General features: G+C 41.4%; 5 protein-coding genes across 8 annotated transcripts in view; 1 reads left to right on the top strand and 4 right to left on the bottom strand.

The window, feature by feature from the left end:
* LOC119734829 (anaphase-promoting complex subunit 4-like) overlaps positions 1-45575 on the bottom strand; it is a 60022-nt gene extending 14447 nt beyond the window's left edge. Inside the window, exons 1-14 of one of the 2 annotated variants that reach the window (XM_038208409.1) lie at positions 45417-45575; positions 39804-40007; positions 31710-31824; positions 17847-18060; positions 15321-15386; positions 14702-14822; positions 13961-14077; positions 13394-13477; positions 11944-12030; positions 9007-9191; positions 8294-8394; positions 6213-6264; positions 2006-2108; positions 59-124 (exon numbers count right to left, since the gene is read on the bottom strand). In XM_038208409.1, coding sequence (XP_038064337.1) covers positions 59-124; positions 2006-2108; positions 6213-6264; positions 8294-8394; positions 9007-9191; positions 11944-12030; positions 13394-13477; positions 13961-14077; positions 14702-14822; positions 15321-15386; positions 17847-18060; positions 31710-31824; positions 39804-39914 — 1422 coding nt within the window. In that variant the 5' untranslated portion in view covers positions 39915-40007; positions 45417-45575. Of the gene's footprint in view, positions 1-58; positions 125-2005; positions 2109-6212; positions 6265-8293; positions 8395-9006; positions 9192-11943; positions 12031-13393; positions 13478-13960; positions 14078-14701; positions 14823-15320; positions 15387-17846; positions 18061-31709; positions 31825-39803; positions 40008-44559; positions 44576-45416 lie in introns of those variants that run through there. The other variant, XM_038208417.1, reaches the window with a different exon arrangement.
* An 8372-nt stretch (positions 45576-53947) lies between these two features.
* Positions 53948-116133, top strand: LOC119734814 (rho GTPase-activating protein 19-like). 2 transcript variants are annotated; one of them, XM_038208389.1, is made up of 12 exons: positions 53948-54112; positions 65014-65249; positions 65835-65921; positions 68810-69019; positions 73250-73500; positions 74603-74695; positions 78564-78662; positions 81689-81856; positions 86492-86620; positions 91510-91584; positions 101540-101920; positions 114324-116133. In XM_038208389.1, the coding sequence occupies exons 2-12, from the start codon at positions 65039-65041 to the stop codon at positions 114411-114413; spliced, it is 1794 nt and encodes a 597-aa protein (XP_038064317.1). In that variant the 5' UTR covers positions 53948-54112; positions 65014-65038; the 3' UTR covers positions 114414-116133. The 2 variants fall into 2 exon arrangements, with proteins under 2 accessions (XP_038064317.1, XP_038064325.1); XM_038208397.1 differs by lacking the exon at positions 86492-86620.
* Positions 116134-128735: 12602 nt separating this feature from the next.
* On the bottom strand, positions 128736-138875 carry LOC119734801 (PWWP domain-containing protein 2A-like). 2 transcript variants are annotated; one of them, XM_038208376.1, is made up of 2 exons: positions 138520-138875; positions 128736-131020 (listed from the first exon to the last, which is right to left on the bottom strand). In XM_038208376.1, exons 1-2 carry the CDS (start codon positions 138663-138665, stop codon positions 129484-129486), a joined length of 1683 nt encoding a protein of 560 aa, XP_038064304.1. In that variant the 5' UTR covers positions 138666-138875; the 3' UTR covers positions 128736-129483. The 2 variants fall into 2 exon arrangements, with proteins under 2 accessions (XP_038064304.1, XP_038064296.1); XM_038208368.1 differs by having other exon boundaries at positions 128736-131023; positions 138520-138872.
* A 17446-nt stretch (positions 138876-156321) lies between these two features.
* On the bottom strand, positions 156322-285965 carry LOC119734786 (Hermansky-Pudlak syndrome 1 protein homolog). The gene is made up of 14 exons (XM_038208343.1): positions 285815-285965; positions 275030-275182; positions 251697-251818; positions 251082-251190; positions 243700-243851; positions 234274-234481; positions 227394-227648; positions 209357-209581; positions 193287-193457; positions 192077-192189; positions 174209-174557; positions 166707-166820; positions 164581-164660; positions 156322-158078 (listed from the first exon to the last, which is right to left on the bottom strand). The coding sequence occupies exons 1-14, from the start codon at positions 285929-285931 to the stop codon at positions 157901-157903; spliced, it is 2346 nt and encodes a 781-aa protein (XP_038064271.1). The 5' UTR covers positions 285932-285965; the 3' UTR covers positions 156322-157900.
* Positions 269614-273456, bottom strand: LOC119734793. The gene has a single exon (XM_038208355.1). It carries the CDS (start codon positions 270621-270623, stop codon positions 269700-269702), a length of 924 nt encoding a protein of 307 aa, XP_038064283.1. The 5' UTR covers positions 270624-273456; the 3' UTR covers positions 269614-269699.
* Positions 285966-288358: the final 2393 nt, after the last annotated feature.

The raw sequence follows: 288358 nt of genomic DNA, 5'->3' as shown, positions 1-288358 counted from the left end.
ATATGACCATATCTCATCTTATAATAAGACAAGAAAGCTAAAAAAAAAACATACTTACACCAATTTCTTCAGAAAAATTTTCAGCCAAGAAATCTGAGATGAAACTAATGTCTCTCTGCCGCACCTAAATATGAAAGACACACCAAGAGTGCAGACAAGAAATTTATAAAGAAAAAGTTTATGGTTCATGATCTACCTGTACCATTTCAAGAACAAAAACATAAGGAGTTGTCTAACTCATCACTTTGTTGACCAGCATACATATCTTGCAATGAAAGGATCAAATCCAGAAATTGTCAGATCAAGGTTTATCAAGAATGCAATAAGCTACGAATTGGCCACTTCGAGTCATGAAGGTGTGTAATGCATGACACCAGGAGTAAACAAGCGATTCCCAAACATTTCTTCATGGTCAACCTTCTACGGGTGATATTGTCTGTCAGTACATCATCATTGCCACATTGTTTACTAGCAGTAGCACAAACCCAAGTCCATCATTTAAAACTTATTTTCAGTTCACAAAAGGGTCCATCTGGAACTGTATCAGTAAAAAAAGGCTTCTGGCTAGCGCCCCTTGAACAAAAATATTGACTAATTGGGGAACCGCCAACATAGGGCTGGATAGCTCAGTTGGTAAGAGCACCAGAACGGTAATCCGGAGATCACTGGTTCAAACCCCACTCCAGACAATTTCTTTGTTCAACTTTTCAATTGTTATAATTCACCTAGTCAGTTTCCCTGTGTGGTTCATGTTTTTAAAGTACAACTATTGTATTCTACTCCTTGACACCTTTGTGCAAAGCAATCAGTACAGTTTGGCAAGGTCTTTGGAGGGTATTGAAGGTTGTTTTACTAATGCAATGCAGCTACAGCAGAATTTCTGTATTGCAAGTCTGCCACACTACTCCCAATGAGTAAAAACAAATTCAAAAAATCTTGTGAAAACTTGTCCTTGAATGATGAACTTTTATTAAAAAGTTAAGTACTCATTCTTTGCTCTGGACATTCCTTCCACATCTAGCTGATAGATGCATAGAGATTTCCCGATGCTGTGAGAGTTCTTGCCCTGACAAGGGTCGTTTGGATTACGAGTCACTAGTGGCATAGTCAATAGTGACACAACGAACACTTTCAGGAAAAAGCAGAAGACACTATAACTATTCGATTGTGCACGTCGGTTTGATTGCATTAGTCGGAACAGGGTGGACCAGGTGAAGGTAGCAATCTCCCATCCAATGCACACCCCCTTTGAACTGCTAGCTTAGCCCTAGTCTACCCCACAGCAGAGTTCTGCTCAACAGCTTGGGCTAATAGCTGCCACACCAAACGAGTCGACACTGTCCTTAACTCTGCAATGCGGATCATCACAGGGACGTTGAAGTCAACACCTATGCAGTGGCTCCCTGTCGTCTCTCACACTGCCCCTCCCAACATACGCAGAAGGGAGAGGATGTTGAAGGATCTGTGCACCATCGAGGCTAACCCTGACCTTCTCATCCATGCTGATTTGGAAAACCTGCCCAACATGCGCCTGAAGTCCTGCAAGCCCTTCTGGTCTTCAGTCGAAACTCTTACATGACTTTGATCCTAAGACTAACACCAAAAATGAACAGATCATCACAGATCACAAAGTAAAACAACCCGGATTTGACCTCCATCGCATGCAATGGCTAACCCTGAACAGAATCCGCACCCTCCATGCAAGAACAGCCCCGTCATCTGCATAAGTGGGGGATAACAGAGAGCCCTGCTTGTGACTGTGGACGTCCAGACCAGACCATCCAGCACGTCGTGAATGACTGCCCACTGAGGCTTTTCCCCGGTGGCATCAAAGCCATCCACACATCATAACCGATGATGCCCTGGCCTGGATATCTACCCTTGACCTACAACTGTAGGTTGTGCACGCCATACCAAAGAAAACAATTAAAAAGTAATGCACAGAACTGTACACTACAGATGCAAACATATTGATCAGTTGTCAACTTATATATCTGCATTTTACCTTGTTCAAGGCACTTGGGACTGGTTCCTCAGAAAGTCTCATCATGACAACATACAGCCAGCGGAAAAATGCTTTGAAATTCTTCAAGCTGGTGTCTATCACCCTACAAAAATTAGAGAAAAAAGTAATTACCAAAATGTGTCTTCATAAGAGATATTAACCAAAAGACTTATTTCTGAACAAAGATGATATCTAACTGTCATATCAATCAACAGAGAAAATTCATGCCTGTATGGGCTATGCTGGATTTTTTCCCACAAATCAATTTTTTAATATGTCAGTGTTGTAGTCGAGTCAGTCAAAAGTCCTTTCATAAAGCCAGTCACAAGTAATGGGTGAAAATGAAAAAGGAATGTGTTTGTAACAAACAGTTCATTTGAATAGCTAGTGACTTGACTTGAGACCTGAAGGACTTGAGACCTTGCAGGGACATACTGGGATTTGTGTTAGACTTGACTACAACACTGATATCTGACCTTATTTAAGTCACTTTGTCCATGTTTACCTTCACTAAGTGGTTTGTATTTGTGTCATGTTTGGGGTCAATCTGATTTCAGATAAAGTCAAATTTTGTAAGTTAAAAAGGCTTTGTAAACTTTTGTAAACTTTTGAAAAAAATCAACTGAATACGTCTTTGTGACGTCATTTCAAAGTTTGCATACTGTAGGTTTTCCCGCTAAATTTTGGCAAAAGAGCAGCCAATTTAACCACATTGTATTTCGCGCAAAATTGAAAGCTGCTGAAAATGGTCATTCAATTTCATTTTATGACTAGGCAAAAGTACTATTGCGTCATTCGATTTAACAAAATATCCGTCCAATTTAACAATTCAACAAAACACCATTCAAAATTGCATGAGATTATTGAGGCAGGTATTTAGTCATTCAAATTCATTTTGGGGCAGGCATTTCTGTAATTTGTGCTATCTACAAAACACGCTCTGTTAAACCATAGAGAAAGGGTCCTTTCTGTATGGTTAAACTTTTGTTTCCTTTAGAATGTTAAATGAATGTTCACTTTTTGGCACAGGAATCACTTTGCCGATGTACTTCGAAGACAAGCTTTCACTGCAGTTTTATACGCATATTTTTAGAAACGGCAGATCGTGGGTGCTTCGCAAGAGTGTCCCAGGTAGATAGAGAAAGGTTGATTGAGGCCTTCGAGGGAAATGAGCAAAACCGCATTGAGCTTGTGGTCAATTTGAACATCAACAAGTCCACAGCATGATAAATTATTGCAACATATTTGAGGACTGGAAGGCGAGAGACGCAGGCAAGAGGAGGAGCAACCCACAACAAGATAGGTGACGACATGCGAAACCATCTGCAAGACATCCTTGACACCAATCCCATCTTGACACTTCAGCAGATGAAGGCTACTTTGAGTGAGCATCTTCCGGAGAAGCCTGAGGTTTCTACTTCTACCATAGCCAGGGCCTTGGATGGGATGATAACACTGAAACTAGTGGAGGATGTTCCTGATGCGAGAAATTCCCCCGAGGTACTCGATCAACGCATCCAGTATGCCGAGTGGTTCATGCAGCATGGTGTTCTGGCGCATCTAGTCTTCATTGATGTAACAGGTTACAACATTTGGACTCGGCGTTCCCAGGGTAGAGCTCCACGAGGGATTGCTGCAAGACGAGTCGTCGACAGACGAGGGAGGAATTGCAATGCACTCTCGCGGTTTCACGTGAAGTCGGCTTGGTGCACCACCGAATCAGATTCGAAAATGTGACGCGAGAGAGATTCGAGGAGTTTCTTGCGGACACAATTCAAGAGTGTACTGCAGTTTTCCCAGAGGATGAACCCACATTCCTCATATACGACAATGCGAGGCCTCATGTGCAAGCCCAACTCCCTGAAAGTGCCAACCCAATGATCCAGCTGAAGTGCTTCCCTCCCTACTCCCCATTCCTGAACAGCACAGAGATGGCACATTCTGCATTCAAGGCTGCAGTTAAGCGGACCCTTGGGTTACCTGAATGGCAACAACGTGTCACAGACAGACGGGCTGCCCAGCAAGTTGGGATGAACATGCAGCAATGGAGGTGTCAGCTCCTAGAACAAGTAGCCATTCAGAGCGTTGATGTTATCACCCAAATGAAGTGCATGCAGTGGTGCAACCATACCCAAACATATGCCAAGCTGTCTGGCCCGCCAATAGATTGATGGTTGAGGAAGACAATAAGAAACCAGGGGGAACAAACACCCCAACAATAACAAATGTTAATGTTTCACAAACACAAACACAATAGAAAATGAGGTCTTGATTAGTTAACCAATGAAGATCCCCCCCCCCAAAAAAAAGTGAAGACATGAAACAATTGCCCAGTACAGTTTATCTGTTTATTCGCATTTCTTTGTCGTACTTATTTGAATTCTCATTTAACGAAACTGATCTTTACGAAATTGAAAAATATCAATCAGCAAAAATCTCCAGTCGAACCAGCTTTCCTAAATTGAATTAAATGATGATTGAACACATTGCTGAAGGAATTTGAATTTCTCAAAACTAAATTGCATGCCCGAATTCTGAATTTGAAACACACTAAAAACCGAAGAGCCAATATGGCTTTTATTTGAACGCCCGAAAATTAAATTGGCTGCTCATTTGCCGAAATTGACCTGGAAAAACTATACTAACATAATACTTTAATAAGTACCAATAAAGCTTCAAGACAATCGAACATTCCCTTATGTGTTTTCAAAAATAAAATCACATTTTTGATATCATGATGATGTCACACTTTTCAACAATTTTTTGCAAGTACCTATGACCTACGAATCCTATTACAATAAGAATTTTGACTTTATTATGTTTTTTCATCAGATATGCATTTAAAGCTGGACTTGGTCATTACACGCAGATTTCATCTTGCCAGCCAATTTTCCTATAAATTTAAAATCCAATTGCCTTGGGAATACGCATTAGATTCGCTTTGTAATGGAACTTGCGAAAAACATAGATGAACGAGATCATTCTAAATTTAACAGTGGTAACTGTTTTACTTGTCTTGGATGCTGACACAAGATTACTTGGACAGCATAAATACTCAAAGTCAAGTCGATGGAATAATGTTCCTCAGGCAAAAGATGGACCAGGGTTTAGTCTGATATCCAGAAATAGTGATGGTGAATGGGGACCCTGCATTTGATTATGGACTAGAAAGGCTGTCTGCCCATATTTAGTCCACTCTCAGCCTGAAGCTGGAAAAATCAGGAGGCTTAACAGATGCTAACCCTAGGAAATTGCAGCAAAATGTTAGATTTGAAACAATGTAGTTTGGTGTGAGTATATCAGACAGAGTGATGACAATTATGACAAGCAATGACAAACTGCCATGGTCTTGTATGCAGTCCACATACCATTCCACTGATGCAAATTCAATATGTGAACATTCCACTATCACACAGTCACAGGGTCCACCACAGAGTAAAGACAAATAACAAAGTACCAATTGAATGTAAAACGAACAACAGATGGTTAAAGCAAAGTCAGGTGGATTTAAAAACAAACTTTTAATACTAAAAAATAAAATGGCAGCTCAACCATGGCACCCTCTGTGAATAACAACAAAAAACATTTCTCAAATAAAATCATATACATATAAAAACCATTCATAAATACTTAAGACAGTTGACCCATTCCTATTGGTCGAGAGCCCGTCACGTGGCCAGTCTTAGTAAACGAATGACAAAGACATGGCTGGCTGGTCTTAAAACACTTTTCCAGTGTCACATGAAATTCGGACTCCCATGAAATCCGGTGCCTTTTAACGTTTCATTGGTTGAACGTTCACATTCCTCATGTAGGCATTCGCAATACTACCAGTGTATCAGTATTTCATAGTCCAAAATTCAAACTACACCAGCCCAGCTGCATTTTGCGCGGCATCACACAGTACGTGCAACGCGTGCGCCAATCTACTTATCAGGTAAGGAGTTGTAGAGGGGCATTCCATATTATAGTCAGAGGGGTGCTTCATAAAACATGAAGTAAAATTGTTGAACAAAATGGTTGGCAACGTCTAGTTTTTGACTTGTTTTGATTTTTGGACCAAAATGATTTGATTTTTTGACCGAAAAGGTATTTATGAATGGGAATAAATATGTATATTAATTTTGCAATTGAAGAGTCAGACAAATGTGGTTTTATCTGGGTAAATTATTGAGGCTCTGTATTGACATACAGTGAGTTTACTTACTGGAGAAGTTCACTTGCTTTCAGCATAAAAGATCCAACTGCTCCAATGGCATCTAAAACAACAAAATGTGACACATGTACCATTTGCTCAACACAATCCTTCAAGAAAAAAACATTTGTTAATGCTTCTGCTCAAATACCATTTCCATATTAGGCAGATACCAGAATGTGGCAACTTTTAATTTTTTAAGGGGGGGTCATCAACCTTGTCCCCAGGGCTTATTTCATTTTCAACCTCGTTTCCAATAGTATAAGCCCTTGATAGGAAACTTTCTTCCTGCATCCTGATTCAATACTGAATTGGCAAGTTATGGATTGTTATTGGTGTTGTTATTTCCAATGTGCATTACATATTTTCACGTTCATTTTAATTATTACGTCCACACCTTCCCAAAAATAAATCATTCCTTTCCACTTTGCTCATATCGATATGAAATGTGATACTGCATATTGGCTGGAGAATTGATTCTGTTTTTACTAAAACCCAGACACTGTATACAAAAACAAACGCTAACGTAAAGCACAGGCAGGCTTTACGTTTGCATACGTGTCCAAAAATTTTGGACATGCAAATGATCCAGTAGCAGGGTGAGAGAGCGGGTAGTAGTATGCCCGTTGGTTGGGGTGTCATTTCAAGTTGTATTTCACATTTTAATTAAAATTAATTAAACACCACACATTTACATTTGTTTTTCAGATTTAAAACGTGGTCCAATAAAATAATTTGCTCCAATTCAAGGAAAATTTAAGGCTTATGATACCGATTCAGACTGAAGGAAAATTCATTTGGGTACATCATTATGAGCATAATGTTCGTAATGAAGGTTTGAACCATGCTCCATCGGTATGTACTGACAACTTGCGTACTGCATGCATAAAACCTTGCAACAACCAAGGAAATCACTGTGCACTGTATTGCAGGCATGGGCGTCGCCAGGAATTTTTCTAGAGGGGGGGGGGGCAAAGCAAATTTTCCCCACAAAATCCCTACAGTTTCAAGCATTTCCTGGATGTATCATTTTTCAAGGGTGGGCAGGGACATTTGGGCCCCCCCCCCCCCACCCATTAAATTAACAAAAATATGATTTCGTTGTTTTTTTTTTGTTTTTTTCTCAATAATGGGCATCGCGAGGGGGGGGGGACCCTTGCCCCCCCTTGCGAAGCCCATTATTGCAGGAAATCCATACACAGAAAAGAGAGACCAAGTTTTGTGAATTAAAACAAACAAATCTTCTTTTAACAATATTTGTAAGACATTTGTTTTCCAATTAAGTGTGAACATGTATAATCAGTATCTGCCTTGATCCGGTATCTACCTCGCTAAAATTTTCCAAGTGGAGGGTGTTCAGTGTTGTAGAGTAGTCCCCTGTACTACCTCATTCTAGCTATTAGCTTTATACAGTGGGAACCAGTCTAGTCTTACTGCATACCATGCATGCTTTCACCAGAGACGGAAAATGCAGATCACAGTTTGTTTGGTAATACAAATGCACTTCATGTGTTGTCATTCAGCAGTGATTGTTAATAAGCATACACAGAAATGTGGACAACAGAAGTGTTAAAAGTCAATTTTGAAAAGAAACAAAATTGGGGTTTATCAAGTAACCAGAAGCCAGTGTTGTAGTCAAGGTACCGGTACTTGACACGTGAGTTCATGTGACTTCACTTGTGATGTACTTGATCCAATGAAGCAAAGGTTTTTATAGTCTTCTTTTGGCCTCAATTTACAAAGACCCCAAACAACTCATGCACTGGCCAAGTTCAGTATTCAATATTCAATATTCAATATTGTATCTAGTGCAAAGCATTCTCAAATACAAAAGTTCTGCATTTGAACCATCACTTTCAGTATGTTATTAAGTGTAGAAAAAAACTGTGATTTTAGTTATCTCACTGCATTTCTGAGTTATAGGAATTTTAGTTTAAAAAAACACAATGTTTTATTATGCCAGGATTTCAGATGAAATGAATAAACTGAAATGCAAAATATGGCACATATAATTTGTTGACTTTACCAACCCCACACCCCCGATCCATACTGGTACAGCATTGAGCAATTTTGTGTAGTCTAAAATTACTGACCTTGAATGGCAGTAGGTGACAGCCCAATGACGCCATATTTGTCATACCATAGAGACATTCCCTTTAGTTGGTTCAGATGATACACCAATGACCGACAGACACTGCCACAAGAAATATTTACAAGTACACTGTAAATACTATCTAAGATGAGAAATATACCTTTCCTCACAATGTCTCGCAATGCTCTTAGCAATGTTTATTATTAGTGTGCTCACTTGTCACCCTCGTATCTCTGGTGAGGCTTCATCAGTACCCCCTTCCAACAATGATCCTGCCTATCACTAATACATGTTATGAGTTCTCACACTAAGGACCACATTGTTAATTATTTGGATTTGATACAACCATTATAGCAATACATGTACATAAAATCGCTGACAGTCAAGATATGAGTTGAAGTGCATCATTTTCAATCCCCCTTTACCTGAACTTCAAAGTTTGCATGTTTAGAGCATCATCACTCCATTTGGTATTTGTAAACTAACAATATAAATAGAATTGACACAGATTTGGTTAATTTCTGGGGTTTTTTGGTGTGTGTTCATTAGTATACACTAGAATATATTGGTGCTTAATAAACCAGATGGAGGTTCAAACAGCTTTATCATCTCTATGGAGACATTTGCAGATGGGCCGAAAATCTGCATTGTACCTGTCAATGGCAGGCATGATGCATCTCTTCTTGTAGGATGACATTTGGAACTTGAATTTACCTGTGAATGTGTTTCAATACAAGTTTTTGTATATTGGAGTAAGAGTTCTCCACCGATTGACCCAGCTTCTTCATGCCTTTTTCTGTAAGTTCATGTAGCAAGAAAGCTTGTAACTCGGGACTGGCACGACCCCAAAGAAGCAACTGCAGCAACTCATCACGAACACTACCAGCAGTCTTCTTTTGCTGATACACATATCAAAAGACAAGAAAATATGTCACTAGAGTTGTTTGAGTATGTGCTGTAGCTGAACCACCAAAATGAACCCACTATTTGCCGAATACAGCACATCTGAACAGTACCGGTTGCAAACCAAACTCAATTGTTCAGTCTGCATGTTCGGAAAACCAAAGCTGATTTCTTTTTTAATACGCAACCAAAATATACTTTGCACAGTAGAATTATCGAATTTTAGAGAGTACCTGGGAAAGAAGTTTGTTATTTAATAAACTTATTCATGAAAAGTCCTGTTTGAAGTTTATTAATGTTTCATAATGTTTTGTGTGTTATGGTGGTGCAGTATGTTCCAAGGAATGATAAAGGATTCATATTGTAATGGTTTGTTTTTGACAGTAATAAGATAGTAGAAAAGATGAAAATTCAATGCATACACAACACATTTATATTGTGTATGAATGTTCATATCGAGTGCTGGATCAACATGTTCACAAGTATTGCCTTCTCAGAACCTCAGAATAGAGAGTTGTTACATATGGTACTATCGTAAATCTTTATCTAATTGCTATCTTTAGCATGCAAACGTTCAAATGTTACCCGAGTTTCCATGAATTGAATGTTAGTTAACCGTAATGGCACACACATGTAAACAACTTGGTATTGATTTATGATGAGTTTGAGCATCCATCCACTATCAGATAGTAGCCAATAAAGACTATTTGGGGCCTGTTAGCCTCACCATGTTGATGCCAGCTTGCCTGAATCAATTTTGCTACTACACGTACATGTATACGTTCCAGAATAAACCATATTAGCTGTGACCAGACAAAAAAAAAAAAAAAGTGCACCATGTTTCCTTCCCTGAATGGAGTGTCAGGTGCGGATCCGGGGGGGGGGGGGGGTAAGCTGTAAAAAAAAATGGGTTTTTTCCACATAAATTCCTTAAAAATACCCTAAAAAATTATACTGGTAATAATGCACAATATAAAGACAGAGCCAGCTTGGTCAGGGGGTATTTGTAAACTAATCTGTAAATAATTTGTAATCTATAAGTGTTAAGTGTCCGGAGAAGAAAACTGTCTACATTTCAAAATTTGTTGCCGATGAAAGAAAAAACTGCGAATTCCTGGATCCGCCCCTGAGTATAACAGGTGTGATATTCAACCCTCAGAAAAAAAAAGAATCCTATTAACTAGGAAAACCATTATGCCTGTAAAACTGGAATGAGCACCTTCAATTTAATTGAAGATACATTTATATCAGCCAGGGGGCAACCCGATGTTATCAGAATCACATCTGAGTGACTTACTGCTGACAAGAACTGTTTCTCCTCATAATCAAAATTGATCTTGTTAACATACAGAGGAGGGCTCTATCTGAACCAAGGTAAGCAGGGTTCGACCTTGCCTTTTTTTTCACCTTTCACCTTAACCATATCCCAATAATTTCATACTCTCCGGCCGGGCTACTTAAGGAATAGTTTGACTACCCCCCAGTCGCTGTTTTGACTTGTATTTGGCTAGAGGGCTACCGCTAAAGTCGAACCCTGAAGAAAGGCAACAGAGATAATCTACAAGAAATCCTGGAATTCATGTAAATGATTGAAAAAGAACTGCTTTCTTTCTCCAAATTGTTGAAGCCATTGGTGGATAAATTAATGCAGAAACTATCAGCATTATCGAACATGTCATTAAAAATTGGAATCAGATGAAATCTAAGAGCAAAACAGAGAATATAAACAAGTAAAGACAGGAACCTAAACCAAAAAATTAATCAAAAGACAAAGGGGAGAAAATGCAAAACAGTTGAGGAAATGAGAGGCATTATAGATGCCACAAGGCAACATGTTTTATGTACTATTACTATACCTCATAAATATTCATCAGGCAACCGTGGCATTTCATTGCTCCATTCCAGAAACTCAACCGTGTGAAAGTTTTTCTTGGTACGTGCGCGTGATGCGCAACACCAGGGAGGTACTATCCCACACCTAGGTCGCAGCCTTAGATTTGTTCCAGTACTGTGCTATCTCTTTACTAACGACGTGCTTTATGTATGTGCTTTACGTGCGTACCATGGAGAACATCAGTGAGGACAGTTGCATATGCCAGTCTATTACGGCATACATCAAAATGGCGACCGGTGGTGCTTTGTCACTTTGCGATTTTCACCGAGGAGGAACTGGGTGAAATTTTACACAATAATAAAAAATGCAGTGTTTTGTGTGAATGTTAAAGTTATTAAATGGGACATCATTAAATTTTCAATACTGTCTGTCTCCTTAAATTAAAATAATGTTCCATTTTATCCAAATACTTCACGATCAAAAACACGGTGGAATGGATGAATGAAATACCGCAGCTGCCTGATGAATATTTATGAGGTATAGTAAAACAAATACAACATGTTTTTGCGGGGGAATAGTGAAAACAAATGACCCCTCCGTTTTGGATGATTGGGACTATCTCCCGAGGCGAAGCCGAGGGATATAGTCCCAATCATCCAACACCTCGGGGTCATTAGTTTTCACTATTTCCCAACAAACCATGTTGTATTTGTATACTTTAGAACTACAGACATATAACAAAAGAAAAAAGATAGTACACAGTTTTATGGTTTGTCTGTGGTATGATTTCTGGTGTGATTCTGTGTTATGATACTAAAAGATACAACTGTAAGAGCATTCTTCACTGGAGTGTATGCACAGCATCCTACTATTGGTTCATAAAGTACTTACAGTTCTTAATGTACTGTACTTACCTCTGCATATTTAGTCAGTTTGGTCTCTATCTCCATGAGAATATCCTCCCTAGCCTCAGACACAGAGTGTAACGTTGCACTTAGGTACTGAAACCAGGAATTCATTTTGTTCATTAATTCCGACAAAATACATGTACTATCATTCAATAGAAGTGGAAATATTTTTTAATAGCTGCGAAAACCTCTAAATAAACTCCATTATTTGTTTGGGCAGGTTTTTCATGGAACTTTTCTAATAATTGTAGGAGGTCTTCTATTTTGCCAGAACATCCTTTTAGGACTTAAAAGAACTTAAATTTCAAACTTTTGTGGAAATTCAAAACATCCATACAGTATAGCACACAATGTGGACTTTGACCTTTGTCTGACCTTGACCTGTACAAGAAGGCAACCTAAACCCAGCATACCCCTCTAGAATGTTTCTTTGGGACATGTACAGGAAGTGTACACAATTTGGTGCTTTATTTTGGCGTGTCACAATTTTTTCCTTAGTCCACTAGACTTAAACTATAAACTGTGCTGAATACTTTCTTAAGTTGACATGTTGTGCAGGCCAGTTGATGCGGTAAACCTTGAGTGAAATCTGTTCTATGACGTATTGTTTCAAGCACTGGTTTTTGAACAACTTTTCTGAACATTTTTCTATGTCTTTTTGCACCAAGAAAGGTACAGAAAATAGCCTCCAATATGTAAACACAAATGGTGTAGGCTTAAGGCCGATGTACGATACGATAAAATGGGGAAAATCGCCGCGGTGGACAAGTGACTTTTGTCATGTTTACCGTGTGCCACGCTATATGACCGGCCGAGGCTACGATGTCAAACATGGCACAAATCCTGTGGTGAGCGACCATTTTAACTTTTACCGTTTTAGCTAACACAGTGTCTGAACATGGCCAAAGTTATGGTTTGATGATACGCGATAGTCCAGCGCTGCAATAACCCACCACTGCCAGAGGGCTTTTAAAATTGGATTGATTCGCGCAAGGTTTCAAGAAGTTTTGGGGGACAAGATTTTTTTTCTCTCTTAAAATCTCTTTTTTTCATAATAATTTTAAAAACTATGTGATTTGTTTTCGGCTGATCGCTGGGTGCGGATTTTCGTCATCTGTGGTCTTTATCATTTCAAAATCTTTTGTTCCATATGCATGTTGGAAACAAAACTAAGAGGTGCAAAAGTGCATTGGCATGAACATACATGCCGTCGGAACGTCTTGGAAAATTCGCAAATTCTCCCCCGAATAATGGGGGAAACTAGTATAGTGTATATTTCCAATTACATGTAGTACACATAAACAGACTAGGTGAGTTTTACACCAGGGGCATCATAAAGAGAGAGAGACAAAGTAGATACATGTAGACTTTTGTTTTCCACTGCCTTTATAATTAAATTTTTTTTAAAAACCTTGGTTTTACAGATAATGACTGAAGTATCTTTCCTTATACATACCTCCAATAATGTAGTGACCTTGCTACTTTGACCAGCAAATCTAGTGAATTCTTCCAGTCTTGATGAAATCAAAATACAGTCAAGCTAGCCAAAAATGGTAAATATGCAACGTTACTCAAAATTCTTTTTAAACATGTTACATGAAGCATGCCCGTAATTATTTTAATATCTTTAGAGTGTTTTCATTTTTTTAAAACTTAATATCAGAGATAGTTGATTCAAAATCAGCAACGTTTCTATTTACACGGTTTAAGGACAACCTGTCTTGCCTACAGATCATACCGATTTCACAGAATGATCTTCGGAAGGCCGTGATCAACTAAGCTAAAATATATAGTGATAAAATTACTTTGCATCATCTCTGATACTCAGAGGGTGACAAATTCTAAAATCTCCATATCAAAGAAATCTTGGTAAAATGAAACATTTCAAAACAGAATGAAATCACATTGAGAGTAAATGAGATATATGTATGATGCTTCATATAAAACATTAGCAACACATATGATTGCAACAATAATCTCAACAGAAGGTGAAATAAATTCAATGGAAGTTAAAAGTACTTACCGACAACAGGTAAGCAGTGGGTATTGCATTGCAGTCCTCCTTGGTCTGGTCCACAATTACTGACAAATAGCGTAGGTCCTTGGAGAGAGTTGCTGCAATTACTCTGTGACAGTTCAACTGAAAGTTTCCGTAATGTAATGTGTTACCTTCAAAACAATTAATCTGAAACATGTCTGACACAACATAACTGTTCTCTTTTGCTACTGTAAAATTGTGATAAATCTTCATAATTGAAGCTGTTAAAGCCGCTCTGCACTTCCCCCGACAAGTTTGTTTAGAGATTGTAACTTTCCGCTTTTTGACTGACCTTTGTTTTCAACCAGGGTGATACAATGATATCACAGGAAAACCCTTAGTTTCCATTTCATGTTGTAGTTCAGGGTCCTGGTAATCATTTGGGTTGATACATCCCTTCTCTCCTCTATTAAACGCCTTTTACAGATGATATTTAACACAGTATGATCAATGTTCTATTGTACAGCTTTTGATTATTTAGTTTTTATTAATTTTGTAGCATAAATTATTAATTTTGTGGCAATTGTTTGAAAAGCTTTTGTTTAGTCATGTTCAATTATTACAAGACTACAAGACACATGAAGTTGGACACCAATTTTCTTGACAATTTTATGGTTAACAATTATGACTTCCTGATATGGAACATGGACATTTGTGAAATGGTAAATCAGTGGCCATACATATACACACTGTCTGTGAGAGTTGCCGAAAATGTATAAATACAACCTGCTTGCCAGGGTCTTTCTCTTGACTTATTCCAGACAGCTTGATTGCTCCAATAGCCGCTATACCATATGCATATAACTCGAGGGTTCCACCATCTAACCCAACTACTAGAACATTCAGCCTGGGAAATATAAGAGTACAAAACAATTCATTTATGTAGAACACGTTGGTTTAAATCAAAGGCCAGTTTAATCCACTGAAGCAAGGATCGGATTATTTGAGTTCCTTAATATTGTATTTAAAGTGATCTTACATAGTTTTTAGACATGGCACAACAAGAGTGTCTACAAAACAGTGATGTAATGTAGTCTAGACCTTTTGCCAGGCGTCACACAAGTGAAATGCTAGGCTTGTGCAGTATTGTATTTACAGTCCATACTATATAACGTTACCTTTTTCCTGCAGGGATGGGTATGCCAAAAAGATCATTTGTTCTTAGTTTCAAGTTTGTTTAGCTTCATTAGTTTTAAAACAAAAAATCAATGTGTTGTTGAAGAACATTTCAAATGAAAAAAAAAGCTTGATAATTTGAATCTGCTGTAACTATTCATGGTAGCAGGCCCATTCTAATTCTAGGCAGCCAATTCTTGAACTTCTATCAATATTTAAAATAACTTACTTTTTCTGTCCCTTAAGTCTTTTGGCATCTTCAACATTGTCCTCAGAAAAAACTTTCGCCGAATGTCTGCAATAAAGAAAATAACATGAACCCATCAAAATTCTCTTCAAATTAAGCTCCTCAGACATTCAAACTTTCTGAATAAGTCTGTCGGTCTAAGGGTAAGTGTTGAGGAATTTCTCTATAACCCTGGGCTACTGTTGGTCTTGATACAAACAAAGTTAGCACACATTTTAAAATGTTTAGGAAGTCAAGCACTTTGTATTGATTTTAGATCAAGCGAGGAAACCAAAAATAACTCTTAACAACTTATGTGGGCTGAGATGATCAACCATTCCAATGTTTGCTGATTCTCCACTGAACAAAAAACATGCTTTAATTTCAAAATTGTTAACAGCTGTAATGCTTTACACGTGTAGCACATGTACATGTATGTGATTAATTTGTTGGGCCTCAGTTTAGGCTGACTCATTCCCTTTTTGAATCATTGTATCAAAATTATATCATCCCATTGAGCACTCTATTAGTAATTGTGCAAGTTGCAGTCATGTGTATTTGGTAATTGCGCTATTTGTATGTATGGATATTAGGTTTTTTTATGGGTTTTCTTTTGGTAACAAGTATCGCTTGCCATAACAGAAGAGCAAAACTATAATGAATGTACATGTACTATAGGCAGCATGCACCTCCTTCACTACATCGTATACAGTTTGTATGCAACAATCTCCATCAATAACATCCCTAAGCACATTTCATTGAAAGGCCTACATAAAAATGTGCATTAAATACCTGGTACATGTAGTAGGTGGGTTTTTTTTATACTACATGTATAATCTCAATGTACATTACTCGTTTTCAGCCAATGTACTTTACACGTTGTGTGTGTCACATAAATTACACACATACCAATGCACATGTGGTTTCTTACACGTCCGCAGAAGGTGAAACCTCATGGCTGGAATCACAACTAACACCAACAGCCTGATTTTGGGGGGTCGCAAAAGTGGACCCCGAAATTTGTTCTCGCATGAATAACACAAAAATGCACAGTTTTTGAAGGATGGTTATGTGGATTTTTATCCTACTTTTAAATGCTCTCTTTCCCATTAACATCAGTTTATTCAAAATGCATTTTGTAGCCCAATTGGGTGCTTTCCAGGCCGCAGTGTCTCTTTAAAGGTATAGTCCATCTTTTGTAATCTGTGCATTTGTCCGTTTGAAGCAACAAACGTGCTCAAAATCTAAAGATTGGTACTGAACAACTAACCTGATGAAGTTTCAGCTCAGCTTTAGCTGTATATTTCAAGAAAAACAACATTCTAGGCTCTCGATTTCAAATCAAAAGTTGCTGAATCATGTTTTGAACTGGGCCTGAATTCAGCATCTGAGACACGTTCTCACTGAGCCGATTGCAGCTACGCGATGTCGCTCATCGATCCGACAAATAATAGCAACCGCACACGTGTGTGCGTCATGCCAATGCTTTCGTGCACTTCGCCGAATAAAAAACAAACTACTAACAAAAATTTCCGACGGTGCGTCTTTAGAGGCACCAACAAAAATTGATTTCTTCAAAATGACAGCTTGCCAGAAAGAATAATTTCACAGGGAGTTTAGTCCCCTTACTATATTTCAACCAAGATGTTTTTCAACAATAATTACGTCAGTTAGCAACCCATGTACCCAGGTACATGTAGGTGAACTTGTCCACGTCATTAAGTGCGGTCCCCTTGACTGTGTTGTTGGGTTGCTGGTGGGCTTTACCAGGGCTGGGCTAGAACATTACTTCAGTTTTCTTTGTGCTAATGGTGAGTACAAAATTGTCGCACGCAGCTGAAAACCTATCAGTGCTTGTTTGCATTTCGAGCTCACTGGTGGCATTCAGAGCACAATCATCAGCAAAGAGGAAGTCTTTAATGACCGTGTTTTTCACTTTGGTGACAGCCTGCAGGCGGCGTTGGTTAAACATTTGCCATTTTGTCACTAGGAAGGCTTCTGATAGTGTTGCATGTATAGTTAGAAATATGTTAAGCGAATTTGGGTAATGTTTCACAGAAAATTTTAAAAAGGTACAAATGTCATATTTGGACGTAACACTGACACGGTGTCAGTGTTACCGGTACGTCTGAAATGACATTTTTTTTGCTCATATTTTTGGCAAAATACATTGAAATGATTTGAAACTTTCTGCAGTAGTGAAATACCCAACAACAAGTATTATGTAGAGCAACTGCTAGCAAGGCATTCGTGCTTTTCATAATATGGTCATATGTCACACATTGTTCCCCAACCCGGTGGAATGACCAATATGGAAAAGCATGCAGACACAACTGTATGTGGTATTTATATTGCTAAAAGACAACTGTTCCTGTCAATATGAAAGGATAGATTTGGTTTATTTTCCATTGTGAATTTATTAAATGTACACTGTACAATAACACTCACAAATTCTTCAAACTTTGTAATCATAGATGTATGTGAACTGGTAGGTATACACAGGTAAACAATCAAGGCAGTTACACTCACATTTTAGCTAGCGGTGGAAGCTTTGGCAGGAACATATCTGAGCCATCAGCAAACATATCTTGTTCCTGGCTCTTGAGACTGTCTGTAGTCTTGTCTTGCAAATCAACCCACTGTATACATGTGATTGCTGACTTCAAATCTACTCTGTGTAGTATATCAGCATTTTCTACACTACACAAGAGCAAATGACCACCCTTGTATCCTACTGCCAGTACTGTGAACAAAACATAAACACAAACAAATGAAATGCAATGTGGTCCACTAAGCTGATAGTTATAAAGGACACACTCATTTAGTGAAAATGTTATATGAGAAATGAGCACAAAATTTGCAGCCTTGTTGCCTGGCACTGTGAATTATGAAGAAGTATTTTACTTTGATTCAAGTAATGCTTGTATGTTTCGCAATCTAACAAAGATACTGAAAAGTGTGTTTGTCACATGGACTAACACAGCTTTTTTTTTAATGACCTTCTGTTTGAATCTTTATTACCATCCTCCGTGCATTGGCCAAAACTTCAGGCAGTGGATGTACAGTTGGTTTAGTAAGATTGTAGCACGGTTTTACAAGAATTAAAATAATACTGCAATAGATTTCGCTTTTTTGAGTAAATGGTAAAGGTGTTGAAGGAACACAAATTCAACCAACTTGTGGTGGCTCAGATTGATACCATATCATGAATATCGACTTAAAGAGAAGATACAACATGTGCAAACATCACAAAAACGAAATGATCAAATTATAACTAAATATCTTACTGAACTGTTAGTGAATGACAATCTAAAGCATCCTGTGAAATCGTGGTTCCTGGTGTGCTAACAATGTAAACAAAAATTGTATTTTTCCAATGCTGGTCGGCCGACCATCGTTGGAGGAAACTGGCTTTTTTCAAATACTGCTCGTTATTGTTCATATTAAGTCATTCCGCATTTTCTTTGCAATTGATGACACATCTGTGAAGGGGTAACAAGCCTGCTAGACTGATTCTCTTACCTTATAGTCCCCAAAGTCTATAAATTACAACGTCTCATCTTAAGTGGAGTCAGGGAACCAGACTACAAGTACAAGAACATGGTTGGTTTTCTTTGATTTTCCAGCATCTCCCAACCCAAAACATGAAACAAGCTAGTTTAACAATATTTTCTAAAGCACACTAATCCTCAAAATCCATTTATTTCTGAAAATTGCAGCAACAGCAAATGTTGTATATTCCCTTTAAGATTCATCTGGGCTTACTGAGATTAAGAGCTTTTCTTCGCGCATATTGATATCTTCACCTCAACCAAAAAAAAAAGAAAAGAAGAGAGCGAGAGAAAGGAAAAACAAAAAAGTGACACAAAGTGACTTTTGATCAACAATAAATATCTAAACATTCATTACCACCATGCATCGTCTTTCATTCAACCAACAACCTAGTCTAGGGGCTAGATGTTGCATGGTTTGATACGTGATAACCCGCCGCCGCGGTAAGGCCAAAAAAAAAGAATAGTTCTGCTTCCGGTTACCCGACCGACCCTATTTTTTTAGGCTGCGACCCTAAAAAATTTATCGGTAATTCCAAAAAAAACAACAATAATGATTGAATAAATAAAAATAAAAACCTGTTGTCTTTTCTGTCTTCACAAAATACCTCTCTACAACCCTTCAAAAAAAATGCTTGTATTTATTTGTTTTCTTACTTACAGTTGCTATTTTTTCAAAAGAAACTTCTGTTATTTTTACACATTCGCTTTGCGATATGAGGCCAAAAAAAAAATACTCGGTCTCTGGTCAGCGCGCGCGTCGATTTTAATCATGCGCCTCAACCTTTTTTTTTCCTTCAAATTAACGAGGAAGCTACAACAGCTCTATTGCCGGGCCTCCTCAAAGTTTTGTACCAAGGAGCACCAAGGAATGGGGAAATTGCACCAAGGCAAATGATAAAGGGCACCAAGGCAAATGATAAAGGGCACCAAGGCAAATTATGGAGGACACCAATGTATAATGAGGACACAAAAAAGCAAAATAATACCCACCTTGTCTGTACAATACAAGCTTGAAAAAAAAAATTAAAAAATTAAAAAACGCGTCGCCGCATCAATTCTGGAACTTCGGTCTGACCAGAGACCGACTATTTTTTTTGGGGGGGACTAACTATGTACTTCGCAATTCGATGTCACGGTGACTATAATCACGTGCATAAGCTCAATGCGGTGACGACTGTTTCCCGCCGCGCCGTGCAGGGGCCAATTTAGAAGACATGATGAAAATGCGGTAACTAGTCTGTGCACGGCTATGCGATCGATAGCGCTAGCATGGCTATGCACTGCAGGCACGTGCACTGTCAACTGGTCGGATCCAACATCGTAAAAATGCCAAGAAAACACCAATGGAGAAAGAACATTTTTGCAAGTTATTTCACAGAATTGATCTAGCTTGTCTGTGTATGTATTTTCCGTGTTCAAAAGTTCATTTTGAGATCGCACAACTCGTATTGGAGTGATACAATGCAGCGTGTTTCCTGAAATTTTCGACCGTAAAAACGAGGTCTGTTGGCCGCGGGCCACACATGCACAGTGCATCACACACTTCGGAGTTTTGGTCAGCTTCCTGTCTTGACAAGCATTGTGCCTATGGTGCGAACGACCTGAATTTTCCATTATTTTTTTAAGAATTATCAAACGTAAATATATTGACAATAATTAAGGTAGGTTTTATTTACTTTTTGTGGCCATTTTGTGTATAGCTTTCGTAGTGCAATGGAAATAGTTCAGGCTAAAACTTCGCATATAATTGAATACTCCATTCAATCTGCATAAAAAAAATTGGCCAAAAAAAAAAAATCCGACCGACCAACCCTATTTTTGAAAGGCATGTAATCGGAAGCAGAACTATTTTTTTTTTCGGCCTAACCCGCCACCACCAGAGGGCACTTTCACAACCAACCAATATTGCCCATGGACTTGTCAGTAGCAACGTCTAGGGTATTTCCTAAAATCTCCCTCCAAAAATGGAGGAAACTATTTCGCATGCACGGCTTCTGCAGGTAATTACGGTCCATTTTCAGTTCCACACATACTACACACAACAAAAGAGCTGACCAGTGAAGTTGCACAAAGGTCTTGCTGCATCTTTTATTGTACTTTAAGAAATTTGAGAGTTTGCTTCGGAATTTAATTGAAGGCTACCAACTGTCAACAGTTTCAGCGTGGAAAAACAGCTCTGGTGCAGCAACTGGTGGTGTAGGTATACTAATAAGTCCATCTGCAAGCAAAGCCCTGAAATCAGTCACCTTCATTGCACCAAGAATCATCTTAGTTACCATGAACGGTAATCCAACGGCATCAATCATAGTGACGTACTCTCCAACCAATGTATCAGATGAAGGAGATGTCAAAGAATTTTACAGGAAGTTATCTGAAACAACCAAAGGCATCCCAGTTCACAACTTCTTAGCTCTACTCGGAGACTTCAATGCATGAATTGGAAAAGACATTGGAAAATTTGCATACCATGATGAAACCAACAGAGATGTAGACTACATGCTGGTCCGAAGGACGTGGAAAAACTGTACTAAACTCGCAAGCATACAATTCATTTGCAAGTATTGGCTCAGACCACAGGATTGGGACAATATGTGTCAGACTCAGTCTCACAACAAACGGGAAAGCAACATTGAAGACGGTAAAATATGACTGGTACAAACTGTCAACAGACCCAGAACTCCAGGATCGATATTCAGTGGATGTCAAAAACAGGTACACAATTTTGTGTAAGGATGATTCACACATTGATGACGACCCAACTGTCAAGTACAGTTATCTTATTCAGGCAAACAGGGAAACAGCTGAGAAGCTCGTACCCAAAGTTACAAAGAAACGTTGTAAGGCTCAATGCTACGATAAGAGAATCGAAGAGGCAAAAAAACAACTGGAGGAGATACATGACAGGTACATTACAGAGAACTGTAAGGAGGCATCCATAGAATTTGAACAAAGCAAAGAGATGCTTGATCAAGCCTATGAAACTGTTAACAAAGAGTTTTTGGAAACAAAATTTTGAGAATACGAGTCAGCCAACTACAACAAAAAGCAAAAACTTGCATGGAACCTCATCAATGAGATAAGCGGAAGGAAACAGAACCGAGCTGGTCGCATTAAAGGCGATACAACAGAAAAAAGAATAGATAACTGGTATATTCCAGCAGCTATTGGGCAAGCCACCCAAAGTAGCAGATGAATATGAACAGATACCTCCATATTTGAGGAACTGCCTGTCAAAACGGATCCATTTAATGAAGAAGAATACAACAAGGCAAAGGAGGCAATCAAAGAAGGAAAGAGTTTTGGTGAGGACGGCATACCCCCAGAGGTCCTGAAAAGATGCAACCTAGATGACATCATACTGGATATACCTGTATGTAACAATGCTCTCACAAACAGAAAGAAACCAGAACAATGTGTTACAATCGAGAGATTTACATACGTATTTAATAAGCTTAAGATTAGGCACGTCTAGAGCCTGCAATCCACCTGAGGATTAGGCACACCTTGAGTATGCGGTACACAGGTATTAAAATTCTAGCGGCCTTAATCGCTGCACATTGTATTGTATTTTTGGGATTTGACGAGCATATAAGGCTGGGTTCGACTGCCCTCGTGTCACACACGCCAAACTACTACCACGGGGTCAGCCGGAGGCTTCGGTCCACTTCCCTTCGCAGCTGTTCTGTGTGTCGCCCCGCAGCTGTAACGTTTCGGTAGTCAACGCCGAAACGTCCCAAGAACCAAGTCAAGACGATGCTGGTATAGTGAGCCTGCTTTTAGCTCACTTTTTCTGGTGGTCTCCTTCGATGTTCCAAGTCAAGAGCTCTCCGTAGATGGCTTGAGCCAGACTAGCCCATTGCTCTCCATAGATGGCTTGAGCCAGACTAGCCCATTGCTCTCCGTAGATGGCTTGGGCCAGACTAGCCCATTGCTCTCCGTAGATGGCTTGAGCCAGACTAGCCCATTGCTCTCCGTAGATGGCTTGAGCCAGACTAGCCCATTGCTCTCCATAGATGGCTTGAGCCAGACTAGCCCATTGCTCTCCGTAGATGGCTTGGGCCAGACTAGCCCATTGCTCTCCGTAGATGGCTTGGGCCAGACTAGCCCATTGCTCTCCGTAGATGGCTTGGGCCAGACTAGCCCATTGCTCTCCGTAGATGGCTTGGGCCAGACTAGCCCATTGCTCTCCATAGATGGCTTGAGCCAGACTAGCCCATTGCTCTCCGTAGATGGCTTGGGCCAGACTAGCCCATTGCTCTCCGTAGATGGCTTGGGCCAGACTAGCCCATTGCTCTCCGTAGATGGCTTGGGCCAGACTAGCCCATTGCTCTCCGTAGATGGCTTGAGCCAGACTAGCCCATTGCTCTCCGTAGATGGCTTGAGCCAGACTAGCCCATTGCTCTCCATAGATGGCTTGAGCCAGACTAGCCCATTGCTCTCCGTAGATGGCTTGGGCCAGACTAGCCCATTGCTCTCCGTAGATGGCTTGGGCCAGACTAGCCCATTGCTCTCCGTAGATGGCTTGGGCCAGACTAGCCCATTGCTCTCCGTAGATGGCTTGGGCCAGACTAGCCCATTGCTCTCCATAGATGGCTTGAGCCAGACTAGCCCATTGCTCTCCATAGATGGCTTGAGCCAGACTAGCCCATTGCTCTCCGTAGATGGCTTGGGCCAGACTAGCCCATTGCTCTCCGTAGATGGCTTGGGCCAGACTAGCCCATTGCTCTCCGTAGATGGCTTGAGCCAGACTAGCCCATTGCTCTCCGTAGATGGCTTGGGCCAGACTAGCCCATTGCTCTCCGTAGATGGCTTGGGCCAGACTAGCCCATTGCTCTCCGTAGATGGCTTGGGCCAGACTAGCTCATTGCTCTCCATAGATGGCTTGAGCCAGACTAGCCCATTGCTCTCCATAGATGGCTTGAGCCAGACTAGCCCATTGCTCTTCGTAGATGGCTTGGGCCAGACTAGCCCATTGCTCTTCGTAGATGGCTTGGGCCAGACTAGCCCATTGCTCTCCATAGATGGCTTGGGCCAGACTAGCCCATTGCTCTCCGTAGATGGCTTGGGCCAGACCAGCCCATTGCTCTTCGTAGATGGCTTGGGCCAGACTAGCCCATTGCTCTCCATAGATGGCTTGGGCCAGACTAGCCCATTGCTCTCCGTAGATGGCTTGGGCCAGACCAGCCCATTGCTCTTCGTAGATGGCTTGGGCCAGACTAGCCCATTGCTCTCCATAGATGGCTTGGGCCAGACTAGCCCACTGCTCTCCGTTGATGGCTTGGGCCAGACTAGCCCATTGCTCTCCGTAGGAGTCCACTCCCGTGCCTACAGGAGTCCGTAGCCGTCTAGCCACGCCCACGTAGGACCCCAGCTCGTCACGCCTTGGTATATTAAGTTGAACATATTTTATGATTGTATTAATTCATTTAATTGTAATCATCTGGGTATCATTTCTATTGTAAAAATTAAATTAATTGTTCAAATCTAATTGCTGGTTTTCACTTTTGTCTTTCCTTTCGTTGTTTCTGCCGTGCCTTAGTTCGATTTAGTCATTTGAATTTTGCGCACGTAACAAATGGTCGATACTAAATGTAGTACCAGTACCCAAAAGTGGCGACTTAAGTCTCGCCTCAAACTACAAGGGGATATGTCTCAACTCCATGGTGGCCAAAACATACAACCGGATGCTCCTTAACAGAATCAGACCATACATGTATGTAGACCCACTCCTCAGAGACAATCAAAATGGCTTCAGGGAGGGCAGATCTACTGTGGGTCAAATCCTTGCAGTGAGGAGAATCTTTGAGGGGATCCAAGACAAGAATCTGTCAGCAGCGGTGACCTTCGTCGACTTTAAAAAGGCCTCTGATACTATCCACAGAGGAAAAACGATCAGAATACTCAAAGCCTAGGACTACCTGAAATCATAACAAATGCCATAGAGGATACGTACAAAAGCACTCAAGCCAAAGTTATTACCCCAGATGGAAAAACGAACGAATTTGAAATTTCAGCAGAAGTGCTCCAAGGAGATACATTGGCGCCTTACCTGTTTATCATCATACTAGACTACTGTCTCAGAATAGCTATCAGTGGGAGGGAAGAGCAGTTGGGCTTCACAATAGAACCAAGAAGAAGTCGCTGAGTTGGTCCAAGAAACATCACTGACCTAGAATTTGCTGATGATAAAAGTCCAACTCTTCCAGGCAACTGTTGAAAGTGTTCTCCTTTATGGAGCAGAAACCTGGACAATGACAACAAAACTAAGAAGGTCAATAGATAGCTGCTACACCAGACTGCTTAGGTCAGCACTCAACATCAGCTGGAACAGTCACACCACCAATCAAGAGCTCTACGGACAACTACCGAAAGTAACAACTACTGTCGAGAGGAGACTGCTCCAGTTTGCAGGGCATTACAGAAGATCCAGCAATCAACCAGTGGCCAGCTTGATTCTCTGGCAGCCAACCCAGGGGAAGCGAAACGTGGGACGACCAATGACTACATATGTTGATACACTGTGCGAAGACACCCAGCTACAACCAAGGGAAATTCATAGTTGCATGATAGAAAGACAATGCTGGAGAGCCATCACTAATGTCCGACGGAAGTCGCCAGAGGAGAGGAGGAGGTTCGGAACTACCGGTATTATAAATTGTTTGAATTGCACGCTGCAGGCCAAACAGATGCACGTGCATTACACAACCAATAGGAAATGGCCTAAACGTTGCTACTGACAAGTCCGTGGGCGATATCGGTCAGTCATGATAGCACCCTCTCACAACCGCGGGTTATCGCAGCGACGGGTTATCGCGTATCAAACCATGCAATGTCTAGCCCCTAGACTACCGTACTAACAACCAGTGTTGTAGTCGCGTACCAAAACTCGAGTACCAAGTTTTCCGAGTACACACAGTGCCGAGTACGGGCCGAGTCCGAGTACTTTTTAGTCGAGTCCTGGGCCAAAAATCCGAGTTCGAGTTTTTCAGAGTCTGAGTACTGGCCGAGTACGAGTACAAAGATATCGAGTACATCCCGAGTACATTTTTAAACTAAAGCATTATGAAAATTAGCACTGTTACTTACATGTAATATGTAAAGTAATTACCCAGTATTCCAAGAAATTAACACATACACATATTAAAAAGTGTTGTTTTTGCTTGGAATTCTTGATTTATTGACGATCTTCCTCATTCTGAAGGTTAGGACAAGAGTCGGTATTGCAATGCTTGTAAGTACCTTTTCATTTTGTGTTCCCTATTTTACTTGGTTCAGCACAAACACTTATTTATTTGCAAAGTCTTAGAAATAAAATTGCAGACAGAAAAGTACAAACTATAGGCGCACTTCAGTAAAATTCAGTGCTATCTGTTGACCAGACTACCTTTACTTGCATAATCAAAGTGTTAATGCCTCATCATGGTCATAGTCATATGAAGTGTTGTTGCACGAAAAGAAGTTTAATTCTCTAAGAAAAGTCCTGACCATGCCGACTCCCATGGCATGGGATTAGGCTTGCTTGCAATGTTGCACGTTACTTAATTACAATGACGGGTGTTTGCGTCGAAGGTGCTTATTGAAGTTGGAAGTTGTTCCAGGCTTCTCCGAAATCTGCAGCCCACATGACTTGCATACTGCGCTGTGCTGCTTCTGTCCGTTAGCGAAACATTCCTTGTGATCTCTAAACCCCCAAGATATAATTTCTGACGAAGAAGACATGTCTACATCTGGATGGAACTCGCCGCCATGCGCCAGAGAATGTGACGCGTTTCCAACAAAGAGTGATGTGCACAACCTCTTCCCCACAGATACGATCTTTCCGCGCCTTGTTAGTTAGAAAATGCCTCGTGTGATGAACGCACATGCAGCCCATGGAAAGAAGGTTGCGATTTATTTTGCTGGTATTCTCAAAGTATTCAGTAGGAATAGGACAGTAAAAAATGTGCACTAGCGATACTGAGAGCGCTGCCAATACCCATTCACGAATACTCGATTTAGAGTCGATAAAGAATACAGCGCAATACTTTCATCATTTTCATATACACTCTGTGAAATTTTTGGTCAAAGTTTAGTATCGAAAAATTAGTATCGAAAAAATCCGAATTTTATTTCGAGTACTGTGCGACTGGGATCGAGTTCACTGAGTACAATTTGTCGAGTTAAGGTACGAGTCGGAGTACAAAATTACGAGTACGTGCCGAATACTTGGTTTTTTCGAGTACTTTTTGATCGAGTACAGGCCAAGTACTTATTGGTACTCGAGTTGTACTCGAGTTTGAGTTCGAGTACGAGTACTCCAACACTGCTAACAACCCAACAAAAACATCAGATTATAGATACGCCACCAGAGATATAAGTACAGATTGAGGATTAATATCGAGGTACTTAGATTTGCTTGCGATCTGGAAGCACTGATAGTGCGGTTTCGGTTCGGTGCGGTTTCGGTTCGGCAATTTTTATCCAAATATTGGCTTGGTTCAGGTTTGGCAGATAAATAGAACATCAACTGCTGTGAGAGAATACCTATAACTCATCTTCGTGCATAAGAAACCTGTTTTAGATGCCTTTTGTTCACAAATGTAGGACCCAATCCCATGCCAGAATAAACCCGGCCAAGTCACATTGCTGCTACTTCGAAATGGGAGAATGAGAAATCATATTTTTAAAGTGCTCCAAGTGCAAAATTTGGAATGTTGGAGGGTTGAGTTTCAATATGAAACACGTCCAAATTGCCTTTGTCTTGTACCAAAAATGCATCTTAACAACATTTTGACGCCAAAACTATCGTATATTACCCCTTTCGTATACTTCTTTTACATTGATGGTGATCCAGAGCACATTAAGCATATGTCACACCATTTTAAAAAAAAATGTTGGTAACGGTGCCACACCGACAGCAAGCGTTTTGCCGCCTTGAAAAATCTTGCTCGCTATTTGCACATAGACCATGTAGACTGGTTCTCACCAATTAATGAGATGGGAATCAGCCAACTCAGTAACGACATCTACACAAATAAGTCCAGCAAACGCTTTTGAAACGATCTACATGTGTAAACTGAAGATTTTTAGCTAGTAATTTTACAAAACTGGAAGATATATATTCTGTGTATGTATTTTTTTCTGTTTCCGTGTGATTATTCCAGGCATGAAAAATTGAGTAATTTTTGAGTAGCGCCGATGGCTTATGCACATATTTTCAGTCGGCCATGTGGTCTATGATCCATCATCGAGGCTAGTTTGGATCATTACCTTAATTAACCAGTTCACATCAATACCTTCAAAATGATATCTTACTTTGACCAGTTAGATTATTTTGAAAATTTGTCCCACTAGTTTACTTTTTTCCGGAATTGCCATCAAATAGAATCACACGCCGTTGCAGGTTATGCGGTGAGCCGCGGTCGGTACGGTCTTTGCATGTATGCACAAATAGTGCAATGTATCCCCTTCCTGATTCTTTAGTTGTTTTTATACTTTAATTTTTCTCTTTAAAATAAAACAAATTAACAAAGTCAAACTTGGAGCAGGATGGTAATGGAGAACAGAAGCTGTTCTATGTCAATGTTATTTTTTCCTAGTGCCAGCGACTCCAACAACTCCGAAAACCTGGTCGTAAAACTACAGCGATAGTGGCCACTAACGTTGGAAGAAATAAAAAATATCATATGATCATACTAGCATGAGCAACATTTCACATTTTATATCAATCAGTTCGGCTCGGCTGATTTTTCCCTGAAAAAATATCTCCAGTCTCTTGCTCTTTAAGCGCAAATACAACAATAAGTTATTGGAAAATTATTTGAGTACTTAATTGTTTCTTTTTTTTTCACGGTGTTGCAGCTGCATGATATTCCCATTCATGTCTGGTGTTATGTCCTTTTGTGATGTTTGTGTGTGTAACTTGTATATTTATGTATGATTGTAACTGGGGATCTCTACTCGACAAGCATTGCTTTTTAAGGAAACCCATCAACATATTTTATTTAACTCTGATTGTCTTTTTTTATGTGGAAAATAAAGTGAATTGAATTGAATTGAATCAACTAAACATGGGCCTGAAAGTACCAGGAAAAAAAAAAACGATCACACACAACTCTCCCATATTTTCGGCATTATTTGTCACAAGCTGATTTACCCGATCATAGATTAGGTAGGGCGTATTCGTGTTGGGGTTGAAAGTGTGGGGAGTTAAATGTAAATGGGGGATTTAGTTGAGAAGACATGTAGCTATAGAAAAGCAATTTACGGTGACGCGATTTGAGGCAATTTCTGACCACGTACGATATAGTAAAACAAAAGTTCATCTTTTAAACATAATTTTCGAGTTTGGAGTCATTGAATCAGCTGTTCTGAGCAAAAGAATATTATAGTAGGCTACAATTTGTATTCGGGGAAGAAAAAGTGGGGGTAGGGAACCAAACGATATTGCCCGCTTTAAAATGTTGGGGTGGGGGTCCCCCGTCCCCCACCGATTGACGCCGCGCCCATGATAATTATGTACCATGGCATGTATAACTGTCTGTAAATTTTCCCGTTGGTCTGTTAAATTGCATTTTGTGAGGCAGTCGCGTTTGTTAATGTGGGAAAACTGAGTTGAAAGACTTACCGTATAGTACACAGGCGAAGGCTGATTGTACTGTTTTGACAATAAATCATAATGGAATGAAACGTGAAGGTGGCATTTGCAATAAAAATGTTGAGTGTGTTACCATAAAATTACATAGTCTGAATCATGGAGGAAGGTCATTATGAAGGTACAGTATTGGACTCTTCAACAAACGTAAACTTGAACTTCTTACAGTTTGCGAGACCTGCGAGGAAAAAGTCGATTTAACTATTTTATTCAAGTTGGCATGGTTCAACCATAATATAAGCAAGGCCAAACAGCCAACAACCGCCAATAGTATTATTTATGCACTCTTCGTTATTCCAACCCAACATAGTTCAAAGATCACAATATTTGAAGCAATGCATCGATCCCTCGTTGATTTCCCCGATCATAGATCGGGTAGGGCGTAGAGTTGGGGATGAAAATGTGGGGAGATGAATGTAATTGGGGGATGTAGTTGAGAAGACATGCAGTTATAGAAAAGCAATTTCTGTGGTGCGATCTGAGGCAATTTCTGACCACTAACAATTATGTACCATGGCAACAGTCTGTAAATGTTCCCGTTCTGTTAAATTGGCATTTTGTGAGGCAGTTTCATTTGTGGGAAAACGTACTTGAAAGGCTTGCCGTAGTACACAGGCGAAGGCTGATTAAGAAGGTCATAATTAAGTTTCAGTATATTGGACTCTTCAACAAACGTAAACTTGAACGTCTTACAATTTGCGAGACTGTCTGCGAGGAACTTGTCGAGTCAACTGTTATTCAACTTGGGGCAACCATCTATATAAGAGCAAATTTTACTCGGCCTCCGAGAAATGTTTGCTCCTGAAACGATCTGAGACCGCGGTCTTTCGCGACGCCAAAATCGCTCCACGTCCGTGGAAAAATGTGGAGGGTGTCTTCCGCCGGATCGGACACATTTTCGTTGATTTTTTGTGTGACTGCGTTTAAGATCTCGATGTTTGAAGCAATGCATCGATCCTTCGTTGATCCCAGACAGGCCCCCGAAATTATAACGCAACACTGTGGCGGGCAGCGAACTCACAACGCTCAGCCTTGGTGGAAGTATGGAGCTGTATTAACACACGATGGAAGCAACAGAGCACTATACACGTCACTCACATGCTTGTTCTTCAAATCATGCAAATAGCGAGCACCGTAGACCCAACCTCGTTTCCAGGGTGTGGAGCAGGCTGCAGTACGCGTTGCCATCGACAGTTTTGCATCGCCCGGAAATACTACGCAGTGTAGACTTTCGATTGGTCAGACCGCGCAAGGCATACTTAATGTGTAGTCCTTCTGAGTATTCGTTGCACACGGCGCAGGGGCGGCAAGCGAAGCATATGAAAGAATAGGGGCACTTGGTGGCCACGCACCATGGAGAAAAAATATTTTACCAAGGTCACCCCATAACACAATTTGGTGAACGCTTTTGCAGAAGGGCCGAGTAGAACACGTAAACGGAACCCCCACGTTGACCTCGCTGACCTCGCACAGTCTAGACACGCAGAGAAGCCAGCACAGGGGGCGGCCAGGCAGTCAACGTGAAAGCGCACACGACGGCAAATTCCTGCGAAAAACGCAGTCACGAAAAATCGACGAAAAGGATCGCCGGTCCGTACGGGAAAATTAGGACGACCCGAAGCGTCCGACCCGGCGGAAGACACCCTCCGCATTTTTCCACGGACGTGGAGCGATTTTGGCGCCGCGTGAGCCCGCGGTCTCGGATCCTTTCATGAGCAAACATCGTCTCGGGGGCGAGTAAACTTCTCTCTTATATATATAGATGCATTCCATAATTTCATATATGCTATCATTGTTTCGGGCCAAATAAAGAGCATTGCTGGATGCTCAAGCAATTTCTGTACTGATTTGATTTGACCTAGAGGTACTCAGTAGTCTTCGAGTTGCACCAACAAGTATTAGGGGAGGAAAACAATTTGGGGGGGGGGTTGAATGTAATACAATGAGATGTGAACTACATGTATCCAGATTGATGATTGATGTTTCAATGAATTTGAGCTTTCTGTCCATTTATAAGATAGTCAATCTGCTGTAACTTTGCGAGAGTTACTCATCTACCGGTATCACACACACTATTTACGCCATATTTCTTAGTGTTGGGCCTATATGCCTCTTTTTGATTTTCAAAATGGTGTACCCCGAGAATGGTCTATTGTTACCATTGTTACCTTTTGACAATCTTGAAAATGACTGGAAGTATTGTACCTTTGCCATCTGGTCTCCATGACAGGACATTGACCTTTTTGCTTGCCGCTTCACTTGCAGGAGCTGGTAAGATCCACACGGGTTGCTTCTGCCATGTTAGTCTTTGCAATAACACCTACATATGTACAAAACCAAAAATACACATGCCAGCTGGTTTTGGCTCCAGGGCTGAAAATTTTTTGCATTGATTGCAATTCACCATACAGCGTGTCCAAAAAAAAATGTCCCTCTCATAGACCACAGAATAATTACTAAAATCAAGTTTTATACTCAATTAAGTTTACATATTTAGAAAGCCCACTTAATTTTGTAGTTCCTGTGAAAATTTCAAAGGTCTCGCTTCATTGGTTTTGAATACACAGGCTTTTATGTAACAGCCGGGCATTCTGGCCCATTCCAAGTTTGATAAAAAGAAATGCACACTACAGACATAACATACCTTATTCCATGCTTCACTTTTAATTCAACAACTGTGTTGTTGTTTTTGTTATTGAGTAACTAAAGTCAAGTTCATTTATTTTTAAAATGAAAACTAATCAAAGTTCAGTTCCATTGGTCATGTTTGCTTTCACAGTTTATGGTTTGTCCTTCAATATCCAGCTTGTAAACCTTTATTGTCCTTCTGCACGTCCTTCCACCTGCAAACTTGGAGTGAGCTGAATAGCACTGCTGTTACATAATAGACTGTGTATTCAAAACCAATGAAGCAAGACCAATGAAATTTTCACAAAAGTTACAAAATTAAATGGGCTTTCTAAATCTGAACACTAAATTGAGAATAATACTTGATTTTGGAATTAATTAAGCAGTCTATCAGAGGGACATTTTTTTGGGACACGCTGTATATATATTCTCACCTCACAATTGTCAGCAATGAAAGTACAATACATACATGTATGTTCATGTATCCTGCTATCGCTGTGAATAGTGAGTTAAAAAGGGGACAACATGATCATGATGGACAACATGACATCTCCAACAACCTCTTTTAACCCTAGCCACTTAAAGGCTCTTTGGGGGTCGTGGACCAAATAGTGTTCCTTCCCTTTTTATAACGAACGTAGTACGGCGTCAGCGTAGAAACTGCTCATGGCCCAATGAGAAGCTCTACACGATGCGCTCTACCCAACTGTGACCGGTGTCTTTGTTGAACATCATAAATATTCATGTTTCAAAAGAACTTGTCCAAGAGAGGCGTGAGCACAGCTAAAAATCATGTATAATGGAAGCACGTGGCCACAGCGATGTGCATCATAATATAGGTTGGTATAGAATTAAGCGGGTGAAGCAATTCCATTTGTATGTAGGTTGGGTTGCATGGCTGCGACACGGCCCTATTACATGCATGGCCATCGGAAAGAATATATACAAATTAGTTTTCCCAAATAAGTAATGAAATAATGTTTAAACTACTTTTCATACAATGGTGAATGTGTTTTCATTTTGATGTAATAGTATGATCTTGTTCAAGGCCTACATGTTTCCAGATCACTTTCAACATGGATCGCATTTACGCAGTATCAATGGCGTTTATTTCACTGTCGAATCATTTTTCTTATGTTGATAACTGCTCCACCATTTGAAAGTGTACCGGTAGTTGACAAGGAACGCGTTTGGCGGTTTGTTTCAGCTTTTCTGTGTTCAGCCATATACTTGATTTACCTGCACCTAACCCAAGACTGCACACTCTTCTGTTTCCTAATTTGGTCTGCGAGTATCTAGTGCTGCAACTGATCCTCAAAGTTCGGTTCGGTTGCGGTTCAATTTTTTTTCTCTCCGAACTTCAGTTCGGTTCGACTTCAGAAGTGCATACATAATACATGTCCATGGTACAATAATAGGGATACAATGAAAAGCATATACATTGTACATGTTGGCCATTCCCCTTTTTGAACAAACACGTGTGTACTGCGCACGTCTGACAGAAAAAGGCACTGCAATTTCCACATGCTATACCACACAAGTTGAAGAAGGAATCTCATTTTTGTTGTGTTTATGATGTTAAGAAATGAACAACGTAAATTGCTACATGTTTACCCCATACCTATCGCAGCCTTCAGACTATCCCAGCCCAGCCCGGCAAACTATGATAAAAATGTTCCCACACTTGCTGATTTGTTTTCCTGACGAGTTCCATTCGAGCATGCACTGAAAAATTGTTGTGATGTGTTCATTACTTTTCGTTGAAATTGGAAAAATAGGCCTGGCTACGTGCACTTTTTAAAGTTGGAACACTAACGTTTGCGATATCTGTCAATCTTTTCAAGACTCATGAATATTAATATGGTTCTTATTCATTATGGTATGCAGTATAATGTTGGAGAAAAGCCTCCTTCACCAGTTATTAAATGATAAATATCAGCCTTTTTGTCGGCTTCCATACCGAGTCCCACGCCAAAACACATTGAGTGACACTAATGAATATGCTAATCTACCATACTCGGTCAACCGTTGCGCTTTGCTGAACAATGCACGTCGGTTGTGTCGTCACAAAATCCTTGTCAAAATTTTCCACGGAGATGATTCCGAGCATGCCCTGATGAGCACCAAAAACTTGTCTCATGGCAATAATTGCTGATTAGTTTTGTTCTTTTACTGTGCCAAACTTATGAAATCATAATTATTTTTAGCAACAAGCTGACAAGTACTACCGTAAAAAAATAACAACTTTTCAATTTGCAACTGCCATGAATATTCATTCTGTGGACGGATCCATTAATTTTGTAAAGGGGTGTTTCACCCTCTTTTGGGAGATTACATCCTTTTTCGTATACATTCTCTACGAAAAAAATATATTGTGAAAATTATGAACTTACTCTGAACATGAGAAAGGTTTCAGACTCCATAAAAAGGTTTTTTTATTTTGACACGGTGAAAAAAATGAAAATACTGGTAAATTTTGCCGAGGAAAGCACACCCTTCACCGCAATTGGTTTGGTCCAAACTTACTACATTGTGTACGTCACGCTGGAACACGGCGCAGCAGCTGGGCCAGATACTGACCACGCTGGATGAATTACATGCAAAGAGCACGCTTTTCATTCAGAAAATCGCAAGGTACGTACCATTTTTTCAAAGCGTATCGGCCCAATATGCCTTGCTAGAACACTGCAAATAATGAAGATGAATGCGGTGACTTGTCAACACGGTAAATCCAAACATCCATGGGCTTTAATTTTGTACTTACATTGCAAGCATTAGCATTCCTGGCGCTAGCAACAAATACTTGCCGAACTCTTCCGAACCAACATTTGGGTTCGGTTCTGAAGGCCAAGTTCTGCTATTTTTAGTTCGGTTTCGGTAGTTCGGCTGCAGCACTAAAAAAAGCGAAACCCAAATGTTGGGACCATTGTTTTAATGAAGTTCTGCATATAGCACTTTCTAAATCTAGGATACAAAAGCCCAATTCATTTATGCTTTCTTTTAGTACAAGAATCATTCAAATCACTCATGAACTTTTCAAGTTACAGAATTTTAAACAGAACCACCATTTTGAAGTTCTGTCCACGGATCACACGAAGGTAAGTGTTCTTTCAACAAAACAAAAACAAATCACATAGGGATGTGTGTGAATTGTTCTCGCTTTGCTGAAAGAACACACACCTTTTTTTGTGAATGATCTGTGGACAGAACTTTAAAACGGACATGAGCGATTTGAATGATTCTTATACTAAAAGAAAGCTTATGAATTGGGCTTTCATATCCTAGATTTTGAAAGTGCTACATGTAGAACTTTAAACAATAGTCCTGACATTTTGGTTTTGCTTTTTTTTTATTCACCCTGTACACTGCATTAATATCTACAATAATGATAGAACGTAATGCATGTACTGAATACTACAGCATAAATAACTTATTATATTACATTGGAAATAAGAATATTCTTTAGGTACTTTTTAATACCATGCATACTTCTGTACAGTAAGGTACTGGTGTGATTTTATTCCAGAGCAGTGGGCCTTGATGTCGAAAAATTTTAATAAGTAAAGTAGTTCTTGCTTTCCCAATGTGAAGCTTAGCTGCTGATCTGGTATTATGTAAGTGGACCTCCGTATTCCTCTGAGTCAATGATTCAATTTCCCAGGGCAGAAGATTATTTTCAAATTTAAACATTTGTACCCAGGTGATATTTGTATAAATTAAAAATTGTGAGCTTTTGAGTTTCTTGAAGAGAGGCCAGTGTGATCTCTAGGACAGAACTTTGTGATAACACGTAGCGATTTCTTTTGTAATATTAGTAAATTCATAACAGTTACATGTATCTGAGAATTACCCGACTAACAATCCATACGGAGGATGGGGTAGAACTAGGGTGTTATAAATGGAAAATCGCCCATGGGGAATGGGAAATGCTACTCAACAGTTACGATCATCCTTGTTCCATGACGCAGTATTTGTGTGGAAATGCCAGCTGGTGTGCACGTTCAGCGCTGCGCGTAGCGCATATTGTTCCAAAGACCAGCACTACAGATTTGGGTTCAAAGATTTTCGTGAAGGGGTGGTTTGGAAGAGAGAAATACATTTTCCACAAATTTTGTACTGAAATAAAAGTTCAAATATATCAAATGACAAGGATCTACATGTATACTAGGCTTGGGCGAATCCACGCCGGAATCGAATAGAATCGACCCCAACCTCGGAATCGGAATCGTGATTCCACTTTTTTGAGGAATCGATTCTCTGATGTAGCCGATTCCAGTTCCCCGAGCGTCGATTCCAGTCTTCGCGCCTTCAAAGAACATCCGATTCTTTAACAAAACGGCCCCTTTACCGTTTTAAAAGAAGGCAGTGCGTCAAAGACAAACTGATAGTACATCTCTCTGATGAAGCCGTCCTCTTACATAAAGCTTTAACAGCTCCACGGCCTATTAAATATCACAAAGTGAGCTATTTTATTTGTGTAATACAAAGGCAGCCGGTGCCGCGCCGGAACGGAATATTTGTCGGCGTGGCCGCGCCTGACTGCTGCTACACATTTTCTCACGAATCATTTTCTTTCTTTGACGTCAACTTTTCATTTGTCTGAGCAAATCAGGTTTCCTATCATCACAGGAATTTTTCACAGCCACTGGAAACGGTATGCAGCTCCCGAAAATTTGAAAAGATTGTTGTAAAATCCAGGAAGAAAAAATGAGTTTGTCTCGGATTATTTTGTCCTTCCCCATCAAAAACCAATACAGTCCTGCACTTACGTTGTTTGAAGCAACCGGCAAGTGGCTATGAACTGCAAAGTTCCACATGCATACGAGGTTTCCATAAAAGCATTTCATACCTAAAAACTGCTGTGAATAAAACACCAGACGAGCGTAAGCGAGGGGAAGATCTTGGGTGCCCATGTACTGTATAATGTGGAGCGGAGCCGTCATGTGTTTTGACAATCAAGCTGTATTTCTCATCTCGGGGATTCCCTGTGTAGATGAGCACGTGCTGAGGGCCTGTGTATGCTGTCATTTGATTGGCTTGGTCTCGTTTTCCCCTGTCACGACCCAACCACGTGATGTTTTTATGTGCATATCGTTCCACGAGGGCGTGGTTTGATTTTATAAATTTTGCTTGTGCAATCGCAATCGCAGTTCACTTGCTATGACTGACACAATCTTGTAAAATAGTTGGACTGGTGGATCGGCAAAAGATCGGGGAAAATAAATTAAAATATTCAAAATATTCCTGTAAATTTCGTAGGTACATGTATATATGGATTCATTGGCAATGTCCCAACTTCTGAAGCTACATTCAAAAGTCCAAGAGCGGCAAAGTCAAGTCGCATCGACATCAAAAGTTTCCAGGGTTCGTACGCGAATGAGAACTGCGTAGTAGAAAATTGTGTTTTTATGAATGGCATGAAGTGGCTGGTACTTGGCGATCAATCGTGAATGTAGTGTTGAATCATTTACCAGCGATCCATGCCGTGATTACGTGACCATCAAAAATGAAATCGCGCGGAGAAATTCTATGTATTCCGATATGATTATCACGCTGCCAAATAAAATGTTGATTGTACATAAAAAAAAATATGGAACTAAGAGAAAACAACAATATTATGTTTGGCGACCCTTTCGATGGAAAATGTCAATTTTTCAGGGTGATTTCCACAATATAACTGTTTTGATTGATAGTGCCGAACTTAGGTGAGCTCTGATTTTGATCTTGCGTGTTTTCCGCAGGGGAAACAAAAGTTGTCGAACATTTATTTTATTGTGTTCCCTGCCCAAAACGTGACTTTTGTTTAATAATTAAATGACTATAAGAAAGCCATTACACCCACAATGACCTCATTATTTGCGTTTTTATTGTAATGTGTTTGTTTGTTTTGTTGTGTTTTTCTGATTTTTTTTTTTTTTTTTTTTTTTTTTTTCACAAATTATGGAATCGCGATTCCCAGACGGAATCGGAATCGATTCCAAAAATGCTGGATTCGCCCAAGCCTAATGTATACAGCCACGTGGTTGCAAAGGGCGATTTCTAAAGGTTATGTAACCTTTTATTTTGAATGAAACTACATGTTCACCTTGGTGGCGAAATCTTTGAAAATGCAACTTTCAGGGTTTATTTGCCTTATAATGATCCAAGTATGTGCTAAAAATTGTTGTGATATGTTCTTTACTTTTCATTGAAATTGGAAAAATAGACCTGGCTACGTGCATATTTGAAAGCTGTAACACTGGCGTTAGCAATGTCTGTCAATCTTTTCAAGCCTCACAAATATTAATACGGTTCCTATCCATTATGGTGTGCAGTAAAAATTTGTGTAAAAGCCTCCTTCACGAGTCATTAATTGATAAATATCACCCTTTTTGCCGGCTTCCATTGGTCGATACCGAGACCCATGCCAAGTCATGCCCAGTGACACCAATGATGCTAATATGCGATCGTCCATTGTGTTGCCGGACCGAAATTGGTCAACCATAGTGCCTACGGAGCTACAAGAAAACCATACACGTGGGTTTAGTCGGCTAAAATTTCGAGTCAAAATTTTCCTTAGCGATGGTTCAATGTGTAACGCAAGCGTTAGCAACAACAAATTAAGCTGAAATTCGGAATATACTTAGATGATATAAGTGTCTAACTACTCGTAAAATTACAATTTGAGTAGATTCCTAGAAATTGATATAATACATAGATTTGGGGAAGTTTTCAAACGACTTCTTCCAGATTTGAAGGTCAGCTTTACCAGTAACCAGTATTAACGTTTCAGCATCGACATTAGTTTAGAATTTCTTTTTCCGCTATATTTTAACATTTCAATCTATTGAGCATATACAATGTATTCTGAGAAACACAACGTTCAAAATGCCATGTTTTTGGGGGTGCATGAATTTCACTGCTCCGTTGTAGAGTAGGAAACCGGATTAGCTTTGCCTAACAACAGCATGATGCTTTGTGCAACCACATGCAACCACATGACATGCATGATGCGCACATGTGCAACCAGATGGCTGATATATGTCAGTTATTTAAATGTCCCATTTTGTACTTGGTACAAGTCACATTTTGTACATGTACATGTCCCATTTTGTACATGTACATGTACATTTTGTACATGCCCCATTTTGTACATGTCCCTAACACTTCTACATATTCCACACCTCAAACCTTTTGCACTCGAAATTATGAGTAAACCTGGCTGAGCTCCCGGACAATATAATTGCACAATGTTTGCAAACATTTTGCAACAAAATAAAAATCGCTGGTGGAACCTGCATGGATGGAATTGGAAAGGTTCAAAAGTGTAACTCTTTCACTTTCTCTAAAACAACAAATTTGTCCCAAAATATCTTGAAACAGTCAGGATCACCGAACAAGTACAGAGAGCGTAGAAAAAGTTTAAGACTCTTAACACATTTCACAAGGCTATTTACTAACTTTAATCACTCCATTTTGGCCAAACACTTTGCGAAGCCTCACGAATTCTACATATGGTCAGCGAGAGTCAATGCACTGCAAATAAAACTCTGCCATGTATCATTGCCGGGTGCACATTGACTGCTCATACTCATGGAAATGTACTCATACTCTAATCTTCAAAATGTATTCGAACACTGACTTACCGTACACGTTCCATTTTGTTCGAGTGATTTACAAATGTGAACTCACCTCACCATTAATATTGGCTAGAGCAACTAAATCCATACGAGGTGACCAACACAGTAGCAACACCTCTGATGACAAACTACGTTCCTCAAGCTGCCTGAATGCATTCAGCATAGTGTCTAGGTGCAGATAATTATACTGGCAAATTCAAAGCAGGCAACTCTTCTTCAGGATCTTCCTACTGGATTTGACTGATGAAGTACTCTCCTGAAATCAGTGAAAGTACAATAGGGGAAACAGGTTTATACATGTACATGTAATACAACATCTAATTACATAACAGATAACTATCTGATACTAAATAGTGCTTGAGATTGTGACATGTTGGATTAACGCACCCATGTGTTGATATCCTTACTGCATATATACATGTAGGTCCCATAGATACATTCTAGAGGGGGGAGCCCTGTTTGGGTCTAAGTTAAAGGTCAGACCAAGGTTAAGAAAACTGTAGAATGACCAATGTTCTCAATATGTGGGCTTCCAGAAGTACGGCTACGTCTATTGTCAGCGCGTCCCCGCGTATTTTCAATGGGCCCGGACCTAGACCTAGCTCTAGACAGTTGATTCGGATGCAGCCTTAGTACGCAATAGTGGTAGACTAGTCCGAGTAACTTGGACCCAACTTATCGCCTTTTTAACATTTGGACATGGTCTGGCGATTGTAGGGTCCAAGCTAAACCGCATCAGTCGGGTTGACACAATTTTGTCCTTGACCCAAAAACCCAACATTGCCCAACAAAAACTTAAGATGTCACCCTCAAATGACCTACAAATTACTAGATACGCCACCTGAGGTACAAGTAGACATCAATGATTATGGTTGTACTGAAGTTTACTTACGATCCGGATGAAAAGTGAAATTTCCCGTTCAATTCCAAGAGCTCCCCTCGCAATCGTTAACATGTTAAATTTCTGACTCGTGTTAATGTTTGAACGACGCGATGTGGTCTTCATGCCCAGCGTACACTTGATGGTCCCCGTATCCCGAGTGCAATTCTGTTACTGAGCGCGATGCATCGATTACGATAATGAGAAGACTGGATCACGTTTGTAAACTTAAGGGCATTTTGAGCGGTAAAAGGGAGTCGGGAACTACCGGTATAGCTTGAACTGGTTTCTGCCCATAAAAGCTGCCCTAGTTCCCGACTCCCTAATATCGTTCGAAATGTACTTGTGATTACAAACAAGATCCAGTCTACTCATTATCATAATCGATGCATCGGGCTTAGGTAACTGAATCGCACTCGGGATACAGGGACCATCGAATGTACGCTGGGCATAATGACCACATCGCATCGTTCAAACATTAACACGAGTCGGAAATTTAACGTGTTCACAATCGCGAGGGGAGCTCTCAGAATTGAACGGGAAATTTTACTTTTGTCAGGATCGTAAGTAAAGTACAACCATCATCGATGTCTACTTGTACCTCAGGTGGCGTATCTAGTAATTTGTAGGCCATTTTGAGGGTGAAATCTGATGTTTTTGTTGGGCAATGTTGGGTTTTTGGGTCAAGGACAAAATTGTGTTGACCGACTGATGCGGTTTAGCTTGGACCCTATTATTGCCAGACCAAGTCCGAATGTTAAAAAGGCGATAAGTTGGGTCCAAGTTACTCGGACTAGTGGTAGACTTGAGTCACCACAATCGGTTGGACTCCGTTGTGTATGTTGTGCACTTTCTTGTCATTTGCGCAATCATAAGAATGTGCATGCGCATTCTTATGATTGCGCAACTGGATGATCTTGCGCAATCTTCGAGAAAACAAATCTTCCAGATTGAGCGCACATTCTTAAGAATGCGCAACAAGAGAAGCGATCTTTTGAATGCGGAGAACCGGCTGCGCTTGGCAAGTCTAGCTGCATCCTCGTTCACTGATTAATTCTTGGGCTGTTCTTAAATAATTATACTGTGGCAATGCAAGTTCACTAAGAAAAAGATATAACGATGTAAAGTAGAGATGAAAGTATTATGCGTATTAAGGGAAAATAGTAAGAGACAGAACAGTTTGGTGGAAAGAATTGTAACGTGTTCCACATGATCATGTGTTCTGCCCAGCATGCATACATGTACATGTATGGTGCAGGGACTTGCAACTTGTCTAGACTAAACGAAGCACTTCCCAGACTAGTTCCATGTCCAACTGTCTCCCCCCCCCCCCCCATGGGAAGTTTTGTTATAACGTAGGTCCTACATTTTTACAAAACTTCCCATGGGGGGGGGGGACAGAAAAAACAACAATAGTAACACTTTAACAGCTTTAATTGAATTCAAATTATCGTATTGCAATGGGTACAGAAGCATAGGTCATTTTCTTTTCTTGTGATATGATTATTTCCCCTTGGCCTTTAACCTCTAATATGTTTAATTTAACATTATGCCGTGCAGTGTTTGTTAAGATTTGGCAAAATTCATAAATTGCGCAAGTAATTTTCCCACGCAATCTTAAGAATGAGCGCTCATTCTACAGATTGCGTGCTCACTCTTAAGAATGCACACTCGTTTTTAAGAATGCGCACTCATTCTTAAGATAGCGCAAATTGCAAGAAAGCGCACATGTACACGCAGTTGTAATGCAATGAGGAAGTCGTCTTACTATGGAGCTAGGACCTAGCCCAGGTTGGACGACGTCTTCATTGCATTACGACTGACGTCCATGGTATAAAATGTACCACCATAGGGGAAAAAATAAGACATTTTTTGCATATTTTTACCTGACGGAGGATGCTGAAATTTCGCTTACATATTCCTTGTGCCCAGAATTGTGCTTGCGCTGGGTTTAGAAAAGGAAAATATGTCCGCGGGCGGCGTGTTTACCGAAAATAAAGCGCAAGTTCTACGCTTACGTTGAAAACATTTTCAAAACGAACTCCCCGCGTGAAGACGTACAAGTGCGTGCCATTTGCTGCCACTTGCTGCCGTCATGCTAGGTGCATAGATATAGAATAAAACGACTAGATCGGCAGCGCGTGCATACGCGCCATAGAGTGTGCACAAATTTGCCCGTTCCATCATGGACGCTCTACACGCAATAGTGCATGGGGTAAAACGTGCGTTACGCGCACCTACATTCCCGTAGGTTTGTGCACAAACCAGGCGCGGATCTAGAGGGGGGTTTTGGGGGTCAACCCCCCCCCCCCCCCTCCAGCTCTGTCCAAAAAAAAAATTCTCATACAAATTCCTAAAAAATAAGTCGAACCCCCCCCCCCCCCTTGCTGTGACACCCCCAAAAAAATGATACTGGTCTAATGTCCGCCTGTTCAAAATACGTTACACCATTCTGTAATGAGTGTTAATAATCGTCGAATTTGAACAGTGCCCCCTATTAAAATTGGTACCAGCCCCCCCCCCCCCCCCCCCCCCCCCCATCCTGGTACTTCACAGAGCGCCAAAGATTTTTGAATGACAGGCAACAGCAGCCATGCGCTTTGCCAAAGTTGACGCACGCTCAGTAGATGATTAAAGCTCTTGTCTGGTTCCCTGACCCCATTGGCCTTTTGACTATAATTAGGGTGGCTGGGAAACAGTCTGGTAAATATCACAGACGCCATGCTTTTTCAAAACTGTCAAAGGCGGATCCAGGGGGGCGGGCCAAAGGGGGCCATGGCCCCCCCCCCAAAAAAAAACCAACGAATCAATTATTATTATTTTTTTTTTAGTGACTGCGCAATAAAGGCAGGCAATGAGTACACCACCATATTTTCCTCAAAAAAACATTGGTTAAAGTGGTCAGAAATTGCCTCAGATCGCACCACAGAGTATCTAGAATCCAAATTTTTTACCCCACGCCGTATTTTTTTTGTGGACATACTTTTTGGGGACCAACATTTTTTGCCCCCCGCCCCCAAATTGTGTTCTGGATCCGCCCTTGAAAACTGTCTGCATTCTTTGACGAATTAGGCCTACCATGATTGTTGGATAACTAGACCTCTGAAGTGAAGGTACCGATTATTTTAACGATTTTGTGCTATTTAGCAGTCATACTATAGCTGGGTTGATAATTAGCAACGGGACCCTCCGTACTTATACCACATGTGGGATGTGTGACGTTAAAATTAAATATGGAGGTAGTCCAGTATTTCCGTCACATTGTAATTTATGGGACTAAACAGTCATGACAGTCGAGTGCGTCGAAATAGGACCTCTTTTGGGGGGTTTTTTGGGATGGGGGTCTGACGAGAAGAACTAGGCCCCAGTATCATCAGTCCACGTGTACAAAGTAATGCCTGCTGGGCGCATCCATGTTTGTGCACAAACCTATGGAGACATAGAAATAGCCGGACTTGCATGGAGGGGTCACGTGCTGGAGGAAAGATACAAATAATAATAACATGGTGCACAAAGCGCATAAACGGCGTTACGTTCGTCACGGTTTCGCGCACAGTGCACCATGCATCGCTAACGCGTGTGCGCATCGCGTAAATACTTGTTGCGCATTTCTAGCTTCGCATGCGTTGAGCTAGGTCACATGCTGGAGGAAAGATACATTTAGCGCCAATAGGCCTTACTTTACGTTAATTTGTTGCGCGTCCACGAGAGACAACAAAAAAATGGTGGAGTTTTATCGCACAGTGAATGGGCGCGTGTGGACGTGCTGCCGATCTAGTCTTTTTATTCTATAGGATGTTCTACAAACACGCACATGAATTCAAAATGTCTGCGCCCAGGACGGCTTCAAAGCATCTCCGCGCGCAGAATGACGAGTTAGCGCTTTAATAATTAGGCCTATCCACTCCGTTCACAAGCACCCCCTCACCGGCAAAGGAAGTACAGTTGAGGGTGACCGACTGACGCCATCTTGCCTGACTGCAATTCATTTGCCGCGAAGCGCAGCGCGGCCACTGCGTGTAAATAGAACAAATCCCCTGGTGTACGTGCGTCACACACAAGGAACGGTGCGCGTCAACCAGCGAAATGTCCCGCCCAATATGGGACGTCGTTGTTAGGTAAAAGGGCGCCCTCTTTTGGTACTGGTAGCGCACGAAGCTCATCATAGCCTAAGCCCTAGCCCCATATCCATGATAAATGTGGCCTATTTACTGGACTGCCTCCGTAAACATAGGCCACACATCCACATGTACAAAAATCGTGTCGACTTTGCCAAATTTTGATTTTCACATTAAGGCTTAGTTTGTAGGGTTTTTTTGCTTTAGAAGCATACTCACCCTCTTTGGGCTAATCAGAAAGTGCTGCCTTTTTCAGATGTATATTTTTCGTGAAATTTTCAGATTCATTTTTACACGTTTGCGTATCAAAATTTCAACATGAAATTTAACAAAAATTAGACATCTGAAAAAGGCAGCACTTTCTGACTAGCCTATAAAGTGGGTGAGTATGCTTCTAAAGCAAAAAAATCCTACAAACTAAGCCTAAATGTGAAAATCAAACTTTGGCAAAGCTTGCAAAGTCGACACGATTTGTGTACATGTGGACGTGTGGCCTATGTTTACGGAGGCAGTCCAGTAAATAGGCCACATTTATGGGGCTACCTAAGCCCTAGTTTCTAGGCCTGGCATTATGGTTTTGACGCACTCGCATTCAATTTGCGTTGGACAACGCGCGCGCGTTGCAAGCGTTTATCTGCGTCAATCATGGTGACTCAAGGATACTCACATTTATTTTGTGCGCAGCCTCTTCAGTTTGGTGGATTCATTGCACTAGTGACTTCGCCATCTGATTTCTATGATACTTTTGGAGCTAGGCATATCCCCGCGTGGTTAACCTATCTCGTGGATGCAGGAAACAAGATCGGACATTCCGCTGAAAAAAGTGAAACAGGAAGTGGTTGCTCATGGGAAAGGGCGTCCTCAGCGTTGGATAGGTAAAAGCATATTCGCTATGCACTCATCGTAAAACAAGCCATGCACTCAAACGTCTTTCTTAAGGGAATGTGTGCTCGAGAGGTTTTAATCACTCTGTTTAAGACCGCTTAGAGTCTGGGTGCTGATAATTACCCGAGCCGGAGGCGAGGGTAATTATCAGCACCCAGACTCTAAGCGGTCTTAAACAGAGTGATTAATACCGACCGAGCACATATTTATTCCCATTCATAAATGCCTTTTCGGTCAAAAAAATATAGTATTTCGGTCAAAAATCCCGATTTTGTTCAACAAGTTCACTTCATGCTTTTTTAAACATCCCTCTAGCTAAATAATGGAGTGTTCGGCTGGCGATTAAGATGTAAACAACCCTTTTATGGAGATTGACGCGCGCGTGGCATGTTCTGTGCGTTGTCGCGCAGAACGCACCTGGGGCGTTGCCTTTTGAATTTAGAACTATAAAATTCTGACTCACTGGTAGTGTTGCGCATGCCTACGTGAGGACTGTGAACGTTCAACCAATAAAACGGTAAAGAGGCACTGGATTTTTAGGAGTCCACATTTTATGTGACACTGGAAAAGTGTTTAAGACCAGCTAGCCATGTCTTTATCATCCGTTTAAGACCGGCCACGTGACGGGCTCTCGACCAATAGGAATGGCTAAACTGTCTGAGGTATTTATGAATGGTAGATCATGTAGATAATTATGTACCATTTTAAAGTAGTCTATTTGTCTGATTAATAAAATAATAGCAACCACTCATGTGATTCGTGTCTGTTCCTTCATCGTCTGTTCAGTCTGTCCAGGCCCGGATTACCTAATAGGCACAGTATCTGAGGCACTTGTGCCTACGAAAAATTCGGGGGCCTACGACAAATTTGGGGGCCTACGAAAATACTGCAGTGTGCCGTAAAACACACAAATATAGGCCTACCCACGCACACAAGCGTTCATCTGCCTATAATCGGGGACCTATTGTCCCTCTTTCAGTGTTTGTACTTTTTAAGAAGACCTCCCATATTTTTGTACACGATCGCCAAACTGGGACCCTTCGGGAATTGGGGACACTATTGTACGGTGGCTCGTATTCGCCAATTTGTTGCGCATGTCCTTTTTTCTTAAGGCGTTATATCGCCGTACTATGGCGTTATATCGCCGTACTATGGCGATATAACGCCGTATTTTATTGCGTTATAACGCCGTATTTTACTGCGTTATATCGCCGTATTTTATTGCGTTATATCGCCGTACGATGGCGTTATATCGCCGTACTATGGCGTTATATCGCCATACTCTTAATGCCGAAAATCAACAGTGAAGTCGCCATTTTGTAATGCAACACTACGAAAGCCCATTAGCGCCACTATGTATATATGTTACAGATTATTTAATTCGTTATTACGGATTATTTAATTCGTTATTACGGATTCTTAATTCGTTATTACGGATTCTTAATTCGTTATTACGGATTATTTAATTCGTTATTACGGATTATTAATTCGTTATTACGGATTGATTTTTTTAAGGGGGGGGGGGGCAAAGCATATTTCTCAACCGTTTATTCTCTATTTATTTTTTAGAGGGGACAGGGTCATCCCCCCAAACCCATTAAATTTAAAGCAATATTACATTGTGCCACTTTTTCTTTCCTTTTTCTCTTTGTTTCCCTTTGGGTCTGAATTAATAATCATGAGAGTAGAATAATAAAAGTTGCAGTAGCCATCCTTTGCACTTCACGAAAAGCTGGCGTTTTGAAGAATATAAATGATAAATAGTGATAAGTTTGTATACAAAGTTAATTGACCCATCCCAGGGTACCAGATGCCTGATATGCTCCTCCCACATCTGAAATTATTTGAATGGAAACTCAAATATCTGTAGTACATGTGTGAAGTTTCAATTCAACCTGTTAAAATGATTTGTTGTCATGGGCGGGGCCTAACCAGGTGTGAGTGGGGAATGGGAGTACACGATCTACCATTCATCTACTTGTCTAAAAATGATACAGAGTCTGATTCTGTTTGTGAAAATGTGCTAGATTCATGAACAATACCAATTTTACAAGTTATTACTCAAAATTTACCATATTTGGAGCGCTACTGCACAAAGGATATACAACAACCCAAAATGTTCTCACCAGATATGAAAAGACCAATGTCTGAACTAACCATACCCGAAGGGAAATTATTCTGAATGCACTGGCAAGTGCCATTGTGGAGGGATAAAAATGGGGTAAAAATGCAATTTTGCTAGTTTTAAAAACATGCTGTATTATAGGGCCTGAAAATAATGTAAAGGAGATTTTTCAGAAGTGTTTCTATTTTTTTCTTGCAAGGGTAAGGATGATACTTTGTCGTGATATAGTTACTTTTGTTACATTACCTCGCAGTTTGGCTTGATGACCTTTGAAAATAACGCAAAAAATGAATTTTTGCTCCCAAAGTCCTTTCATCCCTCGAAGTTTTAAAAAATTCGATTTTTTGAGCGTGGACATTTATATGAAGTATTTACACGAAACTATTCTTAATAATCCGTAATAACGAATTAAATAATCCTTAATAACGAATTAATAATCCGTAATAACAAATTAAATAATCCGTAATAACGAATTAATAATCCGTAATAACGAATTAATAATCCGTAATAACGAATTAAATAGTCTGTAACATATATACTTCCATTCGCGCTAATGGGCTTTCATAAGCTTTCGTAGTAACCAAATGGTATAACGCAAACAAATACGGCGTTACAACGCAATTAAATACGGCGATATAACGCAAAACTACGGCGATATAACGCCATAGTAAGGCGATATAACGCAGTAGTATAGCGATATATCGCCATAGTACGGCGATATAACGCAATAAAATACGGCGATAAAACGCAATAAAATACGGCGTTATAACGCAATAAAATACGGCGTTATAACGCAATAGTACGGCGTTATAACGCAATAGTACGGCGATATAAACGCAATAGTACGGCGATATAACGCCATAAGGAAAAGGGACTTGCGCAGCAAATTGGCGAATATGAGTCACCGTACTATTGTCCTCTATCGTTCAACTACTGTCCTCTATTGAATGCAGAAACAAACTCTCACACACAGGGGTTTGTTTTTGGTGTAAATCGAGGAGTCTATTGTTCCTCTTCCCTTTTTCTTTGTTCATACTCTATCTCGATTTTGTGCCCGTCCTCAATTATTCATCGATGATGTTGCACGTGTGTGTCCTCGAATTACACCATAAACACGCTGCCTGGGCCATACACACGTGGCAAAAGGTTGGTTTTTTTTTTAAACTTGAAGGTTTACATAATTTTCGATCTCACCAACTTACGCTGTACAGTATGTGGTCATAGGCCCTATAAAATTCACGTGTAAAGTCTGTTGTTCTGAAACACGGTGCCAACCATAGGCGTGGGAACGGGGAGACACGCGTCCCCACCCCAACTATTTTCATCCCCGAGTATAAATCTGTGGCCTACATTTGATTCTATAGCTCCAAATACCTAATTCAATGACTCCAAACTCGAAAATGAGGTTTAAAAGATGTAACTAATTTGGTTAAAAGTGGTCAGAAATTGCCACAGATCGCACCACTGTGAGCGTCTAAAATCCAATTTGTTTTCGGCAAGCCCCGGCGAACCACACGCAGTTTAGGCTTCGCACTCGCATATGCTGATCAAGATACACAAGTATGTACCATCTCAACAAGTTTGAGAAGCGATTGATGCCGTTGCCTTTGGTGCCAATGCAGGCTTTTAGGGCAAAGACCAATACCAGTTTGGCATGGCTTGATTTGTACAGTACTTTCTAGTTTCTACCGACATTCATAAATACCTCAGACAGTTTAGCTATTCCTATTGGTCGAGAGCCCGTCACGTGGCCGGTCTTAAACGGATGATAAAGACATGGCTAGCTGATCTTAAACACTTTTTCAGTGTCACAATAAAATGTGGACTCCTAAAAATCCAGTGCCTCTTACCGTTTCATTGGTTGAACGTAAACAATCCTCACGTAGGCATGCGCAACACTACCAGCGAGTCAGAATTTTATAGTTCTAAATTCAAAAGGCAACGCTTTAGGTGCGTTGTGCGCGACATCGCGCTGAACATGCTACGCGCGCGTCAATCTCCTTAAAAGGGTTGTTTACATCTTACTCGCCAGCTGAACACTCCATTATTTTGCTAAAGGGATGTTTCAAAAAGCATGAAGTGAACTTGTTGAACAAAATCGGGATTTTTTGAACAAATTATTTGATTCTTGTACCGAAACGGTATTTATGAATGGGAATAAATATGTGCTCGGTCGGTATTTATCACTCTGTTTAAGACCACTTAGAGTCTGGGTTCTGATAATTACCCTCGCCTCCGGCTCGGGTAATTATCAGAACCCAGACTCTAAGTGGTCTTAAACAGAGTGATAAAAACCTCCGGAGCACACATTTATTCCCTTATTAATAGCATCAACATTTTGGTGCCGATGTGTTACAACTGATAATGTAGTAACCAACGGATAATGTATCACCAACCGATAATGTATCACAAATTGACTGATACTGTATCACTAACCGATAATGTAGCAAAAATTGACTGATAGTGTAGTAGAATTTGTATCCGATAATGTATCACGTGTCGACGGATAATGTAACTACAAAATAACTGTATCCGATAATGTATACGGAACGGATACTGTATCAACCGATATACCCAAAATCAATGATAATGTATCAAAAATCAACCGATAATGTATCAGTACGGGGAAAAGGTGTACACAAATGTTTGTTTTATGTCCTATATATTCCGCCCCACTTTTTGACAAGGGGGTCTGGGCTATTGGATCACCCCACCCCCATTTTTGGGTATTTAGAGAAAAAAGGGCAGATTTTGAGGTGTTTTTCAAACTTTCCAACCGCCGAAATGTATCAAATAGTACTGAGAAAGGGAGAAAAAGCACAAAAAAGCTTGAAATGCGCTGATACATCTGTATCATGAACAGCGCCCCCAGTGTCATGTGGTCTCCAGCCCCCCCCCCCCCCCCCTCGGTTTTTGATTTTACCATTGAGCTATGGGCTCCGTGCACAAGTGCCCCTTCAACGGCCAGAAACGGAGAGTTGGGGGAGGACCTAGACTGGTCCCGGTCCATCTACTGCGTATTTTGAATGATGCAAAGTTATTAGGGGAGGGAATAGTCTGTGAGACCATCGCAAGTTCGGTTGAACGTATGCGCGCGCCGACGTTGCCTGACAATCATGCGAAGACGCTGCGGCTAATAACCTTGGCACATTCTGGAAGAGGCGTTGAACTTTGCGCGCGTACCAGTACAATACAGTTCGCATATGCTGTGTCCCGTCCATTGATCTCCATACGGAGATCAATGGTCCCGTGCGTCCATGCATGGTGCTCTCAAAAGTGGTAAAACGCGCCCTCTTGGTTAAAGCACGGAGCCAATACGGAGGCCAAGTGTCCTGAGAAAAGAACTTGTCCACATTTCGGCGCGGATGTCACGAATGCAGTTAACCCCCCCCCCCCCCCCCCCCGACATCAAAAGCTGGATACGCCACTAGCTTAGGCCCACTTGGAAGTAGGGCGTCTCCAAACCAGAGCAACTCCCTCCCAAATTCACAAAAAAATATTCTTAATGATAAACTTTCCCGAGTGGGGGACTTATCATAGCAAAGACACTTATTAGACTTTAATTAATTTGCAATATTGGTTACTACATTATCAGTTGTAACATAGTAACCAACGGATAACGTATCACCAACCGATAATGTATCACAAATTGACCGATATTGTATCACTAACCGATAATGTAGCAAAAATAGACAGATAGTGTACTAAATTTTGTATCCGATAATGTATCACGTGTCGACGGATAATGTAACTACAAAATAACTGTATCCGATAATGTATCACCACGGAACGGATACTGTATCAACCGATAAAGTATCAAAAATCAACCGATAACGATCTGTATGGGGAAAAGGTGTAAACGAATGTTTGTTTTATGTCCTAGTTTTTTTTTACTGGGGAGGGGGGTCTGGGCTATTGGACCCCCCCCCCCATTATTTCGTATTTAGAGGGGGAAAAAGGCAGATTTTGAGGTATTTTTCAAACTTTCCAGGGAGAAAAGGCACAAAAAGCTTGAAATGCGCTGATACTGTATCATGAACAGCGCCCCCAGTGTCATGTGGTCTCCAGCCCCCCCCCCCCTCCCCCTCAGTTTTTGATTTGACCATGGAGCTATGGGCTCCGTGCACAAGTGCCCCTTCAACGGCCAGAAAGTTAGGGGAGGACCTAGACTGGTTACCGATCCATCCACTGCGTATTTTGAATGATGCAAAGTTACTGGGGGAGGGAATAGTCAGGGAGACCATCGCAAGTTAAATTGAACGTATATGCGCGCGCCGACGTTGCCTGACGATCATGCGAAGACGCTGCGGCTAGTAGCCTTGGCACATTCTGGAAGTGGTGTGGAATTTTGCGCGCGAACCAGTACAGTGGTACGCACATGCTGAGTCCCGTCCATTGATCTCTATACGGAGATCAATGGTCCCGTGCGTCCATGGTGCTCTCAAAAGTGGTAAAACGCGCCCTCTTGGGTTGGAGCACGGAGCCCATACGGAGGCCAAGTGTCCGTTGATGATCTGATCTGATGAATTCACGCTCTGATTGGTTAGATTTTGCGTGGACAGTGACCTGCGCGTCATTAAGGTCATAACTCTGCAAGGTTTGAAACGGCCGTTAGGACTGATTCATTACTCTTTATTCCAGTTTAGAGATGTTTTTTCCCCGTTGAAAAGCGTAATAATGTAGGAAATTCTGTAAAACTTATGTGTTGTAAATTTACAATTCCTATCACTCGCTCAGGGTCCGTTTCGAATCACGAACGGTCGGATTGCAATATGCGACGCTCAAAATTTTGTCCACATGGGTCCGCAATGAAACAGAAATCACATCCGGTACGGAATATGAGCAGTTCTATGAGAATTTTCGGATAGCATTTGCGCACATTGTCTAACTGCGGTCTTGAACAGCTGCAGCCAGATGCTTTATACATAGGTCATAGGCCACTTCCTTCACAAGATTCTGTGAAGCTCATCAGAGTATCCCAGCGTCCTGTTTGCACTCGGGAACCCAAAGATTTGAAAACATTCGTCAGACAAGATTAATACTCTTATGTACCATATTTTACTGACACAACAACAAATCACCAAAGGAAAGAAAACTTGCGATAGCAAAATATCCAAAATTTTAACGATTTCCGACCCGAGTACAGTAACCTCGATCGGAACAGTGACTTCCAGACATCACAGCAAAATGATCAGCGCTGACATGCAGTTGTTCAGAGAAGCATGGAATTTGTTTTAATGTTTAAAGAAGTACATTTTCCAAATGAAGGGGTGTAAAAGCGCAAAATGTGTTTTATTAGAAAATTTCATTTCGTGAACTAAGACCGGCTGCATTGGGGCCTGGTCGGCGCGTCGGTAATAACCCTCGCCCTCGGCTCGGATATGATCAACGTCCATTCCCCGCCTGCCGGTTGAACGGACTTGTTTACTCAATCTGCCAAGCACACATTTATTCCCTTATTATTATAGCGTCAAAATGAAGGGGATCACATGAGAAGATATAATCTATTCCGTTACGAGCAATATATATACCATAGGTTCCACTTACAAATTAATTGTATTCATATAATTTATTACAAAAAGTGCAAAGTTGTCTTTCAAAGCGACTTTCAAATGTGAATCTGGTTTCCACGTACGACAACCTATCGAAGAAATCACCACTTGAGTCCTTATTGCCCGGCCTCACCCCCCCCCCCCCCCAACTACATGCACCATGGAGGTAGGATATTCCAAAACCTCAACGAGTTACCTTTCTCTGCGGGGTCTTTTATCCCCCACCCTCTTTTATTCATGTATTCGTTCATTCATGTAATACTTTAATCTTGTCTTTGTGTCTTCATTTCTTCATTTTGTCATCTTTTAACAATTTGTTTTTCTCCTTCAGTACAGTAATGAAAATCCCTCTCGCATTTTACACCCGATCTTTGTTGTATAATTTACGTGTAGATACTACGTAGCCTCACATGCGTTTTTTTGTTACCTACTCAATACTAGGGGCGCCCTTCCCTATGACGACATCGTACGCGTGTTTCATCGGCCACTGAACAAAATCATACTGAGTGTCCGATTTTTGGCCTGACTAAACTGGAAACCATCGAAATTGGCCAATCAAATGCAAGATTGTGTAAAGTCTGACCAATTAGCGTAGTGTATACAAAATTCAAGTCCGGCCGCGGCATATCTGCATGCGATATGCATGCAGCATACAGTCTAATGCGGGCGGCCGGAAAGGCGGTACGGTATATAGGGCGTCGGATCCGTTGTGTTTTTAAGACATTGATGTCATTGTATTCGACTGAAAACACAGTCTGAGTACCGGTACGGTAGACAGGTCCAGCTTGTCCAACAATTGGGGTAGGTACATTCAATCATGGAGGTAGGAATGAATGGTTTTTAATTTCCTAGGCTGCAACCTCCGTAAATCACTAAATGAAGTACAAAAACATGTCGAACTTTGTCAAATTTTGATGTTCACATTTAGCATGTAATCAGCTAGCCCCATAAATGTGGCCTATAAATTATAATGCCTCCGTAAACATAGGCCACACATCCACATGTACAAAAATCGTGTCGACTTTGCCAAATTTTGATTTTCACATTTAGGCTTAGTTGGTAGGTTTTTTTTGCTTTAGAAGCATACTCACCCTCTTTATACTATAGGCTAATCAGAAAGTGCTGCCTTTTTCAGATGTCTAATTTTTGTGAAATTTCATGTTGAAATTTTGATACGCAAACGTGTAAAAATGAATCTGGAAATTTCACGAAAAATATACATCTGAAAATGGCAGCACTTTCTGATTAGCCTATAAAGAGGGTGAGTATGCTTCTAAAGCAAAAAAACCCTACAAACTAAGCCTAAATGTGAAATTCAAAATTTGGCAAAGTCGACACGATTTTTGTACATGTGGACATGGTGGATGTGTGGCCTATGTTTACGGAGGCAGTCCAGTAAATAGGCCACATTTATGGGGCTAGTAATCAGCATGTTTAGAGGCTTAGTAATTGTCATGATTGTAGGTTTTATTTGCTTAACTGTTTTAAGCATACTCACGCTAATCAGAAAGTGCTGCCTTTTTCAGATGTCTAATTTTCGTGAAATTTCATGTTGAAATTTTGATAGGGGGCCTACGCAAACTATGACGCAAACATGTGCAAACGAATCTGGAAATTTAACGAAAAATAGACACCTGTCTGAAAAAGGCAGCGCTTTCTGATTAGCCTATAATTATAAAGAGGGTGAGTACAGTCAATTGACCAGTTCCGCAATTTGACCGGTTCCGCAATTTCGGAAAACTAGCTCTCGTTTTCAGGAAGACGAAAACGCCAAGGACTTAAACTTTGGTACCGATGGAAAGGTTATTCAATCTACTTTTCAAAAATGGTTTTAGTTTGGCAGTGGATATTTTGCCGGAGACGGCAAACCTTTAGTAAACGTTAGTTTGCCGGATATGCACTGAACATGCACAGTTAAACATTTTCCAGTGACAAATTTTAGTCTGGCTCCATGCCATTTATATCGTTGTAACCTCGTATTCACAAGATGGGATTCAGACCATTTTATAATTTCGGACTTTATTTCCCTTTTAAAAAAAATCCTCCAGAGCCACAAATCTGAAAAAGAAAATGTAATACTCTGCAATAAAATGTTTGAGACATGTTAAAATAATAAAAGAAGAATATTCTTATTTATTTGGGGCTGGATAAAAAAAAAAATTTAAAATGTGGCGGGAGTTGGGATCGAACCCGAGTCATCCCGCTCACTAGAGCGTTTGCTTAACCGCTACACCAAACGTGCTTCACAACTTTTGGTGGGAATTTAATACATCTTATAATTCAGCCCTATCTTAAAGAGTACAGCGCCCTCTGTTGATATAGATTGCCGCGGGCAATCTAGTTTGCCGTCATTACCTCCGGCAAAATATCCACTATCTTTTAGTTTTAGGATACTCACTTACATTTAAAAATAAATCCCCTACGACCGTCACTTGCCGTTAACGAACTGCCGAAATGGAACGCGCACGGAAGCGTGATTTCATGTTTGTCGGCCTGCTACACGATTGTTCAGGGGAATTAAATCATGGCAATACATGCAACTTGTTCGGAAATTATTCATAATTCCACCATACAAATATAAGATTTGAAGTCTTTGATTTGTTTTTTCTCAGTCAGTCCGCAGCGCACGCGATAATGAGGTCAAATCCCGAACTTTATGTGCACGGGCTACGTCACGTATCGGCCACGAGACTTCCACGTGTTATTGCGAGAGTTTAGCAGCTTTTTTTTCCATGAACTACACGTTGCAAATGAAGTAGCGGGTCTCCAAGATGGCGTGGTAAGTCGAAAGCGAACGTTTTTCTGAATCGAATGATATAAAATATGTCGAGATTCAGTAAGTTTTTAGCGGAATTTTGTTCACTCGAAGTTGGGGTGTGATTTTGAGGATTATTTTTGTTGTGGTTTTAGTTCCTGCGCCCTGACTGGACTAGGTAAAAATGACGAAAATGATCACCACACATCGATTAAGGAAGCAATGAGCTTTCGTTTGATATGTATTTTAGCTAGTTGTGGCGACATGTTTGTAGTTTTTTTCTGCGACACTTTTCGTGCGCGAGATTTGAAGTTTTTCGACCATTTTTTTCGGCTTGTACATGCGGAGCGTGTACAGTATGAATCATCGTGCACACGAGCACATGTAATTTTTAGGCATTTTGGGGCATGTTGGGGGTGGCTGATCTAGTCAATTCGTCATGCATGTTAATTTTTTTTATGTACATTTTGCTCATTTTTTTCACAATTTAGGCCTATACAAATTTGTTTATTTACAATTTTTCATTTCATTACAAGATGGGATCATAAATTTTTGTTCAGCTTCCTAGCTATTTACTCCAAAATCAATTTCTATCAACTTTTATCTTGTGTGTGGATGTCTGTTTTTCATGAAGATAGTTGTTTTGAAATAATTTACAAATAATGTAAGTTTTTTTTTCTTAATGCTACCGAAACGGTTTTTGTTCAGTTACTTTTGGAAAATTCCCTGGGAAAACTATACAACATACGGTGCATTTAGGCTATACACTAATTTGCTTTTGGTCATACAAAGAAAAGTCGTGAAGAAAATCCTTTCGATAAATTTACAATCCTCATATTTTTTCTTTCACTATCAATACAGGAACCTGTTAGAGCCAGTTCAATGCCTCGGTCCTCAGTTGTCGACAGTTTCATCGCCTCCAACACGGGAACCGTCACGTTCACTTCAGTGCCTTGGTTGGCATGGTCCTCATTTTATGTCGTTGACATTGACAATTTATCATCTCTCACACAAGAATGTTTTCTGAGACTCAGATTCATGCAGTATTAAGTTTCTGTGTGCAGATTTTATGATTTTTGTACTTCAGTGTAAAGGCCGGTTCATATACTTGTAGCGAATGGAAAGCGACATTGACATCATGAAACCTTCGCTTCAAATTTGACGGAATTGAAACATGCTCAACTTTTGTGAAATTGCAGTGCCGTGACGTCAACAATTTGAATTTGCATTCGCAGAGTATGATCCGGCCTTTATATGTACTGCGTTGTGCAAACAACATCATCACCATTTGTTGTTGCCATGTTAAACACGGTTATTTAAAGTCATGCCACAGATACCATGCCAAAGACAGCAACCAAAGATTATCTCAAATTTACTACATGTAAACATTGCTTCATGTACATAATCGTGATTAGTGACACTATGCCAGAACTGTGGTTATTGTTATCATCTTCACTTCACTGTAAATTGTTTAAATTGAACCTGTTACTACCAGATTTTAGCAGTTTTTAGATTGTAGGAGAGTTGATGATATTTTTGCTATTGATTTTTGTTGACGTTTATTTCTTATCCAAAGACAGATGTTGTCAGACATGGACGTGTATGCCAAAACTCATTTTTTAAAAAATGTTTTCCCTTCTTTATGCAAGCTGATTTTTATTCTGGCTGGAAACATGGGTATTATTAACACATGTATTTGCAATTTGTGATGTGCGATGTCATGAAAAGAAGTTATCTGAGTTTTCCATGAGTGTTTCAAAGCAAGGATATGATGGTGTAACAATATTATACAAAACTGATCAAGTATGTTAATGCTTGCAAGTACATGTACATGTAAGTTTATTTATTTTTATTTTTTTTATTATAAAAATCTTTGGACAATGATTAAAAATCTATTTAAAAAATAAAAGTAAATTGTCCTGGTCAAGACAAACGTTTGTAGAAACTGTCATCAAAGATGAGTCAGCCCAATTAAAAATTAAAATTTAGAATTAAAAAAATACAACAGGCATTTTATATGAAAATATACAGTTCTCATATGAAACAGTTCATAACATAAATTCAAAGTTTATAGGATTTTTATAAGTTGTGTTTTGAAAATTGTCTTCAATAAATACAGAAAACAAATATCCTTAAATAACTTCAACTTTGTCACATGAACATTTTTTTATATTTTGGATTTTATTATTTGATAAAGGGGATACAATTTTGAAGAAAAAAAGTCTAAAAGTGTTAACTTACATTGGCCCTGGGCACATTTAACTTAACAGATGAATAATTTCCGAAGGGTTCTACAGCGACAACAAAATAGTTAAAAATCTACCATCCCTGCACAAAATTCCACGTGCGTGTTGTAACATGGATACATGAACTACACGTTATTATGAAATCTTTCGTGATGACGTCATTTTTGGCCAATGAGGGCACGGGAAAACGACGCACTGTCATGGCGGGATGTTTCGTTGTTGGGTTTTTGAAGATCGTTAGAATTTTCTGCGCCCTGACTAGACTAGCTAAAGATCAAAGCGAAATCGAAAATTTTTGGATAAAATATAGCATTATCTCTGATGTTGGTGTGAAATTGAGCTGTGGCCGCTGTCAGAAGATGGAGAATACCGTCGTTTTTTGAAGGCCAATTCGTTGAGATTCGAAGTTTTTTTTCCGTTACAAATTTCTCCCTCTAAATTTCACGTAATTTCCAATCTGATTTGATAATATAACAGAATGGTTCTCTGTCTAAAAGAAAATATACATGATATTGATAGTTGACTAATAAAATGGATATTTCGGACCACATTCCATGGGTCGTCGACAGCTCATTAAGTATTCAAAACGAGGTCACGCACCGGAATGCCATGCATACAGCGCACATAAAATGAACGGCTTTTCAGTGCGCTGCGGACTGACTGTTCTATACCCACCAGAGTAACTGCTGGTCGTTTGGCCGGTTCCGCAAACGCATTCATACTGCCTATACAATACACTGGCACTGGCCATGGTATGACTGTATTAACCAGTGCTGCTATGATAGTATTGACAAGTATTGTTGATGACAGCCCAGGCCTAGCGCGGCGCACTTTATTTATTTTGGCATGAATCTTTTTTTTTTAACAACTTACAAAGAAATTGAGAATTTCTATTAATCCTTGTTTAAAAATGTCGAATTTGATGATCATTTCTGGGTGTTCAGTGCAAAATTGAAAACAAAATTGAAACAAAATGATTTTGTTTCTGTCCAGCTTCCGGATAGCAGCACTGTAGGTTTTGGATAAAAAAAAATTTGGACTTCAAAATTTAAAATACAAAAATCTTTCTTAGTGAGCAAAATTCCCACTAAACGTTTTTCCTTTGCTCTAAAACAATACACCCCATACTTGGTGTTGAAGCGGTTGTGCCTCAGGGGTTTGGATTCATTTTAGAGTTACAACTCTCCACATCCAGGGTGCATGAGTCAGCCCAGGCTAGGAGGTGAGGTTTGTGGGACACAATTAAAAATAATGTATAATAATATGGAAAATAAAACGCAGGTGTGTTTCTAACCCAAAGGACATTTCTAGTAATTTAGTAAATTTAAAATTATCCTTTTTCGGTGGGTTCTAACCTTACTCTTTACCCTTTTAAACAAAAAGAAAAATAGGTACACTAATATTTCATGATGAAGACCAGTCTCTCATCAGTACAGAGACACACATTTTGTTTGTTTTCTTGGAGCACAAAATTTGTCAAAAACTATAAACCATTTCTCAATTTTTGTCTCAACTTGGTCATAAACTAAATGATTTATATAAAATTTCTGTTTCATACAGACAATGCCAAAGACAAAGAAAAAGATTACGCCAGCCTCCTGATAGGCCATAAGAGGCCATCAGCACATCTTTTTCAGTTTTACCTGTGAAGGTCAAGAAGAAGTTGAATATTATAGTGAAAGTACATGTAGCTGTGTCTTCATCACCATTCCTTTGAATTAATTTATTTGTTCTTTTTTTTGTATATAGTGCTAGCTTCTGGAGTGCTTAAATTATGTGTATTATGCAGGTGTCATAAAGGCAATACATTTAAAGGCGTTACATACATTTTTATTAACCAGTACTTGTGAAAGAGAAGTGGATTTAAAAGGGGTAGCTTCTTGAGTGCTTTAGTTTTGTATTACATGTACATTTTACAAATGCAGGTATCACATGTCAATATATTGAAATGGTTATCGGGATGTACGTGATCAACTGATGAATGTGTTGACATTTTCTTTTAAGAGCATCACCGAACGGTAGATGAGGTTTGCTAATACAGTTGCCCAAGCATGATACACGTACAGAGTTAATATGTGCAACGTATGAGGAGTAACTGAACCCTCTCTTTAACTTTCCAACGACATTATAATTAGAAATTGCCATTGCTATGAAACAGCCATAGGATTTATGACATTTTTAACAATTTGTTTTGATTTGTTTGTGAAATTTAATTTGAATGTGAAACAATATGTATGTGGCCTGTATGTATCTGGCCTGCTGAGGCCTGTTCCCCCTCCCCTCCCGGCCCCAGGTTCTCCCTATTGGATGTTGGTGCACACAAAATTAAGCATATTGTGTTTATACACTGAGCAAATTGAAACACTCCCCCCCCCCCCCCACAAAAATAGTAAAATGAAAAAAAGGGGGAGGGAATAAACAAAAGTAAATAAATAATAATAATTAAATAAACAAATAATATTAATAAACAGTGCTCCCCTGCAGACAATGATTCAGTTCCAATTCATCCAGCCATGCAGTCACTTCCTTAAGTGTCATAGGAAATAAAATGATCCTGGAGAAAATATTAATTCAAATTCATAAATAGCTGGTCTGTGCTTATGTGAGGAAAAAAAACCAACTGGAGCAATTCAGTACAAGGTTTGTGTCTGGTTCTATCCAAAGTCAGTCAGAGCATGGTCAGAGTGTCTAAATAAGAATAAGACAACAACAAAAAGAAAAATATTATTAGTGGTTGCAAGATGAATGACAGAATGCTCAAAAAGCAAGAAAGTCATTTCATTGGATTTATTATTATTATTATTATTATTATTCTACAAATTAATGTGGCCTGACGTTGCGAACTTAGCAAGTTCTTCTTCAGAGGCTAAAACAGAAATGACAGAGGTACATACATTAACATGGGGGTGCACACAAACATGCAGGGATGAAAGAAGAAACACAAAAGGAGGATTAGGTGCGAAAGGTGTGGAAAGATGCAGGGGAGGGTGGATGAGAGAACAAAGAAACAAAGGGAGATGGCAAACCACAAGGGGTCTGGTATGAACAGGGGAGGGACCAGAAAGGGGAAGGATCAAAGGTCACAGGGAGTGGGAACGGACAAAAGAGTGTGGGAGTGAAGGGGGATTATGCGGGGGGGGGGGGGGGGGGGGGGGGGGAACAGTATGGAGGTGGAAAGGGATGAAAGATGGGGAAAGATGGGGAAACACAAACAATGAAGACCAGGTGGATTATCTGTAACAGAAGACAATGGAGGAAGAAAAATATTAATCATTTCCAAGTTGGATGTTGAGACCATGTGGTTGAATAGTTCGAAGACAATTCATCCACACTTTCTCTCTGCTGAGGCGAACTGAGTCCTTGCGATGGCCAAGGGATTCAATGCCCTGCAAAATCATATCAGAAATGGAGTGGTTAGGCAGGTTGAAGTGATGACCAACAGGGGTGTCTAGTTTCTTGGTGTTGACCGTTGACCGGTGGGCATAGAAACGCTTCTTGAGCGTATTCTTAGTCTCACCTACATACTGCACTCCACAGACCCTGCAAGAAATAAGATATATGACATTAGGGGTGTTACAAGTGATGTTACCAATGGTTCTGTGGGTAGTGACAGAAGAGTGGCCAGAAAAGGAGTCAGACTCCTGGATATGAATCTGGCAGACAACACATCTGGAACTGCACTTGAAAGTACCATGCTGGGTGGGCGGGGATGCATCTAAGGATGGGACTTCAGCTCGAACAATCAAGTCCCGTAGATTTCGAGGACGCCTGTAAGCCAATGTGGGCCGTTGGGGATGGCGCGGGCAAGGCGATCTGAAGTATGGAGGATATGATGATTGTCATTAGTGATTTTGCGAAGGGGAGGGAGATTGGGGTGAAACGTGGTAACCAAGGGAATCATGGGTTTGGCCATGGCATCAGGGGCCTTTCCCGTGAGAGCTAGATTTCTGGGGATAGCTTTAGCTCTGGCAATGGCACGATGAACTTGGCGAGAGCTGTGACCCCTGGCCACCAAGTTGTTCCTCAGTATCTGTGTATGGCGGGAGAAATCGGAATCATTAGAACAAATTCTTCTGAGTCTGAGTGCCTGGCTAAACGCTATGCCAGTTTTGCAGTGCCTGGGGTGACAGCTGGAGGAGTGGAGGTACTGGTGGGTGTCTGTGGGTTTGGAATACAGGTCAGTGGTTAGTGAGTTGCCTTGCTTGCGGACGGTGACATCCAGAAAGTGGGTTTGGTGAGCCGAGAACTCCGATGTGAATTGATGGTTCTGTGGAAGGAATTGATGTGGTTATTATTATTAATCATTTCTGGTAATGAAACCAAGGATTCCTCAAAAGCGCCCTAGGCACTGTAGCTCGCAAGCCTGAAGAAACCTGTGGAGAGAAGACAATGAGAAGAAGTTACAGATTGAAGCAAGTCAAATAATTATCACCTGATATTTATTACGTAAAAAAAGATCCATAACAACTTCATGGAGTTACATTTTGTAAATTTGGACGCATTATAATGTGCAGACCTTGGCTCATGCACAGGGAAAGGTAATCCACATCTTTTCTTGGCTGGTTTTGGGGGCAAAAATGATCTAAATTTGGCCAGTAAACAAGGAATATTTTCAGTCCAGTCTCACAGAGGGCGCCGTTTGCAAAACCGGAAAACGTTTGCGGAACCGGTCAAAACACCGACCTCTACAAAATGTCCTGGCAAATTTCTCTTTCAAACGATCGCAGAAAACTGTTCATATCATGAAGTAGGTGAGTAATTTGCGCATATTTATAGATAGGTAGCTTGCTGTAAAAGCGCGTTTTTTCGCCACAAGACGCTTCAGACGATTTGCGATTGCGGAACCGGTCAAACGAATGTATGCTTGTAGTTGTAAAGCAAAAAAACCCTACAAACTAAACCTAAATGTGAAAATCAAAATTTGACAAAGTTCGACCATGACGACGCGTTTGTACATGGTGGAAGTTGCTTCTGAAATCAGAAGGCTTCCTCCGTCTGCCTTCTGAGATCCTTAAAATTCGGGGGTCAGCACTCTATGGCTTTTGGAAATGCCCTTTGATAGACGAAATACCTTTGTCTGAAATTCTACTTTTTGAAACACAAATCTACCCAAAAAGTTGAGCTTGTTGATCCATAACTCTGAAATATTTTCTGTGCGTGCTCAACTAGCCCGAGTAACCATGGTAACTAGGACTCTACAAACCACCTTTTTTAACATTTGGCATTTGGAGATGGTCGGGCATATGGCATGTATGGGCTCCAGAAAGATTTAAAATTTCTCAGAAAATTGGATATTATTATTAGGACACCTGACCTCAGCATTCCAGAGGAGAATAGCAGAGACATCATAGTATAGGCCTACAACCATATTTTATGTAAGAAAATTTGCGTAATTTTTTGAGAAGCGCCTCAGTAGTAGGGAAAACCAGGCGTGTGGCCAGAGATATAGCGCAGCAATATCGAGGCCACACTAGTGGGGCTAACTTGGACCCATCTAATTGCTTTTTTAACATTCGGACATGTTACATAGGCGATAAGTTGGATCCAAGTCGAGGCCACACTAGTGGGGCTAACTTGGACCCAACTAATTCGTTTTTAACATTCGGACATTCACGGAGTTCCATGTTGCTGAGATACCCTATCGCGGTATTCCACATTTTTGTGATAGGCTATCAAGGTATTTCGCATTTCCACAATAGCATACATGTATCATGGAATTCCACTTATTCATGAAAGCCTTTCACGGAACGGAATGCCGCGTTTTTACGATAACCTACCACTGATTTCCTCGTTCAGTGTTCTCCAACTTTGAAAATTAAAGGTCGGTGCGCTGTCAAAAAGCGGGGGGGGGGGGGGGGGGGGGGGGGGGGGGGGGGGGGGGGGGGGGGGGGGGGCTATAATTAGGTTAGGGGCGCTATTTGCAGTCATACATTTCTTTATGCTAGTGGGTGCTATTTGCAGAAGAACATGTAATTTGTGTATGGATAACAGCTTTTAGGCCATTTCTAACACAATAACACTATACTTAAGTACAATACTGGCTCAGCATCATCTTTTTTAACACATCAGTCACCAGGGACTCTGAGGCAGTTTGGCCTTGAGACTTTTGACCTGATTAAGTGTTGCATGTTACTGCTTTTGGCAGAATTTCTGGCCAAAATATACCCTGAAGGGTAAGGGTAGTCCCACTTGTTTGTCTTTTTTATTATTATTATTATTTTTTTTTTTTAAGCATGGTGGGCAAGTTTTAAGCATGGCGGCAGCTTTTTAAGCTTAGCGGGTACCTCAGAAAGCTTGGGGAGGCTTTAAAACTTTGGGCATTAAGTCCAATTGGTAGGGCGGCAAGGGCACAAACTTCAAGAAGCACAAAATATTGTGCTATGAGTGTAATAAATGTACAAAGAATTGTTTGCTAATCATGCACTGAAGTACTGCACATACCGGTACAGTAATATAAAAGTGTAATGTTGGTGTCATTGGAGAGGGCTTTCAATCATGTCTGCATCATTCTCATCATTCTCACAAAGCCAATATTTTGAGAGAGGGTCTGAGGAGTTTGAGTTCTAGTAATCAGCTATTTAAAGGTAGACTCTTTCCTGATCTTTGGAAACATTTCATCAGTTTCGTGACTCTTCCCACTTAACTCCTTTTTCTTTTTCATAATGAAATATTTTTGTATCCGCATTTTGTGATGTTACCAGGTTTGTGGATTTTACTCAGTCCACCATGTCTGCAGAATACCTTTGCAACCCTCTCTACTATGTGGAAGCTATGAGACATAAACACCCTCAAGTGCTAAATGACTGGTGCTGCACAGAGTTGTCTCATGTTCTAGATTTCAGTGGATCAGATGGACTCGGTCAGGTGCTGGCGGGTGTTGTTGATGTGCGCCAGGGAAAGACATTTGTCAAAAAGTTTAGCAGAAACAAGCAGAGAGGTATTGCACAACTGTTACCACATCAATCTGTACTACCCATTTGTTGTACCTGTATATTTTTCTGGTGTGCAGGCTTAAATAATGTGCGGTGACCCTGTTGTCAATTGTCCTAAATTTGGTATCAAAATGTGGGCAAGACTTGTTGCTAGAATGTCAGGAATGTTCACAGTGAGAAATGCACATTTGGCAGAAATATTGAAAGGTGGGTGGGGTGGGAATGCTGTCCATCCCACCCACACTCTACAGCCCCTCACCCAACCCCCAACCCCTCCTTTTAGGGTTTAAATAATCCAAGAACAGTATGTAATCCGATTTGTTGATTCTTCAGGCAATGTGCATTTCGTAAATATTCAACAAATAGAATGGAATGTACAGGGAGTGGGGGTCTAACAAGTTCATTACATTTTGTAATGTAACAAAGTGCATACGTTTTTTGTGACAATATTTTTGAATTAGTAGGGATATTTGCAAATTTGATTGAAATTCCCAACACATGAAGAGTAACTGGAGAAACTTGTAACTTATGGTCAAGAGAAATACATGCATAATGAATTTATTTCCTGGTGTTTGTGCTTGAATATTTAGCCAATTCTCAAAGTGGAATATTTGGTGCCCCTCTGACAGAAGAAGGTTACCGTCAGGCTCGGCAGCTCATTGACTTCCTGAAGGATTGTGAGTATTACAGCAGCCACAAGTTACTAACGATATTAACAAAACGTCCACTGCAGCATTGGCTTCTAACTGATTCTGCATTAGCTGCTCCTATTTATCCCCCTGGCTTTAGCCAAGAAAGGTGGATCCCTTTGCGATAGTGTATTCCCTCACTCCATGTGTATGTGTGTTCCAGTTTGGTTAGGTTAAATGTTTAGTGCTGTCATATGAAAAGCCAGACATCATTCTCAATTAAACTTGGTGACAATAATCTTTAGGTAGGGGCACTTAAGATGACTTGAGACAATTGAGGTCAAAGGTCATCTAGGGGCCAAATGAGGTCATTGTTGATTTGGGGTTAGGTTAAGTGAAAAGTGTGTTTAAGAACTGACTTTCTAAGCACAGCCGGCATGCCAGGGGATCGCGCAAGTTTAACTTACAGTATTTTCAAAGTTGAATAAGGGTTCTATACTGCTCCTCTGCGGTATATGGGGTATACCCACTCTGAATTTCATGGGGTATGCACCAAGCAGATTACATTCGTTTGCCAGGCGGGAAAGTTTTATTATAAACTTTTGGGGGGGGGGGGGGTAAAAAATTAGAAAAGTCTTGGCAATTCCGCTGAAAATTGCTTCCATATCGTTAACACAAGATGCAGAAGGTTTTTAAGAGAACAGTACAGAGATGCCGTTTTTCCGGTTTTAACTGGAATTCCGGTGTTTTTTTTTAAATCTCACAAAATTCTGTTTTTGTTTTTTTGGGGTCGTAAAAATAAACAGAAAAAGAGAAGAAAAATTGTGGAAATGGGTTGAATTTACCTTGTTAACCCTCTCGATTAAGTAAATTTACTGGTTGGCGCACGCACGGTACAACCTTGTTCGTTGAAGTAGTCTTAAAAACAGTCTTTGTTGTTGCCGAGCCTGCAGGCGGCCAATGTACAAGTTGGCACGCAGTATACAACGGCGCCTCACACACGCTTCACTGCGTGCGGGCATGTTGTGCGCTAGGCACACGTATCATTCAGCCTGGAAATCAAGTCTATCATTTAAGTTATCGGTGGTTTCCGATCGCAGTGATGTATGTGAATACAAAAAACGCGGGGTACCAAACATGTTTTTGTCGAACGCATCGCGTAGTGCAAAGGTCATGTTCACCGACATCAGTGTTGTGGAATCATGCATGTTTCATGTCGAATATTACCTTGGAAATTCGGGTAAGCAGAATAAATATTAGGAATATGGAAAAAGTCAAAGTGAATGAAGGATCGGACAGCTTAAAGGCCATAGAAGTACAATTAAAAGATAAACAAACAGAACTGGGCTTGGCAACAAGATAAAGATGACAACGGGGACTTTGTGTCAGACTCGGACTCTGCTTTTTCACACATAAAAAAGTTCCATTTTTTCAAGCAGCCGTTTTTTTGTACGATCGCACCCCCACGCTATCGCACTCCTAAAAGCTTTCCGAGAAGTGCAAATAATCGCACGCCTGAATCCCTCTGTACTGCACACCTCGGCATACATTTACAGCATGACATCTGTGAGCTCTTGAAATGGCTTTACTGTTAACCAAGATGAATATTATAAAAAGGTACCAGATTGGGTGACTGCTCTATGTTCCAACACCCCTATGTTCCGACAACTTGCACATAAGATTGTGTTACTCAGGGTTAGGGTTAAAGTTAGGAATAGGAATATGTGCAGTCGGAACATGGGGGTGTCAGAACATAGGAGTGTTGGAACATAGGGGTGTCGGAACATAGAGGTGTAACCCCAGATTGTATAGTCCCTGTTGGACCACAGAATTACACCCCTAGAAAAATCACCCGCCTAGAAAAATCACACGCCTAGAAAAATCCAGGCGTGCCTTTTTCCTTACGCCTGTGATATTCATTTGAATCAGAAGGACTGAAGATGTTCCCTCTGAAGAGAAGTTGGGAAATAAAAATTTGGCAGTTGGCAAGTTAGGGAGTGATAATCCCACGGCCACTAATGCTACCAGTAGTGCAATGCTTCTGCATGTCAGGCACACGCAGGCACGCCTGCATGAAACCAGCGAAAAAGAAGTAAGCACTACCGGGAGTCTGCGACATTCATCTCATCAAAGACACTGGAAGAGTAATTATGGAAAACAGCATGCTTTCCAATATATGTATAAACTCAAAAAAATTAACAGCAGAAGGGCAGGAGCTAAAACAGCAAACACACAGACCTTTCCCGTACAGGTCCAGTGGACTGGTACAAGTCTGAATACAACGACCCGAAGCGGATTACTTTCAGGAAATTTACAGTAACTGTAAAGAAGATTGCATAAGGCTCTAAACATTCCCATTCATAAATCTTGAGTTATCATACCCAGTACAAAGTAAAGAGAAATTTATTTTGGCGTGATTTCCCAAGTTTATTGCGAAGTGCACTTGAAATTGTGCCCAAAAATATTAATAAGTTCTTGACAAACTTCTAAGTCGGGTATGTGGCTAAAGATAATCATGGTTTATCAAAATTCTTAAATGTTCACGTCAATAACGTGGGATTTTCCAAGATTTGTTCAAGTGCATGACGTCAGGGAACACTCAGCCGATTTTGTGCCCAATTTCTGGCAACAGGTTTTGAATTTTGGACTAAATTTCATGTCACTGAAATTATTCACAGGTTCAACAGCAAGAATTATTAGGGTAAAAGTACGAGTGTTTAACTTGTAACCAAGCTGGGAAGGTTACGCAGAAAATTCAAAAGTGACACTTGACTGGGATATAATTCCACATTTATAAACATAGATAGTGATGAATTGGGTGTTGTGTTCAGAATAAAACTTCCACCTAGAAATACATAAGATGAATTTTTCAAACAATGTTTGAACCGTTTTTTGATGAAAAAATTATTGATTTTTAAAATATTTTTTTAATGTAGATATTACAAAGGAAGGTATTTTCCGAATACCTGGTAACTCCGAGCGTCAACGCCGTTTAAAAGACAAAATCAACTGTGGCCTTTTGGTCGACCTTGAGAATGATATATTCACTGCACATGATGTAGCTTGTGTCTTGAAGACATTGCTTGGAGATCTACCAGAACCACTGCTCACAGACAGGCACTATCCTGCTCATGTACAAGCTGCAGGTCAGTTCATATTAACAGAGAATATAGTAATTTATTTACCATAATACAGTTAAACATTGCTATGAGGCACGTTTTTTTTTGTGACTTCCAAGTTCCCAGTTGCATGCCTGATTACTAGAGCGCTGACTCTTGTACAAAGTGATGCCTGCTGGGCGCATCCATGTTTGCACAAATCAATGGAGAATTACGACTATTTGTAATTTTGTACGTATTTTGTATGTCTATTTGCATATCTGCGTTTGTATTCCATACCAGTGTGTCATCGAATCAGATACGCCCAAAACGGAAAAGCATAATCAGGAAATAAGCGTTTCGTTTTGCGTGCGCATATCCGCTGCAGATTATTAACACGCGTAAGAAAAAAGAAGTTTGCATACGTTCTACTTGCGCATTGCATTTAGAGTACACTTTCAAAATTCAATCCATCTAATTTCATTATGTTCTACAAACACGCACATGAATTCAAAATGTCTGCGCCCAAAACGGCTTCAAAGTGTCTTCGCGCGCAGGAATGAGGAGTTAGTGCTCTAGTAATTTAATAAAGCTCTATGGTTTTAACAGGTCTGTAAACTGGTCTCATATATTGGTACAATTGACAGGCTGTGGTAGGTACATGTATGTTAACTGAGGGTACCATGCTTCAACTGGCATTGATAGATGTGGTTGGTCACCACTGGTGAGTGCTGTAATATTGTTGCGAAGGCATAGCGTCGGTTACTGTCAAAGTTGACCTTCAAGTCTGGAAGAAATCGTTCAAAAACTTCCCAAAATGTATGTATTCATCCCAATTTCTAGGAATTTATCCAAGTTATTATTTCACAAGTAGTTGAACACTTACATCATCTAAGTATGTTCCGAATTTCAGCTTAATCTGTTGTTGCAGACGCTAGTGTTACACATGGAACCATCTCCAAGGAAAATTCGAAGAGGATCAAAAAAACTATTTGCCAACCCAACCCATGTGCATTGTTTAGCAAAGCGCTGTAGGTGCTATGGCTGACCGATTTCGGCCCGGCACACAATGATGAAGGGCATATTAGCATATTCATTAGGCCAAAAAAGAAATACATCTGCTTCCGGTTACCCGACCTACCCTATTTTTAGGCTGCGACCCTCAACATGTTATCGGCAATTCCCCACCCCCACCCCAAAAAAGAATGATTGAAAAAATAAAAACAAAATCTTATTGTTTTTTTTGTCTTCACAAAATACCTCTTAACAACCCTTTTGCGTAAAAAAATGTTTGTTTTTATTTGTTTTCTTACTTACATGCGCTTTTTTTTCAAAAGAAACCTCCGTTGTTACAAATTCGCTTCGCGATTGACTACTTCGCAATTCGATGTCATGGTGACTATAATCACGTGCGTAAACCGAGCTCAATGCAGCGACAAATGGTTCCCGCCGCGCCGTGCAGGGGCCAATTTAGAAGACATGATGAAAATGCGGTAACCAGTCTATGCGATCGATAGCGCTAGCATGATGCATATAGCAGGCCGGTGCACTGTCAACTGGTCGGATTCGACCGTCGTAAAAATGCCAAGAAAACACCGATGGAGAACGAACATTTTTGCAAGTAAGTTCACAGAATTGATCTACTGTACATGTAGCTTGTCTGTGTATGTATTTTCCGCGTTCAAGAGTTCATTTTGAGATCGCACTTCTAGTATTTGGAGTGATGCAATGCAGCGTGTTTCCCGAAAATGTCCACCGTAAAACGAGGTCTGTTGGCCACGCGTCTTACATGCACAGTGAATCACACACTTCGGAGATTTGGTCAGCTTCTCGTCTTGACTAGTGTTGTGCATATGGTACAAACGACCTGAATTTTCCATTATTTTTTAAGACTTATCGAACGTAAATTTATATATTGACAATAATTAAGGTAGGTGTTATTCACTTTTTGTGGCCATTTTGTGTATAGCTTTCGTAGTGCAGTGGAAATAATTCAGGCTAAAACTTCGCATATAATTGAATACCGCATTCAGTCTGCATAAAAAAATGGCCCCCCCCAAAAAAAATCTGACTGACCGACCTTATTTTTGAAAGGCATGTAATCGGAAGCAGAAGTATTTTTCGGCCTTAGCGTCACTCGGCCTGACATGGTGTGGGTCTCAGTATTGACCAATGGAAGCCGGCAAAAAGGGTGATATTTGTTTTTTTAATAAACAACTCGTGAAGGAGGCTTTTATTTAATTTTTCACTGCACTCCGTAAAGGATAGGAACCTCTTTAATATTCGTGAGGCTTGAATATTAAGGTGTTACCATTTCCAAAATTGCACGTAGCCAGGCCTTTTTTTCCAATTTCAATGAAAAGTAATGAACATATCACAATTATTTTTAGCACATACTTGGATCATTATAAGGAAAATTAATTCTGAAAGTTGCATGAAGATATATTCTTCCAAACTGGAGAAATTTATTTTCAAAGATTTCACCCGCCAACGTGAACATGTCTGTGTACATTCAAAATAAAGTGTTACGTAACCTTTAGAAATCGCCCTTTGCAACCACATAGCTGCAATGAAGGATTTAGCTCCTAAGTTACAATGAAGGCAAAGGTTCACTCATTCTTTCCAACCAAACAAAGGCATCACTCTTTAAAATGGCTGCTACACAAGCTGTAGCAGTATTAATGGTCACCTTATCTATCAAACCACTTCAACAGGCTTTGACAGGTTGGTTGGATGGCTTTATAGAGTTATATAATAAATTGAATTAAAAATGAACCTGAGATAAAAAAAGTAAAGTAATAAATAACACATGATGGCCAACAGTGACAATTAACCGGTAGAGTAGCGCTACTGCAACAACGTACACAGAGCATTAAACAGTTCTTATAATGTAAGTGCATTATCCAGAAATACCTCTGTGCTCTTCTGGTAAGAAACAAGTGGAATTAAAGTGTGATTTAAAATGTTCCAGGGATGGTCTGATTTTTACATAATGAGGTACATGTACCTGTTTTTTTCCTTGGAATCTTCTTTTTTTTCTCTTTTTTTTGTGCTAGGCTTTAGCGTCGGCACAGAATCACGTAATGCCAATATTTTTAGAGTTATACCATTTTAAAGCTTGGCATCATTGGTCCTTCCAGAAATTACATGGAAGGTACTGGGAAAACCCCTTTTTGATTGCACGCGCTGTGACAACCGTAGTGCAGGAAGTCGATGCTGATGCCGATTTACACAAAGGATTTCACCAAACTGAACCAAACCTGGAGGATCAGTTTCAGCACTATATGGATGGTATTCAATTATAAATCCCAGGAGATAAGCAGGGGCCACTCTATGGATGCATTGTTTTCTTCAATTAGGCTAGTCATAACCTTGTAATCTTTAACCACTTACGATGCATAATGTATCATACTTGGTGAAATCCATTCAGTCACACACTTGGCTATATGCTTTAATAGCAAATATGTGGTACGGAAGGAAAAAAGCGCCGGCAAGCGAGTGCCACACACATGGAATCATGGCTTTGCAGCAATGGTAGACTTTCTGCGAGTTAATTCCCAGAACGTGATCTCTACATACATGTATTTTCTGTTTATATATCAGTAGCCCAGCCCCAACATGTCACTTGACTAAACTGGGGTCATTGCTGTCAAACGTCATCATGGGGTCACTGGGGTTAAAAAGCTGATTTTGTTTTACTCAAAACACTTCTTCCAGAAATTACATGGCACAATCACGTGACTCATGCATGAACACTAATTTGTTGTCCTGCAGCTTCAAGATAATTCCGATTGAGCTGGTTGTTTTATTTCTAATAGTGAGGTTCATAAATTCTTGGAATTGCCCATATGTAGACAGAACCTCATAATTGGAATTTGTTTTTAGTTCCATATGATGTCAAGGAGCTATCATGATGAATGTCCTTTTTTTGCGATGAAAGTCATAGAAACGTGGAGGGAAATGAAATTGTTTCCAATGTTGGTTTTGCATAACTGCTTCACAAAATACATGTATTATAAACATAACTAGAATTCAAAGCACATTTTGACAAAAAGGCCCTATTCTGAGTTTGTTGGTAAATGAAGGTCCATACTGACACACATCCTGTTTAACCAAAATACTGCTCATACATGTACCGGTAGCCTGTTATGGAAGCTTGTGTATGTGGAGACTATCTCCAAGTCAAATGGTCATTTATTGGGCACTAACCAGAACAGATGATTCAAGTTTGGTTGGACATGATACATTGATGTCCTTCAACTAATCTCAATTTCCCAGGTCTGACATATGAAATGGATCAAGTTCAAAGTCTGACAGAAGAGATTGGGAAGAGGTATCAAGCCAAGAACACCCAGGACCATATTACAGCATTACGATATCTCTTCCTCATGCTTCCACCAGTCAACTTCAAAACGTTGAGAGAAATTCTGGAGCTTCTGTATTGCATCACTGAACAGGAAAATCTGAATAAGATGTCTGCCTTTAACCTGGGCATTATGTTCGCACCACACATCCTATGGCCAAGATATGTAAGTATAAAACGAGAGAGGATTAGGGACTTTAATTTGTAAAACAGGTTTGCCTTTAAACATGTTAAATGATAAATATTTTGTAGCATAAAGTACTTATAATATTGGATGGCTTTGGGAGGATACAAGCATGTGATGTGATCGATCTACATGAGTTGTTTGTCGGGAATTTTCATTTGGCGATACAGGCCAAAATAGGGCCACTTCATCACATCCCTTGGTGTTCTGACTCCCATAAATTTTTAACTTAAGGTGGTATCAGCATGCGGTTTTCACAGCAGTAATGCTGAGATTGTGTTCTTTTCAAATCTGTAATAATAAAAAAAAAAATGTTGACCAGGGTCGACAAACGACTCATTTATCGCATCACATATATTGCACAAGCTATGACAATATTGCATGTGTACCCCCCCCCCAAAAAAAGCCTTCCAATATCATTATTTACATTAGGGTTACTTTGATCCACAAGAAATACATTTCAGGACACTGTCTTTATATCTCATATTTTGTCAAGTATTCTTCGCAATAGCGAAGCAAATTTTGCGCCACCCAAAGCTGTCATTGTGGTTGTTGACAGCATTTCGCGGATACCCCTTTGTGCACTGCATCAGCATGTAATGGTACCATGTGCTATGCTCTGTTGGCTGTTTGCACAAACAATATATTCTTGATTGTGCGGGAACCAGCAAAATGTGTGAATGAGCACAATATCAAAATAATGGGTACTTTTACTGACATAACATTGCCGTCATCCGGGTACTTTGTACAAAAGGTTACAGTTCGCTGATTTATGTTTACCACTTGGAAGCCTGATATAAATAAACAAGTCATAATATTGCAACATTGACAGTAATAAGAATTAATAACCTTAACAAACTGACTTGTGGTTGTGATGTAAGTTATTTCTAGATAGATAGAAAAAAATAGACGAATGTAACACGGACACATAGTATGAATGTGAAAAAAAATAGGATTACCTTAAACAGAACATTTTGGGGGGCTAGTAGTACTGATTCCGAGATTTTCTATGAATCTCAAATCAAAGAATGCTATAATGAGAAGAATCTCAAAACAGAAATTTTCATTTGTACTTTTGTTTCAGTTGACAACTGAAGATCTTCGAAATCAGGTTCTCGTCAACAAACTCAATTGTGGCGTAGAGTTTATGATCACTCAGTATCACAAAATCTTCAAGGTGAGGAATTTGAAAAATGTTGGCTGCTAAGAATATATGTGTTTTTCTTGGGTTTTTTTCGCTTTGTTTGTTTGTTTTTTGTTTTTTTGTGTGATTTAGGGGCACTACGTGGAAGATATATTTTTCCGAGGTCTGGATTGCTCATACTTCATATTTCTCCAGCCATTCATTATAGTTGATGGTTTCCATTCAACTAATTGGTCTTCTATTTGTTGTCTCTAAATATTTTGTGAAACTTTGGTAGGTTATTTATGAGATTTCTTTGGTCATTATTGGTACTTTCAGGAGTGAACACTTGCACAGATTGCTGGTCGCTCACTCCCATTGCACAGCTTTTTACCAGCTATTTTCCGTAGGCTTGGCACAGACTGCAAGTTACTCACGCCGTACCAAGCTAGCAAGCTTTCCCACAGGTTGCAAGCTACTCTCTTCGTACATTGTACACGACCATTATTTAATGTAAGACTTTGCATTGGCTGCAAGTAGCTCAAGTCGTACTGAGCAAGTGAGGCTTTGCAAGGGCTGCAAGTTACTCACTATACGCTCGTACTATACTACCGTTAGCATGAGCATTTACACAGACTGAAAGTCACTCACACTGTACCGAAGGAGCGAGGCTTTGCATGAAGCATGGCTGCCGCACTATTGTTCCGTTTTACTTTTCATTTGCAGGTTGTTTTCCCTGTTTTGAGGTCGCGTCATCCACGGGGGCCCCCAAAAAAGAGGGCTCCAAAAAAAGGAGTCCTAGGTGATTTCCAAACACAACCATCAAGGTGTGGTTTTCGTTACACCACTCGACACCCTGCAAAGCCATGGGCCACCTCCCGTCTTTCAACCATTGCCGCCACCTTTCAGCCGTGGCTCGGCTCGCGGAAGTGACTGGCAACGTTTCCCCATAGCAGGACCCATGCGATCCCATTTGGCCCATTTCTTTGGATCCTGGGACCAAATCACTTCAGACCGGTGGGTACTCACCCACCGTTCCACTCAGCTACTGCCTGGAGTTCAAGAGTGCATCCCCAACCCCCAGCCAAATTGTGGGTTCCTGGACTTTAGCACAGACCAACCTCCACATCAATTTTCTCAAACTGACAGCGGTCTTCAATGCTCTTCACCGCTTTCAACGCATGGTGCAGGGTTAATCTGATCTCATCCACTACGACAACTTGAGTGTGTCAACTGGCAAGGCAGGACTTACTTCCCAAGCCTATGCCTACTCACATGGCAACTACTGCATTGGTGTCCCAGCATGCAATCTCTCCCAGAGCAGTCCATCTGGCGGGCACGAACAACACCACAGCCGAATTCTCTGTTGCGGGGCTGGGTTCGCCTCACAGAGTTGATGCTCCCAACCTCGTGGATGATCTTCTCACAGTTGGAACGACCGCATATTGACCTGTTACACTACTCAACCGCAAGCTCCCAGTGTACTGTTGCAGACCCCGGAGCCCAAGGCGTGGCGAACTGACACCCTCTCCTTTGTGTGGACCACTCTGTTTGACTACACTTTCTGCCCGATCTTCCTTCTACCCAAAGTACGTGTACTCAGGATGATCATGCAGGATGCATGCAGGATCCTCCTGGTTGCCCCATATGGCTTAGACAGCCGTGGTTTCCACGAATTCTCCCCCTTTTCTACCATGCCCCGCTCATCCTCGAACAATGGTCACACATTCTTTGTGAGCTTCAGTTGGGTCTGCTTCACCCCAATCCGGCGAGCTTCCAACATGCTGGATTTCTGATTGCACCACCCTCATGCACCTCTTCAGGGGTATGAGTGTTTCTCGACAGCTTCCCCCCCCCCCCCCCATGGACACGGACAGTCCTACCATAATGGGATCTTGGGCGGGTCTTTCAAGCTCTCGCCCTGCCCCCTTTTGAATCGCTGGGCCAAACTACTCTTCTGAACGTTTACTTGCAAACAGCCCTCCTGACGGCAGCCACAGCCCAATGCATGAGTGAAGTCAGCGCACTGACCATACGTCAAAGACATTTGCATTGGAAGCCCGGCAGGGTCAGTTGGTTTTCGACGTTTTTCGTTGCTGAAAATATGAAATGATTTCATAAGTTTGGTACAGTTTTGGCACTAAGCAAGTGTTAAGTGCCCGGGCACAACCACGGAAGAGACGGAACGAGTCAGGAAAATACGTGCAGGAAAATTTGATCTAGTTCGCCAGAGAGTCGGCCTGGCGGAAATTTGTTTTTCTCCCAAACGACATCCGCATGGACGCTATAGAGTTTTGGACTTTACTTTTCTGAAAACATGAGAAGAAAATCTATAATATATAAATATATGGAATTTTGACTTTATTCCCTTTTTGAAAAAAATCCTCCGAAGCCTCAGGTTAGAAAATAAAAAAATTGGGTGCAAAACGGAGGATTTGAAAACCACAACCTCGCGGTGCAAAATCACAACGCAGTGTCGACTGAGCTGTCGCAATCGGCCGGATGGTTTCAGGCGCAACAGGGAAACAGAATTATGAGCTCCTGAAGCTGTGGCATCGATGTGATCATGTGATTATCTTGGAAGACACACACTGCAATGTTCACTGGCAGTATTATCCAAGCAGCATTTTCCTGGAAATGTCAGTTGCATAGTTCTTTAACATCGAGCAACTCTATGCATCCTACAAATAGCCAAAGCCGGGTTATTGCCTAGTATACAGCAAATAACTGTACTTTGAAGGATCCCATAGATAAATTGCCTCACTTAAAAAAAAAATGAACAAATTCTCAGAACTCCCACAAGCTATCAATACATACTGTACATCAAATTGAAGCTGAAATGACCCTCTTTTACTTTCTGTTAAATATTTAAGATTTAAAAATACCTTTCACAATGTAGGTGATTTTTCCTAAAAGTCATTCCTGAAGCCCATCGCATTTTGAAAAATAGAGCAACGTTCTTTCTCCCTTTTCATTCCAAAGTCAAAGAAGTTCAAGTTCAAAGACTGCTTCAGATCTGGGTCGCTACATTTCTACAAACCCTAAAAAGTCAATATGAAGAGAAAAATAGATGGTATACACATTGTGAATTGTTGACATCACATGCAAAAACAAAGGAGCTGTGCTACAAACCTTAGTTTGCCCTGTAGTTGAATACTCTTGCATCATATGGGACCCCTTGACAGCAAGCAACATCCAAAAGCTGGAGATGGTGCAACGGCGTTATGCAAGCTTCGTGTTTGGGGACTACAGGACCACCAGCAGTGTCACTGCCATGATCAATCAGCTCCAGTGGCCCACCCTTCAAGAACGGCGTGCACAGGCCATAGCAGCGATGATGTATCAAATCGCCAACAACCTGGTTGATGTCCCACATACCTACCTGATACCAACATTTGCCCTCAGATACTGTACCTAGTACCATTCATTCACCAGGACTGGGGTGTATCAGCAGGCATTCTTTCTGGATAGTATCAGACTTTGCACATCACTTGCAATAAGCTTCAAACAGGGTGTGCAGTCAGTCCAGCTCCACTAAAACAGCCTGAGTTGTTTTTAGTAGCAACTGATGATAGCTGATCACCTGCACTGTATCCTCACACTGCATGCACACAACCATCGCAGTATGCAATACACCAGATGGTGCACTGTGTACTTCACCGGAAGACAGAGACAATGTGGGCCATTGTACTGGTCTGCAACTATGAATGTACACATTTAACAGTCTGGTTGTATGCTGAAGACCAATACTCTCCTCTTTTCCTTTACCAGTCCCATTTTATTAAGGTTCATATTATTATCTCAGAAAAGCCTTTGTTTCAAATCTGCTGTCATCAAGGATAACCTGGACAGAAGCTCAAGTTACATTTGTAGCTGTGTGATATCAATAAAAAACTTCTTTTTTTTTTTTAATTGATTAAAGGTGCCAGCTAAGATGTTGAAAAGATGTGAGCAGTATATTAAACATGGCAGGCTTATAGATGAAGAAGAACCAGCAGTACTTGACCAAATGCAGCCACAGGTTAGTCAAAATACACACACACAAAAAACATGTTTGGGGATGGCCTTTACAGCACGCCCATAATGGTGCACCATTGGACGTGAAAGTGCTCAAACAAAATGTTGTCATTCAGTTCTACTGCATGAAACTGTTTATCTTTCTATGTTCATTATTGCACGAACAGGTCAGACTTTGCCGGATAAAGTTATCAAACTAAATTACAATTATATTGAGCTGGGAAAAAAAGAGAACAATTTTGCACGGACAACACACCTGTATAGAGAGTGTTGTGGCAATCAACCTAGTAGTAGTAGTGCAGCATGCGCAGCATAAAATGCCATGTTGACTGGCATGACTTGTATCAACACAAACTTCAAAACCTACAAAAAATCACAGAAAAAGTACATAAGGAAGGAGGAATCAAGTTTGCAGACTTCTTTTTCAAGTTTGTTATCTTGTTCCAAACAATATTTGCTCCTAATGTTGTTTTCGTTGCTAAATATCAAAAATCATACATGTGTGCATTGATTTGTTGATACATGATGGATGACATCGCGTATGTGGCCCACTGGTGGTAATGCAGCTGGTTTCTGTCCGAGCTGTTCTGCCTTACATGTAGATATTTTTAGTGAAGGGAACCAGTGCAGGAACATAAAACATGCAGGGGCAGTATGAGCATGCAGCCCAAGGATCAAGGCATGTGAAAATGTATGGTGATTCCTTTCTCAGTTTTTGAGCCGGCTAGATGCTGGAATTCTGGATTGAAAGTAAACAAAAGCTTTTGATCACTGAAGTCACAAGGCACCTTCCCCGCCCCCCCCCACTTTTTTTTTGTGTCTTCAAAAACAGAATTTTGGGGCGGCTTTTTTAGCTGTTCCTAATTTCAATTGGGAACAGCTCTTGTTTTCGTTAAAGTTTTTTTTTTCCTTTTTTTTTTTTTCTTCTTTTTCTTTTTCCACTTTTCCCCATAGGTTTTGTACACGTTTTTATAGTACAAGCCACTTTGGCAATTATTTTAAATCCGATCAACTTTAAACTCAGCATAGTTATTAACCATCATCTGAGGATGTGTGCCGAAACTTTTCGTCATGCTGACGTCATCACGTGATTTATTATAGAATTTTGAATATTTAATTTTTCCCATTGACTTTGTACACAATTTTTTTTAAAAAATGTCAATTTTCAGAGGGCATTTTCAACTCTTTGCCAGTAATTCATTTACACCAATCTTTGTCCAAGCAAAGACCCTAAATCAAACAACATTGTGTAATGATGACGTTATGATGACGTCCTCCGGTGTTTATTTATAGGCAATTAAATTGTGACACTTTTAAACTTTAAAAATGCATAAGAAATCAACCATACGCGTCCGCAGCATTCTGTTGCCGGCAAGTGGTAGAGTAGGTTGAGGTCTTTATTTCATTCAGTGTGCGTGATATCACGTGACCCTTGCTTCCGGTCGAAAAAGGCCAAAACCGGAAGTGGCTTATTATTTAAAAGTGGTAATAGATATGAACTTGCTTTCAACGGTGTTAGTCTCTTGGCTGACAGTATTCTTCAAATCATCTACCGATGACGTCATGCAATCTTCGAGCGCCCTCTAGCGACAGGTTGAAAATTTTCAAAAATGCATTTTGAATAGATGTCTGTGGCGAAGTTTGTCGGAATCGCCTAAATATTGGTGTATATGATGACCTTGACCCACTTAAGACGTGTGCGAAGTTTTAGGTGTATGACGTCATCAGACCGGAAGTTATAATGAAAAGACCCTTTTTCCTTAGAAAATTCCTGAAAAATCAACCATGGCAGTTTTTATATTAGTTTTTACTTTAATTGTCTATTTAAGGGTAGGTCTAAAACATTTCAAAGCTTCGAGGCAATAAGCAAACTCGGACATGCCCTGCGCACGCTTAAAACTTCAGGTTGACAATACCTCTGCTTTAAAACATGCACAGGACGTCCACAATGTACATGTACATGCACGTACATCGTACGTTGTACATATCGTATGTCGGTCAGCCCGCGCGCAGCGCACGTGTTGCTGAGGTCAAATCCTGTCCACAGTGACCGTTTTAGCCGATTTCCGGCTAACTTTGACAGATTTTATGTTCATGCATAGTGATAGTCAGGGACGTTGATAAAAACAAATCATAATGCGGAAAGCCCTATCTTCTGTTGCAAACAGACATAGATCTCTACTTATATGTCTATTGGTCCAACAGATAATCAATATTGGGAACAGCTCTGTGGTTGTTCACAACCACAATTTCTAGTTTTGGTTTTGTTTTTATTTTTGTTCCAATTTCCATTTTTTTTTCAGCGGTGATTCCGTAATCCAAGTATTAAAATATAAAAAAGTGGCCTAAGTACTTTTCTTGAAATTGTATCATCTGTTGTTAACTTGTGATGACTTGACTACAAACGACTACATTAAAAAGTGCTTCCCTTTTCAAGCTTCATAACCACTCTCGGATAACTCTATGCCCAGAACACACCAGGATCATAAAAAAAATTGTGTTGTACAATGTGCCTATCAATTGTTTCCCCCACTCCTCCCCTCCCGGGCTGCCCCACCCGAGACGTGGGGATTGTCACTTTTGAAATGACAAAATCCTCACCCCTCGGGCAAAATTTAAGTGACAATCCCCGACCATGCCCCGACATACATACGTGAGGCGCACTAGTAAATGCATTTCTGTGCAGCATGCCAATGGTAACAATGTAATTTGAGTGACCAAAATCCCCACCCTGGGGCATGAAAAACGTGACCAAATCCCGACATCGGACCTGGGGCTGGGCTGGGGGGGGGGGGGGAACACATGACATTTGATAGGCGCATAATACTGTACAAACCTGCAAAGACACATGACATTTGATAGGCGCATGTACAAACCTGCAAAGACATTACGAGGGGGTAAGAGGCATGGCAGCTAAGAATCTAACCCTCTCTGTTTAACCATTGAGAGCTTACCTTCTCACAGCTCCACATAATTTCACTTTGCAATGTCTGCATTTGAAATTACTTTTGTCACTGCCTCTTTGCTTAGGATGAATGTGACAGTAAATCCAAAACTGCTCTTGTTATTGGTGCTCCACAAACACCAAATGTTGAAGTGAAGAAGGAACAAAACCAGACTGAAGCTGCACTTGCTCAGCTCTATGCCAGTGTCCAAGAAATGCCGCCTAGCTCAAAGAAGAGGAAGCTGATGAAACAGGTATGTACATATTTAACAATTGTTGACTGCTGTGATGTGGAATATGACGTCTTGAAGCACCTGAGGCCAACCCCTGTCTTGGATTCTTTGGATTTTGATGTAAAAAACATGAAAACAAACATAGTAATTCTGGAACACCCAGCAAACCAATTCTTGCCTGTAAACATGATAAAAGGGCCAAAAAATCTGAAAGGTTTACTTGCCAAATCAAGGTTTATCGATAACCGGAAACTGGACTCATCACAAGGTTAACATTTTATTTAGATGCACTTGATCTATAGATGCATTTTATTATTTGGCACGACTTGTCGAATATGAAGTACCGGTATTGACTTACATGTACTATTGATGAAGCTCTGCCATTAGAGCATGAGAGCAAAAACTGGTCTAATAGGGTCTTAGAACCATTAGCCTATTAGTCATTTTCACTGATTAAAAGTTAACTGAAATCACTATAGAGGTGTAATTTGTTTCCTCTTGAGAACATGCCATAAGCTCATGATTTTTCGGGCATTCCCTAGAAATTGCCAGATCCCTTTTCACTTCGTTATGTCAGTTAATAGTGTTACTACACCTCATAAATATTTATGACCAAATTGGAGCGCGTCATTGGCCAATTCCGCCGCGTGTCCGGGAAGTAAAAATGATACGCGCCCAGGTGACGTCATACCGGTGAGTATCCAGCTCGCTGCCGTGCGGTAGTTTTTTTCTGGTTGCACCAAAAATTCCCTCTGGAACCCACCTCATGGAACATGAAGTCTGTGGCATGAAATCTTTACGGAACCAGTCTGTTTTTGTAGTCCTTGTAACTACTGTGTGCAGTGAAGTCACTTTAAAGAGCGTTGGCACCAGACTATTTCATTGACTGAAGAAGAACTTTGCGTCGGGAGGAAGTCAAGCTGACCTACACATTGGGACCAGTTATTCCCACTAATTCCCCTCAAACCAAGCTGTATTTGTATAATACCACCTACCCACTACTTCACACAATACACTGCACATTGTTAAATATATGTGGTAGGACTCTAATAGCTACCGGTAATACATTCTCATACAAAAAAAAAAATATATGGCTGTAGAATGTTCTAATATTGAGGTTTTTAAAAATAGAGTCCAATTCTCTTACAATGTGTCCCACAAATTTGATTTTGTAACGATTTTTCCACAAAATGTGATTTATAATTTCGAAAAAAAGGCAAAGAAAAGTTAATGAAAACGGCACGTAAAAATAATCGCGAGCGTAGTTTTAATCTCTTTCACCAGTCGCAAATAGGGTGTTTCTACGGTAGAAACAACTAGGCCAATGCTGATAGGACCCTTTTCCGGCTGGACAACAGATTAAACATTGACTTTTTACACGGAAAAATCACTGCGGCACACAATACACAAACATCGTGCATGGTGCGTGCATGCATACAATATACACGTTCGATGCAATAGCCGCTGCAAAAATGTTACGGATGGTCAAACGCGAGGATAATCTGTCCAAAATAGAAACAGGCATTAAAGATTAATTCCAGTGGTGATGGTTGGAGGAAAAAGATAACAACGGGGACTATTTCTCAACGTACAGTAGAAAACTGCATCTACCAGGGAGATTGTTTTTAGATTTTACATCGTTCTTGTGGACATCGTTGTCAGTGAAATTATACATGAAGGGACTGCGGTCAGGCACACATTTCCGACACTGATTTTGATTGGGCAAAATTTCCGATTTGTTTTGCTAATGCCAGTTTCATCTCTGCATCAGTCGATGGATTAAAAATGCATTGATTACATGACGCAGGCGTTGATGCTTCTGTCTTCAAAGCACACAGAGTACGAGCAGCCTCAACATCAGCAGCCAGTAATTGTGGTGTTCCCATTCAGACCATACTGGCCACGGCTGGCTGGTCTGGGTCTTCCAAGTTCGCTCGGTTCTACAACAAACTGATAGAGAAAGTTGCTGCTTTTTCAACAAAACCTTAGGAAAGTTTAGCTGCAAGGTTTTACCGCCTTTCCATTCCATTATTTGCATACTGTTGAGCAAAACTGTCTGTATGCAATTGCAGTTATGTAAAGATAATGTCTCAACGTACCTTGCATAATGTTCTATGTGATGTACAATAATAAGTATGTCTGTGGGAAAAAAAGCGCCAAGGTCATGATATATTGTCATTGTATACAACCAAGTTTTGTTTTACCTGGTTCTTAATATCTTGTTGGCGGTGACGTAGAATCCTAAAATATAAACGATATAATGACGATGTTTGATTGGGTTTCTACGGAATTGTAATTACGTAAACTCAATTTGCGCCCCCAAAAAACAATCCTGCAGCAAATGCTATCTCATATGATCTCTTTCGCTATAACACTAAGGTTCAGTAGAATTTTAGGATTGAACTCCAAACATAGCTAAGGTGTCGGCCCAACTTGATATGGCTATGGCTATGCCTACTACTATGATTGTTTTAAAGATTTATAAAATTTGTGATGAAAAATGAAATCTTTGGAATGAATAATTATTTATGGACAACATTATGTTTCATTTTAAGCAACATCTCCAACATACCCTTTGTGATGCACTGTCCACATTGATAGCGCATTCTTTCAACATCTCACCACTTAATCAACAAACTTGAAAAAAGAGGTTTATATGGCCCCCAAAAAAAAGTCTCCGGTTTCTGGTATGGAGCTTGCCCCAAAAGTGGTGCAGCGACGCGGCTTTTTTTTTTTTTTACCTGTTTTTTTTTTTGGGGGGGGCTTCAAATGTCGGCTGATGACTGCAAATGGTGCCCGACTAAACTTAGTGTAAATATATGGGAGTCCAGAGAGGCCACATAAAGCTTATTGTCGATCATAACCCCATCTAAAAACACCTTAAAAGCAGGATACCAGTCAAACCAGTGAGTTTGGCGGTTTTGAGACATCATCTTGTATTGAAAAAAAATTTTTTCATTTTGCCGACGCGCATGGCTACGGCGACGCGCGCGCGCATACCAGAAACCGGAGACTTTTTTTTTTTTGGCCTTTGCCTTTGTTTTGCAATCAATGGTGCTCGGTCATCCATGACTGGAGAGATGTAAAGTATGGGAAATAGGGCTGTACTGCCCCTGGATTCAGCTGGGGACCTACATGTAGGCAACTTCTGATTTAGTGAAATTTTTTCCAAGGGTGAAAACCACTTATCTCTATATAAAGACTGGATAAGGAGCCGCACAATGAATGAATTTGATGCCATATTGGTGAGACCGGTGAGACCGCATTTGGTGATCTACAAGGGACAAGTTGCCTTTTTTATAGACAGCGTGATTTCTTTTGTAACATCGCAGTTCACTTAACTTTTATATTGACCACCACCACTGGCAACAGGTTTACAATTTTTCTAACGTCGTGGTTTACTTTTTTTTAATGCCGCAGTTCACTTTTTTTGTGTTTTGGAAATAATAATCACTACGGAAATGTGTCCTCTTTAGAACATCATAATAGGTGTACGTGACCAAAATGCGCGTCATCTGTTAATACAACGCGCGCTGTATGTACGCGTAGAACGTTTGTAATATACGCGGCCATCTTCGTGAGACCAGAGGCGAAGTGGTCAATATACAAAGTCTACTGTGTGACTGGTGTATGGATATCCGCTATCCAGTCTTTATATAGAGATCAGTGGTGAAAACTCATGCCACATGGCTTGTCTTTATGTGGGTATGTTGTTGTTAACGCCCTTGCATCCAAAGCAAATCGAGGGGGGCTATGCGCCCTTGGGTGTTTCTAAAAATGACATCCCACATCACAGCAGTCAACAATTGTTAAGTATAAAATTAAGAAATATGAAAATGAAACTTAACAGCTCAGGAAAAGCTTTTGATATTTTGAAGAATGAGAATGCCCCATGCTCCATGCACAGTACCGGTACACATGGCATGGTGTGCACTAGACGCATACTGGTACTAGCTGCATAAGGTGTATAAAGACGAATATTCATATTCTGTTGATTCTTAACCAATCAGACTGCTCCTTCAAAATCTAGAGGCAAGTCCCATGGGATGTGCGCAAAGCCAAGAACAAGTTATTCAAGTCGGTAATTGGAGTCGAAGGTACATGTTGGGGTCGAGTGAGCACTAACCATCTACACATGTGAGTGCACCCACACACACTACAACACACACTACACTACACCTACATGTACATGTATCGTGGGATGGTGTGTGGCATCCGACTCCAGAGTCTCGCTAATGAAAATGAATGCATAAAAGTGGCAATCTCAGTCGAAAAGCAATTTCTATTTAGAGTGGCCTGAATTGTTCCTTAAACATTTTTGTTTGAGTGTAACTCATAAATGCCAGCGTGGATGGGTGCTTAACCCCATGCGCACGGGAAACGGTCATGGCCGCGGCCGCTAATCCTCATTGGAATGCAGTTGCCAGCTGTGGTATGCCGTGGCACAGGGCTAGTGGGTAGTTCCACAGCTGCTGCTTTTGTGCAGTCCCGCTACCACACAAAGGCTGTGCAGTCATGTGGGCCACTTGCTCTATGTGTGGAGGAATGTCCCCATTATAACCCGTGCTTAAGGGGTTAAACTTAGAACCACTCCGTGTTATTAACATATCCTTGAAATGCAGTCATTTAAAATCATTTTTGTCTTTTTCACGTTAGTTTGCTAAGAATTGCAACATGCCAGGAACACCTACACGAGTTAAAGAAGACATCTTGTTAAGAAGTCAAGAAGGATACAGTAGGCCCCGTAAGCATGTGCGCAGTAAATCTGTAGGAGATGCTATTTGTGTGAGTATTGCAGCCAAACCTAACGTAATTAGTGTCACAGGTGAGGTTTTAAAACAAATGTATTACACCATTTTTCTGGTCAGTACAATTTGCATTGGTCATCAGGCTAATGGTTGGATGGTTGGTTGTTTTTTTGTTGGCAGAAAAGCCGTTCTTCTATCCCGACGCCTTCTTCTTCTATCCCAACGCAACTCGCAATTAGGCAAAAAAAACAACAATAGTTCTGCTTCCGGTTACCCGACCGACCCTATTTTTAGGCTGCGACCCTCAAAATTGTATCGGCAATTCCAAAAAAAAAGACAAAAAAAATAAAAAAATTGAATAAATAAAAATAAAATCTTGTTGTCTTTTCTGTCTTCACAAAATACCTCTCAACAACCCTTTGCATCAAAAAATGCTTGTATTTATTTGTTTTCTTACTTACATTCGCTTTTTTCCAAAAGAAACCTCCGTTATTTTTACAAAGTCGCTTTGCGATATAACTACTTCGCAATTCGATATCACGGTGACTATAATCACGTGGAGATGACTGGTTCCCGCCGCGCCACGCAGGGGCCAATTTAGAAGACATGATGAAAATGCGGTAACCAGTCCATAGCTATGCAACCAATAGCGCGCTAGCAGTGCTGGCCACTGTCAACTGGTCGGATTCAACATCGTAAAAATGCCAAGAAAACACCGATGGAGAAAGAACATTTTTGCAAGTTAATTTACAGAATTGATCTAGCTTGTCTATGTATGTATTTTCTGTGTTCAAGAGTTCATTTTGAAATCGCACTACTTGTATTTGGAGTGATACGTGCCGCGTGTTTCCCGAAATTGTTGACCCTGTCGGCCCATGATGGGCCGCTCGCCACACATGCACGCATCACACACCTCAGAGTTTTGGCCAGCTCCCCGCGTCTTGACTAGCATTGTGCATATGGTGCAAACGACCTGAATTTTCCATTATTTTTTGAAATTATCGAACGTAAATATATTGACAATAATTAAAGGTAGGTTTTATTCACTTTTTGTTGCCATTTCGTGTATAGCTTTCGTAGTGCAATGGAAATAGTTCAGGCTAAAACTTCGCATATAATTGAATACCCCATTCAATCTGCATAAAAAATTGGCCCAAAAAAACCAAACATTTCGACCTACCGACCCTATTTTTGAAAGGCATGTAATCGGAAGCAGAACTATTTTTTGGGGGGGCCTTACAGTCCTGTATTCTGCAACAGATCCCCAAACGTGGCACACTGTGACCCTGTCAATATCACTGATTTCACACAAAAAAAGTGCCCTGTTATAGCCATGACAACCATGGCTTCCCAGATTAATTAACCTATTGATTTACTTTCCACTAACTTTTCAGCCTTTTCTGGACATACTTGTTTTTCACATTTAATTCATCCAGCACATACATGTAATCTTCACCTGACATGTGGACAATGCCCAGCTATCTTTAGGAGCAGTAGACTTTGTAAAGCATGCTCCTATATCGTCACTGAAACTACGAAGTGGAAAATGTGTGTTTCGAGATACAAGCGATTTTTAAGTTGACGATGTTTTGAAACGGTGATGTGAAATATCGTTTTAGCCTCAAAATTCATGTTTTGTTGCATTGTCTGAAAGCTGGGATCTTGAATGACACGTTAATGTATGATTTTTATTGAACAAAGTAACTATTAATGGGTTATCAAACTAATTAACCCTAAGTACACATTGTGAAAACTCAAAAATCAGATAACGCTGTGTTCGAGTTTTCAAGAAGTGATGCTTACCATGTGTATTAGCTATGGGCTTAGCGCTACTTTGTGAAAATGCCAGAAGTGAGTCGCGCATATCACAAGACATTTGTGTTACTTAATGAAAATGCAAAACCCGTTTTGGACACGTAGTGTGCAGGCAGTTTACACGCGAAAGAATGGTATAGTACACTTCGTGAAAACACATTTTCCGGTTTTGACCCATTAAGTTACAAACGTTAATTAATGTCAATTAATATTTTGACAAAACTAATTATCTCTGTGTATAGTAATTTCTTGAGGTGATAGATTTTCCGGTTTTGACCCATTAAGTTACAAACGTTAATTAATGTCAATTAATATTTTGACAAAACTAATTATCTCTGTGTATAGTAATTTCTTGAGGTGATAGATTATGTGTAATTAATCACAAAGTAGGAAAAAAAAATCGAAATAGCAAAATATCGGTTATTTGATGTTAGTGTCACTTCATGGTGACGGTGACGATATATGTGTAGCAAGCAGTCACTATTATTTCACAAGCAAAGTATACAGCAAGCAGGAACTGTTTTTTGCATTTGGAACTGGAACTTTGTGGTTCAGGTCCATACAACTGTAAACCGGCATATTATTGACGTCTTTGTCCACCTTTTCAATCTGGTCTGACAGTCACCCTACTCAAAAACCGTCACTGAGCCATATCCCGGTTCATAAGGTTTATGATTGCTCCTCGGTTTCAAATTGTCATGCATTCAACCATATCCTCTGTGAAAAGTTTATCCAGAAAAATCTTGTTCATTTTATCAGGAGACCACTTTATCATCCCTGTTTATGAACCAATTTGGTAAACAGCTACATGTTCTCATGTACCTCAATCTATTCTACGGGTCGTACCAACAACTCCACCCTGGAAGTGAGCTCCTCCATGCCCTGGCAATTGAACCTGGCCACATCATTTGGAAACCATATGGAGTTTGACTACAGGCCTTTTCACGCTACGAAAAATCTCCATGTTGTACGCGGGTCCAACACGTGTAAAATGGACTAACCTTTTTACACTACAACATTTGAACACGGCACTGACTTGTGTAGAGCGCTCGACCCGTGTCGAAACTAACCCTACTCGGGAGGTAAGTTGAGAACTCTCAATCCGCGTCGAGAAGTCTGGCACGTGTTGAAAGCCGTAGTATGAACACTTCTGAGTTACGTTCGACCCGTGTACAACTGCAAATCGACTCATCGGATCGGAGTATGAGTGCGTGCATGCAGCATCACACACGCTGTAGTTCAGGTAGTTGTTACTTTTTAGCGTGCAACAAACATACAAATAACCTTTGACCTACAGCTGCCCTGTTGCGCCACCACCGGTGTGATATGAAAATCGGACTCGTATGAAAATCTGACCCCTTTTCCCTTTTATTGGTTAAACCCTTTCACGTGACCTGTCCCTCTCCTCATTATCTATCCATGAGCATGCGCAATACCTTAATGAGTCTGTATTTCATAGCACCTCAATTCACGCTACACCTGCTGACCGTGCTTGCTTTTTCCTAAGCACTAGAAGCGGCCAACCACGCTTGGTTTTTTGTGTGTTCTTCGCATATAATTCCGATGGTGCTAAAAACTTCACAGAATATTTTTTTCCTCTGACGTAAAATGGGCCCGAAATCAGAAAACAGACTGACATGAAGTGGGGGTCCGTGGTTGGGCTGACCATCCATGGAGCTATAAAACACGGCTGTGTGTGAAGTGTGAAATGATCGCTCAGTACATGGGTTGAAACGTTACACGTGTAGCAAAAACGCTGGTGTTGCGATGAGTAGTGTGAAAACGTAGCGAAATTGAACCGTGTTGAAATTTTAAGGAGTCGACACGGGTTGGAACTGTGTAGATTTTGACAAGGATCAGATGTACATAGTGTGAAAAGGCCTTATTTGTATGTCAACATAATGAAATACTCAGCGGAGAGTATAAACACCTCACTTCAGTCCCTCCATATTGACCAGCTTCACAAAATCATGATAACTGTCGCATCTAACTGATCAAGTGCATTGGATAAGAATCATGCGCAAGAGATGAGGCCAACAACAGCATCATGGGCCTACTTCAATGGTGTACCACTCAATAATTTTGGAGATTGTTGAACAATGTTAAACAACTTACACAGAACCTCACAAACTCCCAAAAATACAAGAGTTGTTAAACTCAACCCTAGACTTCATCTTATTAATGCACTGCACCCTCTAGGGAAATATGCATATTAGCAGCAGCTCTAGGGGTAAGTATTCACTAGGAGATGAGACTCCCTCGGTACCTCCACATTTGAACCTTAACTTGATACTAAGTTACTAACTTGAACCTGATGTTTGTATTTCAAAGGAATTTCTGTGGTGTAAATTACACATATACAATGCCTTGTTAATTGTTGCATGTCTGTCTGTATATTTCCTACTCAAATTTCTGTCCACTGCATTGACAAAGCATGGATTTTTCTGTTTTGTTTTATTCAAAATATTGATGCATGCAGCGATCACAGGCCTCGCCATACCACTTTTCACTCGACACTTCTTACCAACCGCAGTACAGGAAGTCGATGCCAATGCGTGATATTTTGAATACCGTCTTACACAAAGGATTCTGTAATGCTTTTCATGGAAAGGGGACCAAGAGTAATGCAAAGACTTGAGCGACTTGGTTTAGAAATAAAAAATTCAATGGAAATGCATTACAGACAATCGGGAAGACAGACCGCCGACTTGAGTGATTTGACGAGTTGTAAGATGTCGACTTGGCCAGAGTTTACTGTAGATGAATTTAGACACAGCCAAAAGTTTTAGACATTTTAAGGTCGTGCAGAGAGTACTACACTAAATAACTGCATCCAAGCCCATGCATACATACAGTAAACATTGGTATACCATACACATACTGAAACTCAAGGTGAAACTCCAATTTTGGTTTTTTGTTTTTGTTCATTATTTTCCTGTTTTGTTTTATGTTAGAGATATCAACATTTTAAAGTTGTACATGTATCAAAGTCCCCTGTCGTACACTTTATATTATTTCACAAATTTTGAAAACTTTGGAATGCACCTTTACTTTTAACTATATTGATTCTCAACCAAAAAGTAAAAGATTACCATTTTTGTGATGTTCCAGAAACATACGGAAGCTCCCATGCATGTAAAAAGAAGACGAGCAGCTCCTAATCCTCCAGCAGAACATGATGATAAGGTAGGTATTTCTAATCTCTCATACAAAATGTTCTGCTTTATATGTTTGTCCTCTGTTCAACTTGAAAACAGTTACTGTAAAATGCTTTTTAAAATGCTCAGAGATGCTATTTTACAGATAGATGTACATCTACCATGCTTGAAAACAGAACACAAAAACATAGTTACATGTACTGGGATTGATAACGCCTTAACTACAGATTCTGTATTTTGATTGGCCGAGTGGTATTCACTATTTGTGCTATGTTGCTTTGAATTGCCAAAAAGACTATGCGCATAGCAACCAAAGTATTATGGGCATAGCAACCGATATTGTGTGTAAATGCATATGGGTGTGTGCATCACATGTATTCAAATATTTCATGCAGCGGTGGTTCAAGTAAATTTTCTATTCATTTCATTTGAAATAGAAATACATTTTAATTGTAAATGTTGACTGCTTTAGCTCATGGTATAGTCCAACTAGCCTCCCGATGTGATCCACAGAGCATTCCATTTTCTCAAAGCGATCACCTCGGGAGGCTAGATTGACTATGGGCTCCGTACACCAACAAAAGAGGGCGCGTTTTTACTAGTTTGATAGCCCTGTGGACAGGACACGCAGTGTGTGTGTTAGGCAAAAAAAAAGAATACTTCTGCTTCCGGTTACCCGACCGACCCTATTTTTATGCTGCGACCCTAAAAATTTTACCGGCAATTCCAAAAAACAAACAAAAAACAATGATTGAATAAATAAAAATAAAATCGTATCTTTTCTGCGTCAAAAAATGCTTGTATTTATTTGTTGTCTTACTTTACATTCGCTTTTTTTTTTCAAAAGAAACATCCGTTATTTTTACAAATTCACTTCGCGATATTTATAACTACTTCGCAATTCGATGTCACGGTGAATATAACCATGTGCATAAACCTAGATCAATGCGGCGACGGCTGGTTCCGGCCGCGCCGCGCAGGGGCCTATTTAGAAGACATGCAGTAACCAGTCCATAGCTATGTGACTGATAGCACTAGCAGTGCAGGCTGATGCACTGTCAACTGGTCGGTTTCGACATCGTACAAATGCCAAGAAAACACCGATGGAGCAAAAACATCAATTCACAGAATTGATCTGGCTTTTTTGTGTATGTACTTTCCGTGTTCAAGAGTTCATTTTGAGATCGCACTGCGTGTTTCCCGACATTTTTGACCGTAAAAACGAGGTCTGTCGGCCCATGGTGGGCCGCTCGCCACACACGCACAGTGCATCACACACTTAGAGTTTTGGCCTCCCCGTCTTGACTAGCGTTGTGCATATGGTGCGAACGACCTGAATTTTCCATTATTTTTGAGAATTATCGAACGTAAATATATTGACAATAATTAAAGGAAGGTTTTATTCACTTTTTGTTGCCATTTCGTGTATAGGTTTCGTAGTGCAATGGAAATAGTTCAGGCTAAAACTTCGCATATATAATTGAATGCCCCATTCAATCTGCATAAAAAAATTGGCCCCACCCCCAAAAAAAATCTGACCTACCGACCCTATTTTTGAAAGGCATGTAATCGGAAGCAGAACTATTATTATTTATTTTTTTGGCCTAATGTACTGTACTGGTTCGTGCGTGAAGTATACATGAGTTCCTGAATGTACCAAAGCTATTAGCAACAGCATCTTTGCATAAGCGTCAGACATCGTTGGGCGGATGAACGCTTTTGAATTTAACTTGCGATGGTCCAGTCTAGGTCTCCCCCAACTCTCCTTTTCTGGCCGTTGCCCAACCTTGTCCCCAGGGTGTCGAGCAGTATGCGCCCACCACTACCTGCTCTCTCACCCTGGTATTGGATCATTTGAATGTGCAAGATTTTTGAACACGTATGCAAATGAGGAATAGTCTGGTGCCTGAATGTGCGTTCAATTAGTGTTGTTTTTGTATGCGGTGTCTGGGGTAAAAACAGCATCAATTCGTTGTGCCGGGAGTTATGAAAACACCTTTTTTTTTGTTAAAATGTTACAATTTGGTTAGCCAATATGCAGTATCACATTTCATATTAATATGAGCAAACTGGAAAGGAAAGGAGTATTTTTGAGAAGGCGTGGACGTTATAATTACAGCGATCATGAAAACAAGTAATGCACATTGGAAATAACACCAGCTACATGATATAAATCCATTACAAGCAAGTTGCAGTATCGAATCAGGATACAGGAAGAAAGTTGCCTATCCAGGGCTTAATATTGGAAACGAGGTTGGAAATAAAGTAAGCACTGGGGACGAGGTTGGGCGGTTGCCCTGTTGCCCTTCTACAGGGTGAGTAAAAAAAGGAAACCCAAATTGTGCCCCCTATTTTTCAAGATCTGGATGTAATTAGCTTTCTTTTAGTAAAACTAAATGAGTCCTTGAATTCGCCCACGAGTGAGCTTTTCAGGTTATAAACTTTTAAATTAAACACAGTGATATAATCACAATAAAGGTTAGTGATATTTCAGGAAAACGAAAACAATTCACATATATAAAAAAACAACATCAAAACATTCTAATAACCACGATAACTGGCGCTTATTATTTACCTCCCTCTGCTTCCAATGTTAAAACAAACAACATGCTTCATATCACGTACTAGCCTTGGTCAAGGCGCTAGTTGTTATTCATCCGGCCGTAGCGCAGTAAACGATATCTTCGCTTGCGCTATGCATGCAGGTATGTCTATGCAAGCAGTGCATTAAAAATGCAGTGCGAAACAGCGACCTCAAGCGGCCACTATTTTTATGCAAATCAGTTGGACCCAATCTAGCGCCTTGGTTCAATCGTCCATGTGAGGTTTTGAGGGTGGTGCTCATTATGTTAATAGCCTTAGCTGACCTTAAATTTCGTTTTCTTATTGGTCGATCGTTGCGTGGAAACTTGCATAGTGAACGTGGCACCGTACATAATCCATACACGTACACATTGTGTGTCTCTGCACACGGCACCAATGCACAAAAACTGTGGTTCTTGTCACGTCCGCAAAAGGCGAATAGCTGCAAATAATTTCATGACGTCCGGATTTACCAAGGTGTGATTGGACACTCCACATATTAGCCCCGCCTACACTTATCTGTATTCGGATACGAGGTCGTGTGCTAGAAATCCAGCGCAAAATAAAGAAAAACATAAGCTTTTGCCGACGATTGAACCAAGGCGCTAGATTGGGTCCAACTGATTTGCATAGAAATGGTGGCCGCGTGAGGTCCCTATTTCCCTATTATTGGTTGATCCCTCGCATGTGACAGGTCACTCTCCCGAAACGATCCTAAAAATAGCATAGTATCGTACTCACGCGTGCGCAGTACTACCAATGAGTCCACATTTCATGGAGTCGGATATTCACGCTACACCGGGATGAATAACAACTAGCGCCTTGACCAAGGCTAATCACGTACCTTAATGTGATCCATGCACAAAATTTAAAAACTGCATTTGTGTCCAAACTCAAAAAGTACATGAGCGATTTGAATGATTTATATTGAACTAAAAGAAAGCTTATTAATTGGGATTTCAAATCCTAGATCTGGAAAGAGCTACGTGCAGAACTTCTTTACAAAATAGGGGGGCACCAGTTTGATTTCCTTTTTGTTTTTTACTCATCCTGTACATAATTGCAAGCACAATGAAATTAAAACTGCCAAAACACTCCCAAAAGCCCTCTGCGTGGAGATTTGTCAGTCCACTTCGGGCCCTCTCTTATCTGCTAATTCCTACATATGCATTATTCCTTATAGGCCGCAGGCCATACCTGCTAGATTTTACCTCTACCACAGCGCCCTCTTGGCCAATACCCGATACCCATGATGCCAAGCGGCATATCGTCCTCTTTTCTTCTAGCGCCGATCAGGTGTAGTCGTATTCTATTGAAGCTCTCTCAATATACAATTTTCTCTAGCTCTAGAAAAGCTTATTCTCCTTTAAACTTACTGTTGGTTTCTATCGAGTTCTTGTTAGTTTGTTACAGCATTCCTCAGATTTTCTTGTTATTAAATTCAGTGTTCAGAGTTAACTTTTTGCTAACGTTCCTCGTTTCGTGTATTTTTCAAGATGGCGGACGCAAGTAGCGCGCGGTGTGGTCTCACCCCGCCAAATTTTGTTACTTGCACAAAGTGTAGAATTATTCAACCGCGATCCAGGCAGGATGCGCATGATTTATGCCCCAAGTGTAGGGTTTGTTCACGGGCCCACCCGTGCGAGATATGCGAAGGATGGGCTTCCGATGATTGGAATGGAGTCTCAGCGTGGCTGCGCAGTCATTCCCCCGGTGGTGATTCGGTACGGAGTGGTTCTTCGGAACCCTTGGCCGACAAAAGTCTTCTCTACTAGGCTCTGCTGACATGCCTGATAGGCCACTGTCCAGCACTGCCGCCAAGAGTAGAGGTAGGGCTGTGCCTGGTAGGCCTCCAGCTACTACTAAGACTAAACGAGCAAGTAAATCTGCCAAATCGGCCCCAAAAGACATGCCTGCTAGGCCTCTGTCCTCGGGGCTTAGTGCCGAGAAATATTCGGCCGGCAATTCGGAGTTCGGAGACATGCCGACTTGGCCACTGTCATCCGGTCCCGGGGCCGAGGGAGCCTCGGCCGATAATTCGGTGCTCGGCGACATGCCTGTTCGGCCTCTGTCCACGGGTACCGGTGCTGAAAAAGCCCCGACCAATATTCCGAGTGCACCAAGCTAGCCCATCGGCGGGCCCGGAGCCCGGAAGAAAATGCCGAAAGCTGGCCAGCCCAATATGTCCGGCAGCCGTATTAATAGCCAGACAAATACTGGACAAATATTTAGCGGTGCCGGTAATCCCGGACGCAGCCAAGGATAAAATGGCGGCCGACAGAGGCAACCGGGCGTCTGGGAAATCCCCCTTTCTCGACCGCGTGCGTGGCAAATTGGAAGATACCCTGGCGAAGGTGGATACAGCCTCACGTTTTGGGTTGAAAGTCAGTTGCTTTTCACAGCTGCTTTCCGAATTTTTGGTCTGTGCTTGTGAAGCTGACTCTGATGTTTCCCCAGAGTCCACTGAAATGGCTTTCCGATGTATGGATGAGTGTTTACAGCTGTGCATGGAACAGTTTACACGAATCTCTATTTTCGCTACAATGGTGCGAAGGTCGAAAGTATTGGATACAATTTTTCTCCCTTCGGATGGAGTGCGGGCGCGCCTCGATGCTCTTCCATTTTTGGGTTCTGATATTTAACAATAAGTTTCAAGAACTGATGGAGGAAGAAGCGAAACGGATTGAGGCCACCGAAAAGATAAACCTCCGAAAGTCATCAGAGGTTAAAGGATCTCGGCCTGCTAGGGGCGGAAACAAAGCATCCTTTCAGCGTTTGCCTCACAAACCACTACGGCCCTTTCGTCCCCGAACAAGCCAACCTGCTGCAGCCACAACCACAACTACTACAGCTCAATCCTCGACTGCCCCGACATGTACATCCTCGGCAGCTTATTATCGGCCATGGTCCGTTGGCCGTCGAGGGAGACGTGGAGGGTCCTCCCTTACCCCTCGCTCTGGCAGGGGTTTTGGAGGGGGACCTTGGCATAATGACAGACTCCCCATCTCGGCACCCGATCTCGGGCCCGTCGGGGGCCGTCTAAAGTTTTTCGCAGAGACTTGGGCCTGTTTTTGTTCCGACAGGTGGGTGCTTAATGCCGTATCTCACGGATATGCCCTGGAATTCACAAGCACCCCTCCGTCGGTCACAATCTGTTGCCCCACTCCAGTGCCCTCCGATCCAACCAAGCGTCGGGCAATTTTTTTTTTTTTTTTTTTCAAGCTTGGATTGTACAGACAAGGTGGGGTACTATTTTGCTGTTTTTTGGTGTCCTCATGTACATTGGTGTCCTCCATAATTTGCCTTGGTGCAATTTCCCATTCCTTGGTGCTCTTTGGTAAAAAAATTTAAGGAGGTGCGGCAATAGAGGGTGCTGTTGGAGCTACCGTGGAACATTTTGGGAAAAAAAAGGTTGACGCGCATGATTAAAATCGATGCGCGCGCTGACCAGAGACCAACTATTTTTTTTTTTTGGCCTAACCTACAAATTCATCGTTCTTCCATTCGGGCTTGCAACCGCACCAAGGGTTTTCACGCGGTTAGCGAAGGTTGTGGCAGCCGTCCTCAGACAAAGAAGCATTCTGATCTTTGTTTATCTGGACGACTGGTTGATTGTGGGCATGACGGAACGTCAGGCATGTCAAGCAGTCACCACCACAATGGAAATTGCAGGAAGTGTGGGATTTCTCATCAACAACGAAAAGTCACATCCCATACCATCAACTTGCCCGACCTTTCTGGGGGCGGATCTGGATCTATCCTGCGGCATAGCCTGTCCCACTCGGGAACGACTGGGGAATCTGGTGGAATGTGCCGTTCTGCTGATGTCAGCCGACACAACCCCAGCAGTGGTTTGGCTCCGTCTCTTGGGCCTGATGGCAAGTATGGTAGATCTAATCCCTTACTGCCGGTTGTACATGCGGCCAATACAGCTGCACCTTCTTGCCCACTACAGGCCAAAACACGACTTACTGTCCAAGCTCGTGCCAGTGCTCCCCCTGGTCCGCCATCATATCATGTGGTGGAGCAACCCACGCAATCTGTCATCCGGTCAAAGGTTTCCTCTTCCCCAACCGACATTGACTCTTACCACAGATGCATCAAACGACGGCTGGAGAGGACACATAGGAGAGGATTCAGTCGCCGGTACTTGGTCTCCAGTAGAACGGGTTCTTCATATCAATGTCCTGGAGCTACTGGCTGTGGAGAAAGCTCTGATCTATTTCCAAAGGGAGACTGCGGGACAGATTGTTCGGGACAACTCGACTGTCGGGACAACTCGACTGTCGTCTCCTGCATCAACCGACAAGGGGGCACCCGGCCCAGCCGCTTATGCATGAACACATGGAGGAACTCCTCCAATGGAGTATTTCCTACAACCTTGATGGCAGTACACTTGGCAGGAAGGTGAATGTCATGACCGATACCCTGTCCAGAGGCAAAGTCCTCCCCACAAAGTGGATGCTGCACCCTACAGTGGTACAGGGCATCTTCTTAACACTCGACAGGCCCCACATAGACCTATTCGCCTCAGCCCGGAACAATCAGCTCCCAGTGTATTGCAGCTGGGTTCCCAACCCACAAGCTTGGGCAATGGATGCTCTTTCACTGAGTTGGGGAAACATGTTTGCTTACGCGTTCCCCCAATCTCCCTCTTACCACGGGTGATAGCAAAAGTGGAGACGGAACAGTGAAAGCTTTTACTGATCGCCCCCTTTTGGCCAAGACAACCATGGTTTCAAAGGCTCACCCGCCTACTGATACACCCTCCAATCCTGTTGCCACAGCGGACCGACCTCCTGAGTCAACCCGGGTCGGGGTTTCTTCACCCAGACCCAGAGAAACTCCAACTAACCTGCGGGCCTTTGTCGAATCTTCCCTCCGAACAGCAGGCCTTTCGGCAAACGCTGCAACCCTGGCAGCCAAGGGCCGAAGGGAGTCCACACGTCGAACATACAATGGCAGAGTACAACATTATCTTAGATGGTGCAGAAGGGAAGCTGTTGATCCCTGCTCTGCACCTTTAACCGCCATTGGGGACTTTCTAATGGCGCTCTTCTTGCAAGATCTGTCCGTGGCAACTATTAGGGGTTATCGCTCGGCGATTGCTGCCATCCATAAGGGATTTCCGGATGGTTCAACTGTTTCGACTAGTAATGCATCTCAACTTCTCAAGGGCATGTTCATCGAGCGGCCCCCGCAACGTCGTCTGGTGCCCTCTTGGGATCTTGGTAACGTCCTGCAAGTGTTAGCCAAGCCTCCATTTGAGCCACTTTCCGGGGCTTCCCTGATGAACCTGACTGTGGAGATGGTTTTTCTTCTAGCTGCGGCCACAGCCAGAAGGCGAAGTGAGCTCCATGCTCTTACAATTGCTGATTGACACATCAGATGGGAGCCACAGGTGTCCGACTGATACCTAGCCAAGGTTTCCTGACCAAAAACCAGTCAGCCTCGTTCCCCCCCCCCCCCCCCCCCCCCGGACATCTTTGTTCCGCAGATAAAGACTGTCTCGGCAGTTGTGGAAGACAAGTTTTGGTGCCCTGTTCGGGCGCTTAAATAGTACCTTGCTCGCACTAAACCTCTCCGAGGTTCCATTTGCCAGCTGTTTATTACAACTACATCGCCTCACAGATCAACTACCCGGGATACTATTTCTCGTTGGGTGGTTAGGGCCATTCAAACGTCTATCTCAGACTGGCCAACTAAATCAATGGGGCCGGTACATGCCCATGAAACTCGGGCTACTGCAACGTCTTGGGCCTTTCTCAAAGGGGTTCCCATGCACGAGATATTGCAAGCAGCGGCCTGGAAGACAGCTTCCACTTTTGTCTCATGCTACCTCAAAGATGTCTTGCAGACTGAGGGGCAGATGGGCCATGTGGTCATCACAACTTCGATGCCCTCGACTTACGAGAAAGACCATGATGATAGGGTAGACCCGACCGGCCAAGGGAGACGCCGGAGTGATGGGACGATCCCTATCAGACAGTAACCCCCTTCTTTTTCGGTGAGTTACCATGTCACTTACATTGTATTCGCATATCAGTTTACATGTACAGGTTTCTAATGGTGTGCACGATGGGCCGATACTTTCGGTGTTTTTTCACTGCTATTTTGAGGTCCCTATGAAAATCTTGCCTATACCCTCCTCCTTACAGTGCTAATCTATGCATATGTAGGAATTAGCAGGTAAGAGAGGGCCCGAAGTGGACTACCCCAAATCTGAAGGGATTTGGTAGTCCACGAGGGGCCGATACTTACCTGCTAATTCTCCCTCCCTCCTACCCCACGTTGGGCGTGGGATTTTTTGACTTTACGCTTTCAGAAAAGAGGACGATATGCTGCTTGGCATCATGGGTATCGGGTATTGGCCCAGAGGGCGCTGTGGTAGACGTAAAATCTAGCGGGTATGGCCTGCGGCCTATAAGGAATAATGCATATGTAGGAATTAGCAGGTAAGTATCGGCCCCTCGTGGACTACCAAATCCCTTCAGATTTGGGGTATTTGTTTAAAGGGAAAAATGCGCTGGCTGCATGTTGTTCCAGTTCAGTTATTGTGTCCGTAACGAAATTGTAGGAAAATACCGGTCGGTACTTCTGTATTCAAACTTTTCATACTTCTGGTAACCTGTCACAAAATAGGTCAAATAGTTGCTCAAGGCAATATCTTCCACCTCCAAGAAATGGTACTCAATTCTCTTCAAAATTATACATGTGTAGTTCAAAAGATTTAGTCAAATTTGACCTTAAATTGCTTGTTTTTTGATATAATGAAATCAAATTCATTTTGTTTTAACATTGACGCGTCTTTAGTGTCTCTTTATCAGGTCACAGTGAACACAGTTGATTTTTTTTTTTATGATACAAGAATAATAGAAGATGATAATGTTTTTGAACTAAAATGACTTTTTTTTTTTTTTCATGTCAGGTGTTTTCAGTACGGAAGCGTAGAAGGGCCAAGAGATTTTTTTTAAAATGGAGTTCGTATCTAACTTACCACAGCAAGTTAAATCTCAATGCCAAGAGTTACAATCTCCCCTCAGCGACTTACTTACTCACTGCGGCAAGTTATTATCTTGGCACACCAACTTACTTTATCGCCATGACAAGGAATTAAGATAAGAATTTCCCGCGGCAATATAGTAACTCGCGGTGGCGAGTAGTAATTCGCTTCAGCAATTGGTAACTTGCTGCCGCAAAGATAGGAACTCGCCACGGCGAAGATGGAAACTTGCCACGGCAAGATAGGAACTCTATTTCCTTTTTTTATTTCTCATGGCCCTTCCGTATTTCAGATTAAGAATGAGCCATTATTTGATACTTGAAAGCCTACATATCAATGTAATCTTTGAACAGGCATATGCTTAAAAATACAACTTGTACTTGATTTTACTTGACAGATTGTACAGCAGAGGATGAATATGCGTGACACCAGACATGAACTTGTGGATCAGCTTCAAAGGAATCGTTCCCATACTTGTACTGCCCCTTCCACCTCTAAGACTACTACTGCCATCTTAGCACATCCAGCTACATACAGTGAATGCAGTGTGTCTCCTGCTAAATCTCGCCAGAAGAGGAAGGCTCCTCTCACTCCTAAACAACGAGAAGGGCAACAACTAGCTGCTGCAACTAAGTCATCAGGAGTAATGAAACCTGTCCCATCTGAACGCTCTTCATTACAATCATGGAAACAGCAAAGTGATAGACCTATTCACAACACCTCACAGTCAAATGGATCAGCTGTTAACAGGCCAGTCCCAAAGCCAAGGAAACTCAAGGTAGAATTCAATGTCATATTAACAAGCCATGCCATATAGAGAGAATAACTTGCATAATAAAAATTGTACAGCTCATTAATTGTTTTTAGAATTAACGTTGTATAATAATTACAGTGTAAACATATTTCTCTTTGAATCAGATGACCAGAATTAAAATGTGTAGGAGAATGTCACCATAGGAAACACCTTGCGGTGTTCTCTAACCTGCAATACTAGCTTTTACCCAACCTTAAACAGAGATTCATTAATTTATACCCGGTACCTAAGACAGTTTTTACCAATTCCTGGTAATTACCCGAGCCAAGCACACATTTATTCCCGTATTGTCATGCCTTTGATGCAGTGGAGGGGGATTTAACATTTTACATACATGTGTACAAGGTCGTAAGAAACTTGACTGCAAATATCCATTGATAAATTGTGCGAAATTGCAACAGCGGGCCTTACATACTGCATGTAAAAAGAGACTGCGGTCATATTCATGAAAACTGATTAACTTAGCAGCCAACTAGGCCTTAATAGGATACTAAAATGCCTAGTGGTCTACTAGTGGTCTATTTAGTTGACAACTAAATTGTTGTTCATGAAACCTTAGAAGAACCTTGCTAAATTACTAGTTACATACTAGGACTGTTAAGTTGCATATGGGAGTAACTGGAATTGGGTGCTTTTGGATGGAGTGGGCATGTGTGGAATGTGATGACAACAGATACAATAGTGTGACAGGTGTATTAGGCTTATCCATTTCCAGCACTTGCGTGGATTAGCAAAAAAAATATATACAGTAAACTCTGGCTAAGTCAGCACTCTCGGGACCTGAAAATTTGTGACGACTTACGCGAATGCCGATATCTGCTGTAAGTCATCGTTTTGCCGACTTACATGAATGGCCTTTTGCACACATGATTCATTGCACTAATTGGCTTCGATTTACCCTGGATTGTCTCCTTAATGCTTGAGTTGAATCCAGCAAATTAATCCTCGAATTGTATCACGGTTGGGGTACATATCATATGTACCCCAAACGTGATACAATTTGTGATACTGTGCACGTACATATATGATATGTACGTGCACAGTAACAAATTAAATGCGAGCGTGGTCCGGTATATACCACGCACTGACTGCAGCACTAGTCATTCAATAAGACGACCCCCAAAATGGACAGAGTGCATGAGTACAGCATAGAGGGGGTACTGGTATTGAAATACTCACGATGCATACGTGATGTATGCAGTAGGACACCCTTTTTCAACACCGATGCATGCAGCGATCACGGGCTGTGCAAAACCACTTTTCACTCGACACTTTGCCAACCGCAGTACAGGAAGTCGAAGAAAATGCGTGGTCTACTTCACTCTACTTACCTGTAGAGCAATTACTACTTTTGCATATTCCCTAGACCGGCAGGTATTTTCCGCTAAGAGTTTTATACAATAGTGCCCTCTGGTGTCCTACCCATAATGCCCCGTGGCGTGCGTGCCTCGTGAGCGTCCTCTTTTCTCTTAGCGGCAAGTCGGGTAGGACGTGTGTAAAACAAGCTCCTGTTTTCCTCTTCATTTTGCTACCCTTTTTTCGCCTAAGAGAAGTTTATTTATTAAAAGAGTTTATATAACAACAATTTGTATTTATTCAATTAGTATGAAGCGTTTGGGGAGAACCGATTTGTCACATACCGGGGGGAATTCCTCTCTCACGGGACGGACCGAGTTCTCGAGGGAATCTGCCGGTAATGCTCCGTCGTTACCACGGGCCGAAGTCCCTCGTCCAGCACCCTCAACCACTGGGGGCGTTGGCAGTTCCGTTGACCAGTTACAGGGACCTCGGTCTCCTTCTCCGGTCAATTCAAGCGGAACACCCAAACAAAAGGCACGCTCCGGCAAGGTTCATCCAAAACATATCTCCTGTGCCGGAGCGAAGCCTAAAAAGGGCCGACAGGGCAAGTGTGGCTCGGATACGAGCGCCGCTATAGACCCCGGCCCTCCCCTGAACACGGGGCAGCCCGAGGGGACTAGCCACCACGCTTCAGTGGGCTGCAGTCACCCATGCCCTCCCGACACAGTGCGAGTTCCACTGGGTGCCGGGACGGGCTATTGCACGGGCTATCGGACCGACTAGCGCTCTCTCGGCCCACGAGGCCTGAGACGTAGTCAACCGGGTACGATATGAGCTACGCTATACCCCGGCACTTCCCCGAGCACGGGGCAGCCCGAGGAGAATAGCCGCCACGCTTCAGTGGGCTCTAGTCACCCGTGCCCTCCCAACACAGTGCCAAGTACCACTGGTTGCCGGGACGGGCTATTTCACAGGCTGTTGGAACGGCCAGCGCTCGCTCGGCCAACGGGGCTTGAGGCGTTGGTCGGGTATGCTATATGAGCAACGCGGAGCCGGAGTCTGTTTACTCCGAGGGAGTTGTCCAGCCACCGCCGCGTGGTTCTGTACAACTGGCCCCTCCAGACGGCTCTCGTTCACCGGAGTTAACTCGATCTTCGCAATCGGCTGACTCAGCCGATGATGACGAAGAACCAGACCAATTACAGCGGCTGTCCATCACAGAAACAGAAGACCGTTTTGTGTAGAAGGACATGATACGGGTACATTACCCTCCGCCGATGAGCCCCTCCGCCTGATCATAAATTTAAATCTTTGAAGCGCGGGACGGGCTTCACATCTAACAATGACGAAGTGTTCCCCAAACTTCCTTTGGATCAAGTGTGTGTGGAATACATGGACATCGACATCATTATGTCAATGGACAAACGGCGTCCATTTCTCATGCGGCAATAGGATTGCTATCGCCTTATTTTCTGATCACATTCGGGCGATTTTTGCACCCGATTTGTTCTCCTTATTATTCGATCAAATTCGGGCGATTTTTTGCACCGATCCCACCTCGGCAAACACAGCCGGGATGAGGACACGGTTGTTTGGGTCCACTCATTACAAGCCTTACAATTGTTCTCGGCTAACATTGCCGAGTTCATTGTCGGCTCTATGCGCCTATTGTCTGGCGGGCACCGTTGATGAAACGGCCCGTCTGAGTTGCAAGCCATGCTCTATAGCCCTCTACATTAGTCACGGTTGGGTGACTTGGGGACAAAGGGACACGCCGCACATGTTGTGTGCGTCGGTGTTTCTGCCTGCACTGAAAGTCTGAAATCACTGCAGTTTTTTACATGTACATGTACATGGCACAGTGTGCATGTGCATGTACAGTCGAACCCTGATAAGAAAAGCACTGTTAATACAACATCGTGCTTATACATGTAACAGGGAGAAGGTTAAGTTCCAAGTTTTTGATTTTCTTTTTCTTCTGTGGCCCTGTACAACTTTTTCCTCCAGATGTAATAGGCGGTTCTTGTTTACGGAGTCAATATGGCCCTTGCATTAGGATGGTTCATCCGATGGCAGCTGCCCTTCACAATGATCTCCAGCCTGAACATAACCTCAACGACTGGTTGTTGTGATGCTTCCGTAGATTAGGCATGTGTGGACCACATTTGCAAGATTGTGCCTGCATCCAAAATGCCTGTTGATCTTCAAGCAAGAATGTGACAATTACCGTTTTCTGTTAGCAAATTTCGGTAATTTTGTTATCACACCTTCCCTCTCCAATGCAGCTAAGGACAAGCTGTCAGCAGTAGAGGGACCACATCATTCAAGCGCCCCTTTGTAGATAATACTTGGCAAGCTTGAATACACTTTGCAGTATTAAGTACGCTAGGTATTGTCACTGTCAAGTGCACAGTCTACACTCAGTACTCTATTAGTTTACACGAGTGCAGACCCCAACGACCTCGACCCACCGGGGTAACATGCTTGATGAGCTGTTTCTCCCGTCGAAGGTCGCCCGCCAAAGATTTGAGTCCCACTTGTAACGGACAAAAGTATTTTTGCGGGGGATATTGATTTTTCCATCCGTATTGGTCAATGATGGCTGCTTAGATGGTTGATCTCAGAAAGCCGTCAAACCAGAGGTCAGGCCAGCACAGGTGATGAACAAACTGTTACTTGTTTTCTCAGCTGCTTACCTCTTGAAATTTTGCCATGGTGATGTTGTGTGGCCGCACTATCAACATCTTCTGCGTGCCACGCTACATAGGCTAGGGCCGTCACTGGTAACAACGACTTCGATTCGGCTTCAGTTGTTTTGGTGAATACCATAGGTGACTTAACCTGACTCATGACGACCTCCACTGGTCTGTTTCGTGTGAGCTCGTCATAGAGACTTTGAGACTGACATCAATTCCATCGGGCCAACACAGGGTTGCGCCCGTCCCGTTTTTCCCTGGGGGAGATGTTAATGAGATTTAGTCAACTCTCATACATGTCATCATGGGGGACCAGCCCTGATCGACCTGAAGGGTACACAACAGCAACTTTCCTATCAGGCCATAGCATTGGGAATTTTGTGGTTTCGAACAAAGATTCCCGCTGCAAAATTCATGGTGGTCCCGTTCAGCCTCTTCGCCTCACTCCTGGTATCTGCTCAGATAGTAAAGGTGTTTAGGCTGCGCTGCGGAAATGGAGAGTGGTAACATTCACCTATTTTCCTTGTGTCGGCACAGTCATCGCTGCATCCAATGCAGGTCATGCCCTGACTTGTGCAGCGCCTCCAGTGAGGGTTCAACGCTGCCAACCTCACAGGGGTGTGCCTCACAGATCACAGCCTTCACTAATTGTCATGGCAGTTTCGTGCTTTTGACTATTTCCCTCCCAAACAAGAAGAACGTCGCTTCTAACGTCCTCCTTATGGGGATGGATCCGCTTGACATTGGTAGCTGCTAAACCACTAACCATGTCAATCTGCTTGTTACACGGATTAATCACATTTTTCCAGTGTACTGCACGAGGGTTCCTGACCCCTGCACGTGGCAGACGAACACATTGGTGATGGAGACGAACGGGCTGCTTGTTTACACCTTCCCGCCGTTTCCTCCTATCCCTCGGGTACTAAAGCAACTAGAGCAGAAAGATGACAAGGTCCTCCTCTTTACTCCATGTTGGTCCCATTGATTGGTTTCCCAGGGCTATAACCATTCCCTTGGTTCACCAGTCAGGGGTTCTTCCGAGGATAAAAATATTCTGTTCCAGCGCAGTTTGGGTCTTTCACCCGGCTCTGCAGGAATTTCTCCTGATGTGCTGGATGCTGTCATGCTATCCTGTTCACATCAGACCTTTCTCAAACAAGCTACGGCTTTTACTGCCTGCACTTGAGGGACTTCTAACATGACAGTATACATGTATTGCTTTATGTTAGACAGTCGTACTCCCATGTCAGTTTATTAAGGGGTCATTCCGTGTCAAATCAACACGCTTTTGGACCCGACCCTCACAGATTGAAACAATATTTGGTGTGATGATTGGCCTATATGAGAAACCCCCAGAACTGATTTTTTTTGTAAATTGACTCGTTAGTTTTTGAGATACGGGTCAACGAACTTTTGACTAATTAGCATGACCTCCGAACTTTAAATACTTGTATCTCAAAAACTATTACGCCTACAAAGCCAAGTTGTACATCATATTAAAGTTCTTTGAATGGCCTCCATTTCATAAAATAAAACCAAAATCATAACATGAAGTGCAGAGAAAATGCGTAACAAAATGACCTTTGACCTCGAATTACGAAAAACAATATGCTTCAAATTTTGTAATTTTTTTTCAAATGATAGTTTATGTCAGCAACAATCTTAAAAAAAAATTGGGATGGGCGCTCTGAAAGTTTTTAAGTTATGATTTTTTGAAGAAAGCCTGTACATGAAAAAGTATGCATAATATTAAATGTACATGTACATGTACATGTACATAACATGTAAATGTACAGTATACTTGTACTGTGTACATGTACATGTGCACATTTTACCTGTGCATCATGTTTGCCCTTTACAACTGTATAGTTCCACATATATATTAACGGCAGAACAAAATTACTTATAAAAAATATGTTATACATACCGGTCTACGTTACTTTCATTTTTCGCTCAACCAAAGTCTGTGTTGCAGTGTTCATCTCCTCGGCAGAGATCTTGTATATGCGTCCTGTTTCAGTGACCGGTTCCACTGCTGTTAGTACATCCATTCCGTGAATTACAAGTGTGTCTGGTCGATAGGGGAACTTGAAAGATGGAGATGGCCCATGGGGATGAAGGAAACTCAGTTCCACTTCTTGGGATGCTGGAAGGATCTCCTGAACACATGCTAGCCACCAGTAACAGTCATACATCACTGTAACATACCCCTTGATATCTGCAAAATCAATACATGCAGTTTGTCCATGGACTTGGAGACAAACTGGTTCCTCCCTTGAGTCTGAGGAGGAGGAAAAATCACGCACCTTAATTTTGTCTCTAGACATCGGACAAAAACAGTGCAGCTTTTGTGTTCCTGGAATGGTACGTGCAATTTGGAATCTTTGCCTGAGAATATCCGCTTCATTCTTGTATTGCTCTGTTGTTGCAAAAGCGAAGTCAATACTCTTTATCTGAGAAGTAGCAAATTCATACAGCTGCCATGGGGTCATCATCTGCTGATCCAAAGGTCGCTGGAGACTAGCTCTTGCTGCAAGGCGTTTAACAGTTCCTCCAATTCCATCAGATGGGCCTTTCCCGTGGGAGGTTGCAAAAAAATGCCAATCTGCTGGTACACCAAAATCCTCTTCGTGATGGCACAAGTTGATGAAGTTCTTAAGGTTCTTGTACTGAGCAGCACAACCATCTGAGAAGTACAATATCTTCTTGAAACTTTCAATCTTATTAGTGAGAAATTGAAGGAGCAATTTCTGGAACAGATGCACTGCCACAGTATCATGGGTATTACAGTCTGAGATGACGACAAAGCTTAGGTGCTCATTAAGTTTGCCTTCTTGTTGGAAGTAGCACACAAAGGGGTGAATTGTAGCCTGTAGATTGTTCCAGTGGAATGACTGGGCAGCATCCTGAACTACAAAACTGTAATTTTCTGCAAAATCTGCAATGACCAAGATTTCACCTGGTTCCATGTTGGCTTTAGTGTGTTGGAGAAAGTGACTCTGCTGTTTGGCAATGAAGTCATGACGTAGTAACTTGCGGAGAGTAGCCATGAAGGAATCCTAAAAGTCATCCACTGTCTGAATTTTGGTTTCAAGTGTTGAACGGTCGGTTGTTGTCCACTGCTTGTACTCAATCTGGTCAATCATGTTGTCCTCAAAATATGTCTCAAGCCTATCTCTAAGGTCACTTGTTCCTGGACATTCGTCACATTTATCTAGGAAACATTCAGTGCGTGGTGGGTTGCACTGAATTGCAGCAAGGCAGTCACGGTAGTGCTTCATCTCTCCATTTGTCACAGTTTCCAATTTAGCTCCACTGAACATAAGTTTACAGTTTTGATGTTTTGTACAAACACAAACAGAATGCGTTCCACTGGATCCTGCAAGGACACACTGTTTTGGCCGAAGTTCAGCAAACTTTGAAAATCCAATTCTGAGATCGGGGTATTTTTTCTTGAAATGTTCAAATGCTTCTTTCAGATTACAGAGTATGAGATGCTTCTGTATATGTTTTTTCTCTCTGTCTACTTTGACAGAAACAAAGTCTTTCATTCCTGGCATTTGTCTGCTGATTGCTTCTGACAAATAGAAGTCTCTCACTTTTTGCTCTGTTTCCTTTGTTAGTACTTTTCCAGATTTTGGGTTTGGAATGGCTAGTATTCCCTGTTCCTTCACCAGTTTTTTTGCTTTTCTGGCCATATAATTTGATGCCCCAAATTCCTCTGAAATTTTGTGGATGCTCCAGCTCGTAGGTAACACAGTCAAAACTTGAACTTGTTCACTTGTCCTGGTCAGTGAGTGAAACTTTTCCTTCAACTGACTTATCATCTCACACTCATCATCTTGGAACTGTTTACCTGTTGCAGTTTCAAGCCTGTTCTTGATTGTTGACTCGATTTTCTTCACTTTACTTTCAATATAGCTTCCTGTAGATTTTTTCTTGCTCTTGATCGGGGATTCACCAATTATCGTCAAAGACTGATTGACAATGTCTACATCCACATTGGGTGAAACAAAAACATCTCTATGTGTCGGTGATCTTGAAGGTCCTGGTACTTCAGAATCAGTGGTCTCACCAGAACTTCCCGATGTCAAAATTGTTAATTCTGGTGGCAACTTTGACAACTTTTTACGACATCCAGTGCAGAGAGTTTGTGCACGAGAAAGATTGAGGCTGGGGTGCTCAACTACAAACCTCTCAGACACCTCTCTCAAACCAACAGTTTTTCTCTTGCTGTGACATTTAAATGGGTCACAACATGACGTATTCTTCAAACTTTTCAATCGAGGGTGTTGCTCTTTCGCAGTAGACATGCTGTACTTCTGAGCACTCTAACCACTATACTGACTAACTGATGGACCAAACTGTGCACAAATGCACAGGTGTTAAGATTTCTCCATATACCAAACATCCATTGTTTTCTTTTCCAAGGCCATAAAGAGACAATCACTGGTCCAAATGAAAGACTTAATCAGTGTTGTATTGCTCTGGTCAGTGTCAATAGTTAAAGCTTTGTGACACCAAGTAATACACTTTGGGGTTTTTGTTGAATTTGATTGAAACTTGCCCATCTAATCTTAAACTGCATAAAAGCACACAATACTGTCTAGAGGTAGGGAGATGCAGCCTATTTACATGAGTTGAGACTATACGGTTGTAAAGGGCAAACATGATGCACAGGTAAAATGTGCACATGTACATGTACACAGTACAAGTATACCTGTACATTTACATGTTATGTACATGTACATGTACATGTATATTTAATATTATGCATACTTTTTCATGGACAGGCTTTCTTCAAAAAATCATAACTTAAAAACTTTCAGAGCGCCCATCCCAATTTTTTTTTAAGATTGTTGCTGACATCATAAACTATCATTTGAAAAAAAATTACAAAATTTGAAGCATATTGTTTTTCGTAATTCGAGGTCAAAGGTCATTTTGTTACGCATTTTCTCTGCACTTCATGCTACGATTTTGGTTTTATTTTATGAAATGGAGGCCATTCAAAGAACTTTAATATGATGTACAACTTGGCTTTGTAGGCGCAATAGTTTTTGAGATACAAGTATTTAAAGTTCGGAGGTCATGCTAATTAGTCAAAAGTTCGTTGACCCGTATCTCAAAAACTAACGAGTCAATTTACAAAAAAAAATCAGTTCTGGGGGTTTCTCATATAGGCCAATCATCACACCAAATATTGTTTCAATCTGTGAGGGTCGGGTCCAAAAGCGTGCTGATTTGACACGGAATGACCCTAAGAGGATGTTGTTTCGACACCCCTGAAGTGCGGGACCTCTTCAACACCTTGAACGAGTGGGCAATTTCATATATGTTTCAATTGTTCCTAAGGTTACTTTTTGTAAGCAGTTGTTACTTCTAGATGTACATGTAGAAAACATCATATGGAAGGATTTTGAACTAAGACCGTCGGAGTCCTTTGTGCCTCCGGACGTCTTTGTTCCAGACATCAAATTACTCTTTTCCGTTCCAGACGAAGAATTTTGGTGCCGATCATGACTGTGACGTCGTACATAAGCTGCACAGGGACGCTTTGAATCGATCACTGGCAGCTTCATGTACTGTACATGTATTTGTCGAGACAGCCCTGCCATAACGGCAGGCTTCTCGCGACACGTATTCGTCATGACAACCCTGCCATACCAGCAGGCTTCTCATGACACATTTTTGTCGTGACAACCGTGCCATACCAGCAGGCTTCTCACGACGTGTTTTGTCATGACGAACCTGCAATACCGGCAGGCCTTTCACGACATATTTTTATCAGGACGACCTCACCATACCTACAGGCTTTTCATGACAAGATTGCCTGAAGGTTGGTTATGGTCATCCATGGAACCACGGGCGTATCAACGGCAGAGGCTGTGTGATCGGCCCGTGCGCACAATATTAGGCAGAGATTGGGAGAACAGTGTTGATGGCAACTGACTGAACCCCAACATGTTCTCGAGACATTTTGAGACCGGAGACCTCCCCAGAATTGATGTCTCCTGACTCTGAATCTTTCTTGAATTCAGTACATATATATAATAGTGTCTATGTGTCATATGTCATAATCATTACACGCAATGCCCCATATCGGGGACCACGTCTCGGTCAGCATGTTAATGGTTAATGTCCTTATCAAGCAGACCTTTTGGGCTGCCTTGTCCACATGTGGAGCGACGGGCCCATCCGGGGTTTACGTGTCGTGGTACGTATCCTGTGAAAGCACAATAGCATCTCGCATGACCCACCGCCTTGACGGTGCTAGTCTATGCAAAAGTAGTAATTGCTCTACAGGTAAGTAGAGTGAAGTAGACTCCCCCCCACAGAAGTGTGGTTGGGGTCTACGAGCGAATACTTACCTGTAGAGCATCCTCCTACCCCACTCTTCTTGATGCAATGAGTACATTTTGTATTCCGACATAACGCTCGAGAAAAGAGGATGTTTACAAGGCACGCACGCCACGGGGCATTATGGGTAGGACACCAGAGGGCGCTATTGTATAAAACTCTTAGCGGAAAATACCTGCCGGTCTAGGGAATATGCAAAAGTAGTAATTGCTCTACAGGTAAGTATTCGCTCGTAGACCCCAACCACACTTCTGTGGGGGGGGGGGGGAATTTGTTGAATGCCGACTTACACAAAGGATTTTGTAATGCTTTTTATGGAAAGGGGACCGAGAGTAACACGACAACTTGAGCGAAATGGTGACTTATAAAAGCCAACTTAGAAATAAAAAATTCAATGGAAATGCATTAAGGACAATGGGACTTTAGTCAGACGGCCGACTTGAGATATTTGACAAGATGTACGATGTCGGTTTAGCCGGAGTTTACTGTACAGTAAACTCCGGCCAAGTCGGCACTCTCGGGACCTAGAAATTTGTGACGACTTATGCGAATGCCAACATCTGCTGTCAGTTGTCATTTTGCCGTCTTACATGAATGGCCATTTTGCACATGTTTCATTGATTGGCTTTGATTTACCCTGGTTTATCTCCTCAATACTTGAGTTGATTCCAGCAAATTAATCCTCAAATTTTATCATCACGCTTGGGGTAACCGGAGGGGGAAAACCACCTAAAAAGCCAAGTCTGGCACAACAAAAAATTATATAGTGCTAATTATAACACACCTCTTGCTTGTTCTTTGTCCTGGTTGGCTGAAACATGGTCACATGTGATTCACTAATATAGGCTAGTGTATGAAACTTGCGTCATCACGCGCGCATATTTTCCAGAGTATAGTGCCCGATCGGGCACTATACTCAAATTGTTTTGACTGGTAACAGCGCCCTCTGACAAAACTCAAACTCAAAAATTTAATATAGGGAAACTAAAATGCGTTCCATTAATTGTTGAATTGCTTACAGTTTAATTGCTTGAATTAATTGTTGAATTAAAACAGTTCAATAATAAACCCTGAACGGTTTCTTTTTTTTACTTTATATTTTGGACAGAGTTGAGTTATGAAACACATATGGACTGGCATGATTCGGTCCCTAGTGCACGTCTATGCCCCCTCGGGCCTGTGAGTGACCAGAAGAGGGTCCTATTTCCCTGGGCCTTTGGCCTCCAGAAATAGGATCCTCTTCTGGTCACTCACAGTCCCTCGGGGCACATAGATGTGCACTAGTGACCTCATTGCCAGTCTATATGTGTAAACTAGTGACTTAGAGTTGCCCTGGATCTACACTTACTTAAGTAAAAAACTTAGAATGTAACAAGCGTGAGCAATGTGTCATGAATATCAATTAGTTTCCAACTAGGCTTAGTAAGCAACTACATGCCTATTTACAGGCATGCAACTTTTCCTCGGATCAGCTGATTTCCTCTTTGTTACTTCCCATGTGTGCCATTGAAAATAGAATAAAACACTGTACAGAGCCTGGGTAAAATTTGAATTTCCTCTTTTTTGTGATTTCCCAGTTGCATGCCTGCTATTTAGTAAGCAACTAGGCTTAGTAAGGTTTCATGAATATGGCCCCTGGTCATCAATTGGTATACCACTATGTTAACCTGTGTAAAAATACAGTTTGCGATAAAAGGAAAACACAGTTCGTAGGTGAACTCTTTAATCGGTCGTGATGGGATTGAGTCCGGACCACCACTCTTGCCTTGTTCATGTAGGCATGCAACTGTACATTTACCCCAAAAAAGGAAACTCCAAAATTCAAAAGACTTTGTATGGTGTTTTTCTATTTTGAATAACAGAAATGGGAATAAAAAAAAGAGGAAATCAGCTAATCCGAGGAAAAGTTGCATGTCTGTTTATGTTGTTGCGTAGCTTTCCAAGTTTCAGGGTAATGCATTTGTTACATTTTGCATTTCTGGTTTCTCTTTGTTTTTCTTCTTATTATTCAGGAAAACAGCCAAGGTTCATCTGTTCGTCATGGTAGCAGTCATCCAAAACCAAAAATAGGACAGAAACATGAGCTTAATAGTCTGGTGTAAGTCCAACAACGTGATGGGAAACAAACCCAATTTGTTTTTAAAACAGACAAAATAAGATTGGATATTTTTAATGTAAACTACATGTACATTGTAAATTTTCTACCAATTAATTGTTCCTTTTAATGTTCTTAACTTTGAACATTACTTTTCATTTTCACTGAAAGCCCACTTTATCATTTGATATCTTTGAAGGGTGGACATTTCTGTAAGTTGGCCACCCTTTGATACTCAAAACGTGTTTATTTACTTAAAACTTTATCATATCCCTAAACACAACGTTTAAAGGGAATATGCAACATTTGCTTTTGCTGTAATTTTCAGAAAATGATGGATTTGGGAGATTAGTATTTTACAGCAAATATTGTTACCTTGACTTGTTTGACTTTTGAATTCATTGATGCCGGGACAAAAACCAAGAAAAACAATCCTGTTCTTGTAGTCTGGTTCCCTGACCCCACCTAAGATGAAACGGAACAATGTATAGATGTCCGGAAAATTGTAAGGTCAGGAAATCAGTCTAACTGGCTTGTGCCCACCCGTTCAACAGGTGTGTGATTGATTGCAAAGAAAATGCAGACTTGCAACTAAATACATGTATGATAACTTGGGAGCAGTATTTGAAGAAAAAAAATAAGTTTTTCCAACGCCGGTCAGCAGACCAGCGTTTGAAATTGATACAAAAATACCACTTTTCTTGAAAGTGTCGGCACACCAGGTTTCATGATTTTACAGGATAACAGTACTGTCATTCAGTAACAGTCCAGTAAAAAGTTATTTCATGATAATATGAAAGTTTTGCTGTTTCATGTTTGCAAATGTATGGAATATAAATGTATGGAACATACTTTAAAAGCAAGTTGTCTTTTTTTAAGATTTAATGTCAAGTTTTTTAACAAAATACAGTAATACTGTGCCTCATGTGTCCTGTAAGGATCAAATAGGTCAGGTTTAGAGGCATGATAAAGGTAAACATGATGAACATTAATATTTTCAAACCCCTGATGGTCAGGGGTTCTAATCCAGCTGCTGGTCATATATCGCATCCTTAGGCAAGCCGCTTTACCCCTAGTGCCTTTCTCCACTCAGGAGTATAGATCTCTCTCATTCTGATCTCTCAAATAGGATCTCCATAGGAAAATAAGCTGCGTATCCAACGCCATGAAGTGCGTGTGGGTGCAGTGTGCAAAATGTTCCAAACAAAAAAATGACGCCCAAAATGCTGATGCGTTTGAGAGAGACCTATAAATAGGGACTGGCATTAGCTGGGGAGTAACCTGTAATGTCCAGGGGGAGTAGAAATCTTGTCAGTCATTTTATGCTGTAACCGGAGATGTACGCTGGCATGATGGGCCACATTGGCTCTTTTTATATCTCAAACAATTCCACAACTAATAGGGCTCAGATCCTTTTTTCTTCAAATATTATTAAACCTATAGATGCATAATTTTTTTACATTTGATTTAGATTATATGTATGACAGAAGCTGATTTAGAATCCATTTGCATGTGTCAGTTATTAAAGTGTTCCAGACTACATCTGGCTGTAAATATAAGGCTTATCAGAGGATACACAGTTGGGTAGTCAGGTTTTTAAGATTTTTGTATCACATTGTAACCAATAGAACTAAATGTGGCAGATATACTGGCCATTAAGTACACATTGCAGGACAGGTATATAGTTTTGTAAGAATGTGGAGGAAATGCAAACTTTCTGACTTCAACATCATGTTTTGTGTCTGTTTATTTTTGGATCAGCCCAATACTCATCTAGATTCTGCATCACCATTACAACATAACTGACAGACTAAAATATCTTAAATCATCATTTGACCTTGTCCCCATGGTGTGGAGCAAAATGCTCCCACTTACAAATCTTGTACATAAATGCCAATTAAGTACAAAATAGCATGGTGCTTTGGCCATGTTTTAAATCAGCGTATGTTTTTTGTATGCAGTGTCCAGGGTAAAGATGAATTCAATTCGTCATGGTGTGAGATTTGAAAACACTGGAAGTTGTTGAGTGGTCGGGCACAACCCGACCACTTTGTTTTTCCTTTCTTTTCTTTTTTTGGCTTTTCTGTAGTGAAAAGCCTTTCTTTTTGTTCTGATTTTTGGCTTTTCCGCATAGTTGCGGAAAAGCCTTCCTTTCTGTTCTCATTTTTTTCCTTCTTCTTCTTCCCTCTTCTTTTTGTTCTATCCCAAATCCCAAAGACTTTGTGCATGATTTTTGTGACATCCACTTTTGGCATTAATCTTTGTCAGAATACATCATTTAAATTCAGCATAGGCATAGTGCCTATAGCAAAGTTGTGTCCCATTGAGTGACATCATCATGACATCACCGTAAGTCACATGACGCCATCACAAATGTGCATATTGTAAAGTCCTTTATCTACAAAACTGTAAGTAAGTAAGGTTGAAACTCGGTATGTAAGTAAACTGGGGTGTATTATAGGTAAAAATTGAGGTGACGTCGTCATGACATCATCAAAAATGTGAATTTTTAAAACACATATAAGGGTAGGTCCAATTGTCTTGAAACTTGGTGGGTAGGTAGGTACTGTTACTAATATGCAAATCCTGAAGTGACGTCGCATTGACGTCATCGGTAGAATTGTATTCTACTTTCAAATAATTACACTTTTGTTCATCTGTTTGACTTCAAATTTGGTGCAAACCAAGACTACAATAAAAAGTGTACATTTTTCAAGTCTCGTATGGAGAAAACTGTCGGTCCCATTGGGTAAATATTCGGTATAGGAACGTAGCCTTGCACATGTTGTAGAGGCAAATTTACTGAGAGGCATGATAAACACCATCAATGTACTTTTATATCAGATTTAAATTCAAACGAAGTCCGTATTTGTAACCAGTCGATATCGATCTTTTTGATGAACACTGCTGCTTGTTCAAAGCAAGCAGCGCCCTCTTGTGGCAAGAAAAATTTGTTTTGCCTTTCATCGGTCAGAAATCCGTGTTTCTTCTCATTTCTTTTACAACAGGGGATTTGTGAAATAATGGAAACATCATCTGTCAGACCTGAACACAATAAAGGAACACAGATCTGATTTAGCTTTTTACGGGAATTGATAGAATAATTCAGGGTCTTAATTTTTGATAAAATGTGCACAATCAGTTGAAACCGGAAGTGCCTTAATTTTTGCAATCGGTAAAAAAATGTGAACTTGCTTTCAACGATGTGAGTCTGTGGAAAGAGTGGCGAGTGACATCATGCATTATTTGAGGGCACTCAATTGGCAGGTGATCACGGGTCTTGAGATGTGGTCATAAAAAGTGCATATTTTAAATAATATATCTAAAGAACTGTAGGACTGATTCGATTGAAACGTTGTTCATGCATAGTCAGGGAAGTGTTATTGATAAAAAAAAAAGCATAATGCAGAAAGCCCTGTGTTCTGTTGCAAACAGACAGAGCTCTTGTTGGCTTTTTCGCAAATTTGCGAAAAAGCCTTTGTTTTTGAACCTCTAGTTTTTTACCTCTCAGCCGAGAGGCTCGAGGGGTATTGTCATCGCCTACTTGGGCAGCTTGGTTTCCGGATGATAACTTGAGTTAAAAATGTTGTTTGGGATTGTAACTTCGGTAGGGGATTGCCATTAAGAGTAGGCAAGTTGGGATTTGTTTTGGGGTCAAAAGGTCAAAGGTCAAGGTCACTGTGGTGAGTTAAAGGTAAATGGTTTCCGGATGATAACTTGAGTAAGAAATGAGATTTTGGTGTCTAACTTTGGTAAAGGGTTGCCCTTGGGAGTAGGCAAGTTGGGATTGGTTTTGGGGTCAAAAAGTCAAAGGTCAAGGTCAACGTGGTGAGTTAAAGGTAAATGGTTTCCGGATGATAACTTGAGTTAGAAATGAGATTTTGGAGTCTAACTTCGGTAGGGGGTTGCCCATTGGTACAGGCATGTTGGGATTGGTTCTGGGGTCAACAGTCAAGTTCACCATGTTGAGTTAAAGGTTAATAGTTTCGGCATGATAACTTCACTCTGGCTGAGGGGTTTCAATAGCAACGCTGTTATTTTCTACTTCTTCCCTCTTCTTTTTGTTCTATCCCAAATCCCCTAGACTTTGTACATGATTTTTGTAACATCCACTTTTGGCATTAATCTTTGTTATACATATTTAAAGTCAGCATATGCACAGTCCCCATTGCAAACTTTTGTCCCACACAGTTATGTCATGACGTCATCTTAAAAGTGCATACATAAAAGTATTTAGAGAACAGTTTTAAGCCAAGTAAAAAACACATGTTCAGCGTCCTGCCTTTTTGAAAAAAAGGAAGGAGGGGCCCCCCTTTTTTCCCTCAAATATGGCCGCCCGACCGGGCTATTTTTCAAGAAGGCCGCCAGCTTTTTTTTAAATGGCTGCCACTTTGACTCAGAAAATGACATACCAGCTTTATATGGGCTACAACAAAGAGGGCCAACAAAGAGGGCCAACAAAGAGGGCCAACAAAGAGGGCCAAAATGAGGTGGCTTCCACAAAGGAAGCGGGCAGGGACGCTAAGGCCCCCCCAAAAAGGTTCTGGCCTGCGCGTGCGTCGCCGTAGCCATGCACGTCGGCAACATTTAAAATTTTTTTTTTTCCAATGTAAGACGTCTCAATTAAACCGCCAAACTCACTGGTTTGACTGGAATCCTGCTGTTGCACAATTTTAACGTGGTTTTAGATGGGGCTACGATCGAGTATAAGCTTTATGTGGCCTCTCCGGGCTCCCATATATTTTGCACTAAATTTAGTCAGGCACCATTTGCAGTCATCAGCCGACATTTGAAGGAAAAAAAAGTCAAAAAATAAATAAATAAATGCCGGGTCACTGCACCACTTTTCAGTTTTGGGGCAAGCTCCATACCAAAAACCGAAGACTTTTTTTTTTTTTTTGGCCCTAAACATGTTTTTTTTTTTTCTTTGCCTCAAGTCCGATTGGGTGGAAGTTTGGTATGTTAGTAGACCGAGATGTGATATAGATTAATAATGAAGTGACATCAACATGACCTCATCATGCATCAAATTACAAGCAATTTAATATTAACAGATTTAATCTGTTAAAATCAATTTAAAATCAATTTAAAATCAACTGTGAGAGATCTCAACTTGATTTTGCGTGAATAATCCAGGATCTTTATTTTTCTCCCGAATGCCAAATCACGTTACCCTTCCTTCTGGTCCAAACCGGAAGTGTCTTATAATTTGAAAGTGGAAAAAGATGTGAACTTGCTTTCAATGATATTAGTCTCTGCCTAGGTTGTACTTTGCTAACAAATTACCGGTAGCATCAAAACATGTTAGAGCGCCCTCTAGCCACAGGTTGAAAAATGTTCAAAATGGATAATCAGTAGATCACTTGTTATAATTGATGGTTATAATCAGCTTTATGTTAAGAAAAAGTTGCCGATGCAAATTGATGGCGTCACCAGATTGGAAGTTACAATAAAAAGACCTTTAAACTTAAAAAAAAATTGCTGAAAAATCAACCGTGACAGATGTTTACCAAAGATTTCTACATTAAGTCTTTGTAAAGCAATCTAAAATCAACTGCGAGTCATCTGATTTTGCTTTTTATGGGAATTGATAGAATAATGAAGGGTCTTCATTTTCGATATAACATTCAAAATCGTGTGGTCTTTATTTCTGCATGAAACCGGAAGTGTCTTATAATTTGCAAGTAATAAAAGATCTGAACTTGCTTTCAACAATGTCAGTCTGTGGCCTGGTGGGCTTTTCGAAAATCTGCTCTGTGACGTTATGTAATATTCGAGTGCACTCTGGCAGAATGTGATCACGGGTCCCGAGATGCAGTCTGGCTTCCAGACGCACAATTACAAAATTACAACGACGTCTGCAAATGGTGCCCCACTAAATGTAGAGCAAAATGTATGGGAGCCCAGAGAGGTCACATAAAGCTTATACTCGATCGTAACCCCATCTAAAAACGTGTTAAAATTGTGCAGCAGCAGGAATTTTTTTTTAAAGTTTGCCGATACGCATATGCATATTACACTCAAGTTCACAGTAGACATATTACAGGTACACACGCGCAGTAGGCCTACTGCACTTCATTTATGATGTATTGCAATTGTCTTGTGCACTTGGCCGACTTTCCCATTTCAAATTGTTCAGGCCCTGGAGCAAAAACCCACTGGCATCCCTTGGTTCAACGCAATGTGTAGACACATTCTTGCTATGAAGATCAACTGATTGATAAGTACACATTCTCAGTGTATCAATGCTTTAAGATGCTACTTCAGGAGAATAAATTATATTAGTACAAAACAAACTGAAGATCTTTTTCCTTTAAAACTGAAACTATTATTCCTGTCAAATTGTAAACATACAGTATATTACTACAGTTATAAACATAAAACATATGACTTGACATAAATGTAGAACATCTTTGTCAGTGTCTCAAAATAAAACAAAAACATTAGTAAGTTTGTACCACATACAGAAAGCAGCACCTTTTGCAAACTATTCCAGTCACCAGTTGCCTGTCTAAGAATAACACGTAATGAGGAACTTGGTTCAGTTGTCTAACAGCAGCTTTCAGGTGCAAACACCAACTGTATACTGGTTGAGTTTTAAAGCCCATAGTTTTATATTTTGTGATGTGTACACAGGTTGGTCTTCTATTACCAATGTCAATTGCATGTGTAGGGATCAACCCTCAACTTTACTCCATGGATACCTGAAAAAAATCCGCTGTTTTGGGGGACAACACAAAAGGGCTTGGATACTTCAAGCATACATATATATATATACATGTATGGAAAATTGTCTTAATAATCACAAAATTGCTATCATTTCAACCAGTAATACATTTTGACTGAACATGATTGAGGAAAAGCATTACCAAGACAACATTCCGAGTTGGTACACATGATGCTTTCCATCAACATGTAGCTGTGTAATGATTCAAACAATGATTTCCTTCACTGAATAACATTGACCACAGGGTGAGTAAAAAAAAGCGGAACCCAAACCCCAAAAAGTATATTTCAAATTTAAAATAATATGTAGCACCAAAAATAATGGCTGGAAAGCCAATTTCATAAGCTACTTTTCAATGAAAAAAAAATACTGACATTGCTAAATCAGTTTAAAAAATATCACCATTTATACACAATGACTCTAAAACCGGTCTCATCAAATAAAAAATTCATTGCGTGTTTTAATTGTTTGGAACAACAAACAACCCTGGTTAGGCAAACAATATGATTTTTAAATCTCTTTTTTTAAAGACAGGCCTTCAAAACCACTTTGTTGAAAATGGTCAAGGTTTAAATTGGTGATGTTTGAAGACAATTGTGATAACGATTCTTGAGATCGCTTTTTTTGGATGAGACAGGTTTTAGGGTCATTGTGTTAAAATGGTGATATTCTTTGAACTGATCGACCAATTTCAGTAAATTTTTCCATCTAAAATAATTGGCTTTCCAGTCAATATTATTTTTGTTGCTATATATGTTTTAAATTATGAAATATAATTTTGGGGTTCGGGTTCTACTTTTTTTGACTCGCCCTGTATGTTTAACTTTCATTTGCTTTGACACAATGTCTCTGACCAGTACCTGAAAGTTGCTGAATCATGTTTGGAATTGGGCCTGAATTCAGTGTCCGAGACACATTCTCACTGAGCCAATTGCAGCCACACGATGTTGCGCACTGATCCGGCGAATTATAGCAACCGCCTGCGCGTGTGCATAGTTGAATTCTTCAAAATGACAGCTTGCCAGAAAGAATAATTTCACAGGGAGTTTCTAGTCCCCTTGCTGTCTTTCAACCAAGTATGTTTTCAACAATAATTACGTCAGTTACTTTTTGGGTAGCTGCAAATGATGGACTGTAGCTTTGTGTGTTGTACTGATACTAGCTTCCCAGGGGAAAATGAACATTCCATTAGTCATCAAGGGAGGCTAGTTTCACTATGCCATTGAGTTAATGCAGGCAATCAAAAAAATGCCACACCAACAGATTCTGTTCATTCAGTGATACCAGATTAACTTAACCAAAACCTCATACAGATGTACAGTACTTGTACTGGTATTTCAATATAAAGTTAGTTGAAGGTTTGCATTTTTCCAAACAACCCCTTCATGAATTGTTTATGACCAAATCTGTAGTACAAGAACCCACAATTGTTGGCCCACAACTGTCACCAGCAAAAGCAAATTTCCCATGGCAAAAGCAACTTCCCCGTGGCGAATGCAAATACCGCACGCAAAAGCAAATTCCCCGCAGCAAAAGCAAGTGACTGGTAGCCAGTCTATATGGTTCAGCACGCTCATATCACAAGGCCTGTAAAGTACATAATCATGCATACATGTACCGTCGTACACCATCATACCTTACCACAGGCATTATAGAGGGAGGAAAACTCTTCTCTTCGGTGCGAAAGCATGGCTTTTTGCAGCAAGTACGTGCGGACACGAGACGCATTTCCTTTTGCCATGACAGTTGTGGGGCCGTAGGCAAGTGAAAGAGTCACAAACACAACACACAACCCCGTTGCATGTGCACAGAGACTTGCGATTGCAGTTGTTAAGTTGATTGCTATAGTATTTTCAATAATAGTCTAGGCGATATTTAAAAAAAGGGCTCATTTAGGGCAAGAATAAAGAGGCATTTCTTAGTAGAAGTTGGTAACATAGCTATATTACCTAATTCAGGGGCGCTGAATCAGAAAATGATGGTTACCAAGCTGGATTTTTAGTGGAAATATGCCCAATTTGCAAAAATTGTTAATACCTGTTGTGTAATATATTTTGTTCTCATGTTTGGGTATATTTTGTGTTATTTTAATTTTTTAAAGTTTATTTTGGTGATTACACTTACACTTCCTTACTTCAATAACATTTTCTAAAGCATATAAGTGACTGAATAATTGAGGACATAGAAATAATCCAAAATGGCTAATATAATTATACTATTATACCCTAAGTTTGCACACATTTACTTTTTCCTCAAGTTGTCTCGACAAATGTCAGTATTGATGAGCTTCAAATTCACAAAGTCACTTACTAGCACAGTTACCCGAACAAAAATAAATAGGACATTATGTCAAAAATGATAACATCTTGATATTTAGGCCAATTTTTTTTTTGGGGGGGGGGGGAATGAGGTGTCCGTAAATTGGGCTAAAAATTAGGCGAAGGGTTGTCTAACGTGGGGGACTTGAACAACTTCAGGAAAACCCTCCAAAATAAAAGATTATTGTTGCTGACAATAATTATGTCAACGTCAAAACGTTTTCTTACCAATAATTTTTGGGAATTTCCTGGAACTTGTTCAAGTCTCCCACGTTAGGCAACCCTTCAACTACTTTTTAGCCCAATTTACGGACACCCCGTTTTTTCCCCGTTTTATATCACAATGTTATTTTTGTTTACATGATTTTCCCACAAGGTTTTTAATAGGGTACTCATACCAGTAAGTACCATGGTGAATTTGAAATTCATCGATACTAAGGTTTGGCAAGACTACTTGATGATATCTGGAGACAAAGTAAATGCGCACAACTTTAAGGTGTAATAGTAGCCATTTCGGATTGTTACTATGTCCTCATAACCATTCAGTCACTTATATGCTTTAGAAAATGTTATTGAAGTAAGGATGTGTCAGTAGAATCAACAAAATAAACTTTTCAGAAAATAAAATCATAAAAAAATATACCAAATATGGGAACAAACATATTACATGACGGGTATTAAAGATTTATGCAAATTAGGCGTATTTCCACTAAAAATCCAGCTTGGTAACCATCATTTTCAGATTCAGCACCCCAAAATTAGGTAAAATAGCTATGTTACCAACTTTTACTCGAAAATGCCTCTACATGTAACAATTATTTTAAGTATCGCCTAGTCTATAGTAATAGTGGGCTGTCATTGTACAGTCTTTTGGCCATGTATGGTAAAATACGGTTGTAAAAATGATGTGTACCATTTTATACACTCTCAGCCCATTACAGTAACCAGACATAATTTGTGGATGAGGGTTTATAACAGCCAGGCCCAGCAATATACATTGTAGCATCATTGGAATGGTTGATTTTTAAGTCACTGCAGTGTTACCAATTCTAACATTCATATTCTTTCCAGTGCTCACTGATTTCACATTATCATTGGATGCACAGAACCATTTCTATAATTTTGTACATTACCCACACACACAAAAACAGCTTCAGATTCTCAACATTTGGTTTTAGAAATAGTGAATATTCTTTGGCTGCTGCAGAGTTATTGTATCTTCTTTGTGTAATGATTCAATTGCACAGAGACGACCCACGATTCTCAAAATGTGTCGACTAAGTACATGTACATGTACAAACATGTACATGTATGTATAACTTACAGGTACTATACTAGCTTGCTTACGAAATGGAAACAAAATACTTTAACATTAACATCATCAACTAATACACAACTAAAGTATTTGATTGCTACACGTGTATTTACAAGTACAAAATTGGAGCTCTTAGAATTCAGGACTGCAGTCAAGACCAGTCCCATTGTACGGTGGAATGCCGCTTTAATGAACACCACTATACCGAACATTTGGCTATACCAAGCATCAGCCTTGGCTCCCGATTTTTGTGTACAAAACTTACTGAATATTGTTGCTGAAACATGTCAACAGAAGAGTGACAAGTGGCTATTATTTCCACAAGGAATAGAAAGGGAAAGCCACCATGGGTGTCACGAATGAGGGGGGCCCAAAACAAAACAAAAAGGCGCCAAATCGTATTGTTCTTAATTTAATGGGTGGGTGGGGGAGGCAAATGTGTCTGCCCACCCTCGTAAAAATAATCAATCAGGAAAATGCTGGAAAATGCTGGAAAATATAGGGATAGGGATTTTGGGGGGAAAATGGGCTTTGCCCCAGGCTAATATAATTCAATAGTTGGCACCCGTTCAAAGTTGTCTTTCAGTAACTACCAGGTCGTGCAGGGTGAACTTATGAAGGACGATATTTATTGAAATTGAGTACCGGAGCACTGGCAGTTTAAAATCGCTATACCAAATTATCACTACATGTGTATTATGAAAAATTTTTGTGGATCCCACAATGTTTGTTATAGCGACTTTCCACTGTACCACAAATAATACACTGTGCAACAAAGATCAAGTAATGACACATGCAATAACAATAACAAAGGCTTTATAAATGTCTAAAAATCAGTCGTTACTTCATTTATGTACAAAACAATAAGGAGATACCCAAATTGACCTTGTGTTTGTTTTTCATTTGCACTCGTGTCCAGAATCAATTGTCTTGTGTCCGAACTCAAGTTTGTGAGTTAACCTTAAGGTATTGTGAAAAGCAGTACATGTATATGTAGCACATGAATGTTTGATAACTTAGTAGCGGATCAAGAGGGGTTGGGGTGGTTAACACCCCCAGCCCCTCTAGCAGCAGACTTATGTGATGAAACTAGTAAATTAGGCCAAAAATAATAAGTGAAATGCAGAGTTCCTAAATCTATTATTAAATGGTCTATTGCAGGAAAAATCATTGTAGATTTCATAGATTTCAAAATTGTACTTCGCACGATTTAGACTTCAACCCCCCTCCCCCTTATATCAACCCGCCCATTTCCTGAAAGCTACATCAGCTCTTTAAGATGAAGTTCCTCTTTACTTGTCAAACTAGCCTTAAATACAAGGCTGTGATGTGCCATAGCCGGCAGGCCGGCCCAGGATAGGCCGAGAAGCCCACCATAGCCTACCGGGCTCCACATGGCGAAACCCTGATCCAATCGAACACACCCGAAGCCCACAAATTGTATTTGCCCGCTGCCAATGCCTACATCAATTCACAACTGTGATTAATCTGCTACTTCCAGCTTATATGTTTTTCTTTACTTTGCACCACAAATTCCAGGCAAATAGGAGGAGGGGGTGAGAGGATAATGCAAGTTTGTCAATGGCCAATCACGCCACAGACCACCGAATGCTGTTTTGGTAACCCAACACCTGCGCGTCTGTGAAGCGACACACGACATGTTGTAAACAGCGTGGCGCGTCCAATCAAGGGCCAATCAGATCCTTTCGACTGTAAGCAGCTCCTTCCAATTAACATAACTTCAAAACCCAGAAGCTACAGAACAATCAAGGCTGTGCTCCTTCGAAGCATGGGGCTGGACTCTCACATGGTGGCATTGCGTGTATTACAACAATACTGTGGGTTTTGTGCGTGCGACGGTCCACAGTTTTTGCTGTGTGCATGTACATGGGGCAGGTCTGGTTCGCGAAAGGGTAGGCTCTGGCCGGCTACAGCCTTGTACTCAAGGCTATAGTCAAAGCTGGCAGATGGTTCAATTTTGCTGCACTTTATGAGATCAACTTTTTCTCCACGTGTTCATAAGCTAACAAGTTGTAAAGTACTAAATGCTACCATATCTGATGACTGTAGATGCATGAACATTGTACAGTGGAACGTTACTATACTAAACACCGCTATTCCAAACATTCGGCTTTATAAAACATCAGCCTTGGCTCACAATTTTTGTGTACAAAACAATACCGAACATTATTGACGGAAATGTCAATTGAAGAGTGACAAATAGTTATAGAAAGGACAAATTCACCCATTGATTTACCTGTAGGTAGTAAGCTCAAAACCTGTGTACAATGTAATTACATGAATCAATAGACACCATGTTCAAAGTAATCTTTCAGTATCTACGAGGGCGTACTTGGTGAAGTTCTGCTTACGGAATTGAAAAGATTAATGGTCACTTTTGGCAACTCTGCACAATGGTCAAAAGAGGGCACCACTAGTATACGTGTGTAAAAAGCGCTATACCGAACAATTGCTATAACGAACAATTTCTGTTGATCCCACGATGTTCATTATCGATTATAGCAACGTTCCACTGTATAATTATTGCAGAACCTTGTTGTGTGAATCCTTTCACTACGTAATCAACCAGGATTTTAAACATGAATCCTGCACCATTCAAATTAAACATACAATTTACAGGGTGTAAAAAGGGTGATTCATATTGACACTTAGTTATTATCTGAAGGTTCTTCACTTTAGTATACATGTATGCAGTGGCGTCGCCAAGGGGGGGGCCAGGGGGGGCACGTGCCCCCCTGGAAAACCTAGTGCCCCCCCGAGTGCCCCCCCATCTGAGATTTGGGTTGGTAAAAAAATATATATATATTTTGTTATATTCAACTCCCATCATCTGAGTTGGTTAAATAGCAATTTCTGGAGATATCTTCAGATCGAATTTAGCATCAAATGCAAGGGCGGATCCAGGGGGGGGGGGGGCCAAAGGGGGCCATGGCCCCCCCCCCTAAAACGAAACCAATTTTTTTTTTTTATGTGACATCGCAATAAAGGCAGGCAATGAGTACACCACCATCTTTTCCTCAAAAAAAATATTGGTTAAAGTGGTCAGAAATTGCCTCAGATCGCACCACAGAGCATCTAGAATCCAAAAATTTTTCGGGGCCCTTAAGCGGGCCCCCAACCCCACGCCGTAATTTTTTTAAACCACTTTTTTGGGGGACCAAAATTTTTTTTGGCCCCCCAAAAAATTGTTTTCTGGATCCGCCCTTGATCAAATGTGGCACCATTTTGCATCTAGCCCATCCTCCGTGTGTGAAAATTTTCCAAAGGGGAGGGGGCACCCCCTCCCCTTAGACCCCTCCCCCAGGACGGCGATCCGTATCCACCTAAGTGCCCCCCATCAAATGCTGGTGCCCCCCCTGTGCCCCCCCAGACTGAAAAGTCTGGTGACGCCACTGCATGTATGTAGTCAAAGTGATTCCATTTTAAAGGCTGATATACAGTAGGTGTGTAAAACAGTATATTTCACAATGTTGTTCCCTGAATAAATTAATCGCTCCAATTTTTCATTTATATATTTTTTTACTGCTCACTAAAAATTAGCGTATATGAAAAAAAAATTCAAAGCTTAAACTGTGGTTAAATTCTCTGTAATGGGCATTTAACCAAAACCTTGCCAAGTTGTTTTGAGTGCATTCTTCATGGGGTAGTTATTGTCTATGAATAAACAAATAAGTCATTGAGAGCTAAAACATGATGTGCCATTTTGACTTAAAGCACACCGCTGTAAATCAGTCACTTGCAAGAGTGCTTTCAGGTAAATCGTAAGTCAATTAACCAGTATCGTCAGAAGTAACAGAGGATGAACAATAACAAAGGAATGCCTTTATCAAAATAGATTTGATGACTTATGACTACAATACCAGTATTCGTTACGAGTGGAACACGAGGCAATGTCTGTCATATGGGACATATGTTAATCCGTGTCCCATAATATGCCACGAGGCTGAAGGCCGAGTGGAATACGGAACCCAGGTGCACTTCTTTTTCCGTGTTCCACAAGCGCATGTGGAATAACAAGTTTATCTTCAAGCAAACTTGACGCACAGTAAAAATGGAACAAGCTGTACAAACATTTCAATGGTTATACAATTACATGTGCGTGCATAGGAATAGCATGCACATCTTAGAATAGGGCGATATGTTACAGTCCCGGCCGAAACTCGCTGGGCCCCCACCACCGGCCCCCAACCAATGTTGTCTCTCATTGCGTGGTCTGTGCTCAAGCGCAAGATGACAACATTGACCAAGGGAGCGGGGTACCGGAGGAGGGTATGTTCATTGTGTGGACGTGTCCCAACCATTTTAGCCGGGATTGTCTGAATGTATGTACCCTGGATTGGATGTGGAGAGGGAGGGTGTGGACCAGGGGACTGGTGGAGGGTATGCTTAATGTGACGTGTCCCAACCATTTTGGCCGGGATTGTAGTATCACACCGTTGTTGCCATGGATTAACCGGGATCAAGGATTCAAGTTTGCTTGAAGATAACACTGCTAAACACAACCTTATAATCTTTAGTCATTCTTGAGTTTAACTGTTAGATACAACGTGTGAACACGCAAACAATACTTTGCTTGCTGCCTAATCCTTAAATTAAAAATGAAAATACTCCAATTTAAGCACAATTATTATCAGGTTACAAAGTAAAAGTCATTTTTTACCCTTTTGGAATTTGGCCTTTCTCACACATTCAGAAGCTATGGCTGTAATGTTGATGTTTCAAACATTGTATTGAGTGCACGAACTTCTGCAGACAGAGTAGTTGCTGCCTCAGTGGCCTGTCTAACAGCATCTCTGTAAATTCCCTTCTTCTTACGATTATAGCGCTCAGTGAAATAAGGAAGAAATGGGTATAACTCAGTCAAAGGCATATGTGATATTGTTGTTGAAGCAAACCATGTAATCTGTGCCAACTGACTAATCAAGGTACCATCTTCATGTCTACTTACAACTATCTCAACAATACGACCTGGCCACCATGGAAATCCTGTAATCTTGCCCCATACTATGTCACCAATACACATTTCCCGGCCATCTTGTAAGCGGCTTTTGGTCACATTTTTCTTATGTACCTGCACTTTTAAGGGTGGTACATGGTCCTTTGCATGTACAACAGAGATGATGTTGCTTTCTTCAGTTTCCATACACACATCCATAATGCCCTCAACACTGGAGCCAACAACAATATCGTCTGGGCCACATTTGTCTTTTCTGTGATTGTGGTATTCCCTTGATGTACTGCATGCATGTGCACTGTCTATGCCAAGCATATTATCATCTTGTTTGTTAGTGCTTTTTGCATTGGATTCCCTGACACCTTGACACCTTGACACACAGTGGAGACTGCCTACTGTCGTGTTTCCTGAAGATGCCATGCTTTGGGATTGATCCATGAGTTGACTCCTTGAATAACTCTTTACATCGCCACAATGATTAGGTGCTGTACTGTAGTATGTACCTTCCGATTTGATGATACGAATACGTCTATGCTCCTCGTGATATGATTTAGTGTCACTGCTATGAAGAAACCCATTAAGCACTGGTTTGACTGGTTTGCTTGACTTCCTCTTTGGTGGAGTTCTAGCCTTCTTCAATATTTTCTGTGATTTGAGCTGTTCAGTTTGCTTCAGTTTACTAGTTCGGTTGGATTCAGTACTGTTTCTGTAGGTAGCAGAATGCGTTTTGGCTGGTATCCTTACCACATGGCCCTTACCCTGTGGACTTGCATATGATATCTTAATTACTGGGCTTGTCTTTCGTACCCCAGTCACATCTGCGCTACAGGTTTTTGACTTTTTGTTTCCCACGTATTTAGTAGAGGCATCTTCCTTTTTATGTTTTCTGATCAAAGGCAGCTTGTCTGTTTTTTTCCCTGAGGTGTGTGAACCAGATGCAGCAGCACTGTTGCTACATTGTGATCGGCATTTACTGCAAAGTGGACGTCTTGGTCTCAGGCGGATTGGTCGAGTACGCACACTGGTGTTAGACATCTTCTTTTCTTTGAAGTTTGCAGTTTTATTCATGAGCAGCGGTCTTGGAGAGGGAAGTGGCATATCTTGAAAATATGACTGTCTGTAACTGAGCGCTGAATGTTCAACCTTGCCAACTTCCCCAGGCCCATTTTCCTGTGGCATAACAACTACTGTTGTAGCTCTTTCTGACTGAGATACTTCATCAAAGTTATTCTTCAAACGCTCGCAGAGTGAAACAGGACTACTGATGCCAAGAGGACATCTTCTGTTAAAAGAAAAAGGTTTAAAGTAAGACGTCGGTATGTTATGTCAAATGATATCCTCAAGAAAACCAAACAAAAAGGACATGTGACAAGATTAAAGGGAGGAAATTGAAATGGATAGGTCATATGCTTGACGACAACTGCCACTGTATGATAATAATAAAAGTAGTAATAATAATAATAATAATTACCCTGGATTGGACATTTGGGAGACATCCCTATAGACTTGTGCACACAATTTTTCAAACTTCAATGTGCCCTAACACAATTTTCCCTTGTCCTTTTTCCACGAATTTCGGTATGTTTACTAATTAGACCACGAGCAACAAATATAATCCAATTATGACAGCAAAATTTTGCCTCTAAAGGGGGCTGTGACTGGGAGACATGAAAATGTCTCCCTAATGACCGATGTCTCCCATCGTGCAAAGAAATTATGATAACTTGTCTCCTTATTGGTACCATTACACGTATATTTCCTACTAATGCTATAATAGGGCGACACTCCCATAGACTTGTGCGCAAACCTAAACTGTCATCTAACCCAAGTTTGCCTAATCCTTTTCCATGAAATTCGGTATTTAGGCTAATTGGACGACGAGGAATCAATCTGGATGGGTCGCAACATTAAAATTCCTTGTCCTAATGGTTGTTTGAACAATAGGGTGACACCAAATTGTCACCCCAATAGGGTGTGTCGCCCTAATCGAGACAACACTTGAGAAATCTGTCACCCCATTGCAGCAATTCTAAATTTCATAATTTTTGAACATTGATTATCCTGACACACAGATGCTACCACATGACATTGCTAAAAGAATATTGCCTATAGTGATACTTGTGATTACTGAATAAAGGCCTTTTCGCACCAAAATCTCGGGGTCGGCCCTGGGACGACGCTGGGGTGAAAAAAAAAAAAAAAAATCACTTGCCACCCCCTGAGCCTCCCCCGAGATTGGGGGGGGGGGTTGTTCAACCCTGCTCGGGACCACAGTTGAAAATCTTATCCCTGGGGCGAGACACTTTCCCCGGGGCATGAACGAGCATCAGAGGATTAACATAATATAGACTCTGAAGTTTGATGTACCTGTAATTGCAACACTTCATCAGAAAAATAACATTTGCGCTTTAGTTGAGGCTTTTCGACCGACACAAGTCCAACCAATTATTCGTAATACTGGACAGCAAGTTGTACAAATCGAGGAAAAGGGTTACAGGAACCTTAATTTTGGACATGAAAATGCAAACAGGGTTGTACTCCTTTAGTTTCTTATCCTTAACTCCCTAGGGGGTGTGCAAAATCGTATTGAAATTGGAGGATTCAGGACTGTTAGGGCTATAGTAATAGTGAAACATATTTAGCCTCATTCATGTCACTCCCATTTTCTCTGCATCAGAGACCGTCGGAGACACGAACATCACGCCACGGAAATCTCACCAACTTTTATCCTCCAAAACAGACAACTAAGCTTAGACATGTTAGAGTTTCAGCTTTCCAAACGCGTCCATAAAACAGCCGTTTGATGTACCTACATTGACCAAGAGATTTATTAATGAACCACCCTTCCTCCGCCCTGCGGTCCCTTGAAACTTTCCGATATTGACCCGGCAGCCCATGTTTATTGGCTGAAACAAAAGCAGGGGTGATTCGACTACTTCTCCACGATAAGCAGTAACGTGAATGGCAAGTTGCCGGGTTTCCCTGTGTACTTGAAGAGGTCACAGACTCATTTGGCTCTGCTCGATGTCGATAGCTGGTCCAGAACAAAGTAATGCTGAATTGAAAAATCAATGTGAATATCCACTTCTGAATGCATGAGTGGTCATTACATGAATTCTTCATGTCTTATTTATTGAGTGAGCAGGCACAACCCGACCACTGTGTTTAGAATTGTTCTGATTAATCTTTGTTTCTTTTTTTTAATATTATTTCTCCACGGGACTTCTCCTAAATGGTTTATGGTATGAACTTGTAACTTTCAACATATCGACCCTAATCCCGAGTGGTGCATCTGACGTCAACGGGTGTCAAATTACAAGCGATTAAAGATTTTTGGGTTTAAAGGTATAGTCCATCATTTGTAATTTGTGCATTTTGTTCGTTTGAAGCACATAAGTGCTCTAAATCTAAAGAAGGGTCCTGAACAACTAACCTGATGAAGTTTCGGCTTCAGCTATTCATTTCGAGAAAAACAACATTCTAGGATCTCGATTTCAAATCAAAAGTTGCTGAATCATGTTTTGAATTGGGCCTGAATTCTGCGTCCGAGACACATTCTCACTGAGCCGATTGCAGGTGTCGATGTCGCGAACTGATCCGATGAATTATAGCAACTGCGCGCGCGTGTGCGATGTGTCAACACTTGCGCGCGCTTCGCCGAATAAAAAAAAGGAACTACTAACGGAAATTTCCAACGGTGCTTCTTAAGACGCGAAAGGCCTTCTTGATTTCTTCAAAATGACAGCTTGCCAGAGAGAATAATTTCACAAGGAGTTTAGGCCAAAAAAAAAATAGTTCTGCTTCCGATTACATGCCTTTCAAAAATAGGGTCAGTCGGTCGGGAATTTTTTTTTTTGCCATTTTTTTTAATGCAGATTTAATGGGGTATTCAATTATATGCGAAGTTTTTAGCCTGAACTATTTCCATTGCACTACGAAAGCTATACACGAAATGGCAACAAAGAGTGAATAAAAACTACCTTTAATTATTGTAAATATATTTACGTTCGATAATTTCGGAAAATAATGGAAAATTCAGGTCGTTCGCACCATATGCACAATGCTAGTCAAGACACGGGGAGCTGGCCAAAACTCCGAGGTGTGTGATGCGTGCGTGTGTGGCGAGCGGCCCACCATGGGCCGACAGACCTGTTTTTAAGGTCAAAAATTTTGGGAAACACGCGGCGTGTATCACTCCAAATACGAGTAGTGCGATCTCAAAATGAACTCTTGAACACAGAAAATACATACACAGACAAGCTAGATCAAATCTGTAAATTAACTTGCAAAAATGTTCTTTCTCCATCGGTGTTTTCTTGCCATTTTTACGATGTCGAATCCGACCAGTTGACAGTGGCCTGCATCGGTCGCATAGCTATGGACTGGTTACCGCATTTTCATCATGTCTTCGAAATTGGCCCCTGCGCGACGCAGCGGGAACCAGTCGTTGCCATGTGATTATAGTCGCCGTGACATCGCATTGCGAAGTAGCTATATCGCGAAGCGAATTTGTACAAATAACGGAGGTTTCTTTTGAAAAAAAGCGAATGTAAGTAAGAAAACAAATAAATACAAGCATTTTTTTATGCAAAAGGGTTGTTGAGAGGTATTTTGTGAAGACAGAAAAGACAACAAAATTTTATTTTTATTTATTCAATCTTTTTTTTTTTTTTTAATTGCCGATAAAATTTTTAGGGTCGCAGCCTAAAAATAGGGTCGGTCGGGTAACCGGAAGCAGAACTATTCTTTTTTTTGGCCTTAGTCTTCTTACTGTCTTTCAACCAAGTATGTTTTTCAACAATAATTACGCCAGTCACTTTTTGGATAGCTGCAAATGATGGACTCCGGCTTTAATCTTTGAAAATCAATATAAAATCAACCGTGAGAGACCTGATCATGGCTTTTGATCAAGAACAATCCAGGATCTACATTTTATTTCCCAAGTGCCCAATCATGTGACCCTTCCTTCCGGTCCAAACCGAAAGTGCCGTATAATTTGAGAGTGGAAAAAGATAAGAACTTGCTTTCAATGATGTCAGTCTCTGGCAAGGCTGTATTTTAGGAAAACAAATACTGGCAATGTCATAAAATGTTAGAGCGCCCTCTAGCAGCAGGTTGAATAATGTTTAAATGAATAATCAGTTGATGCGTGTGGCGAAGTTTGCTCAAATCATTGCATTGTCTATGCACGTGCACCATGTACATACAAACACGTACGTGAAGCAGGGGCCGGGACACGACCGTGACCTGTGTCCAAAAAAAAAAAAACTCCGCACGTAGATTGGGGGATGCACCTACGAGTACGACTGTTTCATGACAAGGCACGGTACAAGAGTACAGTAGTAGGTGCATCCCCCGATTTACATGCTGAGTTTTGTTTTTTGGGCACAGGTCACGGTTGTGTCCCAGCCCCTGCTTCACGTACGTGTTTGTATGTACATGGTTAGCCCAGGTTGGACGATGTCTTCATTGTATTATGACTGACGTCCAGGGTATAAATTGTACAACCATAGCAAAAAAAATTATAACACGTATTTTTCATATTTTTACCTGACGGAGGAAGCTGAAATTTTGCTTACATATTCCTTGTGTCCGGAATTGTGCATGCGCTGGGTTTAGAAAAGGCAAATATGTCCTTGGGCGGTGTGTTTACCAAAAATCCACAGGGAGTTCGCATTGAAAATTTTTTCCACGAAAGCGTGGGATTGCAGTTTATTTTCGGTAAACACGCTGCCCACGGTTGGACATGTTTGCCTTTCCTCAACCCAGCGCATGCACAATTCTGGACACAAGGAATACAAAGCGAAATTTAAGCTTCCTCCGTCAGGTAAAAATATGCAAAAAATGTGTTAAAATTTTTGTCGCTATGGCAGGAGAGATTCATACCCTGAACTCTATTGCGTCTACACAATGGAGTCCAACCTGGGCTAGTAAAGGTACATGGTGCACGTGCATAGACAATGCATTGGTAGATTATAGCCATAGCGTTATTGAATGATCGCTGCATGATGTCTGGGCCTTTAGTGGTTGAATTTCACGGATTTGCAACCCAAAAAATAATCGTGAGTATCACTGATGCCCCATTACTTTGTCTTTGACATGTGGAGAAGCCAGTCAATGCCAGTAGGTGCTTTCATATGTTTCAAAGGTATTTTCGTCAAGTATTTTGCATGATGTTTAGAAATTGCAACATTGACAATACTTTCTTAGTTGGACGTAGTCTGAGTAACTTGGACCCAACTTAACCCTTTTTAACATTTGGACATGGTCTGGCGATAGTAGGGTCCAAGCTAATCTGTATATGCTGAGCAACATAATTTTGTCTTTGACCCAAAAACCCAACATTGCCCAACAAAAACATCAGATTTCACCCTCAAAATGGCCTACAAATTACTGGATATGCCACCTGAGGTACAAGTAGACATCGATGATTAAGATGGTTGTACTGAAGTTACTGACGATCTGGATGAAAAGTGAAATTTCCCGTTCAATTCTGAGAGCTCCCCTCGCGATCGTGAACACGTTAAATTTCTGATTCGCATTAATGTTTGAACGACGCGATGTGGTCTTCATGCCCAGTGTACATTCGATGGTTACCGTATCCCGAGTACGATTCCGTTACCAAGCACGCGCAACGCATCGATTATGATAATGGTAGACTGGATCACGTTTGTAAACACAAGTGCATTTCGAACGGTAAAAGGGAATTGGGAACCAGCTTGAACTGGTATCCGTCCATAAAAGCTGCCCTAGTTCCCGACTCCCTATTATCGTTCGAAATGACTTGTGTTTAATACAAACGTGATCCAGTGAGTCTAATCATTATCATAATCGATGCATCGCGCGCTTGGTAAGGGAATCGCACTCTGAATACGGGGACCATCGAATGTACGCTGGGCATGAAGACCACATTGCGTCGTTCAAACATTAACACGAGTCGGAAATTTAACGTGTTCATGATCGCGAGGGAAGCTCTCGGAATTGAATGGGAAATTTCACTTTTCATTCGGATTGTAAGTAAACTTCAGTACAACCATCTTAATCATGGATGTCTACTTGTACCTCAGATGGCGTATCTAGTAATTTGGAGGCCATTTGGAGGCCGTTTTTAGGGTGAAATCTGATGTTTTTGTTGGGCAATGTTGGGTTTTTGGGTCAGTGACAGAATTGTGTTGCTCGGCATATAAGGATTAGCTTGGACCCTTACTAGTCCGAGTAACTAGGACTCTACAGATCGCTTTTTAACATTTGGACATGGTCGGGCGATAGTAGAGTCCGAGATCGATGGCCCTATTGCGGCTACTACTATTTTTTTTTTACCTCTTTCACTCGTACCCCCAATCAAAATCTTTAGATTTTACCCCCGAAAACGGTCTTCAAACTACCTTATGCGCCCCTGTAGGCTTCAGTGGGAAGTGAAAATACAAATGGTGGTGGTTAGGTTCACATACCTTGGGGAAGAAAAGAGAAATTTCATTTATAATTCGGAAATCGAGCCTCGTCGAGATGTCACCGCTATCTTGAATGTTGTTGTGTGATTCAAATTCATGAGGTCAAACTGATGACGTACGATGCGCCAGCCAAGCGCACGCCCGCATTCACAGTTGGCATATCGTGTGTGCACGCATACGCTGGCCTGCACACATCGCATAGCCATGTATGCGATGTGTGCAGGCTGCGCCGTTCAGGAAACAGTCGCCGGTGTACGCGTGCACACACGATATGCCAACTGTGAATGCGGGCGTGCGCTTGGCTGGCCATCGATCTCGGACTCTTACTATCATGACTATCGCTCGACCATGTCCAAATGTTAAAAAAAGCGATCTGTAGAGTCCTAGTTACTCGGACTAGACCCTTACTATTGCCAGACCATGTCCGAATGTTAAAAAGGCAATAAGTTGGGTCCAAGTTACTCGGACTAGCTTAATTAGTAGTTTATTTTTGCTTTAGACATGTTAGAAGCATACTCACCCTAGTTTTATTATAGGCTAATCAGAAAGTGCTGCCTTTTTCAGATGTCTATTTTTCGTGAAATTTCCAAGATTTGTTTGCACACATTTGTGCATCAAAATTTCAACATGAAATTTCACGAAAATTAGACATCTGAAAAAGGCAGCACTTTTTTGACTGAAGAGGGTGAGTAGGCCTAGGCCTATGGCTATGCTTCTAACATGTCTAACATTAGCTCTACGGCACCGATCGGAGCACGTATTAGGCCTATTACACGAAACAGTCGTTGATAAAGCGCGACTTGTTTTTCTTCGATCGAGCAACGACGGTGACGTCACGTCAGACGCCCTCATTCGGCAAACCGGTGCAAGGATTGAGCCTCACGGCGAACACATTGAGCTGTAAGTTTTCAGACTATTTTGCTGTTTTTCTTCAAAATTTTCGCTGTTAGGGAACAATGTAAGGGGTCTGATGGAATGTCATGAATGTGTAGATCAATCCAGGGTAACTGTCTCTCTCATTTGTATTCTCTTTACCGGTTTTTTGGGGGGTCTTTTTGTCCTCGCGTGGGTTTGTGACTATGCAGTATGCTACTGTGACGCCGTCACCAAAGTATGCCAAATCGGTGGAGCGTTTGTATGGAGGGGTACCCTTAATTCAACGCTCCACTCAGTAGAGCTAAGAATAAGATAGGCCTAGCCCCACTACTAGTGTGGCCGTCGGTATGCTGCGCTGAACCCAAGCGCAGCATACCGACGGCCACACTAGTGGGGCTAAGATAGGCCTAGCTACAAAAGTGTCAACAATAATCATGATAATGGCACTTACCCAATCTGAGTATCGATCAAAGCTCCGCGATATATCTTTCCCCCACTTCTGAAGCAAACCATGAGCACATTGTTAACCGCTTGTTCAACTTCTACCGCCACCATTGTACCAGGTTTCAAGTTGTGCTTCTCTTGCCCGGTCGCCATTATGCTAACGGTGTCGCAGCAGTCTCTACGTACGTACGTGCGTATAATCAGTGATCAAGCGCGCATAGCGTTAGCATGGACTGCATGCACTGTGACGACACTGTACAACAAGTAAAAAGTATGAGGATCAGATCGGAGTACAGGAACAACGCTGATGTTATGCACATATCACGTACACGTAGTCGAGTCATGATGACATGCACGTACGAACGCAGCCGGTCGGATTTGTCAGCCTAGCGCCTACGGAGGCCGATAGACAACCATATTCACAGAAACTTGTGAAATTCACAATTTACGGTAAAGTGTACCTGACACCAGTGACCACACTAGAGCAATAACGCATTCATAAAAGGCATAATTCATTTTTTTAAATGCCTTATCCCCAAATTTGGAAGAAATAACACTATAACAATAAACAAGGAAAAGTGTTATTTTTAGTGCGTCTTGGAGATACGCGGATTTCTGGGGAAAAAATTACCACAAATTAGGCAATGACCAGATCGATCATCAATGATTATGCATTGCGGCCCAAAACAAATGAAGACCTTTTACTGTGTGCTAAGTAGCTATACTTTTGTTTTTCACAGATCTGAGGCAAGGGAACGCAAAAATGACATACATTTGTAGTTATCAATTTCACACTTTATAGATGAGCCGATTCATTTGATTCCTTACATATGGGAAAGCTGGGTACCGTACCTAATAAAACAAAACTCAGAGCATTTTTTTTTTACATGCAAAATGTGTCGATCCTGAGCAGACCTTTGCACTTATAGCTGACTTTTGAAAATTGTTTACCAGCAAGTCGGGTCAGTTAATGGAGCATATATTTCAACAAAATGTGCAGAGCTGCACTATAATTTATGGTTGGCGATTTTGGCCCTATATACTTGCAGCTGGTCGGCGAGTGGGGGCTGAGTGGAGGGTCGCCCAATTTCATCCGTGCTGATAGACAGGTTTTTTTCACCAGCCTCCGTGGAATCCAAAAAAATAGGGGGGGGGGGCAAAACCGAAGTATGTTCAATGTCAGACAGTGGCGCTATTCCATTTCCATGGGACGTTTAAATAAAAAGCCAATCGGGAAAACCTTTTTGTTTTTCATTACAAATTAACAGAAAACGTTAAAAAGGGGCACTTTATGTTAAACCCATAAGCATGGTACCCCCCCCCCCCCCCTTTAGCTATGCTGCGGCATATTACCATTTGTATGCCATCTATATTTTTTTATGACACACAAGGGTTTGTAACAGGATCCAATGTCTGATAGTTGCATGTTGTTGTTTTTTTTGGGGGGGGGGTGGTTTCACAAAACTGCATGTACACGCTCAGTATATGTGTCTGCATACCTTGTTCAGGCGCGTTTCCTGATCCCAGACTGGGGTTGGGTGTTCTTTAAATTCTAAAGTGTGCAATGCCACAGGAGTCGACAAGTGAGTCCAAAACATGCTTGTGTTGGGCAGTAGTAGCGCCTTCCCATAAACTACTTATAGGAACTAAAGGGTGGCAGATGGACTACACGAGTGAGCTGAGGAATTCATGAGGGCCTGAGTTGGCTTGAAGCAAAGTGCGAGGTTAAGACATATCATATGATCGACGAGGTACCCACCCCAAACTGGAGCCCGGTACCTTTGTTTGGTTACACAACCCTGCTAATCAAAACGGGTTATCACAGGTACAGTGCAGATAAGAGGGTCCCTACCTTACCTTGCATTAAGTGTCCGACGTCATTTCCAGGACTCAAAGGAAGAGGCATGTCAAGCGAGAGATGAAGGTTGTTCGCTGCGACAGGTGCGCCGATTCAGGCATTGACAGTCAGTGCGCCGACATTTGAATCACCAAAGCAGGGGATCAAATCAGTTTGATGTGAGCAATATACACGATCGAGGATCCAGGACAAGATCTGACTAATTAACCCTAACAGCCTGAACTCAACCCCCATAACCCAAACGGCATGTTTTGTTGAAATCTGTCAGGACTGATTGGTACAGTACCCCAAAACAACTAACCAAGTCTTTGCATTGGGTTTGCACACCTCCATAATCAAAGTCAGAAATAATTATGTGTGTGCAGTTTCCCATGTAAGGTTCCTTGTAAATCATGATCATGCTAGAGTTAGGATTAATATTCTTATGATCCCAATGAAGGTCAGCCTGCAGTTATACCCACTACACAGGACCCTAGTCAACTACAGGCAAATGTGGAGGCGAGAAGGAAAGTCAAAAATTCAGGAGAGACAAACCCTTTTAAGCAGATTTATATGACAACAGCCTTGAACTTAGCACCAACACATAGGCGTAGGCTGCCGGGGGGGGGGGGTAGCCTTGACCAAGGCTGTCAGCTTGTCCCCCTTAAGCTTGTTCCCGCTACCGCACACCGAGCCGCGACACACTCGTTGTACATTGTACTATCCGGTTCATAAGTGTGCATGACGTCACCTCCAGCCATTCTGCACGAATGGCACCGGGAGTTAACGCACCTCAAGTGTTTGTAGCCAATGGGCGCTAGTAATCAATGGCGATGCGCATGTATGACGTTTTTACTAACGGAATAGATATCGTTAGCCTAAACGACCCTTGCATGTGCTTAATTTGTCTGTACGTACGTACGCCCGCCTACGTACACACATCCGTAAACAGCCGTACAGTAAGTCGAAGCGGATCTGCCTCGACTCACTTTACGGCTGTTTGTACATGCAGACAGAGCACATGCAAGGGTCGTTGAGGCTAACAGTATTACACACACGCACACACACCCAGTCGTTTTTTGCTATGCTTCCGAGGATTTGCTTTGTGTTTTCCTTTGTCCCTGTAATATAACACTCTCCCATAGACTAAGCACACAAACCTGCGTTCGAGGACAATAGGCACCTTCCTTCGAGGATCAATGGCCCCTTTGTGCTCCTTTTGTTGTCTGTCCTCAGGCGTAATGCCATGCAGGAACACACCCCCACACACTATTTGATTTTACGGAGGCCAAGTGTCCGGGAGAAAAAAACAACTTGTGTCTACATTTCAGCATGGATGTGCAAGTGCCCTCTTCAAGAAATTTTGAACCCCCCCCCCCAAAAAAAATGACTTTGCTACGCCCCTGCAACACCACTGCTTCATCCCGCAAGGCAGCGCAGAAAATCTGAGAGAAACTTGTAACAGAGTAAACAACCTCAAGTTTTTGTCTTTTCTCAGGAACAGTACAACATGCGGTTAGTTTCCTTTCAACCCGACCTTTGAAACAGGATAAGTAAATAATCGTAAACATAACAATTTCAGTGATTTAGAACAATGAACCTCTTTAAGCTAAGCTTAGACCAGCAGCACCTAACGGAAGAGGATACGAGTCCCAAAATCGCTGAAGGCAGAGATTTAGACAAGCCAACGTCACCACGGAAGGGCAACCAGATGTCGTCCGTGGGCTAGGGGAGGGTGTGTCAGAGTGCTGCCTCCTCTCAAAACCCACCGCCACCAGTGAACATTTAGGGAATGCACTCTCTTAGGAGGCCACTTACAGCCATATGGTTACTACAGCAAAGCGGCGGTCGTTGTCAAGGAAAGCTAATCCGATTACGTACTAAGACGCTGTAACAGAGCATTGAAATTCTTGAACCCCCCAAAACATGGCCTTTTGAACATTGTGTTTTTCAGAAAATATGTTCGATATGATTGAAATGTTACATTCTAACTGAAGAAAAAATTCTAAACTTCATGTCAGTGAAAAAATTGCCGTCATCGATGCCAAAACGTCAATACTGGTTACTGTCAAAGCTGACCTTCAAGTCTGGAAAAAATCGTTCGAAAACTTCCCCAAATGTTTGTATTTCTAGGAATTTACCCAAGTCGTTATTTCACGAGTAGTTGAACACTTATATCATCTAAGTATATTCCGAATTTTAGCTTAATCTGTTGTTGCAGACGCTAGTGTTACACTTTGAACCATCTCTAAGGAAAATTTCGAAGACGATCAAAAAAATTGTTTGCCGACCCAACCCATGTGCATTCTTCAGCAAAGCGTCGTAGGTGCTACGGCTGACCGATTTCGGCCCAGCACACAATGATTAAGGGCATATTAGCATATTCATTAGCATCACTTGGTGTGACATGCATGGCATGGGACTCGGTATCGACCAATGAAAGCCGTCAAAAAGGCTGATATTTGTTAATTAACAACTCATGAAAGAGGCTTTTATGCAATTGTTTACTGCACACCATAATGGATAGGAACCTCATTAATATTCGTGAGGCTAATTGAAAAGATTGAAAAATATTGCGCACGCCAGTGTTACAATTTTCAAAATTGCACATTGTGAGGCCTGTTTTTCCAATTTCAACGAAAAGTAACGAACATATCACAATGACTTTTAGCACATACTAATGGATCGTTATAGGGGAAATAAATCCTGAAAGTTGTATTATGAAGATACAGTCTTCCAAACGGGAGAAATTAATTTTCAAAGATTTCACCCGCCAACGTGAACATGTCTGTGTTCTAACAATGTAGTTTCATTCAAAATAAAGTGTTATGTAACCTTTAGAAATCGCCCTTCACAACCATATTGGAACCCCCATCCACTGCATTGAAATGCACTTTCTTAGCACTAGGGTTGAAAGGGGACAAAACAAAACACCATAACCTGAGTACACCTTGACCGATCTTAAACTTGGCACAATTTAATCTTCATGAACAGCTCTTTCCCCCCCCCCCAAAAAAAAAAAAAAATATTTGGTTACCATGGAAACCAACTATAGGGGACACTGCAGTCAAACTAAATATATACGCATTTATTTTGAAATTTATCCAGAAAAGTTCTCATCTTTAGTCATAACACTTTTACTGTTCTTGAAAGCTACCAAATCTTAAAACGGCACCTAATTTGTGATTATCGAAAAACTACTGTTGAACTTAAATTTGACAGTTAAGGTCTTGGTATGAAAATAAAACAAACCCTGAATGAGTTAAACACCATCCTGCATAATCCAAGTAACGTATTCCTAGCCCTTGGATTGGGAGGTGGTGGGTCAATCTTCCAGATACATGGACATACCTTTACCAATCTTGGTAATACTTGACATAGTAACTGTTCATAGGCCTATATATGTCTTTCAAAAAATGTCTTGAATTGTCATGATAACCGACCATAGAGGGTGCTATACCCAGATGATTATAATAATACACATACATACATATATTTTTTTCAATAACAAGTTATTTGAAGATTTTGCAGTCTTACTGGCAGTGTTGTAGTCAAGTACTTTTTTCTGAGTACCGAGTACTGCAAAGTACTCTAACGAGTTCTTGTATCTCCGAGTACTAGAATGGGTCTCCGAGTACGAGTACTTGTATATCCGAGTAGGAGTAGGAGTACAAGTACGAGTACTTCCGAGTACGAGTATGAGTACGAGTACTTGCATTTCCGAATACGGTCATACTGCAAATGGTTCATTGTGCATAATTGGCCCAGGCTCAGTCAGACCAGGCCCACTCACGGCAAGCTGTTAAATGTGTTTGTCCGAACGTGCACAGAGGAAAATCAGGAAATCGTGATTTCTCCACAAGCCAATCAACCATTTCATGCTGAAAGTATCGATAAAATAAGGCCATGGTAAGTGAAGCTGTATACCATTTTTTCCCCTGATTACTGCTATTTGAGTACAAGTACTTTAATGATCGATTACAAGTTTGACATGTCGAGTATGAGTACTTTGCTGCCCGAGTATGAGTACTATGTCATTTCGAGTACGAGTACTTTGACATTCGAGTACGAGAATGAGTACGAGTACTCAAAAAAGTACCGAGTAGTACTCGAGTACCAGTACCCAGTACGAGTGCTACAACACTGCTGGCAGATCATTTAAATTAAAATTGGTTAGACAATTAAGATATCAGATGATGAAATTAATCTGCAACTTGCGCAGAACAATGTCTCAGAAGAATTTTCGAAGAATAATCACTTTTCAAATAATGCATTTTTCAGTTGCACAGTATAGGGTTTCTCTTTTTTTGGATAACACCAAGTGCACTGGGAGTGTTTATAAAAAAAAAAGTCAGTGAATGGAAAACCCAATATTTAATTTTGTTTATCTTGATGCCCACAGCTCAAGAAAAGCTGGAAAGAATTCCATACTGGGCCACCAACTCAGACCTCCTGCACAAAGTCTATGGGCCATGCCAGAAAAAGTATTTAAAAGAATTTCTGCACTCCTTAAATAGTGTTTCTTCATCAGATTTACAACTTTTGGTACTTTTCAGGTCATATTAAGGAGTATGAGTTGGGGCCCAGTATGGAATTCTTTCCGAAAAGCTAATAAAGGACACTTTAACACAAGATTACAGATGAAGATGTCAGATGACAAAAACTAGAGGTATACAGAGAATGATACTGAATCTAGATCAGTGAGAAATAAACTGATGCTATTCCCCTGTGTTGTAATATGGTATGCCAACATTATTTTCCCTAAGTATAACAAAAACAAAAACAAGCATTTCACAAGGCGTTTATTACAAAGCAGAAAGAGAAAGTGAAGAAAAGCAAGTTTTAGACAAAGTTAAAGATTGGATATATGTGGAATTAGAGTGCAAACAAAAACTCATTCTACTTTGGCTAATGTAATAGGAGCCATGCTCACAGACTGAATATATAAAAGTAATGTTACAATGCCCAGTACCCTCCCAACTTCAAAGTGTGATCACAATTCATTTTGCACCAGGCTAACATTAAATGGGTTTTCAATTGCTGTTGGATGTTATTGTTTACAGAACCTTTAGTATTGTCTAATTGTTATCCTTGTTTGAAAGATGCGTGCATGGTTCTAATGACCAATGGAAAATATTGCAAAACAGTTGATACTTTATTGTTGGTAAAAGGGATCAAAGCAAGTACAAGAACAGGATAGTTTACTTTACATCATCAAATAAACAGTATGCAGGGCTCACTTTCCTACATCCGACATAAGGCTATCCTTTTTATTTCTATGGTTCATACTATTTACCTCTGAAATAGTGTTGGTCAGTCAAAATCAAAAATAGAAATCTAAAGAAAAGAAAAGTGCCGTGGCAACCGTTTCAATGACTAATATTAAATGATATAATAATATAATATTGTCTCTAGTTGTGTTTATCGCAATGAGTTTATCATAAGTTGATATAATTGAATAAAATAATAAAACCACATTTGGCAAGATACAGTTGACTTACAGGTACATTATATCTGTGACATGGCTGTAGTGTCAACCATAACAAACCCCCAAAATGTACACTATAGACACCAAAAGTTATGAGAGACAACATCCTCGCATTTTCTGGGATTCCACTGGTTACTATACTTGGCGTAAAAATCTGTTATTTATTTTCAATAGCTTTTCAAAGAACACAGAGCCTGATTGCCTTAATTTTGTATTCAATTTTTTCATTGTTATATATTTCTTAATGGGGGTCCAAATAGGGTCGGCAGTAATTAAACAGTTTTGTTTTCCTTGGGTAGGGAGACCAAAGAAGTAAACAGGGATACCCTAATACACAGTTGGTTCTATATCCAAGCAGTTACAGCATTCCTTTCTATAATTACTCAATAATAATAATAATAATAATAATAATAATAATAATAATAATAATAATAACGGGTTCTTATAATAATATAGAACTTTTAACTATAAGATCAAAGCGCTTTACATCATTATTACCCATGCTCATTGGGCCAATGAAACATTCCAAATACCATCTCAGCTCCCTGGGGAGTATACAGCTCAATGCAGCCATTTCAGCGCAAAGCAGCTACAATCAATCACAATAACCATCTCTGCCCTCACAGGTACCCATTTACTCCTGGGTGGAGAGAAGCAATGAGTGACAACGTGCCCCAGGACACATGCACCATAACTCAGGCTGGACTCGAAACCACGACTCGCAGAATTCAATGCCCCAGACCACGAGGCCACGGCACTCGTACTCCACAGCATTTTATTTGCCAAGAAAATTCACTTTTCAGAATTATTAAATACATTTCACTTAAATACCAATTCATAAAAACCTTAGTTTACCCATTACTATTGGTCGGTTTTAAACAGTTGATAATGACCGGCTGGCTGGTCTTAGACACTTTTCCAGTGTCACATGAAATGTTTAGTATTTTTTAATCTTTGACAATTACTATATATCTTGTAATATTCATTTTTGTGACAGCCAGTAGAGAAGTGTAATAAAATTAAAACTAGTAATGTGTTTGTGGACAAACACTGAGCTGCTTCAAATGTTTCAGCAACCGTGCACTGCCACGTAGGAGTTTAATCCAAGTCGAATGTAGGCCTACAATATCGGGCTGCGTAGAAGAGAATTTGGTGTTTAAATGAGCAAAATGTAGATGGGTTTCATCCAAGTCGAATGTACATGTACATGTGTATTCTTCTAAAATATATTGGACTGTGTAGAAGTGAATTTGGTGTTTAAATGTGGAAAATGTAGATGACGTCATAGGACTAAGGATGATGTCATCACAACGTACGTTTAGAAACAATACAATCTTAGGGTCTTTGAAGTCAATCTGATTGTATTATATGTGAGTTTTTTGTAATTAGAGAAAAATGTCAAAATTAAAAAAATTAATAAATAATCAAATGATAACGTCATGATGACGTCACTTCAGATTTTGAATGTTTTTATCAATACCTACCTACCCACCAAGTTTCATAATAATTGGACATACCCTTAGATGTGTTTCAAAAATTCATGTTTTTGATGACTCATGATGACGTCACACATTTTACAAAATTTTGTGCATATATTGTGCATATATCTATGACCTAACAGTTACAAGTTCATATAGAGAAAACCTGCGGAGAAGTATTGTCCGGAAAAAAAGAAAGAAAGAAAGATTAATTGTAACAACTCCAAAGAGTGGTCAGGTTTAAGCAGTAAGTGCCATGAAGGAGTTTCATTCAAATCGAATGTACATGTACACGAGCATTCTATGGATGGGTGGTCTACGTGTACTGTCGATCCGATGTAAAAGAAGTACCAAAATGGGGTGTTGAACGAAGATAATGTGTTATCCTATGGAAAACAGAGTGCATGTAGTGAAATTTAGTGCAACATATATCTAGACTGGTTAGGAGACTAGCAGAAATAGCCCTAACAGTCCTGAATCCTCCAATTTTAATACGATTTTTTACACACCCTAGGGAGTTAGGGTTAAGGGAATTTCCTGGGTGAGAAATGTCACAGGGTGCAGTGTAGGCGTACGTGACTGAGGTACATTTATGGCTGCAAGTTGCCAGCCCTGCTTTTTAAAACTACATAAATATCAGTTAGTGCCATCATTATGACGTCAGTTCAGATTTTGGATACTATTATCAGTATTTACCTACCCACCGAGTTTCATAACGATCAGACATACCCTTTTATGTTAAAAAAAGAAAATCACATTTTTGATGACGTCTTGATGATGTCACACATTTTTCAAAATATTCGATATCTATCTTAGACTTAACAAACCTATTACAAAAAGAATTTCGAATAAGATATGACTTAAAGGCCCCAAAATTAAAATAAATCATATAAAATAACATGATGATATCATCATGACATCACTGCAAGTTATGTCTATAAAACATCCCAGAATACCTGCATACTGAGTTTGAACTCGATCTAATTTTCTGTTCTGTAGATATGGGGCCTTAAAAAATGCACATTAAGGATGACATCATGTGACACGTGATGACGTCATTACGACGTCATGATACCGTCTGAATCTTCAGATCGTGGTCTAAGTGTGTGCCAGGTTTGAAGTCGATTGGACCGCATTTTATGTAATTTTTGCTAATTACAAGAAAATATTAAAATTTAATAAATTAATAAACAATCAGATGATGACGTCATGATGACTTCACTTTGGATTTTGAATGCTGTTATCAATACCTACCAACCAACCAACCAAGTTTCATAAAGATCGGACATATTGTTATATGTGAATAAAAAAAAATCACGTTTTGGATGACGTCATGATGATGTCACACATTTCATGAAATTTGGGTATCTATCCATGACCTAACAAACCTTTTACAAAAAGAATACCACATTCCGTTGATGAGATATGAGTAAAAGGTCAAAACAATGAATAGTATAAATTAAATCACATGATGACGTCAATTTTTGTCTATTAGCGGAATACCTGCATACCAAGATTGAAGCTGATCGGACTTCCAGTTCTGTATATATAAGGCCTTAAATTTAGCGCTTTTCAAATAATGTCACATCACATGTGAGGATGTCATGATTCGGCCTGAATCTCCAGATGGTGGTCTGGAGTGTATGCCAGGTTTGAAGTTGTTTCATTTAATTTTTGGTAGTTTGAAGAAAATATAAATTTTTAAAAAATTGATAAAAAATCAGATGATTACGTCATGATGATATCACACATTTCAAGAAATTTTGTGCATCTATCTATGACCTAACAAACCTGGCTTTTACAAAAAGAATTTCCAATTCACCACATTCCGTTGATGAGATACGAGTAAATGTCCAGAAATCCCCCCCCACAGAAGTGTGGTTGGGGTCTACGAACGAATACTTACCTGTAGAGCAACACTACTTATGCATATTCCCCCTACCGGCAGGTATTTTCGCTAAGAGTTATATACAATAGCGCCCTCCGGCGCCCTACCCATAACACCCCGCGTCATGCGTGCCTCGTGAGCGTCCTCTTTTCTCGAGCGCTAAGTCGGAATACAACAAAGTATCCAAGGCATCGAGAAGAGTGGGGTAGGAGGGAGGGATGCTCTACAGGTAAGTATTCGTTCGTAGACCCCAACCACACTTCTGTGGGGGGGGAGTCTACTTCACTCTACTTACCTGTAGAGCAACACTACTTATGCATAGACTAGCACCGTCAAGGAGGTGGGTCATGTGAGATGCTATTGTGCTTTCACAGGGGCACGTAACAATACGCGTAAACCCTGGATGGGCCCGTCGCTCCACATGTGGGTGGACAAGGCAGCCCAAAAAGGTCGGCATGATAAAGACATTAGTCATAATGGTAGCCTCAACATGCCAACAGAGGTGTGATCCCCGTGGGAATCACACGTAATGAATTACAGCCCACCGATACCTACACATAAGAGTTCGGTGGGGCACACAAAATAAGAATTATAATGAAAGGCAAAACATCATGACATGGTACATATAGAAACTATAATATGCACATGTACATGTACAGAGTTCAATAAAGAATCAGAGTTAGGAGACACCAATGCTGGGGAGGTCTCCGGTCTGAAAATGTCTTGAGAACATGGTGGGGCTCAGTCAGTCGCCCTCAACACTGTTCTCCCATGCTCTGCCTTTTATTTTGTGCATGCGGACCAATCACACGGATTCTGCCGTTGACATGTCCGTGGTTTCATGGATGACCGTAGCCAACCTTCAGGCAATCTTGTCATGAAAGCCTGCAGGTATGGTGGGGTCACCATGATAAATACATGTCATGAAAGGCCTGCCTGTATGGCAGGGTCGTCATGACAAAAAAAAACATGTCACGAGAAGCCTGCTTGTATGGCAGGGTTGTCATGACAACTACGTGTCGCGAGAAGCCTGTTGGTATGGCAGGGTTGTCGTGACAATTACATTTGTAACTGCAAGTGACCGATTCAAAGCGTCCCAGTGCAGCTAATGTACGACGTTTAAGTCATGATTGGCACCAAAAATTCTCCGTCTGGACAAGAATGATTTGATGCCCGGAACAAAGACGTCCGGAGGCCCAGAGGGCTCTGACAGTCCTTAGTATAAATCCCTCCTTAGGAAGCAGACATCAAGTCATGATCAGCACCAAAATTCGCTGTCTGAAACGGACAAGAATCATTTGATGCCCAGAACAAAGACATCCGGAGGCAAAGAGGACTCCGACCGTCTTAGCTCAAAAAACCTTCCTTAGGGATCAGACGCCAAAGTCATGAGCGGCACCAACATTTTCCATCTGGAATGGACAATGATTTGATGCCTAGAACAAAGATGTCCGGAGGTAAAGAGGACTCCGACATTCTTAGTTAAAAAACAAAAATCCTCCCGTAGGAATCGGATGGGCACACTCGGTTCCCATCAGATGTGGTCCGTCTCCATTATACAGAAAACAGTTCTTTACTACATGTATACCAAGAAGTAACAACTGCTTACAAAACAGAAAAGAAAAAAGACAACCGTAGGAACCAATGAAACAGATGTGAAATTGTTCACTGGTTCACAGAACTCTAAAGATCTCTATAACACTTTTGGATAAGAAGGTGTTGAAGAGGTCCTGCAATTCAGGGGTGTTAAAACATCCCCTTAAGTTAACTGACACGGACGTTCAACTGACTAACATTAAGTAATCTACTGTCATGTTAGAAGTCCCTCAAGTGCAGGCTGTAAAAGCCATAGCTTGTTTGAGAAAGGTCTGATGTGAACAGGAGAGCATTACAGCATCCAGTACATCAGGAGAAATTCCTGCGGAGCTGGGTGAAGGAAACCCAAGCTGTGCTGGAACAGAATATTGTTCTGCTCGGAAGAGCATTTGTACCTCCAACTGGTGAACTAAGGGAATGGTTATAACCCTGGAAAACCAATCAATGAGGTCAACATGGAGTTAAGAAGAGGACCTTGTCATCCTTCTGCTCCAGTTGATTAAGTACCCGATGGATAAGAGGAAGACGACAGGAAGGTGTATATAAGTAGCCTGTCCGTCTTCATCACCATCGTATTCGCGTGCCATGTACATGTATAGGGGTCAGGAACCCTCAGGCATTAGCCTGGAAATCTGTGACTAGTTCATGAAACAAGTCAGATTGACATGTGGTTAGTTGTCCTTGCTTGGGAGGAGGACCGTCGAAAGCAAGAAGCTATGAGGAAAAAACCCCAATGGGGTATTTCTCAAGTGAGTGTACACAGGTGTGCAGGCTGCCTGCCCACCTGGTCGTCGATGTAAACTACAACTGTGTCAAAGTCACATCGAACCAGGATCATCTGGCACAACACCGAATATAGAAGTAACATCGCAGTTTCTCCGAGACTGCCAGCATCTCAAGTATGTTAATGGAACTTGAATGATGCTCAAACAGGGCTTCACCAATCCGCCACTAGATGCGTGTGGCTGGCAGTTAACTGGCAGGGTAACATGTTCGCCATGACAGTTAATGAATTAGGCTGCAATCTGTGAGAGGCCCACCCTTGTGAGGTTGGCAACGCCGAACCACAGGAGGTACTGCACAAGTCAGGTCATGGCCTGCACTGAATGCAGTGAGGACTGGGCCGATACAAGCAAATAGGTGAATGCCACCAATCTTTGTTTCCACGGCGCAGTCATATCGCCTTTACTATCTGAGCATAGGCCAGGAGTGAGGCGGAAAAACTGGCTGGATGGAGCCACCATGAAGTTGCAGCGAGAATTTTTGTTTGAAAACCGCGAAATTCTCAGTGCTCTGGCCTGAAAATGAGTTGCAGTTGTGTACCCTTCAGGCCAGGGCTCATTCCCCATGCTGATGTGTTAGACAGTCGACTAAATCTCATCAACATCTTTCAAAGGGAAATACAAGACGGGCGCAACACTGTGCTGGCCCGATGTTATTGATGTCAGCCTCAAAGTCTCTTTGACGAGCTCCTACGAGACAGATGGGTGGAGGTCGTCATGAGTCAGGTAGGTCACTTATGGAAATCATCAAAACAACTGAAGCCGAATCGAAATCGTTGTTACATTATCCTACGTGGCATGGCGTACAGCAAATGTTGCTAGCACGGCCACACAAAATCATCTGGGCCAACTTCAAGAGGTATGCAGTTGAGAAAACAAACAACTGTTTGTTCTTCACCTGCGCTGGCCCACATGTAGTCGACATCGACCAATATGGATGTAAACATCGATATGCACCGCAAAAGAAAGATCTTTGTCCGTTAAAAATTTAAAAGGTGGGACTCGAATCTTTGGCGGGCGCACTTTGACGGGAGAAACAGTTCATCAATCATGTTATCCCGGCGGGCCAAGATTGTTAGGGTCTGCACTCGTGTAAAATTATAGAGTACTGAGTGCAGACTGTGAAATTGATAAAGAAAATAGCGGTCAACACGTCCGCTAAGACTGTCAAGTCAAGATTAAAACATTAAACCTAATGTACTTCATGAGGGTAAAGAGGGAGGCTGAACGCGTATCGCCGAACCCACTTTATTATTCCACTGCAAAGTGTATTCAAGCTTCTGCGAGTATTATTTACGAAGAGCCGCTTGAATAATGGGGTCCCTCTACTGCTGGCAGCTTGTACTTAGCTGCATTGAAGAGGGAAGATGTGACAACAACAACAAAAATACCGAATTTCGCTAACGGAAAACGGTAATGATCACATTATTGCTTGAAGAGCAGCAAGCAGTTTGAATACAGGCACAATCTTTCGAATGTGGTCCACAACATGCCTGCAAGAGTTGAATAGACCCCGTAAACGAGAACCGTAAAACACATCTGAAGGGACGAGTTGCACACGGCCACAGTCAGCTGTTGAACAACTCCCTCGGAGACAATGGACAGTGTACATACACAAGTAATGCACACATGTACGATGTACATAAAAAATGTAGCGATCTCAGTACAGCAAGAAACACCGCCGCACGGCTAAGCACCGTGCGGCGTGTCCCATTGTCCTTGAGTCACCCAACCGTGATTAATGTAGAGGGCTACAGAGTTCACGGCTCGCAACTGAACGAAGACGGACGTTTCATTAACGTGCCCGCCTGGCAATACATGTACGTGTATAAAACGTATACATGTACATGTATGACCGATAATAAAGCCGAGAACAATTGCAAGGCTTGTAATGAGTGGGCCGAAAAACCGAGTCCTCATCCCGGTATCGTATGCCGCGGTGGGATCGGTGCAATAAACTCGGCCGGATTAGAAAAATAATAAAGCCGTTCCCGCCTGAGAAATGGACACCACTTTGTCCGTTGTCGATGTGTTTCACATTTGATCCAACGGAGGTATGGGGAACACCTTGTCATTGTTAGATTTGGAGCCCGTCCTGCGCTTGATTTGAAAATTGTTGTGATCGGGCGGAGGGGGCTCATCGGCGGAGGGTAATTTAAGTACCCGTGTAATGTCCCTCTGCAGCAAACGGAGTATCGTTTCCTCGATGGACAGCCATTGTAACCGGTCTGATTCTCCGTCATTATCGGATGAATCAGCCGAATGCGAAGGCCAAAATGACCCCGATGACTGAGAGCCGTCTGGAGGGGCTAGTTGTACAGAACCACGCGGTGGTGGCTGGGCAACACCCTCGGAGATAATATACATAATATTATGCAGATGGTGAAGACTAAACACAAGCGGGAATCCTGGCGCACGGCTAACTGTGTGCGGTAGGTCCCGTTGTCTCTGGACCACGCGACCGTGTTCCACGGCCGGCGAATGTGAAGTCCCGTTCGCCGTAGGCCGGGCTTCCGGTATAGCGCGCAACCATGTGTGGTATACATGAACATGTATGAACATGTGGTTTTTTGTTTTTTTTTTCATTTTTGTACATGTACCTCGTTGTGCTTGGGCCACGCAATCGTGACCAATGAATGACGACTATGAAGCATTCACTGCAGATAAAGACTCCAGGAGCACGGCTATCTGTGCAGTAAGTCCCTTTGTTCACGGGTCACCCAAGCGTGACCGGTGACTGAAGACTATGATGCGGGCCCAACGACCGATGGTTGTGGGCCGTTGTCCACTGCTGCAGGGGGGCCCCCAATAGGGCCCGCCCGGCGGCCTGCCGACATAGCCGATAGCGTATCGGAAATCGACTGAAAAGCCAGCAGGAAATCTGCTCTAGAAACCGCGTCCTCCCCCCGGGAGCGTTTGCCCCGGCGGGACCGGTCAGAGGAGTCGTCAGACCCCGAAGAAGAACGGTGCAATCGACGTGCAGCCTTTTTCTTCTTATTCTTCTTTTTAGAAGAACGGCCCCGAGGTGTGTCCGAGGAAAATCGGAAGACACCTGGGGCACCGGGACCCCCGAACAACGGAAAAAATCCGATGACGAGAGTAGTCCCTCTGAGTGAGCTAGCACGGGGGCCGTCGGCCCGGGACCCCCCGGGGCGACCGGCTCCGTATCGCTCATAATGCACCCGGCCGACAGCGCCTCAGGCCCCGTGGGCTGAGCGAGCGCTGGACGGACCGGTAGCCCGTGCAATAGCCCATCCCGACAACCAGTGGTGTTCGGCACTGTGTCGGGAGGGCACGGGTGACTAGAGCCCACCGAAGTGTGACGGCTAGTCCCCTCGGGCTGCCCCGTGATCGGGGGAGGGCTAGGTGCCAAAGCGGCGCTTGTTGCCGAGCTACGCTTGCCCTGACGGCCCTTCTTAGGCTTTGCTCCGGCACAGGAGATATGTTTTAGGGAAACCTTGCCGGAGTGTGCCTTTAGTTTGGGTGTTCCGCCCGAGTTGACCGGAGAAGGTGACCGAGGTCCCCTTAACTGATCGGCGGAACTGCCAACTCCCCCAGCCGACTGTGGCTGAGGGTGCCGGACGAGAGACTGCTGCCGCGGTAACGACGGAGCGTTAACGGCAGAGTCCCCCGAGAACTCGGTCCGTCCCGTGGGAGAACTATTCCCTCCGGTTAGTGACAGATCGGCCCTCCCCAAACGCTTCATATTTATGAAATAAACGAAACCAAGAAGATGATGAAACTCTACAAACTAATGATTACTAACTCTTTTATTAAATACTTCTCTTAAACGCAAAAAAGGGTAGTAAATGACGAGGCAAACAGCGAGCTATTTCACGCACGTCCTACCCGACCTGCCGCTAAGAGAAAAGAGGACGCTCACGAGGCACGCATGACGCGGGGTGTTATGGGTAGGGCGCCGGAGGGCGCTATTGTATATAACTCTTAGCGAAAATACCTGCCGGTAGGGGGAATATGCATAAGTAGTGTTGCTCTACAGGTAAGTAGAGTGAAGTAGACTTGAATAATTTATATAAAATCACATGATGACATCATCGTGACGTCATCGTGACGTCACTAAATTTTTTTGTCTATAACACGTCTCGGGACACCTGCATACCAAGTCTGAACCCAATCGGACTTCCAGTTCTGTACATATAGGGCCTTAAAATATGCACTTTTAGGATGACTTCACGTGGCACGTGATGACGTCATCAGGACGTCATGATTCGGCCTGAATCTTCAGATGGTGGTCCAAGTGTGTGCCAGGTTTAAAGTCGATCGGATTGTATTTTTATGTAATTTACAACTTAATACCCGCTTAATAAATAATATGTTCAAGACTGGATGGAATCTGGATGTTGATAATGACCAGAGTCAAACCCTTATTGACCATCAGAGGGGAATCAATATTACCAAAACACTCTGGTTCAAACAAATGACACACACAAAACAAGTACCTGGTACTAGTCTGGTGGCATACGGTCGGAATCGTCACCGACTGGTCCAAAGCACCATACCTGCCAGATAGATTCTTAAAGCCCTAGAGAAAATATTTAGAAGGAGTGACACCTGAAATTATTTTAGAAAGGGTGCCTAATTTGCATAAAGCGTTAGTACCTGCCATGTAATATATTTATTCCCATATTTGGGTAGATGTTTATTTTTTTATTTTTTGAAAAGTATATTTTTGGGATTTTACTTACATATCCTTACTTAAATAACATTTTCTAAAGCATATCGGAGACTTGAAGATTATAAGGACATAATAAAGATCCTAAATGGCTACCATTATACCCTAAAGTTGCGCACATTTCCTTTTTCCTCAGATATCGTCAGGTAGTCTTGCCAAACCTCAGTATTTATGAGCTTCAAATTCATAAAATAACTTACTGGCAGAGTTATATCCTAACCAAAATAAATGGGAAATCATGTAAAAAAATTGCATTATCTTGATATTTAGCCCACAAAAACAAAAAAGGGCGGGGGGGAATGAGGTGTCTGTAAATTGCGCTAAAAATTAGGCGAAGGGTTGCCTAACATGGGGACTTGATCAAGTGCAAGGATGAATTCCCCAACATAAGAATTATTGGGTTTTTTTAAATACTGATGTCCATGTCCAAACGTTTTCTTACCAATCATTTTGAAAATTTCCTTGTTTAGGCAATTCCTCACCTACTTTTTAGCCAAATTTACGGACACCTCGTTTTTCCCCGTTTTGTTTTCTGGGCTAAATATAACAATGTTATCATTGATCACATGATTTTCCACGAAGTTTTAATCGAGTTAACTGTGCCAGTAAGCAACTTAGTGAAGTTGAAGCTCATCAATACTAAGGTTTGACAAGACTACTTGATGATATCTGGAGACAAGGTTAATGAATATATTATACAACAGGGATTAAGGATTTATGCAAATAAGGCACCCTTCCCAAAAGAATTTCAGGTGTCATTCTTTTTAAATACCTTCTCTAAGGCTACAACAATCTATCTGTCAAGTTTGGTGCTTTGGACCAGTCGGTCACGATCTTGCCAAAAAATGGCTCTAAGCCACCTGACTATTCCTCAATAGAACTGGTACCTGTCATTGTAAGTCAACTTTTCTGCTTACTTTAAGCCAACAACAAATTGCCTAAGCACAGTAACGGATCTAGAATGGGGGGGGGGGTCTCAACCCCGTTCAGCTGCTGACTAATGTTATGATACTAGTAAAATAGGCCAAAAATTATATATGGAATGCTAAAGTTTCCAACTTGCCTTGGAATGCAGGAGAAAGCATTGTAGATTTGAAAATATTTCCCGAGGCAAGGCCTTCACTCAAAACCTCTTCCCCTCTCATTTATATCCCCCCTCCCCCCATTTCCTGAAAACTACATCTGCCGCTGAAGCATGAACACATTTCACAAAGGGTTAATTAGTTGTACAGAAATTGCAAGAGTATCTTTACAAACAGAATTTGATTGTGAAAAGTGAAGAAAATGGCAAAGAAACCAAAAGTGAAGCTGAGGATGGACAGACTTCTGTCTATACGATAATTTTATTAATTTATTATGACTGTCATCTCCCATGAAGGATTGCTGTCCTTTTGACTGGATTAAAACTTGTGAAAGAAACAACTACTTGTTGCTTGTCATCAATTTTACCCATTCCTCTCTGTAACACCCGAAACCACCATGCTTCTAACTCCCTAAAGTACCCTAAGCACCTACTGATTATGTACTGATCGGGGAATACGTACAGTGTCAAACAATGTAGTATAGTTGCTTATAGTTTAGGCACAAACTGTTCTGATTGGGCCCATGCAGTTGGCACAAGTACTGCTACAATAGGTTTACAGGTGCTGTAACCTCACCAGATGTCTCCCAAAGTGAAGCACATAAACGCCTTGCATGAGCTGTAACATACTGTATAGGAACCACTGATAGGTGAATGCATAAAAGTTCACAGCATCGAACAAAGCCAGGTGGAATACCAGGAAAACAGCGATGCACCAAGTCCCTAAATAAATAGAACAAAAAAAAAAATTGTTACTCATATGAAACCTAACATTGGTGTAGCCAGCTGAAGGGGGGGGGGATGTATTTGCCCCCTCCCCCCCACAATATTTGTAAGGAGTGCCCTTTTTTCATGAGTGCCCTGGTGAAGAAAAAGCACTCGTGAAAAAAAGGGCACTCGTGAAAAAAAGGCACTCGCGAAAAAAGGGCGCCTTTTTTTCTTGAGCGCCCTTTTCCACAAGCCCCTTTTTTCACGAGTGCCCTTTTTTTTTTTAACATGGTGCGAATGTGGACATTTGTGCCGCCATAAAAAACGCCACCTTTTATCTGCCACCTATTGCCCAATGGTGTTATGTATAGCCAGCCCCCACCCCCTTTTTGATTTTATGGAGGCCAGGTGACCGGTGAAAAACCATCTTTCTTTGAGCACGGATGAGGCGATTGCCCGTTTTCACCCTGAATCAAAAACAACCTTGTTACGCCACTGCATAATAATAATAACAAGATCCATGTCTGTTCTACGAACAGAGTATAGGACTTTCCGCATTATGGTTTTGTTATGAGCTTATGTTTTTTTCAAGGGTCACAAGTCCCTTGGGGATTTGGACAGCGGACTCTGCTTTTCCGTTGGATTTGGAGTGGTAGGGGCTTGAGGTAGTGTGTTCAAAGTCCCACTCATTCGTGAATTGGGTGAACTCGCATGACACTTAGTTTGGTCCCTTGTCTGTGATCAAGGTGTGAGGAATGCCATGGGTGGCAAACACTGGCTTCAGTTCCTTGATCATTGATTTGGAAGTCATGTCTTCCAGGGTGCGTATGTCAATGTAGTCTGAGTAAAGGTCTATAAGTACGCAGTAGTTTTGTCCATTGACCTCAAAACAGTCACTCGCGACTAACTGCCACGGTGTTTGGGGTACTGGGTGCGTCATGAGGGGTTCCTTGGGGAGAGCTGGTTGTGACTCCTGGCAGATTGTGCAGCGTTGGACTGCCTCCACCAGTTCTGTGTGCATACGTGGCCAGTACATTATGTCTCGTACAGTGTTGTTGGTGTACTGCATGCCCATGTGAGATGCGTGTGCCCTTGCTGTCATGTCTGCATGAAGAGCTGTTGGGATTACAATACGCTTTCCACGAAAGATGAGTCCGTTTTGTGTTGACAGCTCATATCTGTATGGAAAGTATTCCCTGATACACAAGGGAACTTGAGCCTTGTCCCCTGGCCAGCCTGCTTGGATGACCTGCATCAGTGTTGTAGGGTTTGGTCAGCGAGCATTTTGATTCTCTGCAGACGCTCGTCTGTGACGAAGATGGTTGGTTCGATGTTCTCAAACTCCATGTTGAGCTTCTGCTCCAGAGTGACGGAGAAGATCAGATAGTCTGGTGTCTGATCTGTGACTTGTCGTGTTGGCGACGATGCTCGCGACAGTGTATTGCTCAAGTACATTCGTGAACCCTGCTTGTGCTCTATGCATAGTGAGTGCTTCTGTAGGCGAAGTCGCATATGTTGTAGACGCTTGGGGCTCACCAAGGTTGGCTTTCTGAAGATGTTCATCAGAGGTTTGTGGTTGGTAAGCACGAGCACTTTGTCGAGGCCTAGGACGTATTGCTCGAAGCGCTGTGTGGCAAATACAGTTGCCAAACACTCTTTTTCTATCTGAGCGTAGTTGCGTTCTTTGCTGATAGTGCTCGTGAGGCGTACGCGACTGGGCAGCCATTTTGTGTGATGACGGCTCCTGGCCCAACTTCAGAGCTATCACACTCGATCGCGACGTCTTGGTTGACATCACAGTAGCTCAGTAGTGGTGCTTTAGTGATGAGCTCCTTGATCTTGTCCAGGGATTCGTCATGATGTGTCAACCAGTCAAATATGACGTCTTTGTCGGTGAGACGTCTGAGTGGCTCTCATACTGTGCTCAGTTCTGGCAAGAATTTAGCCAGATAGGTCACCACTTCGATGAGTCTCAGCACTCCCTGGACGTCGTGGGGCAAAGCATGTCGAGTATAGCCTTGATTTTCTCCGGATCTGGAGATAGTCCATTTGAGCTGAAGACGTGTCCCATGTATGTGACACTGGGTAGCTTGTACCGTAGCTTGGCTGCGTTAAGCTTCAGATTCCGCTCTCTGCATCTCGAAAGAAGAGCGGTGAATGCGGCGTCGTGTGAGGCTTCTGCTTCAGCCTGTGTTTCTCCTGAGCCGTAGACTAGGATGTCATCTGCAATCACTGCGATGTTTTCCAGGCCTTCCAGGCACTCATGGAGCCTGCGCTGGAATTCTTCCGATGCTGATGACATACCAAAGGGCATCCTCAACCAGCGGTAATGCCCGTAAGGCGTCCAAAATGTTGTCAGATAACTGGAGGGCTCATCAAGGACGACTTGAAGAAAGCCGTCCTTGGCATCTACCACCGAGAAGAGCTTGGCGTTCTTCAGTCTCGGGGCTACTTCATCTACGGTGGGAATTGGGTAATGGTTGCGTTTGATAGCCTTGTTCAGGCCGTGTGGATCCAAGCATACCCTGATTTTGTTTGGCTTTCTGACGACTACCGTGTTGTGGATCCACTTGGTAGGCTCAGTCACCCAGGCAATGGTGCCTTGGGCTGTCATGCTGTCTAGCTTTCGTTTCAGCTCTGCCCGCACCGGGATGGGCACTCTGCGCCTAGTGTTCTGCGTTGGAGTGACACTGTGATCAATGTCTATGTGGTAGTGACCTGGTAGCCGACCAAGGCCAGTGAATACGTCTTTGTACTCACTGAGGACCTGTGCCTTGGTTAGAGTCGATGACTCTGTCACTGCATGCACTAAGCACTCCTGTGTGAACTGCATTTGTCCCAGAGCTTCTGCTGCTTTACCTGACAGCAGAGATGAGGTGGCATCCTCCAAGATCTCGAAGTGGATTTTCCTGGTGACCCCTTTGATCTGGCATCTCAAGCTGGCAGCTCCAACGGGATGAATGATTGTGTCATTGTACAGTTTCAGTTTAGTCTTTGATGGCACCGGAGGCATGTCACTGAGCTGCTTGTAGTCTGCCAGCTTCATGGTGCTGCAAGTTGCACCAGAGTCTAGCTGAAATCTGATGGTCTTTGTCAGATCCCTTGTTGGCGTCTCCACTGCTAGCTCAAAAAAGTATTGCTGCTTGGGCTTTGACTGCACTGTATAGATGCTTTTGTCACTGTCGCTTTCGTCTCCATCCATTTGGTGGAGCTTCTGTGTGGAATTCTGTGGCTGACATTTGGTGCGGTCTTTGCCCAATGACTGGCAAACCTGTGCATAGTGGTTCCGTTTTTGGCTCTTAGAGCAAGTTGTCCCGTAGGCTGGGCACTTGCCTTTGCTGTGTGATTTGCCACAGTACTTGCAGTTGATGTTCAGAGGCTTGCTGGCTTTTCCAGACTTTTGTGTCCGCTGCTTGCTTTTCACAAAGTGAGCTGTTTCTGCCTCTCCCGGATCCATCTGCTGAAGGTGGATCGCTGCCTGTTCACTGCTGCAGCGTATGTCTATGGCTTTCTGCAATGTCAGTGATGACTCACGCAGCAGACGAGCACAGATGCTGTTGCCTACTACTCCTATGACCAGCCTGTCTCGGATCATTTAATCAAGAAGTGCTCCATAATTGCATGTGGTTGCCAACTTTCTCAGCCTGTTCAAAAAAGTGTCAATGTTCTCTTTGGGCTCTTGCTTACAGGAGTTGAAAATGAATCGTTTGTACACCACATTGCCTTTAGGGTCAAAATGTGCTCCAACGCTGGTTAGGATTTGTTGTGGTGACGTTCTCTGTTCGTCTGTTAGTGGCAGATTTTGGTACACTTCATAGCACTCCTTCCCCATAACTGTGAGTTATGTAGCCACATGGATGGAAGTATCTTTCTTATCCAGTTCCGTGGCCACTAGATAGTTCTGCCAACTTGCCGTAAAAAATTGCCAGTGGGAGACGTGGTCTTCTTTCATGTCCAATTTGGATGGTGGGGGAATGAGCGAGTGCGCCATGGTTAACATGCAGTGCGTGCGTAATGTACACCGCGATGTGTCCATTACAGGCCTCCGTAGTTCACAGCGAAACGCACGTTGACGACAATGGCATGAACTCAATGTGCAATGTATACATACATGTACTGTACATGTAAAGTATATTGTTCACAGCGTAATATGCACGTGGTCAATGGCGGAAACTCAGCGTGAAAATGTACAGTTTTATCATTCGCTGACACAGCCTAACATGTGTGACAGGATCAGTCTGTACTGCCGACGGATGCCTGGTGATCCGTTCTTCAAGATTGCCGAAAATTTTTCCGGTTCTTTGCGGTAATGGCGCTGGATTCAGCTAATCACACTGTTATTCACTAATTAGTATGTTTCCTAAACATTTGTATCTTTTTAATTTTCTTTTAAGGTGTATTCCCACCAACATTTTTGTAGCCTTGCATTTTTGGATTCCATTTCTAGATCAGAATTTTCAATGTGTTTGATATATTGATATAATAAAAAATGCAATATTCTGATAAACAGAGCCTAATTTTAACTGTACTTTCTTGCAAGTTAGCCTTCTAAATGTAGACTGTATTTTACTTGTCTACATATCAGCAATTATTTGCCAACGGAAAAAAAAAATGCAAAAATTACTGGATCTGCTCCTGCTGAGGGCTTGGATTTCAACAATAATTTCTTGGAGAAGTTTCCTTCAGGGTGTTTGTTACAATGCGGTACACCCGGTCCTTGAGGAGTCCCTAAAGAACAAAAATCGAAGGGGTAAGATCTGGTGATCTTGGGCCCCTTGTCCAGGTTCTTGCTTGCGCCATTTTGTCCATATTTTACAATGTATCTGCACTGTCCGAGCATTAGGTTGCTGTACCTCCGGAAAATGATCTCCAAGTTGACCTATGATGTCTTGTACACTACCTGTTTTATAAAACGTTCTGACCATAAAAGCCTTTTGGACAGCAGTAAACTGTGGCCTTGCCATGGCCACTTTGAAATGTTCTGTCTTGCAGTGTACTAGCCATTGAATAACGTCAACTATTCCTTAGTATAACAATACATTGTGTTGGTAGTGTTTTTGGGTAGTCACAAAGAAAGGCCTGTATCCTTTGCATGCATGGATGAATATCAGTGAAACTTGTACTGAATGTGGTCAATACCCAGACCAAATGTTGGCTGAAGAGAAAACACTGGTAACCTTTCCCATTTTTGTGGGAGACAAGGGCTTATGCAAAAAGACTTACTCATCCTGTAGAAATAAGTGTCTCTTTTCAAAGAATAAGAAAAAGACGAACAAGAAATGTTATTCAGAGGAATGTCTTCGAGCAAATGTGAAACTGAGATCTCAAGGAACATCAGGTTTACTGAATGAACAGAGATTTGTGACAGCAAGACAGTTCCAGGGCTCCCTACACATAAACAAGTTGTCTTCCATGATTTCTGTATTCACATGGAGAATTAAAAGATATGCTTGGCATACCATCCAACAATGTTGTTATGGCCTTTGATTCAGCAGCGGCTAAACGCTTTTCAAACTGGGTGGGGGAGGGGGCATCACCAAAAAGGGGCACTTGCTCAGAAAAAAAGGCACCTTCTGTCGTGTGAAGGAGGAGAACATTTTGAAACTATTTTCATTAACATTGCAATGAATACATGTTACCCGGGAACAATATTTTCAAAACATTGATTTACACTTTTAAAAAAATATGCGTTAAAAAATTCAAAAATCTTAATTCCCTTATTCAAAACATTACAGTGTAAGCCTATTCCTGAATTAGTTTCAATATAGCTGTATTGTTCTCAAATAAGGTAATTTTTTATTTGAGAGAGGCCTTCAGCCTTCGGCACATCACCTTGGCAGGAACCTCTCTGGGTCTGCCCTTGAATTTGACTAGTTGGCCCTATGCAAAGGGACCATTTTTTTTTTATCGTGAGAGGGGCACTGTTGCCTTGATGTCCAGTTTAGGACCATTTTATTTGCGTGAGGAGTGCTATTAGTTTTTTTTTCACAGGCCCATTTTCTATCTGGAGAGGGGCACAGCTTTAATGTTGCAAACAGGGCACTAATTGTGCTTTCGAGGGGCACTTTTTCATCTCAATAATCTATCGCGAAAGGAGCACTATTGTTTTTGATGGCCAATTTCCAATCTCGAGAGGGGCACAATTTTATAATTGCGAGAGAGGTATTTGTGCTTTCAAGGGATAGTTTTCCATCTCGAGAAGGTTCACAATCTTGTTAATATGCGAGGGGTATTTGTGTTTTTGAGGTGCACTTTTGCATTACAAGACAGGAGACAATTTGTAAGCATTATCCTGATGCTTTCATGTGTACGTTTGAGGGGCAGTTTTGTTTTCATCTCGAGGGGGTCACATTTATGACCATGCCAGGGGCACTTTTGTTGGCCTGGGAAAATCAGGGGGGGGGGAGTGCCCAGTTGTGCCACCCCTGCTTTGATGATAGTTTTAAAACTCACAAGTTATGCTCCTTTTGTGATGTATGTATTTTTGTCCAAGTTGTCATGCTGGCAATTTACTTACTTGAAAAAGGTCCCAGTCAGAATACCAGGAATATCTGTGTGTTCCATTTTGATTTGCCGCTGAGCTGCAACTAGTTTACCCTGCAAGAGACAAAAATTGTTTAGTTAGTTTGTGAGTCATCCGCATCAGAGTTTAAAAAACTGTATATAGAGACATACCTGTATGTGGCTAGTGTTTTTTTCAAAGGCTTTTCTGTGGTTTTAAGTGGGCACACTTTCGCTTCAAAGATCATAAAAATGTAAAATGCCAGTAAGTTAACATTATACGTGTAATGGTACCATTAAGGAGACATGTTATCGTAATGTTTTCGCACGACGGGAGACATTGTCATGTCTCGCTAATGTCACAGCCCCCCTTTAGAGGCACAATTTTATCGTCGCAGTTAGGTTGTATTTGTTGCTTGTGGTCTAATTAGTAAACATATCGAAATTCGTGGAAAAAAGACAAGGGAATATTGGGTTAGGGCACATTTAACTTTTAAAAATGTTGCAAAAGTCTATGGAGATGTCTTCCAAATGTCCAATCCCCAGGGTGATTATTAATATTATCATTATTATTATTATTATTATTATATCAGTTGTTTCATTTTAAATTAATAGTTTGAAACAGAGTTCAAATGAAAAAAGAAATGAGTATAATTTTGTGATACACATTTCTACACAAGCTTAAATGAGAACACTGCCTAATAACGGGATAATCTATCAGTGGTACAAATGTATGGTTTGACAAACTGATGTTTCTTTTATGACTTAAACTTGTAAATACTGCAAATGAAAAAAGTTGTACTTTAAATTACAGTGTATATATAATAGTTTTGTGTTAATAAACCAATTTTTTTTCATTTGTTGTAATAATTTTGTCGTTAACAATCTAATCTTTTCTGTCACAGTATCAAAGGGTTAACCATGACAGTCTAAAATTACTCCAATGTATTGGAGGAATGCCAAAAATATATACCATTATGCAAGTAGTTGCGTTCTGAGAATGTATTTGAAGTTTATTTCTGAGCATGTCTTTTCTTGAAATGCACAGAAAGTCTACTTTAGCAGGCAAGATAGTCCTGACAGAAAAAAAAACAGTAGCCCAGGCTTGCTGAAATAGATCAATATTAATCTGATTGAGTTGGAACTGGACAAAGCCATTTCACAACATTGCTCACAAAAATGCAAAAGAAAAAAACAACAGTTGAACACACAGATGGGGACACACAGACTTAGATATCAACATGGCATGAATGTGTGGTGTTCAAGAATCCTTTGTGTCAATGCAGATTGATTTGATGATTCATTTCAATGATAAGCAATTTAACTCATAGTTTAGTAAGCCACTCTTGCACAGTGCCCTCAGCCTTCCACATTCTTCGAGCTCTTGGCCTCCCACAAGCACGATCTGCATGGCCCAACTAAATCCCTGAAAATCTTTTTATGAAAACAGTTGGTAGAAATGGCAGCTTCACATAGACATCAAGCCCTTGCACAAACTGCCAAGTGGTGGTAGCTTGTAAATGCCACTTCTTTGGCAGCAAAATCTATTGCCTCAGTACCATGTCCATACTTCCATGTTCTTACTTTGTGACTTTCAATTTTCCGTCATTGCCTCTCCTTCCCCTCCCCCAACATTGGGATTATGTACAATATAATGCACTCGAATGACATGCACAAGATGACACTTTCAATACACTCAGTTTTGGGTCTTGGTACATATAAACATGTATATTATGCATAGTATCACCAATGCTAATGTGCACAGGAGATATTTTCAGAACTTTTTGGGCTGAGTGTCAAGATCATAAGACTACATTTAATTGAAATAATGCCCTCTAACGTTGCTGCAGCTTGGCTACACTTTCCAGGGAGCACCTGCATTGCATTTGGTCTAACTTAATTAAAATGCAGTCTTTGAAAAAGAGTAGAAACTAGAAACCACAAAGCTTATAACTCAGTGTCTTGCTACATCTTCCAAAGAAATAACTCACCCAGGGTCGGAATAGAATAGAAAAAAATCTCAGAACATTCGTAGAAGCATGGAAATCTCTAACAACTGTTTGAGCATTTATATGAGTGAAGCTTGCTTCTTTGGAATATACATCTAAACCCCAAATACCAAACAGATCTTGAAAGACTTACTGTGACATCTTCAAAGTAGAGGTAATATGAGAAGTAGAAATCCCCTTGTCTGACTGCTGCTGTGTAATTGCCTTGCATTAAATATTCATGCATCATTGGAACTATGCTCCAGACCTTAAATAAAAACAAATGAGCCAATCATCAATACTGTTAAAAAATAAGAAAAGGGATGATTTTCTAAATTTTAAGCATGTCATTGGGTAATTGGGATCAATGGGTCCAAATTAATCCTGTGTCTTCCTTCCATCTTTGTCTTTCTTTGGTACAACCCGATCACCGTTTAATATGGTTAATCTATATTTCTGCCTCCTCTTTTTTTTTTCGGACAATAATTTTCAACGGGTTTTCTCCTAAACAGTTTATGGTATAACTTTGAACATATATCAACCCTGATCTAGAGTGGTGCATATTATTCTGACGTCATGATGATGTCATCAGGTGTCAAATTACAATTGATTTTTGTTTAAACTATGACAATTTTCTGTCATTTATAACTCATTTACTTTGTGATCTGATAGACAATACCTTGATGAGCATTTTTGTTTACCGAAATCAAAGTCATCTGACCTTTCCTTCCAAGGTTATCAGAAGGTCAAGGTTAGGTGAATTGAAAATATAGAGAATGAGACTCCATATCACAACCAACGAAGATTTCTTCCAAACTTTTGACATGGTGATGATAAAAAAAAAGAATGCTATGTAAGTTGTGCAAAAATGTTCATTCTGTGAATAAGGGCTGATGTGGTTGGGAATTGGGAATGCTCTTGAGCATTAAACTGAGGTATTGTCGTGATGACTTATAGCCAAGCCAATGATTCCAATCCCAACTGCAGCCCTTTTCTCCAAATGAAGGATTTTACACAGCTTTAGCACAGCATCATAATTGACAGTGTTGTTGTACTCGTACTCGAGTACTACTCAAGCACTTTTTTGGGAGTACTCGTACTCGAACTCGAATGTCAAAGTACTCGTACTCGAAATGACAGTTCTCGTACTCGGGCAGCAAAGTACTCGTACTCAACATGTCGAAATTGTACTCGATCATTAAAGTACTCGTACTCGAATAGCAGTACTCGGCCGGGGAAAATGTTACAGCATCACTTACCATGGCCTTATTTTATCAATACTTTCAGTTTGAAATGGTTGATTGGCTTGTGGAGAAATCAAGATTTCCTGGTTTTCCTCTGTGCAAGTCCGGACAAACACATTTAACAGCTAGCTGTGAGTGGGTCAGTACCGTATATCGGTCTGACTGGGCCTTGGCCAATTACGCACAATGAACTATTTGCCGTATGGCCATATTCGGAAATGCGAGTGCGAGTACTCGTACTCGTACGTACAAGTACTCGTACTCGGAAGTACAAGTACTCGTGCTCGGAGACCTGTTCTTGTACTCGGAGGTACAAGTACTTGTACTCGTACTTGGCAACCTAAGTACTCGGTACGCGGAAAAAAGTACTCGACTACAACACTAATAATTGATTAAGGCCAGGAACTTGGTCACATGTCCAAAAATGTTGTTGTGATTAATTGACCCTTGTGCACTGGAGAAAAATGAAACAAAACTCATAGGTTGTTTTTTTTTTTTACGGGGGACATACTGTATATGTTTTGAACTAAATATTTTGAGTATCGTGTTCATTTTTCGTGATGTGATATAGATGGTGGTTTGCACAACATTTCTTAATTTTGGGCACAAAACCACTTGAACTTCACTTCTGGTGTTACTGGAAGTGCAGTGTAAATTGAATATTACCGGAAAATGTAAGCATTTTGCTACAGACAGACAAATAATGGAAGTATTCAGGGAAAAGTGCCAGACACATTAAAAAAAAATTCGAAAAATTTTGGTCAACAGTTTACCAAATTGCCCCTGGATGTTCTTTGATCAACCGCAAGTGACTAAGCAAGGTTTCGGAATCATGACGTCATCACACCATAAGTTATTGTACAGAGAATTTAAAAATGATCAGTTTTTCCTTTTTGTTCCTAAAATTCAAAGCCGTCATTTGATCCGTGTCTAATGACTATGTTCGTAGTTCAAATAAGATACAATGTTGATGTCGGGCTTCAAAACACTGTAATGTCATTTCAAACCGGAAGTTACATGTACTTGTTGGTGTTGTTAATACATACACTTAAACAACCATATTATTTCTGTATTTTCAGAAGTTTGTTTCACCTCATGATGAACATGTATCCTTACCTCTCTCACGAATGTTTATGTGCCGTTCAACCAATGCTACATCTCGGAAGTAGGTAGCAGGAGAAAAATACGTATCAGGTCTTTTACAAACATAATTTCCAAAAACATTCTGGTAACTGGATCCTTTAACCAACCTAAACTGAAATCAATGAAAGCCGGCCCTCTTACAACAAACCATAACAGCTAGCTGCCGCACGGCTTGAATCAGGCAAGTGCTGGCCCATAACCATGGGCGTCGCCAGGATTTTTTCTAGAGGGGGGCAAAAATTTTTTTTGCCAAAAAATGCTTGTATTTCTCAACACATTCTCGATTTATCAGTTTTAAAGGGGGGGCAGGAACATTTTGCCCCCCCTCCCCAACTCATTAAATTTACACCACTTTGTCTTCGCGCCTCTTTTTCTTTTCTTTTCTTTTCTTTTTTTTTTCTTCCTTTTTTTTTTTTTTTTTTTTTGGCTTTTCCAGGGGGGGGCAAGTGCCCCCCCTTGCCCCCCCCTCGCGACGCCCATGCCCATAACAGCAAGATGGTACAGAGTCTGAATCGGGCAAGTGCCTGTCCTCTTATAACATACAATAACGGCTAGACCCTACATGGCCTAAATCAGGCCAGTGCCAGCTCTCTTACGACAAACCATAACGGCAAGACAGTACAGAGTCTGAATCGGGACAGTGCCAGTCCTCTTACAACAAACCATATAACAGCTGGACAACACACAGCCTGAATAGGGCCAGTGTCAGCCCTCTTACGACTTACGATAACAGCAAGATGGTACAGAGCCTGAATCTGGCCAGTGCCAGCCCTCTTACGACAAACCATAACAGCAAGACGGTACAGAGTCTGTATCAAGCGAATGCAAGCCCTCTACAACAAACCATTACGACAAGACGGTACAGAGCCTAAATAGGGTCGGTACCATCCCTCTCGCGAGAAACCATAACTGCAAGATGGTACAGAGTCTAAATCAGGCCAGTGCCAGCCCTTTTATGACAAACCATAATGACAAGAAGGTACAGAGCCTAAATCCAGCCAGTGTCAGCCCTCTTACAACAAACCATAAGGGCAAGACAGAACAGTATCTGAATTGGGCCAGTGCAAGCCCTCTTATGACAAACCATAACGGCAAGACGGTACAGAGTCTGTATCAGGCCAATGCAGGCCGTCTACAACAAACCATTACGACAAGACGGTACAGAGCCTGAATCCGGCCAGTGCCAGCCCGCTTACAACAAACCATAACGGCTAGATGCCACACGGCCTGAATCCGGCCAGTGCCAGCCCGCTTACAACAAACCATAACGGCTAGATGCCACACGGCCTGAATCCGGCCAGTGCCAGCCCGCTTACAACAAACCATAACGGCTAGATGCCACACGGCCTGAATCCGGCCAGTGCCAGCCCGCTTACAACAAACCATAACGGCTAGATGCCACACGGCCTGAATCCGGCCAGTGCCAGCCCGCTTACAACAAACCATAACGGCTAGATGCCACACGGCCTGAATCCGGCCAGTGCCAGCCCAGAACGGCGAGACGGTACAGAGTCTGAATCAGGCCAGTGCCAGTCCTCTTACAACAAACCATAACGGTTGGACAACACACGGCCTGAATCGGGCCAGTGCCAGCCCTCTTACGACTAACCATGACAGCAAGATGGTACAGAGCCTCATTCTGGCCAATGCCGACATTTGTTTGAATTGGAAGTGACTTTCCACAAAATTTTCTCGGATGAGAGGAATTACTTTTTTTGAGAAAACCAATAAATTTTGTCCAAAACATTTTGTTTTCAAACATGTCATAAAAGCAATTTGAATTGCTTCCTTTTCGAAGATCAAATAAGAAGAGCTACACAAACATCATGTTGTTCCAGAATATTTAATTTCTTGTAAAATATGTTACTAATTTCAGTCAAATTCATTGAAATGTATCAACAGAAATGATGCAAAAAATTACCATCAAAGCACGCAAAAACAGACACTTCCATTGCTATGCTATTGTTAAGCACAAATCTCACATGTACGCACTTTGGTAATGAACACCATGAACAAACATACACTGAACTCAGTATTCAGTTTACATTACTATACCTCATACATATTCATGATCGAGAGCCGAACTCTCACTGGTCAATTCACCATCACGTGCCAGATGTTATTCTTGCTGTTCACCAAACGCGCGCGCGAGGATTCACGCACATTGTAAATACGCATGCGTAGTAGACTGTCGCATGGGTTACCCGTGCGACAGTCTACTACGCATGCGCTTTACAGAGCAATCGAGGAACTGTCGCACGGGTGCAGTACGCACGGGCGAACATCGCACAGGAGAGATGCATGGTTGCACGGTTCGCGTAAATGTTTATTTCCAGAGCTCAATGATGCCATACTGGAGAAAATTTATAGACCCGTGTAAAGATGTCTCCTGTACAAAAGTTGTACACATTGCAAACAACTCTATTTACAACTGTAGTAACTGTATTATATTGCAAACGAACCGAACTAGTAATTCAAGTTGAGCAACAATATTCTTTTGGTGAGCTGTACAAGTTTCCCCGAATTTTGTTTTAGGTGCATATAATAAAAAAAAAATCAGCAACTGAATATGTATGAGGTATAGTAAAACAAATATAACATGGTTTATTTCGGGTGGACAGTCGATATTAGCTCCCCTCGGTATTGGAAGTTGACAAACTAGTTCCCTCGGCTTCGCCTTGGGAACTAGTTTGTCAACTTCCAATACCTCGGGGAGCCAATATCGACTGTCCACCCTCAAACCATGTTATATTTGTATACTATTTAACTGCTGACATCATCCAACGGGAATTGGAAATAGCGTACGTGTACATAACATATGTACATGTACATAACATGTACCACGCAGTTTTTTTTTTTTCCAATTAAAACGAATGGTTTTACGCTGAATTTCATGATCCTTTTCTGTTGTGACACAAAAATATTCACAACTGTATGGGCAATATTCCTGTGAAACACTCTTTGGCCCGATGAACTGAACAAAAGCGAACCTCTAGTTGAGTGGTTGGGCACAACCTGACCACTGTTTGAAATCATTCTGATAGATCTTTGTTTGTTTCTTCTTATTGTCTGGACAATATCTCTCCGCAAATTTTCTCCTGAACAGTAAATGGTATCAATCTAAGTACATTGCATAAATCGAGATGTGTACCTAGACCTTGATGTGTTATAGATGAAAATTGATGTAACATTATCATGACGTAATCACGTGACATGTTACGTCATAATTCAAAGCTCTATGAGAATGTAATTACCTATTATATGCCACCATTTATTATAAACAGAAGTGCAAATCCTTCCTTGATGAAACTTATACTTGAAATTTTACAGCAACATAATAATAAAAAAACAATATATAAAATATAAAAGAAAAACACAAGCCAAGGTGCCAAGGCAATCATTTAACACCAACTAATATTGTAACCTAAAATAGTGTGAGGTTGCTGTTTGTACTTTTTACAGAACAAGTGAGTGCAAAGCGCGATCGCGTGTTGCTATTGTTATTTTGAGCGGCCGATCATTGATCATCGACCATGCGTTGAATGCCTTGAACAAGGTTAATGAAATGATCTGATCACCCTGCGTTTACAATTTAACGCATATGTCTAGTTTGTTATTTAGTCTAGGTTATCTCAACTTGGTTTGATTCAGAGTGTGTGCTCATACAATGAATTTCAGGTTCCCTGCCCAAAGTGAAGAACTTGAATACTCAAACATACTTGGTACATTTTTTGTTGTTGGGGGGGGGGGGCAGGAGGGGAGGTAGACCTGACTCAAGTTGGAATTGCTTTAAGTCGGTATCTCAAAAAAGTAGCAAAAATCACTTAGTTTACGTCTTTCCAGATACTTCAGTGCGCGTTCCACTTCAGTGCCGTATGCGCACACACTGTATGTACATAACACGCGTATTACATGTACATGTGTGTGCATGTATTGCAGAGCATGTGCATACATGTGGTGCAAAAGTTAGCAATTCCTACTTGATCAATCTCCCATCAGCACCCCCCCTCGCGTGCACGCGCCTGTATTCATCGATGCATATGCAACACCATCTCTATGCATATGCAGCAACATCGCTTGACCAATCAAAGTAACCAGTTTTTGAAGACTCGTTTATTATTTTCAGTAGGTATGGAACGCTGGATAACAATCTGCAAAAGTTTAAAAAACATAATCTTAATCTATAGATTTCAAACACATTATATTTGGATGATAATGCTAAGATCAGCTGCTCTTGGATTGAATTTATAAAGAACACCACAGTCAAATGTTATTCAAAACAAAAGGGAATTTTCAGTGGGGTTAACCTGTAAAAGATGTTGAGAATCATCGATACCGCTTCGTGTGTACCCAGAGCCGTTTCAAAGCATTCGAACGTATGTGTGCGTGTATCTGTTTCTACTCCTCACCATGGGATGCGTGTGCGTTCTCCGCGAAACTTTGGCTGCGCGAATACATGCAGACAATGCTAATTGCATGTTAGGAATAATATCAAAACAACCTGCGCACGTTTTTAGGAATAAAAATGCTCATTACCTGAAATACTGTGATACGATTGGCTTCTACCGAAATCGGTAGAAGCCAATCACAGCGAAAATTAATTTCCATAGACTGTGCACAAACGTGGAACAAACCAGCGCGTACGCTTGGCAGATTGACCAAGTCTGGGTTGCTGCATCACTTGAAAATAACATGTGCATGTACGTTTTTAACATGATGGTCCGGATTCGACGCATGAGGGCGCGCATTATGTACTGTAAGGACATATGCGATATGCCCTGTGAGTTGATTTACTATAGGCACAGACTGAGCGCAACCCAGACTTGGCCAAGTCTAAAGGGGAGGGGGATGTGGGGTCACAATCAATTCAAGGGCGGATCCAGGGGGGGGGGGGGCCAAAGGGGGCCATGCCCCCCCCCCCCCCCCATAAACGAAACCAATTTTTTTTATTTTTTATAATAAAGGCAGGCAATGAGTACATCACCATCTTAACCTCGAAAAAAACATTGGTTAAAGTGGTCAGAAATTGCCTCAGATCGCACCACAGAGCATCTAGAATCCAAATTTTTTCGGGACCCTTAAGCGGGCCCCGAACCCCACGCCGTAATTGTTTTGACCCACTTTTTTGGGGGACCAAATTTTTTGGGGCCCCCCTCCCAAAATTGTGTTCTGGATCCGCCCTGGAATCAATTGAGCTTTAGAATCAGTTTAAGCAGCAGTTCAGGGGCTCTATGCCTGCTGCTTCCTTAGAATTGTGTCACTTACAAACCTTTTCTTTGACTAGAGCAGCAGGGTTTTGGCCTCTGTTTTCCTCATGTAGTGCATCTGATGCTCCTAAAGAAGGTGCTGTAATCTGATCTGTCTTCCTATCAACATGGATAAAATGCACAAGTCCTGGAAAATCCTCCAGATATGTGGTCATAGTAATGTTGCGCTGTGCCTTGATGGTCAAGTATTGCTGGTAATGAAACAAGCTTTCACGCAGTAAATACTGGGATTCTTTGATGGCTTCAGCATACTGCTTGGATACACTCTCTGGGCTTGACTTGACATTGAAGTAACGGGCCTTAAAGATGACCTTAAGTAATCGGTTCATCTCAGACAAAGCTGCTTCTAACCTGGGCATGAAATAAAAGGACAAGTGAGAGAAAAGTGTGAGTGACATTCATCCATGCTTAGAAAAAAGCATCAATTATCAACAATTCTGAAGACACAAACACCTTACCAAAAAGACGGATAGATTTAATTTGTTTATGAACTCTTCAAAATGTCTATCGTTGGGTCCAAACATGCACATGTTGGTAGAACAAACTAACCATTCGAACATTTACCTCTAATATCACATTCTTACATCGAATACTTTCAGATCAAAATATTCAAGGCAGAATGCAAAATGAATGTGTTTGAAGTTTGATTTCAGTTTGAGTTTTAGGCTAAGAAGTTTCAAATTTAGACATCCTGTTGAAATGGACGTTTTTCTACTTTAACTAAGCCCCTAGAATGTAAAAAAAAATTGCTTTAAAGAGATTGTACAGCATTTGCTTTTGCTGCAATTTTCTGACATAAATGGATTGTTAAAATGACTTGTTTCACATTTTGGGCTTGCAAAGAAAACGCGGAATAACTAATTATGAAAAAGCAGGAGCAGTTTTTGAAAAAATACTATTTTTCTTGAAAATGACAGCATACCAGGAGCCACTATTTTACAGGATGCTTTAGACTGTCTTCCCAAACAAACCAGTCAGGTATTTTGTGATAATTTGATCATTTAGTTTTGTGATGTTTGCAAATGTTGTATCTTCCCTTTAAACTTGGAGGATTCAGGACAGTGAGGATTAAATATTAACATTTTGCTACTACCAATTAAATGTTACTTATATAAATTTGCAGCAGTTTTATTTTGACTTGAAAGTTACATGCATGCAGAGTTCTCTTGAATTTAAAATACAATTTAATTACAGAGAAAATTATGTTGGCCTTTTTATTCATGCACAATACAAGTATATTGACAAGTGAAAAACAAATTACTAAAACTTGGCAATTAAAACTAACTCAACAGCCGATGTGCCCAGTCCAAGAGCAGACACTGGTAAGATTCTACCAATTTGGTTTTTATTATTAACTGGATGAGTTTCAACAAGGCAGTGGGAAGTTGAAGATCCCTTAATACTGCCATATTGGTTATGATCAATAGAGCAATAAGTGTCATCAAGTGCCCATTTCGCGACAAATCCTTCACAAACTTTTGCCAGAAGAGATGTCAATGAGATAGGTCTAAGTTTAGAAACTGTTGCAGGAGTTTCTTTTGGTATTGGGGTTATGTTAGCATCCTTCCATACTTGAGGATCCACACCTTCAGCAAGAGATGAGTTAAAAATATCAGTCACAGGTCGAATGACCTCACAAGCAAACTCCTTAATCAACCTTCCTGGGAGCCCATCAGGACCAGCTGCCTTTTTGACATTGAGCTTTCTCAAAGCATTGTACATCTCCCATACCTGGATTTATGGGGGCAGGTGAGCAGGTAAAAAAGCTGGCAGTTCTATGAGGTTGATTGGGGGTCAGCTTGTAGAGACAGAGACAAACTTTACATTGATAGCCTCTGCAGTTGCAGAAATATCATTTTGTTGGATGTGTAGCACCGAAATAATTGGACAATGTTGGCTCCTATTAGTTATCAACTGAATACCCTTATGCCAACCTGACAGATCACTTGATTTGAGGTTCTGAATGCCATCTCTGTAATACCATTTCTTAGCCTGGGATATTTTACGAATAGTCTTGTTACGCAAGAGCCGCCATAGCGCCAATTTCTTTTCTGCAAATGCAACCTGACGTTTCCTGATAAGGTTTTTAATTTCAGGAGTAACCCAAGGATTGTCCTCTGAATGGATCTTAGTCACCTTGGAAGGGAAATACAAGTCAACAGCTCCCGTGACCATAGCATAGAATGCATCAGCCTTATCAGTGGTACATGATACATTCAGAACCTCATCCCAAGAATGGTTAATAATCCATCTGCCAAATTCATAAAGCCTAGGTTAACAAATGGGGCAGAATTTTTTTCTGGATGTACCCTGCTTTCTGGAGTGCCATAATGGTTCTTAAGATTTGTTATGATTAAATCCAGAATGGCATCACTGCGAGTACGTTGATTAACTACTATATTAAATAATGGGCTCTACAAAGGGGATTAACATCAGTCCGATTAAAATCACCCTTGGTCTCGCGATATTGGTAGAATACACAGTGCACAGAACACTAGCCCAGACACACTGCAGGGTAGACGATGGGGGCAGACACGAAGCCATATACATTCGAGCTCATCTGGAACAGTGATATCAGGCAGGATACTGGCTGGGATGTTGTCTCTTACATACACAGCTACTCCACCTCCATGTCTTTCAGATCTAGTCTTGGTGAAGAGATTAAAACCATTCACAGCGAGACAATCAGTAGGCGTGTTGACTTGTTGCCCGGTTTCGGTGATGACTGCTATATCAACTGAGCAGTTATCAGACTGATTAAGCAGTATTTCCAGCTCATCAGATTTGTTCATGATTGATCGTGAATTTGTCAGGAAAAAAGCCTGACAGGAAGCTGGTTCTGGTGATTTCAATCGCTGTGGGTGTAAACGTTCACTCAGGGTGGGCGAGTACTTGGCAGGATCACAGGTTGCCAAGAAGTGCAGTCCGTTAAGCAGTGCAAAGAGGCTGCACGTTGGGATATTCTCACTGTGATTTTGTTACGAATGTGAGCACCTCCACGTCGTCCATGGTGTCAATGATATACACCAATTGATTTGAGAGTTGATGCAAGTTCTTGGAAAATCATAGTTTTCTCCCTTGATTCAACCGGAGAAGCTCCTGTCGACTGTACTTTTGGAAGGATTGATGTACAGATCAGTTGTCATGTGTCTGTGTGCCACACCAAGTGATGGAAGACGGTGGAGTTGAAGAAAACGGCCTTAATAAATGCCGGTTGGTGTTCCGTTTCATCCCAACACAGCCCACATTACGAACAGTGCCCTCATGCTGAGTTGGATCTGTATGCCATTTTGAATTATCGGTTCTTCCGGGGCCTGGGTTTGGGTTAACATCACCACAAATCAGTAAAAAAGGTATCCAGTTTGCTCAAAATTCTGTGACAGAATGACCAACACATACATCCCTCCTGAACTGGCATTGTTCCACTGTTGCATATCATTAGTGTTCCAAAACTCTTAGCTGTGATTGGTCCAATCGATAAATAACTAGAGGTCTATATCTGTTTGCAACAGAACATAGGCCTTTTCGGCATTAGGTTTTCTACTTGAGGTTATGTTTTCTGTTTTTAAAGGAAAATAAGTCTTTTCACTATAACTTCCGGTCAGAAGACATCATCATTTTTTTTCCCCCGTACAGATGTTGTCTGCATTGATGTCATCATATGCACCAATTTTGAAGTGATTACCGCAAACTTCGCCAAAAACATTTACTGAAAATTCATATGATTTTTTTTTAAACCTGCCGCTAGAGGGCGCTCTAACAAGTTATGACGTCACCAGTATTTTTGTGTGAAGTACAACCTAGCCACACACTAACAACGTTGCAAGCAAGTTCACATCTTTTTCCAATTTTAAATTATAAGGCATTTCGCTACTTTAGTTTGGACCGGAAGGAAGGGTCACGTGATTTTGTTCACACAAGATAAAATTAAGATCCTGGATTATTCTATCAATTCCCGCAAAAGTCAAGTTTGGGTCTCTCATGGCTGATTTTATACTGATTTTCAAAAATTAAATCTATTAATCTTTAACATGACGTCACGTGACCCATGATGATGTCATGATGACGTCATTCTTCGGGACACAACTAAAAGCATGAAAATTGGCACAGATGTAATATTCATGCGAGAAAATGTTTTAGATGTGGAGCCATCGCAAATTTACCCCTTTAGGGGCGTGGCAGCCATTTAAAAAAAGGGAGGGACTCATCATGCCTGCAATGAAAACGGTTGTTCCCACTTGTCACAAAAGCAGAAAACTTCACAAAGACATAATTTCATAGATTATAAAAGTTTTCCAGATGTGGCAGCCATTAAAAAACAAGAAAAGTAGTGTTAAAAAACACAAATGCCCCGTAACCATGCCTATCTCCATGACATAACACCACGCTATTAACATCAACTTACCTGGGTCACATGGAACGTTCATTGACATCGTTATTGTTTTCTTTAGGCTATATATGTAATGTACTGATGCCAATGATCCCATAATTAATTTTGGGTTTTTGCTTCTCTGTTGGGAAGTCATTGTATGTGATTTAAGCAAACTGACTGGATATTTTCAGTCTTAAGCAAGACATTTCTCAAAGGCAAATCCTTTGAGCATAATCCTTTGAGTATTTACAAGGCCTACATGGAAATAAGAATTTTTAAATAATCAAAAGAAAATATGGTTATTTGAATAAGCTCAAGTTATCATTATGACATCATTTCCTTGGTTTTAAATAATGAGAACAGTTGGCCTATGGGGTCCTAAAGTGACTCAAAATCCTAAGAACAACGTACAGAGCTGCATAAACATGTACATGTACATGAACTACGGTGCGAGTCTCAAGTTTTAGTAACTCATGTACACTTACATGTGTTTGTTTTCTGTTGTTTCAATTAAAAATATGACTTTCCAAGAAAAAAGGGTGGAGAAGCCACATTGTATATACAAAAAACATGTATAAACAGTGTACAGGCCCCCTAATATTCTAGTGAGTGATTACATTTGCACATGCACACTGGTTTGGTAAAAAAAACAAAAAAAACATTTAAATTGTTTTTTTTAATTCCTATTGTTTTAATCCTAATGACCTTGGCCTTTGTCTGATGGGGTCCAAACTTATAAGTTATACTAGCAAGCAACATTCATTGTATCAAGGATCAAGACATACATGGACATACAATCCAGATATCGCTGTGGAACCAAATGCACACGCACACACGCACCCAGTCATTTTTTGCTATGCTTCCGAGGATTGGCTTTGTGTTTTCCTTTGTTCCCTGATCTAAACCTTTCCCATAGACTAAGTGCACAAACCGGCATTTGAGGACAATAGGCACCGTCCTCCGAGGATGAAAGGCCCCTTTGTGCTCCTTTTGTTGTCTGTCCTCCAGTGTTGTAGTCGAGACCGGATAGTCCGAGACCGAGACCAAGACCGAGACCTGAAGTTGCGAGACCGAGACCGAGACCGAGACCGAGACCAGCCCCTTCAAGGCGGACCGAGACCGAGACCGAAATGGTCCGAGACCGAGACCGAGACCGAGACCGCGGATAATAAATAACAATAATCTAAATAAACAACAAGACACTAATTACAGCTGAACAGTCTGTCCTTGAGATGTTGATGATCATGGGGATGTGAAGGAAGTGATTGAAAGATAGGAATCACTTGTACCTGCTTAATTGTGTCATGCGAGTGCTCTTCGTGTTTGCTTCATGCCATAAATTACAACATGGCAACAGAATTTGTTATTGTCACAATCAATTAAAAAATTGGAAACAACCTAATTTAAAGAAGGGGAAAACCTTATTTGATGAACTCCATATATTTTTGCCACTTTTCTAAAAATATTTTTTTTTCAAATATTGTTTAACTACTATAAAGTGTAAATCTGATGAAGAAACTCTAACTTAGGAGTACGACAATTTGTACTAGTTTTTGCAAAACTGGAACATTTTGAAACTTGACAAAAATAAACAGTTAAAGGTGGATGTTTCATCTGTTATAGGAACTCGGACCCCGGGGGGGGGGGGGGGGGTAGTCATGATGCCCCTATAAAAAAGTTGTGCCTATATACGTTTCATAAACAGATTAGACTCCACACAGACAACATATTCATGAGAATTTTTCTTTCTTCGCAGCCATCACAAACCTACCCATTTAGAGGCGTGGCATCCATTTTTAAAATTGGGGGGGGGGAATTTTGACCACCTTTCATATAATAAAATCCACCTTTGATTGCTGCTCTAACGTGTTTGAGTAGGGCCGCCTTTATAGTTGGAAGTGACCGTTGGCAAATCCCCCCCCCCCCACAGAAGTGTGGTTGGGGTCTACGAACGAATACTTACCTGTAGAGCAATACTACTTATGCATATTCCCCATACTGGCAGGTATTTTCCGCTAAGAGTTATATTCAATAGCGCCCTCTGGCGCCCTACCCATAATACCCCGCGGCATGCGTGCCTCGTGAGCGTCCTCTTTTCTCGAGCGCTAAGTCGGAATACAACAAAGTACCCAAGGCATCGAGAAGAGTGGGGTAGGGGGGAGGGATGCTCTACAGGTAAGTATTCGTTCGTAGACCCCAACCACACTTCTGTGGGGGGGGGGGGAGGGGGAGTCTACTTCACTCTACTTACCTGTAGAGCAATACTACTTAGGCATAGACTAGCACCGTCAAGGAGGTGGGTCATGCGAGATGCTATTGCTTACTCACAGGGGCACGAAACATGGAAATGTAACCCCAGATGGCTCCCACTGTTCCGTCCAAAGGCGGACAGGGGAAAGAACCAGCAAATCTACATGTCAAGGATATTAATTACCCTCACATGTTAACCGGGACGTCAGCCCTTGTAAGTTGAATCCTGCAAAGAAGAGTACCGTTAGTACATGACACTTCTTAAAGCAAGTTCTAAAGCACTTCAAACCAATCCCATGCACAAGGGAACTGATACAAAAAGGTAATTTGTCAAAGATCAATGACCTTGTTACAAGAGTGTTTAGTTATACATTTATATCCAACACAATGAAATGTATGAATGCAAATAGTCAGGATGTGGAGACTCACCTATTCTAGGGAAGTCCCAGGTAGGAGAGGATCCTGTGGACACGATGATGCTCGGCTCGCCGCCTTCAGCACCACTCTCCCGGCTCTGCCTTCCGTCTGGAGGACATCCTTCAAATAGCACTCTGTGAAGGTGTTGGGGGTTTTCCAACACGCTGCCTGTGTAATCTCTTTAACAGAAACACCCTTAAAAAAGGCCCAGGAAGTGGAAGTCGCCCTGACCTCATGTGCATGGACTGACCTAACGGAATCTGTCGTTGGAGAGTCTATTGTTGATTTGATGGCCGTAACCAACCAGCGGGAAATCGTATCACGCGAGGCCGGTCGGTATGGTGGAGTCGTTGTTATAAACAGCTGTGAATGGCCGCTTCGGAGCGTTTTAGTTCTATCAACGTACCATTTCAGGGCCCTGACCGGACACCAAAGTTTGTCACGAGAGACAGACGAAAAAGATTTTATGTCCGGCACAAAAATGTCAGGAGGTGAAAATGATTCCGACTGATTTTTAGTCAGAAAACTTGTTTTAGGAACCAGGCGTACACCCCCTGGTTCCCACCGGATATGACCTGTCTCCACCGTCAGCGAATGCAGTTCGCTACGTCGTCTAGACGTAGCCACTGCCAACAGAAATGACACTTTAACCGACAGCTGCAACAAGATTGAGCTGCCCATTGGTTCAAATAGGGGTCTCGATAAGGTTGATAAAACGGCAAAGAGATCCCACGATGGTAATAGCCTACGTGTCGGGGGGCGCGACACAAACATCCCCTTGACAAGTTGGCTAAGACTCTGATTATCTGACACCGAGGAACCGTCAGAGAATCCTCCATGAATAGCTGCTATAGCCGAACGATAATTTTTAACTGTGGCTGTAGCAAGATCACTTTCAAAGAGGCCTACCAGGAAGTCTGCAACCTCTCCTATAGAAGTATCGGAGGGACGCAGAGACCTGGCTCTACACCATTTCTAAAAATGGTGTAATCTACTGTTGTAAACTTTCCTGGTAGATTCCCGTCGGCTGCAGGCTGCAATGGCCGCAGCTCGTTCAGAAAGGCCCGCCGTGCGGGGGGATTGCGTGATAATACCCAGCACATCAGGTGGAGATCCTCTGGGGCCGGGTGAAGAAAACCCGAGCTGGGCTGGAACAGTATGTCCGCCCTCTGCGGAAGAATCACCGGGCGGTGAACCAAGAGCTTGGCGAGTCTCGGGAACCACGGTTGGCGTGGCCAAAAAGGAGCTATGAGGAGGATCTTGCAGTCCTCCTGTTCCACTTTGGTCAGTACTCGAGGTATGAGGGAGAACGGGGGAAAAGCGTATGCCAGTAGCCTGTCCCACCGTATCGCCAGTGCATCTGTCTGCCAAGCGCAAGGATCGTTGTGTCTTGCGCAATATACCGGTAACTGGTGGTTGTTTCGAGAGGCAAACAGGTCGACATGAGGTCGATCGATCAGTAGGAAGAGTGACTGGACAACCTGCGGACGCAGTGTCCATTCCATCGGAACGACCCACCCCCTGGAGAGAGCGTCGGCTGTGACGTTCTCCTCGCCTGGGAGATGAGTTGCCACGAGTGTTACTCTGTGGCTCATACACCAATGGAAGAGATTCCACGTGAGCGCGCATAGTTGGGCGGATCGCGTGCCTCCTTGTCGATTGATGTAGGCCACTACTGTGGCATTGTCGCATCGAATGTTGACTACCTGGTTTGTCACTGATGCTTGAAAACGTTGGAGAGCATTGATGACTGCCAACATCTCCAGCACATTTATGTGCTTTGAGCACTCTTCGGGCCCCCACCGACCCGCTACTTGGCGCGGTTGGAGGGTGGCCCCCCAGCCAAAAAGTGACGCGTCTGTCGTGATTGGGATTGTGAAACGCGCGCCCCTCCGTGAGATTGGCATTGTCGAGCCACCAACGGAGGTGCGGTATCAGCCAGGGTGTGGTCGGCACCAGATGACGTATGTGATGACGACTGGGCCGATAGAAGGACAGCAGATGTAATTGGATGGGACGCATCCTTAGTCTGCAAAAGTTCACCACATCTACCATACTGGCCATGAGACCGAGCAACCTTAGCCAGGCTTGTGCTGGGGCCCTGGTCGTCGGGAGAAACAGAGACACACACTGCTGGAGATTTACAATTCGTTCCTCCGTAGGCCGAACCAATCCCTTCTGGAGATCGAGCGACGCTCCCAGAAAGATTGGGAATTGGGATGGATGTGGATGGGATTTCTCGGCATTGATAATAAACCCGAGATCCGCCGCTAGACGCCAAGTCAGATTGAGTGCCGCTGATGCGGCCGTCTGAGATTGAGCAATAATGATCCAATCGTCCAGATACATGAAGATCATCACACCTTGTTTTCTTAATGCGGCCCCGATTGTCTTCACCACACGCGTGAAGACCCGGGGTGAGGTGGCTAGACCAAACGGAAGAACCATGAACTCGTACTGGACATTCTCGTACTGAAAACGAAGAAACTTTCAGTGGTCTGGTCTGACAGGAATGTGTAGATACGCATCTTTCAGATCTAGACTGACTCCCCACGCAGGTGTACGAATCGATTGGAGTATGATGTTGAGCGTATCCATGCGAAAACGTCTTGGCCGAATAAATTTGTTGAGGGGTTTTAGATTTAAAATCGGGCGCAACATGCCGGCCTCCTTCTTGGGTACCAGGAAGAAGGTGGACATGAAGCCCGACCGCGTCTCCCCCGGAGGGAGCGGGCGAATTGCCCGTTTCCCGAGGAGAGAACTGATCTCCCCTTCGAGGGAGAGACGTTTGGTAGGATCGGACGGAACTACCGTCGGTCGAACGATCATGTCTGACGGGGGGGTGCTCGAGAACTCGAGTGCGTAGCCGCACCCGATCGTGTCGAGCACCCACCGGTCGGACGTAATTAAACCCCAGGACCCCGCAAAGTCTCGGAGACGGCCTCCCACGGGTCCGACGGCGGTAGGCCGCCACGAGTCTACTAAGTCACTTGCGCCAGCCCCCGGGATAGCGGGGGGCCGGTGCCCGGAAACCACGACCGGATTGGGGCCGTTGTTGTCCAGAGAACGTGCGGGCCTGCGTGGCGCGCGCACCGGAAGTATTGTCCGTGCGGCCACGAAAACCACCGCGACCAGATTTCAGAGGTTTGCGGCGGGGAATGACAAATGTTTTGCCCTTACCCCGCTGCTGTTTGGGCGCCGGTGCTGGAGGCTTCTTGAAGTTGATTTTCTCCGTAGCCTTCAGACGTTTGGCCTCATCTCGCATCTGATCTTCGAATTTACCGGCAAATAGATCCGGGCCCGTCAAGGGGAGATTTTCAAGTCTTTTGCGAGCACCCTGCGACGGGAGGAAAAGTGCGTCGAGCACGTTACCCCGGCGGGTGGACGTTGATAGGGTCGACACGCGTGCGAATTGATCAAGCACTGAGCGTAGACCATGGTCCAGGCAATGAAGGGCCGCAGTCAGCATATCTGCTGGAATCGGCGAATCCTCTTCATAGCCCACGGCCAAATATTCCGTGAGAAGAAGTAAGAAAGACGCTGATTTCAAACCGAAGCGTGAAGCTGTGTCTATCTTCCTCAAAACATCTTCAAGCTTACCCCGTGTTTTGTCCACAAAGGGTCGCTTGGAAGACGAACCACTCTCATCGGCCGCAAGTTTATCTTTTGCGGCGTCGGGGAGGGTAGGCGGAGTGAAGAACTTCACATGATCTTCAGCCGGGAAACGAAAATAATCCCGTTCCCGATTGAGAAACGGCCGCCATTTATCAGTTGACATGATGCTGTCGATACGTTCCACGCATACTTGATCTAAAGGAAGTACGGGGAATATCTTATCGCTGCTAGATGCGGAGCCCGTCCTTCGCTTAAAAGATTTATGATCGGGCGGAGGGGGCTCATCAGCGGAGGGTAAATGAAGTACTCTTATCATATCCCTCTGTACTAAACGGAGCTCCGTTTCAGAGATAGACAGCCGCTGTAAACGGTCTGGTTCCTCGTCGTCATCGGATGACTCAGCCGATTGTGAGGGCCGAGTTGACTCCGGTGAACGAACGCCGTCTAGAGGGGCGAGTTGTACCGAACCACGCGGTAGTGGCTGGACAACTTCCTCCGAGTCAAACTGCATAGATGGATGAATACTCAATACAGGCGGGGATCCCAGCGTACGCGGTAGGTCCCGCGGCCTCTGATCCCCCCAACCGTGGCCCACAGCCGATGCATGCGAGACGCTCGCTGCAGGCCGGGCCTCCGGTGTACGGTCAACCACGTGCGGTATGTCCCGCTGTGCTTGGGCCACCCAACCGTGACCAACGAACGACGACTGTGAAGCCCTCACCGCAGGCGGGGACGCCGGAGCACGACTAATTGTGTGCGGTATGTCCCTCTGTTCCCGGGCCACCCAAGCGTGACCGGTGACTGAAGACTGTGATGCGGGCCCAACGACCGATGGTTGTGGGCCGTAGTCCACCGCTGCAGGGGGGCCCCCAATAGGGCCCGCCGACATAGCCGATAGCGTATCGGAAATCGACTGAAAAGCCAGCAGGAAATCTGCTCTAGAAACCGCGTCCTCCCCCCGGGGGCGTTTGCCCCGGTGGGACCGGTCAGAGGAGTCGTCAGAACCCGAAGAAGAACAGTGCGATCGACGTGCAGCCTTCTTCTTCTTCTTCTTCTTTTTAGAAGAACGGCCCCGAGGTGTGTCCGAGGAAAAATCGGAAGACACCTGGGGCACCGGGACCCCCGAACAACAGAAAAAATCCGATGATGAGAGTAGTCCCTCTGAGCGAGCTAGCACGGGGGCCGTCGGCCCGGGATCCCCCGGGGCGACCGGCTCCGTATCGCTCATAATGCACCCGGCCGACAGCGCCTCAGGCCCCGTGGGCTGAGTGAGCTCTGGACGGACCGGTAGCCCGTGCAATAGCCCATCCCGACAACCAGTGGTGTTGGCACTGTGTCGGGAGGGCACGGGTGACTAGAGCCCACCGAAGTGTGACGGCTAGTCCCCTCGGGCTGCCCCGTGATCGGGGGAGGGCTAGGTGCCAAAGCGGCGCTCGTTGCCGAGCCACGCTTGCCCTGACGGCCCTTCTTAGGCTTTGCTCCGGCACAGGAGATATGTTTTAGGGGAACCTTGCCGGAGTGTGCCGGAGTGTGCCTTTAGTTTGGGTGTTCCGCCTGAGTTGACCGGAGAAGGTGACCGAGGTCCCCTTAACTGATCGGCGGAACTGCCAACTCCCCCAGCCGACTGTGGCTGAGGGTGCCGGACGAGAGACTGCTGCCGCGGTAACGTCGGAGCGTTAACGGCAGAGTCCCCCAAGAACTCGGTCCGTCCCGTGGGAGAATTATTCCCTCCGGTTAGTGACAGATCGGCCCTCCCCAAACGCTTCATATTTATGAAATAAATAAAACCAAGAAGATGATGAAACTCTACAAACTAATGATTACTAACTCTTTTATTAAATACTTCTCTTAAACACAAAAAAGGGTAGAAAATGATGAGGCAAACAGCGAGCTATTTCACGCACGTCCTACCCGACCTGCCGCTAAGAGAAAAGAGGACGCTCACGAGGCACGCATGCCGCGGGGTATTATGGGTAGGGCGCCAGAGGGCGCTATTGTATATAACTCTTAGCGGAAAATACCTGCCGGTATTGCTCTACAGGTAAGTAGAGTGAAGTAGACCCCTTTTTTTCTTACACTACCGGTATGCGGAATTAAAGACCCAAAAGCATATGCAGTGTTGGAACCTGTACAAAGTATACAGATTAGACTTGGTGCCAAGTCGGCTACTGTTCACGTACGTACGGTACCGGGTCCACGCACACAAAATATCACTGCAATGCATGAAGCCTGGTTCCCAGACCAAATGATCGATGCTGAGTATTGATGTTCAATAACGGACTTGGCGAAAATGTTTTCTATTTTGTAGACAACACATGGGAGTATTTTGAATCGCTGGCGAATTCTATGTGAGCACTCTGATTGGTTCAGATTCCAGCATGAATTCTAGGCCACAACGGAAGGTCATTCTCATTACTTCGAGGGTTTGTGCTTTGTGTTGTGAAACATTCCAAAATTCATTACAGGGCATACACGACTCAAATAAATGAAGTATATTACAATGATACATTTTATTTATATGCGCAATTGACCAAGCTGAGTGATTTGGCCGTTAACACGTCGCCCGATCTGCAAACATGTCCCAACGTATTGAGAAGAACTCCCCATGTAACGGAATGAATGAGTCCTCATTTGCATTGCGGTGCGCCATTTGATCTCACCGCAAAAATGCACTGCATATGTATTGCGCTTCACGAATAGATGAATAACAGTGGAGAACGTAACCTTCAAGTCGTTAGATAATGTCGGAACTCGGCTGATTAGTACTAGTCTTATACCGGCCGCGCCGATGGAGTTCGACTGAAGTTCACAGACAAAATACGACTATCTAACAACTGTCATCAAGTCTAATTACTGACCAGGCAGGGACGAGTTCGGCCTTGTGTCTAATAATAGTTATTTTCTTGTTAAAAAAGTAATCAAATTATCAGCAAGCTTTGACTTGAGTAGGATTGAAGCTGAGTGATTGTACGTTTATATTTTGGTCATCAAAGTTTTCACGGAACATGGGCGCCACCATCTTGGATTGAGTGCACCCTCGCACGTTATTTATTTATTTATTTATTGTTTAAATGAGGTCTCGGTCTCGGATGGGGAAGTCTCGGTCTTGGTCTTTGAGGTCTTGACTCCAACACTGTATATACCATTTTGTAATGTATGGTGGGATACACAGATTCATTGAATTCGAAGTCATGGTGGACCACCACTTCGTGAAGCAAGTGCATCGTGTTGTGACCCAATCTGATGTCAATGCGGTGTAACATGTAGTGGGTAGGGGGATTTTGCAACCCCCCCCCCCCCAACAGGAGAAAAAGAGAAAAGATGTCTCATGAAGTTTCCTGCTTTTGTGATTAGTGGGAACAACCGTTTTCACTGCGCGCATGATGAGTCCTGCCCCCCCCCCCCTATTTACGCTCCTAAACGGGTGAATTTGTGATGGCTCCACATCTAAAATATTTTTTGGCATGAATACGAACATCTGTGCCAAGTTTCACGCTTTTATGAAAAAGTGCACAACTCATCAATATTTTGTCACATATCCGCTGGACGCAGTCCATCCTTCATTCGTCATCGCATACCTGCATACCGGTACATGCATGGGCGTCGCCAGGATTTTTTTCTAGAGGGGGGCAAAACATATTTTTCCCAACAAATTCCTGTATTTCTCAACATATTCTCGATTTCTCAGTTTTAGAGGGGGGCAGGGACATTTCCCCCCCCCCCAACTCATTAAATTTACACCACTATGACTTCGCGCCTCTTTTTCTTTCCTTTTTTTCTCTTTTTTTTTCTTTTTTTTTTTGGCCTTTCCGGGGGGGGCAAGCGCCCCCCCTTGCCCCCCCCCCCTTGCGACGCCCATGGGTACATGGCACAAAATGCTCCATCATTGAGGATTTGGAAGGAAATTCCAAGTACAAAAAGTAATTTTCTCATATGGCAAGATTCCATTCTCTTCTTCAATTTCTTAAAAGCCTTTTGTAAACAGATGAAAATTGGTCGAAAGATGGACATTTCTGGTCTTTATTTGGACTAGAAGCAGCCGCATGCAGCCAACACTACAGAGATCATGTTTGATGGCAAATCCCACTAACGTGATTTGAGACGACATCAACCCATGTGTGAAGCTAGATCTGTGGCACATCAAATCGGCTGTTTTCAGCTGGCTGGTCGAGCGTGGTCACGAGCACGATGTGGTAGTTAAACAACTTGCCGAAAATGTGTTGGTAATAAAGAATAGTGGCAGCCAAACAGAAGAACCTTGCGCCACAGTGGGACAACTGACAGATATTCTGAATGTACAAGATCTCATCAAAAATATTGACAAGAAGCCCTCCGACAATCAAAACTTCAGTCTGTGGTCACCTTTAACGGGACACCAGGTGGAGATCCTATTCGACTAAAAAAAGATACATAACTGAAGGGAACATTTCTATCTCGCAAACATGAACTTCCAGCACCATAAGTTCATGCATATGCTGAGTTCATTGATGACACTTTTGTTCCAAATAAATCCCAAGGCACTTCAACTATGCACGCTCCTACTGATGCACATTACTATGAACAAACCAGAGACAGGTTTTGCATCACATAATTGCACAGCTGAGATCTCAAGGAAAAGATGACGAAGAAAAACTGTTTCATCCATGCTGAGTTGTCCATTCCAGATGAAGCATGTTGATGATAACAATAACCTTATCATATTGATGGGCAGAGCAACCTGATGCACTTGCTTCTGCATAAAGGAATCTGAGGTGTGCGTTTTCCTGCAGGTGTGATGCCACAGACTGCTGCAACCCAGCTGGCCAATGCAATAATATTGATTTACTTGAAGACATTAAGTAAAACACTTTATTTTCCAAAACTACCAACCAAATGCCAAAAATACAGATACAAACCGTCAGAGAAATGACCGTCATTTCAAATTGATACAATGGTGAATGTTTCTATGTGTTTCATGGAAAAAAACACCACTTTTTTGCAGTATAATGTCATACATGGAGGTGAAAATTTTTATTGTAACTTAATTACAACTCCGGAGTACACCTACAATAAAATAAAAGTATTTTCTTGCAAGTGCGTACGATAATTGATGCCCAAATTCTTCCAAAATCTATAAAGAAATACATATTTTGACCTTATTCAGACCGGCCAACTACCGGTAGTACGATTCTGCCGTATTTCGTACGGAAATTTGTTGAAAATACTGCCATACGTTCCCCCCCGCCCCCTCCGTAAAATACGGGTTTTGAAAATTTTGGCACTCTTGAAAAAAAATGTAGTTCAAAGAGGCTGTGCCTGTAGATTATGATACGTACACACATGCATGAATCCAAGCAAATGATGTACTGCACGAGCTGAATCTGGTTTCACGATTCCAACTGTACGACGTACATTATGTACACGGTATCACAAACTAGACACCAGTCCAGTTTTCCAGAGTGTGCAGATACTTCAAGCAGCGGCATCGCTGGTGCAAAAATAAATGTCTGTATTCGTACTCATACATACCAGCAGGAGATCTTATGTGCATTCAACCAACTTTCTTTTTCTCGGTGCACGCATGATACAGATTACTCTTTGTTGGCAGGTCTGCTTATTTGACCTTTGACCTTGAAAATGACTTTTAGAGCCAAAGTCAAGGGTGGCATCCACCTACATTTTCTTCCCCATCCTATGACTGATTGATCTGACACGGTTGCCTGCTATTATAAAAAAAAATTGCCATCCAAAGTATAAAATTCCACTTTGGCTGGTCCACTATTATAAAATAGTGCACAAATGAATGTTTGTGAGTGAAATGGTAAGAATAATTTCATGAGGTGACGAATGAATGTTCCATTCCACACAGTGTTGTAGTTGAGACCGGATAGTTCGAGACCGAGACCAAAACCGAGACCTGAAGTTTCAGAGACTGAGACTGAGACCGAGACCAGCCCCTTCGAGCGTACCGAGACCGACACCAATATGGTCCGACACCGAAACCGAGACCGCGGATAATAAATAACAATAATCTAAATAAAAACATAATTACAGCTGAACAGTCTGTCCTTGAGATGATGATGGTGATGGGGATGTAAAGGAAGTGATTGAAAGCTAGGAATCACTTGTACCTGCTTCTGTCATGCGAGTGCTCTTCATGTATGTGTCATACATGTACCTTAAATGACAGTATGACAACAGAATTTGTTATTGTTGGCACAATCAATTAAATAAAATAATTGGAAACAACCTCTATATCGTTGCCACTTTTTTAAACATTTGTTTTTAAATATGTGTTAACGACTACATAAAGCATAAAGTGTTAATCTGATGAAAAAACTCTAACTTAGGAGTGCAAACATTTTTACTTATTTTTTGCAATGTTAAAACTTGACGAAAGTAAAATGTTAAAGGTGGATGTTTCATCTGTTATACAGGAACTCGGATCCCAAACACTCCACAGTCACCCCTTGATTTCAGCTAAGACTACTAACGGAAATTTAAAGATGCAATTTCAATTTTACATTGAGCCTCTTTTTTTTATAATATAATAATAGGACTTAATTTCTAACAAGACTTAATAAATCTGATTTCAAAAAATGGGAGTTAGAAAATATAGAATTATTATTTTGTAAAATTTCCGTCATGGAATATATAGACTTGTGTATGTCTTTTAGAATTACATGAAGTTCTTTTTTGTATAATATCTAATGCCCTATTTGTAATACAGTGTTCATGATTTAAATGGATTTAAACAGCGCTCCCACTGAAAGTATAGTACGGGGCTCTCCCCCCCCCCCCCCTCCCCCTTCCAACTATTGATTTTACGGAGACCAAGTTTCCAGAGAAAAAAAACTGTCTACATTTCAGCATTGATTTGCTGATGAAACACCCCCTTCCCTCCCTGCAAAAATTCCTGGATCCGCCCATGCACACCACATGCCCATATGAAAAGACAAAGTGTACTGGGCAATAATAACTTTTGCAATGGTTTTTGCACTTCTTTATTCCTTACTTAGCCCTGTTTTCTACTGATTGGCCGATCAAAAGTTCGAGATAAATGGAGGTACTGGTGTGGGCATTTTGAGTGACTGGAGTATTCATGCACATAATAACCTATTCTTTTGACAGGAATAGAGTACTACTTTTAGATAAACAGAGTTTCAAGTTCCTCATCCACTTGTGATCTGAAGTGGGAAAGTGGAAGAGAGCAAACTAAGTGGAACATTGGTCTTACCTTGGTGACACTGCTGTTGTTTTGCCAGTGTCCAGGTAGCCCTGCAGACCAAAGCGTTTGACATGCTGCCAACATTCCTTCAACTCACTTTGATGTTTCAGCATGCCGCTAGTCTACATAGCATAATACAATCAATGAGAATAATTCCATTACAAAGTAGAACACTTTAATGAACATGTCAGTAACAAAGGCCGCAGCATGCTCTATATACATGTAACCCATATAAGAGCTTGACAAACAAAATGAACAGCCTGAGGATGATAACATTTAAGAAAACAAAGTCCTGAAATCTTTGTGTGGAGCTTCTCTGGGGTGTTGGGAAGGATCAGTTATTACGTATCAGAACCAAATAATGAGAAGAAATTGAAAAATAACAGCGTTGCTGTTGAAACCCCTCAGCCAAAGTTTGTCGAAAAGGGCAAACTGACATTCTGAACTCAAATATCAGGGCCCCCAGGGAGAACAGTTCATTGACAACTGATGGGGCTACCCTGGTAAAATAACACGAAATAAATCAATAAATAAATATCATGTCTAACTGAAATTATCATGCAGAAGCCATTAACTGACCACACTGACCTTGACCCCTGACCTTTTGACCCCAAAACCAATCCCAACTTGCCTGTACCCAAGGGAAACCCCCTACCTAAGTTAGACACCAAAATCTCATTTCCAACTCAAGTTATCATCCAGAAACCATTTACCTTTAACTCACCACGGCAACCTTGACCTTTGACCTTTTGACCTCAAAACTAATCCCAACTTGCCTACTCCCAAGGGCAACCCCCTACTGAAGCTACAATCCCAAACAACATTTTTAACTCAAGTTATCATCCGGAAACTAAGCTGCCCGGACAGACGTACGTCCGTTCCAGCCAGACGGAATTGTGGGGTGATAGCATTGTGTTCCCATTATCCCTTTTTCTAAAGATTCTCTTCTTGGGTGATGTTTTTCTATTGTGAAAATAGTGGGGTGATGTGTCCTGAAAGGAACATCACCCCACAAGGATGGTATGGTCAGAACGGACAGACGGACGGACGGACGCCGTAGGAGATGACAATACCCCTTGAGCCTCTCAGCTGAGGGGTAAAAATGGTTACAGTTGAAACTGGCACAAGCACATTATACAATGTACTTGTTTTAATCTGTTGGCCGAATAAAAAATAATTGTGTATATGTGCAATGAAAATGACTATGAGACACATTTACCTTAAACTTCTTGGCATGTTCACAGATTTGTTTGACAACGTTCTCCAATGCTTCTGGTAGAGTACGTAGAGAAAAACCGAGTTGTACATCCGTCACATCACTCTTTCTCTGACAGATCAGATTCACGATGTACAATGCATTGCTTATTATCTTAGCAAGTTGCACCCTTACCTTCAAAATGGAAAAAAAAGGAAACAAAAATAAAAACAACACAATACTAAACAAAAGAATCCAGGAACTATGAGTGAATTGATGACAATGTGGACAATTAGAAGGGACCAATTTTATATTTAACCTCATCATTACCTCCATTCGGATCACATGATATTGTACCATCTGGTATTAAAAGGGCACTAGGTCCTCAAATCCCTAAAAAATTCCATGTTTTTGATTGTTTACTTATTTCAAACATCTGGTTGAAAGGAAACCAACCTAATGACGGAGTACGAATATGTTATTCCTGTCGTTTTCACCCATAGTACGCTGTATGGATATTCCTTTGTTTTTGTGTAGTTAAAAAAAACTCGGTACAAAAAATAACTTTACTTAAACTGTAAAAACTCTTTCAACCCCAAATGTTTTTTTTATTTCCTTGAATGTTTCTCTTCATTCTGCGACAGATAACCCATCTAACCCGAAAATGCCTCTAAACCTGTTTTCTAGAGAGGGGGAAACATTATGTGGACACGGCTAGTCCACCTAACGTCAACACAACCTGCATTATGTGGACATCTTTTCTTCACATGTCCACATAGTGGCTGTAAGACGAACTCACGCACGCACTCACACACATGGACGGACAAGGCGGAAACAGTATGCCCCTTCAGCTTCGCTGGCGGGGCATAAAAAAGCGATTACACTGGCCCTCCCCACACAACCTCACATAACCATCAACAAACAAGAGGCATGATGATGACTGTCCATTACCTTCCTACACTCTGTCATATGCAGTAGGTCTCTTACATGTACTTGAGCTCTGTCTCTCCTCCCATGTGTCACAGAATCTAATGTCATATCCAGCTTTTGGGATATTGTGTCCCCTACATCAAATTCAAACATTACGCAATGGCATTGATGTGTGTGACGGACAAGATGTGTGTGACTTTGGCTCTCCGAAGTTTTTTCTTCAGAAATTGACCCCAGGATGTAGGCAATGGTCCTCGAACTGAAGAGTTCGCCATCTGTCCCTGTAGAGACACCCCTCTGTAGTGATTTTGCCATTGATGAACTGTTAGAAGCTAGGAAAGTGATATTCATGAGTCTACGAAGAAAAAGTACTGTGACGTGATCCAGCAAGATGGCGCCGAGACATCGAGTGACTCCACGACACAAAAGTTAAGTACCATGTAATTTCAACCCCAAATCCTGTAGGTATCCCCATACAACAACCGAGGACATCAAGGAGTTATGCCTCTACATATTTGGCCACCGTTATAGTTTCCTTAAGTCTTGCTTAGCTCATTTTCCCAGCCAAAACCCAAAAAGCAGAACCAGGCCCCCATTACAGGTACCACTACCACAGATGCCAGCAGGACCCCGGACCCCGTCTCATCAGAACCCATCACCCTAAATGTAATTTTCCAGGCTATTTCAAAGGTTCAGGCTGATATTAAGTTGCTTGATTGCAAATTTTCAAACCAAATTTCAACATGCAGAAACCATTGCTGCAAAAATCACTTCCCTCGGTGAAACACTGCAACCAAAGTCAGTGAAGATTTCATCAATCATCCATCGCAAAAACCAGACAGTCTCCCAACGTAAGAAGGACGATGATTCAAGTGATTTTGTTGAAATCCATCGTACAGCACAACAACTGGGACTTTATCGACAACAGAAACATAACTTCGAACCATGTTGTCTCAGACGGCGTTTATCTCAACACTACGCTTTTTGGCCGAAAAACCTTCTACAGCACATAGCCAGACCATCAGAGAACACACGTCGACGTGCACCATGGACTGAATTCACGCTGCAGAGAACATTTTTTGGTGCGTTGTCGTACTCCAATGCCCTGAAGAAACCGATTGGATCACATCAACAATATTGCTTCAAAAGCCACAACCTCCTTAAACATCCTGCGACGCAACCTCAAAGTCCGCAACTCACACATTCAGCAATTAGGATACAAGTCTCTTGTTAGGCCTCAATATGAAATACAGTTCAGTAGTTTGGGATCCATACACAAAGAATCTTAGTAGCCAACTGGAAATGGTGCAGTGGCATGCAGCAAGATTTGTTTTGAATGCTATCATCAGACGTCAAGTGTTGGAGCAATGCTGAAATCTCTGCAGTGGCAAACCCTTGAAGATAGGCGTACAATAGCAAGACTCACGATGTTCTACAAAATTCACCGTGGTTTGGCTGCCGTCAACATGCCATTTGAGTCCAAGAATTTAGATGCTCCAACCCGAACAGAAAACTCACAAGCTTACAAAATCCCGTCTTGCTCCAGAGAATATTACCAGATGTCTTTCTTCCCCTGCACTGTAAGTCAATGGAACAAGCTCCCTGAATCTAGTGTAGAGGCTTGCAACCCTTCAAATTTGAAGCAGATTCTAACTACATGTACTAATGGGTCTTCAATGTCAAAATAGTAGTCTACGCATTCCATCCCCAAGTTGCGAACCCAACAATGTGCCCAAGTCTTCAACATTATGAAGTTGGCGCAGAGCTTGGAAGAAGGAGCTAGCCCAGATGCTTCAACGGTTTTCCGGCTGTCCAACCAGTACTACCCTTAACGACCCAAGCTGACCCAATCCAAGACCCACAACGCTCATCATTGACTCCGAGACCAAGAATGGAACCAATACCTGGAGAAGGTCAGATAACTACTCAACCCACAGAGCAGGATTCCAAAGTAAACTTAATAGATGGCATCATTCACAATCAAATTGCGGGTGGATTTTCATTCACCCACCTCAATGTAAGAAGTCTTATGAATAAATTTGACCATTTTAAAATATTAATGTCTGCAAATCCATTTGACATCATCTGTTTAAATTATTTTTTTTGTGACTCCTCAATCCCTGACGAGGAGCTTCACCTCCCCAAGTACTGTCAGAAGAAATGGAAACCGTCATGGGGGTGGGGTAGCAATGTACATCCAAAATAATATAATTTTCGTCCGCCGTGATGACCTAGAAACAGATGATGTCGAATGTTTATGGGTTGAACTCAAATGTAAGCAAAGGCAGCCTGTGCTTATAAGTTCTATTTACAGGCCACCTTCAAGTTCTGTTGAGTTCATAGATAAACTAAGTGGTATTATAGATAGAGCCTCATGTGAATGTAGAGAAATTATTGTAACAGGCGACTTTAATTGTGATATTGATAATGGTACTTACTCAGACCCTGTAACTTTATGCTTTAATATGTTTCAAATGACGCAAATTAACTGAAACAATCATTGATCTAATTTTTAGCTCACATCCTGAACTTGTAAGTGAAAGTGGTGTCCATGTGGCCCTCTTTGTTTATGAGTATTAGTACTTGTTTACCTGTCCTGATTAGTGATCATTATCTTGTTTACGGTCTTCATACTTGGAAACCTCCCCAAAAAGAAGACCGTTCAATTATCTTCAGGTTTTTAAACATGACCTCCTTAATGCCCCATGGGAACATGTCCTTAACTGTCATGATGTAAATGAAGCATGGTCCATGTGGCCCTCTTTGTTTATGAGTATTAGTAACCACCATGCACAGTGAAATCACAACGTATTCGTGGTGCATCGTTGCCTTGGCTCGATGGGGAAATTCTAACACTTGCGACAGCGAGATCGTGCAAATAAAGTGGCTAGACGATCTGGCTCACAAAATGATTGGGACACATAACATCACCATTAAAAAAACCCTCTGCAGCAAGAAAAGCAAACGCTTTCAATGACCATCGACGAAAATAAAGGCAACTCTTTCATTCTATGGAAAAACTAAAAGAGGTTCTCACCAATAAACAGAAAAGTATTCCAAGGTCTATTTATTTCCCAGAATGGGGAATTCGTTGACGATCTCACTGACATTGCTGGTACTTTTAACAAACATTTCCCAACAATCGGAACACGTATGGCCAGTAATGCCCCTCCATGTGAACTCGAAGTGGACAACAATATCCGCTCTCTTGATACAGATTCACTTGTTGAAAAGTGCTTACTGCCTGAGATTACTGAAGACTATGCTCAAAAGCAAATATCATCAATGTTGATCAAAAAAGCAACAGGTCCAGATGGAATAAGTGTGAAAATGGTTAAGAGTCATTTCGTGTAAATATTTCATATAAGTGTCCACCCTAAAAAAATTGAAAAAGACTTTTTAAACACTAATATTATTATATTATATTATGGCCATTATGTGTTTGGCCATTTTTAGGCAATTTTGAGGCTGCAAAAATTCATTTTTCGCGTTATTTTCAAAGGTTATCAAGCCAAAATGCGAAGTAATGTCACAAATATATCAAGACAAAGTATCATCCTTACTAAAAACTTACTTAAAACTAGCAAACTTGTACTTTTTACCCCATTTTTAATCCTCAAAAAAAGGCCACTTGCCAGGGCACTCAAAATATTTTCCATTTGGCTATGGTTAGTTCAGACATTGGTCTTTTTATATCTGGTGAAGAAATCTTGGGTTATTGTATATCCTTTGTGCAGTAGCGCTCCAAAATGGAAATTTTCACAAAAACCTTAAAAAGTGTATTTTCAGTATTTTCCTTTGTTTTGAGTAATTACTTGTACAATTGGAAGTGTTCCTGAATCTAGCACATTTTCACGAACAGAACCACACTGTGTATCATTGTTCAGACCAGTGGATAAAAAGTAGGTTGTTTAGTCCCCCCCTCAACCCGGCCAGACCCCGCCCACTCCCCCTTTGCCACTGAATTTAGATCTTGTCTGTTGCATAGTGAAACAAATGTAAATAAAATATTTGCAAGTGAACACTTAAGGAATAACACAGACTTCATTGTCACATCCTCCCCTACCCCCACCCCCACCCCCGTGGCTTTGCTTGGGGTAGAGGGTGGGCTGTGAGCCTGTGACCACCCACCAATAACTTGGCTTTGTCGATAAAATCATTGTCATATCAGCAAAAACCGTGTGTTTGCAAGCCGCAATGAATACTAATGGCCCTACCCATTGTCCTCTGATTTAAGAGCATCCATTAGTTAAATGATGTCCAGTCCACCCCACCCAGTTAAGCCCCGCCCCCTCAACTGGCCACCAAATTGAGATTTCGATTGCTGTATGTATTTGCCTAAATAGATATCAATTTTCAAGTGAACGTTTCATCATAATTTTCACAAACAGCCGTCTCACACTCACAGGCCCTTCTTACAAGTGCTCATGAAGAGCAATTCCCCCTGCCCCCTCTCCCCTCCCGAAGAACTTAACATGTATTATTGTTAAGGTTGCATATTATTGCCTTCTGGAAGTCCCTACTATTTATATGTACTATAGAGGTGTGGCATTTTTTTACTACAGGGAAGTGGTTTGTAATATCCGGAAAGCGCGGCGGGGAGGGGGATATGGATACATGCATAACATGTACACCATACGTGCTGTAAGTTATTGAACAAATTATCATTTTTTATTTATTTTCAGTACAGAGAAGTGATCAGGCGATTTAGAGCGCAAATAACTCATGTCTTTTCAGCATGACATTTTTAGTATTTCCCAGGGGCGTAAATCCCGGGGATGGGGGTATATATCCTCCACTTTTTGACAAGGGGGGATGGGCTATTGAATCATCCCCCCCCCCCAACTTTCTCGTAATGAGAAAAAATGTGGATTTTGAGGTATTTTTTCAGCATCCCAACATCCCAAAATGTACTGAATATCAGTGCAAAGTGGAGAAACAAAGAACAAAAGCTTTTATAATGTGCGTACTTAATGATGTGTTTCTACTGCTGCTACTACTAGAGGGGATTTTTCTATACCTTTTCCAAACTGTTGTCTAACATTTGCGGCATAATTTCTGTATTTTCTTTGTAAATGGTTGTACACTAGGTACAAACATTATATTCATCCCAATAAGGTATTTGCATATATCCACTGTCATTGCCATAGGGACTAAATACCTACTGATTTTATTCCAAAAAATTAGTGGGTTTCAACCCGAATTGGCAAACCTGAAGTAAATGTACATAATTATGGTGATATTCTTTTATGCTCTGCAACTGATTCATGTCATAACTCTCACAAAAGTACATCAACACAAAGAAAATGGAACAGATTGAAAGGTGAAAATTACATATAAGGCTTCTCCCACCAATAGCAGCCACGTTATATATGTTGTTGTTAATTATGTAGCCATGAATTTCAGTCTAAAGATGGTTTTGAAAATGGAAGTATTTTTGCTTTAAGTTTATGAGCACCGATATATTTTCATCTGTTGCTATAGTGATAATGATTGCTATAGTGATAATGACCACACTACAAAAGTGCGTTTGGTGCCATGGTGACCACTGTTACAAGTTTGGAAAAGTCACAACATTTCATTTTGATCAGGTAAATACAAATGTGCTACACTTCCACTTAAAATGTACTCAAGACCCTAACAACATTTATAGGGACAAGTCAAGTCAGAGTGAAATTCATTCAATCAAATTGACGCTGTTTTCTCTTGGAGTGATCCTTGGTTTAAAGTACATATTGCTCTCTGAATTGCCTGATCTTTCCATTTTGAAAACAGTAAAAGAAACGTCATAATGTTTACCACACATTCAATGTAATTCCAAAAGTAACTTGCAATATATGAACTGTGTACAGTGTGTACATGCCTGTGCCCAGATCACCCTCCCCACCTACCCCCCCCCCCAACCCCCCACCCCTCCCCGCTACAAACACACCTCTTCTCCTCTGCCCTTTTTCAGAAATTTCAAGCTACCCCGTGTTGTAAAAACAAAGCCACTGTACATAATTCAGGGGGGGGGGGGGCTGTTACCCCCAAACATTTTGTCTAGCTCCCCCCCCCCCCCAAACAAAAATCCATAAAAAAAATTGCACTAGCAAAATGTAAGAATGTGACGTACATGCAAACGGTCTCCCCCTAAATAAATATTCGTGAGAAGGGTGCATTTGTACACTTTTAGTTAAGGTAGTTTGCCTGATTGTAGGATTTTATCAGCGCTCCCCATTGAAAATATGGCAGGAGCCCCCTCCCCCCCCCCCCCCCTAATGATTTTAAGTGGCTTAAGATCTTAAGAGGCTTAAGTGTCTGGAGAAAATAACTGGTCTACATTTCAGCAGACCTCCCTGAAAACAATTCTGGATCCACCCTGCTAGCCCCCCCCCCCCACAAAATATTGGCTCTAGAACCGCGCCTGCAGCATTGGGAGAAGGGCTGGCAGGGGAGGGGGCTAACTGTGATGCGGCTGTTGGTGTAGATTGTGAAAGGTTCACTTGGAAATTGATATCTATTTACAATTTCAAATTAGGCAAAAACATGTACATACATGTAACAATCAAAATCTGAATTTGGTAGCAAGGGAGGGGGCGGAGCCTAGCTGGGCAGGCAGGGAGGACTGGACATCATTTAGCTATAATTGCACTTCAATCAGAGGACAATGGATAGCGTCATTATTATTCATTGCGGCTTGCAAACACACAACTTTTGTAGACGTGACAATAATTTTACCGACAAAGCCAAGTTATTGGTGGGTTGTCACAGCCCACCCTCTACCCCAAGCAAAGCCCCGGGGGTGGGGGTGGGGGTAGGGGAGGATGTGAAAAGGAAGTCTGTGTAATTTGTAAAGTGTAAGTGTTCACTTGCAAATAATATATTAGGTGTTGGGCCTTGAGCCCAAAACCTATTGTTATTGTAAAAGTTTACTATTTTTTTTTTATTCTCCAAGACACAATTCTTCTCCGGAACTGTTTGGAAAAATGGAAACATATATGAACTTCATTTGTCAATACATGAATGCACAATCCACTGAAGATGTGCTTTTTTGTAATTACGTCATTATTAAGTCATCATGGGTCTAGTGAGGTCACTTGAAAGTTTAATAAATTTAATCTTTGAAATTCAATAAATCAACCGTCAGAGACCGGAACTTGAATTTTGCGGGAATCGATATGATAATACATGATCTTCAGTTGGTCTTGTGCGCGTGAAATCATGTGACCCTTCCTTCTGGTCGAAACCGGAAGTGCCTAATAATTTGAAAGAGGAAAAAGATATGAACTTGCTTTTAACGATCTTAGTGTCTGCCTGGATTGACCTTTCCAAAACAAAATGATGGGTAACGCCATGAAGTGTTGAAGTGCCCTCTTGCGGCAGGTTAAAAATGTCAAAAACGCATTTTCACTTGATGTCTGTGGCGAAGTTTGCGGTAATAGCTTCAAAATTAATGTACATGATGACCATAATGCAGACAAGACCTGTGTGCGAAAAACAATTGATTACGTCATCAGACCGGAAGTTACAATAAAAAGACCTTTAAACCATAAACAATTTCTTCCCATTTCAACCACTTCAACCCATGACATCGTAGGAGCAAGACGTGTTTCCACGGGGCTCCCAAGCTATTGTTAATAACCAGCCAAGCAAATCAGCCAAGCAAACAGCGCAATGCCTACAAGACAGCGAGGGGGAAAAAAGACCGGTTGCACGGCGGTAAATCCTACCGCTAGCGTGGTCAACCCAGCGGATGACGACCCGGATGAAATTGGACGGCAGACTGAAGACGAAGACCCCAAGGAATTTGAAACCTTCGTCCGTTCAACACTGGCCAAGCTTGTAGATGGCCAACAACAGCTGGAGCTAAAGCTTGCTGCGTCCATCGAGTATAATAGTGAGCGAATCGTCAACCTTGAGAAGGCCAAGTCAGATCTTGAAAAAGATGTGAAATCGCTGAAGTCCGATGTTTCCTCCATGAAGACCCTACTGGCCAAGCAGTCCTCAGAAATCAACAAACAAGAGAGATTTTCCCGTCGTAACAACTTTAGAGTTGTAGGAGTGGACAAAACGCAGGGTGAGAACTGTACTACCTTGATTGAGAACATCCTGACCTCTGAGTTTGACTGGGGTGACGTACCGAGAATCGAACGCGCTCATCGGGACGGGCAAGGCAAGAACGGTAAACCACCACATATCTTAGTGAAAATGCTGTCGTTTCAGGACAAGGTCAGGGTACTCAGGGAACACCGTCGAGCTTTGGCGGGTGTGTCCATCTACATCCTAGATGACCTCACGGCGTCAGACCGGCAAGAAAAAGCAAGATGGAAGAAAGAGGTAAAGGCTCTCTACGAAAGGGGCATTAAACTGAGATTTTCTGCAGGAAAATGGAGAACTGACAAAGGTGTTCCCTATGGGTTCAATTGACATAACTACATGTATAGTTTGCCTTTCCCTTGAATGAGGGCTGTTACTTTAATGGCTAGGTTTTTGCATTTCCAATATACACAGTATTACCATGTTTTCTTTTAATTTGAGTGGAGCCCCGTTGGGGACAACATGGCGTTAATTTTGTTTATTTATTTAGTATTTAAGCCAAATAGGTGTCATTGGATGTTGTACAGGAATTATTTTGGGGTGGGGCACGTTGGGTGGGAGTCTTATTCTTTGGAATTACAAGGGGGTAGTATTCTTAACATTCCGGGCTTTCTTCTATTCTACAATTACGCAACAAAAGATCAGCTCTTTGTACTGTTCTTTTGTACTAGTGGCTTACTTTTCGAATTTGCATACACTGACACGGTATGTGGCGTGAAGCTTACAGTGTATTACCTTTTGTTAATAAGTGGGTGTGATGAACAATAGTAGTACTTTATCGATAGCCTCGATGAATTGCAGAGGTTTGGGAAATTCTGCAAAATGCAGAGATGTTTCATTTTTTGAAAAACAAGAAGTTCTCTATTTGTTGTTTACAAGATGTTCATTTTAACGAGAAAATGGAAGATTATGTGGCCAACGAATGGGGTCTTGAATGTTATTTTAGTTCCTTCACAACTAATTCTCGAGGTGTCGCTATTTTGTTTAATAATAATTTTGAGTACCAGGTTCATAATGTCAAGAAGGATGATAACGGTAATTTGCTGGTCCTTGATATTGAGATTGGCGACTTTTGTCTGTCACTAATCAATATTTATGGGCCAAATAACGATGAGCCCAATTTTTATGATCATGTTTCCGACATTTTTCGTGACTTGAACAATACCCATGCGATTTTATGCGGGGATTGGAATTTGATTCTTGATGTGAATTTAGATTGTGTGAATTATTTGCATGTCAATAACCCTTTGTCTAGAAACAGAGTGTTTCAATTATGTAATGATTTCGATTTAGTTGATGTGTGGCGAATTCATAACCCTGATCTCCGCAAATACACATGGAGACAGCATAATACTCTTAAACAGTCTAGATTAGATTTTTTCTTAATTTCAGAGGAACTTAATTCCAAGTCAGTAAGTTGTGATATTAAGCTTGGTTACAGGTCTGATCACTCCTTAATTGAAATCCAGCTTGATTTTACCCATATGGAGCGAGGTCGTGGTTATTGCCTCTGCTTGTATAGCAGAGAGGCTGAAATCTTGTCTTCCTCATATTATCCATGATAATCAAAAAGGTTTCATGTCAGGGCGCTTTATCGGTGAAAACATCCGTACTATGTACGATTTACTTAACTTCACGGAGGTTAACAATATCCCAGGTATTTTTCTTTCTGTTGATTCTGAAAAGGCTTTCGATTCGGTTTCTTTAACTTTGGACCATCAATCACAAGATGGATTCAATTGTTTTATAACCAGGCCTCCTCCTCAGTCATGGTAAATGGATTTCCTTCAGAATCCTTTGTCAATGAGCGAGGCTGTAAGCAAGGTGATGGCCTAAGTCCGTATTTGTTTCTTTTATGTGTTGAGGTTTTGTCTATGATGTTATGTAATGACCAGAATGTTCAGGGTATTCATGTAGGCGATATTGAATTCCGATTATCCCAATTTGCTGATGACACAGTGTTATTTTTAAATGGTACAGAGAGGTCTATGTATAATGCTTTTGCTATTCTTAACCGATTCGCCAATATGTCTGGGCTACGAGTTAATGTTGACAAGACCACCGCAGTCTGGATAGGTTCTAAGAAGGATTGCACCGATAAACTGTGTGATGATATCAATGTTAATTGGATATCGCCTCGCGATACCTTCAAAGTGTTAGGTATTACTTTTTCGACTGATTTGGAGTCCATGACTTTGATTAACTATAGTAATGTTATTTTATCACTTAGAAAACTTATTGCACAGTGGTCTAAAAGGAACCTAACGGTTTTGGGAAGAGTGACTGTGGTGAAATCACTCCTAATGTCAAAACTTACATATTTTATTCTTACTTTACCTAACCCCCCTTGCAATATTGTTAATGATCTTAATGTTATGTTCTTTAATTTTATTTGGAAAGGTAATGATCGAGTATCCAGAAACCAGATGACTCAAGATTATAAGTTGGGTGGTTTACGAATGGTTGACGTTAGGGCATACATGGACTCTCTTAAAATTACTTGGCTGCGTCGATTGATTGTTTCAGATAATACTGGTTGGGCATACCTGTGTCGTAAAATACTTGGTATTCATGACCGGTTATTGCATATAGAAGGAGGATCAATCGATTTACTCTTTGCTCGTAATGCTTTGTTTCATAGTAATCAATTTGGGGTTGATGTACTGAACTTCTGGCAGAAATTTACTCTGATTCACAAACCCTCCAGTCAAAGTGACGTTTTAAAAACCACGCTGTGGTACAATAACCTGATTAAGGTCGGTAATAAGTGCATCCATTATGAGCACTGGTCGTCAGCTGGAATTCACTTTATATGTGATCTTTTAGACGACAATGGTTGTTTTCTATCATTGGCCGACTTCAGGGACAAGTTCAATGTTCGGTCAAATTTTATTGAATATGGAGCTGTAGTCCGAGCAATTAAGGTCGTTTTTAATAATTTGTTGGTGAATAATATAAACGTTCCGTTTCCATTTGTTCCCTTTAATTTTCACGTTCTTTTAAGCGATAAAAAGGGTTCTCGCAGATTGTATGATATTTTTATCTCATCTAAAAAAGTCGTTAGAAAGTTTGTGGACAAATGGGAAGGGAAACTACAAATCAATTACGATTTTGGTAAATGGTCTCAGGTATTTAATGTACCTTTTAATTGTACGGTTGATTCGAAGCTTAAATGGTTTCAGTACCGTTTAATCCACAGAATATTGGGCACTAATTCGTTTTCATTTAAAGTTAACAAGTTAGGTTCCAATGTTTGTACTTTCTGTAAGGACGAAGAAGAAACCCTTATTCACCTCTTTTGTAATTGCCGTCATGTCACTTCCTTCTGGAATTCAATTATAGATTGGATCAAGGACAAGACTAATACTGGTTTCGTGGTAGACAATGAGCTTCTTTTGTTTGGTATTACTGATAGTAGATTCAAATGTCTCAATCTTATATTTTTAATTTGTCGATTCCACATTTACAAAATGAAAATGAGTGACAAACGTCCATCTTTTGTAGCTTTTAAAAAAGATCTCAGGAGGTACTATATCTGTGAAAAATATATGTCTGTTGTAAATGGAGTTGTACAGAAATTTTGTTCAAAATGGGCAAATTATTCTGTTTTGTGTCAAGAGTAATCCCTTGTGTTTAATTTGACATTGATTAGATCTGTATCCTTAGCCAGTACTGTATTTGTTTGTCAATGGATGAGAGCTGATTGAAGAGCAATAAAATGTTATCCCCGGGATAAAAAAAAAAAATAAAAAATAAAAAATAAACAATTTCTAAAAAAATACCGTGATAGATATAATCAAGATTTGGCTATATATAACACAGTTACGTAGCTCTCGAATGTTCAGGTAATGACATTACAATGACGTCATCAAGTATCATATTACAAGTAATCAAAGATTTCCAGATTTAATCTTTGAAAATCAATGTAAATCAACTGCTACAGATTTGATTTTGTTTTTTTATGGCAATCGGTACAATATTGCAGGGACATAATTTTCGGTATTAAGTGGAAAATCATGTGACCCTTCCTTCCGGTCGAAACCGGAAGTGCCTTATTATTTAAAATTGGCAGAAGATGCGAACTTGCTTTCAAAATGTGATTTCTAACTCAAGTTATCATCCGGAAACCATTGACCTTGACCTTTGACCTTTGACCTTTTGACCCCAAACTAATCCCAACTTGCCTACTCCCAAGGGCAAACCCCTACCGAAGTTACAACCCCAAACAACATTTCTAACTCAAGTTATCATCCGGAAACTAAGCTGCCCGGACGGACGGATGGACATTTACATTTTTGGAGCGCTACTGCACAAAGGATACAATAACCCAAGATTTTCTCACCAGGTATGAAAAGACCAATGTCTGAACTAACCATAGCCAAAGGGTATAAATTCAGAGTGCCCTGGCTGCCCCTGGCAAGTGGCCTTTTTTAGGATTAAAAATGGGTAAAAACAAAATGCAATTTTGCTAGTTGTAAAAACATGCTGCAAGGATGATACTTTATCTTGATTTTACTTTTGTGCCATTACTTCCCATTCTGGCTTGGTGACCTTTGAAAACTGATTTTTTGCATAAAAATGGCCCGTAACCATGGCAACAGGGCAATATATAGTTTAAATAGTCTATTTTGGTTACTTACTCCCCAAGTCCTTTCATCCCACGAAGTATAAAAAAATTCGATATTTTTAGTGTGGACACTTATATTAAGTATTTACACAAAAAGACTCTTAAGGCCAAAAAAAAAAAGTCTCCGGTTTCTGGTATGCGCGCGCGTCGCGGTAGCCATGCGCGTCGGCAAAATGAAAAAGTTTTTTTTTCAATGCAAGATGATGTCTCAAAACTGCCAAACTCACTGGTTTAACTGGAATCCTGCTGCTGCACAATTTTAACCTGTTTTTAGATGGGGTTATGATCGAGAATAAGCTTTATGTGGCCTCTCTGGACTCCCATATATTTGCACAAAGTTTAGTCAGGCACCATTTGCAGTCATCAGCCGACATTTGAAGCAAAAAAGTCGAGTAAAAAAAAAAAAAAAGCCGCGTCGCCGCACCACTTTTTGAGCAAGCTCCATACCAGAAACCGGAAACTTTTTTTTTTTGGCCTAAAATAGCGTCTCCGTACATAACTAAACCCTTAATGCACATCTTTAATCTCTCGATAAGAGGTGAACAATACCCTTATGAGTGGAAACACACCTTGGTTTTCTCACAAGGGTGGAGATAAGTGCAATACAACTAAATATTGGCCTATTTCTATACTGCCGTTTGTCTTTAAGATTCTGGATAGATGGATACACTCAGCATTTTATATTGAAAGTAATCTGATTCCTTGTTGTCAGTCAGGGTTTAGGCCCTCACATTCAACTAAAACTACCTTACATGATTTAACAAACAACTGTTTTAAGGGTATGGAGCGTGGGGAAATAACAGGCATTGTTTTTATAGATCTAAGTAAAGCATTTGACTCTGTTTATCATGCCACTCTCTTTGTTTGGCATCAGGTACAGCATTAGTGTGAGGTTTCATTCTCATTGCTAAGGATGCACTGTGAATGCTGAATCTCCAAGGGTGAGAGGTGGAACATGCACATCACCTACTGCATGACCAAATTGCTGAATCACAGCATTGTCTTGGATGTCTGTGTGAAGTGGTGTAGAATTGAAAATGAGTGAGTCATGAGAGTTACCGGTACCTGGATAACCACAGGATCCCCGAATAAACCTGTATTGAGTATCTACCACTGCAATTAATATCATTGAATAAAGTTTTTAAAGTTGTGGTATTTCTTTTTTGATTCTGGACCACCTGGAGGATTCTGGATTGTATATGGCAGACATCAACAGCTGACCAGGCATATGGCAACTGCCAGAGTCCTTCCATATTGATCACTTTTTCTCTAAAGTCATCCTTGATCTGAGGAAACTTTGTGCTGATGCACTCAACCCAAATGACATCCACAGTAGCTTGTGTAACTTCTGATAAGTGCGATGTGTAGTAATCCCCACTCCAAAGGCGATACAAACACACTGCCAACCTGTATTCTGGTGATATGGGTTCTGCAATTGTCTCCTTTTCCAACAGAAAAAATTATTTATACATTGGTCATATGATCTTAGAACAATTTTAATCATATGATGCCAATTTCCTTTTAACTTCGTTCTAGGAGGTTGTGCCAAGGGATGAGTAAATCTTGACATTTCTGGTATTTCTTTTTAAAATTCAATGTGCTAGTACCTTTACCAATCTAATATTTAGATATTTAATTCAAAATGATTTTTTTTTTGCGCCATTATTGAAGGATAAGTTAATTTCTAAAACTTGCGCAGCAAATAACAGACTGTTTAAAATTTGAAGCTTTAAATTAACAGATGTGCCATAACCACGTTACAGTCGATTACACTGCAATGGATCTTTTACCAAGACTGTAGGGCTATAGCTTTGAATGTAAATTGGGCCAGTGCCTCCTAATCCTATAGTCTTTACCTATTACAATGTCAGTATTATGCCTTATTACCTGAACTTCTGCTCGAATCTCACATCTGAGAAGTTACCCGTACAAAATCCTACCAGCCAAAGTGCCAACTCAGTTGGTGACGACGATGGTGCGTTGTGACAGCTGTGTTAGAAAAAAGCAGCAGGAGAGCGGCAAGAAGTCGCAACAACATAGTTGGCAATGTTCTGCAGCGTCCTTATATTTCTTCCTTTGGGCCATAATTCAGATCAGAATTTGTCTGTTGACCTTCATGGTTTCTGCCACTCTCCTGATGCGTAAAAACCACAAAAGTGTTGGCAATACCAACTTCTTGTTGAGATTGTTTGTTCATTGTTTGTCTACAATACTCCAGTGTATTAAGTTTGCCTGTCTGAAACCAAAATCTATTTGGTTCAGCGCGACTCTGGAACGCCTGTCTGAACCAGGGGTAAGTTGTTTGTATTGGCTCCATACACAAGTACTGCATCAACTATTACAAAAGGGAATGAACCACTGCCAGTCACACTTAAATGTCCCCGAGAAGATGTTATGGGTTAATGCATACATCTGAATAAAAAAATCATGCAACAACATTAAGAACAACAAAACTCACCTGACTAACTATCACCATAGTGGTTCCTGGTAAGACCGGTACAAACTGCATCACATGAGGTGCACAACTGCAATTCGGAAGCTGCAGGAATGCTGGCATACGGACAAAATCTCGCCTATCACTCTTCAGGTTCTCACTAGCAGCCACACTACCAAACAAGGAGACAGTAGCAGCCACTGACAAACTTTGGGCAGAATGTTTACTATCCTTGCTAGAATATGCCTCCTGAAAAAAAAAAGTATGTAATCTCTCTATCTCCAGTTTCCATTGTTCTTAGCAATTGGGATAGAATGTGATAGTTGAATCCTTTAGATATATACCAATCTTGGTAAAACTTTACACATTAAATATTCATTTCATGTTCAAAAACAGTTACTGGCATTGTCTGTAATCTGGTTTGTTGCTTTTTGGACACTCCTTTTCTATCATTTGGTTTTATTGATAACTAAGGATTTTCTGTTCATAAAATGTAAAAAAAAGAAGTAAATTTTCCTTTCTAGTCATTTGCTATATTAAACTAAATTGGAACTAGATATTTCTTGCTTATAAGTGTAATTAAAGTGTAGAAGTTTCTTCTTTCTGTTCTTCTAATATCAATAAATTTTAACTAAGAATTCTTGTTCATAAAACGTATATTTTCTGATGTAACTAATTGTGTGTTCCATTCACACCCACATTACATTTCCTAATCACCCCAACATTTCTGTGGGCCTCATTTGCAGAATGGACTTGATCAGTCTATAAAATCACAGTCCTCTGTGGGCCGATTCAAAGAAGTTTCAATAACTATGTTGTGTCCCATTATTTAGCATAGCATCTTTTTCTTTCTATTACTGACTGGCTAGTTTGCTCCCTATTTCCTCCCAGTATTTATTTAGACTCATTATGATGTAAATCTTTGACCTCTGTTGTCTGTACGTTAGTCAATCCGTCCTTGGTTATTGTTTTTACTTGTCTATTGGTTTGTCTGTTTTTTGGGGGTTTTTCCTTTAAAATATTTGAAGTCCTTTTTACAGTTTTGCATTTAAGTACGGGCTTCGTACGCCAACAAAAGAGGGGAGTGTTTTTACGGGCGCAAAGTATGCATAACTTATTATCCTGAATGTGCACAAAGCTATTGCCATAGCGTCCTCGCAGGTGAGCGTCTTCGCAGGTGAGCATCTTCGCACGTGAGCGTCTTCGCACATGAGCATCTTCGCACGTGAGCGTCTTCGCACGTGAGCGTCTTCGCACGTGAGCGTCTTCGCAGGTGAGCATCTTCGCACGTAAGAGTCTTCGCAAGTGAGGGTCTTCGCACGTGAGCGTCTTCGCACGTGAGCGTCTTCGCACGTGAGCGTCTTCGCAGGTGAGCATCTTTGCACGTAAGAGTCTTCGCAAGTGAGGGTCTTCGCACGTGAGCATCTTCGCAGGTGAGCATCTTCACACATAAGCGTCTTCCCAGGTGAGCATCTTCGCACGTGAACATCTTCGCAGGTGAGCGTCTTCGCACGTGAGCGTCTTCGCACGTGAGCGTCTTCGCACGTAAGCGTCAGGCATTGTCGGCAAGTTGTTTTTGTGGCCCCTACACTTACACTTATACTTATACAGTGTACTATATTTTGTGTTTATTTCAAGTTGTTATATTTTGTATTTCGTAGTTTTCATACATTTTTGTTTGGTTTTTGTTTTTATACCGTGTTTGCTCATTCTGTATTGTTTTGGTCGAATAAATAATAATAATAATAATAATACTAATATTAACTTGTGATGGTCTTCTAGACAAATCTTAGCCCCCAATAACTTTGGATCATTTGAAATACGTAGCATATGGACCCGGAACCAGTCTAGGTCTCCCCAAACTCTCCTTTTCTGGCCATTGAAGGGGTCCCTTTAAACGGAACCATAGGCATGCAAGCTTCAGCTGTTTAAAATCATGCCTCAATCTTAATATAACTACTTTTGTTCTCTTGTTGCCGTTACTTAACTTTTGTTATTGAAATAAAAAATTAAATTAAACTGGAACTTAGGAATTCTTTGCTAATAAAATGTTTATAAAATGTAAACTTTTCTTCTCTATTATCTTCTCATATAATTGAACTTCAACTAAAAAAAAAAAATTTTTCCCTGGACTTTCATCCCATCAAACCATGGCATTGGAACAATTAATTTCATTGTAACAATAAGAAAGAGTTATTTTATGAACCGACGCCAAGTATTTCTTTGTCATACGATGTAATCAAATTACGAAAATTCAAGCCTTGCTCTATGGTTTGAAAGAGTCATTCATAAATACCTAATACAATTAACCCATTCTGTTTGGTTGAGAGCCCGTCATGTGGCCGGTCTTAAACGGATGATAAAGACATGGCTGGCTGGTCTAAAACACTCTTCCAGTGTCACATGAAATTTTGACTCCCATGAAATCCAGTTCCTTTTACCTCACGTAGGCATGCGCAATACTGCCAGTGAAAAGGTATTTTATAGTTCGAAATTCACACTACACCAGCCCAGCTGTGTTTTGAGCGACATCATGCAGTTCACATGACGCGCACGCCAATCTCCTTATGAGGTAAGGAGTTGCAGCATGAATACTGATATTGGACTTTGTCATATTGATACAGGAATAATAGTTACCTTTCAGAGTCTGAGGCGGTCACGTGACCGCCCCAAATGTGGTCACGTGAGCCGAGGGATTTAGCCACAACACTGAATGAAGAGGTTGTGACGACCTCGCAAGCTACGTCATGCTCAACAAAATCAGATTCTGAACGGTAACTTTTATTCCTATATCAATATGACAGAGTCCAATATCAGTATCCATGCTGCTATTTTACGTCAACATGGACATGATGTCCTTAAGACCCTCCGAAAAGCAGAAAAAATCATCGCTAAAAATCGCTAAATGGACAAACCATCGCATTTTCAACATCAGGTGTACCAGAGCCTATATCATTCCCAGGAGTCTGAAATTAAAATTGGAGGTCGCGGGAACAAAAGCACAAACAGTAATCCATAAAGCCGAGAAACAATTATTGAATATTTGAATCAGAAAGTGCTCATTTACTATTTCGAAACTACAGGATGAGCTGCAGATTGTTGAAACCGAATTGTTCGCGGGGTTGATGATCGCAGACAACAGAAATTAACCTCTCACCTTCTACACATGCGCAGTAGAGAATTTGAGAACGTAAAGAACAAACAACGTGACAAGTTCTCGAAACTAGTATCATCGAAACGTGAAAACTCTCAGCAAAACCTTTCGGAAAAGTCCGATGTCAACAAAAACAGATGGGTGATTAATAAATCGGGCAGAATTCTCAGCGAAAATGAGAAATCCATCCTGGAAAAAGGGCTTAACTACACCGTCACGCCGAGGCAATTACCCATCAAAGATATTGTGGTAAGCACGGAAATCGCATGTCGGAAATTACCGTCTGCAAAAGCACAAAGTCTACAAGGAGAATTCGTGAAATGTGTTGGAAATCCAAGCTCCCACCAAGCAACATCAACAAAGGTGAATACCAAGCACTCCTTGAGTTGAGGAAAGATGACAATATCACCATCCTGCCAGCAGACAAGGGCCGTGCAACAGTGGTTCTGAATACCTCGGACTATGAAAGCAAGATGGAGACATTGCTCAGTGACAACAACACATACAAAAAGCTGAACAAAGATCTGATCCCAACATACAAATGTGAGTTAATTGAGAAAATTCGCCGATGGCAAAACAGTGAGGATCCCATACCCAAGGAGATCAAGTATAAGATTTACCCAAACTCAGAAGAAGTTCCCAAGATCTACGGTACTCCAAAAATCCACAAACCAGAGGCCCCGATGCGACCAATTGTATCAAGTATTGGTAGTTTGACATACAATGATGTCTAAGTTTTAGCTGACATACTCAGTCCACTAGTTGGGAAAACCAAGCACAACATCCAGAACAGTGGAGAGTTCGTCAATCAAATCAACAACCTCGAGGTCCCGCCAGGACAAAAGTTGATTTCATATGATGTCTCAGCACTGTTTACGAACATACCTGTATCGGATGCCATTGAAGCAGTAAGGAAAAAAACTTGAACAAGAGGATACCTTGGTGAGTTGCAGCCCGTCGAATATGGAACAAATATTGGAACTACTCACTTTTTGTCTTAACACCACATATTTAGCTTTTGAGACCAAAGCTCTTGCTACAGCACCCCACCCACCATCAAGATGGTGCAGATATGTCGATGACACTTTCGTCCTTATTCACGGGTATAATATTGAGGAGTTCACCAATCACATCAACAACCTCGACCCCAACATTAAATTCACCAACGAACCCGAGCAAGAAGGAAAACTTTCTTTCCTTGACACATGCATCCACGTCAGGGATGATGGCAACACCAAGGTCACCATTTACCGGAAACCGATACACACTGACCAATACTTGAACTTTGATGCCAACCACTATCTAGAACATAAGCAGTCAGTTGTGCGGACAGTGATGGACAGGATAGACAATCTGGTCACAACAAAACAAGACAAAAAAGAAGAACTCAACCACGTGTAGTCTGCGCTCATAGCCAACGGTTACAAAACATGGATGTTCAAAACTCCAAAACCAAAGAAAAAGAAACTTAGCAATAAAAAGTGATGGTCAACTGAGGAAACAAAACATCCCCCTTCCATACATCAAAGGGGTCTCGGAAAAACTGACCAACATATTCCGCGACCACAGTGTCAACACCTACCACAAGCCGATTAATACAATCAGGTCCTTCCTTGTACATCCTAAGGATAAGACTCCCGACTCAAACAAATGCGGTGTCATATACAAACTCAACTGCCCCGAGTGTATGGATACATATATTGGGGAGACTGTTTATGTAACTTGATACAGCTTTGCTTTGCTTTGACTGTGAGCGATTGATAAGCCAGCTGTGCCCACAACTTCCATGTTTTGTCTGCTCATGTTGACTGAATTTGACTAGACACAGTGGTTGCTTGACATATGGTCCGACTGTTGGTGACTAGCCTGTGTTCAAAGTATACCACGGGTAGTGGATGGACATTTTTTGGCTGTCTGTGACTGTGTAAATAGTAGGAGGGTTAATACCTTCCACACACATTTACTTTAATAATCATTTTTGGTGTGGCAAGTCTTAAAGCACAGGTACACGAGTATGTTGCATGAATAAATTGTCTCAAGCTTTATCCTTGGGACTAGCAACCCACGCCCCTTATGCAGGGATTTGCCCTGCTCCTTGTTAGGGTAAAGTATTACAGGGAAGTGCCGGCTAGTCAGTCTGTTAGGAACTAGTATAGTATCAGGGTCATCAAGTCTGTTGTAGAGTGCATCGTGCAGATTTTCCTGATGAGACCCCTGTGGAAATAGGGGGGGGGGGGGGGGACGAACCTGTATTCACAGGAACGGAGTGCCCATCTCTCTTTCGTTAGCGATTGGGCCAGACTCGTATGCTGCTGTGGGGGGATCGCCACACCTCCTCCACAGCGAGTCTGTTACCTTCCCAGCATTGAACAATGCCGGTACCCATTTAACACGTGGGTTGAGAGGAGTAATTGAAGTAAAGTGCCTTACTCAAGGGCATAACACGCATGGCCACGGTGGGGCTCGAACCCACAACCTCTCGATCACGAATCCTGTGCCCCACCGCTAGACCACACGTGCCCCTGTGGAAATCTAGGTACTGGATTTCATGTCCCAGAAGTTGGTACATTATGAAGTTTATAGTAGAGTCATTTTCCTGGAATCCGTGACCATGTTGCGGATACCTTTTGTGCTGACGCCATATTGAAAAACATAAAAAGGGAACCAGATGAGCCATATTAATAAATGAGGTGTCGATTCCTACTATTTCTGGCATGACAAATCAAATCAAATGGTAGTCATTACATTCAAGACCATTGTGACCTCAAAATTCAAAATGGCCGCTGGTAGCCATCTTGAAAAACACCGAAGTGTTAAACCTCTGGAACCAGAGGAGCAAAACAGACATTTAAGATGTTATTTTCAATTAATTCTGGCATTACAATCCATAAGAATGGTTCTTTTGACGTTCAGAGACTACCATGACCTTTCAAAACGTCAATCTGTAGATGTTATCTCTTGCGCCAGAGGCACTTGGTATGTAACTTAGGAGCCATCCCCTTCAAATCCGCCACACCTAACTTATTTGAGTGGTTATTTTGAGTTTTGTCTTCTATTTCTTGCTGTTATAACTAATATTAATTTGTTTTAAATTCATTATTTTAATGGCTTTAATAAATTTGTTCTCCATTCCATGCATGGTTGGTTATTAACACATTTTTTTACCTTAAATACAGTTTCCATTTGATTATTTTCTTTGTTTATTTCGCGTGTGATTATAATTAATCTGTTGCTTATCATTCACCTGGTTTACAGTTCGTTGCTGTTCATTTTTTGTGCTTGATTTCTTTCATTATTTAATTAAATTATCTGTTTATTTATATTCTTGTTTCTATTACGTTTTACTTCAATATTAATGCTTAGCTTTTATTTTTGACTAGTTGCATGATTATTCTTTTATGGCATTTTCTATTTTCTGTAACCCTCACATTTCCATTCATCCCAAGTTCTCCAATTGTCTTTGTCCGATTGTTAGTCTGTTTCTGTAACTGTTGAGTTGAGTTGACATTTCGGTTTTGTTTTGTCAATTAGGCATCTCCATATACACCCCGACTTCGGAAGATGCTTGTATAATTGCCAATGTTTTTATTACATTATAAAGCTAAACGGTTGATCTCATTAATAATATCATTTATTAAATGGCATTATTTTGTTCTATTACAAAAGTTGTTGCATTATGGAAATAACTGTTGATTGAATTGACATTAATAAATACCTTGGAGAGTTGATGGTTTCTGATTGGTCGAGACTCGATCACGTGGCCGGTCATTAACGGTGATAATGGACCGGCTTCAAAGATCAAGCGAATAAATGGCCCCTGAACCAGCATTGATCCAGCCCCGTTCAGCCCCATGCAAGCCAATGATTGGTCAAAATATAGTAACAGTCCTGCGGTAGCTTGTAACAATAGAGCACTGCACATGCGCACTGTTAACAGCGGTCACCCCCACACTCGGTCATTATCACGCAGTGAAGTCCGGATCCTCACACTGTTATTCCCTTATTACATAGCATTTAGAGCACTGCACATGCGCACTGTTAACAGCGGTCACCCCCACACAAGGGCGGATCCAGGGGGGGCCAAAGGGGGCCATGGCCCCCCCCCCCCCCCCAAAACGAAACCAATTTTTTTTTTTTTTTTTATGGTGACATCGCAATAAAGGCAGGCAATGAGTACACCACCATCTATTCCTCAAAAAAACATTGGTTAAAGTGGTCAGAAATTGCCTCAAATCGCACCACACAGTATCTAGAATCCAAAAATTTTTCGGGGCCCTTAAGCGGGCCCCGAACCCCACGCCGTATTTTTTTTGACCCACTTTTTTGGGGGACCAAATTTTTTTTTGGCCCCACCCAAAATTGTGTTCTGGATCCGCCCTTGCCCCCACACCCGGTCATTATCACGCAGTGAAGACCGGATCCTCACACTGTTATTCCCCTATTACATAGCATTTTGAAGTCTTGGTAATGTAGGCCTATGTGATTCATTTAATGAACATATACATGTAATGTCAAACCTAGATAAGAAAAAGTCACAGATTCGGTGAAAAAGAATCGCATATTGAGTTAAGAAACGATGATAGGCTTATATGGAGAAGCCTTGACAAAACAAAACCGAAATGTCAACTCAACAGTTACAGAAAAAGACTACAATCGGACAAACACAAATGGTGAACATGGGATGAATGTAGATATGAGGGCTAGAAAATGCCATAAATGTAGAATCAAAGAACTAGTCACAAATCAAAGCTAAACATCAATATTGAAGTAAAATCGTTAACAAACCAAAAATATGAATAAAGAGATGAATGAGCTGATTAAATAATAATAAACACAAACCCAGCCACAATAAAGTGAACAGTAACGAATTGTTAACCAGATGAATGATAAGCAACTGATTAATTATAATCGCACCCAAAATACACAAACAAAATAATCAAATGGCAACTATATGTCTGGCAAAATGTGCCAATAACAAGCCATGCAATGGAGAACAAATTTATTTAAGCCAGTAAAACAAATGAATTTAAAACAACTTGTTATAGGTTATAACAAAAAGAAATAGGTATCAAGATAAAACTCAAAATAACCACTCAAATAAGTTAGGTGTGGCGGATTGAAAGGGGATGGCTCCTCAGTTACATACCAAGAGCATCTGGCACAAGAGACCATATTGCAGATTGACGTTTTGAAAGATGGCGGACAGCCATCATCTTCAAATTGAAGATCATGGTAGTCCCTGAACGTCAAAAGAACCATTCTGATGGATTGTTATGCCAGAATTAATTGCAAATAACATCTTAAATAACATCTGTTTTGCTGCTCTGGTTCCAGAGATATTTGGAGTTTGGAGTTTTTCAAGATGGCCATTAGCCGCCATTTTGAATTTTTAGGTCACAATGGTCCCGAAACGTAGTGAATACCATTTTATCAGATTTGTCATGCCAGAAATAGTAGGAATCAACACCACATTTATCAATATAGCTCATCTGGTTCCCGAGATATAACGTTTTATGTATTTCAATATGGCGTCGGCGGCCATTTTGAAAAATAGCAGGTCAAATAGCAGGTCATGGTAGTCCCTGAAAAGTCAAAAGAACCATTCTTATGGATTGTAATGCCAGAATTAATTGAAAATAACATCTTAAATGTCTGTTTTGCTCCTCTGGTTCCGGAGGTATAACACTTTTTGGTCCCGAAACGTAATAACTACCATTTTGTCAGATTTGTCATGCCAGAAATAGTAGGGATCAACACCTCATTAATCAATATGGCTCATCTGGTTCCCAAGATGTCACTTTTTGTGTTTTTCAACATGGCGTCGGCGGCCATTTTGAAAAACGTGCTATAAAAAAGTTTGCCGTCACTTTTGGGAGGTGTATAGGAGCTATTTTTTCTTCAAATTGGTCCTTTTTGTCAAATCCATTGAGGAAAAAAAGGTCACATGGTCACGGATTCCAGGGAAATGACTCTACTATTACCAAGCACAGGTTGATAAACATCTTATTGTACCACCTGATGAATTTCTGCATGCTGCAATGGCTTGATGCTACCTGGTTGAAAGGATCAACTCCACCCCTGCTGCTGTTGTAACCAAGGAAACCAAAAGGCTTCAGGATCTGGTTGTCATCCTTGGTAGTTCTGCCCAACTACTCCATCGTGCTGAGTGCATCACTGACAGCAATTTTACCTCCTGGTAAAAAAGCAGGCAGACCATTCTCTGCTCTTCAGGTTGATGTTTTTTTTTCAAGTCTGACAGTTCTGCAAGTCTTCATCCGTCTGTCCCGAAACCGAAGAAAGTTTACTGGGCCACTGAACCAATTGTCAATGAAGATGTACACACAGTTAAGATATTTGTTGAGGTCAAGTACAGCACAGGACCTAGCACCTTGATTCTCACTGGTGTAAAACTTCATGTGTCATGTTTAACTGGCCGCATTGCTGGTGTTCTGACAAGTTTTGTGGACTTTGATGCCAAAACGGTCCTGCTTGGCAGGGATGTACCACTTCCACCTCAGATGAATGTGGAAAATTCACCACGACTCCTCAGTTGTTATATCTCGCAATGGAATATACATCGTAAGGGGTACCGATAAATGGCACAGTGTGAAGAGGCTGTGACTGCAGTACATTATACTTAACCTTCCTGCTATCTAAGCAGTCATCAGAGACAGTCAAAATTCACTTCCATGACCCCTGCTCTCCTTTAAAAAAAAAGGGTAGTCACCAGTAGTCAGATCATACATATATGTCAAGCAAATACAGAGTCTAGTCAAACTGGGTCAACAGACAAAGCAAGCAATTTGTGGTCACAGCTGTTTTATCACTTTCCTGGAGTCAAAGCATAGCTGTATCAAACTGGGGATCAAAGGGTTAGGATGGTCGGGATGGTAGGTGGAATTGAGCCACCCCCTATCCATGAAGTATCCCATACGACCAGCGTCTCAAATAGCCTCTCCTAACAAAACTCCTACTGCTTGGCTTCATGCACCAATCCCTGTTCATAACCGATGGCAGAGGTGTGAAGGTAGGCAGCCCTCCTAAGAGAAGGAAAACTCCGATTTCAAACCCGGGCAGGTGGGGCTCATCAGCCATGGGAGGCAGCCCCCCTAGGAGAAGGAAAACTCTGATTTCAAACCATGGAATGGGGTGCGCTGACCTCACAGGCAAAGGAAATCAATAATGATTCAACAGCCAAAAATGCCACAACTCTGAAAACAGAACTGCTAGGGCCAATCACCCACCAGCTCCCTCTGGCCAGATTTAAATCAGCCTGTAAACAAGTTGATTACGAGAACTACCAGAAAAACATGCACAAGGAGCATTCCTAGAAAATATGTGGGGGAAGGCCGACTTGTTCATCAAGGTGACAGTATGACGGTGCGACAGCAAACCGCAAGGCCTGCCGTACCTGAAGGAGGACGCCTTCCTCTTCGCTCACCTCTTATTATTTCAACCTACAATGTACGTACTTTACACAAGCCAGGAAAGCTTCACGAACTATTCTCAGGATGTACACAAGCTGGCATCGACATCGTCGGCATCCAAGAACACCGTCTACTTACATGTACAACATCACCAACAACTGAAACATGGTCAGATGACAAGAACTGGCTGCTTATCTACAGTTCATCATCAGCAAAAAGAGTAGGAGGAGTTGGACTTGCAGTGTCATGGAAATATGCCAACTGTATCCAATGTGTGGACTCAATCACAGACAGGATCCTTGCAGTCACTTTTAATGGAAACCCCCAAGTAACTGTAACAGTGGTGTATGCACCTACAGAGATGGCAGATGACACTGATAAGGACAACTCCTACAAAGACCTGGGAGACCACAAAGACTCAATAAAGCGTCATACATTCACCTGATCACAGGAGACTTCAATGCACGTATAGGAAAGGCCAGCCACAATAACAGCTCAAAAATTGTAGGCCGCTTTTCCTATCATGATGACACACATGATAAAGGCGAACGTCTCGTTGCTCTATTCGAAGAACATCAGCTTGTCTCAATCCAGACAAGATTCCCTCAACCACCATCAAGGCAATGGACATGGATGCACCCATCTGGAACAAAAGCCCAACTGGATCACATCCTTGTCAATAGAAAGTGGGTCAATTCTATCCGAAAATCTAGAGCATACAACACTGTAAACCTGGATTCGGACCATCGAATCCTTGGTATCCGTTTGATGGTAAGCTTGTGCAGTGACAATGGAAACAAGTGTAAGCGCCCAAAGTACAACTGGAAGCGACTTCAAAACCCGAAAATCAGAGGAGAATTTCAACTCAAGCTCTCAAACTGATTCGAGCTGTTAGCACTTAAGGATGAAATGGTCCCCATCACAGACTGCTATGAACTGTTTGAAACCACCATCAGATCTACTGCTGAAGATGTAGTTGGGAAGAAAACCTCAACCAAATTGCCAAGCTGGGTTTCTCTCGAAACAAAACACCTAAGATAGAAACGGGATCTAGCTAAGAAAAAAAATTCTTCTCTTGAAAACTGCAGTCTCCAAAAAGGCGTGGAGCGACCTTGTGTCAAGACTGGATGAGTCCTATGTAAACGACAAGAACACCATGCTCGAGAAGCAGTTAGAAAAGCTCACCGAAGCCAGCAACAAAGGAGAAATGAACACCATCTGGAAAATTGTCCATAAGCTATCTGGAAAGAACTGGCGGCAAACAGCCAGGGTCAAGAAGTTGGACGGTTCAACCCCACACACTTCACAAGATATCCTCTCAGATTGGGCAAAGTACTTCAGCTCTCTACTTAATAATGAACATGGAAACAAAGATACTCTCCCAGAACCAGCTACTACAGATGTGCAAATGGATACAAAACCTCAAACCATTGAGGAAGCAGCCAAGGCAATCAACAACTTGAAATGAGATAAGGCGGCGGCCCTAGACAGTGCTATAACCCCTGAAGCTCTGAAGGATGGAGGGCCAGAATTGACAGATCTAATCCATCACTTCTGCTGTGAGGTGTTTTTAAAACACACACCACCAAATCAGTGGATCACTAACCTGATTGTCCCCGTCCCCAAAAAGGGTGGCTTGACTCAGATGACTAATTACAGAGGGATCTCATTGATGTCAATCGCTGCAAAAGTCTACAACAGGATCCTCCTTAATAGAATAAGACCATCTATCGACCCCATCCTTAGAAAGAATCAGGTAGGCTTCAGACCAAGAAGGAGTTGTGTCCAGCAAATTCATATCCTGCGATGGATATTTCAAGTCTACCATGACCACTAACTCCTACTAGTAGCCACCTTCATCGATTTCAAGAAAGCTTTCAACTCCATTGACAGAGAGTTTATGTTTGCCATACTACGCCACTATGGAATACCAAGTCCCATTGTTGCTGTCATCAGGGTACTCAATGACAACTCCCAGAGTGTGGTCTGTGTTGACGGTAGCATATCAGAGAGGTTTTCTGTAACAACTGGTGTGCTACAGGGTGACTTGCCCCACTCCTCTTCGTCAATGTGATAGACTACCTGATGACAGACGCCACAAAAGAAGGAAATACGGGGCTGGTCACACACACAAGACGATCACGCAGACACCCGGAAAAGTCACTAAATGACCTGGACTTCGCAGATGACATCTGCCTCCTAGAGTCCAGTATGCAGAGGGCCCATTTACAGCCATCTGCAACTGCCAAAGCTGCAATGAATGCAGGCCTTGTCATAAGTGTCCCCAAAACAGAATACATGACGTTCAAAATCAGGAAGGAAGGCCCTGGACTCTATGTAGACGATCAACCCATCAAGCATGTCACCGATTTCAAGTACCTAGGATCTATGATGGGATCGAGCAAAGCCGACCTCAGGTGACAAAATCCCTTGCTTGGTCAACATTTTGGGGGCTTGAGAAGCTTTGGAGGGACAGATCGGTCACACCAGATGTCAAGACACGTCTATTAAACGCAACTTGTAAATCTGTGCTACTGTATGGATGCGAAGCATGGATAGTGGATAGCAGCATGGAGAAAATGATCAATACCTTTGCTACTTCGTGCTACCTCATCATGTTAGGCGTTAAACGGATGGACAGGGTCCTGAATAGTGTCATCCTCAACACAGTCAAAGCCAAACCACTCATCAACGAGGTGTACCAGAGGCAGTTGAACTACTTAGGTCACACCTTGCACATGAACAGACAGAGCCTACACATATGTATGCACTGTACACAACCAAGGAGGGAAAGAGACGTCCAGGGCGGCAACGCACCTCCTATCTACAGTTTGTGCAGTCCATCATGGGGGACCATGATGGTTCCCTCACAGCCATCATCATTGAGGATCAAGCCCAACAGAGACCTGCATGGCGACAACTGGTAGTCGACTGCTGCGCAGCCGACCGATGATGATCATGATGTATCAAACTTTACTTAATCAGTCCATGGCAGTTAATCCTGCTTTATGTTGGCTGGGATTCTTATGGGTTGAAAACAGTCACTTGATTGATTTTGACTGCAAGGACAAGTTGGCACAGAATGTATGTTTGCATGGGAGGATTAATGTAGTAAAACAAGCTACAGACACATGAGGCTATAGACAAAGGAAAAGCACATTGACAACACTTGATTAAGCCTAGAAATGAGTCCAAGAGAATCCCTATCCTGACTTAAAGATTATTACATGGTGTCAAAAGTGCTGTGCAGTGCCTGTTGTGCATTTGTTTAGACAGCGAATGGAAAATCTGCAGTATTTGGAGACTGAAATTGTAAGAAAACGGATGCTCAGTGGCGGATCCAGGGGTGGGGCCAGCAAATATCTGATGACCATTTCAAAAGAGCTGACAAACGCTCTCTTTTTTTTGCGAGTCTGCAAACTTGATTTCCTTCCCTATGTGTATGATTTTATGTAAAAATTGCTCACGTGTTTTGAACGCATGCAAATGGAACTAGAGATCTATGTCTGTTTACAACAGAACATAGGGCTTTTCCGCATTATGATTATTTTTTATCAATAACACGTCACAGACTATGCATGTACAATGTTTTAAAGTATACGGTACAAGAATTTTTAAATTTAGCATGTTGCGTCTGTAATATATATATATATTATCGTCAAAAGGAAATAATTCCATATTAAATCAGACGTGTCGAACTACCTTCGTACGCAATTTTGACCCATTCAGACTAATAGTTTAATAAATATGAGACTTAAAAAAATGCATCTTTATAATAACGCCACACGCCTTATGATGACATCATCTTGATAACACTTGTCAATGCACATTTTTGCATTGTGGTCTTGGTTTGTACCAAGCTTGAAGTTAATCCAATGAAAGGAAGTGTTAAATTTTGGAAGCGGAATGAAGTTGTAAATATTTTTAAAAAATCATAAAAAAATCATGCGATGACATCATGGTGACGTCATTTTAGATTTTGCTTACCAGTACCATTATTTAGCCAACCAACAAGTTTTATGACGATCGGACTTTCCCTTATTTGTGTTTTCAAAAATTGCAATTTTGATGACGTCATCATGACATCACACGTTTTTCAAAATTTTGTGCGAAAACAAAATACAAAAAGAATTTTGAATTTTGCATGTTGCGTTCGTGAGATATGGCTTAAAGGTCCAAAAATTCAAAAAATCTTATAAAATCGCATGATGACGTCATGATGATGTCACCTCAATTTTTACCTATAACACATCCCGGTCTATTAACATACTGAGTTTCAACCCAATCGGACTTACAGTTCTGTAGATATAGGACTTCAAAATATGTTCAAATAATGAACCCCTTTTTTTTCTCGAAAATACATTGAGGGCACACTGATCATTTGTAAGATTCACAGCAATGTTATACAATCATAAATCCATCGTGTTCGTTTATACATCTGTCAAGTTTCTGCTCAAAACTATGGATTTTCCCAATTCCAGTTTTCAATAGGAGGTGCTAATTCAAGTGCTAATTACAAAGGTAGACTCTCTGTAGCTGATGTGCTTCAGGAAATAATGAATAATTTGGATATTTTATAGGGGGATCTGTCGGATGAAGACAATGAAGAAAATGTCAGGGCAAATGATATAAGTTTCGTCCTGTTAAACTGAATGAAACAACATTTCGTTTCAGAACTTTCAAGTCCTAATACGAGGAGTAATTACTCAATCAGACTCTCTTAATATTTTGACATTGAAGAATGGGTTTTGTACTTTTTCCACTTGTTCTGAACTTGTCTGTCAGTAATGTAAATTCTTTATTCTTCATAGCCACCACAGTTAGTTTAGTGCTGCAGCTGAACCGCCGAACCGAACTAAAAATAGCCTAACTTGGCCTTCCGAACCGAACCCAAACCAAACCGAACCCAAATGTCTGTTCGGAAAGTTCAGCAAGTATTTGTTGACAGCGCTACATATATGCTAATGCTTGCAATGAAAGGGCAAAATTAAAATGCACGGATGATTGAATTTACCCTGTTGACAAGTCACTGCATTCATCTTCATTATTTGCAGTGTTCAAGCAAGGCATACAATAGGATATCAGGCCAATACGATTTGAAAAAAATCTAACGCGCCTTGCGATTTTCTCAATGAAAAGCGTGCTCTTTGCATTCATCCAGCGTGGTCAGTATCCAGTATCTCACGCCCTGCTGGGCCATGTTCCAGCGTGACGTAGTATGGTTGAACCAAACCAATTGCGGTGAAGGGTGTGCTTTCCTCAGTGAAATTCCACCAGCATTTCAGGTTTTTTTCACCGTATCAGAATTTAAAAAAATACTTTTGATGGAGTCTGAAACCTTTCCCATGTTCAGAAGAAGTTTGTACTTTTCGCAATATATTTTTTTTTCGTTAAGAATGAATACGAAACATGATGTAATCTCCCAAAAGAGGGTGACACACCCCTTTACAAAATTAATGGATCCATCCACAATATGAATATTCATAGAGTAGCGAATCAAAAAGTTATTATTTTTTTTACGGTAGCTACTTATCAGCTTGTTGCTAAAAAATAATTATGATTTCATAAGTTTGGCACAGTAAAAGGACCAGTTTGTTCTTAGAACAAAACTGTTCAGCAATTATTGCCACGAGACAAGTTTTTAGTGCTCATTAGGGCATGCTCGGACGGGACGGAACTCGTCGGAAAAACCTGTCAGCACGTGTGGAAAATTTTTATGGCGATCGTGTAGCGTAGGGCCCCTGTTTTGTTTTGATCAAATTAAAGTCAAAAATGTTTTTTATTGCTAAAAAAAATCACCTTTATAATCAAAAGCAGACTTCTCAATTCTAATGACTCTTGTTTTGCAATTTTTAACAGTTTCTTGAGGTAGAAATCACGATTTTCCTGCGCCGTTTGTACCTTGCGATTCAGCACGCCGGGCGTGCTCATGGTACATCACGCGGTGATCACCATCTTTATTTTCGGGTTGCGTGTTGTGTTGCCGCACTGTCATCATCATTTTACCCCCAAATTTCCCTAAAAAAAATCAGAACCCTGCCCTCTATCTCTGACATACTGTGTATTGAGAACCAACTAGTTAGGTTTGTCTAATAATTTTAAAGTGGAATTTGTTTCCTTAAGTCGGAAGTCAGGCCCTACGTCGATTGCCAATTTGATCATAGTTGCCAGGCCGGATAGGGCTGCAATAGGTAACACGGTAGCAATTTATGATGTTCATTTCTCAACGTCATCAAATCAAATTATAACAGACTTTTGTTTACATAACAAAAATAAGATTAATCCTTCAATTGTGTTGAATAGCAGGTGGAAATTGCAGTGCCTATTTCTGTCAGATGTGCGCGGTACACACGTGTTTGTTCGAACAGGGGAACGGCCTTTGTATGCTTTGCATTGTAACCTAATACACTGTATGGACATGTATATTATGTATGCACTTCCGAAGCCGAACCGAACCCCGAAGTTCGGAGAAAAAAAAATCGAACCGCAGCACCACAGTTGAACAACCTCAAAGTGTTCACTGTGCTGGGTGCAAAAAATTGACACTGGAATGTGAAGGTAGATGAAGAAAGTTCATATTTATCAATGTTCAACACACCATTCTGGCCCGCTGCCCTGCTTCTGGGGATGCCAATATTTGCTGCATTTTGGGGGAGAACGTCCCTAGCAGGTCCGCAGTCTGGATTATCTGAGAGGAGAACGTCTCCCTGGACTCACCCATTGAGGGAGCTGGTTGCCCTGTGGAGGGTGCTGAGTCCACGCTACAGGTCACAAAACTCTGAGAAAATGTTTTCTTATCACCTTTATTTTGTCTCATGAAAGACACTGAAGTAGACACAAGAAGACTGTAGATACTCTACTTTATTCTGTACTGGAAAACTCTTAGACAAATGCCAGAAGCACAGATATTTACTGGAAACCAAACAGAAAAATATCACATCCACCTCTAAATGCCGTTAATAACAATGAGAAAAGAGTTGGAACTGGCACATATACTGCAGGGCATTGTGGGTAGGCTATTAGTGGAACTCTTAGCGAAGGAACTGTGCCCCCTAGGGACACATGCAATAGTAGTGGCTCTACAGTTATGATAAGTGAGGTAGACTTCTCATATCTCGTATGAATGTATTCATACAATGTCATACTTTTATTTCTCTTTTTATTCAAAGGTATTGGTGGTTGTGTATATCCTTACAATTAATTCAATATATTTGTACTGAGCAATTTTGTTATTTGCCTTCATAACTCATCTTCATACTCAGGATCTCATTCTCATCTTGTTTTTGGGAAAAGAAATCATAAAGACTGCAAACTAAAAAGAAAGCATTCAAGCAGCTACAGCCGACGATAAAGAGTTCAAAAGGCACTTTTGTACATGTAGGTCACACTTTGTTTACAACATGGAAGTAAGGGGGATTTGAGAGTAAACAATAGCATATAGGTTGATATGTAAATAAAAACCTGATAAGAATAATAGTACCTGTACTCTGAGTGACTTGCTTCTTGGTTTACTAGGTGATGCACTGACTGGAGGAGTGAAGAATGCCTCCTTGCTAAATTCTGCTTCACAATCACTCAGTGAGTCAGATGAAGTGCCTCCTCCTGCTGCTCCCTTGTCTTCTGTGTTTGCCAAGAGTCTGGATTTAGCAGGACAAGCTTTGACCTCTGTTCTGAGTACTGTATCCATCTCACTGGTGCCATTATCCGAGTCATTATTAGTACTATAATAAGAAGACTGTCAATCAAAAGAATGAAAAAAAAAAAAGCTATTAATCTACAAAGAATGCACTAAACATGCTCAGTTCTGAACAATAAAATCCATATGCATCCTTTTTTTGTTGGGGGGCATTTATTCATTTAATATAAATTGTAAAGGGGAATGCAAATGAGTTGACTTAAGCCCTCTTCACACGACAACGAAAAAACTCACAATGTTTGAGACTCATTTTACGAGCGCCGATTGTTTATCTTATCATTACCCGTTCCACTACATTCGCAAGGCTTCACAAGAAAATGAGGGCAAAGCCGAGATCGATCTTTGAGAGAACACTGCGAAATTTGTTGGTTGCCGTTACACTGTGGAACTTGCAATGATAACTGGTACTAGTGCAGTAGCCCGAATTTATCAGTTGCAAAATAACCAACCGTAGAAACACAGAATTTCCAGCTCTCTCTTTCGTTTGTGGTGATGTAGTGAGCTCAAGAAATGTATCAAGAATAGCAACTTACGCATACTCGGCGTTCCTAGAGTCCTTGTTTTGTTTCAATCAGTAGAATCAAGAATGTTTTTTTATTCCTAAAAAATGACATTGCCAACCTAAAGCAAACTTCTCTCAATGTAATGACACTGTTTTTAGGAATTTTTGAACATTTTTTGGGGGTAGAAATGAAGATTTTCCTACGCGGTTTACGGGGCGGTTGGTGCCGTGCAGCACGACTTGCGTGCTCACGTACATTGCGCAGTGATTCCCATCTTTATTTTCGAGGTGCATTTTGTCATTGTCATCTTCATTTTATCCCCAAATAGCCCTCAAAATTTAAAAACCTTCTCCCTTTATCTATGGCATACATGTATGTTCTTAATGTCCCAACTAGTTTTCAAAAGTACATTTTGGAACCGGGCCCGTAGATACACGATCGCTCGCATATTGAAGTTCGCCATCTTTATTTGCACACGTACACATGTACACAGGTCATTCACGTGCGGAGGTATCACTACACATGCGCACTGGACAGCAGTTCGCAAGGGACGTTGTTCGATTGACAAGGGTCGGTTGTACACGAAGGTTTAGCATGCATTCCGTGAGAAAACTTCTGCTAGCGTAAGTTTGTCGCAGGTCGGGACCTCCACCAATATGTCTCAATGATTGAGAGAAATTCACAAGGAAAGCTGGTCTCTCTCAAGTATTGGTTTCCCTTCACTAGATGGCCATTTTGTAATATTTCTCAATCACTGCGAAAATCTCTCAATCATTGCGATTTTTTTGGCATTGTGTGAAGAGGGCTTTACATGTAGTATGGTAAATTTATGAAATTGAATTGGTTTATAGTTGCATTATTAAGAGTGGTTTCCCCTTTATTCCACGAGGACAGCAAAACTTCAATTTTCAAGTTAGGTTGATACATGACAGCATCAGATTACTTTAGGTGATGATCAAAATTTAAAAAACCTTTTTGAACAATTAAGCATCATGGATTCTGAAGAGGTAGTGATTTTTTTCTTGTAGCTTATCTCAACAATCAGCCACACTTGGCAAAAGAAGGTGTTAGTTTTGCTGTGCAACTAATGGAACTCGGTCCTTCATTACTGCACAAAATACTTAAGGTATTAACCGAAAGCAGTTGAACCACGCAATGAAATCATATCTACCGGTAAAATATTATTTTGTTACTTCACCACAATACTCATAATTTTCAGACTCTCATTTTAAAATCGCTGCATTTACATGAATTGATATGCAATCAGTTAAACAAGATGGATCAAATGTGCCAAAAGGTGCACATCCTTAAATAGGTCCGAAATTGCCTGAGCTGGTCAAATCATAATTTGCATGCCCTAAACTTTTTTTTTACTATAAAAGCATTTTGTGGGCCATGAACTTGAGGGTTTAATAAGAAGAAGGGTGAAAGCCATGAACAGGACTAAGAGTTGGTGCTTCTGTGAAATTCGAGATGTAATTGGGCCCTTAATTTGTGCTATTTTGCCACAAAGCATAAACATCATTTTTCAAAATAGCAACGGAATATGGTACATTTGAGGTGACCATCTTTGAATGAAAATTTCTCACAAAAATCATTGGTTAAACCAACCCCCCCCCCCCCAAAAAAAAATGAGTAGAAAATAACAGGCCTCGATCTTTACCGCGTCCACCACGGCCAATGGCCGCATGCCCTTCCAACTTGGCCGCAATGCCCCTTAAAAAAATACACATGTCGCGGCCAACTTGGCCAGTGTGCCCTTTTGTCATGTTTGTATTTTACCTCTGCATGTCCCGTCATGACAATCATACATCAAGGATATTGTGTAGAGGATCTGTACATACAAACACCATTCAACAAACGTCTAGTCGCAGGGAAAATAATACACGTCTTTTTATGGTTAACAACGTAAATTGCAAGCAGCCAAGCAAACGATGTACAGCATGCACGAACTGAATCTGGTTTTGCGATTCCCACTGTATGATGTACATTATGCACATATGCCAGTGCAACAACCGCTAACTATTCAACTATATTATATTCAACTACCAGGAAAACCTTGGCGTTGATTGGTCAATATTGCAACGTTAATATCACGTGCATTTTCACGTGACTGACATATTGTGCGGGCAAGTTGTCAAGTTGATGAGTGCAGTGAAATCTGTTCAATGACGTGTTTGTTTTCAATCAACTTTTTAGAACATTTTTTATGTCTTTCTGCACCACGAAAGGTACAGAAAATAACCCCCAAAATGTAAACACAAATGGTGCAAGGCCGATACGATACTTAAAAAAATGGGGAAATCGCCGCGGTGGACTAGTGACTGTCGTCATGTTTACCGCGTGCCACGCTACATGACCGGCCGGGGCTGCGATGTCAAACACGGCATGGCAACACGCATCACACGGTGAGAGGCTCAGACCACGTGTAGCGAACTGTCAAAATGGAAGAGTGAAGGCTCTTTTTAGTGCACGGTTTTTGCTGAGACGGATGTTGTACGTGACCTTAGAAACTGAGATAAACTGCTTTGAGTTGAACTTGTTATACTTAATATGATGTCTGGACGCTCGGTAGTTTTATTTTTTACGACGGACCTCCCGTGGCGAGCGACCATTCTAACTTTTACCGTTTTAGCTAACACGGTGTCTGAACATGGCCAAATGAATGTTTCACCTGCATTAAAGGTTTATTTATTTCAAACATGAGGAAGTCTAGTCTTTAGTTTATGTTTAAGTAGACTTGCATTGAATAGTTTTTTAAAGCATTTTGTTTATGAATAAGGTATATGATTAATATCCTTATTCATGCAAATTATTTGCTTGGGTTTACCACCCACAGGGAGACCACTGGTCATTGTTTTTATAACTTTAATTAAGATGTATTAAAAATGGAGCATTGCAGCCACATTTATTTGTTCGTATAGCCCGTCTATGCATATTTTTGAAAAATACAGTTTTGTAATGAAAAATACAACTTTTGAAGATTCAGAATACAGTTTTTCGATCCCAAAGGTTGGCAGGTCTGTGCTTATTGAGCCGCATTTGGAGCCGTCTCAACCTTGTCTCAATGGGTATCGCGCAAGGCAATGTTTGGACAAAATGCAACTGCGAGTTCGAAACCCATGAGGAGGAGGTTGAGGCGACTCCGAATGTGGCTCGATAAGCTAGTCTGGTTCCCAGACCAAAAGATTCCTGATGAATCTTAGGTCTGGTAGCCTCCGGTAATACATTGTATTACAATTTACATCACGTGACTAAAACTGGAGGAATTCCTCCTTTTTCCGAAAATTTCCGAAGTTTGCCGAAGTCGTTTTGTCGACAATAGGATAGCGCCCGAGTATTTCTGAGTATATAATATAGTTTGAATTAACTGCTAATTGCTGATTAATTTTATTTTAATTGATTTGATAATTCATATTCATTGCTTTCATTTAGACAAAACTTGAAATTCAACGACGATTTTGTGTGTCAAATATAGTCGGATCGTATGGGCGAACTTTTTGCTGCGTCATGTACAATTTTGAATTTGACGACCAATACTGAGATTTTCCAAAACTCAGTCTTCATTCAGCTCTGCCTGCTAACAGTGCTATTTGGGTGTCTAATTTTGAAGATTCCAGATCAACATTAGTCAATGTTATCTTACAGAAACATCTACTGTATTATTTTAACTGTATGATATTACGAAGCAAGCGATTTATTTAAAAATTTGATCAGAACATTAAAAGCTACAAGCGATAAAGCGAAATCGGAAACGAAGCTCTTTGGACATGATGTACATTTGTACAAGAACTGAATACTCTTGATTGTTTGTGTGACCTAGGAAATAGGCGCGTATACACTGGCTGTAAATAAATGTAAATTAAAGGTTTTGAAATGATTGGCCTTGGTGCTCCCTTGAGTTGGCCTTGGTGCCCTGTGGAATTTTGATGGGGGCAAGGCCAAAGTGGCCTGCCCCTTTTTTGCCCAAGATCGAGGCCTGAAATAAAAGATGATGAAATAAGCCTTATTCTCAAACACCTTGGAGAGTTTTAAGCATTTTTCCTCATTTTGGATGTGGGTGTAATTATCATTGGAGGTAATGCCCTTATATTTTTTTCACTATCTAGCCAGTTTAGAGAACTGGACTCTAATCTGGCCCTTGGGCCTTTTCACGAGGCTGGAATATAATTTTTATTTTTTGCACCATGTCATAAACAATAATGTACACATCAAACTTTATCCTGAGGCAATCTTGTTAGCTTTTCCAACAAACAGTTATAATAAAAACGGATTAAAAGAGGCACAAAATGATTGACGTTATTAATAAATCAAATAAATAATTATTTATTAACAAACCTTTATTGCCCAAATAATTTTTCGGTCCCATTTCAATTTGTGACACAAAAACTATCAAAACTGGACCGTCAAAAAGAAAAACAAACTTTGGGGGAAAAAATGTAAAAGTCACGAAAAGAAACTACCTAATACTGTCTGAGGAGGACAGTACCGATCCTCAGCGCACATAGACTGTCATGAACACCAGCGCGGCCACATGTTATCGGCGCATGTACCAGCATTAAGACTAATAAAATAAATAAATACAGAAAAGCAGAAAATGCATACAGAGAAAAGAGAGATCAAGTTAGGCTATGTGAATTAAGTCACAGAAATCTTTCTCCTTTCTCAAGCGATATTTTCGTGACATTTCTATGATATAATATTTGACCCGATTCACTGGGTTTTTTTAAAGAGCACTGTACGTGCAGTACTGTCTGTATCCCAATGCATTCATGCCAGTTGCATCCTGTCTGTATGCCAGTCTGTATCCTGTACCTTTTTATGCTTTTATGTGCCTAATAATTTTGACTCCCCAGGCTACTTAGAGAATGGTTTTGACTAGCCTGCTGTTTTTTTACTTGCGTTTGTTTAGCGGAGGTTAAACCCTATGAAATTATGGCAGCTAAAGGTCTACAGATTAAGTGGGGGAGGTCTTTATCAAAATGTTGAAATGTACTTCTCTTGCGTGTTAAGGCAAACTTTGGGTTGCAGGGTACTGGGAGTTGAGGAGGACATGTGACAATCCTCCCCCTCTCCCATGAACAAAAGTACAAAACATAAGAGGGTATGTTTGACTGCAATTGTAGGGTGGAGAATCAGATATAAACTTTAGTGCATATGTGCAGGCAGGCAAGGCACATACAAGCTGCAGATTTCAGGCAAGTGACCAACCTCATTTTTTCCCCTCAAATGTTTACTTGTAACCTGACTTATGGATCCTTCACTTGCCTTATAAAGTGGTCTGGAGAATATCGCAACATTTAAGATATATTTAAAGGTGCAGGCCTGTCAATGGACCCAAATTGCCTACACTGGTCAAATCACGTTTTGTTTTACCTAAATTTTTCTGCTATTAGATCATTTTGCAGGCAACGAACTTGAGGGTTTGCACAACAAGCTCGATCAGATCTCAAAAACTGCGGGCCACGAATGCATGTTCACCTTATTTTGACCTTTGACCCTTTAGCTATAGGTCAGATGAAGAGGTCACCATTTCTTCATGTTTGATTAAGGCCAACTTGTTGATGGTGCTATTTTTGTCATTTGAACTTTTTCTGAAATTTGACCGATTTTGACCTTTGACCCCATCTGTAGAACAAACGAAGAGGTCACCATGATGGACATTTTTTAATGTTTGACCTAGGCCAACATGTTAACAGTGCTACTTTTGTCATTTGAATCCGATGTTATTTTGCCCTTGACCCCATGAAGACATTTGACCCCAGTTTGGTCATGTGATATGTTGGGTCTGGGCTACTGATACTTTGGACAAAGTTTGGTTGAAATCGGTCATGGTCAAAGTATGTAGGAGCAATAGACAATGTCATTGATTAACCCCCCAAAAAATTGAAAAATCAAACAAATAAAAGATGATAAAAGAGCTTTAATTTGGTGGAATACCTCAAATACTAGTGAGTGTTTTTCCTAATTTTTGAAGTGGGCATAATTATCACTGGAGTCTATGGTAGCTTATTTATGGGCCTGCAAAACTGAAGAAATAAACTACATGTATATCCGGCAGCCTCGGACTGGGCAGTGAGTTTAAGTGAAATTCTTGGCTGTGACCTTGATATTACTTGAAATCTGGTACATTTCTGTTCCCTAAAATATAGAATAGTTACCCCATCATCTGATCCTCCATCTCCGGCACTCAAATACTCATCACTGTTGCTAGAAAGGTGCTGGTTGTGTGTGCTGTTTTCTGGCCATTCGTACTGATGCATGCTTTGAGTCAGTAAGTTCTGTAATCTCTCCTTGGTGTGACAGAAGCTTGTTGCTAGTAGTGTAGTTATCAGGATATCTGATGATTGCAACTCAGATGCCTTACGACTTACAAAACAAAATCAATGTCAATATCATGTCAAATTAACAAGAAATTTAAATAATTCCCTTTTATTACACAGCCGATTGCCTTTAATCTTGGCAGAGGCATAGACCACCTGCTGTAAATGTGTGCCATACATTGACATTGAGTATCCCCCCCCCCCCCTCACAGAAGTGTGGTTGGGGTCTATGAACAAATACCTGTAGAGCAATCTACGTATGCATATTCCCTGGACCAGCAGGTATTTCCCACTAAGAGTTTTATACAATAGCACCCTCTGGTTTCCTACCCATAATACCCCACTGCATACATGTACGTGCCTCGTGGGCGTCTTCTTTACTCGAGCGTTGTGTTGGAATACTCATGGCATTGAGAAGAGTGGGCTAGGAGGGGGATGCTCTACAGGCAGTGGCGTAGCCAGGAATTTTTCAGTGGGGGGGGGGGGGGGGGGGCGCTGGGGGGGCTGGAACATTTCATGGGGGGCGTCATGTAGATCAATGATAATTTTTTTAGAAACTCAAAATCTCAGAGGGGGGGGGGGGCGACTGGGGGCGACAAGGTTTCATGGGGGGCTGTTGCTGTCTACAGGTAAGTATTCGTTCGTAGAACCCAACCACACTTCTGTGTGTGTGTGGGGGGGGGGGGGGTCTACTTCACTCAACTTACCTGTAGAGCAATCTACTTATGTATAGACTAGCACCATCAAGGCGGTCATGCAAGATGCTATTGTGCTTTCACAGGGGCACGTAACTCGACACGTAAGCCCCAGATGGGCCCCATCGATCCACATGTGGGTGGACAAGGCAGCCCAAAAGGTCTGCATGATAAGGACATTGATAATGAACATGCTGACCGAGACGCGATCCCCTATATTGGGCATCGCGTGTGATGATTGTGACATAGGACATATAGACACTATTATATGTACTGAATTCAATAAAGAATAATAATGACCATAAACAACCTTCAGGCAATCTTGTCATGAAAAGCCTGCAGGTAAGCTGGGGTCATTGTGATAAGAACATGTTGTGAAAGGCCTGCCGGTATGGCAGTGTCGTCATGACAAAACATGTCGTGAGAAGCCTGTTGGTATGGCAGGGTTGTCACGACAAACATGTGTCGCGAGAAGCCTGCTGGTATGGCTGGGTTGTTGAGACAAATACATGTAAATGTAACTGCAAGTGACTGATTCAAAGCATCCCTGTGCAGCTAATGTACGACGTCAAAGTCATAATCGGCACCAAAATTCTCTGTCTGAAACAGACAAGAATGATTTGATGCCTGGAAGAAAGACGTTTGGAGACAAAGAGCACTCTAACAGTCTTGGTTCAAAGTCCTTCCATAGGAATTGGATGGGCACACTCAGTCCACACCAGATGTGGTCCGTCTTTATTACAGTATACAGAAAGCAGTTCTTTACTACATGTACGTCTAGAAGTAACAGCTGCTAACAAAAAGGCAACCTTAGGTACAACTGAAACATGTGAAATTGTCAACTGGTTTAAAGAACTACATGTTTAAAGATCTTGATAGCATTTTTTGGATAAGAAAGGCGTTGAAGAGGTCCTGCACTTCAGGGGTGCTGAAACAAACACCACCTTAATTAACTGACATGGGAGTACGACTATCTTACATAAAGTAATCCACTGTCAAGTGCAGGCTGTAAAAAGCCGTAGCTTGTTTGAGAAAGGTCTGATGTGAACAGGGATTGCATGACAGCACCCGGCACATCAGGACAAATTCCTGCGGAGCCGGGTGAAGGAAACCCAAGCTTCGTTGGAACAGAATATTGTTATCCCCGGAAGTACCACTGACTGGTGAACCAAGGGAATGGTTATAGCCCTGGGAGACCAATCAATGGGACCAACATGGAGTAAAGAGGAGGACCTTGTCATCCTTCTGCACCAGTTGATTCAGTACCCGAAGGATAAGAGGAAACGACGGTAAGGTGTAAACAAGCAGCACGTCCGTTCTCCATTACCAGTGTATTCGTCTGCCACGTGCAGGGGTCAGGAACCCTCGCACAGTAGTGAAAACAAGCAGACATGGTTAGTTGCTTAGCAGCTACAACTGTTGAGAGGATCCACCACCTCTAAGGAGGACGTTAGAAGCGACATTCTCCTTGTTTGGGACGTGGATAGTCAAAAGCACGAAAATGTGGTGCAAATACCAACAGGGGATTTCTTGTGAGAGTACACAGTTGAGCAGGCTGCGCGCCCACCCGGTCATCCATGTAAGCCGCAACCGTGTCAATGTCACATCGAACAAGGATCATCTGGCACATCACTTATTTTAGAAAATAACATCGGAAGTTCTCCAAGACTGCCAGCATCTCCAGTAACTTAATGGAACTTGAAGATGCTCACACAGGGCCTCACCAATCCACCACTAGATGCGAGTGGTGGGTAGTCATCTGTCAGGGTAACATGTCTGCCATGACAATTAGTGAAGGCTGCGAGCTGTGAGAGGCACACCTCTATGAGGTTTGCAACGTTGAGCCATCACTGGAGGCGCTGCACAAGTCAGGGCATGACCTACACTGGATGTAGTGATGACTGTGCCTGTACAAGGAAAATAGGTGAATGTCATCACTCTCCATTTCAGCAGCACAGCCCAATTGTCTTTACTATGTGAGCAGAGGCCAGGAGTGAAGCGGTAAGGCTGAATGAGGCCACCATGAATTTGCAGCTGGAATCTTTGTTAGAAACCGCGAAATTCCCAATGCTCTGGCCTGACATCAGGGTTCTCCCCACGTACAAACATGCGTATTGGCCCGATACACTGGAATTGCGGCCTGATACACCGACAAACATGCTGATCACATTTTTCGGCCCCCAATACGCACAATATAGTTATTATACACGCCATTAAAATGCACAATATAATCATAACATACACCAATATTTCATCTTGACATGCCAAATCTTGACAAAAATCCTGTTTTTCTGATGCATGTGTGATCAAAATGCACACGATGATGACCGCCAGCACCATGTAGCAGCACATACAGTATGGTACACTGGTACCCTTTGCGTGCTAACAGAATCAATGCTATGATGAAGGACCAGAACCAGTGACTACTGCCCGTACATATCACATACATCATTTTCCGTGCATGATGATAGTGCAAATCGGCCGAAGTTGGATCGTAAAAATACCAAACAAACATCGATGGAGAAAGAGAATTTCTGCAAATTAATTCACAGAACGTGATCTTCATTTTCTGTGTATGTATTTTCCATTGAAATGACGAGATTGCAAAACTTGAACCTATGGATAAACATCGTAGCGTGTTTCTGCAGTAGTGCAGAATTTTCAGCCACGTGGGATGGGCCGTACACAGTGCAGTAATGCACACTGATACTGCGCCGTGTGCACGGTGCGATGTGCGGCCGGCCAGACTGAATGTTTGCGGCGCTAGCGGCCGTGATGTACGTTAAGCATATAGTGGAATCACCCACCTCAAATATATTTGTAATTAGGTGAGGCAAGTTTTAATCACTTTTGATGGCCAGTCTTGATAATTTATGTACAGCCCACACCATTTGTGGTCTAGGGTGTGCTTCCTTGAAAACAATTTACCAGTATTTCCACCTTTTCAAAATTACAAATAACACTTTTTTTATGGAGTCCGAAATATTTCCTTGTTCAGAATAAGTTCTTCATCGTTACAAACTCACAAACTTATTTTTTTTCTAAAGAATTTATTTGAAAAACGATGTTCACTCCAAAAAGAGGGTGAAGCACCCCTTTATAAAAATTAATGGATCCATCCAATTTCTAGTGATGAATTTTTTGAACGAAAGTCACGATTGAACAGTTGGTTTTCGACGTTTTTGTTGCTGAAAATATTAACTGATTTCATAAGTTTGGCACAGTTTTGGCACTAAGCAAGAGCCGGCGAGTGCCTCCAGTAACAGTCACCGATCTGGACTTCGCCGATGACATAGTACTGATCTCAAACACTGTGGAACAGGCTCGTACCCTTCTCCTCTCAGTGGAGGAAGAATGTTTGAAGATGGGATTACATCTCAACACTGGGAAGACCAAAGTGCTGGCATACAACACGGCTGACGCTATCGTCCACACCAGAGACGGCACGCTGCTGAAGATCGTGTCCGATTTCAAATATCTTGGAGCGTATGTCGAATCAAGCGGAAAAGACATCAAGACCAGACGAGGATTGGCGTGGTCAGCACTTCACAGCATGAAAAAGGTATGGATGTCAGCCATCAGTACAAAGCTCAAAAGATCGCTCTTCATCTCCACGATTGAGTCCGTCCTACTCTATGGTGCAGAGACGTGGACCCTCACAACCAAGGAGGAGAAGTCACTGGATGGATGCTACACTTGCATGCTACGTATAGCCCTCAACGTATCGTGGCAGGATTGTATGAGGAATGATGACCTCTACAACGGCATGCAGAGAGTGACTCACAAGATCAGAGAGCGTCGTCTTAATCTTGCTGGCCACTGCGTCCGCCACCCGGAGCTTGCTGCACACCCAACCATACTGTGGGAGCCCACCCAGGGCACTGCCTTAAGAGGGAGAAGAAGTCTGACCTTTGTGGACACTGATCTCACATCTGCAGGGGAGCTGCGCACCTGCATGGTAGATCGAGACAGCTGGAAGAAGAGGACTCGGGGACTGGCTCGTGATGTCGTCACAACCCAGGCGATCCCGACATGATGATGATGATGATGAAGTGCCCGGGCACAACCACGGAAGAGATGGAACGAGTCAGGAAAATACGTGCAGGAAAATTTGATCTAGTTTTTTTCTCCCAAACGACATCCTCATAAACGCTATGGAGTTTTGGACTTTACTTTTCTAAAAACATGACAAGAAAATCTAAAATATATAAATACATAGAATTCGGACTCTATTTCCCTTTTTGAAAAAATCCTCCGAAACCTCAGGTTAGAAAATACAAAAAAAATTGGGTGCAAAACCACGGATTGGAACCCGCAACCTCACGGTGCAAAATCACAATTCAGGATCGACCGAGCTGTCGCACTACTCGCAACATCGCGGGAAAACAAACAATTATATAATGTGTACGTATCATAACAGTATCGTAGAGGGCACTTAACAACCATGTATGCGGATGTCGTTTGGGTCTGCCCGATGAGGCTGCGCCGCCTGGGAAAAGAAAATTTGCAGGCCCGGCGAGGGCTCCCCTGACCGCGCGCCGAAATAAAACATGTTCACTTCTCAACGTCATGATCTACAATTATTTGCGGTGTTGTGTCTGTACAACTTCTCGTTCAACTGTTTCTTTCAGAGACTAGTACCTGTGCGGTATCCACGGTGAAATGCCTCTATTCTGCCTTGCTGAACTTACGAACTTCTTTATGGAAAAACATGTCTAAACAAGTCAGGTGTGTTTACAAACACAAATGCCCCACAACCGTGACAGTTCCCATGACATAACACCACTCTTTTAACATCAACTTACATGTACCTTGGTCACATGGAACATTCATTGACAGCATTAGTGTCTTCTGTAGGTTTTATATCAATTAATCCCTAATCCCTATAATCTCAGAATAAATACATGATTTCTATTGTTTTAGCCACTGTGAACTTGACCATTGACCTTTTGGCCCCAAATTCAATAGGCTTCTTAGGATTACCAAGAACAATCCACAAACCAAATTTGAAGTTCATATGTTAAGTATTTCTCAAGTTATCGCGCTGACAAGATTTCTATTGTTTTAGCCACTGTGAACTTGACCCTTGACCTTTTGGCCCCAAATGCAATAGGCTTCTTAGGATTGCCAAGAGCAATCCACAAACCAAATTTGAAGTTCACATGTAAAGTATTTCTCAAGTTATCACGCTGACAAGATTTCTATTGTTTTAGCCACTGTGAACTTGACCTTTGGCCTTTTGGCCCCAAATGCAAAAGGCTTCTTAGGATTGCCAAAAACAATCCACAAACCAAATTTGAAGTTCACATGTAAAGTATTTCTCAAGTTATCGTGCTGACAAGATTATTATTGTTTTAGCCACTGTGAACTTGACCTTTGGCCTTTTGGCCCCAAATGCAAAAGGCTTCTTAGGATTACCAAGAACAATCCACAAACCAAATTTGAAGTTCATATGTTAATTATTTCTCAAGTTATCGCGCTGACAAGATTTCTATTGTTTTAGCCACTGTGAACTTGACCTTTGGCCTTTTGTCCCCAAATGCAAAAGGCTTCTTAGGATTACCAAGAACAATCCACAAACCAAATTTGAAGTTCATATGTTAAGTATTTCTCAAGTTATCGCGCTGACAAGATTTATCCGGACACACACACACACCCACCCACCCAGACTTGTTTCACATACCTAGTGTGGACTTTCCTTTCTTTTCGTGTAGTTAAGGAACACCAGTGGAAAAACTCATTTTTCTCAAACTGTGAAAACTCTTACAACCCAATTTTTTTTCAATGATTCCCTTTAGTGTTTCTCTTCATTCTGCTACAGATAAACCTAACCCAAAAATGCCTCTAAACCTGTTTTCCAGAAATGGGGAAACACTGTGTGGACGTGGGCAAGTCCACACTTCGTCGCTGCTACCTACATTATGTGGACGTCTTTTGTTCGGAAGTCCACACTGCGTATGTAAGACAAGCTCACCCCCCCACCCACACACCCACACACACACACACCCACCCACGGAAGGACAAGGCGGAAACAGTATGCCCCTTCGGCTTCGCCGCGGGGCATAAAAATCACTCCAATCGAATCGTTTTTGAATAAGCAGTGTTTTGTATGAAACATTTCCGTCACAAAACAGGCACCGTATTTTCTTTGCAAAATGTCAGAGATTGTGTTGTTTGTATAGCTCCATGTTTGTACTGCCACGTGGAAGACGCAAAATCCAATACACGTGACGTTCGTTAGTCAGTTGGTTCCGCCCCTTGACAGGTAAGACCTTGCGGTACAATGCAGAAACAGTGAATTTGTGGTTTGCGGTTTTTCATGGGAGCACTGTAGCGGCTCTATTTAAAGGTATAGTCCATCATTTGCAGCCATCCGAAAAGTAACTGGCGTAATTATTGTTGAAAAACAAACTTGGTTGAAAGATAGTAAGGGGACTAAACTCCCTGTGAAATTATTCTTACTGGGAAGCTGTCATTTTGAAGTAATCAACGAAAGAAGGCATTTCCAACGGTGATTCTTAAGAAGCACCGTAGGAAAATTTAAATTAGTAGTTCGTTTTGTTATTCAGCGCAGCGCGCACAAGTATTGGAACGACGCACACGCGCGCGCAGTTGTTATAATTCGTCGGAGCAGTGCGCGACGTCGTGTATAGCTGCAATTCAAAACAATTCAAAACATGATTCAGTAAAATTGAGATCTTAGAATGCTGTTTTTCTCGGAATGTACAGCTGAAGCTTAGCTGAAACTTCATCAGGTTAGTTGCTCAGTATCCTTCATTAGAATTTGAACTCTTTTGTTGCTTCAAACGAACAAAATGCACAAATTACAAATGATGGACTGTAGCTTTAAAGTCCAGTGGTGACTCTAATGGTTACAAAAGTGGTACTTCAAAAGAATACCGCGATATTTTTCGACATATCGAATTGCACGATGTGCCTTTATTTTTTTAAGAGATCGATACGATTTCCGATATGAAAATTAAATTAAAATATCTTGAAATATTGTCATATCAAACAGGCTTAGGGAGGGCATGGGTGACTAGAGCCCACTGAAACGTGGCCGCTATTCCCCTTGAGCTGCCCCGCACTCAGAGAAGGGCCGGGGGTATAGCGTAGCTCATAGGCGAGCAGCAGAATCCAAATTTTGGTCTACATACATGTACATGTAAATGCCCCACCCTACTCACACCTACATCACACATTATTAGAAAGCTTAATATGTCTACTTTCAGATTAGGCATGATGGGGAGCTTCAAAATTGGGATAACTTTTTTTTGGGGGGGGCTCATTTGGGTCTAAAAGTCACATTTTTGGTTAAAAAATATGATATTAAATATTTGGTATTTTTGATATCTGTGGAACCAGCCTCAACCATCAAGGCAAGTTTGTGGCCAAATTGACGTTCCATAAATTCATAATAACCATCTTAGGATTACAAAATGTACAGTAACTATAGGCAATATTGAGTGAAAATGTGCATTTATCTCAGAATCGTTTTTTTAATGAGCAAAACGAAGGTACAATTTTGGTCATTGGTCAATTGCCCAACACCTCACACACCTACATCATACCTCATTAGAAAGCCGAACGTGTCTTCTTTCAGATTAGGCATGATGTGGAGCTGTAAAATTGGGAGAAATGTGGTGTTTGTTTTTTTTTTGCTCATTCTGGTCACATTTTTTGACAAAAATATTAATTTCCAAATTTGGTATTTTATATACCTATGGGACCAGCCTGAACCATCAAGGCAAGTTTTAGACCGAATTGACATTCCATAAATTCACAATTATCATATTAAGATTACAAAATGTACAGTAACTGCATTGGCAATATTGAGTGAAACAACATTCCATTTCATATCAATATTGGCAATATTGAGTGAAAATGTGCAAATTTTTCAATATCATGTTTTTAACAAAAGAGGGACAATAGGACGTCCTCGATCAACGGCGAACACACGTTTGCATGTATGTTTCTGTATTTTATTACGCTCGAGGACAGACACACAAAGGGAGAACAAAAGATCCTTTCAGTCCTTGAACGATGGTGCTTTTGTTCGAAACTGTCCTCGATCGTATGTTTACGTGCTTAGTCTATGGGAAAGTGTTAAAGTACAGGGACAAAGGGAAACACAATAGGTTGTCCTCAGGCGTATAGTAAAACACGACTATACGTGTAGGCCTGTGCGTGTGGATGGGTAAAGGTTGGAATCGGGTGGAAAATAGAAGATTATGCACAGTTTCAGCTTCTCAGGAGGGAATCCATCATGTTCGTTCATACATTTGTAAAGTTTCTGCTCTAAATTGTGGATTTTCCACTTTCATAGGGGTCACTTTAATAAAGGGGTGATTTATTGGGGTTAATGTGCCGTGGGCTAGAACTACATTGTAATTTGTATTTTATGAATGAAGAAATGAACCACTTTCTTCAAAGGATTACATAATACAAGAGAGAGCAATACCACGTAAAACTCAAATGCAAGGTAAAAATGAAATTGAATTTGTTGAACAGCACAAACAGAGCAATAAGGAAAATATCAACTTTAAACTTAAGAACGTAAAGTGCATACCTTGAATATAATGCGAGTAGCTTAGCATCCACCATTAGCATGGCATGGACAGCATATTTCTCTCCTACAGAGCGAAATTTACGTAGAACAGTTTCCAAGGCACCAATACATATCTCATTGACTGTTTGGTTGACTTGTAATCTCTCTATTGCCTGCATGGACAAAAAAAACAAGGATATTAACTAAACAAGATACAATGTATTTCATCAGCATGGAATTATTAGACCATACAATGGATTTACATGTAGTTGAAATGTTCTCATGTTTAAATCAAGATAGGAGAATTACACATGTGAGGAAAGGCTTCACTGTAATGAGAATAAACAAGATGATCTCAAGATTGACTTTTAATTTATCAAGCCACTAGCTGATAATCTAATCATGATTGTGGGAAGTAATATTCATGGGGATTTAGTTGAGAAGACATGTAGTTAAAAGAACCTGCATACTAAGTTTGAACCCGATAGGATTTCAGGCTCTGTAGATATACGGCCTTAAAATATGCACATTTAGGATGACGTCACGTGACACATGATGACATCATTATGACATTGTGATTCCGCCTGAATCTTAAGATGGTGGTCTAAGTGTGTGCCAGGTTTCAAGTCAATCGGATTGTTTTTATGTAATATTTGGTAATAAGAAGAAAATATGAAAATTTTAATAATGAATAAAAAATCAGATGATGACGTCATGATGATGTCACATATTTCTTGAAATTTTCTGTAGCTATCAACGACCTAACAAACCTTTTACAAAAAGAACTTCAAATTTAGCATGTTTCGTTGATGAGATATGAAAGGTCCAAAAATTGAATAATTCATAAAAAAAAATCACATGATGACATCATCATGACGTCACTGCAATTTTGTCTATATCACGTCCCGAAATACCTGCATACCAAGTTTGAACCCTATCGGATTTCAGGCTCTCTGTAGATATAGGGCATTAAAATATGCACATATAAGATGATGTCAGTTGACACATAATAACGTCATTATGACATCATGATTCTGCCTGAATCTTCAGACGGTGGTCTAAGTGTGTGCCAGGTTTGAAGTCGATCGGATTGTTTTTATGTAATATTTGGTAATAAGAAGAAAATATGAAAATTTTAATAATGAATAAAAAATCAGATGATGACGTCATGATGATGTCACATATTTCTTGAAATTTTCTGTAGCTATCAACGACCTAACAAACCTTTTACAAAAAGAACTTCAAATTTAGCATGTTTCGTTGATGAGATATGAAAGGTCCAAAAATTGAATAATTCATAAAAAAAATCACATGATGACATCATCATGACGTCACTGTAATTTTGTCTATATCACGTCCCGAAATACCTGCATACCAAGTTTGAACCCTATCGGATTTCAGGCTCTCTGTAGATATAGGGCATTAAAATATGCACATATAAGATGATGTCAGTTGACACATAATAACGTCATTATGACATCATGATTCTGTCTGAATCTTCAGACGGTGGTCTAAGTGTGTGCCAGGTTTGAAGTCGATCGGATTATTCTTTTTTTTATGTAAATTTTGGTAATAAGAAGAAAATATAAAAATTTTGAAAATTAATAAAAAATCAGATGATGACATTATGATGATGTCACTTCAAACTTTGAATGCTTTTATCAATACCTACCTACCCACCAAGTTTAATAACGAATGGACAAACCCTTATATGTGAATTAAAAAATCATGGTTTTTACCGGTATGACGTCACACATTTTACGAAATTATGTGTATCCATCTAACAAACCTCTTACAAAAAGAATTTCGAATTTACCACGCTCCGCTGATGAGAAATGAGTAAAATCTCTAAAAATTTAATAATTTATATAAAATCACATGATGATGTCATTGTGATGTCACTGCAATTTTTGTCTATTTCACGTTCCAGAAACCGCAATACCGAGTTTGAACCCGATTGGACTTCTGGTTCTGTAGATGTAGGGCCTTAAAATATGCACATTTAGGATGACGCCACGTGATATCACGTGATGACCTTTGACCTTTTGACCCCAAAACCAATCCCAACTTGCCTGTACCCAAGGGCAACCCCCTACCTAAGTTAGACACCAAAATCTCATTTCCAACTCAAGTTATCATCCTGAAACCATTTACCTTTGACTCACCACAGTGACCTTGACCTTTGACTTTTTGACCCCAAAACCAATCCCAACTTGCCTGTACCCAAGGGAAACCCCCTACCGAAGTTAGACAGCAAAATGTGATTTCTAACTCAAGTTATCATCCGGAAACCATTAACCTTTAACTCACCACGGAGACCTTTGACCTTTGGACCTCAAAACCAATCCCAACTTGCCTTCTCCTCAGGGCAACCCCCTACCGAAGTTACAATCCCAAACAACATTTGTAAGTCATGTTTTCATCCGGAAACTAAGCTGCCCAGACGGACATACGGACATACGCACTGACACACCCCCATAAAAAATAATGATCTACATTAACCCTTACCCTACTTGACCCTCCAACGCATGCCAATATGTGCCTCAAGAAAATCTCCTATGTTTTTTGCATGGCCCTCCAATATCTGCCATGTCATTTCAAGGGTAACTGGACAGGCACTCCAATACATGCCACAGAGAACAATGAGAGTCCTCTGATAACAAAGTGAGTGCCCCCAGCTGGTCAGTATCAGGCACCCTCCAGGGCCTCCAACTCCTGCCAATTGGAGCCTTCACTGTCAAGATAGTTTATCTGCCAATATACTGCAGCTGGAGGGCATTGGCATAACCAACTGACATGCAGTAAACTACCCTCAGAGAGTAAGGGTTAAAAAAAGTTAATGTAGATCAGTGCTCACTGGATTAGCTGTTGTACCAGCTTTCGGACCTGGCGTCCATCTTCATAGGGTGTTCTTGCATGTTTTGAACGCGGAGAATTCCACGTTCAAACCACCAGGCGAGAGCGTCCCCAGATCGAATATGAGACGCTGCTCTCGTTCTTTGCGTTGTGCGTCAATTGTTGTCGTAGTTACGACGCACACCTGCATGTTGTCACAAGTGTGAGGATGTGTGTTGAAGTGTTGCGCTACGGAGATGGCTGCCGAATTCTCACACTACGCAGATGTTCGGTGAATCGGTTGGCGATGCGTCGCTTTGTTTCTTGATGTAGAGTTTGTTACATCGTTTGCGAGTGATGCAATATACCAAGTTTGTCGTGGTGCAGGTGTACTTGCCATGGATGTATTGCCGGCCACGTGGTCCGTTGATGCAAGATGAAGCGTCAACATAACGGCAAGTGTTGCAGCGTGAACGATGACAAGGGGTAGTGCCAAACTCATTAGCAGTGTCAGTTGGGAGGGATGTATGGACTAGGAGATCTCTGATGGATTGGTCCTTCTTGAAGGCACACATCGGAGTGGACGATGAATTGAAGATCTCTTTTGTCATAGGGTTGATTTGGAGATTCTTGAAGCAACGTATCAATGAATCACGAACTGGAAGGTTACGTGGGTTTACTCTACATCAGAGAAACAAAGCGACGCCTCGCTGACCGATTCACTGAACATCTGCACAGTGTGAGAATTCGGCAGCCACTCTCCGTAGCGCAACACTTCAAAACACATCCTACGCAGCATTCCTACATTTTGACACACACCCATGTTTGTTTTACATACGCTATGTGGACATTCCTTTGTTTTCGTGTAGTTAAGAAAATTAAGTACAAAAATAATTTTACTTAAACTGTGAAAACTCTTTCAACCCCAAATTTATTTTTTGATTTCCTTGAATGTTTCTCTTCATTCTGCGACAGATAACCCTTACCCAAAAATGCCTCTAAACCTGTTTTCCAGAGAGGGTGAAACGTTATGTGGACGCGGCTTAGTCCACAGAACGCCAACACAACCTGCATTATGTGGACATCTTTTGTTCACATGTCCACATAGTGACCGTAAGACAAACTCGCGCATACATACATACAGACCTACAGACACACACACAGAAGGAATACGCTATGGCAATATCCCCCTCCGGCTTACAGCCAGGGGGATAAAAACTGGAACCATATGAAAATAATAATTATGGGCCATGGCAGCTGTAGGGTGAATTTTCCCGTTGGTCTGTGAAATTCGAATTTTTTTGCAGTCGCATTTGCGGGAAATGTAGTTGAAATATAACCGTAGTACACAGGCAAATGCTGACTGTACAGTTTTGACAATAAATGCAATAAAATGTGAAAGGTACGAGGCACTAGGTATGGGCTAAGACCGTGTAATTTGCTATGAAAATGTTCTGTGTTACCATAAAATAAAAAAAATCTGAAAAGTCATCATTAAAGGGAAAATACAACATTTGCAAACATCAAAAAATAAAACTACCAAATCATTTTGAAATACCTTGCTGGACTGTTAGTGAATGACAGTGTAAAGCATCCTGTAAAATCATGGCACCTCGTATACTGTCATTTTCAAGAAAAGTGGTATTTTTGTATCAATTTCCAACGCTGATCGGCCGATCAGCGTTGGAAAAAACTGGCTTTTTTTCAAATACTGGCCCCAGTTGACCATCGCACTTGTTTGCAATCGATTACACACCTATGGACGGGTACAAGCCAGCTAGACTGGTTCCCTGACCTTACAATTCCCCAATATATGTAAACTGCTCTGTTTCTTCTTAAATGGAGTCAGGGAACCAGACTACAGGAAAATGATTGTTTTTCTTGGTTTTTATAGCATTTTCGAACCCAAAACCTCAAAAAAGTCAGTGTAACTATATTTGCTATATATTTCCAACCCCCCAATTCCATCCATTTCTGAAAATTACAGCAAAAGCAAATGATGTATATTCCCTTTAAGTGACAGTACTGCAGTCATCAACAAATGTAAACTTTAACTTCTTACAACTTAGGGAGACCTGCGAGGAAAAAGTTGATTCAAGTTTTATTCAAGTTGGTTCAACCATAAAGCATGGACAAACAGCTTTACTGTTTGTACTGACTTATTGTCTATCTTGACAGTTTTGGCTGTCTTTTATAAACCATATTATTATTTTTTTTTTTTATATTTATTTTTAAGATTTTTCTTGTATTAATTTTAGTTTGTTCTTAAATTTTAACTGATTTATTTTTATTTCTGTGAAGCGCCTTGAGCGTCAATTTTGACGGATTTGGCGCTATACAAGAATTAGATATTATTAATATTATTATTATTTTTATTATTATTATTTTAGAAAAAATACGTGTAAAGAAATACTTTTAAAAAAATACTTTGTCAAATTTTTGTATTAGAAGAAAATGTTAAAAAGTTGATAAATTAATAAAAAAATAAGTGATGACGTCATCATGACTTCACTTCAGATTTTACATACTAATAACACTATCTACCTACCCACCAAGTTTCAAGACAATCGGACTTTAATACCCTTATCAGTGTTATTAAAAATTGCATTTTTAATGACGTCATCGTGACATCACACATTTTTCACAAAATACACAGGTACCTATTACAGCATGTTGAAGCTAATCGGATGAATAAAGGTGTTAAAGGTATAGTCCATCATTTGTAATTTGTACAGTTTGTTCGTTTGAAGCAACAAAAGTGTTCAAAATCTAATGAAGGACACTGAACAGCTAACCTGATGAAGTTTCAGCTCAGCTTCAGCTGTATATTCCAAAAAAAAAGCATTCTAGGATCTCAATTTCAAATCAAAAGTTGCTGAATCAATTGTTTTGAATTGCAGCTATACGCAATGTCATGCACTGATTCGACGAATTATAGCAACCGCGCGCGCCTGTGTGTCATGCCAATGCTTGCGTGCTCTGCGCCGAATAACAAAACGAACTACTAATTTAAATTTTCCTACGGTGCTTCTTAAGACGCACCGTTGGAAAGGCCTTCTTTCGTTGATTTCTTCAAAATGAGAGCTTGCCAGAAAGAATAATTTCACAGGGAGTTTAGTCCCCTTACTATCTTTTAACCAGTATGTTTTTCAACAATAATTACGCCAGTTACTTTTTTGGATAGCTGCAAATGATGGACTCCAACTTTAAATTTTGTAAGCAGAATAAAATTGTAAATATTTTTAAAAATCGTCAAAAATCAACCGATGACGTCATCATGACGTCATTTCAGATTTTGTATACTAGCACTATTATCTACCCAACCACCAAGTTTCACTATGATTGGACATTCCCTTATATGTGTTAAAAAAAAAAATTCGCATTTTTGATGACGTCATAATGACGTCGCACAATTTTCACAATTTTGTGAATATACCTGTTATCTAAGAAACATAATACAAAAAGAATTTTGAATTTAGCATATTGCGTTCGTGAGATATGGCTTAAAGGTCCAAAACTTCAAAAATCGATATAAAATCACATGATGTATGACAAAGTTTTCATTAGAATACGAGTTTGTTTTAGGTCCAAAGTGCGGCAGTCAATAAAACATGTACAAAGTGTATGGGATTTGGGTAAGAACAAAAAGAAACAGTGGGAAAAAAAAAAAAAAAAAAATCAGAACAAAAACAATGATTTTCCGCTTTCGAGCGGAAAAGCAAAAATCAGAACAAAAACAAAGGCTTTTACGCAAATTTGCAAAAACACAAAAAAATCAGAACAAAAACAAAGTCTTTTTCGCAAATTTGCGAAAAAGCCAAAGAAAAAAAGTAAGAAAAAAAAAGTAACAGCCATAGTCAAGTTATCATCTGGAAACCATTCACCTTTAACTCAACATGGTGACCTTGATCTTTGACCTTTGACCCCAGAACCAATCCCAACATGCCTGTACCAATGGGAAACCCCTACCGAAGTTAGACAGCAAAATATAATTTCTAACTCAAGTTATCATCCGGAAACGATTTACCTTTAACTCACTACGGTGACCTTGACCTTTGACTTTTTTACCCCAAAGCAAACTTTGCGGAAAAGCCAAAAAAAAAAAAAAATTGTTATAAATTTTCCACAAAGAATGGTTTCAAACACATTTTCCAATGTTAGACATCCGAATGATGAAAGTTACATGTAGGTGAACCAATGCATGCACATAAACGTTTTCCTTTCACTTTGCATATTTGTCGGTAAGGTTACAGAAGTGGAAGTAACATATGAATAAATCAAATTAGGTTTTGCCCTTCACCGACGTTTTTTAAACACTGTATACTCAGTGTGTTACCTCCCGAGTGAAAGTCGGGAAAAAAAAGAAAAAAAGACTGCGTTTGTATTGTAACAAATGCGCTAGCTCTAGTTATTTTGTCCCCAGAAATTTTGAGCTGTTTCCAGCTGCATTAAGACTCCCTATCACCTGAAAATGTGTCAAAGTCGTTTGCAAAATGTACAATGGAAATCAGGTAATATCCACTTCTATTCAATGTAAACTGTTGGGTCAATAAAATGCAGCAACTAACCTCTACCAGGAAGCATTGCTCTTTGCCATATAACTCTGTCCAGGTGTCAATCAATCTGGCTAATTCCTCCCATACGCGTTGTCTCTCAGAAACGCTTTCTGGTCGAAGCCTAAAAAAAAAACAATTAAAAATAGTTACACTTTCAATAACAATCAAACTATAGTAGCTGGATGATTTATATACATGTACTTGGTACAAGTGAATATATCTGATGGCCTGTACCCCCACATTGGACAGGAGTCACACAATTTTATTCTGGGAAAAGAGATTTTGGGTGGGGTATATAGGAAAAGAGGAAAAAAATCAAGATGTATTCTTTGCCAGAAGCACACTCAGGAATCAGAGTCCTTATCTTGTTAGTCCCCCGGTACAGCCCAAAGAACAAATAGCAACACCTCTATTGAATGGCATATCTCACTCGTTACACAGTATTCAACAAAATGTTGTGGCTCTGCCACAGCTCCAGTGTTCTACCTTTACTTTACCCTGTTAACATCTCTCTCTTCCCTTTCTCTACTTCAGTCTTCCTTTATCCTTCCATGCTGCATTCTGAGCTCTCCTGCACTATTTTTGTTAAATGTAAAGCTAAAGATAGCTTCCATAAAATAAACTCACTGATCAGATATAGGCCCATAGTAAAATTCAACCAGTCGATGAAGAACTTGCAGTTTGCGTTGAAGAAACACTTCGGATTCAGAGCCATCACCATTCACGGCAATGTACAGATGATCATCGCACTGCAGATAAGAACAATTGCAAGTAATAGATTCCAGTCACCTAGCTTTCCATGAGCTGAGACTCATAAAGCTATCTTTTTTGTATATAAATGTGTTTTTGTTGTGGTCCTGTATAGAGGGGATGCTGTCCCTATAACTAGCTTGTAAGACAAAGTAAACGGTTAAAAAAAAAAGCTTATGAGAGAACAAGCTGGACACCATTCCATGTCAGATTTATATGAACACTAGCGGGATGCCGCGCTTCGCTCGGCACCCGCTAGATGGGTGGAGTTGACTGTTTCGTAATAATTACTGTATACAGTGAAATCTCGATAATTTAAACTCCAATAACTCCAAACAACTGTTAAGTCAAATAAAGAATCAGACGCTCTGCTGCACGCGAGCCTATTTGGACTCGCCATCAGTCTCGCCTAAGTTGTATTTGCGTTTAGCAACGTGCGCGCACATAACATTTCCTGCGGAGATTGTGCGAGGGTCCAGGACATATTGTCAATATAGGGGAAGGGGCTAGCTAGGGTGAAGGGTGCTAGTCGGAACGCCCAATTTCCGTACAACCCGTCAACCATGTCACAAATATTTCCGGGGATGGGGAGAAATATTTCCAGGGAAGGGGAGAAATGGTTTTTGTTATAGAGGGGAGATGGTGATATTGAAATCGCTGATATTGTGGAGGTTTATGTTTGTGCTGGGATTCATACCGTTTAAATGTTGTTTTAAATTGCGCACCGATTAGTAAGGTCTTGCTGTCAACAGTTGAATGAAATTAAGTATTTATTGCCGACCGATTGTCTCATGCGATGTCTCATTACATGCACATAAAGCTCATAACTAATGTTGTGCTGGAATATTGTCCAGTCAAATTGAACATTGATTTTTCAAGGTGCCAAACCATTAAGGACGTATACACCAACTGTACAATTAGGTAATTTAGATGAAACGCGGTTTGATCTTGGCCTTTACAACGTCGTATTCATCGTTCTCACTACAGAGGAGAGGAGGGGGAAGCCAGTGGGGGTGGGGGTTGGATATTGTGTGGCCTATTTACATGGGCGTCGCCAGGATTTGTTTTCTAGAGGGGGCAAAACATATTTTTGCCAAAAAAATGCCTGTTTTTCTCAACACATTCTCCATTTATCAGTTTTAGAGGGGGGCAGGGACATTTAGCCCCCCCAACTCATTAAATTTAAAATTAAACTCATTTTTTTCCCTTCTTTTTTCTTTGCTTTTCCGGGGGGGGGGGGGGGGGGGGCAGGTGCCCCCCTTGCTCCCCCCCCTCCCCCTTGCGACGCCCATGCCTACTTATGTTACACCTGTGAATGGTCACTTATATTTCCGGGGAAGTGGGCAACAATTTATATTCGTTATGGTGAAGGGGGTGTTTCTTATGTATTAAGTAGTAGTTGATGTCATTATAACAGTTGGTGTTTTTATTATGGTGATGGGGTTGTAGAGCAAAGTATTGTAACACGTTTATTTGCAGAAGAGAGTAAAACTATAAGAAAGGACATATTGGAGCACTTCATAATTATGTCAAGAACCACATGTTAAATGTATTTATTACAAAACTGTGAAAATGAAATCAGATACAATGCACACACGATTTTTTTAGTAATAATGTGTTTGCATTCATTACAGGGTAGTACCTCGACAAAACTCAGGGGATATAATTGTAGTAAATTTTCGGAGCGATTTTCGCAAGGGACGTCGGTCCAGGCTTGTTTAGCATAGGCAAAAACATTCCATGAAAGACTTTCAAGCAAGACGGGTAATCATTCCATAATTATTCTTGGGTACAACTAAGCCAAGGATATAACTTTAAAAAAGGATGGACATAAAACAGCAGAAAAGAGTGATTATTTTTGCACTTTTTCATTTTCATGACTTCTAAATAATAAAATTATGGCTAGAAGAAAAATGTGTTTTGAATGGGTAAAGAGAAAAAGCAGGAATCTTGCAGATGAACTGGAAAGAATAGGTGTGTCGCGTCTTCGTCTTGAGTCGAGATTCTTGCTTTGGGAACTGGTTGAAGCATGCACTGGAGCATGCTTGGAGCATGGTTGGAGCTGGTCATGTGATGTGGGTGTCATCGGGAGTCCTGTGTAAAGGAGTAACAAAGAAAACTTGTAAAAAAAAATACATCGGCTAACAATAGCTACAAATAAATTGTTCCTGCGCGGTTTGTGCCTTACGATTCTGCGCGCCGTGCGTGCTCACAGCACATCGCGCAGTAATCGCCATCTTTATTTTCGGGTTGCGTGTTTTCGCTGCGCTGTCATCGTAATTTCCCCCCCCAAAAAAAAATTTCTCTAAAAAAATCAAAACCCGGCCCTCTATCTATGACATACCAGTTTATTGAGAATGTCTCCAACTATTTTGGTCGGGCTTTTGTAAAGAAGATTTTGTTCCCTTATAGGAACCGGGCCCTACTACTACATACTAAATACTACACGATCGCCATGTCCGAGGCCCACGCGATTGGGTCACACTTTTCACAAACAACAATTGTCATTGCCAGCAGTGGTGTTCGAAAAAATACTTATAATCCTTTGCCAGAGGTGTTCGAAAGAATTACTACTAACTATAATCTATAATGTGTCATAGCACAAATCGGACTTACCATTGAAAGAGAAAATTGTAGCATAAACAATGCATCAAATGACCATCAAACGAAGCTAGTAGTGCTGAGAAAATGTGGGGCAAGCATGCCTTTAGCTTTGCATGTTGCATGGAATACCGTTGCATGCGCTGCAGCGCAAGCTCCTCTAAACGAACGTATACGTATACGTGGCACGACAGGTGTAGCGTGAATATCCGACTCCATGAAATGTGGACTCATTGGTAGTACTGCGCACGCGTGAGTACGATATACTACGCTATTTTAAGGATCATTTCGGGAGAGTGACCTGTCACGTGCGAGGGATCAACCAATAATAGGGAAATAGGGGTCCGATTTTCATAGGAGTCGAATTTTCATGTGACACCGGCCCATACGCAAGCAAGATGGCCGGCGCGGCCCAATGGGGAAGGGAATTATGGGAAATAGGGTGGAAATAGTCGGGCCCCGTTCCGCACCCCCCGCGGCCAACGGGCGCGGGCGGGACGGGAGACCGGTCGGGAAAATGACAGCGCCCTCCGATTATTTTCGTGATTGTAGTATAGATGTTATCCAGGTACCCTCCTGCTGACTTTACTCCATTAACAATGATTGAGATGGTAATTGGTTGGTACCCAAGGACAAGCAAAAGGGTGCCATTTGCTCCCGAAGTGTAAATGAATCCCATAGACAATTATCACAACAGGCAATGGATCGATCTGGATTTGGCCATATCTCCCTCCCACTTTAAGAGTGATGGCGTAGTATGCCACAAACTCGGTTAGAGTTAGTCTTGATGCAAGTGGACCGTTGCAGCCATCACCAACGTGACGATCTACGTCAACAAAATGCCGCAGTTTTCCATCGGCTCACCCGTAGAGGAACTTCCACCCTAGGTTGCAAACAACCAGGGTTTAATCACTTTTGTTCGTAACTGGAACACCGGAGAAAAATACGACAACAGTCACTGTTTCTTTCGGTGTCTGGCCGTATCCAGGGGAGCCAATTCAACTCAACTGAAAAGGCAGTACACGAGGTAGACGAAATAATGCTGATGAGCTGGCCATTGCCGAGGTGGTGTTTCAGGTGAATGTGCAGGTATATACACTGCTGCCGGCTGCTGCCTATGACGTAGATGGTGAAAACGAGGCTGATGAGATGACACAGGCCGAGGAGGAACATCCCAGCAAATGTAGGATACAGGTGGAACTGATCAGGTGTTCTCACCGCCGCTATCCCAATACTCTGTATCTTAACCTGTGGGGAAACCACTTTTTCTATAATTCCGATCTGAATAAGTACAGCCGATTGTACGCCTGCTCGAAGTGTTGCACCGTGTTTAAGAGATCTCCTACGTCACAAACTCATTTTGTGACGTCAACGTCAAACACAAGTTCATTGGAGGTTCTTACCAACTGCCCTTAACTGTCTTTGACAAGTTATCCGAGGTCGGCATAGATGTAGAGGAGGACATGAAATATAACCCCTACAGGGCCACTTTCGATTATATGCTACTTCCAGTCCGTATCTCCCTCAATGCGCCAGCGAGACTCCAAATTGTGTTGGGAAGCATGCCACTAGATACTGAGTGTCAGCATTGCCAGTAATATTCTGGAATACGAGGCACCACTGTGTTTTGTCAGTAACGGCAACCCGCGTGAACTGTTATCAAACATGGTCGATTACTTGCATACCATCAGTCTAGCTGCGTACGAGATACTTCTGGAGAAGTATGAAGTCATTTTCGAGCAGTTGGATGAAATGATTGAGGCAATGAGAAGCGAGTTGATTGAGGACATGAAAAGCGAATCAACGCTGCAGAGCAAACTGCACAAACACATCAACAAAATCAGGGAGCAGTTAAATCCCCCCCCCCCCCCACAGTAGTGTGGTTGGGGTCTACGAGTGAATACTTACCTGTAGAGCGAATACTACCTATGCATTGTTCCCTATGCCGGCAGGCAATTTGCTAAGAGTTTTACACACAATAGCGCCCTCAAGTGTCCTATCCACGACACCCTGTGACATGCGCACTACGTTAGCGTCCTCTTTTTCTCAAGCGTTACCTGCGTAAGCACTCAAGGAATTGAGTATAGTGGGGAAGGAGGGAGGGGTGCTCTACAGATAAGTATTCGCTCGTAGACCCCAACCACACTACTGTGGGGGGGGGGGGGGAGTCTACATCACTCTACTTACCTGTAGAGCGAATACTACCTATGCATAGACTCGCACCGAGTAAGGCGGTGGGTATACGCGAGTTACCGTATGTCTACAGGGGCGTAGGACATGAGGCGTGTCCGAAGGACAAACAAAACCCTAGACGCTCTAGGCTTCATCTCGTAGGTGGAACCCAAAAAGCTTGTGCGCAAAAGGTCGGGGGGGGGGGGGTGTCACCATTATGGGGATAAACACATGATAGGTACACCTCATTAGACTTAATGCCCATAGAAATATATATTTATATGCTCACCCGCTCACTGACCGCCTTCAGCACTTCTCTTCCAGCCTTGTAATCTGACTGGAGGACATCCTTCAGGCCGGCTTCCCGCGAAAGTGTTAGGGTTCTTCCAGCAGGCTGCCTTGACGATGTCACCTAGTGGTACGGCAGGAGAAATGGGTTCCCATGCACCCCCCTAAAATAAAATTCCAAGATGGTTTTTAGAATCCCTAGGACATCGGATTAAAGAATTTTGATGTTGCCAGCGAAAAAAAATTGTCCCATGATGCCCTAATTTGCATATTTCCAAGATGGCTGCCGTGCAAATAATTAAAACGCTAAATGTCATATGTTAGTAACTAATGAGCCAATGTTGATAATCTTGGTGTCAAAATTATGGCTTTTGGGGTGCTGAATCGATTTTCGAGGTTTCTAAAATAGCTGGAGGTCAAGGTCACATGATTCAGGCAAAAGTCAAGGTCATTTAGGTAAAACATGCGTCCGGCATTATTTTTTACCTAGCTCCCATAGATATGGTGATAGAGGCCTACTTATTGCTTTACAAATTTTCCACATTATCCCAATTACCAAATCCATTTAGTGATAAAAAAAATATGTGGCATTTTATTTTGGACTTATGGCTCAATATTTGATCCCACCTCTAAGTTTTGGATATGACCCAATATTATGAAAATTCTTAAAATATAGCCAGTGGATAAAAGCTTACCGTTATTTTTTTTTTTTAGGGTCATGGAATCGATTGATGGTGGTTTAGATATAATCAGAGGCCATGTTCTTGCTCCAAGGACAAGGGTCAAGGGCATTTTATTAATGAAATACTTCTTTGTTTCATTTTCAGACATGCACGATTTTTGTCCAACTCCCATTGATATGGGTAATAAAAAGCTTATTGTTCAGAATTTTTTCTTTATTAACCCAAAGACTATTTTATGTGAACAATATGGTTAATCATGATCTTCGAGGTCATAGGATGTGTCAATTTGAGGTCTTCGTCATTGTGTTAAGGTCATCTTCAAGGTCATAGGACGGAAGAAATAAGTACATACAACTTACCGCATAGACCTCATTGCAAGTGATGAACATTTATTACTCCTGAACCGGTAATTACAGAAAGACTACTGGGTTATTTATAACAAGTGACGTTGTGGCGAAGTCTAAGGGACATCCTCAGAATCCATGAAAACATCATCTTCGTCAATCTCCATAGTCTCCTTAGGATACCGCGTGCTACTTCGCTCTCTTGCTGGCCCTCTACATTTTCAGCAGCATCAGTGTCCAACGGATCAACGAGTGATGGTGGCAAGATAGGGCCAATTGACCAGACAGGCTCCAGTACATGTACCCCTCCAACTGTCTTCAGCCACCCTTGACCCTCATCATACGGTTTGGGAGCCCCAAAATTAGGGTCAGCAGCACACTTGTAGCCGGCTGGCCACACGGTGGTTGACGCACTGCACATGATGAGGGATGAGTGAGTTATGGCAGGGAGGCAGGCGGACCATGTCAACCTTCCACTTGGAGTTAAGCTAGTGGTGCTCTCCCTCAGCAGCTTGCTCCTCACCACATTCCAACGGCCAAGTACCAGGCAAACTTGATGGAACAGGGCAAATACCGGCTTGTTATGGGCTTGTTCTGGCAGTACCGTACAGTTTCAATGGTCCTCAACCAGAAACGGGCCATTACTGGCTTGATTGCGGCAATGCAGTTCCGTGTTGACGGCACAGAGCTGGTCCAGTGCTTCTACATGTATATACAACAAACCGTAACGCCAAGATGGTACAGAGCCTGAATCGGGTCACTGCTGGTCCTTTCAGAAAGACAGTACAGGGCCTGACGAGGCCACTGATATTCCTGTCAAAACCATTATGGCAAGATATGTTATCGAGCCCGAAGTGGTCTTTCTGAAAGGACCAGCAGTGACCCGATTCAGGCTTTATACCGTTTTGCCAATATGGTTTGCCTTAAGAGGGCCGGCACTGGCCCGATTCAGGCTGTGTGCCGTTTTCTTGCCGTTATGGCTTGTCGCAAGAGGATGGCTGACACTGGCCCGATTCAGGCATACCGTCTTGCCGATATGGTTTGTCGTAAGAGGCTAGCACTGGCCCGATACAGGCTGTGTGCGGTCTTACTGTTATTCTTGTCGCAAGAGGGCCGGCACTGGCCCAATTCAGGCTTTGTATTGTGCTACCATTAAGGTTTGCCAGCACTGGACCAGCTCTGTGCCGTCATGGTGCCGTCAACACGGAACTGCATTGCCGCAATCAAGCCAGCAATGGCCTGTTTTTCTGGTTTTGGACCATTGAATTTACGGTACTGCCAGACCAAGCCCATAACAAAACGGTATCTGCCCTGTACCGTCATGTTTGCCCGGTGCTTGGCCTATATGCGTTCTCGGGAAGGACTGCAAGGGCAAGGGGAAGGTGGCGTCACTGAAGAAGCTCCAGAAGAACACCAAGTTCCACAAGGTTTTCAGGCAAATAACATTTGCATATCAACAATTATTTGCATGTAGTCACATTCAAGTGCTCTTTCAAATTCATTGTGGTTCATGAAGTGATCGTACATTATGAACTGTGTTACAGGCAGGTCGGCGTGACAGGGAGGGTGGCCCCAGAGGCGCAGGAGCAGTTGGAGGCCTTCACCTGCGCCATGTATGGTCAAGCGCGTGAGACATGTATATGTGAATGTGGTGAGGAGCAAGCTGCTCAGGGAGAGGACCACAAGCTTCACTGCAAGTGGAAGGTTGACATGGTCCGCCTGCCTCCCTGCCATAACTAACTCATCCTTCATCAAGTGCAGCGCGTCAACCACCGTGTGGCCGGCCGGCTACAAGCGTGCTGCTGACCCTAATTTACCGTATGATAAGGATCAAGGGTGGCTGAAGACAGTTGAAGGGGTACATGTACTGGAGCCAGTCTGGTCAATTGGCCCTATCTTGCCACCATCACTCGTTGATCCGTTGGACACTGATGCTGCTGAAAATGAAGAGGGCCAGCAAGAGAGCGAAGTAGGCACACGGTATCCTAAGGAGAATATGGAGATTGATGAAGATGATATTTTAATGGATTCTGAGAATGTCCATTTGACTTCGCCATAAGTTCCCTTGTTATAAATAGCTCAGTAGTCTTTTTTCTGTTATGACCGGTTCAGGAGTTACTGAAGTAATAAATGTTCATCACTTGCAACGAGGTCTATGCGCTAAGTGGTACTTATTTCTCCCATCCTATGACCTTGAAGATGACCTTAACACAATGATGAAGACATTTACACATCCCATGACCTCAAAGATCATGATTAACCATATTGTTCACATAAAAATGTCTTTGGTTTTAATAAGAAAAATTCTGAACAATAAGCTTTCATTTCCATATCAATGGGAGTTGGACAAAAATCGTGCATGTCTGAAAATGAAAACGAAGAAGTTTTTTTAATAAAATGCCCATGACCCTTGTCCTTGGGGCAAGAAAATGACCTCTGATAACTTCTAAACCACCATCAATCGATTCCATGACCCTAAAAAAAAATATAACGGCAAGTTTTTATCCACTGGCTATATTTTAAGAATTTTCATGATATTGGGTCATATCCAAAACTTAGGGGGTGGGATCAAATATTGAGTCATAAGTCCAAAATAAAATGCCACATATTTTTTTTATTAAATGGATTTTGTAAATTTTGGGATAATGTGGGAAATTTGTAAAGCAATAGGCAGGCCTCTATCCCCATATCTATGGGAGCTAGGTAAAAAATAATGCCGGTGGGGAAATGACTTTTGCCTGAATCACGTGACATTGACCTCCAGCTATTTTAGAAACCTCGAAAATCGATTCAGCACCCCAAAAAGCCATAATTTTGACACCAAGATGATCAAAATCGGCTCATTAGTCACTAACATATGACATTTAGCGTTTTAATTATTTGCACGGCAGCCATCTTGGAAATATGCAAATTAGGGCATCATGGGACAATTTTTTTCACTGGCAACATCAAAATTCTTTAATCCGATGTCCTAGGGATTCTAAAAATCATCTTGGAATTTTATTTTAGGGGGGGTGCATGGGAACCCATTTCTCCTGCCGTACTATAGGGGGACACCCTTAAAAAAGGCCCACGAGGCGGACACTCCCCTGACCTCATGCGCTCGAATGGGTCCCTCGGTCGCTGGCCAGCCGCCCGGTACGGAACGAATGGCCGTCATGATCCAGCGGGTGATTGTATCGCGGGAAGCCGGCCTATAGGGCGGGGTCGTTGTGACAAACAATCTTCCGTGTCCCGTACGAAGTGACTTCGTGCGGTTGACATACCACTTAAGTGCTCGAACTGGGCACCAAAGTTTGTCGTTTGTCTCAGTCGAAAAAGACTTGATGTCCGGGACAAAGATGTCTGGGGGCGTAAAAGCCTCTGACTGGTTCTTTGCAAGAAAACTGGCCGTAGGGATCAGGCGGACACCCCCCGGTTCCCACCAGATGTCTCCTGTCTGCACCGACAATAAGTGTAGTTCGCTACGTCGTCGAGACGTAGCGACAGCCAACAGCAAAGCTACTTTGATGGAGAGTTGTAACAAAGTTGAGCAATCCATTGGTTCAAAAGGGGCCTTCGCCAGTGTGGATAGTACACTGAAGAGGTCCCAAGATGGGATTAATGTGCGTACTGGGGGACGAGTATTAAACATCCCCTTGATCAGTTGGCTGATTGCAGGGTTGTCGGAAACGGAAGAACCGTCCGGAAACCCCTGATGAATCGCGGCAACGGCCGATCGATAATTTTTTACCGTGGCCGTCGTGAGCCCACTGTTAAAAAGGTCTAGGAGGAAATCCCCCACTCCCCCATCAGAAGTATTGGGGGGATGAATGGATTGCCATCTACACCATTTTAAAGAAATGGCGTAGTCGGCTATCGTACACCTTTCTGGTTGAGGCTCTGCGAGACTGGGCTGCAATTGTTGCAGCTCGTCGCGAAAGGCCTGCTGAGCAGAGGGATCGCGTGACAATACCCAGCATGTCAGGTGAAGATCCCCCCGCAGCCTGGTGGCTGATTCCCGAGCTGGGCTGATAAAGGAGATTGGCCCTCCTCGGTAGAATTACCGGGCGGTGAACCAAGAGCCGGATGAGCCGGGGGAAGCGCAGCTGGCGGAGCCAGAACGAGGCTATGAGGAGGATTCGGCAATCCTCCTGCTCGATCTTGGTCAGCACTCGAGAAACGAGGGAGATGGGTGGGAAGGCGTAGGCCAGTAGGCCGTCCCACCGCACCGTCAGTGCATCGGTCTGTCACGTGTTGGGATCTAGGCCCCTTGTGGAGTAAATCGGTAGCTGATTGTTCATTCGTGACGCGAATAGGTCCACATGAGGCTGGTCGATTAGTCGGAAGATCGACTGAGCCACCTGTGGGAGCAGTGACCACTCTGTCAGGGCAATCCAGCCTCTGGAGAGAGCGTCGGCTGTGACATTCTCTTCGCCCGGGATGTGGACTGCCGACAGGGCTATCCCGTGATGTATGCGCCAGAGGGTGAGATCCCACGTTAGTGCACACAGATGGCCTGACCGAGTGCCCCCCTGGTGATTGATGTATGCCACCACTGTGGCGTTGTCGCATCGTACCAGGACTGCTTGCCCTCTGACGTCCGACTGGAAATGTTTTAGTGCGTTGGCGACTGCCAGCATTTCCAGGACGTTGATGTGGGATGATTGGTGTTCGGGGCCCCACACGCCCGCCACCTGTCGCGGGTGGAGGGTAGCCCCCCAGCCGTGTCGGTCGTGATAAGTACTGACGGGCGGGGCGGGCGGAAAACGCGGCCCTGCGTTATGTGGGCCTCAACTAGCCACCAACGAAGGTGGGGGACTAGCCAAGATGTAGTGGGCACCGGATGGTCAATCGGGTGCCAACGGGGTTTGTAGAAAGAAAGCAGGTGAAGTTGAATTGGCCTCATCCTCAACCTGCAAAAAAAAAGTCCACCATACTGGCCATAAGGCCCAACAGCCAACAAGGTGGGAACCTGCGAGGGGGCTGGATGGGATTTCTTGGTGTTGATGAGAAATCCGAGGTCGGAAGCAAGGTGCCACGTTAGTTGGAGTGCCGCTTCCGTCTCCCCCCGAGAAAGACCCACTACTAGCCAATCGTCTTTGTCTTATCCGCGGTTTTGGGCTCGGCCGATTTCTTAAGATTTATTTTCTCCATGGACTCCTGGAACTTACCATAAAATAAGTCCGGGCCTGAGAGCGGAAGGTCGTCGAGACGCTTACGTGCTCCAGGTGAAGGAAGGAAAAGCGCATCTAGCACATTGGCGCGGCGTGACAATGTTGCCAAGGTCGACACTGTAGCGAACTGGTTGAGAGCAGAGTATAGGCCGCGATCGAGGCAATGGAGAGCTGCCACCATCATGTCGGCTGGTATCACCGAGTCTTCTTCATACCCCAGGGCCAGGTACTCGGACAGGAGAAGAAGAAAAGACGTCGCACGCATACCCATGCGTGCCGACGAGTCCATTCTACGGGTGACATCCTCTAGCTTTCCACGGGTCTTGTCCGTAAAGGGGACCTTGGAGGAAGCTGTCCCTCGGTCAGCGGCGAGTTTGTCGATGGCCGAGTCCGGCAGGACTGGAGTTGAAAAATATTTCTCAAAATCCCCTGGGGGAAAATGATAATAAGTGTCTATGCGCTTTAATAGCGTAGGCACTCCATGTCTTTTCATGCATTATCCCTTCTATGTGGTCAACACACACACGGTCCAGCGGCATTGTGGGAAAAGCCCCGACTGGTTCTGCCGTCGGTCCCGATCTCTTTTTGAACGACTGACGCTCAGGAGGAGGAGGTTCGGTACCAGCAGGGAGATTCAGGACCCTGATCATATCCCGTTGAACCAAGCGGATTTCGGTCTCAGCCACCGATAGGCGTTGCATGGTGGGGGTCAGTTCGCTCTCGTCTGCCGAGTTGTCAGAGTACGGGGGGCGAGTTGTCACCGGGGAATGGGAACCAGGCCTCGGGGGCGAAGCAGCGCCGTCACCGTGTCCCAATATCCAGCCCCGCTCGGAATCTAGTGACGCCGATGGGTGTAAACTAATACCGGGCGGGGACGCCGGTGCACGGCTCTCCGTGCGCGGCATTGTCCGCTGGTCTGTAGTCACCCCACCACGGCCGTGATGACTAGCGGGTGGGGGCTGTAATTCTGGAGGGGACTCCGGCGCACGGCTAACCGTGTATGGTATGTCCCATTGGCCCGGAGTCATCCAGCTGTGACCCTAATGGCCAGTGTGTGAGCCAACTGGGCCGAGTCCCAAGTCCCCCTGTTGGCCCGACAATGAGGCCGCGAGGGAGTGGAAAGCCTCCAAAAAATCATTGCCCGAAATTGGGTCGCCACCCTTGTGGCGTTTCCCAAGGTGTGATCGACCGGATGACCCGCTAGAACTCGATATTGACCGAAGACGGTGGGGTTGTACGGCCCCCCGCTTGGTCAACGGGTCCGTCAGCTCCGACAGCCGGCAGTGGCTGACTAGGGGACTGCTGCCGCGGTGACGTACCATCACCGGTGCAGTCCCCCGAGAACTCGGGCTTGTCTGGTGGGATGTACGTCCCTCCATTATCGACACACTCAGTCCTCCCCAACTTCCTAGATTTACTCATTTCTTACTTCACTTCACTTAGAATAACTTACTATAATAACTCTACAATAAACACTTTCTCCTTATTTCTTATAAATAGCTTTCTCACAGCAAAGAGGCATAAATAAAACAGTGAAATTCAGGTCAATTGAAATTTCACGATATACCTCGCCTGCGGCTAAGAGAAAAAGAGGACGCTGACGTAGTGCGCATGTCACAGGGCATCGTGGATAGGACACTTGAGGGCGCTTTTGTGTGTAAAACTCTTAGCAAATTGCCTGCCGGCACAGGGAACAATGCATAGGTAGTATTCGCTCTATAGGTTAGTAGAGTGATGTAGACTCTACGTGCGTACCGGTATATAGCCTTCGTGAGATGAGGGACTCAGACACTAATGCAGATTTGTTTGGAGGAAAATTTTCAAGAACAGGGGCCCGAGTACACATCAGTTGGTGAAGGGCAAGCCCTAATATATGGTTTGAATTCATTTCAGTATTGTCAAATAAACGCATGGTCAAAATCACTCGTGTGGGTAATTCCTAACTGGGGTGTATATTATTATATTCCTTTTTTTAACATTCTATTTTTTTTAACGTTCCATTTTAAAAAAACTTTTGATGTTCCATTTTTTTTTTTACAGCACGGCCCCCCTTGGCTACGCCTATGGCTATGAATCCGTCATAGCCCCTCAGCTATTCTCACCGTACATTTCACGAGTTGGGGACGTTCTACGACGTAACGACGGCATGAGTTCAAATTCCATCTATACACTGACGACATTCAGGTCTATGTCTGTTTTGACCCCTCAATCCCGAATGAAGCAGAATGTCACAGAATATTCAGAATGAAGCAGAATATTCAGACTTGGATGCTAGCCAACAAACTCCAACTGAATGACAAGACACATTTCTTCATTGCTTCATCTCAGCACAACTCCAAACGTCTCAGTCATCTTACCCTCAATATAAACAATAAACATTCCGGCCATCATCTTCAATCTGTAACTTGGGTGTTATCTTTGACAGCACAATGTCCATGCATGAACATGTCACATCAGTCTGCAGATCAGCCAATTATCATCTACGTAACATCACCAGAATGAGAAAGTACATCGATGTGGATTCTTGTCATGCAGCTGCTCATGCCCTCGTGCTATCAAGAATCGACTACTGCAACTCACTTCTCAACAGACTCAAGCAATTAAATCTGATCCGGCCCGCTTGCAGAAAATTAAAAATAGAGCAGCCCGGGTCATCTTCTCCCTTCCAAAACACACTCACACATCCCCACTTCTTCAGCAGCTTCATTGGCTCCCGGTCGAGAAACACATCATATAGACAAATCCATTACACGCGTTTTCGGCACCGCTGTATTTTTGTCACAAGATGGCGCTCTTCAAATCCGCCATTGCTGGGACGCATTTTTGTCAAATTTTGTGCACAGATACATTGGTGAAAGTCAATTTCAAGTAAACCAAATTAAAGGCAAAGAGGAAATGAGTTCGGGAAATTCAGGAAAAGTTTGTGCGGTGGTGGGCTGCAAAAATAGCAGCAAAAAGCTGTCCGAGTGGAAAACGTCGGTGTGCGATCTGCACTCTCCAAAGTCTCATCGTGAATGTTCCTGTGTGCAACCATGGCAGCTACACAGATTTCCCGCCGGCAGTGACTGTGAGGTGTGGTCCTTCAGCAGCCGTAATAATTGGATTAAAAACCTTAATAGAAAGGACTTTGAGCCAACTAAAAATAGCAGGGTGAGTATGCACACCTTTGTAAATTACCTGATAAACTGACAAGTGTAGTTAATAACTTTATTACTTATTGCCTAGGCCTAAGTAATAAAACTTAGACTAGCCAGACAGTTGATTTCCAGTTTGGAAGTGTGCTTACACATGTTGTGGTGTATATTATTTCATATTACAAGGGAAATTGATCCAGAAATGCCTGGATATCTACTTTTCACGTAGGCTATTGAAGAAGTGTGGTTTACTTTTTTTGCGAAATTACAACAAAAAAAAAAAAAAAAAAAGTCCAATAAATTGTTTAATACATGTAGCCTGCAAAATAAAAAAAACAGCACTCTCCCTTTTTTGAAGTGTTTGGTGATGAACGGAGGGACAGTAACCTGCAGTGCTGCCCAAAGCCAATATATCTGACCAAATAAATAAATTTGTTTAGGTTTAGTTTTATATTTATTCATTTTTTTTTCATTTTGCAGATTTGCTCAATCCACTTTCAGGATGGGAAACCATCAAAGAATAACCCCTACCCATCACTGCACATGGGATATAAACCTCATGTAAGTTCTAAAATCATGGCACATTACTACTAAATATGTTTAATCCATTGATAGGTAAATAATTTGACAATCTGTAGGTTGCTGTAGTAGAGTCAGGTGTCTGAATATTTTTTTCCGACCTTACCTTTCAGCCAGGGGTGGTTATGCTATAGTTTGAAATTTACATAGCTTTATAATGGGACGTAAGCTTAAGGGCAAGATGACCACATGGTCTGGGGATAGAGTTCATGAGGGTGCTAGTACATGCACATGTACTTCATGAATGTACATGTATACACTTTTGTTATTACAGAAACCACTATCTTCCGGCAGACATGCCCCAAGATTGAGAAGAGATTTTAAGCTGCAAGAATCTGTGTCTGTGCATGCCGTTCACAAGATGCCACATGCTTCCCCTGTGTGTGGAGAACCCATACTGCCTGCTTCTTTAGCAACTACATGTAAAGACGCCTCAGTGCAGTGGTATGATTTTAGCACTGCAGATCACACATATGCTAAAAATCGCAGTTGCCCCATAAAAAGCCAAGTGAAAGCAACTCAGACATGTCAGACGGATACCTCTCCCGAACTGTCTGCATCTGATATGGGTGATGATAAGAGCAAATTCTACACTGGCTTGAGTGTTCATGTATTTTGGGCATTGGTTAAATGCCTGTCAATTTTGCCAAATGTGCCAACTTTCAAGATGAAGCTCTGCAATCAACTTCTGCTTGTGTTGATGCGACTCCGACTTGGTTTGTTCTTCTTTGACTTGGGAACACGTTTAAGGTTTCCCAATCTACAGCATGCCAGATTTTCAGAGAATGGATTCCCATCTTGGCAAGATTTATGCGTGAACACTTGATATTTTGGCCTTCGAGGGACACACTGCAAAGGATCAGACCAAGATGCTTTTTAGAACACTATCCTAGGGCCACTTGTATAATAGATTGTACCGAAATGTTTGTACAAAGACCACGGAACCTGAAACAACGTGCTCAGACCTATTCAAATTATAAGCATCACAATACATTCAAGTATTTATTGTATTGCTCCTAATGGCTTTGTCATGTACTTATCAAAACTATTTGGTGGGCGTGCAAGTGACAAATTTATCACTCAAAGTTCAGGTATTTTACAGCATTTACAACCTGGTGATGAAGTTCTTGCTGACAAGGGGTTTACCATTGATGACATTCTGCCACCGGGGGTGAAATTATCCATCCCAGCTTTCACCACTGGCAACAAGGACCATATACTTCCAGAAGAGGAGGTTACACGCACAAGGAGACTTGCAAATGTTCGTATACATGTGGAAAGAGCCATCAGACGCCTTAAGTGTTACAAGATATTAAGCACAGTTATCCCAGGACGTGTCATGAATGTGGACAACATTGTCACTGTATGTGCAGGTTTGTGTAATCTACAACTGCTACTAATTCAAGGAGAGCCTGAAACTGAGGAAATGATCACAGACTCGGATGATGATTTTGAGGATGAATGGTTGTTTGAAGATGAGGACTGAGTTTTATCCTGCTTAGCTACAATGTAGTCAATACTAAGTTCACACCTCCATGAAACCAAGTTTTAAATTTTGCACAATTTTTTTTCCTGGTGGTACATGTATACGCTGTTCAAAACCTCACCCATAAATTTACATCACATGTTTGAAATTTTAAATAATTTGCTAAATACATATTTCATACTTTTTTAAGTTATCCCGCGAGTGCGTGTGTAACACGGAATAATGTAGTGCGTCTATGGACACAGACACACGACATTTTGCCGTGTTCTATGAGTAAGAGCGGGGTAACAAATTTATCTTCAAGTAAACTTGATGCACAGTATAAAATGGGCATGTGTGTTGGAACTAGCACGCTTAACAAGAACCTTTTAGCGATTATTGCGCATGCAGCTTAGAATAGGGAATGTGTGAAAGGATATACATTGTGTATCACACTGATGCAACAGTGTGATATTATAAGATGGAATTTTGCGTCGGGGTAATATAAATCAAATTAAATTGTTTGCCCTTCACGGACGTTTTTTAAACACTGTATACTCAGTGTGTTACCTCCCGAGTGAAAATTGGAAAAAATCACTCGGGTGGGACTCCAACCCTCGACCTCCTGCTTTAGTGCAGATGTCTTACCACTCGACCACCGAGCTAACGGGATCGGGTGGCCGGTTCGAATCTGTTTTTTGCCCTTCACCGATGGTGAAGGGCAAAAAAAACTAATCTGAACAGTGTGATATGTTGTTGCCAAGGATTGACCAATAAGGGTGGAGGATACAAGTTTACTTGAAGATAACATATTTTTCTGAGTACTTCTGCATGTGGATGCTTTCCTAACTTGTAAGGCTTACATGTACTTGTACTTAAAACCATAAATCATATAAATCTTGGCTTTTGTTTGTTTGCAGATATCCATTCCATTTTAGCTTTGTAAGTCAACTATATGTAGATCCCCTCTAGCAATGTTATCTGTAAGGGCTGGCAGTAGATGTATGAAATAGAATTCTCTAAGCTGTGAAATTCTGTTATTTACCCATTCTTCATTATACATCACATCTACAATGACATAATCAGTCTGGGACCACACCATGAACTTGCACATTTTCCTGCGTGAACAAAACATTGCAATTTGTACTTGTGTGTAATAGCCACTTGCTGCTGTTGTCTCTCGTAAATAGAAACATCCATCATGCTGAACTCTCACGTCATACTGTCCACTATTTATCAAGCCACGGACAGAACCATATTTAGACAGTTTCTGTTGTGTGGGGCACTTAATTTCAAGGATGGTATTTTCATCTACAATTCCATCTAAACTGGCTCCTAGCCATCTTTCTTCTGAATTGACAACCAGACCAGTGGTTTCCACATGTTTACCAGTGTCCCTCTCAAACTGCTCACGTGCAACCGCTTCATGTTCTTGCCCATAACGAGTTGCAGAATTTCCTAAGAATGTTGGGTGCAAATGATTTGCAATCCACTTGGCAGGTCTGTGCCAACTTTCTTGGGAACACTAGCTGCTGTGCTGCTTGTTATTCGAAGTTTTCTCTGTGTTGTCCACAGAGCACACTTTTGGTTAACTGTAGACTGTGCAAGCAATACAGCGTCAGTAGTTGAAAGGTGCACGTATTTCTCATAAGTCATGAAACATGCAGGGCACTCCATGTTGGTGTTGTGCAGTTCATGGTCTGGTAGTGTGCGCTTGTTGTGGGGATGGGACAATGGCTTGGCTGATTTAAGGTGATTTAAAATAGTTCCGGGTATTGCAGATAATTCCTTCAGTGTTGAACTATTCAAATGGTCCATAAGTTGCTCATCAGTATCAAATGCAAGACTTGTATTGACGGTGGATTCATTCTTCCCTCGGATATTACTTATGCTGTCTGGAAGTACATTTTCCTGTGTTGAATGATTCCAGATGCACTCTTTATCCGTACATGAACTGGCTGTGAATCCACACTTGTTAGCTTCCACAATTTTGAAGAGAAGGCCAGCTGAATGGCTGCAGGATTTCCCCTCAGAAGCAGTACAATTACATTTAACAGTAACTATTTGCCTATTTGCTTTATTCACTGTTACTTCAACATTGTGAAAGTTGATTATCCTCTGGGAAAAGCGAATTTGAACAGCCAGTGTAATAATGTCCTTATTAACAGTTTTGTAGCAATGCTTTATAGCTCCTACCCATCCGGAATGAAGGTAGTTAAGCCCTTCACTTATACTTCGATGATTTAAATTGGGATGATCATCGCATGCAGGTCCATTTATGTAGAAGTCATAAATATCTGAAATTAAAATGAGATAACGGTAATGTTTATTAATTTTTTTGAAACAATAATTGAATTTACTTACAGCGCACATGTCTTTCATGTAAAAATTTTAATATTTATTTATGAAGACTATTTGAGATAATAGATGAATTGAATTAAAATTTATGTATGTTTCATGTAAAAAGGTAATTCATATTTATTAAGATTTGAAAAAATAATTAAATTTACTAAAATGTATACATATGCAGCCTCATCCATATCACAAAATAAAAAATAAAGCAACTTCAAAAAAAAAAAATCCTGCAACTGACCATAGACAGACTATTAATTGCCAAAGATAATTCATAGTTCTATTGCAAAATATGATTGTGCATAGTTTTCTAAACCTATTGAAAATAAAGTTATCTGTAAATTGTAATCTGTAAATGATCGTGCCTTCTGTTTAAATTACCTTGAAATTCTAGCCTAGGCCACTGACGTAAATCATCAGTCCACTCCATGAATTACATGTATTTGGAAAAACGCTAGGCCTGTTATAAGATGAACAAAAACAATATTGCTGATCATGACCATTGACATTCCATGACTTATATCACTGACACTGATTTATATGATAATTTGGAAAATTAAAATTGTGCACAATTATTATTAAACTTGGGAAGGGATTGCACAGGACTTATGAGAAAATCTAGGCCTGTTACAAGGCGTACATGAATTGCTAAAAGTACATGAAGTATTGCCAGTACTAATCATGCATGATCATGATGATAATGTAAAACGTCAGGCTATAGGGCTAGGCCTACCCAGAAAATTTGCAACTTCGAATTCGACTTCAGCTTGTTCAACCTTCAAGTTCTCTTTCAGTAAGCCTTTCTTCGCGTCATTGTCAGACATGTCAGAAGCGAAACTCACCTGTGTCCAGTCGTGATGCTGGTAGCTATTCAGATACAAAACCTAATCCTGGCAATAAATAAATCAGCTGTACACGGCTGCACCATGTCATGACACCCAAATATTCGCACCGTGAATGCAGTTGACTGCACGGGGGGCTGACGCCACGCAAGCCCCGTCGAAGACTGAACGAATTGCGCGCTATGACACGGACAAATTCCGCCGGGCAGTGCGCATAAATTAATAATTTAAGTCATGTCTTGGAGGATTTTTTTTTCGTAGACATATTTTCTTGAAGCAAAACAATTACACCATCAATGTGGTAAAGAACAACAATCTAAATAAAACATTAAGGTCTAAAATACATAATTTTGTTGTTGATCGTCTGCCACTGTGCACTTAACTCGATAATCAGAGGTCAGCGGTCACATGCATAATGCAAAATGCGTCCCAGTAATGGCGGGAAAGAAAGAGGCGCCCTTTCGTAAACCGCGCTTGGATTCGTCTATACAAGACAGCCTTAATAATGTACAAAGTAAACACTAACTCATCTCCAAAATACATTTCAAGCTCACTGGATCTTACAGCACTGACACGAAGAAACTTACGCTCCCAGGGCAACATACGTATTCCTCACACTGCAAGGAAAGCAGGAGATAAGGCTCTCACTGTGGCTGATTCAAGAATCTGGAACTCCATCCCACAATCAGTTTGATGCTCCACTTCAACACTGTGGCGTTTTTTTTTCTCCCACAAAATATTATATTGAGTTGCAAGCAGGAGCGGCTCCGCACGCAATGGGGATTCTATATGGGCGGTGGGTTCACGACAACCCGGGGGGTGCGTCCGTTCGGGGAAAATATATCCCCACTTGCTGCAGGCAAACCCTATTTGGCAAGCAAGTAACTGACAATCAGAAACAAAATATAACTTGTACTACTCGATGCATCATTTAATTTGCACCAAATGAATCGGAGGTACATGTACCAGTGTTGTAGCCGTCGAGACTGGTCTTGGTCTCGAGACCAGTCTCGAGACCAGTTTGAATGTGTTCTTGGTCTCGACCACGCATGGTCTCGGAAAAAAACGCTGGTCTTGGTCTTGGTCTTGCACCCACTGTTCTCAGAATTTTGGGCCAAGACCAGCACGAGACCAATATTAAAATGCACTTGCAGTTGTTGCTTAACGAAATCCAAATCCCGCCTTGAATGTTCCATCGTTCTGGTGACCGTCGTACCGGCATGCAGCGTACATAAATGACATACATAATCTGACTACTACGTTTGACTTGGCTATGGCTAGCTTTGGCAGATACCTCGTGCGTTTGCGCATGATCTATTATACGCATAATGGTGACTAGCCGTAGCCACATAATTATTATTGCCACTGGTTACCGTCAGTAAAAAGACGTGTATTGAATGCATGGTTTGCAGGGCAACTGGTACCCGTACTCCCTAGTCGCATATTGCGTGGTCCGGTAACTAAACGTGTGCAGTAGGCACTGTTGATCTATCTGGAACTCAGCCTCGACTGATATCTGGCTTATTTTCTCTCCTAAATTTCACCTAAAAATATGCGGACTTTGGATAACTGTGCGCTAAATTACCCCAAGCTAGACTTGCCCTAAATTAAATAGCTGGGAAAAGTGTCACGATATAAATAACACTATTTTCTACTCACGATTTTAGTTGTAGAGATCAGCGCATGTCCGCTCAAAGTGACAGCAAAATGGCAAGTGAAGTGCGCCGCGCCCACAGCGTACGCGTAACCAAGCTCCTTAGCAACTTTAAAATACGCGCTTTAAATTTGGCTTCAGTAAAGATCCCAATGCGCAACAGCGCTTTCCCTGGTACCCTGTACCGCCAAGCACTCACGTTTGCGCGCTATGTACATTTATGTGTGCAGCTAAAAACACCCAATTGCTAGTTTCTATCGCCCAATGAAGACCAGCTGCCAGAATTAGAGAGAATCACCGCGTGAGAAGTAAGTCATGAAAATGTTTACCAATTTGCGCTACAATACATATGTTTATTCCTCACTTAAAACCTACCTGTTCACTTGATTCATGTTAATGTTCTTTTTTGGTTTTTCCTACTATCAGAGGTGTCCTTGGTTGCGCTTTGTAACCTTTGGAAAACGTGCGTTATAAATATAATTATTATTATTATTACTATTATTATAGCTATGCTTGTGCAGATCCCCAGTGGCGTCGCCAAGGGGGGGCCAGGGGGGGCACGTGCCCCCCCTGGAAAACCTAGTGCCCCCCCGAGTGCCCCCCCATCTGAGATTTGGGTTGGTAAAAAAATATATATATATTTTGTTATATTCAACTCCCATCATCTGAGTTGGTTAAATAGCAATTTCTGGAGATATCTTCAGATCGAATTTAGCATCAAATGTGGCACCATTTTGCATCAAGCCCATCCTCCGTATGCGAAAATTTTCCAAAGGGGAGGGGGGCACCCCCTCCCCTTAGACCCCTCCCCCAGGACGGCGATCCGTATCCACCTAAGTGCCCCCCCCCCCATCAAATGCTGGTGCCCCCCCTGTGCCCCCCCAGACTGAAAAGTCTGGTGACGCCACTGCAGATCCCTCCCTCCCGAACTTTACATTATAATATAAGGCCAAGTAAAAAAGTAACACCAATTTATCGTCCCCGCCCACTTCCTTCACAAGATTCTGTGAAGCTCATCAGCGTATCCCATTGCTCTGTTTGCAGGGCAGTGGGTACGAGCAAAGCACTGCTCTCAGTCACATAACTGATATGAATTTAAATATTTCATTACAGCAGGTGTATATTTGGGGAATGTGACAAACTGGCATGAAACGTATAAGAAATTTTTTTTTAACACAATCTGAAGTGGCCATTGTTTGATTTTGTTTAGTCACCGAGCCCGGAGCATGAAAACAGTTTGATCTTCATACGCATTGTATACAGCAGTTGTCCGCGTGCAGTCTCATTGACTTATGAAGCGCTAAAAAATATGCAACATGAGACTCCACTACAGTTTGTTTTACCACCTTGTTTTTATCCGCATATCCCTGCGGCCATCATGACCCACGCATAAAGTCTTAGGAGGTGCGTGATAATTGCCACGCCTTTTGAATGATTGTTCTTCCTTGAACTCAAAATGAGTGACTATTGGTGACTAGCCTGTGTAAGGCCCCCAAAAAAAGTCTCCGGTTTCTGATATGGAGCTTGCCCAAAAAGTGGTGCGGCGACGCGGCTTTTTTTTTTTTTTACCTGATTTTTTTGCTTCAAATGTCGGCTGATGACTGCAAATGGTGCCCGACTAAACTTAGTGCAAATATATGGGAGTCCAGAGAGGCCACATAAAGCTTATTCTAAACCATAACCCAATCTAAAAACACGTTAAAATTGTGCAGCAGCAGGATTCCAGTCAAACCAGTGAGTTTGGCGGTTTTGAGACATCATCTTTCATTGAAAAAAAAACTTTTCATTTTGCCGACGCGCATGGCTACGGCGACGCGCGCGCATACCAGAAACCGGAGACTTTTTTGGGGGCCTAAAAGGGATGACAGGAAAATATTTTTTTTTACTGTCTGTTCAGATAGCAGAAGGGTGATCCAAACAATTCTACAGTAGTTTCTTACCTGTTTTAGGACAAACAGGAAGTCATTCTTAGTTCTTATGGATGCATAAGGTAAGTGGAGTTCATTGTCCAACGATGCATAGGATGCAACTATTGGTGAGAAATAGTGGGTTGCGATGGATATATCCAACTGGTCCTTGTCAACCTCCTGTTCCTGTAAACATTAGGATAATTTGAAAGAAAAAATAAAATACATCAAAAAGGGTACCTTTTTTTTCTTAAATTATCCTTAAATGCTCCAGCTAAAGACATACTTGGATTTTTTGTTCATAGAAATGACCATAAATGCGATATTTTGGGTCAAATTTAAGGGATTTGTGGGTTTCTATAAATATGCTTATAATTTTGTCCCTTTTTTATTTATTTGCCCACAACTTTCCAATCACCACATGAAACATGTTTCTATTATTATAAGGCAAAAAAAAACCAAATGGTTATTCTTCTGATTACACGGCATTTGAAAATGGAGTAGGTAGGTTAGGTTGGATTTTTTTTATTGGGCAATTTTTTTTGGGGGGGGGGGCAACGATCATATGGAGGTGTCTGCACGTGGTATAAGGATAAAAGGTAGTGTAATTGATGGTTTTCAGGTTTTTCTTCATTCCCCCCCCCCCCCCAAAAAAAAAAATTGGGGTAGGGGCTGTCAAACAAGGGTAGGCACAGCCATGTGCTAACAAAGGCAGATTTCTAAAGGTTACGTAATACTTTACTTTGAATGAAGTAACAGCTACACAGACATGTGGATGTTCGCGTGCGAAATGTTTGAAAATCACTTTCTCCCATTTGGAAGACTGTATCTTCATGCAACTTTCAGGGTTTGTTTCCCTGTTTTTCTTGGGTAAAATCATGGATTTTGGGTAGTCACTTTGACACCTTGTTTTAACATGCAAACAGTACACGTATGTGGTATTGTGAGATGTTGTTAAGTCAGAGAGAAAGGTTCAAATTCTGTGCCAAAAGAGTTTTTGTAATTGATTATTAGTATCTTAAATGTTTAAACTTGTTCCAAAGAAATAGGCATAAAAGTGAGGTACCTTAGTGAAAAAATCGTGACACGGTGGACAAAAGAACCATTTTCACACCAAAGCATCTCCATGATTTACCTTTTCGAAAAAAGGTAGGATGCAAAAAATTGGATGATGGGAAGGGCCACTTATGACATCATTATGACATCATTGGCTAATTATTACACAGTCAGTCAAGTCGGCTCGAGACGTTGCCGTGAGGCCGTCTTGAGGCGGGAACGATGCCTGACGCGCCACACCTCCCTTGACTCCATGCAACTGGCCAACTCCTCCTTCGTCTCATCTCGATTATAACACACTTATACATTAAAATTGAGAAATTAGTAAGGAATAAGCCATGGACTTTTTTTATCTTTAATATACGTTTCTGAGATCAAGGAAATCAATGCAGTTGCCAATCTTCAAGAGATTTAATAGTACAAATAGTTTGATAAAATGAGGGATGTTTCCTAATTTAACATATTAAATTAAACACGTGTGTACATGTACATTACACCCTCGCTCCTATTCCCTGTTGTGATCAATGATTCGTTAAAATGCAATGTCTTATGTCATGATTACCTCATAATGAATACCTCAAGAATGATGCCCTGAGGCATTATTTTTCAGAAAAGTTTCAAAAGTCCCTTCGGCTCCGTATTCTACATCAACTGGCAATGCATTTATTGCCCTAAACCCTTCAACATTTGCTAGGAATTGAGCATATACTTCTCCGACGTTATAATTTAAACCTGTTTGTGGACAACGTAGTTTTTGTGGTGTAGTTTGCATGCAGATAATGCAAGCAGTCCAATCCATGATGACTGTCCTGAAATACGAATGTAACAGTTCACATGAGCAATAAACATGATAAAAAGGTAGTAGGCCCCTATACTTTTATACGTTCCAATGTTGCAAAATAATACGTTTTGTGGAAGTTTGTAAACTTGCGAAGGTATATTTTACGCGAGGTGAATTATATCTACAATTTCTACAAAGACTTCTGTTCATTTTTACCAAAATCTCTAATAATTAATGAGCAAGACTACAGATGAAGCTTTTTAAAGATTATCTACTTGCACGATCTCAGTCACAATCCAGCTATGTGGAAGATAACAAGAAAGGATAAACTACTCGCACAGTGGACCTTCAGAGATGCTCTGCTCGTGTCACACAGAAGATGATGTCTGGTGGATACTTCAGTAGGATAGACGGTCCATCAACGACAAGGATGGTGCATTTGATCAAAGATACTAGAGAGGGGAAGATAGGACAGTCCGCGCAAAACAGTGAAACCGGAAGTAATTGCTCAAACTGTTACGTCGGACATCCTGGAACGTCGTGTACAATTAATACAGTTGGCGCCAACCGAAGGGGAAAATTTATGCATGTTGCTATGGACAGGAATGGACGAGCTTGTCCTAGTGTCCGGCCGACTGCGAGAATGAGATGAGGGGTCTAATTTATTGAATTTGCAGGTCTAATAATGGAGACCAGTCGTGAGTGTGCCCATGCTAGGCCTGATGAGCAGAGTACTTTAATAGAATGAATGGGCCTAGCTTTTTAGATAAATTAAAAATAGGAAATAGGCTCCTATTAGTTAACCGCCATTTACTAGACATCACTTTACATCCAGCACCCTGTGCACAAATCCCATGGACTGGTGATTTTTCACTAATTTTCAGTAAATGCATCAATATTTTCCTTGCTATATGAATTTTAAGGAAATGTTTTTCTGCTGATAGCTGCTGTGTTAGGTCACAGTAGGGAAAATAAGTGTTGTCCATTACCATGTACGGTAGGCCTAGGCCTGCAATGCCATGAAACATTTCCCTTCATATTTACCATTATCATTTTAATTTAAGGCCTACATCCTGTTGTAACCTGCTAGGTAAATGTGTGCTCCCAATTTGCAAGTTTTTGTTTTATCTCTATGATCTTGTTAAATACTGGGGATGGAACTAGCCCTATTAATTGATGAAAATATGAATGAATTATGTATATGCCTTTTTTTTTCTTTGGTCACAGATCAGCGAAGTGGGTGCAAGCCACAAGGCGAGATAATTTGCGGGAAAAGTCAGCAGACTACCTCAATAGAAACTGTAGAATATGTTCAGAACATTTTGAGAAATCTCAAATCCTGTGTGGAAGGCTAGTGTGGAATGCTATACCCACTTTGTTTAACATTCCTAACCCACCACCAAGCATTTCTCTGAAGGGCAAACGTCAAAGTAGGGACACTGGTACCAGCAGTACAGAAAAGAGATGTAAGCAAGGTATGAAATCAGAGATATTGAAGTCCATTCAAGTGTATAAACGAAATGCCGAAAGTGTCCAAGGAAGCTTCAATCCCATCATTATTACAAAATGTTGGGCCTACATACACAAGTGTTTACATCTCATAAAAGTGTTTGGGCCTTTGGATGCACACTGGATACTGCATGGCCAAAAAAAGTTCCTAAATGGTGGACTGTTAAAACTCACTTCTTCATCTAGAAGCACATTTCTCAGAAAATCTCTTGTAACATGCCCAGGCATGAAGTGTTTCAGATTTACATTTGTCTGAAATCACAATTTGAATCTGGGAGAATGAGATTAGTAATACAAACAGATTTACATTTTTTCAGACATTTAGTCAACATTCAGATTTTTTCAATCGATTGAAGAAAAACTACATTTTACAGTATCAATGGTTGCTTCTCTAATGATATCATCTTTCTTGTATTTTGTATTAAATGGACCTTGTGGATCTATAATGTTCAGCAGGTTTTGCTTAAGTCCCTTGTATTGTTATAATTTAATATTTTAGATTGCAGTTTGGCTACGCATCCAGAGGGAGAGGAGACCACACTTATGCAAAGATCAAACCCACTGCCAGTGAAGTTTCTGAACCACAAGAGCCAAGCAGTGTGTACAATGATGACAATGCAGACCCAGATTCTGATGAACAAACACAGCCTACACAAAATGAACCTGGTAAGGAAAGTCTTTAATTTCTCTGTTTATAGCCAAAGAAAACATAACTGCACCTGAACTGTTTGCAGGAAGAATTGTTGACCATCTCCAACAATGCAGGGGGAGAATGGACTCTCTGCAGCAAACTCTTGGTGGTATATTGCATTGTGAATATCCTGAATTCACTTCTGTGGGACCCAAGTGTGGGCACTTGAAATGAAATTATGTACCTTATTATGTGCAGTAAAAATCCTTTTTAAAATTATTTTTTTTACTTTTGTCTTTGTAGAGAGTGCACAAGCTTCTGCAGGCACTTCACAGGCTGCTACAACCAGCAAAGATCAGGTTAAGTCTACAGAAAGGGTCAAAATACACAGACTAAGAAATAAAGTAAAACACCTAAAGGCTAATCTAGAAAAGATACCCAAACAATGTGGTTCAGTCCAAAACATCATACAAGATGCTTCTAAATTCTTAGATGAAACTGCCTTGCATTTCTTTGCAAGTCAGCTTCGAATTGGGAAAAGGAGAATGAAAGGTAGACGATATACAAGTAATGAGAAACTTATGGCCTGTGCTTTGCACTACCAGAGCCCCGCAGCATACAGGTTTTGTCGCAAGATTAAGCTTTTTGCCTTACCAAGTGAACGGTCCTTAAGAAGATGGTTAGAGAGAGTACAAGTTCAACCAGGGTTTAATGACACTAGTTTTGAAATCCTGAAGCAGAAGGCTGAGATCATGTCCGAAAGACCTGGTTTTTTTTTTAACACTGGATGAGATGAGCCTAAAGATGGGGTGCAGTAAAGTTCTACAACAAGGACTTGACCAAAAGAAAGACTGACCAAAAAGGAAAGAGAAAAAAAACAGAAAGTTGATCAAAATATCCCATGTGTCTGCATAGTTTGCCACTTGTCTTATTGCTGAAGAAAAAAAAGGCACCGATGTAAATGATGCCCAAAATTAAAATTTCATGCAAAATGACAAAAATCTCTCTCGAGATATCCTTCATAGCACTTGATTAGTTGATTGATTAAAAATTCAACTGTAGAGGCCTACCATTGTTAAATGAAAACGAAATACTTATGACAGAGCAACTAAATTTGTTCAAGAGGATTTCGTATAATTTAAAAGTTTTCATTGATCATTTACAATGAAAAATAAATATTGCATATTCATTTGTAGAATATATGTATGTTATTTATAAGAGTATTTAAAGTTGATCAAAATATTCCATATGTCTGCATTTGCGATTTGCCCATTTGCTGAAGAAAATCGGCACAAATGTAAATGATCTTTTGATGCCCAAAGGTTTATTACACAATCTCCAAACAGCTATCCTTTATATGGATTGCTTGCTTGATTTCAAAATCCAACTGCAAAGTCCCACCATTAATCAAAAACAAAAGGAATGAACAGTTATGACACAGGAACTTTAATTGTTCAGGAGGCTTTTGTAATTGAAATTATTCATAAAGTATTTAAAGTGAAATATTCCTATAGTATATTATTTATTGATTACATTCATGAAGATTGATTTAAGAAAGATAATGTAATATAAGGAAAAAATGTGGAAGTTTTGGAAATTACTTGTTATTGATTATGTGAAGTACTTAATGAACATAAAAACAGTTGACAGAAATTTGGTCACGTTTTCAGGTCTTTGACTGATTTTTCTTTTCATTTTTATCATTTCCTTCATTTTATTTACCAATCATCCAACTGTTACAAGAATTTCTTATCATAAAAATAAAAGGGCTATTTTCCTTGAGGATAGATTCCTTATTTTAAAAACAAAATGTACTTCAATGAAAAACGTTAAAAATGGATGTATAAAATCTGAAAACAGAGGAGTGTAATATCACAATTGATCTTAGTTCCATTTCAACTTCAGAAAAATATAGTTGAAATGATATGGTTGGATTTACTTCCTCTCATCCCCTCAATAACGAAATGTATTGTGACGTATAAACATGACAAAATATTCAACTGCTGTTTTTATCATGTCACTCATTGCTTTCTTTTTTGGATTCATTTCTCGTTGTATTTGTCTTTAACGGTTATTTTGTCATATAGTTCACGCATACGTTCTGTATAGCCGAGAGCATGTTTACTTACCAGCCATAAGCGGCGCCCTTTCCCATAGCGCATTTTGATGACGTCATGGTGTTTCAGAGGTCACCGTACAATTAGATACATGCTGTCCTATCTTCCCCTCTCAAGTATCTTTGATTTGATGGAGAAACACACTTGTACTTGTGCATCATGAATAATTGGTTGTCTTTTTCACGTCCCAAACTAAAAACCTTTACAAACTGCATGACATGACTTGCTGCACTATTGTGTTTGTAATACATTGTTGAAGGACGTACCATCACCATTTCCGGCCACTCTGTTAATCTATTTCAGGTAAACACGTTCCTTTCTGTCTGGCTCCTAACCCATACCTCATTACCCGTAATAAACAACACTTATAAGAAGAACGTTACGTCTTCCAGCTATAGTAAATGGTCAAAACAAATGGATGTGGTAAAGACCAATTTCAAGGAGCCGCACAATTTATTTTGTGCATGACAAATACCGTCATTGTATCACTTTTGTCAATAATCAAAAATGCTTAGATTTTTCAAGAAAATATGAAAATAGTGACGTCACTGCAACAGCAAATCAGCTAATATGTCACCGATTATATCACTCTTCAATTCCCTGACCCTCAAAATGCCAAATTAATGACTTGGAATCTCATTACAATGCTTCACGACCTTATTTTCTACAATTAATTATTGTACGAGCTCGGTAGTTTATTGTGACGTCATTATGACGTCATAGAGTACCCTTCCTGTCATCTGATTTTTGCATCCTATCCTATTTTTGATCGTAACACATTGGCAAAGCTTTGGTGAAAAAAATGGAGCTTTTGTTTATCGTGTAACGATCCTTAGTATTTTGGTAACTAATGTACCTCACTATAAGGCACCTCACTTTTCCACCTATCTTTGGAACAAGTTTAAACATATTTATGATACTAATAATCAACTACAAAAACTCTTTTGGCATAGAATGTTAACCTTTCTCTCTGACTTAAAAACAACATCTCACAATACCACACATGGTGTCAAAGTGACTAACCAAAATCCATGATTTTAGCAAAACAAACAAACGTTTTTTGACAAAAAAATATTGTTTGACTCACAAAATCACCCTTAATATTCCATCCCAATGACATACCACTCAAATGAAAGATCTTGTTGTCCCCTTTAATTTGATACCACATTTGTTGTTGTGATGCTTGTAGTTCTGAAGATTATTATCAATTTATATTTTTTCATGTAATAATTAGCTGATGACGTCATAATGACATCATACTGGCCCTTCCTATCATCCAATTTTTTGCGTCCGCCTTTTTTTCGAAAAGGCATACCATGGAGATGCTTTGGTGAAAAAAAAGGGCTTTCGTTCGCTGTGTCACGATTTTTTCACTAAGGTACCGGTACCTCACTACAATATCTGTCAACATTTTCAAGCCTCAAGAATATTAATAAGGTTCCTATCCTTTATGGTGTGCAGTGAAAAATTATCACAGTGTGCAGTATCACCTCCTTCACGAAATATCGCCCTTTTTGCCGGCTTCCATTGGTCGATACCAAGACCCACGCGAATTCACGCCGAGTCACGCTAAAAACTATGCTAATATGCACTTTGTTGGCATTGTTGCCCCAAAATCGTAACAAATCATTTCAAAATTTATGTACTTGTACTAGTATCTACCCACCCACCAAGTTTCATGATGATCGGACATTCCCTTATACATGTTAAAAAAAACAACGCCTTTTGAATGATGTCATAATGACGTCACATAATTTTCACAATTTTGTGAACATACCTGTTACCTAACAAACATAATACAGAAAGAATTTTGAAGTCAGCATATTGCATTCGTGAGATATGGCTTAAAGGTACGAAACTTCAAGAATCGATATATAATCACACGATGACGTCATGATGACATCACCTCAATTTTAATCACACGATAACGTCATGATGACATCACCTCAATTTTTACCTTTCCCGGTCAACCTACATACTGAGTTTCAACCCAATCGGACGTACAGTTCTTTAGATGTAGGGTCTTAAAGTTTGCACATTTAAGATGATGTCACGTGACCCATAATGATGTAAACATAATGTCACTTTTCGGCCACAAAAACTCACTATGGGGTCTTTACAAAGGTTAGGTTTCACTAGAATATGAGTTTGTTTGATGACGTCACCTCCATTTTTGCCTACAACACATCCCGGTCTACCTACATATCGAGTTTCAACCCAATCCGACTTACAGTTTTTAGATATAGGGTCCTAAAGTTTGCACATTTAAGATGACGTCACGTGATCCATGATGACGTAATCATGACGTCACTGTGAACACCGAAACAGCTAAATATCTGTTGATGAGATTTTGTCACAATGCATGTACTTTGACAAAATCCTTTATACTTGGCAAACACAGGTCTGCTATTTCTCGTGGTTAAAAGTTAGTTTATTTTACAAGTAACACTGTACTGTGTATTTATTTTTGCTGTCTCCAACAGCTTTCATAATTGTTGGCATATTTGCTCTGTTTTTTACATTCTATTAGCCCCCATCTGTGGCAATTAAAACACTTAAAAACTTGGGGTATTGCAAAAGTTGGGATCCTGAGCAGGATCCTAGCACTAATTATTCATAGATTGGACCAATCACAGCCAAGAGTTTTGACCAATCATAGCCAAGAGTTTTGACCAATCAGCAGATAGATTGAAGCACTAATGATATGCAACAGTGAAACAATGCATGCACATGTACTGCATGTGCTGTGTGGGTCATTCTGTCACAGCACTTTGAGCTAGCTGGATCAATTTGCCCACCACCACCCCAGCTCCTGCCTTCTCTTGCAGGTTTTCATTAAAAGTGGCGTTTTAACAGGATTTGAAGACAGCCATCTCCTAATACATACATGATTGGACATGTATCATTATTGTTATGGTTTATTGTTACGGATATTGATGAGTGTTATAATACACTGTGATGTGAACTTTGTAAGGGGTCAACCACTCTCTCTTAGGTACCCAGGGGCTTAGGTGTGCTGTATCTTCCATAGCACAACCATGGCTGTCCCCAAAATGTTGACCAGATAACTTGATTCTGGCGTGATTACTCCTGGGCCTGGGTTCCCATGCATCCATTAATTGGCCTGGGTGCCAAATGGCAATTGATGTACATGTACATTGGACCTGGGTGTCCATTGATTAATGTGGTTGATAGGCTTGGGCCTGGTAGCCCATATATATTATTCCTGATGCCAGCTTGCCCAAACAAATTCGGTATATGGCAATGTAGGTTTCAATAAATTGCTTGAAGCTGTGGCAAGACACACAAATAATTATGTTTTGGGTTTCATTTATTAGTGAGTCCGAGTATAAGCCTATTTTATGTTGTTTAAATTCGTGATTTGATTCTCTACATCTTTTCATATTCCCAGTAAATTTTATAATTTCTTTGGAGTTAAATTACCGCTAAATAAATTGAAGTTAAATACCACTAAATTCCTACCTCAATGGAATGAAACAAGAGCTGTTTAGGTGTGTACACCGAAACAGCTAAAAAAGGAAAAAAGAAATCTTAACGAAAACAAGAGTTATTTCGGCGTGTCACCTTGTGGGGTCCGATCCACCAATTGCATTTACACTCAACAATTGGGGGGTCAGATCTCGCAATTGCAGGGTCCGACCCTTCCCGAAAGGGGGATTCAGAAAGGGGGATCCGATCCAGCCAAGGGCGGATCCAGGGGGGGGGGGCCAAAGGGGGCCATGGCCCCCCCCCCCCCAAAACGAAACCATTTTTTTTTTTTTATGTGACATCGCAATAAAGGCAGGCAATGAGTACACTACCATCTTTTCCTCAAAAAAAACATTGGTTAAAGTGGTCAGAAATTGCCTCAGATCGCACCACAGAGCATCTAGAATCCAAAAAAATTTCGGGGCCCTTAAGTGGGCCCCGAACCCCACGCCGTATTTTTTTTGACCCACTTTTTTGGGGGACCAAAATTTTTTTTTTGGCCCCCCCAAAAAATTGTGTTCTGGATCCGCCCTTGGATCCAGCCAATGGCTCGATCCACCTTGCGTTTACGCTTGCGGTTAAGCAGACTTCGATCCTCCTTGCCCGGTTAGATCCCCCTTGCGGGATCCAGTGTAAACGCAGTGACAACAGTCTGCATACTAGATAGGATCGTGCTTAATTGGTCAAGTGATGTCATTTTCACGTTTAAACGTTAAAATCCATTCACATAATTTTATCAAACATTTAAACTGAACTCAATTTTAAAGAAAAATGGAGGACCTTTTTTTTATCAGCCTCCACTTTTAATTTAAAAAGAATCGACAGTCATGGATGGATGTAAGCTTGTTTAAATTTACCTTAGTACAACCACATCTCAGAACGTCTACACACTTTTCATATTCAACAGTTATCTATTACGTCAGCCATCGATACAACTTCTAGTATTTCATGACTTTCATACACTACCAAATCAAGACCAATTTCAATTCTTCCCTCATGTTGGACACACATACCCTATTATGTGGCAGGTGGTATCCTTTGTAAAGTGTTGGTTAAATGTGTGATGGTGTGCAGGTGTATTACGGCTTTGCTGAACACTCAGCAAATTAAACCTGGATTTTCATCCTCAAAATGCAGCCAGCAAAATGCTTAAAATATTCTGGTGGATATTGATGAATTGAAAGGGGGGGGGCAAGGGTAGAGTTTCAATGATAAAATAGAATGTTTGTCTTTACCGTAGTCAGTTTCTTCGAAATGGCAAGTTGGTTCATGTGACCGACAAATTCTTTATCAGCAGTCAGAAATACAATATCTGGCATGCTGGGGTTTCGCATAACCATGATGCCCTTCATGTTGTACCGGTACACACTACCACCAGGTTCACTGCAGGAGGGAGTGGAGGAGAGAAAAATGTATGACAATAAATGTTAACAGTAAATAATTACATAGAATGTATAACATCTTTACAGGACGATTATTTCTTTTATCATTCCAAAACACCTTCTGCAACTTAAAACTTACTTCTCTCATATCTAATGACAATATTTGTTAAAATATGAACAATATTTTTCAGTGGAAATGTATTTTACTGTTTTTTTACTGTTTATTTTACTGCAATGTGAATCGACGCAATTTTGGCACATTCACAGTGCATCGCGATGATAGCCATCTTCAATTTAAAGCTATAGTCCATCATTTGCAGCTATCCAAAAAGTAACTGATATAATTATTGTTGAAAAACATACTTGGTTGAAAGATAGTAAGGGGACTAAACTCCCTGAGAAGTTATCCTTTCTGGCAAGCTGTAATTTTGAAGAAATCAAGGAAAGAAGGTGTTGGAAATTTCCGCGAGTAGTTCGGGTTTTTTATTCGGCGAAGCGCGCAGAAGCATTGACACGACGCACACACGCGCGGTTGCTTTAATTTGTCGTATCGGTGAGCGACATCGCATAGCTGCAATCGGCTCAGTGAGAATGTGTCTCGAATGCTGAATTCAGGCCCAATTCAAAACATGATTCAGCAACTTTTGATTTGAAATCGAGATCCTCGAATGTTGTTTTTATCGTAATATATACAGCTGAAACGAGTTGAAACTTCATCAGGTTAGTTGTTTAGCACACTTCTTTAGATTTTGAGCACTTTTGTTGCTTCAAACAAACAAAATGCACATATTACAAATGGTGGACTGTACCTTTAACACACGCACCAATAAAAAGACTGCTTCGCGTAGCCAGCAAGCAAAGCGCATTCGTAATGCTTTGTTATGCACATGTACAGTACATGTTTACACTGGAATGCGTACGCAAATGGAGGGGGGATCCTAAAAAGTTGGCATTTCATGCATACATACTTTATGGGCGGCCCCTTAGACAATTCAATTTTGTAAAAAAAAACAGACATGGGAACTCTCCATAAATGTCTTAAAATGACAAGTGCATCCAGAGTGCTTACATAGCTTTCCTTACGATTTACACTGAATTTCAAGCTGAAAGGTAGTTGATTACACACTTTGTGTCAACCTATTTCAGCCTCAAATGTAATAGGCTTCTTAGGATTACCGAGAGCAGTCCACAACCCAAATTTGAAGTTCCTATGTAAAGTATTTCTCAAGTTATCGTGCTGACAACATTTCTGTCACAATGTGTTTGGAAATTCAATTAATTTATTATTCTATTTTCACTTACACACTTATTTTAGTGCATTAATTACTGTTCTCCCCCATCCAGAAATGAGTCTGCCCCAAAGAGTGGCATAGTTAAGTCTTTGATATGTAAATAGTTAATATGCAAATTAAGTTTGGTTGAGTGATTTTGTATCTTAGATGCATGCATGTGCACACCCAAGGCGCTGCTATAATAGCCTTCCACTTGGTGTGCAGTCATATTCTTGTGTGGAGTATGTACAGTGTACTGTGTGTACCAGGACTAGCTTGAAACCTCTCACCCTCCGCTAGTTATGCCACAGGGGCATCGTTTTTACTTGCACCAAGTTCTAAATTAGTTTACTGCACTCTTCGTTAATATTTGTTCCCGTGACCGAGCACTTTTGCACCCAAGTACGACAATACTCCACTATGGAGGGATGTACTTACTGGAAGAAGAAGAAGAAGAAGGGTGTGGCCCATGAATCATAGCCAGTTTATCCAGAAACTGTAGGTTTTTATTTCATCTTACTTAATTCACTACAATTCAGACAGAAGTGCATAATACAGAAGTTTTGAATATTTTGGGAGAATAGTGATATTCCAAAAATGGTGCATTTTGAAGTTAATCTTGGGGATTGATGTTTAGAGTTGCCTTTTGTAATCAAGTCTATTTTCATTAACATTAATATAGTTGATGAAGTAAGATAAATTGTAAAAAAATTTGAAGATTTTGAATGTAATTTTCATTCCAGAAATGTGTAATTTGTGTTGAGCTTGAGCATGGATCGAATTTAAATTTGATCATTATTCGGTAGGCACTTTAATTTTCACTGTGTTACGAAGTCACTTCAAATCCAAGCAGACAACATAACAGACAAAATTAAAATAAAGGGAAAGGAACACTCAAATGAATGAGGATCGGAATCAAGGAGTTCTTGGAAATGAAATTAGAATTATTTTAATTATGTACAATTCACAAATTAACACACATAAACAAGATTAACTAAGCAGATGGGAAAGCAATTAATTATACATTACAAATCAAGTAAATCATATCATACGGGTGGCCATTGGTGAGAGGGGAGGTACCTCCAGAGGGTGGAACCCTGGACTGCAGTCTGCCGGAAAAGTTCGG

Source organism: Patiria miniata, unplaced genomic scaffold (assembly GCF_015706575.1).
Source record: "Patiria miniata isolate m_02_andy unplaced genomic scaffold, ASM1570657v1 HiC_scaffold_10, whole genome shotgun sequence".
In the NCBI taxonomy this organism is placed as follows: Eukaryota; Metazoa; Echinodermata; class Asteroidea; order Valvatida; family Asterinidae; genus Patiria; species Patiria miniata.
The sequence above is the reverse complement of the archived record's forward strand: the minus strand, read 5'-3'. Positions and strand labels throughout refer to the sequence as shown.

Coding starts and splice junctions, on each gene's coding strand:
- LOC119734786 (XM_038208343.1), bottom strand. CDS start 285,931: ATGAAGGGCATCATGGTTATGCGAAACCCCAGCATGCCAGATATTGTA. Junction 227,649..234,273: donor ATGGAGGATCAGATGATGGG/GTAACTATTCTA, acceptor TTTGATTGACAG/TCTTCTTATTATAGTACTAA. Junction 174,558..192,076: donor ACAACAGCAGTGTCACCAAG/GTAAGACCAATG, acceptor TTTCATGCCCAG/GTTAGAAGCAGCTTTGTCTG.
- LOC119734793 (XM_038208355.1), bottom strand. CDS start 270,623: ATGAAAGACATGTGCGCTGTAAGTAAATTCAATTATTGTTTCAAAAAA.
- LOC119734814 (XM_038208389.1), top strand. CDS start 65,039: ATGTCTGCAGAATACCTTTGCAACCCTCTCTACTATGTGGAAGCTATG. Junction 65,250..65,834: donor TAGCAGAAACAAGCAGAGAG/GTATTGCACAAC, acceptor TTGAATATTTAG/CCAATTCTCAAAGTGGAATA. Junction 81,857..86,491: donor AGAGGAAGCTGATGAAACAG/GTATGTACATAT, acceptor TTTTCACGTTAG/TTTGCTAAGAATTGCAACAT.
- LOC119734801 (XM_038208368.1), bottom strand. CDS start 138,665: ATGGCGACCGGGCAAGAGAAGCACAACTTGAAACCTGGTACAATGGTG. Junction 131,024..138,519: donor TTGATCGATACTCAGATTGG/GTAAGTGCCATT, acceptor TTCTTTTAACAG/AAGATGTCCTCTTGGCATCA.